Source organism: Chelon labrosus, assembly GCF_963514085.1.
Source record: "Chelon labrosus genome assembly, chromosome: 22".
Taxonomy (NCBI): domain Eukaryota; kingdom Metazoa; phylum Chordata; class Actinopteri; order Mugiliformes; family Mugilidae; genus Chelon; species Chelon labrosus.
In genome coordinates, this window is record NC_140355.1 from 17073990 (window position 1) to 17362347 (window position 288358).

The 288358-nt window shown below is 43.8% G+C and overlaps 9 protein-coding genes across 18 annotated transcripts; 5 read left to right on the top strand and 4 right to left on the bottom strand.

Annotated features, from left to right (window-relative positions):
* The first annotated feature begins 24904 nt into the window (after positions 1-24904).
* On the top strand, positions 24905-88931 carry col27a1a (collagen, type XXVII, alpha 1a). Its single transcript, XM_084572323.1, has 61 exons — positions 24905-25527; positions 29476-29546; positions 34023-35752; positions 38831-38884; positions 44364-44417; positions 46327-46380; positions 46529-46582; positions 53242-53286; positions 55907-55960; positions 56326-56370; positions 57515-57568; positions 58344-58388; positions 62595-62648; positions 64838-64882; positions 66602-66655; positions 66874-66918; positions 68445-68498; positions 68879-68932; positions 69668-69721; positions 69825-69878; positions 70147-70200; positions 70351-70395; positions 71944-71997; positions 72087-72131; positions 72238-72291; positions 72401-72454; positions 73876-73929; positions 74606-74659; positions 77690-77743; positions 77971-78015; positions 78658-78702; positions 78826-78879; positions 80309-80362; positions 80479-80532; positions 80628-80681; positions 80771-80824; positions 80927-81034; positions 81124-81177; positions 81288-81395; positions 81493-81546; positions 81652-81705; positions 81832-81888; positions 81997-82050; positions 82124-82177; positions 82253-82306; positions 82526-82579; positions 82864-82971; positions 83127-83234; positions 83370-83477; positions 83573-83626; positions 84599-84661; positions 84742-84795; positions 84872-84907; positions 85059-85076; positions 85176-85211; positions 85299-85325; positions 85433-85483; positions 85581-85749; positions 85836-85945; positions 86082-86300; positions 86396-88931. Exons 1-61 carry the CDS (start codon positions 25475-25477, stop codon positions 86540-86542), a joined length of 5514 nt encoding a protein of 1837 aa, XP_084428449.1. The 5' UTR covers positions 24905-25474; the 3' UTR covers positions 86543-88931.
* A 1618-nt stretch (positions 88932-90549) lies between these two features.
* On the top strand, positions 90550-120781 carry LOC311507957 (myomegalin-like). Of its 7 annotated transcripts, none has more exons than XM_084572515.1 (51): positions 90550-90768; positions 93965-94020; positions 96095-96153; positions 96842-96952; positions 97362-97438; positions 97541-97664; positions 97808-97986; positions 98092-98233; positions 98357-98410; positions 101136-101252; positions 101332-101451; positions 101580-101672; positions 101842-102060; positions 102216-102386; positions 102489-102599; positions 102678-102815; positions 102910-103089; positions 103208-103402; positions 103652-103843; positions 104011-104140; positions 104236-104375; positions 104470-104586; positions 104724-104867; positions 104975-105087; positions 105198-105337; positions 106901-107038; positions 107151-107260; positions 107416-107559; positions 108112-108213; positions 108315-108502; positions 108607-108949; positions 109063-110593; positions 110751-110852; positions 111316-111464; positions 111930-112327; positions 112425-112657; positions 112911-112962; positions 114276-114448; positions 115080-115412; positions 115627-115752; positions 115827-115943; positions 116034-116223; positions 116753-116871; positions 117620-117832; positions 117919-118002; positions 118090-118352; positions 118437-118586; positions 118676-118814; positions 119076-119122; positions 119235-119289; positions 120316-120781. In XM_084572515.1, exons 1-51 carry the CDS (start codon positions 90716-90718, stop codon positions 120411-120413), a joined length of 8772 nt encoding a protein of 2923 aa, XP_084428641.1. In that variant the 5' UTR covers positions 90550-90715; the 3' UTR covers positions 120414-120781. The 7 variants fall into 7 exon arrangements, with proteins under 7 accessions (XP_084428641.1, XP_084428643.1, XP_084428642.1 ...); XM_084572517.1 differs by having other exon boundaries at positions 115830-115943; XM_084572516.1 differs by having other exon boundaries at positions 108115-108213.
* LOC311507858 (uncharacterized protein) lies at positions 99882-101009 on the top strand (the record flags this gene model as incomplete). The annotated part of the gene is made up of 1 exon (XM_084572398.1): positions 99882-101009. Exon 1 carries the CDS (start codon positions 99951-99953, stop codon positions 101007-101009), a length of 1059 nt encoding a protein of 352 aa, XP_084428524.1. The 5' UTR covers positions 99882-99950.
* A 66-nt stretch (positions 120782-120847) lies between the features above and the next one.
* Positions 120848-134002, bottom strand: nup188 (nucleoporin 188). The gene is made up of 43 exons (XM_084572372.1): positions 133944-134002; positions 133064-133118; positions 132806-132879; positions 132633-132717; positions 132434-132514; positions 132251-132295; positions 132062-132154; positions 131817-131936; positions 131510-131721; positions 131124-131238; positions 130714-130914; positions 130110-130190; positions 129908-130000; positions 129675-129794; positions 129462-129588; positions 129202-129360; positions 128727-128853; positions 128549-128636; positions 128387-128463; positions 128183-128297; positions 127971-128091; positions 127813-127879; positions 127595-127720; positions 127218-127458; positions 126924-127130; positions 126675-126844; positions 126518-126587; positions 126368-126435; positions 126084-126279; positions 125716-125793; positions 125525-125610; positions 125279-125424; positions 125021-125199; positions 124690-124890; positions 124506-124598; positions 124241-124393; positions 123367-123504; positions 123200-123274; positions 122905-123120; positions 122647-122778; positions 122491-122564; positions 122113-122242; positions 120848-121617 (listed from the first exon to the last, which is right to left on the bottom strand). Exons 1-43 carry the CDS (start codon positions 133982-133984, stop codon positions 121438-121440), a joined length of 5256 nt encoding a protein of 1751 aa, XP_084428498.1. The 5' UTR covers positions 133985-134002; the 3' UTR covers positions 120848-121437.
* A 183-nt stretch (positions 134003-134185) lies between these two features.
* dolk (dolichol kinase) lies at positions 134186-136872 on the top strand. The gene is made up of 2 exons (XM_084572375.1): positions 134186-134582; positions 135156-136872. Exon 2 carries the CDS (start codon positions 135296-135298, stop codon positions 136865-136867), a length of 1572 nt encoding a protein of 523 aa, XP_084428501.1. The 5' UTR covers positions 134186-134582; positions 135156-135295; the 3' UTR covers positions 136868-136872.
* An 8-nt stretch (positions 136873-136880) lies between these two features.
* On the bottom strand, positions 136881-143400 carry phyhd1 (phytanoyl-CoA dioxygenase domain containing 1). Its single transcript, XM_084572376.1, has 11 exons — positions 143194-143400; positions 141950-142108; positions 141556-141631; positions 141427-141474; positions 141293-141348; positions 141140-141202; positions 141029-141050; positions 140521-140649; positions 140305-140421; positions 139984-140110; positions 136881-138621 (listed from the first exon to the last, which is right to left on the bottom strand). The coding sequence occupies exons 1-11, from the start codon at positions 143224-143226 to the stop codon at positions 138573-138575; spliced, it is 879 nt and encodes a 292-aa protein (XP_084428502.1). The 5' UTR covers positions 143227-143400; the 3' UTR covers positions 136881-138572.
* A 412-nt stretch (positions 143401-143812) lies between these two features.
* Positions 143813-157972, bottom strand: lrrc8aa (leucine rich repeat containing 8 VRAC subunit Aa). 2 transcript variants are annotated; one of them, XM_084572374.1, is made up of 4 exons: positions 157833-157972; positions 151260-153384; positions 148937-149229; positions 143813-148364 (listed from the first exon to the last, which is right to left on the bottom strand). In XM_084572374.1, the coding sequence occupies exons 2-3, from the start codon at positions 153372-153374 to the stop codon at positions 148954-148956; spliced, it is 2391 nt and encodes a 796-aa protein (XP_084428500.1). In that variant the 5' UTR covers positions 153375-153384; positions 157833-157972; the 3' UTR covers positions 143813-148364; positions 148937-148953. The 2 variants fall into 2 exon arrangements, with proteins under 2 accessions (XP_084428500.1, XP_084428499.1); XM_084572373.1 differs by having other exon boundaries at positions 143813-149229.
* Positions 157973-161581: 3609 nt separating this feature from the next.
* On the top strand, positions 161582-164785 carry uck1 (uridine-cytidine kinase 1). The gene is made up of 7 exons (XM_084571759.1): positions 161582-161810; positions 162251-162410; positions 163342-163438; positions 163539-163681; positions 163777-163871; positions 163989-164037; positions 164129-164785. The coding sequence occupies exons 1-7, from the start codon at positions 161712-161714 to the stop codon at positions 164320-164322; spliced, it is 837 nt and encodes a 278-aa protein (XP_084427885.1). The 5' UTR covers positions 161582-161711; the 3' UTR covers positions 164323-164785.
* A 224-nt stretch (positions 164786-165009) lies between these two features.
* rapgef1b (Rap guanine nucleotide exchange factor (GEF) 1b) lies at positions 165010-206570 on the bottom strand. 3 transcript variants are annotated; one of them, XM_084571756.1, is made up of 25 exons: positions 206297-206570; positions 183930-184075; positions 183261-183439; positions 181798-181954; positions 181624-181712; positions 181389-181547; positions 180857-180904; positions 180180-180294; positions 179861-180041; positions 179173-179694; positions 178151-178353; positions 173562-173654; positions 172495-172580; positions 171529-171634; positions 170756-170831; positions 170316-170404; positions 168968-169056; positions 168493-168678; positions 167488-167572; positions 167295-167389; positions 167119-167197; positions 166938-167039; positions 166758-166855; positions 166545-166673; positions 165010-166318 (listed from the first exon to the last, which is right to left on the bottom strand). In XM_084571756.1, the coding sequence occupies exons 1-25, from the start codon at positions 206322-206324 to the stop codon at positions 166168-166170; spliced, it is 3291 nt and encodes a 1096-aa protein (XP_084427882.1). In that variant the 5' UTR covers positions 206325-206570; the 3' UTR covers positions 165010-166167. The 3 variants fall into 3 exon arrangements, with proteins under 3 accessions (XP_084427882.1, XP_084427883.1, XP_084427884.1); XM_084571757.1 differs by lacking the exon at positions 180857-180904; XM_084571758.1 differs by lacking the exon at positions 173562-173654.
* Positions 206571-288358: the final 81788 nt, after the last annotated feature.

Sequence of the window (288358 nt, forward strand, 5' to 3'; positions counted from 1 at the left end):
ATAGCATTCATTATATCATGACAGGTTTTCAAAGCTGTAATCCGCTGTGAAGTAATTAAAGTAGGAAGTAGCATAAAATAAAAATGTTCAAGCAAAGTGCAAGTGACAGATGAATGTAATTCAGCTCTGTTACCAACCAGAGGCCAGTGCTGCGAGGTATTACATAACAAGAATGCCTCCAGAACTAGACAAAAACCCAGCTGTTTCCATCATGTTGTGTTTGGACCAAAGGCTGGTCTTGTTGAGCCATTTGTCATTCAAACCCTCCTTTTCTCCTTTCTTGTAACCCTCAATGCTACAGTTTGCTTTGGCTTTTCCATTTGCCCCTCTCGTGTTTGTTGTGGTTACCTTCTTTCCCGCCACCTCCTATGAAGTCACTCGCACCTTTACTTTTACGTCAATGCACCTTGTTTCTCGGGGAAACATGTATGGTAACATGAGGTCAGGATTTGGAGATAATAGGATTCAGCGGCCAAAACTGAAGTAAAACTTGGATCGGTGCGCTATTGTTACAGCTTGTAAATCTGAGAAATCCATTTCTGTACATTTAAATTGGTACGTGCATCGGTTTACAACGAGGTCGTTAGTCGTGTCTGTCTCAGTGCATCGTGTCAACACTTCAAACGTGTGTCCAAACATGTGTGTTTTCATGCTACTGTGGAATGTAAGAAGTTGGCAAAAGTTGGCAGTTGAGGGTGCAGTTATACAAAGTCATCAACATAAACTACTGGCTCAAAAAATCCTGAGGTTTGGTAGGATTTTCCAAGAGAAAGTGGAAACAGGGTCAGCAGAGCGGGGAAAGCCATCAGACCCCCGAAACCACATGTAGACTTGAGTGCGCGCTCGCCCACGTACAGTACGTACACACACACACACAGTCATAACACAGCCTGCAGAGATTGTTAATGTGAGGTGGAGGGGTCGGTAAACTGCATGTGGGTGGTGTGCTCTAATGAATGCCTCTCCTCAGAGGGATGCATCTCTGCAGAGAGGGACTCATCAAACCAGAGAAGACTGTTTTATTTAGAGTGTTTACTCGGACGAAAAAAGGAGCCTGGCGCTCCACTGCCGTGGTCGCTGATTTGAGGGGATGCTAATATCGCAGCTGATGAAAGAAACAATTGTCAGTTATTTGTTTTATGTGCACATGCAGTTCATGAGAACATGGTGTGTGTGGCCCTTATAGATTCACGTGAGTTTTATGTTCAGAGCTGAGGCTCGGTATTCATGTGGCCCTCCAGCCCACGTTCATTTACGTAGAAGCAGCAACCTCAAGGATAAACCCTCTTTTTTTTGACGACATCTGTGGTCTATGCTCCTTTCCCTTTTTGTAAACTCCATAATCTTTCCTTTGAGGTTTTGGTGACTTGGCCAAGCCAGGAGTTTGTGCCTCTCGTAGTGCAGCTGCGTTTGACTTCTAGTGTTTTAATTATGCATTCTATAGTTTTTTTCCTTACTATTTTTTCCTCCAGACTGTTCCATCTGGATGACATTAAAGGCATGAAACATGAAAGATTTTCCATACATTTCTCTATGTAACAACTCTAAGGGTTAGCATGAGTGCAACTGAGGACTTTGCATGGTATTAAACGTCTTTATAAAAAAGAATTAGTGTGAAAATAACATCAATTAGTTCATCCTACCACCTTACAGAGGGATTGCCCAGAACTTCTGGGTCTGTAGGAGATGTGACGTTCATGCACCTGTGTCAAAGTCACAGTGAAATACAGGTGAGGAGAGGGAAAAACAACTTCCAGAAACATAGGCAGGTATGTTGATAGCACAGGCCTCATCATACAGATACAAAAAGGATTGGGCACAACTGAAGGTGATTATGCAATGGCTATGATAAGCAAGGGTGCAAAACATACTTATATCACACATATGTGGGCAAGATTTGCCTGACTGGACAAATACAGCCACACTTTCGTAAATGTATGTGTTCCTTCATTTGGTTCATGCTATTTCTGCAATAATTTACCTTCAATCTGCAAATCAAACCTAATTTTAGTGCCATTTTATTGGATTCTCGGATGCATTGGCTTCATTTTTTTATTCATATTCTTCTAAGCTTTTAACCTATAGATTCGTACAAACTGTAGTGAGTGCACTGACTGTTTCCAGGTTCTTGCTCAAGGCACTTCAGCTGTGGATGCAGAGCACATGAAGGGGATTCAAAGCTCATTCTCTAACCTCCTTCTCCGGCCTCTGGAGGGCTGGAGCCTATCCCTGCTGTCTTTGGGCGAGGGGCGAGGCGCTCCCCCCGGACAGGTCGCCAGTCAATCGTAGGGCTAACACAGGGACACAGACAACCATTTATGCTAACATGCTCACCTACGACCAATTTAGACTCACCATTTAACCTAATGAGCATGTCTTTGGACTGTGGGAGGAAATCGGAGAATCCAGAGAAAACCCACGCAGGCACAGGGGAGAACATGCAAACCTCTGTGGGTTCGGATCCAGAACCATCTTGCTGTGAGGTATCAGTGCTAACCACTAAACCACTGTGCTGCCCATCCTCTAACCAATGATATTGTTAATTTATTAACTGACAGAGGATGCATTAAAAGAGTAAGAGGACTCTGACTGCACAAGTTTTAGTTTGAGAAACGTGGACTTTATCTACAGCAAACTTTTGCACTTACTGTCTATTTAGCTAACTGTCACTGACTGGCACTCCTTTTAACTGACTGGCACTCCTTTTAACCCACCCTGTGCACTTCGCTGCAGTAAGAACCTCATCCACATGTTACGTGACCTCCTACAGATTGTGGTTTTCTGCGAGCGAGTCCTTTTAACCCAGTCAGGGGATAACCAATTAGAGATCCTCTTCTGAGTCCGTTCGATGGCTGCACCAAATCGTGCTGCACTCCCTCTCACAGATGCAGAGACATTTCATTTTTTGCGTGTCATAATGCCACAAAGAGGAGAAGTCTGGATCAGATTTTAAAGCAATTCAACCAATAGTTTTTGTGATATTTCAGTCTGACAGACAAGCATCCCCATCCACAGACCCACAGTGCTAACATGTCTAAAATACATCATGCGACATGAAATACGCTTGCAGCTGTAGAAAGAAAACATGTCCTCCGTGTTAGCTGCAACCCTGTCATCTGCTCCTGTTTCTCTTATGCTGCTGGGAGACTAGCGTGTGATTGGCTCCTTTTTCCACAGTCATGCCAAAAGTTGGACATTTGTGGTCTGTCGATTCAGAAAGAATAAATCTTCTGGTAATTGCTACTGCTGCTGCTAGCTGTAATGAGCTGGGCTTGTCAGAGTACAGAGGCACTGACTGATTTATCAAAGGGGTCCTCAGTCACTGCTGTCAGGATCCGTGCTGGGTGGAGACTCGGCCCGTAATGGAGCATATCAGATCACATGTTATTAGAGGCTCGTACCGTATTCGTTGATGGGCTCTGGCTTGGCAGTGCATCATCTTCCCCTCTACTTTGTCTCAAATGTTCGGTGCCGTACGATGAAGACATCTGCTAACACTCTCCTCTGTTCTCCTTCGACTACTCACCCCATTACCGCAATTTCTGGGTTTTGTATTTCTGTCGCACAAATTCAAGAAAGTTTGTTTTGCCAAACATAAAAGACTGCGCAAAAATAATAATCTAATGTTACATATAATTACACAGATGCTTTTGGGTGCAGAAGATGCTTATATATAACTTAAATATTTAAAGCACAGAGTGTATTCACAGTTAAGGTTAACCCCAACTTAACCTTGAATGCGTCACAGCCAAACAAATATAAAACAGGCAAACCTCACCTGTAAATAATTATATTATATTATATGATATTATATTATATTATATTATATTTTTAGCTTTAGTTTTATTTTAATTTATTTTATTTATTTTTATTTTATTTTTATTTATTTTGTGTAATAGCTGCTGTTGTGAGATATAAATTGTATAAATATTTTAGCCTTTATGAGCGCTATGAAAGCCTTGATAATCGTTTAATACACTTTAACATGGTTTTAAACAGATGTGAGTTAATTAGTGCACTTGTTAAAACTTATGGATAGCTCATCTGAGAACTTAATAGTTTCCTACAAAGTTAATGTGTATTTAAAAGCACAGTATAATATGGTTGTTTTAGTATTTAATGATACATGATTGCACATAAACTTACCATGTGTTATATATATATATTACTGACCCAACTGATCATTCAAGACAGGTTTAAAACTGTTTTGTACTAATTACAGTATCAGTCTGCTGCTAATAAATACTAAATATAGAGGTGTTTACATCAGTCCTTCAAATATAAAAGTATAGTCTCCATTGGTTCTTGATTGAGGTATTATAATATGTCACTGTAGCGTGTTCAGATGTTAAGTGAAGTGTCCCAGAGGTCCCGAGCTGGACAGGAAAGGGTGAAAGAGAGAGGGAGCAAACACGTGTATAAGTGTTTTACAGGCGGGCTTGACTTGTAATAATAGTCATTATAAAAGCTGGGTTTCCCAATAAAACCAACACATCTCATTACAGCTTCCTCCTCTGCGGCTCGCAGGAACTAGCGGCTTATCAGCGTCCCCAATCCGTGACAGCGCCGAGGATGGCTGTCCTGCTGGTCCACGTGTGGAATCTGAGTATCAGAACCTAACACTTGTGGTCACGGTTGAGGTTCAGAGATCCAATAGTGCATCAGATGCATGCTATTTTTTGTGTGATATATTTATATATATACATAGGAACTATATCCATCCTACAACTTTATCCTTGATTGCTTTCAGGTCTCAGCAGTCAGTAAGTTATAAATCACTGACAGTGTGGCTGCCACTTCACTTAAGAAAATGCCACAAGTGAACGGTTTACATCTTACCTCAGCTAGTTTTGCTTGCCAGTCAGCACAATGTTGTTTCCCTCAGCATCGCATCTGCATTTGGTCGTAGATGTTAAAGGGAGAAGAGGGGAAATAGAAAGTAATGAGGCTGAAAAAAGCTTTTGCATTTTGTGAAATACACTTCTGTCACGGAAGAGTCACGACCAGTTCAGGATTTTCAGTCAGTCTATCTCAAGATACATATCTGATATGCAAGAAAATGCTCTTTCCAGTCTCAGCTATTTATATTTAATTTACTGACATGTTCGACTCACATCAGACTCTCGACCAGAATGTGATTTTCCAAAAATTACAATTACAAACAAGGGGGAACTACTATTTTTTTTACAAACTGGACCTTACTTCTGGCATAAAATATGATCGTTTACTCACCCATATAACGTTTGTGTAATTTGTAGTCAATCAGGAGATATTTAGATTTGCGTATATCCATATAGTGGGAGTGACTGGGGCACCGAAACGCAGCCTCTAAATAACTCATTAATTGCCGCGAAACTTGTTCATTTCACCAATATTTTGCTATGATACTCTAGTGCTATTCCCCGTTGAGTCCAGAGTTACCTGTTATCATCATCCTGGGTCTGTAGCTCATGTCTTCTGACCTGGATGATGTCATCTCTGAGCGCTGGGGGCACCCGTGACGGTCGGCTTGTTAGGTCAATCTACAGACCACGGATGATGATAACCAAACCAAACCTGCTTTATTGTCACGATCAGTGACTTTTTATGGTCCAGGCTCATTCTTAAAAAGAAGTTTCAGGGTCAGCCAATCGTATCAATCAACCTTCAGTTTTAATAAATGCCTGTGGACTGAAGATTTGCCTTAAGTGTGTGTAACACGGTCTTTAGCCGCTTTCTAGCTACAGCAGTCGCCTGGAAGAAAGTGTATCTCATGCTGAAGTCAGCAAAGCAATCTTCTCTATTTCTACTGGAACCAGATCAGTGGTCCCATTGTCCTCCTTCAGAATGTGATCTTAATCTGACCTGAATGGGGTTTTGTTTCAGAGAGGACTTTCAACCAGTCGTACGTGAGACACTCAGCAGTAAGCTGCTTTTCCGCCGTGAGGGCTGCAGTCAGAGGTTTCATAGCGCTGAGACTTGTCGCGTCTGCTGGTCAGCGGGTTTTACTGGTGTCTTTTATCTGTGCATTACATCACAGGGGATCTCATAATACTTGTTTTACTGTTCTCCCTGCTTGAAGCTCATAAGTTTATCTTGTTTGTAATTTTCTTTTACTGAGATTCTTTTTTGTGTGAAGGGATTGCCACTGGATGGTAACAGCTTATGAAAAACAAACACGTCTGTGGTAAAATGGGCAGTCTATTGTCTCATTGAAAAAGAGAAGCAACTATTCTGTAATGATAGCTCTGACTTGGTGAGCTCTTCCATGCGTGCTCTATTCTAGTACCAAATTATTCCGTGCGTTGGATCAGGTGCCAGTGAACTGGTTTTGGGGATTATTGTATCTTTCTAACCATCTCATTTCGCCTTTGTGTTTTTGTTTAAATTCATTTCTGTCTTCGTCACAGTCCTTTGCATGCATGTCTGCATCTTCACGCCCAGATATACGGCGACAGTACCGGTTAGCAGCAGCCACCACTGTGACATTGGCACTCTGAACATTTCCTGTGGCTCCACAGAAATTGTTTTGGCTTTGAAGCCTGGTCCACTCTTGGCATCTGGTATGAAAAGAATGTTGGGTGTGCATCTCTATTGTCTCATCAAAGGGTCTTCACTCATCTCATCTGGCCCTCGCCCATAAAAGCCTGACCACGTTTTAGTGTCAGCCTCCAGAGCTGAAAGATGGTCTCTGTGGCTAATTCAAGTTCATGGCAACTGTAGAGGGGGCTGCATTTATACGTGACTCATTAGTTAACTAAATGAGAGCACGGCTGCTTTCACTGACAGGTGGGTACCTTGTAGGTCACTAGCTATGTGACTGGACATCTGCTATGTCCTGTTCCAACTCTTTATTAATTTTTTAATTAAAAGGGAGCTTGGTGAAATCAGGCTATTCCGAGGTGACCAGAACCACCATAATGAGCATCTTAAACCACTCAAACAGCTCCTTAAAAGTGAATCCAAAGCAAGTAGAGCGCCCCCTGGTGACTGGCTGCAGTATAGGTCATTAGCTTCACCTCCTCCATGTTATAGGCAGTTTAGTTTCTGCGTCAATTTGATGCCGTAGCTACGGCGACAGCCTATATCCTACACACGCCCTAACGCCACAGCTTGACTTGCACCTCCCAGAAATGTAACTACGCGTCGCTGCAACGCAGACTGCAAGAGCTGCGATTGGTCCACTTGATAGAAGCGTGTTTCCACTTTAGTATTTCCAACTGCTTCTCCATCTCCGCAATCTTCGACTTGATTGTCTGGATCATTAGAGATGGACCACGTCGAGGAAAGGTTAACTGGGGAGGTTCGGAGATACAAACATTTGCATGACTTGTCTTTGGCGAAAAAAAAACAGCGGCAACTACCATATTTTACAGAGCGAGCCAGACTGACTCACACAAGTGTAAATAGACTTTAGGCGGGTCATCAATAACGCTGCTCTGTTTGGCTCCACTCTTTGACCGTAATGCGCAGACTCTGGACCAAAATCGCAAGATGGTGCCACCCATATCCCTGGGAAAAGTCTGGGCAATCCAAGGAAGTGGGGATGCATTGTCCATATTTATGTACAGTCTATGTAACAAATTGGTCCCTACATCTGTCTGGTTTCTTCTTACATGTTTGTTTCATAGTGGAAAACACAAGAACCAAAGTTTTTGAACCGTCCCAGTGGCTAAAAGTCAAGAAATCTGATGTGTCTGAGGCAAATCCACCAGCTTTATAGAACCACAATGATACCAAAGGAATACTTCTTTATTATTTGGGCCAGAGGTTTCTCTCCGTCGCCACATCTGACGGGTGTGTCAGGCAACATCTAAACTTGCATTATTAAATTTGTATTATTTAGAAATAAGATCCATTACAGCAGTGGTGTGTTATATCTGCGAGCATGAGCATGATTTTCAAAGAGCATGAGTCACTCCGGTGTCCTGGGGGTTACTGCAGAGTCCATCTCTCAATAATCATCTCCAACCACAAGCTGGCCAAGGACGTCAAGCTCACAATGATACAGAACTTACATTTGTCATGTTAAACCATTTCCCAGTAGAGCAGTCAGGAAACACAAATTCTAAGCAACTGAAACTGAGATACAGCTCCTCAGTTAGAGAACCGCAAATGTTGATTTATGGGGCTTTGGAATGTTCCTCATTTGGTAGTCACGTTATTTTTTAGGTGTTACCTGGATTTCCATTTTACCGCATAATGATTGGCAGGTAGGGAGATAGGGAGGTGTAAAATGTAAAGCTTTCGAAATACATATTGAATATCAGGTCAGCTCAGTTTGGGTGTTTGTGCGTTTGTGTGCAGTGTTGTGTCTTCCATGGCAGGGGTGCCACTTCAGATGTTTGCAGTTTATGTTGTACATCCAGTGTTGACGCTCCAGATGCAACCGCACACATTCCTTCTAACCCTTTGGCAGCCTGAATGTAGTCTTTTAATGGCAGAAAAAAAAAAACGCACCACCCTTTTGAAGTATGAAGTTCCATATTTTAGAAATATGTCGGAAACTGTATGTCCTTTCATTCCGTGCAACTTGTGTTAACTCCGTGGCAATCCATCGACGGCTGTGATCCTCTCTAAGTAACATCCAGCTCCCCTTGGTTGTGATCTTACAGGAGAACCGTAAAAACTATTAACTGCAACATTTAACAGAGCACACACAATTAGTTCTTTTCAGCATTTCATGCCCCATTTGATAGCAATGGTGGTGATGCATTGTGGTTATGTGGCACGCACGCCAACCATTAACAAGGTGCCCTAGAAGTAAGTTTATAATCTGGAAATTAATGGCAGCACTAACACGTGCCCACAGTAATGACTGTTGAGTTTCTCCTAGCACAAGACTGTTGTGAGATTGTCAAAGACTCTGGATTAACCCGACACATCTGATTGACTCCGTGTGGATATTTTGTGCAGCCAAATTGCCATAAACAATATTGTGTCATCCAATTATCTAAATCCGCCCCACGCAGGTGTGGCGAACGTATTGTTGCCACATTTAAGATGAGAGTAAACACAAGGTTTTTTTTAGCTCACGCTGAGTGTAAAGGATGAAACAGCAGTGGTGACACACCGACCTGCTGTGTACTTAGAGGTTTACCAGAGACACCAATCAGGCACTACATTAAAACCACTGCAGGAGAAGTAAATAACATTGACAATACAATGTTCTGCTGGGAAATGTTTAGACCTGGCATTCGTGTGGATGTTACTTAAACATGTACCACCCACCCACCTAGACCAGACCAGGCATCACTCCAGACCAGCAATGACACTCCTTGATGGCAGCAGCCATCCCAAGCAGGATGCAGCCTGACACAGACACACACACAAAAACGTTTTAGGAACAACTAAAAAGGTGCTGACCTGGCCTCCAAATTCACTAGATCCCAAACTGATCAAGTATCTGCCGGATGATCCACAGAGGCCCCTCCCCTCAACCCACAGGACCCCACTAAAAACATTCTGTTACCAGACACCACATCACACCCTCAGAAGATCCCATGTCCATTCTCTGATGAGTCACAACTGTTTTTTGAGGCACAAGGGAGACCTACACAATATTAGGAAGGCGGTCATAATGTTATGCCTGATCGGTGTAAATTGGAATGTTTTAATCCATCGCCCATAATCAAATCCAGCGCTTTTTGTTCTGGATTGGCTGCTCTTAAAATGAAATGCGAGGTACTGAATGGGATGATTGTTAGAAGCCAGTTTAATTTTCATAAATAATAAAGCAGTCGTCTTTACATCTTGTGATGTGCTGAGCTGATAAATGGCTGCCCATCTGTTGATGATCACTGTGGAATGTCTATTTATTAAGGAGAAATCTGTGTTGTCGTCCCGTGGTTGCTGCTAATTTACCCACTGAATGGGTCACATTAGCTATCCCTGCAACTGCTGCCGGCCCCAGAACCTGGATTTGTCTCATCTTACAGGGAGGAAGTGGACAAAACGACTGGTATTTGACACTTGAACCAAAAGAGAGTAAATTTATTGGCTCAAAAATGTGTCTCTAGTGTCAGTTATTAATTATAATATAACACAGTTTCAGCACAGGAGGTGAATTTGACATCAAAGTGTACACAGACAAGCACATATAGAAACATTCACTGTCCTGAATTACTGTGCAATGACTAATGGTGATGCAGCCGTTTGCTACATATGTGAACAGACAAACTCACATGTTCCCGTGGAGTACCATCTGCAGAACAGAGCAAGCACTTGATCCAGCGAGGCGGCCATGTTTTTTCATCATGTAGAAACTGTGAGGACTTCACGGAGACTATCACTAATCATGTGAAGGAAGGAGCCGCGCACACAGAAGGCGCTTTCGGTGTTTTGCGCATCGGAACGTAAACAGATGCGAGAGTCAACAGGCCAGGCTTAGGGTAGAGGAAGGAGTTAAAAGGATCACCTTTCATCTCTAGTTAAATGAAGCCTTTTGATGGATGTTTTCGGTGAAACGAGTCACAGTGATGCCTCAGTGAGGGCCCTTCATAAAGCAGGGCCCTGGCTCTACACAGACCTGCTGTTCTAGCGGGAGGCAAACATGGCGAATTCTCAAAAGTCCATCTGTCTCTTCCTGACCTGTTTGGATTTCTGCAGGAAGTTCAGCCAGCGAATATAGGTGTGACTGTACTATGATATAAATGAGTTTTGTAGAAAGGGCCCTTTCAAAATAGACCCTGAAAAAAAAAATGGGGGGAAAAAACAGGGCCCCACTGGGATATCACTTGAGCTTGCATCCTGCCTGCCTCTAAAAGAAGGAAGGAGAGAAATCAAAAGTTATAAACTGCACACTTATCTTCTATTTCAGAAATGGCACCGGACAAATGTCCTTGTACCTTTTTCTTTTTTTAACATTTTACTGCTGAAATAACATTTCTTCCCATAACCGGAAGCGAAAACCAGAAATGTGAAAGAGAAGTGCTCATAAACTCGGAACACAAGATATAGGAAATAGACGTAGACAAATAGAAATGCCCAGAAGCATTTTTACAGACTCCAGCTTTAGACAAGCCTGTCATTAAGGTTTGGTTTACTGGGACAAGTGTGGCGGTTTAAGCCGGGAGGCTTCATATGAGACAAGGCTGCATAAGACTGAATCCTTGTTGGGAAATGACAGTGGCTTCAGCCATGGCACTAAAAATACACAGCTGGGGGTGGCTAAGGATCGGTTTTGGGAACGTATATATAAAGTTAATTATTGTATATGCTCAAAGAAAAATATAGTAGGCTGCAGCTAGCTACTAATTTTCTCTCTGTCTCTTGACTATTAGACTTTCAGTAACAAACCCTCTCCATGTAAAAGGGGATTATGGGATTGTATTTGTTATGTCAGTTGTTGTTGAGGAGCTATCACTACGTTTTTCTCTTTGTTTAAAGGATGCACCATTCCCCTGGTCATGATTTTCTGTCTTGATTATAATACTTAAATACGTATGTTCTGCACAAAGTTCCAAATCCTGATTTTCTCATATTCAACCCTTCAGTGAACTGAGTAATTTGGCTTCATGCACTGTGCACATGCAGCCACCAGAGGTAGCGTTGTTCCTCCATGGACCCATCACTCTCAAGCCCTATATCCAAGAAATGCAGATTTGCAAAGTTTATTTACAAAAACAAATCTTTTCCGCAATATTTTCCTCACCTGTGTAAGTGAGAGAAGTGCATTCAGAGAAGATCCTGCACGAGGCGAGTTTCTAAATTTGAAACCGCGGCAGTGGTGATGCTGCTGGTTTGTTGGTCAACAAAGGACGCATCTTATTCCTCCTCCACTTCCACCTCTGCCTAACAGTTAGTGCAGCCAGTGGCCACAGTCACCAAACTCGCTCTCAGAGCCTTCATTTACCTGCATCCAGGAAAAATGGAAAAATAGAAAGAAACCTGTGAAAGGGTGTGTGTTGTGCTAAAAATGAGGAGGCAGAAAAGAAGAAGGAGTGGGACAGCGCACACAAAATTTGCATAAATGAAAGAAGGGAGCTGTATAAAATTAAAGAAGTGACATTTGATTGGAAAGGAAGTGAGTGTGAGATTAGAGGGACAATGCAGGGAGATTGCTACATGAGACGGTCATATAAAAAGCACAAGAGAGGCAGCACTGTGCCCTTCTCCTTCTTTTCTAGACCCTGGAGCAACCCATGAATCCAGCTTTTGTGATGTAACAGATTATTGACCCTTGGAGGGGCCCCAGACCAAAAGAGAGTGTTTACTCGAACACGCAAGGAGCTCGAAGCGTTTCACAGCCTCCTGCGCTCAGAGAGCACCGGCATTTGTTGACTGCCGCTGGAAATGGCACTGGAATGGCTTGTCTCCCTACTTGGCTCCTTCCCTCCCACAGAAATAACAGAGGCACATAGAGACTGTATTCAATGTAAGTATAAGTCACTCACGTGTCCCTGAGCCGCAGATTAACATGGCTCCGTGTACGGTGGGAGTCCAGTTTGGCACAAAGCAACATGGTAGCTCTGAGAGATTGTTTGTTTGAAAGAGAATCACACTGTCTGTCATTAGCACGGACACTGCCTTCTCCTGAACATACTTTTGAACTATAGATAGTCTAGAGATCTTGAAATAACCCGTAGCTCAGAGGAGTTTGTCTGAGATCAGGAGATTAAACACCCTTGCTGCAAAAATGTGAAAATCCGTGCCAAGAGGAACAAACGGCAAACATTTTTCATCAGTTATTATTTATCTTTATTTTTCAACTTTCTGTTGATTCATTGCTATTTAGAGAGAAGCCAGTGAGGAAGCTGCTACGTCAGAATGTTGAATAGAAAACAGATGCATGCAGTTATTTTTTATAGATAAAGATTAAAATGATTTAAAATTTACTTTCAATTTGTATCCAAGTAAGGCATGAGCTCAACTTAAATGCCGTGGTATTTATATTGGGCTAGGTACCTAAATCCTAAAAGTGCATTATATAACACTGAACACAGGATATTTAAGTGCTCTAAACTTTAGAAGTGCTCTAAACTTTAGAGCACTTAAATATCCTGGAATAATTATATCCTTTAGAGTCTAAAGGATATAATTATTCCTGGACGGTGTGGAGAAATGACAAGACACACTTTTGGCACATGCACATTGACGATGTTAAATCACACTAGCTACTGGTTCACTTACCAGTAGTGGTGGAAGGGATGGGATGAAAAGGGTTGAGGGGATGGGATGAAAAGGGTCAGAGGGGATGGGATGAAAAGGGGTAGAGGGGATGGGATGTAGAGGGTGGAGGAGATGGCATGAAAAGGGATGAAAAAGGGTTGAGGGGATGGGATGAAACGGGGTTGAGGGGATTGGATGAAGAGGGGTTAAAGGGAAGACATGAATGGGGCAGAATGTGTAGATGGATAATTGTAGAGGAACCCAGGGATTGAGACTCAGAGTGAAAAGTTTTGAAAATGGGTTGAGGGGTTGGGATGAAACAGGGTCGAGGGGATGGGATGAAAAGGGGTTAAAGGGAAGACATGAACGGGGCAGAATGTGTAGATGGATAATTGTAGAGGAACTCAGGGATTGAGACTCAGGATGGGGGCACATCTCAGGAAGCTTTGTCCCCTGGTTCATGTATTGAAAAGTGGAAGAGGAAGACAAGAAAATAGAGGGATGGGGAGGGTGGGTGTTGAGAACTGAGACGGACAGAGAGAGAAAGAGGGTTAGGACACACTTTTATAGGTAAGCCTGGAAAAAGGAAATGATATGGAGCGTGATGTAGTTCCTGAATTTACGTTAAAATAACTTAATTTTGAATTAGTTAATCGCTAAAGCCAGCATGCTCACAACATCACTGCTAACATCTTAATGTTTTAGCTTGTTTAAACATGTTTATCATCTTTGCATGTTAGCTAAGTACAGCGCTGGAAGAAAAGCAGAGCACCAAAGGAGCATAAATGTCAAAAGAATACACCATCTGGCACTTCACGGAGTATGTGAGAGACTTGACTTTCTAGACTTGCTAGGAGAACAGCCAAAGGATTACCAGAGGCAGTAGGAGGCATCATCTTAATACCTCGAATGTCAGCACCAAATTTAATGGCAATCCTCTCAGTGGTTCTCCTGACCTTTTTCTGAAAGCCAAAACTGTCAATTGGATTTTTCTTTTTTTTTTTTTATTGCTATCGACTGTAGTTAGTCTTATCTGTTCAGCTAAATGTTAAAAGAAATCCATCATTTTCACATCTAAACATGTGACATATTTGAAGGACTTGTCTGGCTGACTGCTGCCGTATGGCCAGATGGCTTAAAGTACTTCTGAAAATAAAACAGAAAAGTGTGTCATACTCAACTCTCAGGAACGATTAGGTTTATGAGATTTCTGGGAAATGAGGCCACATCCTAGAAAAAAGGTTGCGAGACCCAGCCTTAACATTTAAAAGACCAACAGTGACACAATAATAAAAAAAAAAGCCAATAAATATTGTAAATAGGAAGATCAGAGGCGCGCTGCAGTGCATTCCATTGCCCGCGCTTAAAGGCATATCATCACTATACCATTAAAACGAACCATTATGAGGGCTAGCATAAATCTTCTCATGTGGATGAGAGAGTGGAAACCAGCAGAGGGTCACAATAAAGACAAAGTTAGGCAAGATGGTGGTAATGTGCAATAAAGGCACTTACAGTTACAGTGATGCTATGGAACAAGTTTCTGTGTCCAACGAGGGCAGTTATTCATACTGTGTTGTAATTATTTCCTAAATCTTTTAATGATGTACTACCCGCCTCCAAGCTTGCATCTGTTTTAATGCGACATTTAAAAAAAATGATCATTTCCAGATTCTAACACTTATTGAGTCGTAAAATCATTTAACAATCTTTTACAAGACGAAAAATGCGTTTAATTTCATGACTGCAATCATTTACAAGTAGCCTTTGTGTGTTTTTAGCTTTACAGTTTTCAGCTGGAACAAAACTCACTAGAACTTTGACATTCTGGTCACGGTGAAATATTCGGGATAGGTGTAATTGGAAAGTCAAAGAACGGTCCAAAAACAGGCGCTGCAAATTAACGCAATTGTGGGTGCCTTTTGCTTTTTCATTTGCTTCAAATTGTGTCATCCACCAGTTCAGAAGTCCTTTTCATGGATGTCTTTGCGGGCACACCATGCAGGCTGCTGCTCCACACCCAGCAATTCTCCCTCCGTTCTCACAGAGTCTGTACATCTTAAGGGTCGGATTCTTCTGTGTCATTATCATTTATATGCTCACGCTGCAACAGGCCTCCATGCATTCCCTCGACGGCATACCGTTTCCATTGTACATTAAAAACGCAAAATACAAGAGATCAGTTTATGGCAGAATAATGACGGTTCTCTGTCTGTCGTGCTACAAATAGCACGGCAGCCACATCGCTGTTGTTAAATTTGACTTATCCAAATATTATCTTGCCGGTGGTGCAGGAGGAAAGGTTTGCACAGTCATCTGCAAAACATGAAAGCTTGCACAAAATTGTGTGGCGGTCCGTCTGGCATCTTGGCCGTATCGGCGCAAACTGTGACCTGACAAGTTTGCAAGACAGGTCTTTCATATTCCAGGGGCCTTTATTTTCTGCAGCAAATTTCACAGGAATCCACACCCAGGCAGTCGGCATGATTCACTTTTGAGCGTTTGTGTAAAGTTTTGTTGCAATCCATCCAACAGCTGACATGTTCAGTATCAGTCTAGACCAAAGCCAAGCGGTGCACCAACAACTGACCAGCCAGCGCTCTGACATCACCATCCCTCGGGCCACACCGCCTGCGTGGCTGAAAAAGATGATGCAAACCAGGGACTGCATATTCCAAAATGCAGGGCCACGGAGATTCAACAATCAAACCAGACAGCGGCTGAGGGCAAGGCTCTGCTCTGCAGATTAGAAACCGTACAAATCAAGGGGTGAGAGCAGCAAAAGGGTGTTTATTTATCCGGAAGGAAATAAGCATACGGTCTGATGGAAGCATTTTATTCTCTTATCCTGCAGGCATCCCACATAGTGTGTCAGCAGGAGCATGGAAGATGTCTGTTCTTCATACCTAAATACACTGCAGGTACACACAGGAAACCTAAGTATTATCATTACTTGTATTTATTTTGGCTAGGGAGGAAACTGTAACATGTGCTGGGCATAACAATCTGTTATAATAATAGGCAGTCTGGCACCAGGAGGACAGGGAGAAGGGTCCTGGGGTGGGTCTGGTCAGAGAGGAGCGTTCTCAGATGACCTCTAATATGTCTTTATGTTTTATATACTGTATGTTCTCTGTGCCTCATGCCGTGACTCATGAAACACAGAGGAACCACTTCACAGGACACAAATATACAAAATGAGCAAGTAAATGTAGACAAATAATCTTCTTCTTCTGCATCTGTGGCCTTTATCCCTTTCTTTGATTTGACCGAATCTCTGCTTTTCAGATTTTGATGGGGCACATTATTTTTTAAAGCACATGTTGCACAGTTACAATTTAGGATCGTTAAGTTTAACGACATCTTTATGGGACAGGGTGGCTTCCTTCATTTTATGTATTTTTTTTTTTTTCAAACTACATAGAAGGAGGATCTTTGCGTCAAGATGATGGAAGACGAACCGGTGGGGATGAAAAAACAGCAGAGGGGAAGGTTTCTCTCACCAGAATGCCCCTTTCTGAAAGCACAGATTCAAACGTCGGTGTGGTCTTTATCCCCACCATTATGGGATGTGTGGCTTGGCCGCGCTCCGTGCAGAGGTCTGTCTTTAAAAACTTACAGTGTCCAAAGAAATCCCATCTATCACTCAAACTCTGTAATAATATTTAATAATAGTTTTGAGATTTATGAAAGGTCTTTTGAACCCAGTTTTAAGGAAATAGTGTAGAAATAAGGTTTGAAACATCTCAATTAACCATAAGGGACACCTTTTTGATGGTGAGATTAAAAACACAAAAAAAACAATAGTGTGCAGTCATCAATTAATGAATGAGTGAAGAAAGTGTCTATCTCTTTGAATAATACATGCCTTTTTTAGTTTCCCTTCTTAAAATAAAGCACTTCTATCTGTTTAAAATAAGATAACTGGACATCAGCCTTTACCCTTCGACTGCGGGATTGAACGTAGCCCAAGAAGCGCAGAATGACAAGCATTTTTCAGCCTCTATTTCTGCTCTTTTACATCATATAAGCCTTCCTATTGCTTGCCAGAGGAAATGAAATGTTTATTGTATAGCCCTGAGGGCTTGTGCGAGAGAGAGTTCTGGTGGACTTAAAGAAAGGATAAGCTTTTTCCTCTCTCCCCTCCAAACTTGGCTTCCTCCCGTGGCATATGAGAGGCAGGAGGTAGAGGCAGGGTCACAGAAAACTGTAAAGGAGAACTTGTGGAAGGAAAGAGGGGGCAGAGCGGTTAAGACTGGCAGCACAATCAGGGCTCCTCCAATCTCCTGTTTGGGCCATCGGCCTACGTGCTCCGCGGGACGTGACAAAGCTGAACACAAGTCCATCTATGAGACCTTTCACATATGGCACCCAGGGTGACTGCACGTAAAAAAAAAAATGGAGGTTTTCATTTGGATGGATTCATCCTAAATCTGTTCGATCTCTCTGATACTCCCGAGAAAGACCCAGCTGATAGATTTAGAAATAAATGCATTTAATAGGAGAGAATAGAAGGTTTACCTAAGGGCCTGTTTTGCTACAGGAAACCCAATTTATTTTTTTCGAAGATTTTTTTGTAAATCTTGAAATGTGCCCGAGATACCATTTACGGAAACCCCAGTGCTACGGGCTAAGAACGGTACAATAAGCCACATTTTGCTGTGTAAGGACGCCGGGCTCCAAGTTAATAAGAAGGAGCATTCAGTTTGGCCGCGCTAATGGTGATGCCTCGTGTCACGGTCTGGAACAGGAAGTTATCTCGCTGGTGTGGACCGGGCACAATGTCATATGGCCCCATCGCTAGCGTCTATAGGAAAATATTCCAATTTCCTGCAGTCAGTGCAGCCACACTGAGTCGGATAATATCCCACTATCAGAACCATCTGAGAGTGATTCTCAGGCACAGCCGCTAGGCCTGGAACAGTTTTGCTTTTACAGGACAGTTAACAGTTGACATTCACATACACACACAAAGTTGTAGTTGTAGTCGTAAAATGATCTATAGTGTGCACACAAGCACCATTAACCGAGGCCCCAGTCCATGGGCTCAGTCCTGGCAAACACTGAGGTACGTTTTGTGGACAGTGATATTTAGATATTTAAACAGTTCAATATTAGTCATTATCTTTCTTGAGGAGCACATATAAAGGCAAAATTATCTGACCGTGTGATTATAATTCATCTGAATGACCGTGTTTAAAGAAAAACTAAAAAAAATCCCACTTTCAAACAGTCTGTGTATGCTGCACACCAATTAGGCATAACATTATGACCACCTTCCTAATACTGTGTCTCCCTTGTGCCTCCAAAACGGTTGTGACTCATCAGAGAATGGACACGGGTCTTCTGAGGGTGTCCTGTGGTGTCTGGTAACAGAATGTTGTTAGTGTGGGGGCCTTTGGGTCCTATGAGTTGAGAGGAGGGGCCTCTGTGGATCATCCGGCAGATACTTGATCAGTTTGGGTTCTAGTAAATTTGGAGGCCAGGTCAACACCTTGTGCTGTTCTTTTTAGTTGTTCCTAAAGTGTTTTTGTGTGTGTGCCTGTGTCAGGCTGCATCCTGCTGGGGATGGCTGCTGCCATCAAGGAGTGTCATTGCTGTCGGGTTGGGGGTACCTGGTCTGGTCTAGGTGGGTGCTACATGTCTAAGTAACATCCACACGAATGCCAGGTCCAAACGTTTCCAAGCAGAATATTGTATTGTCAATGTTGTTTACTTCTCCTGCAGTGGTTTTAATGTAGTGCCTGATTGGTATCTCTGGTAAACCTCTAAGTACACAGCAGGTCAGTGTCACAACTGTAGTTTCATCCTTTACACTCAGCGTGAACTAAAAACAACCTTGTGTTTACTCTCATCTTAAATGTGGCAACAATACGTTCGCCACACCTGCGCGGGGAGGATTTAGATAACTGGATGACGCAATATTGTTTATGGCAATTTGGCTGCACAAAATATCCACAAGGTGTCAATCAGATGTGTGCGGTTAATCCAGAGTCTTCAACAATCTCAAAACAATCTTGTGCTGGGAGAAACTCAACAGTCATTACTGTGCGCACGTGTTAGTGCTGCCATTAATTTCCAGATTATAAACTTACTTTGAGGGCACCTTGTTAATGGTTGGTGTGCGTGCCACATAACCATAATGCATCACCACCGCTGCTATCAAATGGGGCATGAAATGCTGAAAACAACTAGCTGTGTGTGCTCTGTTAAATGTCGCAGCTAATAGTTGATATACTTGATCAGTTTGGGATCTAGTGAATTTGGAGGCCAGGTCAACACCTTGTGCTGTTCTTCATGTTTTTTTTAGTTGTTCCTCAAGCGTTTTTGTGTGTGTGCCTGTGTCAGGCTGCATCCTGCTGGGGATGGCTGCTGCCATCAAGCAGTGTCATTGCTATGGGGTGGGGGTGCCTGGTCTGGTCTAGGTGGGTGGTACATGTCTAAGTAACATCCACAAGAATGAATGCCAGGTCATTTACTTCTCCCGTCAGTGGTTTTAATGTTGTGGCTTAGCAGTGTATATTATGTATTGTTCTGTTTATTTGCATGTATACACAAAAATTAGATTATTTGAGATGGATTCAGACCATGGCCGGATGATGTGGGAAGCGGGAGCGAATTTGTCCATTGTAGAAAAGGAAGGAAACCGTTAAGATCTGAGGGAGGTGGGTTTCAGACATTGTTTGACCACCCAACGCACACTTCTTCTGAATTCCTCTGGATTCTACTGGCACCTAATTAGCTTATAAAGACTGGAAACAGCTGGTCGGGCCCTAGCAAAAGGTTAAAATAAATGTGCTTATAAGCATCGAAGGCACCTCTAAACTTCACTAATTTACACCTCACATCTTGCCTGGTTAATCCCAGCAAAAACCAAAATGACATGCGGTGCTTTAACAGGGTAACTTAACTAACCGTACTGTCGTCTGGCTGTCGTCTTTTCGTCTTTTAGAACTGCGTAACACGCATATTTAGTACACTGACGCACGAGTGATTTCAGTCGTCCGATGGGAAAGAAAAACAGGGAAATAAAGCCCCAAAAATGTTGACCTTTAAAAACTAAAGCAGCACCTAAAGAAGCTACATCAGAGACACACACAGCCTCTCCTTCGTGTGTGTGGGTCGCTCATGTTTTGGGGACATAAATCCGTTCGCACATTTTGAGGACTGTACTCTCTTTTGGGAATAATAGTCCGGGTAAATCATCGCATTTTAGGCTGAAGGTTTGGTTTAGGGTGAAGTGAATGTATGTCCTCTCAAGTGATGAAATGTGACTGTGTGCGTAGAGGGGAGTGGGAGTGAGGGTGAAGAGAGGGGAGTTAGTGGAGCAGTAGCTAGAAAAACCCAAGTGAAAGACCATCTGTTCAGAGGGATCTAGGGGGACGGGGGGGCTGAGGGAGTGACACTTCCTGACCACTTCTGAATTATGTCAGAATGAGGGCGACAGAGGAGCTGCCGGTTAAATCCTTAAAAAATACCCCCTTATCATTCAGCATCATTCTACTCTATTTGTATTTTATGATTTGCATTATTTGTTTCTTCTCTTTTTAAATAACCACAAAGTAGAGGAAAAAAATGCATTGTATGTCTTGCAGGATTTAAGTTTTCCTTTCTTTCCACTGGACTTGTGTCGGCGAGAAGACAGCGGCAGGCCGACGGGGGGGTAGGGGGAGCAATTTCTGGGATGCAGAAACACTGGGCCTGGTGTAGGACCTGGATCCATGGGGGGAGTGGATACAGCATCATAATGACCAAGCCAAATATTTGTCTAGTCCATATTCTGAGAGCATAATGAAGTCCTTTTACAGAAGGCATCACTGGAATCTGGACACTGATTTTATGCCAGGGAGAGCAGGTTTCACTCGGCCCTGCTGTTTCTACTTAGGCTCCCCTGGTCTCTGGTGGCCCAGTCCAAACTCAATACAGAGCCCTGTGTCCAGAATAAGAATGAATTATGGCTCTGTTCGACAGATGATAAGCAAAGAATCGGAAATTGAAGCTAGATTTGATCAGGAGATGAGTTGCGCACTTAGGTGGGATTTCATTATACAAGGAACTGAATGAGAGCTTGCCCGGAATTTGAAATAAGGGCTTCTCCTACTGTACATGCTTGTCAGGGTCTTCTGTTTATGGCGGGAGGAGCTTGAAAGGTGGAATTTCACAGCGCTCGGTGCGGCCGGTTTCGCTCACATACATATCCAAGACCCCGCATACCTGCGCACACACTTACAGTATGTACAGTACACCTTCTGTGCTTACACTCACGCAGGTGCCGACTAACTTCTTAGTGTGTTGCACCTTTTTGATAGTGTCACGTCGGTTCTATGTCAACACTGCCTGGAATAAGAAAACAGTAATGCGGCAGAAATGAAAAGAAGCAAACCTATCACGCCAAGAACTGTGCTCCACTTACTGCAAGATATTTCAGGAAAACCTTCGATATTTTCATAAAGTCTTCCCTAAAAGGTTAGCAGAACCCAGATTTATCCTTCACCGCGAGGATAACACTCACTCCTCAGACATCAAGGCGCACAAATGACTTTTTTATGACAATACTCTGTTAAATGATGACAGCGAAAAGAATGTGAAAGGATTCGCTTGTAGCTTTGAAAAACCCTCCCCCTTTGGCTTCGCCTCATTGTTTACCTGTCTGGCCCGCAACTTTACAGTTCTGCACGACTCTCACAGGCCCTAAAAGCAAACTACCTACTCTGCACAAAACCGCAGACAGACAATGAGGCATGCTGCTGAACACAGCGGAACATGTAGCGGGCTAAAGAGCCAGGGATTTTCCTCAGGAGCCAGGGATTTGTCAGGTGGTCACTGCCACGGCAAAGTAATGACGCAGGTAAGTGTAAAGAGGCGTCAGGTCCAGCTAAAACGTGATCGTATAGACAAATTGTGCTCCTGACTTGTTTCTGCAGGACCCAAGTGGCTAAAAAGATCTCTCATTTAACCATGAATCACTCCTTGATACTCCCAAACAAATTTAGACTACCCAGTCTGGAGCTAAAAGAAAAGATATGCAACCCTCCCCTTCACCCAGACAATGAGAAAAAGTGTGACTATACATTGGATGTGGATCAGTTTAGTGTCTTAAAACAATGCCCTCACCCTAGACGCGAGTCACAGTGCAGACGTTGCAATCACTGCAGAAATCAGCCAATAAACAGTGCACAGTGAGGAAACTCAGCTCCATATTTCACACTTCAACAAGTGCAGGATCTGTGCAGTGTTGACAGTCCAGGTTCTCAGAGACTGCCCCCAAAAGAGCCTGCCTCCCCCAGCAGGTTATTCTGGTGTTATTATGAGAACTCAACATGCTCATTATGGTTGTGGCACTGTTTTCAGGGTGGCTGTCTACTCTCATGTGCCAGCACTGGAAATGCTTGTGGTGAAGGGGGAGAGAAAGAGAGAAAGAGAGAAAGGGAGAAAGAGAGAGAGAGATTGAGGGGAGCGAAATAGACGAGGAGAGAGGTGGAGAAGATTTACCGGACAAAAGTGGAGAAGATGGATGAGTTAGTGTGAGCAGATGGCGTCGGATTAGAGAGGAAAGACAAATCTAAATAGAGAGGCACCAAAATGGGACCGACGGTGACAGACCGTAGCAGCAGTGTTTGACCACTTTCCGCCTCCCAGTGCATCGCCGAGCCATCCCTGCACAGGAAGGAGACAGGACCAGGAACACAAACAAGTGGACGGAGCCACCTGTAAAGGAAAAACACAAACCGCACGGACACCACCACACTGGCACAAGGGCACGCACGCACACGGGCGTTCACACCCTCTCACACACGCACGCACGCACGCCTCTCGTATGAACAGTCTTCTTGTGCGCAGCGGAGCTTAGAGAAACAGCACTGTCTCATTCAACGCCACCGCCTCCGCCTTCCGTAACCTCTGCCACTGCCGGCCATGAAAATACACCTACACAGAGGTGACTGTCTCTACGACCTGTTTACTTGTTGGGTGACATGATGTTATTTTATGTCCGGTGCGCTCTGAAAAAGGTCTCTATTAGAGCCAATTATTTAGCATCCATCTTAAGGTGATTCAAATGACACGGTTTTATTAAAATCCTTCATGCTCAGCCTGAAGAGTTTTGTCGCCTGGAAGCGATTTTGCTGCTTCGGATAAATATAAACCATGAGAAACATGTGAACACCCTTCCAAGCACAGCGCCCAATTTTCATAGTTTTTACTCTGCGAAAACACCGTATTGGCTGTTTATATGTATGTACAGTACATAGCTCACTGTAAACACTGATATCCAAACAGGCCGCGTCGCTGTTACTCTTACCGTGCATCAAAGAACAGTCTTGTGTCCTCACTAGGCCCAGGCTGCAATTTGGGCTCAAGGCGTGGCCCGGCACCCTTTGGGCTGTGTCCGCCCTGCGTACCAGTAATGACCCCTTCCCTATGGGGAGCGTTTGATCTGGGCTGCCTGTGTGCTTCGGCAGGACCTATTTCTGGAGCGTGGGGGGGATAAAGGGAGCTTTCAGACTTGGTGCCAATGACCATAATTAAGCAGCTTTAAGGGGTGGCAGTGAGCGCGCTAGCAAGCACAGGGTTTGTAATTTGGAAGAAGGGGGCAGAGACGCTGTGGCTCATTGGAAGTGCATGGGAGGGTCGGGTGGCACCCAGCGCTGAAACACAAGGCCCAGAGTGTGTGAAGGGGACTGTAAAGAGGACGTTAATGACTTGCGTCCATTAGCACCCACCCCTCGGGCCGGCCGACCAACGGCTCGAGGCCGAAATGAGGGGAGATCACCAAAGCTGACACACGCAGCCGGCTCCACCCTGTAACAGGCTGTCATTCAACGCGACCTTTCAGCGCTAAAGGCCTCTGGCCAGTCAGCTCAAAGACTGAGAACTAATGGGCCCAAGTCTCTACCAACCTGGCTCTGTCGCCTCCTCAGCTGACGTTGCTGTGTACAGTATTTATATGTGTTATATGAACAGGCAGCTTGCTGTAACGTATTGGCACGCATTCATACACTCAAATTTAGAATTTATGTTTGTGTTTCAGCGATAAGATCCCATTAGCTCAGCGATTATGCAAAATATTCGACTCAATTTGATGTAATTGCAACCAAAACAAAATGATTAGACCTTATTTCGAAGATTATCTGAGGTAACTGCATCCTGTGTTTTTCATAAACGCACAAAATTGCGAATAACACAAGCACACACAGTGTCATCTATCCATGCAAATAGCTTCTTTTTTTTTTTTTTGCATTTGACCTGATTTGGAGATCCACCCCTTCTAAAGAAACTGTATTTCTGATAACTTCTTTCAATTCTCACCATTTTGGACTTAACGCAAAACACCATATCTCATGTACATTTCCATGAAACGTGTCAAACAGATGTCAGGTGGTAATTACTGGCTCTCGTGGCTGTGTAGGGGTCGGCCTCACCCTGCATCAGGCCGTGACCCCTATTAAGGTAATGGGAGCTGATCCAGGTGCATCTCCTTCTGTCCGTCTCCATTAACAGTTCTCTGACACCGCGGGTCAAAGCTGATGGCTCACACTTGGGCCGAATCAAGGTATCTGTGTAAACTGTTTAATGCACATCATGTGTGGCTTAATCATTTTTCCAGAAAATACCTAAGCTTAAGTCTAAATAATTACACTGAGGGCGTTTTGCTATGACTTGACTCATGAGACATACTTGCCAAGTTTACGGGGAATTCACAAAGCTCTCATGTGCCGGTAAATTCCCACCATGTCACAAAATCCAAAAGAAGTGACATGGAACAAATGCAACAAATGATTCCATGTGTTAAAGCTCTTACATGAAGGAGAACTTCTGGAGAAGCTGTTCATTTTTTGCCACTCTCCGCCTGTGAAGTGCTGCCCATCGTGTCACCGTGGTTCATTCATATGGTTAACCGGTTCATGGTTCTTGGGGTGAGATTCAAGTGGCCACCCCCCGGAGAAGGCGTGTAGTTCCTCGATGCGACCGCTGGGCGTGTAACTTGACACCTGGCTGTGCGGTGCGTTTGCCATCGCTTTACCCACAGAAAGCCTATTTAAAAAGGAAAGGGATGAGTCCAACGCTCCTGACTCCGTAACCCCTTTCAAACGAACCCAGCTTTCTCTCCGGCTGCGCGTCCCTCAATCTGGATCGGCATAAATGAATGAAACACAAGGGAATATCGACAGGCAATCGCACAGGAAAACTCTCTGTCAAACCAGCCTGCCAGAAGGAATTTATGTCGGGCTTGACAGGCAATTCAACATGAGTTTTTTCCTCTGGAACTTCACCTCAAGCTTGTCAAATGCGTAAAACGGCGACCGGTGTCTTCTGCCCCCCTTGCAAAGGAGTCACGCTGTGATTAACGGATCAGGTTTTTGACTGCCAGGACAAATGAATACAAATGAATTTAGGCACCCGAAGGAGAGATTGCAGAACCTCTCATCTAGACACAAAGTAAGTAACGTTTATTTTGGAGTTTTTGCGTGTGCTCTGATGAGGGACTGTTGGAAAGAGGTCCCTGGCTGTGAATGAGTTGCAATTAAAAGGACCCGAATGCCTCCCATGTGCGTACCTGAGATGTGCCGGCTGGCTGTGGTCCAGCTCACAGTGCATGAATGATGTCCACATGGGGACTCCTGAGGCTCTGAATGGGGTCTGTTTGGACCGTGCGCGTCATTTGTCATTTAGTGTGGCATTTGCAGTTTTCTTTGCCAAAAATGAAGCTGGTCCAAGCATTTGCCCCCCTCGTGAACGCAATCACCTGGTTCATTTTGACGGACGTTGTGTAGACTACATTTATTATTCCCACAAATCTGTGCGCTTTTGTGCGAGACACTTTATACTCCTCATCTGCTGAAAGCTTTCGCCCGCAGAAACGTTTTCATGTTGTGTTTACCAAACTGACTCATCTGACACAACAAGCAAATCAGGCAATCATTCAGACCTATAAAGTTTCACGAGGGGTTCATCATCATCCACTTGGGCCATTTGTTAAGGTTTTGTTAGGATGCTTTACGTGTTTTTCCGTTTACGCAGCCACGTTTACGCAGAGTAGTTAAACGGAGCGTTTCTTTAAGGCAGGTAAGAGCTTTAATGAAAAGATTATTCAAAACAACACAATGGATTCCTTGCGTTTAAAGTCAGCTTTTTATATATATAAAAAAAACTGATGTGACTTTTACTACCCGTGCTATAAAATGCAGATGTTTTACTGCAAGTGTTTGCTGCATGGATTCACAGACAGCGAAAACACATGACAAACTGTAATATGTGGATGAAGTCTGTGTTGCTCCTGCATAGATTTTTGTTTCGTTTTTAGGGGAGATGGATTCACGTTTAAAAGTCATTCATTCATTCGTCTTTGCACCCGTTCTTTCATTAAAATAGACACGCGTAATCGTATAATTTGCCTTTAATGCGCAGCATCTGCTTTAGTTAACTGACCAATGGGGAGACAACCGTGATACAGTCATCTAGGGAGTTGGAAAGTTCAGGGAGCTGACCCACCGTCCTCCTCATTTTTCATTAAAACAAGGTTGGCCAAATGGTCCAAATGGTGTCAGGTCAGCTGGCCTACTTGGATGCTGCGCAGCCTGGTGCTAAACACCCACAATTTTATCCACGGCTCAACACTGTCTGCTACAACTAGATTATTCATTTGGGATGTGCACTGGCATGAACGCGGTCTACCTGTGAGGCGTCAGTTGCAGGGTGCGTCATTTGGCCACATGGGGTCGCCCTTCTTGATTTTTTTTTCATGGATGTAAAGGTGCATTTGGGAATTTTTACTCTATGCAACAGCTAGTTGTAAAGTGTAATAAATGACCAGAATGACTGAGTTAATAATCTTAACTTTATCCCGACTGACTACAGTTGCTTCAGTAGCCTCTAAATACGTGCAATTTTCATGCAATTTTCATCTGCTCATAGCCATAATAATGATTGGAACAAGACTGATGCAGATCATAAAGTAAACAAGCGAGAGGCTGACTGCAGAAAAAGAAAAACAGTTTAGTGTTCCACTGGTCTTACACCCCCCCCCCCCCCCCCCCCCCCCCTTCATCCATAGGAATTTTCCAACGTATGTGTGTGCTCAGGGGGCAGGATCACCTTTAGGAAATCCTTTCAGGGAACCGTCGAGGAGCCCACATTTATGAATAGGGACGGAAACTACACTGGCCTTTCTGTGTTTCTTTCTCTGTCTCCCTCTCTCTCTCTCTTCTCAACCTTTGACTGGTTTTGCCGGCCTGCAGACAAGTTGCTGTTTGAGTGTGTGTGTGTGCGCGCGGGGAGGGGTCAGTTTCCTCGGGGTCGAGAGGTTAGAATCAGAGTTCTGACATGGGTGATGTGGTCAAGGCTTAGGAAGAGAGGTAAAGACGAGAATTTCTGAGGAAATCTATTTGTTCTCATCCGTGGATTAGTGCAGATTGCTGCAGGCTTGGCATATGCTAATCACAGTTTAGATCAGATGGAGCGGAGAAACATAGTATCAGCGGTACAGAGCAGTGTTGTTCCCCTTTCTGTCTTTTGAGATGTGAATTCATTGGCTCACAGCACAATCTCGAAGTTAAGCTATGTCTGGCGTAACAGATGACCTAAGAGGATGGATTGTTCATGCAGTCTGTATTTTGTCCACTCAGCTAAGTCGAGAATTCCCTCGGGGGCTCATGTCATAGCACACTGCTGCAGTATGAAAACCACAGCCGACAGTGTCGGCGTACAGATGTCAGCTCTCCTGATGTAAACGTGCACGGCGCAAAAATCCCCCTCGGTGTGACCACCTTCAACTGCTCCACGGAAGAAAGAAAAATCCCAACCTGTCACAAAAAAAGCGCCCTAATGAATCTCTAAACAAGCTACTGAGAACCTTTAGTGTGAAAAGCCAAAGAAAACCATGCGGTTTCCCGGGAAACTTGCTCCAGTTTCCATAGATGAGAGCAGCCAGAGGAACGGAACGAGAGCCCCTTTTGCTCAGTAAATATCTCAGAATTCATGACTCATTTTCAGAAAGCGGATCTCTCCCCAGCTGATAAGACACTGAATCAACTTGGAGTCTGCGAGATACACACTGGCGCACGGCACACACATCCTGAGTAACCACAGCCAGCTGTGTGTGGGGATGACTGTGATGAAGCTTTATTAGCAGCTAGGAGCGGGAAGAGCAGGAGACATAGACACCGTAAACATACGTGTGAGCGCGCCATTGCACACATTTAGATATCCGCACACGCACCTTGATTATAATCATTTCTGCCAGTCAGGGAAGCAGCCTGCTTAACTTTGAGGCTGTTTGTAGAGTTATTTCTAAACAGAGACACAGAGACACTGACGTCTTTGTCTGGGATGGCGCAGGTAAATATGTTTATGCAACAGATTCTGCCTTTCCCACATTTATGTATTTTGAGCCCTGTTTGCCTGCTTCTCTGTAGCCCTCCAGCCACACAGCTGTTATACACATTTCCTCCTCCTCAAATGTGTGTGTGTGTGACCATGTGTGTCTGGATGACCTCCAGCGGTAAACAGTGGCTCCCCTTGCCCGTCACCAGATCTCGGTCCCCCGCTGAGCTTTCAATCCACTTGCCAGTCAGTCTCCGTTTTAAGCCGCCTTGCCGCACACCTGGATGCGGCGGGGGCGTCGAGGGAGATCAGTTTTGTTTTTGTTTTGTGTATTTGTGTGTGTGTGCGTGTTGGTTTTGGAGAGGAGAGTTAATGGAGTCTGCGATAGTATTTCTGTCTCACCAACCACAATCCGGAGCGGTGTGTTTGTGTTTCAGATAGAGAGTTGTAAGTGCTTTTGCAGAATCCAGAATCCCATTTGTTATTCAGATGGTAGCTCAATTACAAAGCGAGGAATTTAATTTCGGCTCGGCGTGTGTTTCCGTGTGATGTTAAGGTCGTTGGCTAATCTCAGACACATTTATGGTTTCGTGGTCTATCAACAACATACCGCAGGTTTCCTACTGACAACTGTTTTGCCATTTGGTAAAGTAAACTTTAAAACATTCCTCTTAGGGTTATATAATTCTAATCATTGGTATCGTTTTGTCTTTCGTTAAGAAGTTAAAGCGCATTATACGTGCATGGCCTTGTTGTGAAAAATCCATTGTTTAACGGTTTGACATGACTTGATGATTAAAACCTTTAGTTAATTACTATATTTATACACTGAGAACAATGGTTGTCCACATAAAAAAAAAAAAGCATTAAAATTTATGAATGGATTCTTACCAAAGAGAAACACTGAACACCATCCAATTGGATTTATAACAACCTGGCAACCAAGGTCTATTATTATAATGATGATTACTGCAAATGATCCATAAAATACCGGTAATGATTTGAGTTATTGTTCTAATGATTTATTAATAAGCCCTCTAACGTCCTTCTCTTCTCTTCCCCCAGGAGAGCCCTATTGCTCTGTACAGTTCTATATTGTACTTGTTACCTGGGACTTACGCAAGTACACCCTGAAGGTAAGTAACGGCTCCTCCCTCTCTACCTCTCATCGCCACACTTTTTTGTCTTGAAAATTTACAAGCGGAGGAAGGAAAAAAAACAACAACTGTAAAACTTATTGGAGCACTGGGGAGATATTGGATTTATCCTTTGCCTGTTTTTGGTCGTGGCCCAAGCGCGTCAATGTGTTTGCTGTGAGAATTGGGGGAATCGGTTGCCGTGACAACGGGCGTTGAGTCAGTAAAGTAAAGTCAGTAAAGGATCATGCAAAACGCTCCCCGTGTTGCATTTCAGTGGTTTACAACATCCAGGTGACAGGATGTTGTAAGAATCACTGATCAAATGTGGGTTAACATCTCCAACTGCTGCTGAGGTCGACCATTAGCAGGACCAGGGTTGCAATTTCAGCTTTAAGACAACATTTCAAAAGACTAACTGAAAACATGACAAATGTGATTACCCTCTCTTATAGTAATGAACCTCTTGTGCAGAGAACTGTAACACAAATAAGCACTTTCAACTTTTCTCTCGGCACCAAACCAGCAGACAGACCCAGTAAACCACTAGCTGGTGAACATAGTCAAGGTTTAGCAGCTAAAGTTACTCCCGTTAGAATCAGCACAGACCTAAAACAGACCTAAAACAGAGGTAGATGTTTAAACTGGCAACAGTTTTCTAATTCACTTTCTCGGAAACGTGACGCATTCACAAATGGCGCCCAAGTAGCCAAACAAGTCGGCCATTGTAGGTTTAATTGAGCATACGGGGTGCAGGTTAGGTGAACGTAAAACAGTTTGGTTATTCTTGTAAAAACGGCGAGAGCGCTCCAACGACCACTCAGATCTGGAGCTTTTTCCACCCCGTTGCGCTACGTTTCATTCGATGTGGTTGATCATTTGCGCTACCTTTTGTGCCATTTGGCGGTTTCCCCTAATGAAAAGTTATAGATACAGTCCAGTGAATCGGCCCCCTCGCTTCTCCAGTTATTATGATTGAGACTGACAGGGCGGAGAGTTCAACCGGCCCGGCGAAGCAGTGACCGAAAACTGATCGCGGACAAAACCAAATATAATTTCGGTTCATTATGTTGAGGTATAAAAACTTCAGATTATTATTTGGTCACAAAGTCATAGCTCTGCTTTAAGCCTACAGCACATTTGGTGGAGATAATTCTTGATAAGCGTAAGTTTTCTTGAATCTTGGTTGGTCTAGTTGGGTGTGATTATAAGAATATATCACCCTACTTCAGACTTAAAAGAAAAAAAAAATCATGTCAAGGTCCATTTGAACTGGTTGTAGGCTCTAAACGTGTGTGGACTCTTAATGTCTGCTTCATCTGGACTCTCCGATAAACTCTGCAGTCCACTCCGACAGGGTGAGTAATAAGAGGAGGAAAGTTTGGCTTTGTCACTTTATTTATTTTTATAAGAGCGCTTATCTTAGTGTCTTCACACATGAAGTGTAGTCAGCATTTTTAGTCAAAGACGGAATAACTCTTGGAGATGCATTGCTCCGAGAGATTCTCTCACAGCCCCTCGAACCGTCCGGAGTATGGAGTGAGATTCCTCTGATCCCTCAACCATGGTGTCTCCCCTTGAGAGCCGAGGCTGTTGCCCACCACTACAAAGACCTAGTCAAGTTTCTGAGTGAGTAGTTCTGCTCCTCCACTGCTGCACAGAGAGTAGAGAGGAGAAGCAAGGCAGGGCAAGGCGAGGCCGGTGCAAAGCAGTGGTCACACGCACATTAGAAGTAGCAAAGGCCATAGAGTACACTTGGCAGACGAGTAGCTCAATGGTTAAGTGGTTGCCCAAGTCTCATATTTGAAACATGAACCCATTTAGTACGTTGCAAACTGTGTTATGACATAACTTTATTTGGACATTTCTGTTGTAGTGATGTGGAAGTAAATCTAAACAGCTGTATGGTTACAATGCACGCCACATAATCACGCTTCTCTTTCTCATGCATGGAGAGCATGAAGCATGGACCACCCTAAACTTAAACTGTGTTTTGCCCCTTATCTAAACTGTGATCACGAGACCGAGCCCTGGTTGTCTGCTTTATCCATTTGCAAGCATGTAATTAATTTTCACGAGCGTCGACTCCAGACCCGATGCTGTGGGAAATACTGTACGTGCAACGTATTGCCGTGCAGATGATTAGGAAATTTTATAAATGGCTCACTGTAGACTAGCACAGGCCGGCCAAAGGGAGATCATCTGAGTGTGAATCGGTGACTTCATCCTCTACCAGGGATACGATTACAGACTGAAGAGCCTTGGACTTTCTCTCTGTCCTACTTGAGTGACTTGGCACAGAGTGTAGCTATGAACTGCAGCCATCTGTGAGACACAAGTCTGTTCAGAAACATACAGTGTGCTGTATGTCTAAAACCACATGGTTAGTGTATCCCCCAGTAATAGTACACGTTTTTTAAATGAAGAGATTGGAGACAGGGCTCATGGACAGATACAGCTAATGTGGTCCTGTTGTCCTTTACCGCTGTAGAGACCACACAGAAAGGAGAATTCACTGGTATACGGGTACACACTATACCCCAAGTAGATCATGGTTCTGTTTTATTAAGCCCTAATGTTTTGAAGCTAGGGAAAGTCCAACAGCCTTAAAGGGAATAAGGAAAGACCATAAAAACAGGTTGTGTAGATTAGACACATTTGCACATTTTCACTGTTTTATATGGTATGGTAAAGGGTTGTATGAAACCAGATCCAAAACCTGTTAAAAATGTGTTTTAACATTAGTAGCACTCATTATTTCTGCAACAGCGGGTGTCGTTTTCTGTGAGAGCTCTTTCTAAAAAATGAATATCAAGTCATAATTCCTTAATAACTAACGGCGGTGCTAGGAATCATACTCCCTTTCTAATTTTTTTTTATTTAACTTTCCGTGCAATTATATGTTTCCAAAGTCTGAGCTCCAACGGTTTAATGAAGCGAGCCTTTTATTGTACATAGACAAGCATTTCATTGAGGTCCTTACTCTCCCATGTCAGCAACTTTTAGAGCATCCCATCTGTCTTTCCCCTCGTCTTCCCCACTTTCTGTCATCTCATCAACATTGCTTCCCTATTTTCCTATCTTTACACAAGCAGGGCTTCTATACACACGTCCCCATTAGACGAGGACCAGTGACCGCAGGTCAGAGTGAGCCCAGAAACAATAAAGATGGTGAGGGGCCTTTCGTCTGAGATCACAGGTCACAGAGGGAGAATGAGAGCTGGGGACTACTGAGACCGAAACGTTGAATAGCGAGTCAAAGTTGGCCGAGAGGCTGGGAAGTGTATTCCGCCTCCAGAGAGGGAGATGTTGTAGTCACTTATGGTTACTATGGCCATGTTTTGATTGTTTGAACTGACTCTATTGATGAGAAGGACGCAGAAGAGAAAGGGAAGCTGTTGTCTGATGATGCCGATGCTGTTTGGTTCATTAATTCCCTATAGCCTTAAAACAAAGAGGCCATGCCTTGATATGGAGTGGAGCAATCGTTTCTGGCACGTATACTTAAACATACATAACAGTAAGCAGACAAATATGCTAACTCATGTGGAAGTAATATAATTTCACCACTAAATGTACATTTAGAAGCTCAACTCAGTATCTGTGTTTCTCTTTCTCTGTAGGAGAGTGTGTTTACCCGGTTGCAACTAAGACAGGATTAGGCCCTTTATCCTGATTGTGTGTTCCTGGTACTGGCTTGCCTTTATTCTCTACACAATGATGTAAACTTGAGCTTTTTGTGCCGTAGTCTTACAAACTTCATTATAAATTTTGAACAAAGATTAAAGATGTGGAATCTTTTGTATTTGCAGCACTTGGCTTGAGCATTCTCAGAGTTTAATGTATCACAAAATTGGAGAGTGATTCCTGCAAACCACGGACACTGTAAACACAAGCTGCTGCAGCAATCTCTGTGCGGCGTCTGCCCACGCAAGCAGCAGGAAGCAACCAAACAAGGGCACTCCATGCTCCCCCATAATCATACTAGTTTCATGGCTGGACATAAGTTTGTTTTGGATTAATGTGGCACTAAACATCCAACAGAAGCAATTTGGTGACCTCAAACCCCAATGAGTTTATTATTGTTTGTATTTCTTTCATTCCCCCCCCCCTCCCCCATCTCTTCATCTTGTTGTGTTCCTTTCCACATGGGGGCGATGAGTGTCATGTAGAACAAACGAACAGTACATCTCTTTGGTTTTGCATTCATATCGTCTTTAGACATGAATGTTCTTTAACGTTTAAATTTTTTTTCCCCTGGAGATTATGTGACGCCTTGTTCCTGATGTCTGAGTTGTTTTTAGCACATAGAGAACCAAACTGTATAATGGTTTAGACACAATGTTAGTGAAAAGCAGCAAAACAGATCATGTCAGAAGTCTTAGCAGGTACTGAGAGAAGACACAATAACTGACATGGTGTTCATAAACAAGCCTGTCATTATTTGTATATCTAACTGCTGTCCCTTCTTTCCAGATGTGGACATCCTCCAGAAGTTGGGGCTTAAGGGAGAGAAGCCATCACGCTCGGTGCCAGCAGGGGTCATTCCATTCAGATCGGGGATCATCCTCAACCAGCGGGCGCACATCGAGGCTCCACTGCGCTCACTCCTTCCAGCGGCCATCTGGCCCCACCTGGCACTGGTCCTGAGTGTACGCTCACACCGTGTCAACAGAGCTTTCCTCTTCACCCTGCTCTCAGGCCGAAAGAAGCTCCTTCTTGGTCTGCAGCTTGTACCGGGAAGTCTGGTCCTACACACGGGGCCAAACACCTCGGTGGCGCTTCCCTATGAGCCCCATGATGGTCAGTGGCACCAGCTGGCGTTGGGAATTAATGGACAGCGAGTGACTCTATATGCCTCCTGCGGAGAGCAGAGTGTTCATGCAGACTTTGGGTGGGACAGTGAGGAGGGACTGGCTCCAGAGCTCCATGGCTCCTTCCTGCTGGGGCGCACAAGCCAGCAGCAAGCTTCAGCACATTTTGAAGGAGCCATTTGCCAGTTTGACCTGGTCCCTTCTGCACAGGCAGCTCACAACTACTGCAGGTACATTAAGAAACAGTGCAGGGAAGCTGACACATACAGGCCTAACCTTCCTCCTTTGCTGCCTATCCTACCACGAGAAACAAACATCACAGCTACTGCTGCTACACCTAAACGCGGTGGCCCAGTAACCGCCAGAAAGTCCACAGGATTCAGCCTCGCCAGGAGTGTTGCTGCTGCTGCCTCGGCTGTCAGATATGTAGCCCCCACCCAAACAATAAAGCCGAACCATGTAACTATTCATACGCCCCTCCTGGGTACTGTGATACCAGTTACAGCCCAGCTTAGTTTGGCGTCCCCACCTCCCAAGACCAGGACGGAAACTGTCACAGCACCACTCAGGACAGCAGTAACCCCGACGAAACCACCAACCCCAAGACCCTCCACTTCCAAAACCTCTAATCAGAAACCTTCCAAACCTATTTCCTCCAAACCTACTTCTTCCAAACCTACTTCCTCCAAACCTACTTCTTCTAAACCTACTCCCTCCAAACCTACCTCTTCTAAACCTACTCCCCCCAAACCTTCACCCTCCAAACCTACTCCCTCCAAATCCGCTCCCTCCAAATCTAGCCCCTTCAAACCTACTCCCTCTAAACCTACACCCTCCAAACCTGTACCCGCCAAACCTACTCCCTCCATCAAATCCACTCCCCCCAAGCCCACTGCTCAAAACAAACCAAAAAAGACAATTGCAAAAACAGACAACAAGAAGAAAGCTACTATTCCAGCCACTACCAGCACCAAACCCTCCAAGACAAAGCCTGATTCTGCCCTAGGTGCAATCCCAAAGAAACCCCAACCCACCACAACCAAGAAAACATCTCCCAAGCCTAAAGTTATGCCTTCCAAAGCCACTCCATTCAAACCCAAATCAAATTCTGTCAAAGTAGTCCCTTCTAAACCAACAGCGTCAAAAGTTAGCCCCTCAAAATCGACTACTTCCAAAACTGCGAAAACCTCCAAGCCAGTCTCCAAGCCGATCATCAAGCCGACAAAGCCAGCCAAAACTGCCAAGGCCCCTGTCACACCACGACCTACCAAGCCTTCATACAACCCAGTAACACCACCTGCCACTGATGGCTTCCAGAGCTGGGAGGTGCCACCTACGCAGTTCTCTCTGCTGGCTGGACCTGTAGGACAGAAAGGAGAACCTGGCCTACAGGTGAGAAACTCTGTTCAGTCTAAGTTTCTGCAAATCAAGATGAACAACAGACTACTAGGCTACTGTATGTCTCGTCCATTAGTGCTAGCAGTTGTGGGTGTTGAGTTTACATTACTAAAGTGGTAAAAGTGACCGAAGACTCGTCGCAGTCTGCACTGGTCTTTGTCACCACTGACACACCAGGTTTGATTCAAGTGCTCTGGGGCTAGAAATAAGAGACTACAGAGAAATGTAGGTTAAAATGGCAGCATCTTCTTTCCCACACACGTTAGAAGTCCTGCTTCCCCCCCCCCCCCCCCCCCCCCTTCTTTCTTCCTTCCTCTGTGCACAGAACCCTGCAGGCTGGGTGTGACGTGTCAGGTCTGACGCCTTGTCGTCTCTGCACCAGATTCCTCTGTCAGAGAGAGGTCATATGGCGCCCTTTCAAAGCAAGGTCAAGGGTCAGAGCAGTCGGTAAACATTCGGCTTCCCAAAGCCGCGCAAAGGCTAGGTCTTTAGTATGTCACTAGAAGCAGGAAGTGGAGGCAGCCACGTCCACTTTCTCCTTTTCTTTCAGCGTTCAGTTCACACCCAGCATCAGAGTGCATCCCAGCAGCATAAACTGAATATTTGTGATCAAATTCAACTTCTTACTTCATATCAGTTAGTTGTTCAGTGTGGGCCAAGTAATCTCGGTGTCTCTTGGGTGTGGTTGCGATTGAGTCATCTTAGTTCGAAGTGTGATCTGGGCCTGTGTGATATAGACATGTGCTTTGCTTATTCATTGTAGTAGTCTGTAATTTGCTGCAGTGTGTCTAGGATTGGCTTATTCACCTCTGTACACATGTCCACACCAGACCTTACTATAATTACAGTGAACCAGATTACTGCCATTTAGAAAGCACTACCTGTAATCTTGAAATGATGCTATGGTAATCTTACCATAGCAAGTAGCTTGTGAAGGAGATCATTAAGGGAAGTTAGAAGGTAATTTACCTAAAAACTGCCTGTCAAATTTACATGTGCTGGTGTATTTGGCACATGGTAGGTTACGGCAGTCAAAGAGTTGAGCTTTAAATATAAATCTGTGCCTAAACCTCCAACCATTCAAAACTTAAACGGTTCAGGACAAAAAAGAAAATACTTCTGGCGGAGCTGTGGGTCAGAGGCGCTCTAAATCTTTCTATCTATACTGGGTTTTATGGTAAATGTGCATGAAAATGTGTGTGTTTTGTCAGGGCCCCAACTTAAATCGACTGGCAGGACGCAGTATGTTAGACTGGATGGATTGTTTTATTTGTAGAAGTGCATGCTTGTATGTCTCTCCATTTCTGGGTAGCATCCCAGATGAAGTCAGTCCTGCTTCTTTTTCAGCATAGCTTGGATTTTATAAACACAAGTCCCATGTGAATTGTCCGTCTCACACTTTTTTCCCACAGCTCAGGTCAAGAGCCAGACTCAGAACTTCAATAATTCAAGTTTAGCGTTGTCATTCATCACCTTTGCTGCCTAAACCATATGGAGTATTCGACTAAAAACACAATAGTAGTATGATATGGACTTGTTTCCATCAGGCAGAAACTGGACTCCAGGAGAAACATCCAGTCCAGGCAAAGATTAAACATAGTTCTTCTTCTGAAGCACCTTTGGCCTCCTCACTGCTGCAGCTTTTAAAAAGGACTACCTTTTGAGATTTGAGATCTGTTCCATTGCACCCCTGAAAACGTTTCAGATGCTCGTTCAAGTTTCCTCTACGTAAAATGCTGCTGCAACTAAGAGCCTTTAATTTTTCAGTAGTTTCGAATACATTTTGGAGAAAGCCAAACAAGTTACTTCAAAACAGATGTTTTCACACAGTTTAACTTCATGCATAACAGTACATTAGTCCAACTTCCTCATATGCACAGCCAGCAAGTCTAAACACCATAACTGAAAACAGCTTTTACCTTGATGCTGTTTCAGAAATGTAGTGATTTGGAAAAGCTTCACTGATGTGGAAACTTTATGACGCTTCTGCTGCTATCCACCTGGCTTGAGAACCTTAGCTAAAAAAACTCTTAAAAAATAAATAGATATGTTAAAGATGAGCAGGTGCAAAGAGGAAAAGACAGCAGGAGTAAACAAACAAACAAACAAGTGTAAGGAAGGAGGGTGGAAGCAAGGGGGGGGCGGAAGTGTCAAGACAGGCAGCCGTGTGTGTTGATGTTGACAGGTCTTTAGGCCACCATAGAGTACGCCGCCTGCATCAGTAGGGGTGGTCTCAACCATGGAGGTCATCCCTGAAGACATGGGGGGCCAATTATAATCGCAGTGCTATAAACCAGATCGCAGACAGCCGTGCTGTGTAGGCAGATAATAGAGCTTGTGATCGCAGCAACCTTTAGAGCGGCTTTTATGTTCGGGAGATGGTGGCTGTAGTTTTGAGCTTGACTCTTAAAGTTCATAGCCTTGTGAAAATTGATACTACAGAAACGGTCCAACTCTTACACATCAATAACTTTTACTTTATGGTAGATGCTGCTGCTGTTTTACTGCACTCTCATATCTGTGCCATCCCGGGCATCTAATTTAACATTGCAGTAAAGATAATGTGATGCATTTTACAGTAAAGAAAGCGTCATGTAGATGCTTTAACACCGATTCACATCCAAACCCAAAACTCTTAACGGTCGGTCTTGTTGTTTAAAACAGCCGCAGGCGCTCTGTTTTTCCTTACTTCACCTTTTCCTCCTTTTTGATTAAAAGAAAACGACTGAGCGCGAGCCTGATAAAGACACACAGGGGCATTGAGTGGCGCAGGAAATGACCTGTTATTTCTAGAGTTTCTACGGTTTCCTGCCGCACAGGCTCAGAACGTCTTGACGGATAAGGCTGAACTCTCATCACCTTGAGATGGAATTGCTTCAGAAGGAAAAGGTGCAACATTTGACTCTGCGGAGACAGTGCAGGCTGTGTGACGCGGGACCAGCTCGCTGTGGAAACACATAAAGAGTCTTAATAGTGACCTGATGGTTTGACGGAACGTGATAGAGGACGATTGCATAAGGTTATTTGTGTGGTGTATCAGCATGCAACACTGACTGAGTGATCTCTTTCCAGGGGCTCCCGGGACCTCCAGGGAAGCCAGGCCTGCCAGGAAAGAGGGGTCCTCGGGTAAGTCTCATATGAATCCCTACCAGTCACATCGAACACACCTCCATTTACAACCTTTAAAAACCTTTCTGTGTGGTGTTTGACCCCAATTTCTTTTTAAAGAAACGTGTCAATAAGCACATCTTTATTTAGGTTAGATGGTGTGTTTGTGCCTGTTTGTGTTTTTGCTGGCTTATGTCATTGATTGAAAGCTCAAACAGTCATAATAACCTGCTCGGCGGAGAAGTGACTCAGAAAAGACAGACTACAACAGACGTGACTGCCTAGAAGGCAAAAAGCCTGGTCTGTTTTCTGCAGTTACAATAATAACTTGCCAAGCCAGGCTCCCACATCACTTTAAATCCCTCCCATCGACCAGCTGACACACACAAACTCTCTCATATACTCACACACAAAGTTTTCCTATGCAGGCGGATTGACCATATTCAGCACAGGGCTGCGAGTGCTGACCTCCCACCCCTAAGCATAAACAGGAAAGCTCCTATAAAGACGGCCTTTCAAAAGGCTGCCTGTGCCACAGGATGCCTAATAAAAGCACTGTAAACAGACAGAGAACACATGGCTCCACTGGACTTTCTTCTCTTGGCTGAGCTGTTGCAGCAGGCTGCACCAACACTTCATAGGAATCCCATTCTGCACTAATGAAATGCCTCTCTTTCCAAGGCAGTTAAACAGATATAGTCTCACTCAAGGGTCTTCTTTCAGGAACCTCCTCAGTCTAATATATGGATTCAGACTGACATGTGTTTCAACCACAATAGCAGTGTATGGTCAGTGTAAACGGGCTACTGCTTAGGTCCAAACTGAAATATCTATATATATTTTGGATGGATTGCAAAGTGAATTTGGCGCTGTGAGCCAATCTGTTATACTTGTGATCCAGTGCAAACATTAGATTTGATATATTAGTTTCTAGTGAAATGTCTCAAAAAAGCATTGGATGTATTGGCTTGAATCTGGGTACAGACACTCAGTAATATGTCTTGCAATTGCTTCTTTATTCCTGTGGTGCTCGTCAAGGTCAAAATGTTCATTTTCTCTTTAGATTAAGTTCATAAACCTGCAAAATGAGTGACATTCCCATTATTTTTTGCACGCTACCATGCTAATCAAAGAGAACGTTATATAATGCTCACCTGCATGTAAAAACTACTAGCATTGCTGCTCTGGATCCATTCTTGTTCTACTCTCAGATCAGGAAGTCTTGACAATAGATTGATTTAAATGCATCAAAAATGAATGATTGGTGTCTTATGCACGACACAGTGTTTTTTGAAAAGATGTGCTTGTGCCTTTGTGTTTACTACACTACTCTTTATCTACAGTCCCCCAACACTACAGGAGGTCTTTGTGTGGCTTTTAATTAAAGCGATTTAAGCCCATCAGCACCTCCCATCCTGTCTCCTTTAGCTTTGGTTGGCGTCTGAACCGGTTTGCACATCTCAGCTCTAACTTGTCCTCGGGTGATGCATCATTCATCAGCACTATGCATCTGCCAGCGTCATACTGATTTACATCCTGGTGGCTTAGACATGGCCTTTGTCAGCTGTTCCAAACCAGCTGTTGAACTGCCTGTGGCATTGTCAGTGGAAGTGGTCGGTTTGCAGAGCGCAAACAACGAAAACAAGCCTTTTCAATAAAGAAACGCTTGTAAAGGCCGTCGGTTTTGATGCCGCCTTAACAGAGGTCACATGCAAACACGCCGCCAGCGTCTGACTCCCACCTCGCAGTCGTTTTATTCAACGCGCACGCTGGTACACATCCGCGCTCGCACGGGAGTGTATACACACGACAGCACTTATCCCGCACTGTGCAGCGCAGACATATGTGGCTGTGTTTACGACCTGCCTATATAAAGAGGGAGACAGATTACGAAGCTTTCCTGTAAACAAACGCGTTTATCAAGTTTAAATGCAGCTGCCAGTTGTATGTGCAAACACGGAGATGCCTATACACGCATTTACACACACACACACACAAACACGCACTCCCATGCAAACAGGGGCTTTTGCAAACTCTTGGCCAGATTAGAGAGTGGTTTCAATTTGGGAAGAAATTCACTTGTTGATCGCTGAAAGTAATTAACTCCAAATATGAATTTATGCTCCAGGCCGCCTATGTTGCACACTCACAGGTGGCGAATCATGATTTAATCTAAGTGTCTTCCTCTTTCTAAAAAAAAAAAAAAAAAAAGAAGAGCAGTTTTTGCTGAAGGGGCTTTGCTGAAGAAAGAGCCAGTCGCAGCAGTTTCCTTTTTCTTTTTTTTTTTTTGGCTTGACCTTCCGTAGCATTGGATTACTGGAAGTCTGTATGATGACACACAGAGCACCATTGAGCCCCAAGAAGCACCACCCATGAACCTTGACCTCTGATCCCGCACATGTGAGTGTGAGATGCCGTCTCCATGGCAACGGATGTCGGTACAGACTTTTTTGCTGAGCGTTCATGAGTTTTTTTTCTCGAGTCGACGGTCGGCGGTAGGAGGGTGGTGAGAGAGAGAGAGAGAGAGGAAACGTGGATGCGCCGTGAGTGCGCATATCTATCCGAGGGCCGAGGAGCCTGCCGGGTCAAAAGGGTCTTTGTCTGAGTGAAAAAATCCTCTGTCACCCGTCTTTCCTCATGCTCCCCTTCCAAACTTCTCCTCTGTCACGATACAAATTTCTCCCGCTTTGCTCCACCTGTAGGAATTCGGATCCAGAAGGGCACCTGGAAAGCTACAAATTTTCAAATGAGTAAAAGTGCCTCTCTGCTGGTCTGGTTCTTGTGTTTGTCTGTTTTGGTTACAACAGGTGACGGACACAGTTTTTACGGGTCTTTATAATCCCCAGAGCGAGCTGCGTGTATGTGTCTGGAACATTATTTTTTAATAAGCTCCAGGACTATAAAAATCACAGACCGTGCTCAAATTCTTTTTTTTTTTTTTTGCAGTCCCCTTTGGACACTTTAATACACTTTTCAGGACTACACTTTAAATGTTTTGGCGTAACATTAGCTCTAGATTTCCATCCTAATTGTCAGACTTGTCATTGCCATTACGAGCTATTACTGTTATTGTTGTAAATGGCTAAATAACACTTTGGATTACTTACTATTTCCTTTTTCATGCACTCTGGACACTGTATTTAGCTCCAAATCCATGGCTACGTCCAATCCTTGGCTTGTGAATCGGTTTATTCGCCCCCGTGTTATTACGAAGCTTTACTGTAATTTATGCGGCTGAAGAAAATCCCCCCCCCCCCCCCCCCCCCTTTTTTTTTTATTCGAAGGCAAGACACACACTTGAGACTTAACAAAATCTATTTTCCCGCTTTCTCTTTAATTACGACGTCCGGCAGCTTCACATGCTTTCTTAATCTAACGCCGGTCCACCCCACGTTGCCCCGTCGGGTCTCATTTGGCACTGCATCACACAGAGACTCTCTTTTATCTTTAATACGGCAACTGCATATACATTTAAAGTGTCTTTTACAAGCTGGTGTTTAAAGTCGGGGTATGTTTACAGCTTGGCCCATTAAAATGGCTTTTTCTAAAATATTCTGTGTGGGAATGTAACATTGGGAGTGATGTAATGCGTCCAAGATTTAAGGTCCACCGTCGCATTATATATATCTTGGCTTTAAGATGAGCATGTGGTGGAAATTTAGCAGATCCGAGCGTAGATATTTATATACCACACAGCAGCTAACGTGTAACCATAACAGGAAACATTAGAAGCTATGATCTGTTTGGATTTTCTACTATTTTGCCTCGACTTAAAAATTGGTTTAAAGTGCACAGAGCGAGCAGCGTTATGACCACAGGAACCACAGCAACGCCCTGCATCGCTCTTCGGAGGTTGGCGGTTTTTTATTTGATAGTCCTCCGCTTCGCCACACCCTGGTCTTCTCTAATTAGACACCTGTTGTGCAACAGAGGGGCACGACATGGAGGCAGGAGCGCAAGGCGGTGGTGCCAGCCCGTGCCTGCTAGCGCGCTGCCCAACTTGCGGTAAACCGCGGGGTTAATTTCGAAGCATGTAATTCCGACATGTCTCGTTTGTTTAAGTTTATTCTGGGGCACAGCAGTGTCCCTGAGTGCTGTCGCGACAGCTCTCGAGGAAATTCCAGCTGCATACGAACCGAAAATGAAAGGGGGGGGGGAGTGTGGGAGCACGAGAGGCGAGATCTTTAAAACTTGAGAATCCTTGGAATGAAAGTGTCCCCCAGTTAAAACAAATCGTGTTTACTGAGTATTTTGGATCTCCTCATCAAAAGTGTTTTCCCCATTAGTCAGTGCACGGAAGTGAGTATTCTGTGACTCAAACAAAATGCTTAGTAACGTCCTGTTCATTCATGAGAAGCTCAGTCAAGTGAATCAGACATGACTTTCATCAAAGAGGGGATTTATGCTGCCTTGTCTGTATCCAACCTCTGTGTCTGTTTTTGAACTTTAGCTGAATGGCTTTTTTTGTGAAGCCGTATAACCCAACCCACACCCTGTGAGTCCTTCTTTTTATCTCTCTCTCACTCTCTCTCTCTCTCTCTCTCTCTGTTGGATAATATAGAGCTGTCTGTCTGGATGTCAGTAGATGTTGAGCTTTGATGCTGCAGACCAGATTGCTTACCATAATGGCTTCCTGATTTGTTTTGACTCACCTCAATGAAACTCGGTGACCCTGCTCTTAAAGCAGTCGTGGCTCTTTTTTTTTCTCCACCCTCTCTGACTCGCTCAACCCTTGACCCCGGGACTGGGGTAGGTTCGGGGCCCAAGGGTGCCACATCGCGTGGAGGGCAGGGGCGAGGGCAGCAATTCAGGGGAAAAAAGTCACTCGGAAGAGGAGAAGGCTGACAGTCAGACAGATGAATGGCAGAGACCTAGCGGCTCCGCAGGCTTCTGTCTGTAGTGTGTTGCTCAAACCGAAGAAAAATCGGTGTTATTCGTTCTCCGGCTTCTAAAAGTTGCTCTGCTGAAGCGTCCCATGGGGGGGGCTTCTGGACAGATTGAGGCGGTTCGTGTTACCAATATTCTGCCACTGTAGATGTTTCCTCAACAACTGCCAATGCGAACAGAAACGCACACCAGGGGAGGAATTCAAAATGTTGTGATATGGGATGATCTGGATTGCTCGTTAAGATGCCGAGGCAAATGTTTGTTTGTGTGTTTTGTCGAGGGGATGCGGGGGTGGTTGAGTGTGAGGCAGCGGGGGGGCGGAGGGGGCAGGAAAACCACATCCATATGGTGAAGCAACTCCAGAGAGCCCCATTTTCCATAAGCACTACCCCCAACACCAACCCCAAATACCTCACCATCCCACACACACACACACACACATAGGAAAATAGGTTAAAATAGCATGAAGTCTGAGGTTCTCCAGACGGTCTTTGCCCCCCTTCTTCTCTGGTCTCCTTCACGGTAGCAAAGCCACGGCTCTATCACGATATGAAGATTGATATCTCAGCCACCTTTTGATTATGTTTCCTTCTTTCTGGCTTCTCCACAGGGCGCCCCTGGTCCCCATGGAAACCCCGGCCCACCTGGTCCACCCGGGCTCAAGGTACACACTCTTGGTCTAACTCGTGATCACAAGGGAGCCTTTCTTTTTCTGCCAAGAGCCCAGCAGCCATGTTGATTTTTCCACATGAAACGGGTTACATGACTGTGTACCTGCCTCTCGCCGCTGTTTATGATCTCCTCTTGCCTCTGGTGTGAATGAATCCTACGAGGACGTGTTACATTTTCAGTTTTTCTTTGTCAGCTGGAATCCGTAAAGAGAATCAAGGGTAATGGAGTTTTATGGCTCGAGAATCGGGGCCGTCTAAGTTCACAGCGGGGGTGTCATACCTGCAGCTTGAGACACAACAAACGCTGCGGTGCTTAACACTGAGAAGTCAATGCATTCATTTTAACACGTGCTGCAGAGGGCAATATTTTATTTATCTTGCATTGACAAAATATTCTCTTACACACGTGCCCTAAGCTTCCCATGCAACTCGAGCGGAGAGAAATGCTACGTTGACGCCGGGGAGGTTGAAGTGATTTATCAGAGCTCCAGGGAAAGACATTATGAGTCAGAAAGTGAGGACTCAACAAATAAATCTGTCCTATTTTAACGTCTGAACAGGAGATGACCCTGCCCAAGACGAATTCTCTGCGTCCCCCCGTGCGATTGTCTGGACTGATCTATGCCTTGGCAAACACCCTTGACCCCTGACACTGTGTACTCAGAGGACAGAGTGAGGAGCAATAGGTGTATTTAAAGTGCATTATAAAAATGCCTTGCTCAAATGACAACTGTGGTCACACTCCCCCGTCCACCCCCATCGGCACAGCAGCCGTTACCCCCTTCCTTCTCTGTTTCCGTTGCACTTTTCCAACCCCCTTCCCGTTACAGTTGCTGCTTTTATTTGTCACGTACCTGGGAAACACACTTATTCACTTCATCGTTTAGAGTTAAATGACAAGCGCTAAACTACTCTAATGTCCATACAGTAAATATTCAGCACCGCCAGCAGCTGGTTAGCTTAGCTTAGCATAAACACTGGGTACAGGGTGGATTTTATTGCATTTGGCAATAGATCAGCTCTCCCTTCGCCGGTATTTAAGCTGTGCGCTGGCTGTAGCACGATACTTAACGTGCAGGCATGAGAATGGTGTTGATTCTCTCAGATTTCGACGACATCCGTCACCGATAATTGTCCGAATGGGACCAATTTCTTTTTTAAAACAAATGACAAGACAATATCACACCAGTAGAGGTCATCTGTGGCCCCTACTCACACCTGCCAGACAATAAACCACATTTAGGTGAAGGCTGTTGGCATGCTAAAGTGTTTTTTTCTATTGCTAAAGCGGGAACTGCTTGGAGATGGGTCCTCGGTTGAAGGAATACTCCCACAAGCCCTTCTAAATATCATTAGTGAAAATGTTAATATACACAAACGGCAAGGAACGAAAATAATCAGTGAGGATTTGAAATCCTGCCTCGGCTGCCTTGTTAGAAGTTAGAAGACTGGTACAGGGCAGGCCTCTTCTCCCTGGCAAGCGCGTTGAAAGAAAGATTATGAAGTGTTTGATGTTTCGGGGAGTGCAGCACACATCTTTCCTCTTTCATCGTTAATAAATGAAACAAAGTTGTAAATGGCAGAGGTCCCGAGGGGAAAGGGAGGCAGTCAGCGTGCAGCGTAATTTCCGATCGCTCGCTTTGATGTGCCCGAGCCCCGTTATTGTTACCTGCTGACAATGAAGCTTGCAGTGTGTGACTGAAGGGCCACTTCTTGGAAAAACTTTATTAGTCACATGACAACTGGGTTTCTTTTTGTCACTTTTGGACGTGTCATTTATAGAGGAAAATATTTTCTTTATTAGAAACCAGTTAACCAAATGCTATGGATTAAATTAGTACACGAGTGGGGACATTTTCACCGATACAATGACGTCCTTTGTGTTTTGTTTTTTTCTCTCAGGGGAGAAAAGGAGACCCTGGCATGTCACCTGGGCCGGCACCTAAAGGAGAGAAGGTATTATATCCCTCCTCTATTTACACGCTGCATTAGTTTGTAACGACATCCTGTTTGGCGAGCTCCTAACACGTTTATGATTGCCGTTTGCACAAGCCAACATTCTTCCATACTTTGCTTTTTGATTCATTCTGGCTTTGTTATCCAGGGAGACCCAGGGATTATTGGGCCGGTGGGACTGACAGGCCAAGCAGGTAGAAAGGTAAGACAGAGCTTCCTTTGAACCCTTTCATCAAGTTACGGCGCTGCTCTTGAAAGCCCGTTGATGTTGCTGCATCTGCAGATTTTGAATAGCTTCCCCCCTGAAATGTTTGGGGGGGGAAGGCTACGCATGAGTCACTGTCACCACTTCATAGCCCTCGTGCGTTTGTATCACTCCTCGTCTGCTCCTTCCTAATTCTCTCCATCTCTTTCTCCTTTTGTGCTGCGCTTGCCGTTTCTTCCACATGTTCACTGGATCCTGCACAGAGAGGGACTTAGTGTTGGCAGGAAGGATGTCATGAAAGATGAAGGGGAGGGGGGGTTTGTAAGCAGTGAGAAAAAAAAGAGGATGGCGACTGTGCACTCAGGCGTTGAAACACAAAATTACCAGTGTCTTAGATGTAACTTAAGTCACAAATTGAGTGATTCATGAGTGTGAGGAAGAGAAATGTGGAACAGAGCTTATGGAGGACAGGAGCGTAGCAAGCTCGGGCTGAGCATAAATCCAAGGGAAAGTCTGAGTTGCGAGTGTGGCTGTATGAACGCATTCCTGTGTGTGTCAGTAAACATAAAACAGGCACAAAAATATAGCCGGGATGCCCGACAGATCGCCGAAATGCTACATGCTCCCGCTGCAATTAAGCTTGTGCGCTCACTAGTGGAGAGCTGTAAGTGATAGATGAATAGTTTTAATAGTTTAATACTCATGCTAAGTGATGGATGAACGGATGAAAGAGCTAAAAGTCACTGGCAAATCATCTTAAACGGTTGGAAAATGGCTTCTGACAACTTCTGGTAGGAAAAATGCAAGCTACCAAACCAACGTACAGTAAGCATTCGATCAATTTTATCGAAACAAAAGTGATTTATGTAGCAGTTCGATGCGTTCTGGTGCCTCTTGATGGTTGTTTGCTTGTCAGGTCTGCCCCTACAATAATCACTTCCACCTTCTCCCAAACAAACAGTCGTAAACACACGTCAGACGATGGCGGGGAGGAAAAGAAAAGATCCTATTAACATCTCCCAATCGCATTATGTATGGAATGCAGTCGGAGGACGCACGCGCGTCAAGCGAAGGCAAGGGAAGTAGCTGAGTAATTGAATATAGCAGGTAGACTGTATACATTTCAGCAGAGGTGCAAAGCCCTTCTGCATGTATTTGCTTTGGTCCCGGAGCTCTGTAGCAGCTACCTCAAGCTCAACATATGGCTTTTGTTAGGAGTCCGTGTGTGTGTGTGTGTGTGTGTGTGCTGCTGGTGGAAAAAAGCGTAAAGCCGGTGGAAAACATTTCAAACTAGACGGCAGTGATTTAAAGGCCCATCAGAAGATTGGCCAGTCAGCCACAGGTAACAGCTGATTCACTTCAGATTGGGCAAACTCATTGTTTAGCGTGAAGGTAAGAACACCTCGAAGGCGAGGGCTGAACTGTTCCTACTCCTTACCCGTGCGCGGCGCTTTCTACCTGTCTGCGCCGAGATGAGCTGCAGAGGCTCGTCAATTTGCCTTAATAAAGCCCAAAGGCGCATCATAACCCCCTACTTATCAAAATGACATCATCGCCTGTTGTCTGGGGGAGCGGTCGCCATAGCAACTTCATCAAAACACACACACACTGACATCATCAGAGCAGGCCGCAGGTATTGGTCACTGAACCACAGACATGTTGATTGTAAAGGAAACTTGTTAAATTAACCGCAGAGAGTCGGCTTCCTACGTACACAAACGCGAAGAAGCTCATTAACCCCCTTTTTCTCACTGCCCAGAGAAGAACGACGACTCGCTGTTGTTGTAAGCTGCTCAGTTACACGCTTGCTGTTAATAAATTTCCGTGCTACACTGCAGCGCTATGACAGATGCGTGAGTCAGAGGCTGAAATACACCGTAGTAGCGGTGCCGCCGTCAAACAGGCGCTTGTTCTGTTTCGCTTTTCGCCGTGCTCAGGTGGAAAGTCCCAGGCGTGTCGAGCCCCGATGCACGTTGCTCCGCCGAGACATTGAGGCCTGCTGCAGAGTCAATGCCATTTCGAGCCCTGCTAGGCCACCCTGAAACACCCATGTGCTGTTTCTTCCGCTTCATCCTCCTCTAGCTGCTAAACTTTCTGCGTCTCATTTGCTTGGACTTCTGTGGTTTAGGAAAACGGGACAACACCAGCTTTTCCTCTGTTTTCCTAAATATTTTTCCCCTCTTACCTTCTCCGTCTCTCTCACGCATACCAACTAATACTCACCGACTAATATACAGACCCTAAATCAACCTTACTTTGACGCTTCGGCCGGGAATTCTGGAATTTGACTGCCGGGTTTCCATGGAAAACCTTAATGGAGAAAGCAGTGGTGCTTTGAAAGTGCGATAGCAGAGTGTGATTTTACACCGTCCGACAAGCCAAGCATGTTCCACTCGGTACAACATTTGTTCTACCGAGCAGACTGCGAATGGCTTTTCAGTATGGCAGCCGGGGTCGAGGAGAGGGGACACGCGGAGAGCCAAACCTCAGCTCCAAGGCCGCATTACAAGCCACACGTCTCACCTTACTACATCCATCCTAACGCTAACCGGTCTGTCTCTTCTCACTTTTCAGTCTGTCTTTTCTACATCAGTCCTGAAAGCCAAGACACACTGCCTAGTAGCAGTGTGACTTCTGTTCACAGGGTTTTAAATAATACTGTTACAGTCAAATGGGCAGATCTGGATACAGTTTGCATCTAATTCAATTATGTTTGTGCATGGGTGGATGTTTTCTGCACATTTTTATAATCAAATGAATAGTTTTGGGTAAAATACTTTCTTGCCAAAAGTCAGGTGAATAGGTCATCTTGTTATATACACCACAAGTAGCAAGAAATGTGTTCTTGTTCTCAAGGTGGGCAAGAACAAGAACAGTTCACCCTGGGTGGGTCATTTCAACAAAAGGAGAAACTCAAGTGCCAAACCCCGGGGAAGTCCTCATAGGGCCATTCTACTGCAGCATATGTCACACACGCTAAGCATTGTGGGATATGTGGTAGATGGAGGATGAGAAGCACTTTTGTTATTATTTTCGGATATTTTTGGACGTCGACTGGTCGTTTTGACGACCGTGCCTCTCGGATCACGCCGTTCATTCAGTGTGCACCCACTCGAACACAGTATCCCCATCTCTACCCAGGAGAGATTAGCAGTCACACTGTTGCACGGATGCAGTCAGTGTAGCTTAGCATGAAGAAGTCAGCGCCTAGCTAGCTGTTGTTTTCAAGAAGCAAAAGGGGAAAAACTATGCTATCATGAGTTTTATGGGTCAGAAGTAGAGAAAAGGTAAACAACTTTCTTTCATTTAGTGCTACGCTAAACTAGGCTAAGCTAAACTATTCACCTCCTGTCTAAAGATCCATTCCTCAGATTGGAAGTCTTTTGAATTACCTAGCAATACATCAAAAAATCTTTATTTTTCCTCTCTACAGCTGTCAAACTATTCACTTCAAACATCATAGTGTTTTATTTTCTTGTGCCATGAAGTGTAGCTTTGGGTTTTGACTTGACTCGTACGTATTACGTTCATTATGGATTCAAACAGCTTCAGAACTAGATGTTGACGTATCGCCTGCTATCGTTTTGAACTAATGATTATTTTGGATTTTCCGTTCTGCTTCTGGCTGTCGGAGCTTAAGAGATGCAGGTGCTGTGGATGTCATCACCGCTGACCTAAAGCTATGAATGTATAAAGCTGGACATCATGCAGAAGTAACCTGTCTGAACATTATGTCATTAGGTCAGACATGTCCACAGTTTTAAAGACTACAAGTCTTTATTGAGTCAATATGGAGTTAGTTAGAAAGTCAATTTGAAGCTAGACAACTGGAAACCAATCCATAAACACTCACACAGACCCGGTGGTGTGTGGGGAAATGACTGTCTTGAGACACATTAGGTTGGGTCTTTGTTTATAAGAAGTCTATATGTACATGTGTTTTTCACATATGCCGTGTGCCACATATGTGAGGGTTTCAGGGTGCACAATGGTGAGGTACTTTGGCACAGATAAGTTTCCACGCGAAGCACTGAGCATGCAACAAAAACAGGTGTGTGTGCGTAAAGGTGCTATAAATCAATCCTCCAACTGGAGATTCCAAATGTAGCCCAAACCATACTTTGGCTCGACCATATCCCTTTACTTTGTACTCGTAGAAAGTCGAAGGATATACTGTAATTTCCCTGCAAAGGCTGGACGGGGTGTTTAATCATACTGGTTTTCTGCATTTACGAAGGACAATTTATCGCATGACATTAATCTGTCTGAAGCTCCAGACCCATTCCAAACAAAACTTTCTCCATTTAGCTCCTGCTCACTGTTCAAACTAACAAATCCACAGGCCCATCATCATAATTATGGGAGAATTCAAATCAACCATCATTTTCTTAGCTTTGTTTCACAAGTGGTGCAACAAATCATTGCTTTGTCTTCCATAGTTTAATCGCGATTCTGCATGCAAGCAAACACGCTCCTGAATCTGCGGTTCAGACGGGGGATGAGATGAGGAACCTTTTTTCCACTGGGTAGATTTCAACCAAATTGTCCACTTAGGTTCACACAGTTGTTTGTTTCGTCTGCCCCTGCCAGACATCTGCGTGGAGGGTTTATGTTCTGCCGTACATGCAACATATGCACGGAACCAGGCGATTACTCCACGCAATCATCTGGCTCCTTGCTATTCCGGGGGAGCTATAGGTGGAAAGATGAAAGCAAAGATTAATGAGGTGAGCGGAAGATTACTGCAACCAGGGCGCTGTCCAGCGGAGGCAGACGGTGGAAGACGCATTTTTTTGCGGCGTACAGTTGTTAAAAGACACAAAGGCTGTGCTTACTTGAACACCCACAAAGTTAAGTGTGCGCAGACTAGCTGGTAAGAGGAATGACATGTCACAGTGTGTCTTTTATTTGGCCTCCGCCTAAAATGCGCTCAGCTTTTCCCTGGGGGCGCTCCTCGGCTTAGTGGGGTAGAGGGGGCGTGGCGCTTATAGGGTGCTACCGGGGAGCTGTTTGTAAATGAGAAGCATTCTGGTGGGTTTTATCTGATTGAACGCACATGTTCGTTAAACAAGTGGCGGTGTAAACACGGGCAGGCCGGTGGGAATGGCTGCTCTCATTAGCAAGCTCGTAATGAGTGAGATAAGGATCTGAGATGGTCTAGCTGAGGTTCAGAGGCTATGGCTAATACCCAGGACCCACTGTGTGTGTGTGTGGGTGTGTGTGTGGCTATGGGACCTCACAGCACAGCTTGGGAACATAAGCCACTACACATGTTTGTACTATAAGTAAGCCATGTAATAAGAAGGAGCGTAACGAGGTGCATGCATCACTGTGTGTGTGTTGCTCTGCCCTTTTTGTGCATTTGTGTGTTCGTGTGCACACGTGAACATATGTCTGCATGCCTGAAGAAGGCATTAAGTCGCTACTCCTTCTAGAGACATGTTTATGGCCAAGGGTTAGGGTTAGGTGGACGGAAAACTTAAATCTTAAATCAATCCAATGGTTGAAGTCCATATAAACGCGTTTAGGTTTACATGCTTTTAAATGACCATCAAATAAATTCAAATCCAACACCAAATTAGCTGGTCTCAGAATGGGCATACATCACACACACACATTCCATCTTGCCCGTCAGCACCTGTCGACCTCTCAGTTTGTTTTTATGTGCATTGCTCGTGTATTTTCACCCGAGCTCCGAGCATCTCCTCCTAGTGGTCTTTTATCTGACGTGCACCAGATGTAGCCGGGTGTCGTGAGCGCCGCGCTGAAGTGTTATGCGGAGAGAACGGTAGAATGTTTAATTGTCAGGTCTGCGATTCTTCATTGCACAGTTGACACAGTTGCTGGAGCTATTAAAGCGCAGAATGTGGTATTTAATGCTGAGGATGGAAGTTTAAAGTGCCGGTATGAAACTGTTGGCCGGCGAGAGCATTCATGTAACACAATGGGAGCATGGGATGCTGCGTCCTCCTCCCTCCGCTGCACTCAGTTGACAGAGGTAAAGGATGGCTTACAGGAACTCTGGGAGTCCTGGCTTGGTCCTCTGGAGCCGTGGCTTAGGAAAACGGGACACCAGGAGCCTTTCCTTTTTCTTTGCCTGTCTGTTTTGATTTAGTTTTTTCCCCTGTTTCTTTTTCATTTTTCCCTTGTTCTCTCACTCAATCAAACTGTCATGTGAGAAGGCATGTTTTTTCCACCTTTGATTTAGTTTTTTCTCCTCTCTCTGTCGGGGGTCTCTGTTGCTGGAGTCAGCAAAACTGTAGAAAAGCTCTATGTCAGGCTGCCCTCAGCATTGTAGCGTCTGCCCTGCCTGCAGTGGGAGGGACCTGCTATCTGACTCAAACAGGAAGGCATTTATATCCTCAACATGCCATGATCCTGGCACAGCCTCCCCAGCTCCATAACTCTGTGAACTCTGCCAGTGGAAACTCTGATCCCCTGTCAGAGGGGCAGATTGATTCCTTGCAAATGGCAGAGAATTTGTCTGTTGGTGCTGTTAGTATTAATGTCCATGTTGGAATTTGCTCAGAACTCCACTTGTCTTTCTCACACACCAAGTGTCTGTTAGGATTCTCCTCATTTCTTTCAGACTCCTTTATCTTTCGTTTCTCCTGTCCTCAACTTTATGCTCACGTATCTCATTGTTGTCTCTGCAGGGACAGAAAGGCTACCCCGGTCCACCTGGACTCCCTGGAGAGCCCGTAAGTATCTTTCTCCACCTCAAAGATATTCTGTAAACTGTCCTCTCTCATGTTTATACTACTCTTCATATTCCATTAACACCACACTCACAAAAAGTGCTCATTTCTATATCATGCCAAGATGCGGTGTTATTCTCATTTTTAACACCGTCTCTAAATTTAATTGTTAAATCCACACAATCAGCTCTTTGTTTATTGCTTTTGGATACTTCCCTCTATCTGATGCACATCCCTTCACCTGTACCTGTTGTTTAAAAGGTTCTCGGTTCTCGGTTCTCGGTTCTCGTGCTCTCCTGGGTCGTTCAACCTCTCAGTCCGTCCGTATGTGTGCTCGCACCAAGCATGCCTGCAGGGCAGCCAGATTAGATTAGCCTGTTATGAAGCACTGGTGAGGACAGACATCTGGCCATAGCACTGTGCTACAGCGATGCTCTCCAGGATATCAGAAAGTGATGCCAAAGAGAGAGAAAATAGAGAGAAGAGAGCTGGATCAGGCCAACTAGGCCAACAGTGACACATTCATGGCTACTACGCCGCAGCTTTGGAGAAAGATTCACTTTGTTTTTCGACGATCGGCCCCCTTTGCGGCATTTTCTTTAGCAAGCATTTTATTTCCGTTTAATTTTCTCCATCCTCTATCCGCCCGTCCTTCTTCTAAACTGAAGAAATTTTGCTCAATGGAGTCTTTTATTCGCTGCTAAGTGGGAGGAGCTGTTTAGTTCAGCCCAAGACTATTTTTAAGTGTGGAGCATCCAGCCTTGTGTCCAGAGCTATTTTCAGTCAGGCTTGGCCATACTACTGTTTGTATTGAGGAAAGACCTTAGTCATGACCAGAAGAGTGGAACATTCCCCTCACTGTCACACAGTTCTTAGTGAGTCCCATCTTCAGGTTGACGTCATCACAAGCCTAGGGAGTTCCCGTACTACTCATCCTGGGGAGAACAAGTAGTCCTTCTCTCCCATTGATATGTCCTCTCTCTCGCCCTGTCCTTCTTTAAACGCCCCCCTCTTTCCCACAGAGCTTCTGCTGATGATGATGATCACAGCTCTGGACGTGAGTTTGAATCACCATAGCAATAGTGACTGAGTAATAAGCACAACTGTTTGGCGTTGTGGACTCCATTGGAAGCGAAGGCCAGCTGGTGTGCTTAAAGTGCGGATGATTCTTTGTTACTGTAATACACCATGGGCCGTGTTCACAATCCCCCCCATCCCTCCCCCTCACTGCTGGCCAGTTAAAGGTCCAAACCCCACTTCGCCAAATTCTTGTCTGGTTTTAACTAGCAACATGATGCACTATATTTATCCAAGAGAGGGAACGGCAAGTAGTCTCGTGGCTGCACGTCTAGAGTGTGTCAAAGGAAGTTTTGCATAAATAGTCATGCTCCTAGAAACAACCTGCTTCTGTGTACGTGTGTGTAGGCGTGTGTTATTCTTTCTGGCAGGCTCATACACCGATCAGCCACAACATTAAAACCACTGACAGTAAAAAAACGTTGACTATCTTTTGACAATACAATGTTCTGCTGGGGAACTTTTGAACCTGGCATTCATTGGTGTGGATGTTACTTAGACATGTAGCACCCACCTAGACCAGACCAGGCACCCCCTCACCCCATAGCAATGACACTCCTTAATGGCAGCAGCCACCCCCAGCAGGATGCAGCCCCACACACAAAAACGCTTTAGGAATAACACGACACAAGGTGTTGACCTGGCCTCCAAATTCTCCTAATTCACTAGATCCCAAATTGATAAAGTATTGTTGAATGATCCACAGAGGACCCTCCCCCCAACCCAAAGGCCCTCCACTAAGAACATTCTGTTACCAGACACCACAGGACACCCTCAGAAGGCCCATGTCCATTCTCTGATGAGTCACAACTGTTTTGGAGGCACAAGGGAGACCTACACAATGTTAGGAAGGTGGTCATAATGTTTTGCCTGATCAGTGTATATGTACGTACAGACCAAATTCCTACTTGGCATCCATCACTGAGTACATTTACTCTTTAACTGATATTGTAATCACTACATAAGTGAACCTAATCAACAATTTCAATATTAGGATCTGAATATTTCCATGTACTTACTTTATTCATTGAAGCCACTTTATATCTCAATACTGATATATAGTTATGGTATATAAAAATAAGGGAATGGAGTGTCAAATCAAAGTACTTGATTAGATTTTAATTGCATCCATCACACAGTAAGTACTTGTAAAACTACAAGTATAGACATACTCAGCGTGAACCAGCATGATCTCATCTCCCAGCAACCAGCATTAACACTTGTAATTCTACACTAAAATCAGGGATATAGCCGTGGAGCAAAATCTGTTAAATGTACATTGCCTCATTGTATACGGGATGTCTCCTTATCACGGTGGCCTAATGCTGGGAAAAAGAAAGCTAAACAAACTCCTTAGCGTTTGTAGACAAACACACTGGTGTTCATCCGCTCTGCTCTGCCCGCCTCTCCTTTCACTGCTGCCCAGAATGACCTGCCTGTGTGCTACCGTAATTTTGATCACCCAACCCCACCTCTCTCCCTCACCCTCTCCCTTCTCCCTCTCTCTCTGTCTCCCTCTCTCCCTCTCTCTCTTTCTTCCCTGCAGGGAGAGCAAGGTCCAGTCGGAAGCCCAGGTGCCAAAGGTTATCCTGGCAGGCAGGTGCAGTAAATCCTCTGCTGTGACTGGTACAGTTGTAGTCAGGGCCGTAGTAAGGGCAGGAGGCCAAGTAGAGTCAGGTTATGTTGAACAGATGAACTGGGGAAGCATATTTGGGTGTTGGATACTAAATTGAGATGTTGGAATATTTTATAAAAAAGTGTCACTGAAGCATTATTACCCATCCCTTCTGTGGGGATCGCTGGTGTTTTTGCACTATATTGCTTTATAAAGACCTGTGTTTCTATTATTATTTAAATATTACAATGGAAGTTGTAGACTTTGTCTTGACATGGGTAAATTAATTCAGGTATACGCTTGGAAACCTGTTGAGCTAATTCAATAAAGTTCCTCTATTTGATTTTCAGGGTTTACCAGGACCAATAGGACCACCGGGGCCCAAAGGCGTTCGGGTAAGTAAACTCGACATCATCCCTTCGAAATGTTCCTACTTAAGTTTGAGTTTATTCTCTAAATGACACCGGTGCTTCGGTGACCGCGTAGTGACACTTTTTACCTCGCAATATTTATAGACGAGAGGCTGTAAATCTCCCTCAGGGACTTGTTCAATTAGGGGTCACTCGCAAATATTAGTGTGTTGTGCTGTAAACCTTGTGTTGCATGAGAGCATGTATGTACACGCTGATGCCACGACATCCAGATGCATGCGTGTATGAAAAGCATGCGTGTACTCGGGTGCACCGGCATCCACCCCTGCACACACGAACACATTCATGCACACCCGGCCCGGCGTGTGTACCGCTGTTAATGATGTGCTAAACTTAGGAGCCTTTACTCGTAAGGTAAACATTATGTAACTGTATACAGACCCTCGTTGAAAGGCTGGCTGTTGATAAGCCTCCGCATACAAACACACACCCTTTAGATACACAATCAGAGAAACACACGCTCGTGGACACAATCAGATTTTTATGTTGCGTTCCAATAAAGGTTCTTTATCAGCTCCCCTTGGCTGCTCCAGAGCCTCCCCTGCCCCCACTGGCTGGAATTTCCTGTTTAAGCTCCGTATGAGGCCCTGCTGTCTTAAGGAGACATTCTAGTCCCCTCTCTCACTCTCACTGAGCCACCTTTCTATATGTCCTGCCCTCTCTTTTGCAGCATATTCCACATTGTGTATACATAAACCTGCTCAACTCACGCTCCCCGCTAACCAGCATCTCATCTCTTCCTCCAGTGTTCAACTGTGGTGTTTGTGCTTGTTTTCCTCCTCTGTGTGTCTCCACTGTACTGACAGCCCACTGTGATGTCCTGGCTATCTTCAGAGATCCCTGGCGTGAGGGTATGTGCCCTTGGACTACATCGTGGAAGCCAGCACCATGCAGTCCATGGGCATATACACTTGCCTCATGGCTTGGTTCTTCGTGGAAGCCCATCCTATCCACCGCCGGCCCCTGTCACTCAGCCCTAGAGCCAATGGGAGTTGCTGTCCTTCCTGCTGCTTTCATTGCATCCAAATACTCACGTCCATATCTCTCCTCTCTCCTCTCTCCTCTCTCCTCTCTCTACTATCATCCTCTCACCTCTCCTCTTCTGCAGGGTTTCATTGGAATCCCGGGCCTTTTTGGCCTGCCTGGGCCTGATGGCGAAAGAGTGAGTTCTATTTCCATGTATATCCCTCTCAAGCACAGTCCGTACTTGCAAAAAAAAAAAAAAAAAAAAATGCAGTGTGACCGAGCGAATCCAGCAAAAGACCCTATGAGGATGTCAACAGTGGCTCTCCTTGGCATTTCATTCAGCTGTCTTGTTGTTGTTAGAATTTAAGAGACAGTCCCCAGCTGTTTGAGATGCTGCCGCGTGGGAGTGTTATTGACTCACATGATAAAAGCCCCCTCTTAGAGCCTTTGAACCGCCTGAACTCATCAAGGCCTCTTCCTTCTGTACAGCTTCTAAAACGTGGAGCGATTAGCCTACATGCTCCAGGCGGTTACGTCAGTGCAGGGCAGGCTGTAATCAGGACCTCTCCATCGCCATCCGGCAGGATCGCTCATACCTTAGACGCACTCACAAGTGACAGTGTCTGCCTTTTTTTTACTCTGAGAAGAAATTTTGTGTTATGCATGTATGTATGTACAGTATGGAGGCCTAAATCCTTCGTAATAGGCTTGAAAAATGTTTGCAGGGCGAAGGCAGCTGCTCCTCACATCTGTTGAAGCATGAGATGAGAGAGGCTTATACAGCGATGGCTTTAAATTGTGTGTTTTGGGCTCGACTCGGTTGTGCCCAAGAGTGTTATGTTTTGGTTTCGATATGGTGTCCACACAATGTCTGACCCTCTTTTTTTTTTTTCTGTGTTTTTCTGTCTTCCTTTACCCCTTCTGCTCCGTATGCTATTCCACCTCTGCTCTTTCTTGTTTGAAATTTGCAGGGCATTCCCGGTGAACCAGGGAAGAGGGGCAAGATGGGTAGGCCGGTAAAGTTTTGTCTCAACATACTTTACAGATAATCTTTCCAAAGTGTGATGAATTGTGCTGCAAGTGTTGACCTTGAATGTATAGATTCTTAACCCTCGGGCATCATTAGGGACATTTTTGTCCATTTGGGCAAATTTTTCCTCTTCGCTTGGCCATCATTATGGCTGTGTTAGTGCATGTGGCACAATTTTATCTCTACACAAAGTTTGAAATTCTACTAAAACATTATTACCCTTTAGAGTCGTAAAGGACAAAAATGTCCAAGTCCAAAAAGCTCCTGTAAAAACTTAACTGATTAATATTTTGGTTGTCTGATCATTTCATTCCTTTGAATGAACCATGGAGCAAGATGAAGATGTTCTTCTCTGTGGAAAAGGGTCAGAATGAAAACATGTGGCCTGTAACTCCCAGAGAGAGATGCAGGAAAGTGAAACATCCTCAGAAGGAGAGTTTGATGTGGACTTTGTGGTGGAGTCAGATCATTCTGCTTCCTCTTCTTCCTCTCCTGACTTTTCCTCCGTGGAGTGGAGAAGACACAATGGATCTTGCAACAGAATGGACTTCAAAAAGTGGGAGGTTACCCGCTATGTTCCTGTTGCGAGAGGTTACGACACTATTGTCATTATGACAAACCCCACTGGAAGACGTGTAGTGCTAGTGATATCAATGCTTTCACATCGATATCACTCCGAAGCATACATTGGACACCTGACTTTGGGGGCCTAAGGAGAATCCACCTGCATCCGCTGGGATGACCACAGTGGAAAGGTCAAGAGAGGAAGAAGATGAAGAAGAGGAAGCAGAATGACATTTTATGCATAGGCCCTATAATGGGGAAATGGCTGATTTTAGTGTTGAACACTAAAAATGACAAATTTGACCATTTTTCTCATAAATCAAACCCTAATATTGCAGAATGAATGATTTTATTGTGCCATGGTTGAGAGATTAAAAAATCTGGTTATAATGGGAGTCAATGGGGCATTTTTGTCCGCTAAGTTCACAAGAGGGTAGTAAATTTTAAATCTGATGCTACACAAATATTAATAATGCAATCAAGTCAGTATTTTAGATAATCTTGGTCATATCCAAGAGTGATTTGAAAAAAAATGCCCCAGCTTCCCAACATTAGTGTTATGGAAAATAACAAAATTTTTGTATTTTTTTTCGTAAAAAAAACAACAGTGACTTTAAATAATCAAACTGGCATTTAAAGGGTTAAAATCCTCAAAATGAAGGAATTTTTGGTAGTTTTGTAAAGTGCTGAAGTGATTTAAGAGATTTATGCAAAAAAAAAGCAGAAAGAAGTTTTTATAGCAGTTTTTTTGGACGTAGACATTTTTGCCCTTAATGACTCAAGTGGTAGTAAATTAAACTGATGCCTGAGGGTTAAAGCTGCATGCTGACCAGAGAGTAAATTTTGTTTTTTCATTTTGTTAAGGTTTTACAATTAATTCCTTTATTTGGGTCATATTTAGAGCCCTTGGTGCAGAGACTGCAACACTTGCACATGTGAAAATTTATAAGGGCTGCATTTACGTCACTGTTTGAGACAGCTCAGTGTTTCCATTGCCGCTGGAAGGGTTAACTGCAGTCTGAGTGCAGCGGAGTCCCACCAGCCTCATGTCGGGGTCTTGGATGCAACAAGAAAAAGGCTTTTGTTGGAGTAAAGGGCTTTTGGTCCCCCCCAGCATGGATCCGAGCCATTTGGAGGAAGCCGTATATTCTGTTGTGTGTATTCAGATAGTGTTCAAAGTCAGTTTGACGGAGTGTTATAGAAAGAGAGTGCAACCCTTAAACACGCTGCTGAGATCATTCTGCAGCTGTTGCTTATTGGCTTTTGAGTAAATAAGGCATTTATAGGCCAAAAATGTCTGAACACACGCAAGCAGGCCGCTGTCCTCTTAGGCTTTTTAGAAGTGAACGTACTTGTAATTAGTCAAATGTGAAGGAAGTAGTTCCGGGTGCAGATTTGCAAAGTTTTGTTAGATTTTTGTGTTGCGTGTGAATTTTCCTCTCTCAAATAGGGCTGCATAACAAGACTCATGAGCTGCTTTTCTAAAACACCTTTCTTCCTTGGACGTTTTGGCACGGATCATATAACAACATTATCACAAAAAGAGAGCAGCAACGGTGTAGTTTTACTTTTAGTGGCTTCAAAATCTGCAGCATGAACAACTGTGGACGTAACTGGAAAACACATATATCACCGCGCTCTGATTTCGGTGCTCCTGCATGGAAAATAGAAAGCTAGGAAACTTAACAAGATGATCCCGGAGAGATTATGCTTCTGCTCCCTGATGGAGGAGAAAGAACAGAAGAACCACCTGAACCCAAGCCAGACGTTTTTAATGGCCATAACACGGCGCTTGTACTCTGTCGAGGAAGCACACGCGGCGACGCGCAGTCCACCATCTATACCAAAGACTCCTGAGAGAATAGATATATCTAAAACAGTGGAGAGCTTAAAAAAAAAAAGTTTCCAAAGCCTGCTGCCAACAGGTCTCCGTTTCAGCTGTTTGCATATATCTGTTTGTCTCTATCAGACTCATCAGTTGCAGTTCTTTCACGTCTGTCAGTGAGTGCTGCTGCCGTTTGATCCCTCTGGGAGCGACGAGCCGGGCTGTCTGACATCATGTAAAAGTAGAGATACACTAAAAGCTCATGTGACTCCCCTCAAAGGCTTTTTAAGTACTTGGCAAGGGCCCGTTTCCCACATTCGTCCTTAGCTTGTGCCGCAGCGGTGACAGCTGTATGATTCATCTTTTGGGTCGCTGTCATGCTTCGTGGATTTCGGCTGCACTCGTGCTTCCCCCACTGCGCACAATTTAGAACCATAAAGCAGGTTCATTCATAACACTGACCCCACTTTTTTGCCTTTTTTTTTTTTTTTTTTTTTGCGGCGGGGAGGTCCTGAAAGTGCTCTGCAGACCACAAAAAGGACTTTATAGTCTGACTGTGAGAAATGAAAAAGGAAAAATGTCTGAGGCTAATTTTCAAACAAACAAAGAGCTGCCTTGAGTCAGCAGATTGTATTTCAAAGTAAATATACATGCAGTATATCAGGATCATCTCCGCTCTTACAGAAATAACTGACATTTTCTGAAGGTAGCAGTAATCAGCGTTTTGAAACAATGCGCTGAGGCCAGAGTGGCCGAACCTATCCATTATGAGTGCTTCAAAAACGGTCTCGCTTTTTAAAGTGCATTGGCTCCTGTGATTTCTGCAAGTGCGGTTTCTCTCTTTCTGCGCCACCAACTGTTAGCGTAGCTCAGATTAGCTTCCAATTTACTTCTAAATGGACAGAGTAATTGCTTGGCTCGTGGTCTCTCTCTCTCTCTCTTGCTCTCTTGCTGCCTTTACAAAGTGTACTCAGTCAAAGTAGGCAGTGCACACCCTGCAGCTGATGGATTTAATGCCCTTAATGGAGCCATTATGTTCTTACTTTGTACATATTTCAAATGACTTTATGTTTAACGCTATATTTGACCCGGGGAAATTATTATAATTGCCGTGCTATTGCAGTAGTAGTGCTCTTGTGCAGTCAGCAGTAAGTCGGCGGTTGTCGGCGGTGTTTGTGAAAATGTGTTCTGTAAATATGACTCCACGGTTAAAGGCAGTGATTTACTCTTCTACGTTTGCACTGGTTACACTGAATGTCTGTAAACACATCCTCCAGTGATTCTTTTTTTTTTGCTTTGCTGCGCTGTTTGCACCATCAGTATAATTACCGCTGTGTTTAACTATAAATGCTATACATTAAAGCCGCCGTAACCAAAAATATTTTTATGGGTTGCATGATATTGCAGGCCGCCTTTCAGCTTATTGTTTTGCTTTTCTCTTATCGTTCCCTCTCATTGCTCAGCGTTTGGCTGCAGTGAGCAGGCCGCACGCCGCTTAATCGGCACCAAATGACAGACGGCTAAAGTTAGCGAATACCTGGAGATCATTTCAGAGTGTTTAGCAGCTAGAAACACAGATGCGTTGTTCATAACTCGCTCCGTAAAATTCTTGATGTGTTAATAAGCGACTGTTTGCTAGTAATTCAAACGTTTGCCCTTGCGACTTTCTGTTGCTCCGGATTTAATGAAGCAGACAGTACAAGCAACAGGACGCTTGCATTTATGGGACAGAACTCTTAAATTTAATAGGTGTCTGAGTTTGTGTGCAGCCAAACATAAAAGCTTCTCTCTCTCTGTTCCCAGGGGTTTCCAGGGGACTTCGGGGAGAGAGGGCCACCTGGACCAGATGGAGAGCCAGTATGTCAAACACTCACCACTCGCAACACCTGAGTTCATAACCGAATCTCGTGCTCGCACACACACAAACTGGAAGCGGTGGTTTCCCCCTCGTGCACACACACGCACACATACCCCCCCCGGGGTTTTAGTACTGTGACATTTTGGCTAGCACTGGTGGTTAAATCATGTGGAGGTTCCAGCAGTTTGTCTCTGTTTTTCTGTTTTTGTTTGAAGTCGCTCTGGGCCGGCTTTACTACTGTATTTAATTTCATCCCATGCCTTCCTCTGCTGCAGTTAATTTTACTTGGCACTCACTTTTCCCGAAACCTGCAGTGTTACAGTAAGAGTGAAACCAGTGGCAAAATGCAACCTTTTCCATTCACCGCTGCAGAAAAAAATCGACCACCAACACGCACATGAAGTATTAATAGGAGGTGATATCCAAGAATAACAAATGAGTGATTGCTCCCGACTCAGTAATGATGGGTCAGCAGACTGTCTGTGGCGTGTTTCTGTCCATATGGAAGGCATCACATGATCTGATTTGAGCTTTTACACCGTTTTACTGCTTTATGGTGTCATTCTATTTGCAAAGGTAGCACTTCATCAGTCGGAGTGGAAAACGCTAATATAAAAACATAAACACATCCGCAAGCTGCTCTTAAACACACTCTGAAATGCATAATAAACATAAAGCGTGTTCATGCTTAAAGTAACACTTCACTAACACGTCCTGAAAGCGAGCTGCCGAGAAATTCCCTCTTAATCCTTTTTTTTTTTTTTACCTGAGGGTGAGGCTCACCTTGAGTATGGATGATCCACTGGACTCATCAGATACTAGTCTATAGTTACAATAAGCTGATGGAATGCAATGCAATATATTTTGCATGTTCCTGGCCCTTAGTTTGTTGTTTCTCATGTAAAAAGAGAACATTTGGTGTGTTTTACTCATGCAAAACAAAATGGCACAAAAGGGAAAAGCTTCTGAGAGTGAGAATGGTATTTTTGCATTTAATTGATAGTCGGAACAGAAAGAGACAGGAAATGTGGGAGAGAGCAGATGAATGCAGTGCAGCAAAGGTCGAACTGGGAACGGCTGACCTCTCAGCTGCCAAGTTGCCTCAGTCGATATACACCAATCAGCCACAACATTAAAACCACAGGACAGGAGAAGTGAATAACATTGACCGTGATCTTGTGACAATTAAGTGTTCTGCTGGGAAACTTTTGGACCTGGCATTCACATGGAAGTTACTACACGTAGCACCCACCTAGACCAGACCAGGCACCCCCATCCCATAGCAATGACACTCCTTGATGGCAGCAGCCATCCCCAGCAGGATGCAGCCTGACACAGGAACACAAACAAAAACGCTTTAGGAACAACAAAAAAATAAAAAAAAACATGAAGAACCTGGCCTCCAAATTCACTAGATCCCAAACTGATCAAGTATCTGTGGGATGATCCACAGAGGCCCCTCCCCTAAAAGCCCCCCCACTAACAACATTCTGCTGCCAGACACCACAGGACACCCTCAGAAGACCCATGTCCATTCTGTAATGAGTCACAACTGTTTTGTAGGCACAAGGGAGACCTACACGATATTAGGAAGGTGGTCATAATGTTATGCCTGATCGGTGTATAACGTTTGCACATCATCATGCTAACCATTGATGAGGATCTTGAGGGTTTTACTAAATAATTTCTGTCCTTAAATTCAAAGAGCAACGTGAACGCGTCAAACTACTGAACATGTGACGAGGAAACATTACGAGCCACTAGGGTAGATTGTCTTGAAACAGTGAATTTTTGAGCCAACTCATCTGGTAAATGTTGAGAAATTTCACCTACAACCTGCTGGTGGCGCTGAAGAACAAATCAGGAGATCCTATTATCAGGACGCATCCTCTAGGGTCCACGAATGTCTGTACAAAAACTCTCTCACTGTCTTGAGAGATGGTAGAGAGGGAACCTGCATATTTGAAAAAGCCACAGTGGGACGATGTGCTCTCGTTCCCCTCCACCTTTACCTCAGACGCACACACACACGCACACAGCTCCCTCTCATAAGCTGCGATGAACACTGAGCCACTCTTTTGAGCATGTTTGTTTAAAAAAGAGCCAATAACCCCACGAAACCTGCTCCCTCTCTCCCTTCATCTCACTTGCTCCCTCTCTCTCTCTCTCTCCTCCTTTCGCCGACCAGGGTGACCTGGGAGCCCCCGGTCCAAGCGGAGTTCTCGGACTTATTGTGAGTATGGCATTTTGTGTGTTTGTGCGTCTAGTCTGCGTGCCCCTCGTTACTCTAAATGTCTTCTTTTCCCAGACACTTTCTCCGTAAGTGCATAGCTGTAGGAGACAGTGTTTAACTGAAACCGAGTATGCCTGCTTAATTGAGTAAACACCCTCAATTAGCTCCCATCATCATTTACGCTGCCAGTCACTTTGGTGGGAAACTAACCACAGTTTTTGTGAACATCTTCAAAACAAAGAAAGTGGTTGGTTTTTGAACTCGAAGATCTAGGACAAGGTTTTTTTTTCACGAAATGCCCTTACTATTTTCTCACATGCCAAACATGAGCCTTATCCACAGTCTGATCAGCCAATCAAACAAACCGTAACAATGCATCCCGTTCTCTTCTTTGAATCTCCCGTCCTATTAAGTATTTTGGGACAGGAACTGCCCCCCCTCCTCCGCCCACCCATCACCTTGCCCTCCATGCCTGCTCGACCCGACAGCCACATAATTGCGTCTGATTATAACGTCTCCTCGGTTTCTCTTGTCGTGTCCCGTCTTCGCCCCAGTCGCTGCCACTCCTCCCGGTCTATTCCAGGCCACCGCCAGCGGCAGCAGGCCTGTAATTGGAGGACTCTCTGATTACAGCTCTGCTCTCAGCTCCGTGTCCTCCCGTGTCTTCTTGCACCCGTCTGATCCGGCTTAACGTACGGTGCGCGGCAGCAGCACTGAACTGCACTTTAAAGTGTATAAATATGCAAACCCCCATTCTCTGGGGACTACGGGCCCTTGGCTTTGGGTGAAGCGTCTAGACTCGCTTACAAATGCACCATTCAGAAGTACCACTGTCTTATTTAACAGCTGTCTCTGTCTTTCTTGATGTCTTTCTTTCCCTCCTTGCTTCCAGCATTTGAAATATCAGTGTAAAATATTTTCCATGTACGCACACCATCCTCTTCTTATCCTGCTTTGATGTGATGGAGAGAGGAAAGGTAGTTGTACTTCCCAGGATCCGAACCTTGCTGCCCCCTGTGGCAGGCACTGATGAAAATTAAAAAACAAATCCAGAAACCTGAATTCAATTAAAGACATTATACTCTCAAGTATATTGTGTTTCTTCGTACGTATCTTGCAGTTTGGGCAGGAAATCTGTTGTTGAAAGGAACATTTAAGTGTGATTGGGTCATTTAGAGTTCTGCTCGCCTCCAATCGGATACTGTATGACTTCATTCGTCAGGCATTAGATTGCAAATCAGCTTCCCAGCGTAGGAAGGCGAAACCTTTCTCTACGCTCGAACCAATCGACGCCAAATTAAGTGACTTGTAGCGAGTGACATTTTTGCGGCACGCACTTAATGACGTCCCCTGTCGCACATGCGGATACGACACTATTCAGCACGTAGATATTCGAGACGCTGAGCCAAAGCCGCCCTTTGATTCGGGGCTTTCAGATGAGGCGCAACCTCAGCTTCTGACTGCCAGATCTACTCCTCCCCCTCGAAATCGGCCGTATATTATCGCCCATTGTTTTGCGTCGTGTGACAGCCACATGAATAATCTGGAAGCGACACAATGAATTCATTCATACATTTAATGAAAGTGAGATGGTGCACTAATTGTATGTGTGTTCCTTCGATAGATGTCAAGAGCCTGAGCCGCATGTGTTTATCCGTGCTTTATATGTGTGTGACTGCTGAATGTGAATCTGGTTTATCTTGTCTCTTCTGGCATCAGGGTGACATGGGGCCAGTGGGAGAGATGGGCCTTCCAGGACCTAATGGACTGAAGGTAATCTGAAACACACATGGAAACGGTTGACTTCACTGTCTTACACTGTCTTGTTTAGACTGCCTTGTAATTATTTTATGTGTGATATAAATCTAGAGGATGGAAAATATGCTTGTTTGGACAGGTTGCAATTGCTAATAGTGTTTATGGCGCGTGTTGCCATGAGGGCGCTTCTCGAGGCCGAGCCGTCTGACCTGTGTCTCGTTGCTCTTTTCCAGGGGGTGCCCGGCAATCCAGGAGAACCAGGACTGAAAGGTGATAAGGTGATCTGAATATTCCTGTTATTGGCCTGTGTTTGAGAGCATGTGTTGGATATGTGCGCCTTTGCATCCTGTTGTAGACGCCTCTGTCAAAGCTTTAGACCCAGAGCATGCTTTCATTAGTTCCCACCTTCAGCTTTAATCATACAAACTTGTGACCATTGGTTTCTACCGCTGTTTTTCCTTTCTATGTCATTTTGAAACCAATTTCAGGAACCAATGCATACTATATCACACCTTTTCATTTATTTCTGTCTAAGAACTGTTAAGACATGGTTAAACACATAAAGGTTGTTTTTAAAGTGCGACTGACGGACGATCCAAACAGGTGCAATAATTTGGAAAATGTCTGATGACTTAAATTAGTTAAATGCTTTTGCATACATCGATCTGGCATAACATTATGACCACTGACAGGAGAAGTAAACAACATCGACCATCTTTTCACAGTTCAATGTTCTGCTGGGAGACTTTTGGACTTGACATTCGTGTAGATGCTACTACATGTAGCACCCACCTAGACCAGACCGGGCACCCCCCTCCCCATAGCAATGACGTTCCTTCAGCCTGACACAAACACACACACAAAAACAGTTTAAAAACAACTCAAAAGAACAGCACAAGGTGTTGACCTGGCCTCCAAATTCACTAGATCCCGAACTGATCGAGTATCTGTGGGATGATCCACAGAGGCCCCTACCCTCAATCCATAGGACCCAAAGGCCCCCCACTAACAACACCACAGGACACCCTCAGAAGGCCCATGTCCATTCTCTGAAGAGCCACAACTGTTTTGGAGGCACAAGGGAGACGTGCACAATATTAGGAAGGTGGTCATAATGTTATGCCTGATCGGTGTGGGAAATCTTCACCCTGGAAGTCTCTCCACTTAGCCCCCCCGTAGATCTGTTCAATTTCACAACAAACAAGCTGGAAACAGCTTGAGGTTTTTTCTCAACCAGAAGCTTTAACGGCACAAGCTGATCTTTTAAGACCAGCAGTAAAGTCTGGGAGTCTGCTTTTGCTGTAGTTGACTGTCATTTCTCCAGATAAAACCAGAACCATAATCAAGAATAACAAAGATAAAATAGAAACAAAAGCACAAATTATCAGAATGACAGAACATATATGTGTCTTTTTTTAATTGCCCCCCTTTAATTGCTTGAGATTCTTTATGACTGTTGTGTACAAAAGATTATTTTTTGTATTTATAAGAAAGCCCCTCACGCCACAGATGAAATAATTAATAATGGCTTAGTCTGTAAAACATGTGGGGCAACTGAATGGAGCAGTTGCTATCCACGCCTTTCATAAGACAGCATGACACCACATTAAGAACTTGGCTGATGCTGTGAATTACTTTCATTGTGTGCGAATGATGTACAGACTGCTAATTACTACTGTCTGTCGCAAGAGCTGAATGTGATTGACAAAATACAAAGTTACAATGCCCCCTAATGTTCTGTTTTTCTTTCTTTCTGTCCACGCCTCATCCATCTTCCCTGCGTGTCTCCTCGTCCCTCCGTCAGGGTGAAATTGGAATTCCTGGAGAGCAAGGGGAGATCGGGTACAAAGGAGACAAGGTAGCTCACCTCTGCAACACATCTGTATTCTCATGCACATTCTCCTCAACCCCATCATCCCCTGCCCTGAATGCTTCCTCCGATGCACACAGATCCCGAGTTACACAACCTTTGTTGGAGGACTGTGTCTTTGCAAAATGACTTAGCCAGATGTTTGCTGTCCAGCTCATGGAAATTCTCATGTTAACCAAGCACATTTGTCTTCGTGTGTAAGCAAAATCGAACCTATCATGGAACGGGCGGGCCCCAGGAGAGGGCAGGAGACTGAGACGAGTCATGCATGTCTAATGTCTGATTCCCTAGAAAAGAAATCAACAATCTGCTTTTTGCTTCTGTGTCCTGAATCCTGCCTGACCGTCTGTCTTTATGTGTTTTGTTAGGGCATCCAGGGGGCTCCAGGGCTACCAGGTATCCGTGGGAAACCAGGACCGCCGGTTAGTTCTGGTCTGAATTTATTTACCAGGAACACTTTAAAATGCTAAAATGCGTATATTTTCATCCAAGAAAGCTTAGCTTAACATATTGGAAGAGCCGACAGTTTCATTAGAAAACAAAATCCAAAATATCTGCATGCTAATATAATGCTACCGCAAGTTAGCTTAGCTTAGCATTAAGACGTGGTTAGCATGGCTGTGTCCAAAGGTAACAAAATCTTCCTACCAGCATGCTATATGAGGCTTTTTAAGCTATTTTCATCTCAAAAGTAAGAACAACATTTTCTTACACAAGAAGGTTTTGTGCAGGACTATTTCTTGGCCAGATCCAGTAATTTCCTAAAGTTTTGTCAACACTTTGAGTTCGCCACTCAACCATCAGAGTCCAGGAAGTCTTTGCTCCCAGCCAAGAAATGTCTTACCAGAGCTTAAATGTTCCAGGGCCTGAATTTAAATGTAAAGTATTTGTGTATTTGTTTACTTCTTTGTAAAGTGAATAAAACAAGTGCAATAGAACGTGCTAGAAGGTGGACAGACCCTAGCAGTTTTGCATTGTTTTCAATCTTTGCACTAATCTACGCTAACCGGCTTCTGGCTGCAGCCTTACTCTCTGTTTATGCAGTTATGTAAGGAGTATTGGCCTCTACTGTAATTCTCTGAAAGAAACTAGAATATACTTCATAAAAAATCCAACTATTTCACATTGCTCATGTTTTCCTTGTTGTTTTTTTACAGGGCAACCCAGGTGACAGAGGCCCTGACGGTGCCCCCGGACCACCAGGCCCTGAGGTTTGTATTTGCACCTTCTCTGCTGGGTTAGTAAGTATTGCACAGAGGCCTTTTTTAAAAAATATAACCCATTATTTAACTTTTTTTTTTTTTTTCATGACAGGGTTTTCCTGGTGACATGGGACCACCAGGAGAGAACGGCCTTGAAGGACCAAAGGTGAGTGAAACTGGCATCTGTAGGAAAGCCGGATGCAAATGCCTGCACGCCAACAGGCTCACAATTGCAATGCTTGCATGCTGATATTTATGTATTTATGTTTGCCGTGGTCTTATCTTAGTTTGAACATGTCACGATTTAGTCATAAACCAAAGTATATGACCGATTAATAATTGTCCTGATGATGGTATTTTGGGAAATGACCAAAATCATTATCCTCTGGACGACCTGCAACCGGACTGTGACAAACAACTTTTTTCACATCCAGGGAAAACTAGGGGCCAGAGGTTTACCAGGGCCAAGAGGGGTGCCTGGCTTAGAGGTAAGACCATCACACGCCGCCCACATTTGAAAGACCCCAAAGGACCAGGAAGGCATTAAAAGCTTTACGACACAAGACTTTTGCTTTTCCTTGGGACACTTTATGTCTCCAAGCGTAAATCACACTAAGGTCAATATCATTTGCTTCCAGGGGGACGAGGGCCCGATTGGACCGCCAGGCCCAACAGGACTCGAGGTGAGTTGTTAGATAAACACCTGAGGTTGCTTGGCTAGCAGAGAGAGAACACAGCAGGAAGCACTGTTACTGCAAGTTTAGGGTCTCTTTACTCATGCTCTTTCACCGGTACAGCATGTATGTGTAAAAACAACACGCTCGACACGTGAGTTTGGTCGTAGAGGAAAAGTTTGGACCGCCATACAAAAGCGTCCGTCATGTGCCGTGTTGTTTCAGCGCTTAGTTTTAATCGTGCATCCCAGAAATTTATTCTACCACAGTGAGAGTTCACTTGAAACGTAGCTTTGGGTGATAAAGTCCGTCGTCACGTTGGACTTTTCTTGGTTTGCATCGGAGAGAATTTATAGATATGTATGCGTTTTATAGAGATTGTCCCTGGATGGTTAGTCTATCCACTCACGAAAAAAGGAACTGCATGCAATCCCCAGTCTTGGCCACCAGGGGGTGATAACTGCCATCACCATGTTTATAGACGGCAGGATTTATAGCTGCCATAAAGTGCTGGATGATGGTAATGGCCCGCTGCAGAAATAGAAGATTTGTTGCCTTTATTCCTCAAAAAATGCTTCACTGGATGTAAAACGCAGCATGGATCATTTTAATTATAAACATGCTTTCAAGTTTTCTCATGTGACTAGAAAACAAAACCATTATCCCAGATTCTGGATTTATTTTATACTTCCTTCCTGTCTTTCCTTTTTCATTTTTAAGTTCCTCCACACTCGCCCACCTCCCACCCGCTCGCCCGTCTTGTTCTCTGACCCCCCCTTTATCCTGTATTCAATGGGAAGTGGTGAATGACTCCTTTGGGAGCTGTGATTGATCTCTGGCCAGGTGCCACGAGTCCTCCCGCTCCTCCACCTCGTGCGCTAGCTTGTGTCTTAGCTCAGCTTCTGTGAGCAGAGCGACAGCCTCGCCTTTTCCTTCCTCGTCACCTCCAAAACCTCACTGAGGTATCTCCAGTGTGTCTTGTTTTCGTTAATATCGTCGGACATGAATCTAAATCAGGTGATAAGAAGTCACAAATTGCAGAAAGCTCCCATTAATTCTCATTTTACTACGAGAATCTGGTTTTACTTTGCGCAATTAAAATAAAGTGTCAGCTTGCACTGTCTTGCGAGAGTTTCCAGGATCTGGAGTGAGGCTCTGGAATTGTTGAGTCACTCGGTTCTTTAGGAGTTTGGCTTAAACGTTCCTGACCTGGAGGTATCGCTGAAAAAAAAAAGCACTTACGCCCCCCCATCCAAAACCCCCTCTTAACCCCGGGAATTACTGTCTGTGTCAGAGGAACATTACAACCCTTGAACGGTTTCACAGCCTGCCAAAATGTACTGTCAGCATTACCTGCACATGCCACTGCTTTTGTCTGGAGCATTCAGCATACAGTCAGCCGCAGGCTACTTCCCAAGCCGTCATCTCAGAGCAAATGGATCATATATATTAAGAATATTTGTAAGAATTTGCGATTCATTTTAATGAGGCATTAAGTGGCAAGTTAATGTCTGTTATTCCCTATTCATCATTCTGTGGTGCATATTTATTTTTCAGGGCAGAATGGGCAGAACAGGATTTCCCGGGAAGGCTGGGCCAGAGGGACTTAAGGTAATTTAAAAGACAGACCTATCTTTTTCTTGTCCCTCCAAAAAAAAAAAGAATATTTTTTAACTAAAAATACATATTTGTCTCCACAGGGAGAGTCCGGAATCACAGGGAAAGTTGGACTCATGGGAGAAAGAGTAAGAAACCCCCGTCTTTGCCGCTTCACGAGTTGCATAATAGCACTTTTTCCACAATCCATTTCTATCCATTCCATCCGTCCAACACTGAGTTTCTGTGTTTCAGGGATTGGTGGGTTTCATCGGACCTGTGGGAGAGGCGGGGCTGGCAGGAGAGAAGGTAAAAAAACAAAACGAAAAACAAAAACTACCATGTTCCATTCGTAAATTTATTTTAGACGTGCTACTAAGGTGACTATAAAGACTGAATGTTGTGCTTTTTTCTTTAGGGGGATCGAGGGGAGATGGGCCTCCCAGGACCACCTGGAGAAAAGGGATCCACGGTAAGATGTGATGAAGGACGTTTCGCGTTCGATAGAGATCTGCGTTTCAAAATACCAAAAAATGCTTGAGGAGATGCTGGTTTGTCTTTAAGGAGATCTTAGAAACGGTCGTCTTAAACTAAACCGTGTCTTTTATTCCCATGGGAATATGGTGATGAGTGGGGTTAGGTCAATACCACAGTAATAAGCTGAAGGGAAATGGAGGCACATCATCCAGATCCAGTGGGCGACTTAGGAGCAGTGGTTTGGCACTTGGCGAGATGCGTTAAGCGGAATAAATATTGGTTTTAAACAAAGGAGGAATAATACCAGTGGATCCTATTTAAGATTTACTTCCTGAAGTTTTTTTTTTAGCGGACACAGGAAGCTCTGACTTCTCTTTAACACCAATGGGATTTGGTCAGTTCAATAAAGAAACGAAAAGAGGATATTCCCTTTCCAGACATCCTTCCCTGGTTCTCCTTTAGTCTGAGTGATCCCCGAGCAGAACAAGCAGCCCCTTTGTAATGTATTTTTATCTTAAACAGACTGTCTAATGTATGTGACCGGCTTGAGTGGATGAGAATTTAGTCGTCATCCTCGCTCAAACAGAGAGGTTTCCTGCTGGAAAACTGACAGCCAGGATTTGGATTTCTCTGAGGACTTCACCACACACACGCACAGACACACACACACACACGCTTATAAGGAAGTGCTCGGTTGGCCCGCTCCCCTACGCTGCAAAACAGAAACAGACCCTCTGGAAAAGACTGCATCATGCAAAGTGAAGGGAGCTGACCAGCAGACACCGATAGCTGTTAACGGAGGGAGCTCATACTGCAGGCATTTATGTTTTATTCCAGTGGACGCATGAGATCAGAGCTGCCTACTGTGCTAGAAGGTCTCGTATTGGAATAGATTTTATTGCACTCAGCTGTTCTGAGTAGCTCCACCTGAAATAGCCCCCCCATTATATAGTTATGCTTTTACAAATGGCCCGGCCAAAAAGTATAAAAAGAAAAAAAGAGGGAAGGCAGCCAAAGGTAGTATGTTTTCTTATATAAAATCATCTCCTCAGGCTCTTGGTTATTCTATTCCACTGTTGTCTCTCATTGTTTCATTAAATGTGGTTTCTACTGCACAGCAGATGTTTGTCTTTATGTTTAAATCACATTTGAAAACTGAAATAAACTCTACTCCAGCGATGCCGTTTAATGTAAGAGCATCATTGTTTTGTGTGGTGAATCGCCAAATTGTTCCTTAATGTCTTGATTAGACCTTTTAGACCAACTTTACGCATCCACAAGGGAAATTGCTTGGTCAAAGTAGCACAATTGCACATGAAGAAAAAAAAAAAACACTCTTGAAGACTACTAGTAAAAGAAAAATATGTGTAAGGCCTTTTTTTAATCTGCGTTTGTTCGTCTGTGTGCACACGATAGGGTCACCCAGGGACGCCAGGTGAGACTGGACCTACCGGACCACCGGGAAGAACAGTAAGCCACCACTCTTGTGCACATTTTGCACATTCACCTTTCTTTTTTTACGTGCACGCTCAATTGTTCTAAATGGCCGCTGACCGCAGACTCCTTTTCAGGTTTTGCATGTGAGGTAGAATATTAAGTGCGGAGGAAAAAAAAACCCATCCAACAATAACAGCTAACGCGCTCGCAGACAAAGAGTTCTTTGAGCCACTGTCTCTCTTCATGAAAGGCACCTTGTTAGGAGTCGTAGATGATAGTGCGTAGTGTTAATAACCCACCGTGTGCAGCGGCGTTTTCTCTGAGCGTTATGAGACCTGGCAACCTCCCGCTGAACCTGCATTACCCTCCTGTCAGTCAAAAGCTTAACACCTATAACCAATTAGAAGCTGCCCCTCTCTGTCAAACGGAGAGCGGGCCGAGCACCGGTTGAATGTGGGGGCCACTGAGCCACCAAAACAAACATAAATACGGGGCTTTCGGGTGCAGCGGGACAGGATTCCTGAGCAGACCCTTTAATTGGTGTGAGTGACAGATCTGACAACAAACCCTATAGTGTGTTCCCGAGGTCAGGCTGCCCCCTGGGGTCAGCAGCCAGGGGGCTCTGTGCTCTGTCAGTGTAAACCTTTGTTTAATCTCCCTTTTCCTCTCTCTTTTCTCATTCATCCCCCTTTTTTCCTTTGTTCGTCAGGGCCCTCCTGGAGCGGCTGGGCCAGCCGGTACCAGAGGAACCAAAGGCTTGCGGGTAAGCTTGTTTTTTTTTTTTTTTTTTTGCGACATGCTGTAGGTGTTGACTGGTTTTCTGCAGTCCCTGTGTCATCGTTCCCAGGCTTAAGAACAGATCATAAACTTGGCACAAAAAAAAAAGTGTGCATGCACATTGCTTTCTGCTTCTCGTATGCCCTGCTGTGTGTTTATAGGAGCTCTGTTGCTGCTGCTGTTGTTGAGCTTACACTCGGAAAATCTAAGTGGGTAAACACAATGAAGTGGTACGAAGCTGCCTCCAGACTTATGTCATGCGTGTATAATGGCCGTGGGTGCTCGCATGGCACATACAGACAGTCGAGGAAAGAGTCTGCTTCATTCTTTTCAGAAGTCAGCGCTCATTAAATATCTGGAAGAGCTTAAGTGATTTAAGCTTATCCCGCAAAAAAATAGAACAATGATGTCTGGCTGTTGGAAGGAGCCGTCGTCCGTCCTGCTACATGAGATCTGATGCGGTTTTGGAAAATGTGACCTGGCTTTTCTGGAAGAAGATAAAACGGTGAACGGGATTTATGGAGGGATTAACAGAGGCTTTTTGACTGCACTTGAGCACTCGTACATCATCCACAAACACCTCGAAAGCAGCTTTAGCACCATTATCACTTTTTATTTTTCCTAAACTCTTGACTAAGTACCGTTAGTGGAACTTTTATGATAGATTTTACCGTGTTTAAGTTTTTTATTAAACCTCCAGTTAATTATAGAAATAAGAACTGTGATGGTGCAGTAATTCAATTAAAAGCAATATCATTAGTCAGGAATGATCAGTCACAGCTACAGCAAACACTGTTTATCATGGCCGCATTCCATTTAGGTATCCCACTGATGTTTGTGCGGTGACAGGAGCAGTCGGTGTTCATAGTTACACCTGTACTTTTACTGCTAAAACCTGTTAAACTAAACATATTGCGCCAGTAACAACGCCAATTTGTCTTAATAAAAGTGAAATCGCACACAATGCCAGAATATTATAGGATTAAAACCTGAAAAGCATGAAACAAAAGCTAGAATTGTGCCAAATTCTGATATTTAATGTTAAAATCTGGCGACTGGGACAACGTCCAGCTAACAAGTCCTTCAATTCACTGGGAGTATTTAGGTAATTTCAAACGAAGAGGCAGTAATTCTGAGGAAGATGACGGCAGCGGCTCTGATAATGTTCCTGGTCGGATTTGCTTGACGCCTTCCAACGCACCTCCGCTTCTGCTCTTCCACTCTTGTGGTGCGCAGATCCCGTTGACAGTCATTTTCGAGAGGTTTTTAGTGGCTAACTTTTATGGCTAACGGTCGCCCGAGCCAGCTGAAAATCGGGATGAAATAGCACCGAGCTTCTTTATCTGAAGCGTCCATGGGAGGCCTGGGCACGCTCTGATGTCTCAAGCTGTGTTTTCAAGTAATACTAATGTCGGCGGCTTCCACTGCCAGTAAATCTGCCTGCTGCCTTATGACTTATGCTGCGTAGTCCAAGATTAGAAACCTGAGTGTAGCGAGCCAGGAGACGTAGAGGGTGTTCTCTTACAGACAGCTGCTGTCCAACATGTGTGCAACCGCAGACACACTGAAATGCATTTTTTTGCCTCAGTGTAGTAAATAAACACATTCATTTGAGAGGTTATTACTTGTCTTCGGTGTAAAATGAGACTCTATAACTCCTTATGTCTTTTAGATGTTAGCTTCTTGGCTTGAAACACGGATCCTTTGTCAGAAATGTAACATCTGGCTTTACTCAGATATGACACCGAACTGCTGTAACATGGAAATATCGTGGAAACTAGAGATAAAACTGCCTGAAACTGGAAGTTGGCATCGGGACGCAGTGCCACCGCTGTCTCTGAGTCTGTGTTTTATTTGCATATGTGAAAAAACATTTGAAACGCGTGGGTGTCAGCCAGGACGACTCACCAGTCTTTGTGTTGTGTCTTGACGTCTAAACAACAAATCCTCCCGTTAATGTTTTCCATATTGGAGAGCATATTCGCCTCATCATCCCTTCCTCGCTCTCTCTGCTGTCTGAGCTGGTTTAAATTGACGCTGATAGTGTTTTGGATTTGTGCTGCTGGTGTTCCTTTTCTGCATTTAGTTTGAAAAACGGGTCAGACATTTGTGTTGCAGGCTACCGTAGCTTCATATTTATTAATTCATTTTAATGCTTGGGTGTTTTTCCACGGGCTCGAAAGGGATAAAATACAGTATGTTCCTTACAGATCGGCTAATCAGGCTATGTAAACTCAACCGGTGAGTAGCAGGTACCCCAGACAGGAATGTTAATGAGCAGTGCTCATCCAGCTCTACGTATAATAGGCTTATTGCACTTGAGCTAACGCCGCTCTCCGTGGGCCAAGCTCCCACCGTGCCCAGTCATCAATCACTTGCGCAACAAGGGCCCCCTTTGTCGGGGTGTTGCATTTGATTTCGCCTAATCCCGAGAAAATTACAGTTAACCACTTGTTATTTATAGCCACTGCTGGCTGATCCATACAGCATCTTCTCAGTGACGGGCCAGCATCCTCCAGAGCGGGGATGAGGGACTAGCCAGGGTGCAGGTGCAGAGCAGATGGAACGTATTGGGCCGCTGCCTGGCTCCCATTTATTATCACTGCTCACTGGACTAGTGGGCCTTTAAGCACTTTAGATTGATTATGTTTGACAGTTGCTCCCATGTAATCTAAACAGTCAGACTGCTCTGACAGTGTGTGTGTGTTTAACAGTGAACTGTACACATGTGTGTGCCCCGACTCGATGCCCCGAATGAAGAATTGAAATAATGCGAGTTGAAGATGGTGCCATGTGTGACGCATATTGAGAGATTTTTGAGTTTTACACACACGGCTACCCTTTGCTTTCTCATTTAACCCAGTATAATAGCTTGTAACCTGCGCACGGCCTCCTACATGTTGCCAGTACCGACGGGGTCAATCCACGCTGAGATGTTTGTTTACACCACGTTGTAGCTGTCTGGCAGTGTTACAGTGACCTCTGTTGGTGAAGTGACAGCCGTCTTGTGTTTCAGGGAGCGAGAGGGCCCGACGGTCCAACAGGAGACTTGGGGTTAGAGGGCAAGAAGGTAAGGATGCTGGCATTCACTAAGTCAAATTGTGCATGCTCACAAGACTTAATAGCAAACCCTATTTCATTCAGCATATAATAAACCTTAAGAGGGGGAAATGGAGTTTTTGCACAAAAAAAATGGTAAGCTGCACATCCCTTCGTTCCACTGAGGAGGCAGGAAATTTACAATAACAGTAACATGTCTGGACTCCGGCTATCGCTCATCCTTCCTTCTCTCTGCAGGGTCCTGATGGTCCTCCAGGAAAAATTGGCTTCCCTGGACCACAGGTAAAGCTCTGGGGTACCTCTTCTACTTCCCGGCTCCTTCCTCTCGTATATTTTTTGGTGCTTATGTTCCTCTGGAGGGGCGAGATGTGATGATTTACAGGGCCAATATGATACCAGCAGTGCGGAGGCCCGCAGTCAGAAACAACATTTTACAAACTGTGTCCCAGATGCACACGACAGTGTTAAGTGATTTTGCACAGCTCATCGATTTGATGAGAGTTATTCTGCTTACAATTAAACCCCTGAAACGCCACTGCTAAAAATATTTGAGTATCTGTTGCTCTGATGCCCTTTTATGGAAAGGCATGTAAACCCAACATAATAGGAATATTGACTTTGGGGCAAATAGAAAGAGATGAATGAGCAGGACGACATAAAATGACATAAAAGGAAAGAAAAAGACAATGAAAATGTCTTCTAAAGGAATGTCCCTTCTTTTTCCTTTTACATTTTGTCTTTAAATGCAGAACATGTGTGAAACGGGACTTAAAAGCCCTTGTAAATTCCCCCCTTTTGTCTTAATGTGCTTTCTTTTTTTAGTCAAGCAAATGAACTCTCATTTTTTTTCAACATCACACATGAATTTTGACTCAGTTAATCTTGTCTCACACCTTTTTTTCTTTTTACTATCTCCCCCCCAAGGGAAAGATTGGCGAGACGGGGGAAACTGGGCCTAAAGGTTTTCCTGTAAGTTCATTATTATCCATATTGTGCATTAGCTTTGGTTGCTTATCATGCAAAACCTGACACTACATAACTTTGTGTGAATGTAAGATTGTATTCTGAACCCGGTGACCTTTCCGTCTCCAGGGTATCCAAGGGCCTTCGGGACCTCCAGGGGACAAGGGAATAGCAGGCGAGCCGGTACGGACTTCCTGCCTTCTGTCTTTGCCTTCATATGCTTCTCCTCATCTTCTGCTCACTATGCCTATCTTGATAATTTCCTTATCCTCTGTCTCCTTTTACAATATCCTCACTCCATCACATCAAACTTTTCTTTTCCCCTTTTCGGAAAGTTTTATTGAGTTCGTCGTGACACCAAACAGCGGCTCTCTGCCCAGCCCTGTCATCTCCAGAGTGCATCAGCCAGGAGATTGTTTATGAGGCGTATTTTAGAATTTATTAAAAATATTCACTCCTGTATTAAATGTTTCCTCCGGCGCGGCCAGGAGGTTGTCTCATCGCTCGCTCATCTGCTCCGTAGCGGCAGGAGAGCGAACTGCAGGCGCGCTAGGAGATTGATTTTTAACGCCGCTTTTATAGAAGCGCAAAACTGCTGAACTTGCATGGGAATTGATGTGATTAACGCCTTAATGGATGCGATGTTTACTGTGAAAGATTTGCCGTCCTTCTTGTGGTTTATTTTACGAGCAGTGGGAGAACTAGATGGGAAACAGCGGCACAGAAAAATGCGGTGGATTGCATGTGTGCTGGATTTAGCTCAGCAGTATTCGATACAGGCCCCCAGTCCCTCTTTGTTTTCATTGATATGAAGGAATCAGACAGTTTCCTGCTTCCTATTAAATAAAACCTGGATGTCTTACCCAGTCTCTGATGCATGCACTCATCACTCAGCATTTTAATGGACAATTTACAGTTGCACTTTGGCAATCATGCATGTGCACAATTTTAAGCAGGTAATTTAATTATAAGGTAAATGCTATATAGTCTACCATCCTTATCATTCTCCGTACACTGATCTGCCACAATATTAAAACCACTGACAGGAGAAGTGAATGACATTGACCATTTTGTGACAATTCAGTGTTCTGCTGGGAAACTTTGGACCTGGCATTCATTCATGTGGATGTTACTTAGACATGTACCACCCACCTAGACCAGATCAGACTTCCCCACCCCATAGCAATGACACTCCTTGATGGCAGCAGCCATCCCCATAGCAGGATGCAGCCTGAGACAAACGCTTTAGGAACAACTCAACAAACACGAAGAACAGCACAAGGTGTTGACCTGGCCTCCAAATTCACTAGATCCCGAACTGATCAAGTATATGTGGGATGATCCACAGAGGCCCCTCCCCTTAACCCATAGTACCCAAAGACCCCCATTAACAACATTCTGTTGCCAGACACCACAGGACACCCTCAGAAGGTCCCATATCCATTCTCTGATGAGTCACAACTGTTTTGGAGGCACAAGGGAGACCTACACAACATTAGGGGCTCAGTCGCAATCCACATTAGCCAGAGATTCCCTTCTTCTTTTCCCACATTAAACTAGAACTGATTTTGTTGGTTTTTAGTCTGATTAGTGCCTGTGTTGACTTATCTAGGGATCACCTGGCCCACCTGGGACGGTGGGACTGTTGGGAGAAATTGGTCACCAGGTGAGAGACTTTGCAGACACACTCTCCAACACGTGTTGTATAAGCAGATTTTCCTCATGCGTTCATTTTTGTACAAAGCCATTAACCATTTTCCTCGTCTTCTGTGTAATTTTAAGGGTCCTCCTGGTAAAGTGGGTGAACCAGGCCTGCCAGGAGAGTCAGGGGAGAAGGTGAGGCGATGATGCTGTTGCAGAGTTACCTGGATGTATGTTTTTACGTTCCAGGATATCATGTTAAAGTTCAATATGTCTTGTTTGCGCGTCAGGGAGCCATTGGACCTGCCGGGAATATCGGAGAGCAAGGACTAATAGGACAGCGGGTATGTTTACGAGAATTGTCCTTTTCCTAGCATGTGGAACTTGTTGTTCATTTCATGGTCTTATGTATGCATTTATGCATATCACGCAGGGAGAGCCGGGCCTCGAGGGAGAAGCTGGTCCGGCTGGTCCCGATGGCACCAAGGTGAAACGATTTTCTAAAATGTCCTTGATAAGTATGGCAAAAACACAAAAACACAGATATAGTCAAAGTATGTAGCATTAACTAGCTGGAATTTATTCTCAGGGCGAAAAAGGTGACATGGGTCAGGAGGGCGACACAGGCGAAAAAGGTGAAATCGGACTAAAGGGAAAAGAGGGACCACCTGGAAATCCTGGACTCACTGGCGTCAGAGTAAGTCACTTTTCTCTTTCTGTTCAGATTCATGCACACTCATTTTTAAAACTGTCTTTTTTACAAACTCTCTGCTTTTCTCAATGTAGGGCCCAGAAGGGAAGCCTGGCAAAATTGGGGAAAGAGGCAAACTGGGACCAAAGGTATTATCATTAACCAGTTTAATCCTAAAATAGCTGACAATATTCATACAAAATCAGATGGAAGTGCTCTGGTCAGCTGTTCAGTAACCTAATTTTTCCTGTGTGTTTAGGGTGCTAAAGGTCACATAGGTCACCTTGGGGAGACTGGGTCAGTGGGGAAGACTGGACCACCGGGTTTTGTGGGGCAAAAGGGCTCCAGAGGAACCATTGGACACGTGGTAAAGTGGAACAGTAATGATAAAAATATTTACAGTAACAGACACTTGATTATCTAATTGCTAATGTGACTAAAGACACAGCGTTTATTCTCTTTAGGGAGCTCCTGGTCGAATGGGTCAGCAGGGGGAACCTGGTCTAGCGGGTTATGAGGTAAGATTGTGTCTGGGGGGTCGGTGGGAACCATTAAATATTAAACAAGCCCATTAAGGTTATTTGGTGGAGTCATTTTACATAACATGATTTCTGTCTTTGCAGGGTCACCAGGGACCACAAGGCCCAATGGGGTCTTCAGGACCAAAAGGTGAAAAGGTACACCTCGTAACATGGATCTTTTATTCTTCCCCTGCATGTTGAGTTATATCCCAGAACCAGCCAGACTCGTAACATTTCCAAAGCCTAGGAGAAACATCTAACTGTTTTGATTTGTGTGTGCAGGGCGAGCAGGGGGATGATGGGAAGGTAGAAGGTCCTCCTGGTCCTCCAGGTGACATAGTAAGTCACACCTGACTTACTCTAGCTTCTCCTTTTACTGTTTGTCTTCTGTGAAGTTGCAGAGATCGGATGATTTGCAGCGTGCTCATATATTTCTTGTCTCACCAGGGGCCTCCGGGAGACAGAGGAGAGAGAGGCGAATCAGGAGACCCAGGCTACAAAGTAAGTACCATTGCTCCGGGTGATTTTAAAAAAGTGTTTATTTGGGTGTTAATATTCTGTTATCGTGTTTAAGGGTCAAATTGGTGTGGATGGAGAACGAGGCAGACCTGGAGCTCCCGGACAACCCGTGAGTGTTAAAACAAGTACGCAGTTCTGTCGCTACATCTACAAATGCTTTTATTCATATAACTGTCTGTTTCAGGGACATCCTGGACCTCGAGGGCAGCAGGGACCCAAAGGAGCCAAAGGAGATCAAGTAAGGATGTTTGTCTCTGAATGTTTGAAGAATTATATTTTAAAATGCAGTAATCTGACATCTGATCTGACAGACTTCCATCAGTTATCATGGATTTGCAAAAGCATCAGCAGTTCTTGCCTAAGTTAACATTAATGGTCGTTGCACATGATAAGAAATGTAGTGAACAATAGTAATCAATAATCTTGCACATTTTAAACTCTTTTTCTCTTTCTTAAGGGTCAGAAAGGCAAAAAGGGCCAGTCGGGACAAAAAGGAAACAGAGGAACAGAGGTAAGTAATTGATTTTCCATACGTCCACAGCTGCTTCAGTGAACTACAGTCTTTCATTACAAAAGGCAGATGTTTTGCGAAATCTCAGCCTTCAAAAATATGCATTTATGACAAATCTTCTTGGAAATGAAGCGTAAACAAATTATAGATGGATCGATTCAGAAACCAAGTGAAAACCAATTGTGCTCTCAAGTGAAAACAGACTCGGAAGAATTCATCAGAGGAAATCCAGTAATGCATCAATGCTGAGTCTAGATGTCTGATAAGCTCTCTGTTCTCCTCAGGGTGGGGGTGGTCCTCCTGGTCCCAGAGGCGTGGTGGGCCGAGAGGGGCTGGAGGGTGCGCCAGGGGTTGATGGAGTCCCAGGAAAAGATGGCAGTAAAGGCATGCCGGTGAGACAATCGAAGAACTTGTGTTCATCACTTGCTCATTAATCGTATTTATCATATGCAAACAAGAGTTTATTGAGCTGCTACCACTGCCTAGAGGTTTCAGTACTCATCATACCATTCATCACCTTCCTCATCTTACTTAAATGTGCATCTAGGGAGAGCATGGTGATGACGGGGAGGCTGGTCTTCCTGGCAAAGCTGGGTCACGCGGTAAAACTGGCGTTCCAGGACTCCCAGGAGATCAGGGGGGTATTGGACCGAAGGTAAGATGGAAACAAAGCATTGTGCATCTTTGTCAGACAGTAAATATACGACATATTTCTTGTGTGTGACAGTCTCGGTGATGTTCCCGCTCACGTCTGTACTCGGATATGTTTGTCATTCATTCACGCATCCAGGGTGAGCGGGGTCTTCGGGGCCAGAGCGGACCTCCAGGAAAAAGAGGCTTCAGGGGTGGAATGGGACTGCCAGGGGCGCAGGGAGACCAAGGGCCGAAAGGACAACCTGTACGTATCTGCAGCACGTACATATTTAAATAATATGACTTGGAGATGACTCCAAATTTATATATTTTTTAATTTTTGTCTCCGTTCCTGTGCAGGGTGATACAGGGGAACAAGGTTTTCCAGGAATTCTGGGAGTTTTTGGACCGAGGGTATGCACATCACTAAACGGCTACATAATCTTGTGCACACAAAACGTTAAACTGCTCGATTTTATATTGTAGAAATCTTCTAATGCACGTACTCATGGAGAAACAGCTGCACACACAGACACACATACAAATATATGAAATAAAACTAAGAAAGGACAACTAAGAAGTTAAATAATCCACTGAAATCAACTTGGTATATGTAAATTGGTCGGATTAAACTCATTTTGGAGGAAGATAATGTTTCAGTTCTGAAAGGTTTTTAGTAATTTAACCAGAAAGTTGCAGTTGTAGTTGTTCAGGTCTAGTTTGGTCATTGTAACACCTTGCCCTTTGACAGTAATTACAAGTTTTCTTGCACAAGTACGTCTGTTTTATTATGACACAACTACACATGACATTTTACACACACACATACATCAAAGGGACTAACATTAGCGGATGCGCGGCTAGTCAGAGGGGAAGCTTTGCCAGTTGCTTTCCAGGACAGCTTTAGCACATTGTCCCTAAGCCTTCCTAAATTACAGGCTGTTCCCTCTCCCATCACAAGATCCCATGTCCAAACAACACTTTGAAGGATGCCAGCAAAGTCTCTCCTCTCTTCCTGCTCATGATCTCTTCCCTATAATCCCTCCTGGAACCGTCGGCAAACCCTTCAGTTTAAAGAATGATTTTTATAGTATTAAATACTAACAGTGTGTCCGTCCTGCGTGAGCATGAAGAAAAAAATCCAATGTGTACAAAAAAAACCTCTCCATCTCTTGATTGTGTGGACATGAAGATCTACTGCATTTTATTGAGATCACAACACAGAACCCGAAGCCAAAATTTGCAAGCACAGCTGGATACGCTGTCTTCAGTGGATGTCAGATGTTCTGTGATGAGGCATAGTTAGAGATGAAGACATTTTACAAAACTGACAACCAGTTGGACGGGTGGATAGAATTTTATTTGATGACGCTATTGACTTTTCAGGGTCCTCCAGGAGACTTTGGGCCCAAGGGCATACGGGGACCGAAGGGGCCACAGGGTACAATGGTAAGAAAACTCAAATGATCTTGATTACGCTGATGACACACTCTGGACCACCTGTTTCATTCCCTGTTTCTCTTCATCAGGGCAGAGGAGGAGTCATCGGGCCTGAAGGAACTATTGGTCCCAGCGGAAACGCAGTACGTATAACACTTTAATTAACACTTCTCTGTGCTCCCTTTCTTCTGCATATTAACTGTGTATGTCTCTTCACAGGGTCCTCGAGGGGAGAAGGGCAATCGTGGAGAGACTGTGAGTCCTCTTGACCTCCTACCATGTTTATACTTCCCTTTTTCTTTTTTTTTTTTTTTTTTGCATTTTATCTGATGTGTGTAAAGTGGAATTTGTAATAATAATATCCAAGCTGAAAATATGTCTTTTCTCTCTTTCTCTATCTGAACAGGGATTTCAAGGTCCAAGGGTATGTTTGCACAGCATTGTCTTTTTCTGTTTATACAAGTGCCTCGGAGTTTACTGTTTGAGAACCTAAAAGCTCATGTATGTTTTTCTTCTTTATTAGGGATCTCCTGGACCTCGTGGACCCCCTGGGCTTCCAGTGAGTTTTCCAGCTTCTTATGTTTGATCAAATGTTCCGGTTCGTGAAAGTTCATGTCTGAACATTTTTATTTATTTTTTTTTTTAGGGTCCACCGAGCATCCCTGCATTATTTGTAAGACATGTTATATTTGCTATTTGCTTGCTCAAAATATTCTGTAGCGCATTATCCAGAAAGAAACAATGGACTGATTGAATAAGTTGTTTTTTTTCTTCCTGCAGAAAGACGATGGTGTTTTGTTTTTGGATTCACCCACCTCACTCAGGACTGAGGTTGGTGGATTGTGAGGTTGAAACTTCTCTAGACTGTTAAATCTTTTCGTGTTCAAACTGGAGACACTCGTGTGTTTTTTTTGTTCTGTCCTACCAGAATAAGCCAGTGATGGACCTGCCTATGCTGGACCAGGGCGCAGAGATCTTTAAGACCCTCCACTACCTCAGTAACCTGATCCAGAGCCTGAAGAACCCACTGGGCACTCGGGACAACCCCGCCCGCATCTGCAGGGACCTGCGCAGCTGTGAACAGAAGTTAAATGATGGTGAGGAGCGTTGCGATAGATACGGAGAGGGCGAGCCGTCTAGTGTCTGGACAGACGAATGATCCCAAATCTGTTTGCATTTTCAGGCACTTATTGGATTGACCCCAACCTGGGTTGCTCATCAGATACAATAGAAGTCTCCTGCAACTTTACCGGAGGTGGACAGACTTGCCTGAAACCAATAACAGTATCCAAGGTATTTAAGACATAATAACAACCCAAATGACATCTGTAACCTCTACGCGGTTATAAATTGCAGACAGCAGGACATTTTACACGGTTGAGCACAAAGCAAACTTTTTGACCGCCTCATTTTTTACATGTTTGAGCAGCCAACAATCAGCGTCGGTCGTGTCCAAATGAACTTCCTGCACCTGCTGAGCTCAGAGGCCGTGCAGCACATCATCATCCACTGCCTGAATGTCTCGGTTTGGAGGACAGCTGAGGATCAGCTGGTTGCCCAGGGGTCTGTGAGATTCAAGGCCTGGACCGGGGAGGTGTTTGAGGTGGGAGGAGAGCTCGAGCCAGAAGTCTTGGAGGATTCCTGCTGGGTAAGAAAAGGACCTTTATAACGCTACTGAATTTCAGGCATTCATAACAAAAATGTATATCATTATACTAACTGTAATATGTTTTGCACTTTTAGATTAAAGATGGGCGCTGGCATCAGACCCATTTTGTGTTCCACTCTTTGGACCCCACCCTGCTCCCTGTGGTTGACATCTACAGCCTCCCAAAAACTAGTCCTGGCTCGCATTATCACCTAGAAGTAGGTCCTGTGTGCTTCCTGTGAGGGCTGCAGTGTAAGTCCTCTGAGCATGGAGGGGTGGACAGCCACCCCTGCTAGACACATCCATGCCGGCGTGGAGATCGGAGCCTTCTCCTCCAAATCCTGGCCAAACACTGTCCAAGCAAGAAAAAAAATAAAAGCCCCAAAACAGATCACGCTTCATTCCGCCAAACTCCCGTTGGACTGCAGACACAGAGGGAGGAAGCACGGGGAGCTGTGGGGGCAACGAAGAGCCGAGGAGGAGGAGCAGGGGAGTTCTTGCACTAATGGCTTCTCAATATGGCAAAGGCTTCTTCAAGGTCTTCAAGAAGGATCTCCACATGTACGCCTGCATGGAGGGAAAAGAAAAAGGCTCTACGCCAACTAATCTCTCCAGAACATTGCTAAGTGAAGGGAGAACAAGGCCAAGTTAATCAGTGGACGTTACAGTAACTTATTTTGTATACAGTCTGTATACTGTGTGTACTTTTTTTTTTTTTTTTTTTGGAAATACCAGGAATTAAATTCTGTCAGAGAAGAGGAATTAACGTAAATGGGATCACTTAAATGTACATAGATATATATATATGCTTATTATTAACTTTTATACATGTATATCTTATGTAAAGAAATAATCTTTAAGTGCAATAGAAAAATGAGAAGATAATTTGATATTTAAAAAAAAAAAAAAAAAACTTATACGGAAGGATTTTTCAGGGGTGCCATTTTATTTGCCTTTGGTGCTCATCTCACAGTCTTGCATAGGTGAATTCATCCAGAGGAAGATTCATTTGCTTAAGTTGAGCAGAAAAACTATTTACTTGTGCTCTAAGCGGGAGACTTCGGTTTCCTCCCTGACGTGGGGGGGAGACCAGGGGCAACCAGTCAGCTCTCAGTAAGTTCCATCTGAAGCCACGAACAATCGCATGAAAGCAGTCCACGTGGAGGAAGTCAGTGTATTAATTACATTACTGAACCGGATGCCACTGATTATTTAGGGGAGAATTAGATGAAGATTAAGGGTCAGATAGAGGAAGACCATGGAGCTCTAGTTCTCAGTAGTGTTTTATTAGATCCTCTGTAACTGTGGAGTGTGAAAATTAGTTCTTTGTTTCCTTACTTATTAAAAAAAAAAACTGAAAAAAAGATAGAAGATAGGTTTTATTATTTAGCCAGTGCCACAATGGATTGGGAATCACTCTCACGGTAGACAGGCTGCAGGCTGCAGGTAAAGGAGAACTGAGCCACAAGGGAGAAAAGAGATTGGGTACAGAAATCCAAATAAAGCCTCCGCCTTTTGTCCCGTCCTCCCTTGAACGCACGGTGCTAAGAAATTTATCGAAGGTGCTAACCATAGTGCTGTTATTACACCACTTTGCTTAAATATTCAGATTATTTTTTTTTTATAGTGCATGCTTGCTTGGAAAAGGCCCACATGAAATACATTGTCATAGCTTCATAATGCACTATAATGGTAATATCGCATCCAACATAGTTCATTGTAAGTCAAATAAGAATATTGTTTTTGTTCAGTGCTGCAAAAAATAAAATAAGGTAAAATATTTTAGAAACTATTAAAACTAAGATTTATGCTGTTCTGTCCAGTATAAATCACAGGGTTGAATCCTTTTTCCAAAGAATAAAATTTTCTTTTTATTCTGTACAAAGTCTCCCCCTCCTCCACCCCAACAGCTGTATGTAATATTTTTTTAGAAAACACAACTAGTGGAGATAGTTTTAACTGAATAAAACATTTCTTTGTTGTAGCTGAACACAAGTGTGTATAATTGTGTAAACCTTGCTGTATACAGTGGATCCCCTCTTGCTAATTTAATGTTATTTAATGTTGTTAACGTGGTTGCTGACTGAGCAAATTTCTGTTGGTTGAAGCAATACTACTCTTTCTGACAATTTATATATCAGTTGTCCCAACTGGTCTTGGAGTTTATAGATTTTTCTTTTTCTTTTTTTTTTTTAAATGTGTAAATTTGGGGCTCCAGAGAACAAATTTATTGCAATGTTAATTCTTTTATTTTTTTAATTTTTCTAATGTGTTTTTTTTTCCTCTATGATAATCAACCATGTACTGTACCACAACTGTGCTATACTATAACTTGTGTTTTAAAGAATTTATGCAAATATGTGAACTTATTTCTTTTTTTTTTCTTTTTTTTTGTAAATCTGTTCCAAGACATTAAAACAAGCTAAGAATACCTCACAGTTTTACACAGGGCTTGCAGCAAAGATTTTCTATTGCATTTATAATTACACCCTGTTTGGGAAATATCAGCCAAATACAGTAAGTCGTCATTTTCTGTACAAGACCATCATTTCTTGTGCCTTCATCCTTGATCTGTCTGCTCTTTAGTCATTGTTCGGTGTCCATTTGTTCAATAAATACTTTTAATTTGTGCGTGGATTTTTACTTTTTGCCCCTCAAATACACACGCGCCACAAAATATGCAACATACGTACAATAACTGGTAAAATGTAAGTATTTAAAAGCAGATTAAGAAAGATACTCTTAGCATTTGTTTCTCGGATAGTGATGAAAAGGATCAGCTAATGGTTAGATAGTGAAACTCTGCATGCATGCTTTCATATGGGTACCAGATGTCAGTAATGACCATTGGTTGCACAACACGGCTATAATTAAACAGACACATAGTGTTCACATTGCTGTATGACTTCAAACAGGTGTATTATTTTCCACAAAGTGACACAGGGCTATAAACACCATCACCAGCTGACGTACGCCGTTCAGACTAGAACATAGTTTTCCGAGATCTCACCCTTCAAAAGCAATGGATGAGCCGAGGTTTAGCTCATGATTGGTGAATGATGTGTTGAGCCCACGGCCAGATTAAAGTGTTAGGGGACCCATGGGCAAAACATCACTGTGGGAACCTCTGTTGACCCCTGAACTACAACTAAATGTATGTTGTTATCTCCAAATTGACATATGGGTCCAATGCTCCTATGCTGGAATACTTAAATAACACAATGACATGACATAATAATGCAGGGGCCTGCTTTAGTTGAATTTGTTCTACATTTGTGCATATTCCCAAACAAGTATGCAATTAAACACATTAAGAAAATCAAATGAAATGCACCAAAATGAGGTTTGGTGCATATGATCGTGGTGTGCCTTCCTAGGAAACTAGTACTGTGTGAGAAATACAAATACTATGTTGGCTTTAAAATAATAAATGTTCCTCTACCCAGGATGAAATAAGGAATTACACCACATGGTGTCACTGTTGTCCTTATCTGGATTATTTCATGCCAGCTGTTTACACTAAGAAAGTTGTATATGTTTCAAGACCTTTCATGAACTCGGCTAAATGGGTGATAAAACGCCCAGACTGTTAGTCATTACTGCAATCTGTCTTTACTAAATGTTATAATTAGTGCACCCACTGCAGCAAATGATACTGCCCCGTCGTGCAACACACCCGTTTGCCTACTCACCACACAAAACACATGCAAATTAAACTGAAGGATAGCTATTCTTGACATCTTGATGAACATGTGAAAGACACGGTCACACACGCCATACGTCACCATGGATACGTGATAAACACCTTTTTTTGTTGACCGTGAAAATATCGAGAGAATATGGATTCATTCACACAATAAATAAACATTTATAAGTTTTTGTTGGTAACATGTTGTCACAAAACAGTAACACACCTCTAAGGCAGCAGGGTGCCAGGGGAAAAACGTCTTCAAACTGACAGCGTACCTATTTTTGAGACGTTACGAACCTCCCCAAAGTGTTTGCTTTGGCCAATCACTTTGTCTCAGTGTCCACCCAGTTTCATGCTGCCTTTCGAACTGCTCGGAAATTCTTAATTTAGAGCTTGTAAACACTATTCATGCATCTGAATATTATGGAAAAACAAATACCTTAAAATAACTAAAGCATATATCCCGTGTTGTTTAATTTTTCATTTTACGTTTATCTTTTAAAAGCCTCTACTGCAAGGTGTATTTCGTGTTTTCAGAATATTTCCTACGGCCCTCAAACGCAGCGCCAGTTTCCAACGTGCACAATGGTGACGTTTACCATATCATGATGGCGGTAGCCTGGACTATTTTGAATTCCGTCCCGCTTTTCGAAGTTTACACAACGTCTAGTCCGTGAAATGTCGTATTATTCCGGCGAGAACGCACAATAAGTGAGACGCTATTATGGATTCCGTCGTGGGGGACGACCTGACGCTCCCCGTTGACATCAACGGAAGGTAAAACTGTCAGCGATAGCTAGCGGGCTAACGCTAGCTTGTAACTGCACTGCTGTATGTTTTAGCTAATCCGAAAGTAGCATTTCATACAGTTACCGCTGCATGGGCCCTGACTGTAACAGATGCACTCGAGTTATCTTACATTAGTTGTGTAACTGAACTAAGAAAATTTAGGTCCACAACAAAAAAAAAAAATGGAAATATTCAGTGTAGCATCTTGCATAGCTTTTAGGTCTTACAAGAAATCACTCTTTGTTTTTCTGGTTGTTATAAGATGGAGTCATCTGATATTTTGAAGTTCAAATGTAAATGTGAAATTATACTAGCATGTTGCCATGTCTTTTAGTAATATCGGTTTCGATATTAGTTTGTAATACTAAAAGTAGCGCAGTAGAATAATGCAGCTAGTAATGCGCTATGTGAGTGGCTATATAAACAGTAACCCTGTGAAAACAATATTTGGATGACTATGAAAGATGTTATTTCAAACGCTAGATATGTTGTCTTTTTATTTTACTTGGCATGTAATCACATTCCTTAAAAATGTGTATCTAAACGTAGCATGGTCACTTAGCTCAAACAAAAAATCAATACAAACCAAAATATGACTCATCCTTTACTGATGCACGAAAAGTGCAGTGTGTGTGTAAACACTGGTGCAGAGCGCCTGCCATTTATCGACTCCCTCTAGCTGTTGCAATTATAAATCATATCTTGCTCACTGGATGTTGCTGTGATATTGCAGCGGTTGGTAGGTCGGTTGTTGACTGTCATTCAGAGAGTGAAAGAAAGCGGAAATTATGTGAGGCGGTGTGTTCAGAGAGGAGCTGCGACGTCTCCCTTTGCTCTCTGTGCAAAATGTGGAGGTAATGTCTTATATTTGTTTTTATTTATTTATTTATTTATTATTTTTTTCATCCTGTGTGCTCACCCTGCCATGACAGAAGAGTGTGATTGTGGTAAGGTGAACCGTGTATTGTACTAGCTTTGCTTCACAGTGCTGTTGCTGGATAGTGTTTGCTGAATATAGCTAGCGCTTTTTTTTCCCCCCCTGCTCCACTGAATAGCTTGTTGTAGCATCTCTGCGTTCAAGTTTGTAGTGTTCCCCGCTTAGTGTCCTTTTAAATGACCTAGCCCGGCTGTGTTCAGTGGAAAAGCGGTCATCCAGGTGGCAAGCGTGCCTCAGTAATCCAAGATGTTAGCCGATATGTGTGGTTTGAATTACTTATTCGGTAATTCTGAAACCCGATTCACTTCATTCCTCACGAGTTATGACTTGCATACTGTTAGTCGCTTTAGTTGTTCTTTGTTTTGTGTATCCATTTCTATCATGATTTTGTGAGTTTGCTGTCTTCATTTTTTTTGTCAGTAGCAGCTGAACAAAGTGAGAAAAAAGAGGAAGTGAGTGTTTACAGGCTCTAACATTGTTTCCACTGGGTGTTGGAGAGGTTACTACAACTGCAGCACAGATGAAACTCTGCCGAAAACAGAGACACGAACCAGTTGGAATGCCTTTTATTCTTTATGAGAGCATTTAATTTCGCACGGTTTCCATGAAAGTTGTTTCACATGTTGACATTCTCTGCTTTTGCTCTTATCACGCCTCTTGCCGTAGAGTGCTTCCTCTCCATTAACACAGGAAGAGGTTGCTTGGCATGTGAAACCTCAGTGATGCAATTATTGTAAACATTCAGCGTTTTCGGGGAGAATTTTGTGTTCCTGCAGCTTGTATTTGTCTGTGTACTGCTTTTTTTTTTTACAATGTATCAGCAAGTAATGTTGAACCGCTTTGAAGGTACTATTGTTGATCAGGGCCAAAAACCGAACTTACATCCTCCTTTATTTGTTGTTGTAAAGGTCAGATCAGTATCGTCTATTCTTAACTGAAGATACTGATACTGTGTTGTGCTGCTTCATGTTGGTATGTTTTGTAGTTTTTGAGGGTCAATGCAAAACAAAGATGGTGACAAGCAGTGTCTTGATGGCTGCAGTCTTGACACCCTAGAAGCTCCAAATACAGTGTATTTATTTTAACGATTAACAATATTCAAGAGCCTCAGAGTTACAGAAAACCTGGAAAAAGACCGGAAGTAAACAAAATGGTTTAGGGCTCTCATTTCTTCTAATCTATAATAAAAATATAGCCAGATTTGTTTAAAGAAGTCTAAAGCTGTCCTTACAGCAAGAAGGAAACAAAATGTTATTTGTCATCAGTATCAGTTTATCATTTTATGGTATTAACATTTTAGTTTTGTCCTTAGAAAAAGCGCAATATGCTAAGTTCTATATATTTTTTTTAAGAAATGAGAACATGAAACATGCCAATATGTAGATGTGAATTGTATTCATATTTCATAAAGGGACTGTTGGTCTTTGCTGAGGAATATATCAGAGAAGCAGAGCTGTGTTTTGAATGACTGGGAGGAAGTTATTCAGTGCTGAACTTTTTATTTTTAGATGCAAAGGTCATGGTCGAGAAACATGAGCTTGTTTTTATTTACGCAAGTTGTTTCTCTCTCTCAGATTTGTCAGTGGAAGAGATGCTTTAGCAAACAGCGTTACTACTGTACAGTATATGTGCACGTCATAGTTACTGGTGTACCCGCTTGCGCTGTGGCAATTAATCCCTGGTCCCTTAAATGGCATCGCAATCCAGATGTGTGCGCTGCTGATGTTTGGTGCATTGTGCTGTGTCTGTGAGTGACGCCGCCGTCCCATCAGAGCCACAGTACTCTGCTTGTCTCCCAGTGAAAGCCTTCTCCGTCCGCTAGTTTCACTGTTTGTCTATCCCCCTGTCCGTCTGAACATGAGAGCTGGGCTGCCACTGGCACATGGTCTCACACATACATACACATAGAAAGGAAGCTCCGCCAGAGTGGATGTAAATGAAGCAGAGTGTCATTCTTAAGCTATTTATGGAGCGTCCTAAGGGCTCAGTGGAACTGGCCAGCGTGAGTAATACAAGAACGCCATGCATTTGTGTTTTTCGATGTTATATAATATTCAGTGAATATGGGCACCGTGATCTGGGATGGGAGAGCAGAGCTTGATTTGGTTCCTATGATTTTTATTATTTTTTCACTTTTAATATATATGTTTTGGTTGAATGTAGTAATTTATACAAAGGAAATACAAATTCAAGTACACTTTGTGATAGCAACAAGACTGCGTCACTAACAAACCATTCTGTCCCCAGCTGCAGACTGCCAGACTCCATAGATGCTGGAGAATACTCCACAGACGGCATGACAGGTACAGTAAGAATTTCTTTTGTTCTCCCCGTCTTCTCTTTCCTACTCAGGTGCGTCTCCCGTGTGTATTAATTAATGCCGCTGTTGAATCGTAGCTGTGACCTCCTGCAATTTTGTCCCCCAGAGCTGCGAGCAGTGACTAGTTGGATGTTTATAATAAGCTTATCCCGTTTCTAATTGATTGTCATGCTCTTGTTGTGTGCCAACAATGTACACGGAGCCGCACTAACACATGCAACCCTCTAAACAGCTTACTCATAAATATAGGACAGCATGTGCGGCGTTTTGTCAAGTCAGATACGTAAAGAAAGTCATGCAGGCGTGTTAACATTGCTGCATTACAGTTGGATGGTTAAAATAATGAACGCCATGCTATGCAAAGCTTTGGGCACACCTGTGCAAATTCCTTATTTTATTATTTTATATAAATTCAGTTCAACCTCCGCTGCCGACAGACCAAGTATGAATGATTCTTCAAATGTAAATGCAGTAGTTTTTGCATTTGCAAGATTATGGACACAGGTGTCACCCCTTTGCCAGGTTTCATAGCTTTCACATCCTTTTGTTAGCCAGCTAAAAGGCTTTCCGTTCATGATTTATGAATTTAATAACCACACTTCTTTGCACTTTCATTTCTAAGGGTATTTTATTTCCAAAAGCTTCATAGTGGAGTTTAGAAGGCAGCCTCTTTTCTGTATCATTTTCTTGACTGATTGCATTTGCGTCCAGAGTTTGTTGATATTATTTTAAGTCCTTTCTGTGTGATGTATGCTGACTCATTGGAAAACAGTCCAAAAGAATAATATTTCCACCCCCCCCTAGCTGTCCTTTCCATCAAATGCAAAACTACTCTGGCTTATATTTCATTTTGTGATGAGGTTGCAGGTAAAGATTACTTTCGGTGACTCTCGCCTATTTCATCAAAATCTTCCTGCAGATGTTTTGCAGTCTTATAGCGGGTTTGCTATCCCTTCTGCCCAGAAGACGTGCACATATATCAGACAAACATTGGTTCCAGATCTTGTTTTGATTGTCGCATTTCCCCTTAACTGGCATTTCTTAATGACATTTCAGACAGTGCAAATTGCATGCTGGAAGCACTTTGATATCTTTTTATATCCTTCCTCTGCTGCACGGGCATTAATTGGCGTCGTTTTCAGATTTCCAGCCGGTTATTTAGAGGAGTTAATGCAGGTTGAGTGTTTGAGTCAGAGAATTTATCATCATCAGGTCATGGAGCTGACCCCTGCTTTCCTAATGACGATACTTGCGAGTCGCATTAAATTAAACTCGAATGAATGAAAGTTCTGGGTATTTTACAAGGAGAAGGTGTTAAAAGTGTGTTTGCTGCTGGGGTTTTATAAACTTCAGCGTAACCTATAGATTGGTAGCTACACTTTACATTATTATTGAAACATGACATTATTTAGTTTTGTAAAAAAAAAAAAAAAAAAAAAAGTTTAATTCCTTAAAGTATTTGTATACAAGCGACTAATATTTAAACAATGATTGGGAGTGCAGAATCTAGGACAATAAGACCCAAGCAGAAACAGCCATACTTATTATTTTATTATAGAATATAGGAAAAAAAGTTAAGGTTTAATTTCCACCCAAAGCTTCAGGCACTACAAAGAAAGGGAATTATCTGAGTAATGACTCAGGGGTGATGAGTACCATCTGTAGAGCTCTAGATCTGTGCTTGCATTGAAAACATCACCGGCCACTCAAGGCAACAGGAGTAGAAGAAACATCTCCCAAATTTATAAATGAACAAGTGATACTGTGAGAGTGACGGTGTCCTTTCCCGTCAAGCAGCAGCAAACTATGAATCAGGAGTTTAGTGTTGTGAAATGTCTTGTTGACTAGTGTTACATGATCGCCCATGGGCTGCCTTCAACTGGTCTAAACAGGGCAGCTCTCCAGAAGCTGTTTCACCTCTGATTGCCTTTGCAGTGCAAAAACATGATTCATTTCTCTTTATCTCTCTAAAATAAACAGAGAGGGGATGATATATTTCTATGCTACAGATTCTTTACTCAAATTAGTAAAGTCAACTTTTGTTATGTTTTTTACAGCTCCGTCGTTTCCTGAGATGTCCCCTATCAAAGCGCTCACCATGAAGGACTATGAAAATGTGAGTGATGTGGTTATACACTGAAATGTGTCTGTATGGGTGATGTGGTCAGCTTTACGCCGCCACAACAATTTAACGGGTATTAACCCGATCCTGTGTCTGCCGAAAAAAAAAAACAAGCCACACTGACCATTTATGGAGATTTTGTTATGAAGTGTGTGTGTGTGTGTGTGTGTGGAGGAGGACTGAGGTGGGCTGAGGTCTATATTTCAGCATTTGAATGGAATGCATGCTTAGTTTTGGGGTTGCGCTGCCTGGCTGTCTGCATGATTAGAGGTTTACAGAGGGGTCCAGACTTCTACCTCCTCCCTCCGCAGTCTACCCAACCCCCATGACCAGATGTATGCTGTTCCAAGCCTGGAGCACAATGATGCACAGTCTACTGCACACACACACACACACACACACACACACGCACGCATAAGCACGAGCGCCTTTCTTCATTTGTAAAAATAACCATACACATGGCCCCTTTCTGCCATGTAAACATGTCATCCTGCTTTTCTCTGCAGATAAAGTGTGTAAACTTCTGTTCTTTGACCCTAATGATATGTCCTAACCTTTTGAGTTGTGATTTGGAATTTAATAAAGAAGTACAGAGTGGGCCAGACAAACTAAAATATATGAATGCACGATTGTTTTTTAATCATTTCACGTATTAAAATGTTTCTGTTACATTCGTCCCCAGCAAATCACAGCTCTGAAGAAAGAGAACTTCAACCTGAAGCTGCGCATTTACTTCATGGAGGAGCGCATGCAGCAGAAATGCGACGACTCCACCGAAGACATATTTAAAACGGTGTTGTATTTAATTTAGTTATTAAAATGTGCATTGTAATCTATGTCTCAAATTTCTGTGACCTGCTCTGTGCCAGGTTTCATGTAACTGAGTGATTTCCACTGGTGCTAAATGAGATCACAACTTAAGCAACAGCTGGTTTTTATTCTGCCAAAATCTGCGTTTATGATCGTAGAACAGCAAAATTGCCTCTTCATTGTTGCTGCTTTTTGGGTGAGATGTAAGCACATTGGAATCTTCTGAAGACCGCTAGTGTCTCTTTTGTTCAGATTGAATTTGAGTCCTTTAGTAATATATTTACACACTTCAAGATAAACCTTTAGACTTGTTTAAGTGGTCACAAGATTTTTGTACTTTTTTTTGTGATGCTCCAGGTGTTCAATTAATGCTAAAATGTTGTATCTTATAGAACATTGAGCTGAAGGTGGAGTTGGAGTCTATGAAGAGAGATATGGCTGAGAAACAAGAGCTACTCGTGTCTGCATCGTATGTATCATTCTCTAGTTTTCTGTCACTAAGGCCACATATTTGACTGAATTTTCTTATAGCTCAGACACCAACCTAATCTTTTCTGTGAATATTTTTCAGCAAAGCGTTGGAGAGCCTGGCTGGTCGAGAGTCGGGAGAACCCCAGCGAGTGAGAGAGCAGGCTCAGAGGGAGATGAATGCACTCAGAGATGCATTTAATAAGAGGATAGCTGACTTAGAGCAGGTGAGTCAAACATTATTTCACCGTATTGAATGCAAGAGTTTATATTATAGTATTACATATCCACTGATGATAGGGGTTGGACCACATACGTGATCATTTCTTTGATTTCTTTGTTATATTTTATTCTTTTTTCCTCATGTCAGTGTCTGCGAACGGCAGAGGAAGAGGTTGAGAAGATGGCAGGCATTGCAGAACAGGAGAAGCTTAAGAATATAAACATGGAGAAGCAGATTCAAGCCCTGGATACAGCAGACACCTTCAGCCCTGTTTCCGTCCCTAGTCCCGTCCAAGATCTGCAGCTGGCCCTGCAGGAGAAAGACAAGTAGGGACAAGGGAGATAAACTCAGACGCATTCATATTTTTACTCTGTATAAAGACACAAGTGTTTTTAATATATATATATATATTTTTTTTTTATCCACACCAGTATCATCGAGCAACTCAAGATCACTGTACAGAACCAGGAGGCTGCAATTCAGCAGAGAAGAGACCACCAGACAGATGCTCCATCAGCTGATTGTGTTAAACAACTATCTGATCTCGTAGCCAAGAAAGATCAGGAACTTGAGGTGTGAATTAAAAATTAAATTATAAACATGTGGAATATAAGAGAGGGTATTGTTACTTTAAATTTTCAGCACTTTCAGTATGAAAGTACATATGAATGACCTCTGTCTGTCTGTCTCTCCCAGGCACTGAAGGACGAGCTACATAGACAGAAGGACAAAACACAGCCGGACCCTCAGGTTGGTGTTGTTTGGATATTTCGTCTGATGTAACATTGAATCACTACTGCAGGAGACTTTCTATATCACCCATCCTAATTTTTAGTAAGAGATTTGCCTTGCACCAGGGGTTTATTATTCAGTGGAACTAATTTAGTAATAACAGTGCATTCATGTGTTGGATCCTTCAGACTCAGACTACAAATGCACACAGGCAGTATTCTCTGCTGTGCCACACAAAACAGGTTCTGTTGACTTCAGAGGATTGTCTGTGTTGTGCTGGTGACCCTTAGGAAATATTCTTTGGTCTGTTTTTATCTGGATGCCTCCTAGTACAGTTTTATTTTTATTCAGTTAGAAAGTAGTGTACTCTCGCTTTGTTGTGGTAAAGCTGGGGCTTCAATCTGTTGGCTGTGGTTTATTTTACTTATATCATCATTACTATCTGAGAATAGGCATTCAATAGGTTTCAGTCAAACTTCTGAAAACTGCTCAGATAACTCCTTGGACATTAGATTAATATTTGTTACGTGTGCAACAATCTCTCAATTTTCCATATCATTTTAAAGGTTAATAGATTTTCTTTTGATTTGTTTTATGCCCGTCTTAAGTATCACTACACTTAAGTAGTGTGAATGTTAATTAAAATGTAATGTAGCTTGTAGTATGTCGTTTATTAGAAATGGCCACTGTATAGAGAAAATGCAGTTCAGTTTGCAAGATATCCTCGAGGCACTACTGGTAAAAGTACTGCGTTGACGTTAGAAAGATTAGAAAGCTCTTTGCTGGGCAGTGTCCATGGTTTCTCGTCAAGTCTTGACGTCTGGACTCAGATCAAGGTGTTAAGACAGGATTACCTTACTGTCTGGAGACAGTTCCTGTAAGGGTTATTTATGGCTTTCCCTTCTTGATTAAAGGAAACATTTGTATAACTTTTTAGTGTTTACGCTAACCAAATAACTGTATGTACTGGAGGGTTTTGAAAGACTGGTGGAAATGTGTCTGCCAGGGATACTGTAAGGCAATGACAGAACATTAAGTTTCTCCTCCAGAATTGAGGTGTAATGGAATATGGGATGAGAGTTGCTGGAAAACACCTCCTGTCATCACAAAGTAGATATTTAGATGTATTTCCATACAGGATGGAGTCTAATGAAGCTATTGGCTGCTGCTATCACCAACAGTCCCCCAAAGAGACACCTGCATGGGGACAAACCTGATTCTTTTTTTCAGGGCATTTTGGAGGAGGTTTTTGAGAGATGTTATGACATTGGCAATAACACAGATCACTTCAGCAGTCCTAGAGGATTTGATTTGATTGAATCTGCGGGGGAGAGTGGAATAGAGGCAGGAGCAGGGATTATTAAGGCTTAGGGCTTATAGTGCTTTGCACTCAGTCATTCTCTTCTGTGCTTTGCATGCTGGTGCACTGAGAGAAAATGATAGATGGCTATTCTGTGGCTGGCAAAATGATGGCCATTAAGTCATTCTGGACAGTTGCTGCGTCATTGAGACGTTTTTCGGACTCGATTTAAGTGGTTGAGTGTGGATCTTGGGAGCCATGAGGGATCTGTGTCGTATATGCGGTGTTCGTCTGGTGGGAAGCCAGTGTCGCTGGATCTTCAGCTCATCGGGAAAGAGGAAACTACAAGTCATCCTCTCCCACGTGCTTGGCCGGGATGTGACTCGTGACGGTCGTGGAGAGTTCCTCTGTGGGAAGTGTGTGTTCCAGTTAGAGAAGGTGGTGCAGTGTGATGTTAACATCAGCCAGCTGCAGGATGAACACAGCACTCAGATCCAGAAGCTGCAGACGGAAAAAGACCACCTGATTCAGTGTATCGTGCACATCTACAAGAAAAACAATCCAAGTAGCAGCGACAAGGAGAACAGCAGCTCCAAGACTCCACACAGGTCCTCTGGGGTGGGCAGTCCTGAAGATGAGGCCGTGTGTCAGCTGTCCCATGAAGGACTGCAATTCAGGGAAAGTGGAAGCAGTCAAGTGGGGAATCGCATGAGAAGGTGTGTTAGTCTGGATAGACTTGTCAGTAAGGGGGCATTCCCTGGACGCTCAAGCCTTAGGAGCAGCCGACAAGGATCAGGAGCAGGGTTGGATAACTTGGTGAAGAATTTTGGGCTCCGAGGCACACGTCAGCATTCGCAGAGTATGTATCTTGACCTGGTCCAGCGTAAGGGCACACTGCCTAAATCTGGATTTAGAGATCGCTCCACATCCCTGCAGTCCCTGAATCGAGACTTCTACTCGGACACCCCTCCAGACCCTCCATCCAAACGAAAACTGAGGGAGCCAAAGGTGTTTGTTGCAAGATATGGTGCTAATGAAGACCCAGGAGGAAAGGCTCAGGCCAGAGCCCTGCTCCACAGCTCTTCCAATCAGCCTTCCATAATCTCTGATCTGATCCAGCTCCTGCGCTGCATTTCCAGACATCAAGTGTCGGTCCCTGCCGGGAGTCACATCCCTGTGCTGAAGAGGTTAAATGCTCGGTCTGTCATCCGAGCCAAGTGCAGACTTAGAGAGGCAGAATGGAAGTCTCTGCATGACCTCACAGAGGAATTTGAGGATGATTACACCCCTGTTAGAGTGAAGGTAGTTCTTTTTTAGTAATCCCAGCTCAGCAAATCGGGGTAGCTCTGGTAATGAGCTTTGACAGTCAGCAGCTTTGTTGCTAACCATATTTGCTAGCATTTATTAATCGTCCATTTCTGTTGTTTTTGTGTTTTCTTGAAGAGTGGCATCAATCAATTGGAGTCCGTCAATAAACGGCTGACTGAGGAGCTCCACCAGGCTAAAAGCACCTATGAAAACCTTACAAAGACATTGGAGGATTCCCAAAATCAGAACAAGGTATTTTGGTTTATGATACATTTTCAAATCAGATTGATGGGTCACTTTTACGGCATCACCATCAACTTTATATAAACAGATCCTGTCGGGGAAGCTGGAGGAGAAGGAGGATGAACTAAACTCTGAGAAGAAAAATTCTTTGAAGCGAGATAAAACAATCCAGGGGCTCACTCAGGTCCTCAGAGAAAAGGAAAAAGAGGTACGATTAACACATTTATCAACACGCTTCATTTATTAAGGGAATTGTAGGAATTGATGAGATTACACAGTCACTGTTCTGTGTTATGCAAACGTCTAACACCAATCTGTCTGTCTTTATTTGTGCAGATTGCAGAGCTGTGTCATGAGATCGAGGACAGGGATGACGCTTTGACCAAGGCTAGAGAGGCAGCACATAAAGCCCAGCTGCAGAAATACCAGGTAAGTCATTGCACATTTTATTAAGAACTAGACTTAGTGAGCCAACCATATACTACACCTATTGTCTCCAAGCTCCATGTGTGCTTATACACTCATAGATTATATTTCTAAGAAGTCATTGTCACTGCAAAATGTTAAATGCTTAAGAGTTCTTGCATATTTCCAATAGGGAGTAGAGGAGCACCAAAACTTATTAATGGGAAAGCAAACAGAATTGGCCCAACTCCAAGGAGAACACCATGCCAAGGTGCTTGAAGCCCAAAAACTACAACGTGCACTGGACAGAAAGGAGCAGGAGCTGGGTGACTTGCAGCAGGCAAAAGACCAGCTTGAAGTGGAACTAGAGGACCTCCAACAACAGAAGAAGAAAGGAGATAAAGCCCTGAATGTGAGTTAGCAGGAGGTTGTCTCGTGAATGTTTCCCGTTAAACTGTATTATTGTCTCCAGAACAAAACATCAGGCATTCTAAATTCTACTTTCCGTTATCTGTCTCTGTACAAATATCAGCTTTTGTTTAATAGTGCTATTATTTCCCCCTCCAGGATCTAAACAATCAGCTCAAAAAGCTGAGTGATGAAGCAGCGGAGAAGGAGTGTGCTCTGAAACAGGAGTACCAGGAGCTGCTGGAACAAACTAAAAGAAAATTGCAGACCCATGAGGTCACCATCCAGCGGCTAACATCTACCTTGGCCGATAAAGAGCAGCAGCTACAGGTGACACATTAAGACGGATAGACTGTAGACCAAAGGATTAAATATTTAGTTTGTTTATATTCTGTCGGGTATCGTTTTAATATTGGTTTCTCTGTTCATCAGGAGTACATAAACATGGTCAGAGACTTTGAGCGAAGCAAAAGCCCAGGAAGTAACGACGGTATGCTTTCCAAACTGCGGCAAAGACTGAAAGAAAAAGAGAAGGCTCTGGAGGTGCGTATTCATTCTGTGTGATGACCTGACCCTGGTGACTAATTAGATTGTGACGTTCTTCTGTTTGCTTTCACACAGCAAGCACTGGATGACAAATTTGCTGCCATTGAGGAGAAAGATAATGAGATCCACCAACTGCAGCTGTCGCTCAGGGAAAAGGAACGAGACCTAGACAGACTCAACAACCTGCTCTCTCATAACGAGGAAACCATCAATGTAAGCGACTATGAACATGTTTGATGAGTAAAATAGCTGAAGTTTTTGGGGGGTTTTATTCTGAGGGATCTGCTTTCTGTTTTTCTCCTTCCAGAATTTTGACAGTACGATCAAGGAGAAGGATGTCGAGCTTCAGCATCTTGCAAACACTCTGAAGAACCTACAAAGAGCCAAGCAAGATGTGGAAGACAACCTAAATAGATCTCTGAGGGAGAAGGACTCCATCATTAGCCAGCTACAACTGTCCCTGGAGGGCAAGACGAAGGACATGGAGGTTAGTTGACAACACTCACTTCACGCACGCTCTGCTCCGTTTGGTTTTTCAGCATTCTCATCCAGGGCGTTGACTGAGAATGTCAGTTTTTCTAACTCGTGTCAACTTTTGTTTGCAGGAAATGGCCGACTCGATGCTGAGCCAGTCACAGAGTCATGCACGTGACCTCGCTGAGCAGATGGGCCAGAGGTTGAAGGTCACAGAAGCTATGCTGGCCGAGGCTGTGAAGGCCAGAGAGAAACTGGTTGCTGACAATGAGAGTGCTGTGGAAGGGCTGTTGGCAACAATTACAAGCAAGGACCAACTTCTCAAGGTCAGTGTTTAATTATGGAAATATTTTATCAAGAGATTTCACTGATACCTTGTACCTGTAATTTTGCAAAGAAAATTGTAATGAGCTGTAACAATAAAGCCATATGCAAATAAGATAATGAATTCAGTACAGTATGGGTAAAAAACTTTTTATAGTGCACTCTGTAGTTAAAAAAAGAAGCATTTATTTATACAAAATGAAGGCAAAGCTCACTAACTCATTACTTTGATCTCTTGCTTCAACTCCCAGGAGTCTGCTGAGCACTACAACCGCATGCTGTCTCAGCGTACTCAAGAGATTCAGGAACTGAGGAAGCAGCTGTCTGACAGGCAGCAGCAGCTTGCCACTGCTGAGAAGCAAAGCTCCACAACAGCCCAAGAGGGTTATTTAGAAACTGCAGAACTCAGAGCCTTGCTTGCCGAAAAAGACAGCCTCATCAACGTAAGATCCTCTGGGATACAACACAGTCATTCAGCTGTAAAATGTGCTTGTCTTAGAAGACTAACAAGAAAGGGAAATAAAAGCTCCCATAGAAAATAACACGCTTTTTCCCCAAAAAATTAAGGATATCATTTAAAAGTGTGCTGACTTGTTACTTTGACTTGCAGAAGCTTCTGCAGCGTGGACAGGAGAGAGATCAGTTTCTGGCGGAGATGAGACAGAAGGCGGAGCCGGACCGTGTCTTGGAGCTCAGACAAACTATCCAGATAATGCAAGAGAAATTGGATGAGAGGGAAGGTGAGGCATTTAAAGCGTTAAATCCTCAGACCAGATATTTAAAGTTGCAGTGCATGTCAGACTTAACATTGGATTCTATTTTGTCTGCTCTGAAGCTGAGCTGTCCAGACGGAACAGTGACGATAATCAGGAGAACAATCCACTCTCCAAGAAGACGGTTGTCGTCCTGAAAAAGGAGTTGGCGCAGAAGACGGAAGCGCTAAACAAAGCACTGAAGAGGGAAAATGAACTGAAGGTCAGTGAGGAAGAAGCATTTTCTTAAAGTCATAATCGGATACTGAGACTGTTAGTCATTGCTCTAATCCTATGCACTGTTTTTTAATTTCCAGATTTCATTGGCTGACCTCCAGTCGTTGCTGTCTGAGCTGGAGGGTCGCAATGAAGGTCAGGCTGCTAATATCGACTCCCTTACTTCCACTCTGAAGACCAAGGAGGAGATTATCAATGTAAGAGTCACATTCATGTCATTCATTGAACCACTCAGTAGCTTTGGTTAAGTAGCTTTTCTTGGGAACACATTTGAACATAATGGGCTCTTCTTCAGAAGTCTTAATTGTCTTGTTTTGGTCATGGCGCTCATCAGGTTCTCCACCAACGCCTTGGTCAGAGAGGTGACAGTCGTGCTGATCATACCCAGGATCATGTCATTGGCTCTGGCATGGAGAGATCACTGCCCGTGCTTCCTCAGAGGGAGAGAACGATGATAGGTGGAGACAGCCAGCAAGAAGTAAAGCTTTACCTACCTGTTTATTTTTTTACATTAATGAAATGTCAAAAAAACACCACACTATTTTCAGTGCTCTATCTTTAACACAGTTTCTGTTCTGCTATCAGGCTTTGCCCAACCTTGTAGCCTTGCAGCAGGAGCATGACGCTCTGAACAAAGCCCTGAGAGCTGAGCAACAGCTCTACTCCAGCCTGGTCAGGACTGTGAAGGAGCAAGACAGGTAGGGTGGTGCAACAAACAGTTGTTACAAGTGAATTGATGACATTTCCACTGGATTCATGTTGTGCAAATAAACCTTAACTCTGTGGACGTGCATGTTTTGATTCTCAGTGCCCAGCGTCTCCACGCTCTGCAGCTGGAGCTGACGGCAGTGCAGCTTCTCAGGCAGCAGCTAGAAGATGGCATCAAGACTAATGAGGAGCTCAGGGATGACTTGGAGAGAGAGTTACACAGAGCCAAACTCAGAGAAGGTGCAGTGCAATCACACTGGGTTGTAGGTGATGGTGACAAAATCGAAGAAAAATAACTAAAGAGAAGTGAAATAGAAAGGCTTTCAGACCTAGAAACGATAACGTGGAATTTATACTTCATAGCTTCCAGGGAGCACTCACACAAACACTCCTGTCTTCTTTGTCCTGTGTGTTTACCTCAAACAGCAACTCTTGCTGACAAGCTCACGTCCCCTCTTTGTCTTTTCATTCTGCATGCGCACCTGGTCCCTTCACTTTTCATCTATGTGCACATTCTGTCCTCTGCTCTTGACATCATCACCTCCTCATCTGCATGTCTTTGTCTATACCAGAGTTGCTGCTCATTTCACTGTCACTCGGTAAATGTAATGATCCCACACCTGTCTTTCCCTCATTAAAAAAATAAATAAAGGCTGCTGTGGGCCTGTCTTCTCTCTGTCTCTCACTTTTAACATGCTTTTCTTGTTTTGACTGTCCCTATAAAACATTCGGTTGCTTTTTTGTTGCATTACCTCTTTAACAACCCCCTTGTAATTAATCCAACTCACCCAACCATCTGTCACATGAATTACATTAGAAGCATTAATGTGTCGTTATGTAACATCTTCAATAAAGGGATTAAAGGTTTTTCTATACTGTTTTCTGGTGGGATTAGAGAATGATGCCAAGAGTGCCCCACTAAAGTCTCCTGAAATAGATCCTAATCCAAAAAGCTCAAGTTTGTTATCCTAAGGCATCTCAGTTGATGTAATTTAGCACCGTTAGTCATTCAGATATAGTGTGACATCTATGCACAGCCTTGAGAGAGATTAAAAGTGTCACTATGCGCTGAGGTAGTGGTCTAAGCCAAATAACTTGAGTGTCTGGCCACATGCACGCATGAGTGCGCATGTCAAGCGCATGCTCGTCCCACGTTCATTCCTGTCTGCAGAGTGGCAGGTGTATAAATAGGTCAGCTGTAAGTAACAGGGCCGTGGCTCATGTTCTCACCGACTGTAAGATGCAGGGGGATAATTAGCACTGATTATACAACCAAAGCATGAAATGGGAATATTTTAGCATTAGAATTATATAATGTGTACACACGCTACATGCTGAAGGTCGTCCTATTTTTGTGTCTGTAGATTCCTCACTTCTCTTATAACTCTTAGTCAATACCTTACTCATCTGAATCAATATAATTCTGTATTAAATGCAAAGATGCATCAAATGATTAGTCCAAAAACTATGGTTAATTTAGCGTACCTTGTTTATTTATGCATGTATGGAAAGTTTAGTTTTTTTTATTATTATTTTATTAAAATTAGGTGTAATTCTTTCACTGTTTCAAAGATCAAACAATATTTTACACTGACGCATACAAAATTATGACACTTGGTTTTACAATCAGGCTTTTATTTATTTATTTTTTGTCCCGAGGTTTGTGTTGTTTGCATAAAATCTCAGCTTCACGAGGTCATAAATTAAAGTTAATGATCCAACATGCAAATTGCTGTGGAATGATGTGATACTAGACACACTGTGACAGTAAAATCAACAAACACCTTCTGTGTGTCCGTTCAGGTATGGACCTCATTGATCCCAGAGAACTGGAGAGCATGAGGCATCAGCTTGAAGATGCCCAGCGCTGGAATGCGTCTCTGCAGGCTCGCTTGGGAGAAATTCAGAACCGCGGAGGAGGGGTTGGTGGAGCCACTGATGGTAAGACTAAAAAAAATATATATATATATATACACCTGATAAAGATATTCTACTGCATCTACAAACACTTTTAAGAGTTTTGTTTCATGTGACTCTTGGTGTTTGTTATCAGGCGACACTTTGAGTTTCATTGGAGATCAGACTTCCTACCTGAGCATCTGTGTGACAGAGGGCCAGGATGACAGCTTGTCTGAACTCTCTGCTCAGGAGCTCAGACAGAAGGTGAATTACTTTTCAAACTAGTGTATCTGCTTGGAGGTTTCTCTCTGTCTTATTGTTCTGTTTTGTCATGTAGAAACTACTTATTAAGACACCAAAATAGATAAAGCTGGAGGATTAATCATGATAAATATAAAGTTATTCCTTCTGTCTATCAGGTGCTGGAGCTGCAAGACTGTGTCAGCAGACTGCAGACTTTAAACAACGAACTGCAGAGCCAACTGTCACTAATAGAGACGTCGGCGCGTGATCCTTGTGACAAGGAAGACAAAGACCTAGCCAGCAGCGGCCCGTGGAAACAGGTTAGAGGTCACAAAGGACAGCTCTAAATGAACAATGTTGTACTTGAAGTCGTGCTTTCGATTTTTTGTGTGTAAGCCTTAGAGTTAAGGATTTTTTTGGTATTTATTATTAGTAATATTTTTTCTACAGTATGTTCATATATATATATATTTAGAAAATACTTAATGAATCATGGCCCATTGTCTAACGTCCACCTTTATTAGCTCCTTTCTAACCTTTGAACCTACATCTTAACCTCTGCTCTGTCTAGCTCGTTAATAATGTCTCTGTGGTACTACATGTCTTATTTCTCTTAACAATTGTGGTTCTTGTCTGTAGTAGAAACTACCCTCTTCCTCTATCCTACAACTTTCCTAATCAGTCCCTGTTTTTTTTTTGTTTTTTTTTTATCTCTGTGTCCCATGAAACGGTCTCTCTCTTCGCCATGCTACATTAGACACATCATACCATTTTGCTGTTGCTGTGCAGTGCTTTATGGATTCTGTTCCCTCTTTAAGTTTTCTTTTACCGAGCCATGTGTGTCATACTCGCCTCCCATTCCATTACTCTAGCAGCTTGAGACGACACAGGAGATGCAGTCGCCGGCTCATAGCATTAGGGCACATCTCCCTGGTCAAGATAAAGGGAGCCAAACAAACATCACAGCTGGACAGGTATGAAATACATGATCACTGACAGTGTATTTAAAGAAATTATACAAATAGTGTGGTTTGTTTCATGCAACTTTTCAAATTTTTTAAACTATGTCTTTTAGATTGCGTCTGGAAAGCTGTTGGATGATGAGAGTGTGTACAGTGGCTTTGACCAGAGCAGAGAGCATGCTCAGTCTGGTGACAACATCTCGGACACTGGAGAGCAAGATTCAGGGGAGAGGAACAGAGATGTAATTGCACTTCAAACCCTGCTGACTGATTGTGGATCCACATCAGTCTTGCACCTTAGGTAGGTCTTTTCTTCAGCACTGATCAGAGCACACACTTTATTTTCACTTTTACATAACACTCAGTTGCCTAAATTGTAAACTAATGAAACCTTCCTTGTTACAGAGAGGAACTACACGGACTTAGATCAGAAAATGCGGAGCTGCGGGGTCTCCTGAAAGAACAAAAATCCACTGAGTGTAAAGAGAAAGAGAGTGCGGATGCCTCAGGGAACAGCAGTGAAGGACAGTCTGAACTGAGAAAGAGTTTGGAAACACTGCATGCCGATGCAAAAACTGATTCTAAGGTCCTCAAACCGTCAAAAGAAAGGCGGGAGAAGAAATCCCATGAGGAGTCCGATCTCGAGACCCCTGTTAACACTGTCAGCACTGCAGATGAAACGGAGAGGCCAGTAACTAAATGCCAATCACACAGCAATAGTCCAAAGCAGCATGTCACAAGACAAAGGGTAAGTTTTGCACTGCAGCAGAAATAATAAAAAAAACATGCCTTATTTCTCTCTGAATGAAGTGTAAAGGTCAGTGTTTTTCATATCTGTTGTTGTGTTTGTTTTAAACTTAGGCTGGGGTCAAATCTCGCCTCCCTGTGCCTGTGAAGCTGAGAGTGGAGTCTAGCAGCAGCATGCAGTCTGTGAGCTCTGACCAGCTGAACACTGATGAAGTTGAGCATCTTAATCTGGATGTCGTCTTTGGGTCTGAACAGAAGTTGCGTACAGATTCCGACTCTCCCACGTCACACCAGCGCATCACTTCTCCGTCCTCCACCCTCAGACATGCTCATCGCAACCACAGTCCAGGAGGGTCCGACATAGGCTCGGAAGACAGAGGGTCACTGGATCACACCCTGGCCGACTCTGCTCTTTTCAGTCAGCTGGAGCTTCTCCACCAGGAGTGCCAAGACAAAGAGGCCCTGATCAACAAGCTGAGCGAGCAGCTTGCTGACTGGGAAGAGCTCCATGCTCAGATCCAAGAAAAGGACAGGCTTAATCACCAGTACGCAGAGGCCTTACAAGCTGCAGAATCCACCATCGCTTACTTGACTGCCTGTAGTCTCGACAGCCAGGGTGGATTTAGCTCTCACACAGGTCCTGGTTTTCCGGACTCAGATGTTTCCCTCCACGGTAGATGCATGGAGCTTCAGAAAGCCCTACAGGAGAAGGAGGAGTTCATCCACCAGCTGGTTGAGCTCCTGAACATGGCAGAAAAAGCCATCATCTCCTTTGAGAGACAAGAAAAAAATCCAGAAAACAGTGATCTTTGTTCAAAGATAGAGGACGCTTTACACAAGGTAAAGACATCTTCAAACACAGAGAGCCCAAGAGAAGAATTTGAAGGTACTGATGGCTCTCTGCAGGAGCTGCAGCGACACGCTGACTCTTTACAGGAGGCACTTTGGGCACAGAACAAGCTAAATGCAGAGCTGCAGGAAAAGCTGAGGGCTGCAGAAGCTGCTGCACAACACAGCAACGGCAGTGACGCTGTGTCAGGGCAGGGGGACGCATCAGAAGAGTCACTTAAAAGAGGACACCACGGCACAGTTGGAGGTTCTGATCATAATAGTCCAAATCAAGAGATGATTAAAGTTCTGATGAACTGCTTTAGTGCAGCAGAGTCTGCCGTTGCGTCTTTAGCAGCACACTGTACAAATAGCGGTTCATTAACTTCTGGTAGATCATCACAGATCAGCCCTGACCTGCAGATGAATTTAGACAAACTTCAGACGGCCCTGCAAGAGAGGGAGCAACTGGGAGAAGCTGCCCAGTCCAGCAGCAGCCAGAGTCAGTCCTCTGTTACAACTGGAACAAAGGGACAAGATCTCCACCAGCATCTTAGTTTCCTCTACAAGGTCTTCTGTGAGTACTCTCAGAGGATATCTGAACTCCAGGCTTCCTCGCAAGCGGAGAGGAGCCACAGAGGGGAGAGCAAAGCCCAAAAAACAGTGCAGGATGACAAAGGGTTACCCCCGAGTGTCCAGGCCCAACTGGAGACTCTACATAAGGCACTGAGGGAGAAGAAGAAAGCCTGCAAAAACCTGGAGGAGAAACTAGCTACTGCTCTGTCAAATTCATCCTCTCCTGAAACTGCACGGAAAGGTAACATAACCATTTAGATGCTTTATTTCTTTGTGGTTTTTTGTGTTCACGAATACTCTTTTTTTATCTACACCCCATGAACACAACACCGAAGACACAAAACAAGGTTTATCACGTGATTTCTCGCTAACCTAACATATATTGCTCCCAATGCCAGCTCCCGAGCAGGATGACAAAGGTGTGCAGGTGGATTTGCAGGACCTGGGTTACGAAACCAGTGGCAAGAGTGAGAACGATAGGGAAGAGAGCAGTAGCACAGGTAGACAGCCTTTTAGGCAGACTCTGCATGTCTGTCTGCTGAGTGGACACTAATCACAAAATGTGGATAGATTCTCTCAGTGTATGTCTGCATGAGGAGTGAATAAACTGTAACACGCTGTCTCTGACACCGAGATGTGTTTGCAGTTTGGGTCTCATAACTACACAGTCTCTTTTCTGGTTTTAACCTGGGATTCTTTCTGCACTGTTCCCAAATTTGAATGGACCTCTAATGTGTCTAATGTGTCGAATACACATTGACAAATTCTTGCATGTTTCCAATCTGAAGTTTGGGAAGGTCTTTCGAGCACTCATTAACCTTTCACTTTTCTTGACTACTTGTATTCCACTTGGTTTACTTCCTCAGATGGCACTATCCCTATTTATTTATTTATTTCACATATCACTACTTGTTATAGACTCCCTTCTCTAGTTTAATGTTTCTGTGTCCCTTGTGTTGTCAGATCTAGAGGTGGGTGTGAACCCTAGTCGCAGTGCCTCCAGCCTGCCCTCCCTGTTGAAACACGAACAGGCCGCCTTCTCCTCTACTGAAAACTTGGACTCAACCTCCAGTACCCCGTACCCTAGTTCCCCAGCTCTCAGCTCAGCCAAGGTATTCATCTTATCCCCCCTTCTCTTAACAGTAATCGTCCAGTCGTACCTACTACTGCAACCAGGTGGAGCTAGTCTGTTGTGCTGTGTGTATGGGACTGAAGTAAAGATGTTCTCAGAATTTAATGTATTTGAGGGGGGTTATGCCATTTTTTCTAGCCTTTCACATTACCAAAAAGTTGGAACATAAACTGCAATCCTGATCACATCTGTCACAGTCTACAGTGAGTGTTAGTGCCAAAGCCAAGAAACACACTTATAACATTTATGCAAAAAGCACACCCTCTTTTCCTCACTGCCCGATGCAACTATCTGGTATCTGAGAACATACAACCACCCCACTAAATGTTCCCTGTTACAGATTTATGTTGGGTTAACAGCATCTTGGTTTAAGCAGCAGCAGTTTATTTCCATTTATGACCTGTTTCCTCCTGTGCAAAATTGTTAACCTTCTGTCTGCTTTTAGGTCAGCCTTAAAAGTTTGCAGGTCTATGAGGAGTACGGTGTTTCTGAAGACCCTCTTCAGCTTCAGGCGCAAGTCAGAGAGCTGAAGATCCAGCTGGAAAACCAAACCAAACTCATCCTCCAAATGCAAAGTCTTCTGCGTAGGAACTCCCTCTCCGGCGACCTTGTTGCCAACACGTCTGACCCAGTCAGGGATCAAGAAGGCGCCCAGAAAGACGACCGTAGTCAAGATCGGATCTACAGAAGTGGGCAGCTGACGGAGAAAAAGGAGGGGGAGAACCAGTCAATGAAGGATAAAACCAGCCGTCTCAGTATAGAACTGGACAGGGAGAGGACTCTGCACAGAAGCACAAGTGAACAACTGCCGCAGAACCGCAGTCGCTCCACATCACCTGCCAGGTCAACAGTCTATTACATTTTAAGTCTGTAAAAGTTGAACGGTCATTTTTAAAATCAAATCTTGACTGAAGCTGTCAACGTTTTGTCTTCCTCACAGACTTGACTCGCTGGTGCAGTCGCAGGCCAGGGAGCTGTCACAGCTGAGGCAGCAGATCAAGGAAAGCCGCAAGCTGGGATCCCTGCACCGCCGGCAGCTGGAGGAGCTGAACCAGGCCTTCAAAGAGCTGCTGCAGGCCAGCGAAGTCGACCACTACATGGGGGAGGTGGTCAGAGAGCAGCTGGACAAGAGCTTGAGCATCGTGGAGAGGCTGGAGGGACGGCTGGACAAAGGTAGCTCCCGTCTGCGTCGTTAAATCAGCTGGTTTACGATACAGTCTTGTGACAAAACACACAAAACCCTGCAAAAGTGAATATAGTTTGTGTCTTATGAAAGTACTTAGCAGTTGTGCAGAAACGACTTGATGCCGTAACCAGGATAAAGCAACATCCTCCGGCAAAGAGAGAGACGTACACAAAAGTGCACTCGGTCGTAACTGATTTGTACGGACAGGTCCATGACAGAATGTCCTCCTCTGTCTTGCAGGAGATTCTCATCTGGATAATGAGGACATGGCAGCTCTCGAATTGTCTCGCAGGTACGTCCAGTACTATCCGATAATTCTGGAGGACATTAGACTATGATACCACTCTCTTGTCTTTACATTCAATGCAAAGTATAAAGCCAGCAGGCACAGAGTTTACCGGGTAGCCTTTCCTCTGTCTAAAGAGTACAGAATAAATTGCCATCTTTCCCAAAATGTTGATTTATTCTTTAATTACGTAGGTATTGCATGTGAGATGAGCCCCTATAATGTCACCGGTCAATAATGAAACCACGAAGAATTTTTTTTGTCAGTGTTGAACGGGACATTAGCACTTTTAACTAGATTTATTTTACTAGATAATTCTTCTTTTTTTAGGTCACATGCACTCTGTTTGAGAGTTGGGGTCATTAGCTGAGCTTGATGTTTGTCTCATGACCCCTTTCTGACCGACCCCCATCCACTCAGCCACTTGCCTCATGACCCCGGGGTGTGTGTGTGTGTGTGTGAATTAATTGTTGTTTTTGAATAGTGTCCTGCTGTTGACCTAATTTTCTCGGTGTCAACCAAAACATTAAGGTCACGCTGCGCCTAACTGGGTCAGAGCGTCTCACAGAAATTAGAGGGAAGCACGACACATGCCAATGCTCTTTGCCTAAAACACCACGATACACATCATCAACACTTTAAACATTTTTATTCCTCATGATTAGAAGGAAATAATTTACAAGAGGATCACAGGAGCAGCTTACTTTTGACCTTCAGCATCTGTGGATGTATAAATTGCAGCTAAATCAAAAGAGTTGACGTTACTACCACATGATATGTGAATAGCAGATCAGTGGCATGATTTTAATTCATTACTACCGATGTGGGCAGCCTTGGGGAGCTTCAGCAGGCGTCAGAGTCACTGTTCTTCTACGAGGAGAGCGTCAGAGACCCTCCTGACAGCCTGTGTAGCATCCAGCAGGAGATAGATACCCTGCGCGCGGAGCTAGAGGGCGAGAGAGAGCTGCTGCAGCAGCACGTCCGCCTCCTTGTCCAGCAAAACCTCACCCTGGCTGAATACACCAGGGAGCAGCTGGACCAGTGAGTGGGTTTGATCCAGATTAAACAGCATGACGTTTGCTGTGTGAACTCCTCCCTTACAAGTTTTCCAGCTGTGTGCTTCTGCTGAAAGTTCTCTGGTTATGAACACATTTATCTTAACTTCTATACTGGTCATTTATCTACTCTTTTTTTTTTTTTTTTTTTTGAGTGCTGTTCTTTTGCTCAAACATCCATCGAGAAGATGTGATGATTGACTTCCACTTGTTCTTAAACACCGAGCTCTCACAGCTGGTATTAACATGATCACTTCCTCCAAGGTTGGCCAAAGAAATGCAGGAGAAGAACCGACTGATCCAGAGCCTGCAGAGCCAGATCAGAGGCCAGAGTCCCAGCAGTCACCACACTTCCCACTCCGATGTGTATCACTCAGACAGGACCTCTTCCTCCTGTCGCAGCAGCCCGACCTCGCAAGGTGGCACCCGAGGCCACAGTAAGCGTTTCCAGCTCTTAAACATAACCTTGATGATGGAATTTATTTGTGAATGGGTGTGAAAGCTAAGTCTAATTATAGTCTAAAGTATCCCTGACGATGGCGCCAGGGTTGCTAACGTGTGCTCTCGACTAGGATTAACTCAGTTTGCTCCATTAAAAATGCATATTTTCTCCACTTCTTGTCCCGTGGATGTCATTGAGATTACTCGAGTCCTTGTTCGCGGGCACAGCCGGTCTAGTCACGGCCTGTAATAGCACTTATTTTCCACTCAGATCCATTGTGTTGCAGTGAAGCGTCCCGCAGAACAAAGCGTGCGGTCCAAGGACAGAGCCGGTGTCCTGTTTCAATCCACCTCCACTTAAAGTTGCATTATTCAGTGGCACGTATCCGGTTCAATCTTCAAACTGTGTTCCCCTTAGGGAAAAGAGGCAATGGTGGATATGGATATGTGAGAGGAGGTCCTGCAGAGGGAGAAGTTAGTGTGGAGGCTGTATCAGAAAATTCTAGTTTACAAACTCCAGCTATAGAAGGAGCATGACCTAGTATTAATGTCAGGATTTAATAAGTGCTGATGGGAAAAAGATAATTCAAACAAATGAACTGATGAGGAATATCTGTTCACGTTTAGGCCAGCATCACGTCACCGATTGGACAGGAGGTACAGGTGTCCCTCCTGTAGGAGGAGCTCAGAGGGAAGGTGTGTCCGGTCCCGGCAGACTGCAGGGCCTGCAGAGGGAGAACGGGCGACTGCAGGAGCAGCTGAGGAGCAGCGAGGAGCTCAACGCCAGCCTGCGCAGTGAACTGGACCTGCATCGCTCCATTATGGCCCAGACCAGCTCCCACCACCAGGAGCAGGAGCAAGGAGGCGACCAGGAGGGTTCAGGGCCTCAGAGAGAGGCGCACAAACGAGACGGAGACTCGCAAAAGAAGAACGCTAGCGGACAGCCGCACATGAGTCCAGGTAATTATGAGGCATTGGACTTTAGACTTCCCGTGGGCTAGTATACTACACTAAACACAATAATAGAGCAGTAAACTAGTATTACAAAATGTTTCTCCTGTGGCAACAGTTGGATTTTGACAATAGAATAATCATACTACCTGTTACATTATAGAAAATGAAGGCTTCTTTTTAAGTGCATTCAAAGTCCAATATCTGTGTGTGTGTCTGATAGACCTGCTGGCAGAACACCTACAGGAGATCAGAGCCTTGCGACAACGCCTGGAAGAAAGTATCCGCACCAACGACCACCTCAGAGAACAGCTGGAGAGAAGACTAGCTGAGGTGGAGAAGGATCCAGGTACGCAATGTTAAATCTGATTACAGCACAATTATACCATTATTTGTTGACTGACGAGTTCATGTCAATTTCAGCAGCGACAAATATCTTCATCCACGGCAACGAGGAGCAGAGTCAGCTGGCTAACGAGGTGCGCTTCCTCTGGGGACAAAACCAAATCCTGAAGGAGCACCTCAACGTGGGATCTAGAGGTAAAGCCCGCCTGATTTAATAAACGTAAACGCACCTTTACGGTTTAATAAATTAAGAGTGACTTACAAATGTGTTGGATTTTTCTTTAGACAAGCAGAAGGAGAACGAAAAGCTACGGGAGACTCTGGCCAGGCGCACGGCCAAGCTGGAGCAGAGCAGGAAGGAGTGCGAAGCTCTGAGGCAGGAAAACAGACACCTGCAGGAGAGACTGGAGCACAGCAGCCAGGAAAACTCCCAGCTCCTGGATTCACTGCACTACAGCCGAGAGGAGCTGCACAGGTACGGCACGCGCTCCATGCCATTACCGCTGTCCTTCATGCAACCTGAAACTACACACCCTACCAATTACCATCCTAAAGAGTCATTACTATTACCATTATTCCATACTATTAGTGGAGCTGTGAAACTTGAGAGTGTATCATTTGAAGGTCCGTTAACACACACACATGCCGTGATGACGGTATGTGACCTCCTGCCCTCTGGTCCTACCGACACAGCTGAGCAAGGCTGAAACTTTAAACCGGGAGTCTAGTTTACAGATCGCATCTCCTCTCCCTTTCGCTCACTCGTCACACATAAGCGTGTGTGACATTGTGGACTATATACATTAGGCTCGTTATATAAGGTTTATCAGTCATTGGTAAAGAAGCAGATCATCTCAGGCTCTCGTTAAATCAGATAAAAGTTGTTCCAGGAAAGAAATTAATAATTAGAAACAAGTTGCTAATTTTCATAATAAAAAAAGTAACTGTGTCTCTTTCGTTTAGTGTCGCTTGTTTCTAATCTTCCTTTATTTCATCTTTCCCAGGCTGCAGTCCGAGGTGAAGCTCCAGAGGCAGCATCTGTCCGACTCCCAGCATCTCCTCCAGTCGCTGCGGGTGGAGCTGCAGGTTTATGAAAAGATGAAGACAGACAACAAACACAACGGTACGGCACGTTTTTTTGGTTCAAGGTTGACGTCTTCTGAAATGTCATAATTCTTATTTTGTGTTAATTTTCTGGATTAGATGTGATTAAAGGTGAACGCTGAACAAACCAGTGTTTATTGTCGAGTCTCTAGAGATAATGTTATAGTAGATTTTTAATCTTGGTGGATATTCCCTAGATCAGAGGTCTTCAAGGTCCCCTGGGGGGTCCGCGAAGATTTTTTTTTCCATAAATTTAAATGTCTTTAAATACACAAACACATAAGTAGGGGGTCCCCGCTCCATTTCTTCATCAGTTTGGGGGTCCTTGGCCTGCAAAAGACCCCTGCCCTAGATTTTATTCTGTGTGTGTCCAAACATAATCAGAATATCCAAAAAAGGCAACTGGACTTGTAGAGTTTTTTGAGAAGACGTTTCACCAGTAGCTTCTTCAATGAGGGGTGAAAACGTCTTCTCAAAAAACTCTACAAGTCCAGTTGCCTTTTTTCTTCACAGACATAATGATCAGAACATTTCACAGTAGAAAAATCCACCTGTCTCTGGTGGACAGACATGTTATTTACTGTTCTCATCAGCCAACATATTCAATAAACTAATACAGGCTGACATATCCAACTTATTCAGACTTGAGAAATGCACATCTGTTATTGCAGCCATTTACACTTAAATCTATGCTCCTGCTCTCAACTCTTGTCTCTCGTTGGACGCTAATTAGAGGATATGTGTCTTTCTTTCATTCATTCATTCAGGATCTAGTGGGACGACCCAGGAGCCTGTCCCCGTCTCCTCCTCCGGCTCCGTGGACCTCGGGGAGCTGCTGTCGGAGATCAGACACCTGAGGCTGCAGCTGGAGAGGAGCATCCAGACCAACACGGCCCTGCGGCAGAGGCTGGAGGAGCAGCTGCTCAGAGGACCCAATCGCTCTGAAACCATCAACATCAACTACCTGCTGTCGTCTCCAGGTAAACACAAGGCACAGTGTCATGACCTGACACGCACAGAAAGACATACAAGAGGAATCACCTCTGGTTTTTATATTTGTTTCTAGATGAAGGCGGCAGGTCGCCGGGTCGTGAAGGCTGTGATACCGTCCGTCACTCTTATCAGACTGAACACACCAGCGTCCTCCATGGTAAAAACAAATCCTCATGAAGCCTGTGCATTGTAAAGAATCACTGAGAGCATTTTAAAACACCTGATCTTGCTTAAACGTTTTTAGAAACGAGACGTCGTGCTCAGTCCGAGGTGGACGGCGGGTCGGTCAGCAGCAGCTCTGGTGACAGCGTCTCTGGCGCTCCCTCTCGGCTGGTGCCGGGCCACCGGATGTGGGCCAACCGCAACGGTCGCCATATTTTGGGTTTGATCGAAGACTACAGCGCCCTCCGCAAGCAGATCTCAGATGGACGCAAGCTGTCGCGCAACATGGACGTGCAAATGCAGGACTGTCTGCACACGCTCAAACAGCAGGGCGTTGACAACAAGGTACTGATGGTATTATGATGTGTTAGTTTGAATTATATACTGTATAACAATCAGAGTTAATCTCACTGAAGTACGTCTTTGTAGGTTATGGAGCAGCAGCATCTGAAGAGTCTGTCCAGCAGCATTAACACCATGCAGCAAGTGTTAGAGGAGGCTGGCCGGCTGCTCAAGCTGGTGTGGAGAGTCTCTTTGCCAGCTGGTAACACAGCAGGGGACAGCTGCACCAACCAGCAGGTGAGACGCACACAGACGAAGAAGCGCTGTATTTAACGAATCCAATTAAGCATCGAAGAACCAAATCCTTTTGTTATCCTCCAAATCAGGATGAGCTGCTGAAAAACGAGATAGCCAGACTGAAGAGCCGGCTGTCACAGCAGGAGAGGATGCTGAGTGGAGCCGTCCAACGTCTGCGCAGCACCAACCAGCTCAAAGAGGGAATGGAGAGGGTCATCATCGATCAGCGTACGACCAGATTCTTTTACTTTTATTAAAGAGCTGAAATGGATCAGTGGATAATCAGATAATTAATCTATTTTAATAATTCAGTAATTGTTGACGTCACGTATTAAGAGGAAATGAGAGTCTCTGGTTCCAGCTATTGTGTGTTTTTCAGTTTATTTTATAGACTCAGTAATAACCATGAATAATAACTGATATAGTTTAATATTGGTCCTTTTGTAAAACAGTATGTAAATTAATATATCTATATTTTTTCCCGTTTAGTGTCTCTGACTCATGGAGTGCTGAAGAAAGCCAGGGGGAATTTAGAGGTGAGTCGACACAAACCCCCGTTTAATTAGATGCAGACTTGTCCAACGGTGGTAAATTCTCCTTCAGTGAATCACTCTCCTCCTTCTTCTTCTCTCTGTTAAATAATGGTAGACAAATTACTGTGCCCTCTTTGGCCTGAAAGGCCTGTCTGGAGGACCAGATGAAGGTCAGTGTGGCTGAGCTGCAGGCTTTCAGAGTGATGCATGATTTTCATGAGACCGTGCCGATCTGGTTTGATCGCTTGCATGAATCTGATGCCTTTAAAATCAATGTGTCATGAGTTGCAAAGGGTTTGGAGTTTTTTTTTTGAGTTCCCTGTCGTGTTATCAATCCTAATTTAGTATGAACTAGGATTATTTTATGAACTGTAGAGGGCTTTTTTCTGTCTGGCATTCGCGCAGCCAATATGAAAACTGAACTGAAGTATTATCCGTCAGTTAGTTTAGTTTGGTGTACATACAGCATTTAACATAGGCTTGATACACCTTCAACCATGTTTTATTCCATTTCTACATGAAAAACTGTTGCTTGCATGGCTAACCTTTACCATTGTTTACACTTTTGTTTTTTAATGGCGGCTGCCTGTGCTGCATTCATGTGTTCAAACCGATCACGGTACACTGACTGTCACTAAAGGCTGCCCCTTGTGCTGAAGTAGGAAGTCATTCTCAGTCGCTGCAGTGTAGATACACAAAAAAAAGGGGGAACTTTCTCCAACAGTTATTGGAAAGTTAAAGTTCCTGCATTGAAGATTTTTTTTTTTAATATAAATGATGATGCATGAAGAGCCTTTTCTACTTTAAAGGAACAGTTTGACATTTTGGGAAATATACTTATTGACTTTCTTGCTGAGATATACGAAGCTGCAGGCTGTACATGTTAGCTTAGCATACACTGAAACAGGTAAAACACAGTGCACTATAAATGATGATATGGATGTGGTGGATTTTTAAACTCCCGGTTTCAATCTTAACACGAAGCTAATGTCTTTGATATCTGGCCGTATCAACCGTCACTCCTCTCAGCAAGACGTTTAGTAAGTATATCGATCAAGATGTCGGATGCATGCGTCTGGAGGCAAGTTTGTAAAAGTTTTAGCTGTGTCAGCTGGTTTTCCCGCTGCATGTCCGAGGCCAAAGACTCTACAGCGTACTGAAAACAGTCAGGAACCAACTTGCCTTTTCTTTTTCAGGAGGTCCCAGTCAATGGCCTGTAGAGGACACTACGGGCAGACACTCTGACTCCTCAGAAGATCGACACAGTGACGGCTTCTTGCACTGCAGCTACTAAATCTGCAACTGTCTACTTTTTATCGGGCGCCTTTCTATCCTGCTGTAAAAATCGTCACCTTATTCCACTTTTTTTTTTTTTTAAACCTTAATTGCACATGCCCTGCCTTTCATTAGATTTATTTTAGGTACTGAAGTTGTAAAAGTATTTTTTTCCTTTTAAAAGAGAATGCCTTTGTAAATAGTGATCCCTGCGATTTAAATATTTTCCTCTATTCTTTTTATATTTTACATTTAAAAACAAGGAAATTGTATTTTATTACGGACGTAATGTTTTTACCTGTCAGTTAAGATGTATGTGATGGTTTACGGCTACAGCGTGTCTAAGGAATCATGTTAAAAATGCAGTAAAGAACAAAGTTTAACGGTGAAACGAGTCTGCAGTGGTTTTGATTTCATTTTAAAAAGAAACACTAACTAGAAAGTGTGGTACAAAAGTCCCTTTATTGGCATATACATTTATTTTTTTCTTACGTACAAATCTTGGCAGCCACTTCAAAAACGTGTACACGGAAAGCACAAATATGAAAATAGCAAAGTTCAAGATTTATATTTTAGAAAACAGCTTTACTCTTCTTCTTCTACTACACGTACTCATACATAAAAAGGTTATATTTTAAGAGGTCAAATTTCTTTTAAGTTGCACTTGAAACATGTCAGGTTGTTGCGTTGTCAAAGTGACCTATAAAACTAGGTCTGTGAAAGGTGGACCACAGCCACAGTGTCCGTGTGACTGATGTTTAGTAGCACCAAGATCTCTACAGGCCCTGGTCATTGGGCAGTTCCTCATTGGCCTTTTAAAGATAACTTTTTGGTTATTTAACACCAACAAAAACGTTATTAAATGATGAATTATTATAGTAAACACTTGTTTTAGGTCACGTTTGTTCAGCTTAACCCTTTTAGTGCCCTACTTATTCAGAAATGTTGGTTTTGGAGAACAACAGTATATTTTTTTTTTGTAGGGGGGAAAAAAACAAAAAACTACCCATGTTTGAGATGTGTCCTGTGCTTTGAATCCACATCTATCTCTGCACGAGTCTTACAAAGGCCTGAACGAGCTGGATAAACGGCTCCTGACCTTCATGGCTCGCCTTGGAGCCCGGTGTGGGAGGTTTGGACTGAACAGAGGGGAGGATGCCGCTGGCCGGAGACGACGGGGAGCCTCTCCTGAAGTGACGGGACAGACTGGAGAGGAGAGTGCTCTGTAGGAGGGGAGGAGAAAAAAAATAAAACTTTAATGACATGATATTCAGGAAGTCTATTATAAAGGATAACACAAGGTGGTACAACCCGCCTCTCGCCCAATGACAGCTGGGATAGGTGAACATGTAAGGCTTTAAAATGTAGTCCTAAAACGCTTTTGTATTTCCTAAAACAGGATGAACACTGAGAATAGATGGTGTTTCATTAGCAAATGGAGAAATCTACAGAGTCTTTGAGCTGGTCAGTAGAACCACAGGACACTTTATGTGGGTGTAAATCAAATAAACCAGTCACCATGTTCATTTTAATGACTGAACATATCAATCACTGTTGCTCGTATTTACCCGTTAACTAGTTTTTCTGTTTTGTTTTTAAGTTATATGGATCACACCATTGCAGGTTTTGGTCTTTTGCCGACAGTAAAAGCAGGTTACGATGATAAATGGTTCTTTAAAACGAGGCCAGGATTAATTAAGAGAGATGGGACGCCTCACCAGTTCGGAGCTGAGCTCTTGTTTGAGCCTCTGCTTGTCTCGAGGGAGGATGGAGGGATCTTTGAGACACCGGACAGCCTGAGAGATCAGCACGTAGAAACAGTTCTCCATGGTGAACATCAGCAATGACCTGGAGAAAAGACAAAACAAGTTCATGTATTTTATTGAGATGTTCTTAGTAAACCTAAAAAATAAACCCACACACTAAGAGGTGGGAACTGTTGACTGTCAAACGGGTCAAAACTAGCTAAATTAGATTTTTTTTTCATTTAACTTTCAGTGAGAAACAAAATAGTATTTCCTCAAAGGCTGTTTTCATTTCTGTCAGTCTAACAAAGATAGTAGAACGAGAAATAACAGTTCAAGCAAGTTACTCACTTGAGTGCTTGGATTTCCTCTGAGGAAGCTAGAGAAACTATGCTCATGGAAGCTGGCTCCTTCTTCTTCTCCATCTAGAAGCAAATAAAAAAGAAACGATGAGGTATCTAATAGAGGCTGACTGTAGCTGAAACTGTTCAAGTTTACTTGATGTACCTCGCTCAACATGCTCAGGGCCACGTTGATGGTGGCCAGCAGCGTCCCGAACGAAGGAGCCACATCAGGGTCAAACGCTGGAGTTGTGAAGCTGAGCACAAACAGGGTCCTGTACTCAGCCAAGTCCATGCACTGACACACAGGAAGACACACAAGCAGAATTTAATCCATTTTTGCTCCTGTATTTGTAGCTTTGCACAATGAACGTGACTTCTTAGATTTATTTTATAGTCAGAAGACGTATGTGAGCAGTCTGACCTGGTCCAGGAGGATCTGGCAGCAGTCTGGAGTGAAGTGCTGCAGAGTCGCCAGCGTTTTGCTGAGGATCTTTAGGAGACTGCACTGCACGGCCAGCAGCGCCTTCTGCTCGGCCTCCTCTCTTTCACCGCCACCTGCTGCTGGTTTATTCAGGGCCTGAGGGGGCCGCTGGGTCCTGGGGAGAGGGCCGGGGGGCAACGCCTCACCGTTTTTAGCCTGAGAAGATTCAAAGAGAAATGAATGATGCTGTATCATAAAGAGAGAACAGAGTAGAAATAAAATCCTGGTTTCTGACCTGGAGGTAGTGATGGAGCATCTTTTTGCTGTGGAGCAGGTACGTGCACGTCTGGCAGAGATAACACAGGTTTACCTGCAAAGAGGAGACAAAGGAAAATGAAGTAACCGGATGTTGAACAACAAGAGGAGCTGTGTTTTCTTTGCCGTGTGTTTTTCTGGACTTGCCTGTACATCTCGGAGCAGTTTGGGAAGGTGAAACTGCCACTCTTTACAGAAGCTGGAGAGCTGCAGCAGGAAACCAACGGTGTGATCGGCCTCGTCCAGACAGGACAGACTCTGGACTGTTCGCACCGCGTTCAGACACTGAGCAGGAGAGAAAGGGAAGATGGTAAAACTACAGGCAGCATCTGGATACAACAGACCATGAATACTCTCCTGAAAGCAGGGCTCAGTTACAAACAGGACATTTATCTCCATTTTCTTACATTTTATAGATCAATCAACAAAACAAATGACTGTCAGAGTAATCGGCGGTTTAGGCTTCGGTGCCAATTTGACGCCATAGCTACAGCGACAGCCGAGACCCTAACGCTGTAGCTATGGCGTGCATCTCCCCAGAAATGTAACGCAGCCTGCAAGAGCTGTGATTGGTCTGCTTGGGAGTAGTCTGCTTCTGCTTTAATATTTCCAGCTGCTTCTCCATCTCAGAAATTTTCAAATTGATTGTTTTGGATCAATAAAGATGGAACACATCGAGGAAAGGTTAACTGAGGAGGTTCGGAGATACAAACATTCGTACGACTCGTCTTCGGCGAAAGTTTCAGTCACCGTTGTTGAAAGTGAAGCAGGAAGTAGAAACAAAAATGAACCCGACTGGCAAAAAGATATTAGCGACTTGGCCGACTAGCATTATTACAGAGCGAGCCAGATCGACTAGCGCACAAGTATAAATGGCTCACACCGTGTAGGCTGCGTGCGTAGGTTACGGCGTCTATGTCCTGCAGTACTTTAAATGAGGCTTAAGTGATAACAACAATCTTATCAGACTAGCGTTTTTTCTTCCAGTTTTAAGATCACCTTCACATTACTGCAGTCATACCTGTAGTATACGTTCTTGATGTACTCCCACAAAGTCCAGGGCTTCGTTGACGAAGTTGTAGCGCAGAGTCTTGAGCAGACTCTCCATTAAAGACATGCAGAGGCGGTACACCCCCGGCCAGCAGGCAGAGTCCTGGGACTTACGGGCGAAACTCTGCTCAGGGACACGGATATACTCAGTTATTATGTCATATTAATGCTCTATCTGTAACTTTAATCAATGCTGTTAGAAGCCAGAAATAAACATGAGGATTAATTTCTTTAACCTGTGAAGATCCATTCGAAGAGACTTCATAAACACTGAGAAGAGGCAGGCAGATAGTTTGGATGACTCCGGCTCCAGCAACAGCTGCTGCCCCCTGGAGGAAAATATGAAGAAACCCTCAATATTTAATAGCTTACATTCATGTAAAAGGATCAATGACATAAGAGAAGCGTGTTTGTGTTTACCTGAGGAGTGCGGGCCAGAGTGAGCAGCAGGTGAAGAGCAGCCTCGGTGAAGTAGAGGTTGTGTTTGGAGCGCAGGCTGAGCTCCACGGCGCTGAGCACCGAGGGCAGGACCGGAACCTTCCTCATCACAGACACCCAGTGCTCGCCGTCCTCATCAGTACGACACAGCTCCTTCGCCAAGTGGAGGGCTAGCACACACACCTGATAAAAAAATAAAATAAATAAACTTTAACATGTGCTTTCAGTCTGTGTACGAAGCTGGCTTTTGGAAATATATACAAGAAGAGCAATGGAACCATCAAAGTCCTCAGGCTATCTCTGCTTCACTTACTCCGTCTCTCTGGTCCTTCTGTGGGCCACGAGGAGAGTCCGTCTCCATGCTGTCCTCGTCCTCCACCACGTCTCCCATCTGGCTCATGTGACGAGTGCTGTCAATGAGCGCGAGGGCCTCGTCTTTCACCGTCTCACACACGGACATCAGCAACTGGGGCAGCTGGGAAATATCCCCACCTAGTTGACGAAGAAATAATAAAACTGAATTACTTGAACATTTGATTCAGACAGACAATAAGACGTGCAGGCTTCTTACCGTTGAGTCCCTGAATCTGCAGCACAGAAATGAGAGCAGAGAAGATTTTGGCTTTGGTCCTCTCCATCATCTGCTGGTCAGCTTGCAGGACGCTCTCCAGGATCAGGGACAGCGGGGAAAGGATGTCCGGAGCTGCTGCTACCACACTGGAAACAAACAAACAAAAAAACAACAAAAAAGGTTTATTTAAGTTGTAATATGTCAAGAGTTCCCTATTGGTTTTCCTTCTGTAAAAAGAGCGCACACCTCCTCCACTGTTTGAGCAGGATGAGCAGCAGAGTGGCCATCATGGAGCCAAGACGGAGACACGGCACAGATGTGGGTGTAGTCAACTGAAAGAGGCAGAAGTAGTTATAAGAAAAAAAATTATAATAAGCAAAAAGGGGAGATAAAAAGCCACAGATTACAGGAACCTGTTTTACATCACACTGACTTACAGCAGCTTTGGTCCCATCCAGGACGTCCATGAAAAGCTTCAGCTTGGTCGCGTCCTCTGTTATCTGCATCACATCAGACTGAAAACATAAAACAGGCATCACTGCATCAGATTACTTTGTGCTTCAGACACTATCACAGGTCAATTAAAGCAAAGATTTTAAGTTTACAGTTCCTTTATTCTACAAAAACAAAAAGACAGGCCAAGAGATCATTCCAACCAGTTACCAAACCGTAACTCACACACCTAACTTCAGAGGTGCTGGCTGATGGATTTTGTTATTTCTGGATCAAATCATTCAATTATTATTCTTTTTAAGGCTGCCTGACATCAACAAAACATTCTAACCAAGAGTTTATTTTGACGTACATGGCTCGTAGAAAGAATCAGGAGCATCCGCCAAGCAGAGATCAACATCTGGGTTTCTGGGAAGTAGCAGATGCCTTCCTCCTCCATCTCCGTCACATGACACACCAGAGACTTGACGTACTGGGACCAGTACTCGTAGCGCCGCGCGTTGGAGAACTTCTGAAGCCCGTCCTTCAAAGACTTCTCCAAGGAGCCGCTGCAAACGTTTGAGTTCTCATTTGTAAATCTAATTTATTTATACAAATATAGGAAAACTCCCATCGTGGCATGGATGCTAAAATTACCTGACGACGTAGTAGATCTCGAGGCCGATGATTTTCATGACAAAAGCGCAGGTCTCCAGAACGCAGGGCTGAGGACGAATGACGACGTGTGAGTTACAACATCTCCTGACCTCCAGTTTGTGTGATCAGTAAATCAGCAAAGCAAAATACCTCAGTGGTGTCTGAAGGTGGGGCGAGGGTTCCAAAGAGAGGTGTTGTCAAATTCTCCCAAAATCTTTCTCTGTATAAAAAAAATGAAAATTGAAAATAGTCATCAGGCTCCGTTAAGATTAAAGACATCCGCTTTTGTCTGTGAGAGTCTGCTTACTTTGTGCGCAAGACAGAGATGGCACTGTCCCTGCGATCCTGCCAGAGAGCAAGGAGGAAGGCCAGGGCTGCTCGGTGGAGCAGAGGGGGACACCAGTACTTCCCCTGCTGTTTGGAGTCGATCAGGTCCAACACCACATGAAGGCAGCTCCACTCACCAAGCAGAAACTCCTACAAGTTAGAAACAATCTCGATATAAATGCAGCCCCGCTGGAAGTAAACGTTAATCTACTTCTTACAGTTCACACACCTTTGACCCCTCGTTTCCATCTTTGACTTCCAGGTTGAGGAAGAGCTCAATGAGACCGGGCTGCGTTTCCACGGCAACCGTGAGGAACTCGAGGATCATGACCTTGATCCTCATGTCTTCCGTCTTGCTCTGCAGCCGAGTAAGGAACGCATCCCGGATGGCTGCTGCATCACTGCCCAGGCAGGCGTAGACTGACATAGGAGCCACCTGGAGACAACATCACGTCTTTAGAGCCGTGCCAAAAACCCACTGAGCACAGATTCATACGCTGCGGGTAAATACAGGAAGCCTTACCGTGGCGAGCCTTTTAAGCAGCTGGATTGCGAGGCGAGGCAGCGCCGGGTCGTGCTTGTGGTAAATGTATTTGGCCAGGACAACTATGAGGTTGTTGCCGTGGCCGCCGTGCTGCGTCAACGCCTGCTCCAGAGGGGACACGGAGTCAGACGGTGGCTTCAGGCGGATGACGTTGTTTGTGACGGAGAAGGCCAGTTTGACCGTCTGGATCAGGATCTGACCGGGACCCTCGGAGCCACAGCTGGACAGCACGTGAAAGAAAAGACAAATTAAATAGACCTCGTGAATTTACACTTTTATATTTGCGTCAAATCAAAAAAGATGGAACATTTAGAGCTAATTATAAGAAGAAGAAAAAAAAACATTAGACTGTCCACCTGCTGGGCTGTGCTGCCAGGACTACATCTATGGTGTCCACTCCAACTCCCATGATATTGACGACTGCCTGCCCAGCTTCTGTGTTTGCCAGGCTGTAGATACACAGAGACTGGAGGGTGGGGGTGCTGAATCAAGAAGGAAAGACAGAAATAAACAACAAGGGGTTACAACTAAGAGGTCACAAATTTACGACACTTGAATCCTGACTTATCCTTACCTGCCCTGGTCCTCTCCCTCTGGGCTCAGATTGAGAATGGCGTGGATGAGCTCCAAAATAAGACAACCTTCAGTAACACAGAGAATTCAAGTTTTAGTCTTAGATTTTATTTGTTTTCCACTTCAGAAATAAAAAATAAATAAAAAAAGTGCTCTTACCTATCCTCTCTCTGACTCCATATGTGTTGTACCGCCACTTATGATACGTGGGCAGCATCTCCTTTAACACCAGCAGCACGCAGGGGATCAGACCTTTGTTCTGAGTGCTGCCAAGCTGACCCTGAAATGATAATAAATATATTTATATCAACACATTATAGCAGTAGGAGACTTTATTGGAAGATTTTTGTTTCCCTAAAAACTGCCGTTACCTTGACCAGGGTCGTAATGAGACGGAGGAAGGCGATGGTCACAGCATACTCCCCTCTGGGCTGCTCAATCTGCACCAGGAGGTTGCCATAGTTACCAGCCTTCATCCCCTCAGCACTAAGAGAAAAGACAAAGTTGTGTTGAGAACTTTATATTTATTAAATAACCTGTAAATATTAAAGTTTTTATGGCTTTTTTTAATTTACCTCACACACTGAGCCATGCTGGTCAAAGGGTTGGAGGCAAAGGGGAGGAAGCCAGTGTGGTGAAGACTGGACCACACCTAAAAGGTAAAAAAATAAATAAAGAAAATGTGTGAGGAAGATTCAAGAAAGAGTGTTTAAACTGAAAGTACACAGCACACTCACCTTCCCCGGCATCCTCGCAGCCAGTACGGACAAGCAATTCACACAGGAGGCAATCACATCCACTGGAGGGTTGATGACGGACGTTAACCTGACAAGACAAATCCACGCTTGTTTTCAAATCAAGACTGTCCCATACGGAATATCAGTTTGCCAAGTGTATCCGTGAAACCCGGCTCACCTCTGTAGCAACATGTAGATGCGTGACGTGAGAGGCAGCAGACAATCGGACACAGTCCAGTCTGTGCTTATGATCTTGTGGACCAGATCCAGGATGGGCTTCACGCGTGCACAGTGAGCTATGACATCTAAAGAAAGAGAAGACACATGAACGGAGGCGTGTCAGTGATAAGTAATAAGAATTAATACTTTATGACTACAGGGCTGGATGTTAAGATACTAGAACATTTGGGGACTGAATTAAATTATTAAAGAGTAAGCCGTAAACACTTAAAAGCACACTAAATACACGAATAATCCCCCACAAATACACAGTAATGTTTACTAAAAGCTCTCAGACAAATTTTAAGCCCTGACTGCATTTATTTGTGAAAGCACTTGGATTGGAGGATTGCTGATTTCTGTCCTTTCACAGCAACGGTGAAAAATGCTAAATTAAAAAAAGGGCTGTGAGAATATACAAATGTCTCGCGTACCTGCAGTTGAAACAACGTGGAGCAGCATCTCCACCTCACAGGTGAAGAGAGTCCAGGAGCTGTAGGAGTAGTCCCAGCGCACCACGTAGCCCTGCTCACCCCCGATCATCACCTGACCCAGAACACCCTGCGGCATCCACAGGTTAGTCTGCCCTGAGCCTAATGATAAAAGATCAAAAAGTTAGAAAGCAGGTAACATCATAGCTAAAGCATTTCTGGGGCTTATATCTTAAATCTTATATATCTAATCTAAACCTAACCGAGAGGGTAGAGCAGTTTTGGGGTTTGCCTCCTCCACAGCGTCTCGTCGTCCCTGGAGACAATGTCGTTGGGCTTCTGTTTGTAAACTTGTGTGTAGAATGACATCTTATCCAAAAAGTTGTACACCTGCCACACAGAAGTATATTGTTAAAGCTGTTACATAAGAAAGAGTTGGGTGTGTGTGTGTACGTCTGTGCATATGTGAAATGTACCTTTTTAACTGTTGACTTGTTTGACAGCAGTGCAGTTAGAAGCTGTAATAGAGGTCCAATCTTATGAGGGAACATCCCAACTGCACTGTCCAGGATCATTCCCAGTCCCATGTTTGGTTTCTGGATTTTTGAAAATAAAAAACCAAGAAATTAAATCAACAGTTACAATAAAAAAAATTTCTTTTATTTGATTCTAACTGCAAGAAAACCTTCTCTTCTGCATTTTTCCTCACCATTTCCCAGAAGACTTCAGCGAGATTGGGAGCAGAGAGGACCTCACAGGCAGCGTCAACCAGGTGGGAGCACTGCGTTGCCACACCATCACTCTGTAACATACATTAGAAGAAGAAGGCAAGTAAGCAACAGAGGTTAAAAATACAAATGTAAAGATATAGATATGTTAAAAAAAAAAAAATAATAAATCCAGGAGTGTACCTGTAGGCTTTCTTCTTCAAAAGAGGTGATCACAAATGAGAGGAGTCCGTATATACACATTTTTGCTGTGCTTGCTGTACACTGTAGCGACACAGAGTTTAAAATCAACACAATATAATAACACAAATCTTTATCATGTGATAAAAACAGAAAACCAACATCTTATTTTATGTACAAAATGCGATACAGCTCAGATACTGACTATAAAACTGGTGCAGTGAAATACATTTCTCTGGCAGAAGGTTTTCATTTGAACCATCTCATTAGAGTCTGACTTAGCAAGTGATAACATTTAAAGACCTGGCAGGAAAAAGATAGAAGCCTGGTTTAACAGCCTCCACGGCTCTCTGGCCTTTGATTATAGCCTGGGTTATGACCTTGTGAAATGGCATGTTACTTCCTTAAGCTGCTGTTCAGAGGCACTCAGCAGCAGGGTATAATTTAAGCATTTTTAAGTAATGGAGGCAGGGTTGTGCAAAACAAAAATGGTTTTAACAGCTGCAGCGGGACAGCAGAAATTAAAACAGACTTTTTGTCTTTTATGTCTGATTAAGTTACATTTCTTCATTTCATCCAACCCACGTGTGCCTCTACGTTGTCTTACATTATTCCCTGAGACTCCAAGGCCTTTGAGCATTGTTGAAAGGTACTTGAACACCCCCAGCTGTAGGGCGGTGTTGCCTATTCTTCTGATCACGGGGCTGGACTCGTCTGGTCTCAGTGTGTGTCTCAGCAGGACCCAGGCCAACAGCACCGGTCCATGGTGAGGGATGTCGCCAAAGGTTAGCAGCAGCTGATCCATCTCCTAGAAGAGACAGAGGAAATGTACAGGCTCAAATGTCTGAAACATTTAAAACGAGAGCCACCCTCTCTCCACATTATATAATTTGTAAGACTAAACGCTGGACTAGAAAATTGTGGAGTAGCTCCAGACATATTTTAGCATTATTTAATTTGACCGGAGTCTCAGATTGAATAGATAACATGCATGGAAATTAATACTGCAAGCCAAACCTTAATGACATTAGGAGCTCCAGAGAATTGGTGCTGTTCTGTAGAGTCCTCCAGAGCACACTTGTGCAGAAAGTCTATATCCATTCCTTCAACCAGGATAAGAGAGCTCAAGTACCTGCCGACGGAGAAATATAAAAGACGTTAAAAGCTAGACTGAATGCCTATTGGAGATTTACTGTCAACAAGAGATTGCATAGCAGAAATGTCAAATATCTGTTTGAGATACTTGGATAAGAACAAAAAAATATTCTTTATGGTCACAGGAATAACTCCTTGATGGCTCCGTGGACACATACAGTTAGCTCATCTATTTTCCAGGATGCTACACAGAAGCAGGAGTTTCATTAGAATTTATTTAAAGCAAAAAGTCCCCAAGGTGCACCTACCCGATCCGGTCGACCAGCGAATCCATGCTCTTGTCCACTAGGTGTCTGTTGGTCTGCCGCAAACCAAAGCCTTGTTCTTTGAACATCTTGGTAAAGCTCAGCAAGTCGGACGGACTCATCTCAAAGTAGGCATAATACAAAAAGATGATCTCCAGCAGCAGAGACTGTTCTCTCAGACACTGCAGGAACCACCGGGACACTTGCCTCTCCGTCTGAAAAAACATATACACACACACACAAACACATTACTTTACATCCTACATTGGGTAAATTTTAGCAGCAGCTATGATCAAACTTATGTTTTCACCATGAGGTTTCCATGAGTTTCCCATGTTGGTGCCTCTGCCTTGAAGAGATTCTCAAACTGCGACTGGAAGTTGCTCACCAGGTCCTTTTCCAGCTTATTGACACAGTTACTGTACTCAGCCTAGAAAAACAGGGTTACAATATATTACACAAGCAACAACAAATATAATATTATCGACGAGAAACACACATTAAAGCTGTGTTGGTCAATTATGTGAATGTAAAACAAATGCAGGTGCTTCTCACCCTGTAGGGATGCCGCTCATCCTGAAAGTATGTCAGCAGGAGTAGGACACATCTGAGCAGACACATGCGCTCCTCGTAGTAATAGTCAGCTATCTGTGAAAACCAATAAAGAGGCAGTCATGCTTACTGGATTAAACACGGGAGCGTAACGGTCATGCTGAATCTATTACAGGGAAGTAACTGGCTGACCTTCAGCAGCAGTGCCTGGCTTTGCCGCTCATCCTTGAGGACAACCTGCAAGGAAAACATCAAGCGGCTGAATATCTTCCATCAAATCTTTACACAATTAACAAAACAGTAAAATGAATTAACTGCATCCGGAAATAGCAATACACAACATTTATTTCAGAGACAGATTCCACTACATCTGACCTTTAATGAATCGCGGGTTCCTCTGTAGTCCTCCTGTAGATAGCACTGTAAAAGCTGCACACTTTGCTGCTCATTGAGGTTCTGTGACATTGGGAAAACATTGAATCACTACTGAATCAGTACAGAATACTTTATCAAATAAAGGCTGAAAATTCACACATGCTACATAAAAAAAAAAAAGCCCAATTCTCTCTCTTACCAACAGTTTACTGATCCTTAGACCAAAATCCTTCAACGGCTGTGCGACATCTTTGTTCTCCTTCACTTTCCCAGCAGAGGATGAGCTAAAACCAGGGATGTTCACAGTTACCCTTTTGGTAATGAATAACAGTGTAATCAATGAGGGAAAAAAATCACTATTTCTAACTATACCTGGGCGGCTTGTAGTACGTGAGTCCTTGATGCAGTCTGTCCCAGTGTTTGTCAAGCTCTGCCTCTATCTGAGCCTGTGGCCATGATACATCAAAACCAAAGAAAATCATTTTCTCAATTTCTACAGAGATTTCAATTCAGAATTATCAAAAAATAAATGAATAAATAAATAACTATGTGATTTTAGGCTGTTGTGGTACGACAGTCCTGCACGCAGGATACAAACAATACATGACAACAAGTGTTAAGAAGACATACCGGATCCCTCAGTGCTGATCTCCCCAGTAGTATGGTCCATAATTCTCGAGAGCTCCTAAAAACATTTAGTATTATTGTAAACAAGCTGTGTTTGTAGCACACAAACAAATACACAGGAGTACAGCTTATCACATAAGAAAGCGCAGTTTGTTCCAGTAAGTAAATTAGGGGAATGCAAAAAGGATGAAGCACAATGTGAGAAAATATAAATTAATCAGCTGTCAAAAATGTTCTATAAAGAGATCTGACAGTAAACCACAAGGAAGCTAGTTTCCCATCATGTGTTTATTGTGTTGCTGTATAAGATAATATAGTTTATGTATGTATTTTAACCGCCTTCCTTTAATATTACTCCTTCACATTAGTGCCATATTACCAGGCTGAAGGTTGAGTTATTTTTATTTTCCATTCAAACACTGTAAACTTATTCAGTTATTGTTCTGTCTACATCCTAGCAGGAACGTTAGCTTCCCCGTTAACCCGCTAACTGGCCAGTGACGAGCGTTAACGGTTACTGGAGCTAACTTGGAAGCATTTTATTGCGATATAAACGAAGAGTTTTATAACGGAACTGCCAGAGTTATTTTAACAGCTAACCACAGAAAAGATCCCCCAGCAGTGTCACGCTGTTGTTGACATGCGGCTGACACACCGCGCTACTGGAAATCCATTCAAATGTTTAGCTGTTAGCACTCGCTAAGCTACGCTAGCGTGGGGAAGGCAGCTCAAAAGACTAACTGTCAAAGATACGCGTGGCCATTTGTCAGACTAAATAAACAGGCGCGCTCTGTAAAAATGCTCCCTCGCTGGCAAACAGTTTTAAAAAAAAAAATATTTCAACAATGTAGACGTTAAGATAAAGTTTGCTGTATGTGCCTACCTGACGCTCATCTCCGATTCCGCCATCTTCGCTCCTGCCATGTGATTGGCAGTTGGGCTGAAGCGTCATTGCAGGCGTAAGCAAGCGTCTTCTTCTTCTTCTTCTTCTTCTTCTTCGTCGACGGCGCCGCGTTCGACTTGGTTCTTCTTCGCGAGAAAGCTGGCACCCGGAAATTTAATTTACTACCATCTTCCGGTGTGAAATAGCAACATAAACTAAAATAGTGTGTTAAATTATTCGCCACATTGCACGCAAAATGATCAAATTCCGTTTTTCCTATGTACCTATAATAAATTATATTTTTGTGCATAGTAATACGTGAGATTAAACTTATAAACAGACACAACGGTGGTTGTATTACAAATAATACAAGTGTAATTTTAGTTTTTTTAATAATATATTAAATAGAAATGTTATACTATCTCTAATAACAACTAATTTTATTCAATATAATAAATAAGCGAAAATTACACCTTTAAGATACAGTTCTACGAGAGTACCACGTGACCCGGCTGTCAAATATGGCCCCCTCCTACTGGGTGTGAGAGAAGCGACAGCTGACAAAGAAACGAAATCTGTCCTAATAGGACGGCAGCGATTCACAAGGCACCCTCGCCCAGACAACACTGCACTTATGTGGTACGTACGCTTGTCTTTTGTTAGCCCGTTATTGTATCTCCACACCGCCAGCTGTTCGTGCTCTGTGGCGTTATGCTAACTCCGCGGAGTCAGCTGATTTCTTGCTGTTAGCTTGATGCTGTCCGAGGTTGCAGCATCCTTGGCTCACAGAGACTCGTTCCTCCCTTTTTAGTCAGCGTTATCTGTTCACATTTATTGGCAGAGATGATAGGAGATGGTTTTTCATTTTCTTAGCGTTTGTTAGATGTGTTATGCGTTAACAACCTCCACGGTTATAGTCCCGGCCATTTGATAGTCAGCCACTGGAACAAAAGGTTACAGCTGATGTGGAAAGGTTAGCATGCGTTTCTCCTGGGGTCTCAAACATGTGCTCTGATAGCTGTGTGAATTTCACACTCACTGGGTGAATGTTCATCGTGGCCATAGTTCAGAGCAGGAAGCAGATAAAGCATGGCCAAGGTTCAGAGTCAGAGCAAGATGAAGTGATTCAAAGACTTGAATGCATGTCTGTAATTATTATATTTCTTTTTGAATGGTAATGTGACTTTTCTTCTTTTCTTTCTTTTTTTTTAGACATCTATAGCAAGTGAAAAGTACCTGCCAAAAGATGATATGTGCCAGAGAGAGGAACTGACAGGAGAAGGCCTTCACTGTTGCAGACCATCTGTTCACATCAATCGTCCTCTCTCCCTGTGAGCCCCCAAACCGCAGCCATGCAGATCAACCCAGCGCTCGTGGAGTCCACTGTAGTTTTGGCGGTGGTGCTGTGCGTCCACATGGCGGTCTGGAACCAGCACTCCTGGTGCAGCATAGCCCTCTTCATTCAGGCTTTCTACGTACAGCACAAATGGGACCGTCTGCTCAGGTCGGGGGGCGCCGTTTTCCAGTTTCGTCCCGCGGCAAACAGCGGCATCGTTCCAGCCTCCATGGTGATGCCTTTGTTGGGCCTGGCGCTGAGAGAAAAGTGCTCTGCCTCAGGGAATGTCTACTTTGAGCGCTTCTCTATGGTGATCACCATCACGGGCATGATGCTGGCTCTGTTTCTGTCCCTGATTGCACTTGGTGTCACGAGACCCGTGCCCACCAACACTTGCGTGATTGCAGGAATGGCCGGCAGTGCAATTCTCTACACGACTAAGCAGACGCTGACGGTGTCTGAGGTCATTGAGGTCTTAGAGGTACTCCTGATCTTCGTCTATCTTTGCCTGATTGTGCTTTACTTGCTGCCGCGCTCCTTCACACCTGGAGAGGCGCTCCTCATCGTCGGTGGAATCAGTTTCATTGTGAACCAGCTCATCAAGCGCTCCCTGAACCTGGCGGAGGTCAAAGGTGAACCCGTGAACTATTTCCTCCCGGTTGTAGTGGTTGGCTCGTTGCTGCTGGGTGTTTTCTTTGCCCTGCTCTTCTGCTTCATGGAGTCTGAGACTTGGGTGTCGTCACTTTTCTTTCATATGATGTCTGCCGTTCTGGGCCTGGGGATCCTGATGCCGTGGCTTTCCCTGTTCATCGGTCGGCACCCCATCATGTGGCTGTTGGACTTTATCACGTTAAATGACAGGAGACTCTGTCTGCTCGGGTACTGGGTGTTTCTGGCCGTCGTTGCCACTTGTGTTGTGTTGCATCAAAACTATCAGCGTCAGTCGGGCTCCAAGAAGCACCAGGCCTCGACTGTCGTCCGGAAGTATTTCCATCTGATTGTAGTGGCCACGTACGTGCCAGGGCTGATATATGACCGGCAGCTACTCCATGTGGCATCTGTCGGTTGCTTGGCGATTTTCTTGTTCCTGGAGTACGTGCGTTACTTTAGAATCAAGCCTTTTGGTCAGCTGCTCAGGCAGTTGCTCACCTTGTTCCTGGATGAGCGAGACTCTGGACCTCTCATCCTCACCCACGTATACCTGCTGCTAGGAATGTCTCTACCCATTTGGCTGTTTCCTGGACCCTGCGCCCCTAAGGGGATACTTCCTGGGGCAGGTGGCCTGGTGCCCTATGCAGGTGTGCTCGCTGTGGGTGTTGGAGACACTGTGGCATCAGTGTTTGGCAGCACCATGGGGGAGATCCGTTGGCCCGGCACTAAGAAAACCATGGAGGGGACTGCAACATCAGTGTTTGCCCAGATCATCGCTGTGGCCATTTTTCTCATCTTCGATGGGAGCATCAATCTGAACTCCACCTATTCATGGATTGTTGGCTCCATTACCCTGGTGGCCATGCTGGAAGCGTACACCTCACAAATAGACAACCTCCTACTCCCACTTTACCTCTTCATCCTGCTGTTGCTTTGAATGCACAGATGGCACAAACAGGCAGAACTCAGCCCCTTCTGGAGAAAATGTTAAAAAATAAATGTACTGATCAATAATAGGAGCCATTTTCACTAGCACAAGAAGAAAGTAGTTAAACACAGACAGTTTACTCAAACTGGTAATTATATTGACCTAATGTAAGACTAAAAATAAATCTGCTACTTATAGCAGTATGACATTAGAGTCTGTCATTATAGTATCAGCTGCTATAAAGTTGGGACATGTAAAATTCCTCAGAAATGTGAGTTGCTAAATATTCTTTCAGCTCGGTGACAGCAGTGGTGTTTGCTTTCCGTCCTGACCCTGAAGTACCCGGCCGCTGACACAGACAGCGAGTGCTAAATTATGCAACGGAAGATTGAGTTTAGCAAAGTGGAATAATGTCCTTTAAACACGTAGAGAAATCTTAATCGTCAAAGAGGATTTTCTTGGAAACGGATATATGCCTTTGTATTGCCTTTGAAGAACATTATTTAAAGTTATCAATATGTCTTTTTCTTAATCAACCTTCTCATTCTTATTTCTTCCCTGGTTGCAATACGAAGGACTTACTGCTGAAAGTATTTGCCTTAAGAAGTATATTTTCTATCACACATGACCTACTATTGTAGAGGCCGTAGATGAAAGCATGGCAGCCCCTGTCAACTCTTCTTTATAAGGGCTGATTGATTTGTACTTCAATATGGCAGAAACTCACTATGCTCCTGCATGACACTAATGTGAAATCCAGTACTGTAACACGTATGCAGGTATAATAGGGTATATTTTTGTTGGATAAATCTACATTGCTTAGTATTTCTGTGGTTTGACAGGGACCCCCCTTAAAGGTAAACTCAATATATACACATTTCCTTGTGATACTGAGCCTTCAAACCGTGCATATTTTTGGACTCTGTAGATATGCTTGGGGCGCTATATGAACACAGGCCCTTCCTTTTTTTGCTGACTTTTTCAGTGACCTTCAATCCAGAAATCTCATTCAATATGCTTTATGTTCTCATCATTCTGAGATGCTACAGTTTGTTACCCTGTTTTCCACATAAATTTATTTATTTACGTTCATCTTGGTGATTTTAGTTCATGTTGTGATGACCATTTATTAGCATGACCCTGCTAGTATGTTGTTTTTTTCATCATCCTTACATTTGAAAAAAAAAAAAAATAAATGTAATATTGCATGTTGAGTTCTTTGGACAAGAGAGATAAAACTGATCTGTGCGTCTCATTAGTTGTTCATTTGTTTACTACTGATTTGAGGACTGAGAACTGCTTTCTCCATTTGATTTCAAAACGAACATCAGAAATTTGGATATTGTGGTTTATAATGAAATGATACTTGATTTTCCTTTATGTCTTAAAATGAACAAACTAGAAAACAGAAATGCTTGCTGTTGTCTGAACAAATAGAAATATGATATTTATTTGGACACAAATTTGAAACAAGAATAAAGATGGTTGGTGACTATGTTGGGAGGGGAGACGTCGACGCTGAATAAATCTCTAAAAAATGTTTATTCAAATTCATTTTTCTCTCATTTTCTCTCATTTTTTTTGTTGGTCATAGTTTCTTTTAAAGCCATAAGAAATTGCAGCACATTTTCAAGGGTTAAAATTGTTCATACTCCGTTGGTCCTTCATTGGGAAAACAAGAATCTTGTTCAGCACCAAATGCCAAAGACATTCTTCATTTAGTGTAGAGAGGTGAGAAAGGGAGCTCTTCAGTGGGTTGCAACCTTTAAAGACCAAAGAGATGGAAATATGATGGATTAAAACATAACTTTTGAAATAAGTAAAATGCTAACCTGATTAATAATAAAACACACCGTCAATTGCTGCGGCTACATTTACTTACTTATCTTAGCTTCTGGTGGCTAATGTTTGTTAACATTATTTTGCCTAGTTTTAGCTAACACTAGCTTATGGTGGCTAATTTTAATATTAGCCAACATGTTGCCTAATTTTAGCTAACACTAGCATATGGTGGCTAATTTTAATATTAGCCAACATGTTGCCTAATTTTAACTAAAACTAGATTATGGTGGCTAATTTTAATATTAGCCAACATGTTGCCTAATTTTAGCTAAAACTGGCTTATGGTGGCTAATTTTAATATTGACTAACATTACTCACGACAGATACTGTTAGCTGACATTAGCTCAACTTACAAACGTATTGTTCTACTCAGTCAATTATGTAACAATAACACTTCTGTGCCGTTGGACTAATTTGCTATTAACCTGTATAAATAAATGTAATTTTAAATTGCATGACAGTAGCTTGCTAAAGCTACATTACCAACAAAAGCTAACACATGTAGACTTACAGTCACTGTTACTAAAAGCGGTATTTACAGACTGATGTCACATTACATATCTGCTGAACTATCATTTTCTTAAACTTAAATCATCATAAACCAACCTAGAGTAAATAAAATGGGATCTAAGCAGGAAACAAACATTCATTTCATAGATTCATTCACTAAAATGATTATTAGAAAAAATGTGAAGTAGAGCAGAAGTAGCATTACTTCACAGTAAAGTCTAAAGTTTTGAATGTTGGTAATCCATTATACTAACTGGCCAAAACTTCTAATCTATAAAAAACAGACTATTTAATTTATGTTCCACCTTCGCAATATATTATGTTGCCTTCATGGTAGCGCCTCTGTAGATATAATGTGCTGTTCTCATTTTTCTATTTAGTCCTATCTTAAAAAAATGTCTCAATTTCTAAAATACATCTTCACAAGAGAAGACGTGTGTCAGAGAACCTCTGAGCATCAGCTTGGACGGACTAAGAGGGAAGGTGAGAAAACAAATTGATGGTGTAACTGAGAAATACAGAGAGTATCTCATGAACACTAACAGAACCATACTACATGTCATAGCAGACAGTTACTCAGAACAATTAAATGGATGAGAGACCACTTTATTGCAGAAACACCTACGTTTTTCTTATTGGGGCAAATCAAAATGTCTTCAGTGAAAAATGCCTATTTTGGAGCATCGTCTGAAAACTGGATGTACTATCTATCAGAAACTAATAATTAATAAGAGGACACACCACAAAGCCATCCACCTCTAAAAATCTCTCACCAGTTGTCAGGGCTCCAGCGAGCGTCCTGGCCTTCCATGATGTGGAAGGTGTAGACGTGACGAGAGTCTTCTGAAGAGTTCTCAGCACTTCGATGCACCACCTCCCCGTGGATCAGGACAACGCCACCTGAACACAGAGGAATGAATGAAGGCTGTCAATGTGGAAGAACCAGAAAGGACCTGTCCTGTTTTTTGCGAAATTTAAACTAATAATTACTTTTTAAAGGAATAATTTCCTCACATTTCGGACATTTCTGAAAAATTTGGAAACATCACTTGATTGCTTTTTTGGACAGATTAACTTGGACAAATATGAATTACCTTTTTTAACCGGCGTGGCGACAAACTTCTCATCGTCGTACGTCTGCTCTCTACCGACGAAGTCTGTCAGGGGGAAAGTTCCCTTTGGGGTACGCACCATACGCCGAGAAATTCCGCCTGGAAAAAGGTCATGCAGACACATATATAACAGACAGATCTGACATTTCGAAGGATTTAAGGATGGAGCTATTAAAAAAATGCTGTTTTGGTACTTACTATTTTGTGACCCGGGAATGAACCACAGGCAGCCATTGTTAACAGTAGCATCTTCTAGGGCAATCCACACACCCATAACTCTGCCCAGGGGCTCCGTGTAGAGAAACGTGGCATCTTGGTGAGGTGTCACTAAGAAATACACAAGAATCTATTATAGAACCATAATAAATAAAAAAAAAAAAGATATCCATAGAAACTGGGTATGCAGCATGAACTCCTCACATCAATAATGATTCTTCATCTTCTTATACTCATTCATTGGATAACGGATGCAAAAATGTGGCATAACATTAACATGCACTTTGGGCAGTAAACTACAAAATCTGGAAACCACTTCCAATTTATATCTAAAATACAGATTTGGGGAAAAGGCAGTTAAATGCTTCTTAGAGTTACACTTTGATCCACAAGGGAAAATGCTTGGTCACTGTAGCTCAGTTGCACATAAAAAATAAGGTGTAAAAATATGGATGGAGGAGCATTAACATGAATAAGATGGAGTACTTACCTTCCCCACCAATTCCTGGTTGCTGAAAAAGATCAAGAATGGCCTTATTTTAATATATCTTCATTTAGCATCATATATTTCTGGAAGAGATTTCATTTATAGATGTTTTACCTTAAATATGTACATGCTTTGCAGGATCACAGGACTCACAAGACCCAGCTTCTTAGCAATCCCCTAGACAAAAAAAAAATAAAAAAATACAACACATTTAAGTGTTGGCTATTCTGCGACTCCTTCTCTGACATTATCCAACAGCTACCTCACCTGAATTTTGGGTGAATGTGTAACCTTTTTGTACAGCGGCTCATAGGCGTGTAGCGCTAAAAGGAGAAGAGTGGTGTCAGTTGTGGTCTTTTTCAGTTGTGTTTTTATCGTTTGGGAAATTCAAGAAATCCTACCATGTCCAACTTTATTTAGTGACCGCTGTTTTGGTACGATGAATTCTCCTGAAAGTCAACATTCATTTTAGTTGAAATTACTACCAGGGAACTATTCACGAGGCTAGAATTAAATCCTTCAGAGCTCACCTTTGTCGTCAAAGACTCCCTTCTCAAAGAAGAAGCGGATCTTGTCTCCGCTTGTGATGAAATAGTCAGCGTTTCCCTGCAGAGGTCAGAAGGTTAACTTCAGTCAGCTGATCCATGAGTGGCTCCACTGACACTAACTACATTGTTGACATAAGAGTTTGCTATTAGCCTGACAGGAGGTGCACTTGGGGTCGAGGTAAACACTGATTCAGAACAAAGGTAATGAATCCACAGACTACGTGATCCTGCTCATGACGGGGAAACGCACTGACCCACTGCAGTCTTACCTGCATCTTTAAGTCGACGGAAAGAATGTGAAAAGAAATATTGTTGAATGAACTGTTGTTAAAGATCATGTGCAGTGACTTTTTTAAAAAAATTTTATTTAAGCCACCTGTGTTTTCAGCTGCTCGTCGTGGTAGGTGGAGAAGGTGGTGCGGCAGTGCTCCGGAACGTCCATCCGGTCCACGATCTCTGCCATCCTCTGCTTCAGTTCATCGCACTCCTGAGAGGTCAGCAGCCCGTCCAGAACTACGTACCCGTCCTCCCTGTACTATCAAGGCAGTGGGGAGTCAGTTTCAAGAATTCAGAGAGCAGAAGAAGCACTTACTGAGGCGTTAACACATGTTGTCAGTCGTGCATTTTAAATTTTCTACACAAAAATTAAGCTCACGTGACAGGGGGGATCTCAAGCTTGAGTCAAATATAGGGTGAAATCTGCAACACTTTAGACTATAATTACTGTAATTCAAAAATGCAATTTAAGTAAAACAGAAACATATATATTGCTTTAGGTATTAAACATTTTTGCTTCATAAATGTCTTGACACTGAGTGCCTGATTAATCAGTTGACAAAATAGTACAGTAACTCACACAAAGATGTAATTCCTGTAGAACATTGTTCTTGGTTTTCTCAAATTTAAGTACAATGTGATAAACTGCAACAATTAATCAGCCCAGAAAACAATCATTATGATAATAATTAACCGTTTAATCCCTCATTTCTAACATATTAGATATATAACACGAGGATTCTTCGGTTCTTCTTTCCACTCTGAGGATTTACAGCTTTTCTGTGTTTTATATGCTGCTTTTGATTGAACTTTGATTAAACTGACTGCAGAAATTGTTCCCAACATATTTGTGCTCAGCTCAATAAAACAAAACCAGAGATGCAGCATTAATTAGAATGAATTAATGCCACAGTCATTTATTTATTTTTAATTTCATTACTTCATGACAACAACCTTACTTTCTAAGGGGTAAAGAAAAAAGACTTATGTCGCGGTTATGTCCCTGGTTATATGATTCATGTGCTCTTCAGTGTCTCAGTGCCAAATGGGTAATGGCACAGCAGAAAAGGGGGCGTATGGTCTCGTCAGCAGGCAACTTGTGGCTGCAGCATGTTATGTAATGAGGTTGAAATGTGGACAAATAACCTGCTCCTATATACACTACATAAAAACAATCGTAGTACGGTATGTGAAAATAAATATCGGGTCTACGCTTATTAGGATTATTACGCAAAAACTTTCATCTCTGTACAAAAATACACGTAATGCATTTAAGTTAAGCAATCAACATATTCGCAGCTGCAGCCAAGTGTAGCTTCGTTGACATTTTAAAGTAATCCTTACCTTCTGCACATCCCGATCTGTCATAAAATCCATGTTGTTCTGCGGAGAGAAGTCCACCACCTCACGGGACAGAGACGGTGTGTATCATCCGGGTAACCTGCAGCCTGCTGATTTCCGACCATGTGACTTGTCTGAATCAATTAAAGCGTAACCATACAGAGGACGTAATAGGATTTTGGACTCTTTCCTCGCAACAGGAAGAGAGGCATGTAAATAGACTCATGGTGCAGGTACAGTAGCGCGGAGTGTCCTCTAAGCGTCGCTGATGTATGTAAATAAATAAACGGGGACTACAGCACCACCTTGTGGTCACTTGGGATACTTGCACAGAGCAGAGCGCAAGTGCAGAAACATAAGAACATTTATTTTCCTTTTAAATAGGGTGTTCATATATTTTGGATGTAAAATATGCGTGATTCAGTGAAGGTGAGCCTGCTTCAGGGTTGGGATATTGTGAATCACCTTTGTTAATGCTGGTAGTTACACCTCTGTTTAGATGAGTCATATATCAGTTTTGCTTAGAAGTTCAAATGGCATTTCAAATCCAAGTGCTCCGGATTTCCCCCTGAAACAAGAGTCATTGACAACACGTGGACCATTAACAGACTACTCCCGCGGCCAGGATTTAACGTTAATTTTATTATCACATGTCGTAATGGTACAAAAGTAGCGTCTGAACTCTTAGGAAATCAAAGTTCACTTGTCCATTGTTACAGACGCCCCCGCTTAAAAAGCCAGTGCTCAGTCCACCTGGCGACGAGTTCATTAGTAAAGGCCTTGTCACGTGTGATACAGACGGTGCTGATTAGAAACGAGTCCCTCCGTCCAGCTTAACAGTTTATGCTCGACATGATTGTTGCTAGGGGTTACACAGGTGGCTGTCAGTATGGCTATAATGCACACAGCTTCGACAAACACATGCTTCAAAAACAGAATGGATATGACACCCGAAAAGTTTTGTTTTTTTCCATATGTCCCTGATCTACAGGCTTCAGAATACACAGAGGAATTCATTGTACACAGTAAATACAATCATGTATTTAAAAAAAAAAAAAAAAAAAAAACTTTTATACATCGGTATGGAGATTAAATGTCAATGCAATCATGGCAGTTTAAGAATAATTCAATTTCGGGGGGATTAAAATAAAACGTTTATGTGGCCGTTTGAAAATTGTACACTCTACATAAACATTACAGGGATTAACAGACGTTCTGTTGTACACAATGACCACTCCAGAGGGTGAGCCTACCTCCGTTTACAGATTGTCAAGTTGTTTTTTTGTTGAGTTGTGAAATTCGGTCTTGTTTTATAACCAGCAGCTCCATTTGTCTGCTGTAAAACCCTCCAAATAAGTCCACTGCTGAAGTAAAATAAAAGTCACGCTGCTCCTGATAAACACTATCTAAGGTGTACACGACATACAAACAGAAAAAGCTTCTCAGGTGAAAAAGAAAAAGAAGGCAAAGAGACTTGCTTTTAAATTTGCTGAGTCATGTTACACTGGGAGTTTTATGATGTGATGCTGAGTGAATAAAGCAGTTCCAGTCTAACCAGGGAGCACGAGTTAGTCACTAAAACTTCCTCTATTTGGCTTTTCCCCCCAATGTCCGGCTGATCTCATCCCAGACCTTCGACCGATTCACTAATGCTGACTCGCAGGAAAAGGGAGGGAAGTGACGCTGGAGGACAGCTGTGTAGCTGAGTCACAGCTCCTGGCCAAAATATTTGTGCACGTCCTCCACGGCTACGGACGTTTAACGACAAACGTCAGATATATATTTATAAATCCGTATATATATATATTAATTTTGGCAAAAACCATCTACTCTAATAAGGTGGCATTTAATTCTCAGTCACACCCTGAGAAAGATCTCTATGGCACCTTCTCTCTTCAAGGGTTAGACATTGGCCAGAGCTCCTCTTTATGAAATAAGAACTAAGAAATACATGACTACCCAACCTCTAATGACATGACCAGCATGTTAAGGCCAAAACACACTCAATTAAACAATAACTGGCATGAGCATCCTGATTTGACACTCTGCTTTGCACTGCAAGACTTGGAGCAGCACTGGCGACTGCACTGCACCACTAAAAATGAGCCGTGTCACGCTATCAAATTTACTCTGGAGTGAAAGTCGCCCTGCAGCTCTTCCCTTTATCTATCTATGCTCGACTAAAGCACAACAGCATCTACATTTGTGTGTGGTTTAAAGGTGGAGCAAGCCATTATTGCTAGGAAACCAAACAAGTGTACAGTGCTCTTGTTTATTCTTATAACAGTACCTTTATCCACTGAGTATCCAAAAGACAACCTGAAAGAAGGGCAACTCGATTTGCTGAGTTTTCTTGAAGACATTTCATCCAAGTAGTTTGTTTAGTTCTAAGAAACTGGCGGGGAGTTGGGGTTTAAAGGGGACACTGGTTGCCCATTTCCACAAGTTTCTTTCATGACTTGATGGAATCTTTTACATGCTTTGGTTGCTATTGGTTAGGCCCCTATTCATCATGTCAAAAACAGACTTTTTCACAGCGAGCCATTTTGGTGCGATACCCCTCCCTCCTGAGAATGAGCTCCTGTAAACCCCGCCCCTTTAGTAGTGTTGCCTTGGCAAGCATTCAGATTATCGGTAGAGTATGGCAACGCTACAGAGCAGCTTGAATGCCACGGCCGCTTCGTTGTCGATGCGTATCAGACGCTTCCTCGAAACAAAATGGCTTCACTAACGTCATCGCATCCTGTGTACAGGGGAAGGAGGGGGTGGTCTGAAGCCGTGTAGGGATAGGGCTCAGGGGCGGAGCCTATGTTCATAACAAATGATCTATGTCACAAATTTGTCAAATTTGAAACGGCTTGCTGAATTACATATTTTCACTCTAAGGCCACCATAACAATCTGACTAATGGATTTTTCTCAGCTTTTCTCAGCTGGCAGACAGACTACACATCCTAACAAATGGCGAAGAAGCTCCAGAAGTGAGAACTGCATCTGATGTCCCCTTTAAATAGGAACATCTTCCATGATCAAAATCTATTATTCATACTTTAAAGTTTGGTTCTTTGGCCGGTGTGCTGCTCCTCCCCTACCTCTTTTTGTCTCTCTCTCTCTCTACACGGACAGCCTCAGACAGATGATTCCGCCCCATGTGAACTCTTCCTGTTAAAAGGAAGTTTCTCCTTGATAACTTAGTGTCGCCCTAGCACTTCCTCTGGGAGTTTCAAGTGAGTGTTTCCTGAGACAATCTGAATTAAACTGAATCACTTTTTTGGCTGGAAAGTCTTGTTAATCCTTCCTACTTGAGTGAAACTTTCCTGTTTTCATACACCGGATATTTTTTTTTTTTTTTTTTTTTTACAGCTAGCAGACAATGAGAAGTTAAATCTGACCTCAAGTGTATTGATTAGAACGGCTTACTCCACCTTTTATGTGCTACGACCTAAATTATTTGTATTTATTATTTGCTATCCAACAAGCCAACTATGACCCAAAGGCAAAACATATGTTACTTGGCACCACATAAATTGGACTCGATTTGCCAACAAACTGTTATGTTTACACATTTTATACATGCTGGAATTAGTGCCTTTCCTCTGCTTTCGATCAACTTTAAAACTGGACGCTCGTCAGCACATTCAAGACTGAGGCTTCTTCTTTCTTTCTTTCTTTTTTTTTGCTCTTTAAAACTGCAGGAGCACTTTACTAGTGACCCCTAGAAGGGCATTTGGATTTATCCAAGGCCTCAGTGAAACAAAATTCACCATCAACAAAAGGTGCATCTGTATCATTACGGTGAAACTTCCTTTAAACCTCTTAAAATGCTAGAATAAAAAAGAAACACATGTTGCGCGGCCAGTACGCGCAAAACAACATCTCAGCTATACATTTTACAGCACAAGAAAAAAAATTTAAATAAAACACACACAAGCCATGTCTATGATGTTTGTGATCATTAACAAGGTATACGGCTTGTAAAAGCTAAGGCCATATTAGCAACAAGAGATCCCTTGCTGGAGTAAACATAGCAGATTTACTCCAAATGATGCTATTAAATCCAAGGTCTTAACAAGAAAAGTGTTTCAAGCAGACAAAGCATGTTGCTCCAATCTGAACCGTGGACGGTAGAAACCACATATTCTGCGTTCTCTCTTGAGAAATAAATGTTTTTCTTATGTGCAAGTTGTTTGAAACCAGTTTCCTTCTCTCTGTAACTTCCTGTTTGTCCCAATCTGCCTCTCGAAAAGATACGTACATAGCTGACAAATGTCCACTTCCTCCTTGGAGTAAACCAAGCATGATAAATAAATATACTGCGAGGGCTAGCATACAAACAGCTGGGCACTTGAATCAATACTTCTTTCAGACCAACAGTACCGGTTTCATATCTGCATTTCATTGGTAATAACCACCTAAGGTCTTACAATATAATTTAAAATCAGATTTAGAGTTAACAGTACCTTGATTGTGGTTCATTTCATTAGTGTTTGTCTTCTTCTCACTGTGACTGTGATTTTTCTGAATGTCTGTGTCTCAGTAGCTTTAATACAGGGACAGCTATGTGAGCAGAGACACGCTGTGTGAATACAATCTAGCAGGTGAAGCAAAATATATTAAAACTGAACAAAGGTCACTTAAGATATCTGACAACAGGTATACGTTGCCGAAGAAGCTTAAATAAATCATTAAACAAAACAATCTCACTGAATCATGATCACGTGAATGTTGAAAATCACAATTCAGCCCGTCTCAAAGTCCAAAACATGATTTCAATGTGCGATAGTATTTTAAAATTTGACCCTTTAAAGTCAGTCTCACACAGCTCAATTAGAAACATCTGTAATGTGTGTGATGATAGTAAAATAAAGCCCGTGTGACACACCTAAATAACGAAGGTGAAGGAAAAGAAAAAGCTCCCTGCGCAGTTAAGAAACAGCCTGCCACACAGGCCGGTGTTATAAATTAACGTCTGCGGGGCGTTTAGACATTGCACTATAGAGTTTGTTCCCATTTGTTTCCACCGAATATCTGACAGCTTCTTTTTTTTCTTTGAAGTTGTTCCCATCAGTCTGCTCTGTTAAGGCCTAAGCTGTGAGATCGCCCGTGGCACGGTTTGTTCGTCTCCATCGTCTTTTAGTGTACGTAAAAACATGCCTCCCAGCAGGTAAAGAGAGCCTGAAGAAAAAAATAAAATAAAACGTTCATGCCTCAACAAATTGGCGATCACTTGCACTATAATTTACTTAATAGCATCTGCCTGTATCGTGAGCCACGCCGCGCCACAGCTATAAATGGAATTGTAAAAATTTCAAAGGTAGAAGTCTCAAGGCCAGAAGAAGGTCAGACAAATGAGTTGCAAATTTTAGCAACTTGTGCAAGTATCCTGTGGTCAGCAAAGTAGTGCTCAATGGCAAGGCTGAATCGTGCAAAGTTATTTCATATGTTTTTTTGGCTCTCTAATAAACATGTTCGCTTTAGAAATATCCTATTGTGGCATGCATATTCACCTGCCTGCATCCTTAGACTTCCTAGGATGAAACTCAGAAAAGCCACATTACTAAAGTCTCATCGTCAAGCTCGATTATGAGATTTGTTCTTGACACACAGGAGACTAATCATTTCCAAAAGGCCATCCTTGGAGGTCTTGGAATTTGACAACCCTGTCTTGGAAGCCCTGCTCACTGTACAACCAACAAATGTTCTGTGCCTGCATCATGAAGCGCCGCTGCATCTCTGTCAAGGTTCACCTCCGCAGTGGTTCTGCTCAAGCTTGTTCCTTATCGGCCCTCCAGAGCTGTTCTTTGACTTCCGATGGCAGCGTGTTGAACAGGTCCTCCTCCACCACCAGACCGCTCCTCTTCAACAGCCGGCACTCGCCGAGCTCCACCGGGAGACACTCCAGACGGTTGCCTCTCAGCTCGAGCTGCGTCAAGCCGGTGAGTTCTCCGAAGCGTGATGGCAGCGTCTGCAGGCAGTTGTTTCCCAGATTCAGAGTACGCAGCTTCCTACACTGGAACAGCTCCGGAGGCAAGGTTTCAATCTGAAGTAGAGAGAGAAGAGGGATAGGTGTAAGTTACAACTATCCATAGGTTGAGGGAAGATGAGAAGAGATGAGTGGATAATGCCTCTGATCTGGATCACATTCATCTGAGATTCTTCCCAATTAAAAATAAAACAAAACAGATCAAATGTCCATGGAAATTGCATCCATTTAAAAAACTCTTACACAATGTTCACAAACTCTCATTTTTACAACTCGTCTCAATTGATAACGTGCCGACAGTGTTAAAAGGGATTGAGCAAGGGAGGCCTTAAAAACATAAGAGACCCCAGAAGGGTCCCATTTAATGGAGCTATTTGTGTCTGCACAAAGACCTGCTGGAAGCTATTTTCAGCGTGCAACCACACAAGCAAACACAGTAAACATCAGTAATAGTAGCCTTTACTAAAAACACATGAGGTTGTATGCATGCCTTTGTGCGTTTTTCGGGAGAAAACTCTGAATGTTTTCCGCAACAAACTACTCACCCCTGAATGAAATTCCTACATCGCACATCAAACAAAAAAATTAGTTCCTTCATCAAAAGATACACGCACTAACGGGCATAAGATTAAAACCACGGACAGAATGAGTAAATCACATTGACCATCTTGTGACGATTCAATGTTCTGCTGGGAAACTTCTGGACCTGGCATTTGTATGGATGTTACTTAGACATGTACCACCCACCTAGACCAGACCAGACACCCCCAGCCCCCATGGCAATGACACTCCTTGATGCCAGCTGCCATCCCCAGCAGGATGCAGCCTGACACAGACACAAAAACTGTTTGGGAACAACTAAAAAAACATTTAGCACAAGGTGTTGACCTGACCTCCAAATTCACAAGATCCCAGACTGATCAAGTATCTGTGGGATGATCCACAGAGGCCCCTCCCCTCAACCCATAGGACCCAAAGGCCCCCCACTAACAACATTCTGTTGCCAGACACCACAGGACTAGCCTGGTCGTTACCATCCTACGTTTCCGCCCGAAATTTGATTTCGGTCTGGCACGGAGTCTGGCCAAATTGCACTTCCGCGGTTCGCGTGTAACCGCGCCAATCAGCGAACAGTTGAGTGATGACGCGGAACTCGCCTGCCGAGTAGCTTGTAGTCCAGCGAAGCTTGTAGTTCAACAGAATAGCAACAATGGCGACGGAGGAAGAGACGCTAGAAGCCATCCGCGAAGTTGTCTCAACTCTCGAGAGCATCACGGAATTAAAACCAGAACAAGAGGCTTGTCTTGTCAATTTTATAAATGGCAAGGACGTCGTAGCTCTCCTTCCAACTGGCTTTGGGAAAAGTTTGATTTATTTAACTGGAAGCGGAAGTGGTAAGCGTAAGAGCCTGAACTCCTGCGCACAATATACGTCATTACCAAACGTTGCTGATTGGTTAAGGGAACTCCAATGATTTTAAACCTCAAAATAAGCATCCGCCCATTACGGAGACAGATTCCTATTACATTGGGCAAGACTAACGTGCAGACCGAAATCAAATTTCGGGCGGAAACGTAGGATGGTAACGACAGGACACCCTCAGAAGGCCTATGTCAATTCTCTGATGAGTCACAACTGTTTTGGAGGCACAAGGGAGACCTACAAAATATTAGGAAGGTGGTCATAATGTTATGCCTGATTGGTGTATGTACCATGTGTAACAACAATTTGTATGATTTGGCTGCATTTTTGACATAAAATTTGATAATATTCTCTTTTATTTCAGTCAAAGGAATTTTCCCAGATTAACAATTCAAGATATTATCAGTATTTTCAACTGATCTGTAGCCTGAACGCAACTACAAAAGTCAGTCATGCAGTTATCTTCAAAGCCGTAATACTCTGTCTATGACCATCTCAGCTTTTATAAGCATTGACCTTTGTTATCACCTTTTGTGGAGTTTGATAATATCTTATTCACACATGATGGAAAGATAAAAGGGTGGCGCCGGAAACACAGCAAGAGCCCAACTTTAACGTAAATGAAAACATGCACTTGAAGATCTATGGTAACGTTCGCTTCTCACCCTGTTTGCTGTCACAGCAAAGTACTGCAGGTTCTGGAGGAAGCCCACGTCAGCGTGGATGCTGGTCAGGTTGTTGTGGCTCAGGTCTAAGAAGCGCAGCTTGCGGCAGAAGAAAAGCTGGCTGGGGATTTTCTCTATCTTGTTCCTGTTCAGATACAGCCGCTCCAGGTTTGTGAGTGTTCCGATCTGAATGGGGATGTAGGCGATCTGGTTGTACCACAGCTTCAGGCACACGAGGCGGTGCAGGTGCTGGAAGCTGATGATCTCCTCTATCGTCTTCAGATTGTTGTCCTTCAGGTCGATCTCCTGCAGGTTGTGCAAACTGAAGATGGAGTGTGGAATACGTTCGAGGTCGCAGCGAACGAGCTCGAGCTCTGTCAGGTTGACCATTTTCTTCAGGCTGTTGAGCACCATCAACTTGGTGCCCTCGTTATTGATGGAGAGCTTCTGGAGGTGAACTCCTACATCCGTCACCACCTGTGGAAGCTTGGTCAGGTTGCTCTTCAGACGTAGCACTTTGAGACTTTTGAGCTCTCTGAGCCCGTCGATGACGATGTAACGATTGTTCTCGGCGCTCAAATTCCCAGTTAGGTGCAACTCACTGAGGTTCTTCAGGCTGTAGATCCACAACGGGATCTCCTTGATATCAGTGAACTTGATATGGAGAGACTTGAGGTTCTCCCTCAGGAAAGCCAGAGCAGGAGCCTCAATTTTCGCAGGCGTATGATAGAGCCACATCTCCCTCAGGTTGGATAGCTGGGCGATGATTGGGGGGATAGTTACATCCGGGATAAGCTCCAGCTTGAGCACTTCCAGCTCCACCAGATCAAAAACTGTGTCTGGGATCCCGCTGAGCATGAAGAGGTGCAGCTCCAGCTTCTCCTGGGAGTTCTTGGTGATGCGCTGCCTCAGCTTCTCCAGTGTCCACTCGTTATTCAGGTTCAGCTGCCTCAGCTTGTTCTCGCTCACCTCTGACAGGAATACAGCGAAGCGCTTGGAGTACAGGGGGTCATACTGATCTATCATGTGTAGCATGAAGGCAAAGTCGTTCTTTACATCAGGGATGTCGCTATAGCTGCTTTCTTCACGTATTGACTCAAAGGAGTATCGCTTGAGGGATCGACTGAGCATCCAACAAAGCGTGTACATGCAGATAAGACCGTAAACCACCACTAAGCTGATGTAGAAACAGGCCAAAATCTTAAAAAGAGTTGCCAAAGGGTGAGCACAATGGAACATGCTGTACCCTGTTAGTTTCTGAATGTTGACTGTGCACACTACACTGAACCTGATGTATCCTACATAGTAGGCCGTGTAGCTAATTATTAATATAAACTTGATCACTTTGATGATAGTCTGACGTATGTAAAGCCGGTACACTATGTCCCCCTCCTCTACATGGATCCTGAACTTCTTCACCTTCTCAAAAAGGGCCTTAGCCTGTTCCCCTTCCTTTTTATCTAAAACCCCGGTTTCAGAGCGGTCCACAATTCCTTGCTCAATCCTGGACTTTGTTCGCTGGAGCATGGGCACGCTAGCCTCGACATCTTCGCTAACACTGGAGGCCTTCTTGTCCATCGAACCGTTCATTTTCCCCAAAGGCTTGGGGTCGCTCTCCTCCACCACGGTCTCAGACAAAGCCCTTGTTGTCCACGGGGAGTCAAAGCACTTGAGGAGGATGGAGACAAAGTGTTCCAGTTTGGAGCTTGTGCGGGGGAACTTGAACCAGAAGTTGCTGCAGGCCAGGAAGATGAGTGTGTGGAGTAGCACCAGATAGGGGAAATATTTGGCAAACCAGTGGAGTTTGTTCTCGTAGCAGACGGCGTCTACATAATTATACTGATGCCGGTCGAGGTCATACTGAATGCCTTTGGGTTCCGGTGCGTATGGGACGGTCAGATTGGGGACGGGCATGGTCTCGCATGACCTGTTGACGACCCACTTGCAAGGCAGGCAGATCATCTTGTCCTGCGTGACCTGCAGCGTCCCACCGAACACCGCAATCATCAGCATGACGATTGAGATGTAGTCGGTGAAAACGTCCCACCATGGCTTCAGGATGCGGTATGCTGGCTGGGTGTCAGCGAAGTACCGGAGCTCTGTGATGGGAATCATGATGGTTTATCTAAAGAGACAGAGAAAACAGGATATTAGTTAGTGGCATGTCACATTTAAACATAACATGGTGTACTCTGTATTCGTCTTTTGAAGAAGTGAAATTAACCACAAAACTTGTGATACCACTTGTGATTGTTCTGCCTATTTTTTTTTTCTTTACTCTTCGTTTTGGGTCTAAAAATAGAGAAAAATTGCCATCACAGCTTCCACCAAAGAGACATCTTAGGTGGCATCACTGCGCTTGGCAAGTTGGAACCGACAAATGTTTGGATTTTTTCATCTGGGATGTGAATACTACATATACAAAGAAGGCCTACAAAGAAGTCTAAACACCACACTTAGTAGAGCAGAGCTCAAAGGTTTATTGTGTATAGTTACGTCGGAAATTATGACTACAAATACCATAAATCTGAGTTTGTTAAATTGTCAGAACAGATTTTCCGTGATGCCAACAGGCTGCATTATGCATGAATACTTCTGAATACTACATACTTCTTTCTAAGCTTTGGTTCATGCCAGTGAGTATATGTTAACACAAGCAGGTAGGCACTGACCTGCTAATCCAGTTATCATCATCACACATGAAGCCCGACAACCACGTACAGGCCAAGTGTGAAGGTTACCAGATTGTTAAAGAAGCATGGTGCTATGTTCACTTTGTGCACTACAGTTATCCTGGACATCCTGCAGGTGCCAACAGCACATTGCACTTCAGATATTTGCAGAGCAAGCCAAAAGCGAAAAAAAAGGCCCCTCAGGCCTTGACAGAGCATGTACACATCTCCACCTGTTCTGATTTGCGGACATTTCTCAGAACAAGCGTGTCTTAACAGCGTCTTCTCCAGGATAATATTTACACGTTTTGTTCCCAGAAGCTAAGTAAAAATCACACGTAAACACCACGAAACAAGACATGATAAGCTTCATGATAAGCTTTATCAAAATGGAGAGAAAATAAATGATTACAACAAGCACACAATTGAAATTAAACCAAGAAAACAACTTTAACTTTGAGTCCTTAAGAAAAACGGGAAGTGAGACCAAAATGTAAGATAAGGCTGCTGAGCAGTTCAGCCAAAACCAAAGAGTTCTGCGGTATCGTCGCAGAGTAAATGTGTCAGTAGCGCAAGAAATACAGCAGTCTAAGCAGTTTATTTTATGCAAGCAGTTTCAAAGGTTATTGTTAACACGAAACTAAGATGTTACTCGGAAAAGTATCTTTATCTTATCGTTTGTTTTCTGTTTTAACACGGTCATATCTCCTTGTTTGCCCGCTCCGTCTCATACCTAGCGGAAAGGGATGAAAGAGGATAGCTGGTCAAGCATGTCACAAAAAAAGCATTGTTTCATCCAGTTCAAACCAGAACGCCAGTGCAGTCGCTGTGGGCCTCCTCAGTGAAGGCCTCTGCTTTACTTAAACTCAGAAACTACTGCACACACACACACACAGACCCCTACAGCTGCCAAAACACCCTTAATTGTGATAATTCACATGGTATTCAACAACAACAGAGAATCTCTGACACAATTTTCATTCCACTCCCTCCTTGGGCAAACAGATTAATTACACATCCAAAACCACACAGTACATTAAATATGTTTGGGCCAAAAGCTTAAGAAGTTAAAACTCTGGTTTTACGACACTGAAATATCCGCTCATAGTTCCCTGCTTGCCTGACGGGAGACTGAAAGCAACAGGGGTGTTCCTTGGTTCAGATAATGGCCCGTCTCATGACTGCGCTGATAAGGTGAAATGAGGCCCGACTATTAAGCTCCAAGTAGCACAAAATAATGGTTTTGAGCTTCATGCTGGCATCCAGAATAATAAACGTAATAATAGCCACTGACATCTTAAGATGAAAAGAACATCCGAGATTTGTTTCACATTATCCTGGCACGGGAAAACAAACCCCAGACTGGAATAAGATTATCTTGTCTAAGACGTACACTCCCTATCTTACCTAACCTTCCCTCCACAATTTCCACCAACGATTTATCCTCTGATGAACTGAAGCGCCGAAATATTGTCTCCTAATCCTATCAACAGAACTGGATTTAAAAAAGAAAAGGTCATGACTGACTATACGGCGACTCTGCTCTTGGCTTCCTGTTTGCAGCCTTACCCCGGAGCATTTCTCCTGAACTTGTTTTCTCAAACAGAGCTGCCTTTGTGCAGGCCCATCTTTGTCGACCAGACTCCCGACACATGGGCCCGACAGAGGTGCAGGTGAACCGGGCCGCTTCAAGAGCGAGCATATTAGTGAGCCAGCTATAGTTTATCCTCAAGGACACTGGTGTTTCTCAACTGAGGCTAAACAGAAACGAGTCCAATACGCCCCTCTGACTTTTCTCTGACTGAATTTATATTGTGCTGAACCCTGAGCATGATAAGTGACGTACAAAATAGACAGATGCACGGACGGAAATATAGATGAAAGCCAGCATTGAAAGCACTTCTATCAGGCTCGATCCTTTATTACATCCCATTAGACTGATACATACCCCTTTGTGTTTCGTACCTCTGTCAATACCCTCTCTGCAACAACTTCACAAATTTCCATCCGAGAGTTAGAAGACACCCAAAGGACCTTCAAAGTCCTGGCAGCACAAGGCCTCACAGATTTAATGACTTACACTCCATCCTGATCATGATACAGCAAGGCATGGCACGTTTGAGGACGCTTTCGCGAGCTCTCGGTCGCTGAAACCATTACGTACAGATCTCAAGAGTTGTGTTACAAGTTATATAGCTGTGGTTGTACCGACTTCGATGTAAGACTGGATTACAACTGTCTGTCTGTGAGCTTTTATTGGAGATTAATCAAGAATGTTTCATTACTTTAGTAATTCTGCCTCATCCAATGGGAGGACTGATTATCTTTTGGTTCTGGACTGTTTCGGATGGATAAAATAAGAGATCTGAAGACATCACTTTGAGTTTTAGGAATTCACGATCAGTATTTTTTCACCTAGAAGAATGAGATTCAGCAGATTCATTAAATTAAATTTGACTGTTAGTTGTAGTCCTTCAGACAAGAAGTGCGTGAGAATAGCCTAACTTGCCAGTTCATTAGGGACACTTGCACTTCATCTTCATGCGTCATGAAGGTTCATCACCACAAACTACATTCTCCAAAACTACCACCTTTCTGACGCTGTTTCAGCATGAACAGAACATGACAACAGTCACGAAGGGGGATTAGATTGAGAATGCATTTGTTTTCACTGGTGTACCTAATGTTTTGGCAAGGGAGTGTAATTCAACAAGCTGAAATATTGCTCATCAAGTGTTTGGCAATGACTGCAGCATGATCCTCTTTCTAAGAACCAGACATACAAAAATTAGAAAACATTCCTGTCTGGAGCAAGAAAGAGAAACTATCCCAAGAACGAGAATCTTTAGTTATTTATTTAATTTTTAAGAAGTAAAGCCATTCTTTAAGGCTTTTTAAGACACTGATCTCTACGGTCCACGTAAACTTTTCCACTCAACGGCGTTTTTTTGAGAGGCGTGGATATTTATATTTGTTCTGTATGTTTAAAGATTTGAGCATCATGTTTTTGGATGAGGAGGGGGGAGTCACAGGGTCAGATCCGTCCAGAACATGAGATCCTTCCTGTCTAATCACATCTTCCGATCTCAGACCATCTACACCAGTCCTCCCTGGCTTGAGATATAAAAATGGAAAAAAAAAAAAAAAAACATGGAGTGGGCCAGGCTGCCTTTTAACCAGGTCTAACTGGTTCTGAGTCACTAAATGGTAATTTCCCTTTCTATTAGAGCAATGGTCACGTTACACTCGCTTCACAACACATATCTGAGACAAGGGCTTTTCAAAACCACTGCATTACTGGATATGTTGTTATTATAATTCCTATTTTATATAATTTGATTATAGAGTTAAGTGACATCCTAAATAAGCTCCTGTACCAGGGCAATTACAGCTGTATGCACTAAAAAACCCAAGATTCACATTAGAAATACTGCTAAAACTACTAAAATAGAGTCTTATTGTTTTCCCAGTACCTACAGAAATTGATCAAATATCATAATTTATATAAAAAAATAAAATAAAATATGTGTTTAATATGTTGTTTACAGTCTGGGTGATATTAGGCATATCGTCCCTACCCAAATACCAGAGCACCTTGCTGGCCTTCAATTGTGGCTAAAACGTTGTTGATCATTTCGGGATCGTATCATTAGCTAAAATTAATCCGGGATTAAGGGTTTGACTGTAATGCAGTCGGATAGAATTACACGTAATCCAACCCATGGAGCGACCTTTCCGTTGGGTGGTCTTCTCCGCTACAAGAGTCACCAGGGCGCCGACGGGAAACGATGTCTCACAGCCGCTGGCAGGTTAGCTCGCTGCGGCAGTGACACACTATCCGCTAGCTTCTTTCTCCTCACACACCGACACACACAGGCTGAAAAACTCGATAAAGACCCACCTGTTTTACTGAAGCTGGTGTCTCTCGCCTCCTCCGCACACGGGTGACACATTTCTCAAACGGTTCTCAGCTGCTGAGGATGGGTCGGACGTCAGGCCGGAGCCTCGTACGACAACCGGGGGAGGAGAAACCCTCTCGAAGGCTAGAGCCGAGTGGAGCCTTCAACTCGCGCGAACACAACGGCTATGCTTCTATGCACGAGATAGACGGAAGTACTAAATACATCCGCTGTCAAAATAAAAGCACAGTAGTAATATGATAAAGTGTGACATAGAAATATGTAATATACAGTCTATATTATTAATTATTATTATTATTATTATTATTATTATTATAAGGTTTTTCTATTTCAGTGCTACAGTTAAGTGTTCTAATGGGTATTATCACTCAGGGAATTACCACCATCTACTTCCATAAACCTTTATACACTAAATTATACATTTGTTGACAATTTAAGATGCTTACAAATAGTGTAAAACCTTTTTTTTATTAACTGGCTAAATTCAATTCAATTCAATTTTATTTATATAGCGTCAATAACAATACAAATCGTCTCAAGACGCTTTACAAAAACCCGGCCTGAAACCCCCAGAGCAAGCCTGAAGGCGACGGTGGCAAGGAAAAACTCCCTTTTAACAGGAAGAAACCTTGAGCGGAACCCAGCTCATATGGAGGGACTCCATCTGCCTAAGGCCAGCTGGGTACTGACAGAAGAAAGAGAGAAGAGAACAGCAAGATAAACATACATCTGTCATAGATACACATATCTGACTAAAGCGTACATGTACATATATTAAATCAACTCAATATCTGGGTGACCAGTCTTTGCTTTTATTCCCTTAATTACATTTTTCCACTTTCATTTTCTTTTAAGTAGCTTTAGGGTTGTAAAAAATAATCCTAGTCATCAGTGACATAGTATAAGCTTCTTCCCAAACTTCATCAAATCTTTACCCTGAGAGAAGCTGAGCAAGGTTTGGAATAATAGCATAAACTGCATAAATTCCTCACTGGTTAGCAGGTAAGTTGTTGCCAGTATCCTGGAGGAGGTTTTCGCAGCTCTTATAAAGATATGCACTGCTGTATTAATCCCAATTCGAATAAATAATGTTGAAATTGACCCCGCATCTCACCCAGTGACAGCTGGGATAGGCTCCAGCCCCTCCATGACCCTTCACAGGACAAGCGGTTACAGAATATACTCGCCATGAGCGAGTATTCTGCTAAATATCCCCAACTTTATTTCAGTCATCACTATGGATCTGAAGTGTTGTAAGAAGCTTTCAATTAAACCTTCAGACAGAGCTGTTCCTCGTGAATAATACATGTCAGCCTAAAGTGAAGTCTTATGAATAAGGAATGAATGCTTCCTGTAAAAATTAATTGGACAGAATATCAGATGGGCACGGCGTAATGTGTGACCCACCGCTTATAAGCCCTTATTTTGTTTGTGTGTGCCTAAATCATAAAGTAAAAGCAGAACACAAACATTGCATGTGAGCACCTCATAGGCGTGTCAGAGCTTCCGATAGTGGTTTCAGACTGACGGCAAACTTCCCTTAAACAAACTCACACTTACAGACCAGGATTAAGCAACATGCTTCAGTCACCACCAGCACAATGTAATTTTTTACTGACTGCCATTCATTTCAGCTCCAGACCAGAGAGACCAAAAGTAGCATGGGTCTCAGCTAGATGGGGCATGTGACAACCTTTGTTATACATGCATAATGTGTTTCTTCTTCTCTTATTCCCTCTGAAATATTAATTTTTCATCACCTCACTGAAAAACAATGAGGAGATGAAAACTATGTGTGCACTACTCAGTACTACTAGGAGGTATTTTGAGACTGGATTCTGATTGTCATCATGAAAACTTCATGCCTCTACACTCGTTTACTAAACCAAACATTACATTTGACTTGCCTTTAAATTTCTCATCCGCTGACATTAATAGAAATAATTTAAATTGGAAATATTAGTAAATCAAACCTATTTCAAATTCATGTAATGGTTTTTGATTTCATTTGTCTGTTTAGAAAGACAATACTTCTATTTTCTGGCAAATACTTTTTACTGCGACCACTTTTATTTTGTCGTGGGGACAATTAATGTAGTTTATTTTGAAAGTGCACGCGCCTGTGATGTCATCAAGGCGCGACAATATCCTCGTTGATGAAATCGCATGTAACTTCTACGTCTTACACCCCGTCCTTTAACAAGTAAAACGTCAACAATCATGTTACTTTTACAAAAGTGTTTTACTTTTACTCATTCTCCAAGGACGGTGCACGCGGTCAGTCGGTTGCTTCGGTGTTATCACAGTCGTGGACCCGTGTCCAGGCTACGTGCTGTGTTTCACTTCCCGACCAACAAAACCAGGACAGGGCTAACTGGTTCTATACAGGGCCGGTTAAGTTTTCATCGCTTGTTACCTGCTGACAGGTATGAAGCTTGTTTTAGCGGTTACAGAGGATTCCGGACTTCACCAAGTATCAGAAGTGAGGCTGTTGGGCAGATCCAGTCAACACATTATCATCTAGTTTACACATGCAAGGTAGCAGAACTAGTACTGGTCAATGTTTTTTTTTTTTTTCTGTTACTTCTCCAGTCTTAAGTGTCTTATTTATAATCTTATATTTGAATTGTGCTGTCAGGTTTGCTCCACCAGGTCCACGAAGAAGATTTCCAAGCTGGCTTACCACAAAGGTGTAGTAATAGTGACATGTCCTGGATGTAAGAATCACCATATCATTGCTGATAACCTCAGCTGGTTCTCTGATCTAGAAGGGAAGAGGTAGGTGCTGCTGTGGACTGTGAATATAAATCAAATAAATCAATTAATACATAACAGTATCCAGGGTTAAAACTTGTAAACATTCATACAGCGGCAGGGTCGACTGATGCTTGAAAACAGCACAATAAATATGTCGACTATATTCTTATATATTTCTTTATGTCTATTTCTGTTTTTCTTAGGAAGCGTATCAGTACTCTCTGCTGGGCAAATGGGCACTGTTTGCTAAATTTACCTTAAAATAATAATAGATAATAATAATTTATCAGCTTAAGCGATTTATCAGTATAACGCTGCACATTTTGCCAATATTGTCTGAGTGGGGTGATAACACTATTAAGTGTAACACACAGAGTAATCGAACATGTACTTTTCTGGATAAGATGGATTTCAAATTTTGGCTTGGACATACACAGCTTAAAAAAAATAATAATCAACTGTATCTACGGTGTCTTTCTGACGTGTCGTTCCGCTTTATGTTCCAGAAACATTGAGGAAATCCTCGCTGCCAAAGGAGAGACTGTGAGGAGAGTTGAAGGAAGTGCTGCTTTGGAGATTGTGCTGGATGAATCCAGCAAAGACAAGTCAGAGTGTGAAGACACAAAGAAGAAGTCAGAGAATGACCCAGAAAAATAATAAAGCTGTGTTTAGACACAGTATGTACATTGTAAGATTGTAAATATTTAATGTAATAATAAATACAAATCTTTGTAAGTGTTTTGGTCTTTGTCATTGTGAGCATAAAGTAATAGCAAAAGTAAAAACCCATTTTAAAGATAAAATCCCGAATATACTAATTCCAAACCACAATCCATTTTTTTTTTTTTTACCATTACCGACATATAATATATTTAGACATATTAAAAAACGTAATGTAACTTAGTGACAATATATATAGTATGTAATTTAGCTTTTATAATATAGTTTTCTAATGTTTTCCTGTGTGAATCCGGAAATAAAACACGTTGGGTCGAGAGCGCATCAGATCTCGCGAGAACTTCGCCGCGGTGCGTTATTACCACAGATAGCGTTGGTAACACTCAAGCCAAGTTATCCACACTTCTGCAGTCTTTCCTTGCCGAATGACTGCGATGGATGGCGTGGGAGCCTTGGACGAGGCGGAGAGGCCAGGACACAACCCTTTCCTCATCGGAGTCAGCGGAGGAACGGCCAGCGGCAAGGTTAGCAAATTAGCATCCCGGCTAGCTTAGCGTAGCGTGCTAATAGCGGCAACATTACCACGCACCTAGCTGTCAAAACAGCCGTTGACACGCCCCCTTGATTAGATTATAGTGTTATTAAGCCGCTAATACTTTTATTATTAAATATCCATGGTGTTAATAGCACCGAGTATGTGATAATTTAGCACCACAGAGCTACAGCTAACTAGCCGCTGTTATTATTAACTTGTCAGTTTCCCCCCCAACGCCAGAGTCCGCTGATAAACACTGACCCGAGAAGAGAAGGTCACAGATGTTACACTTCGTTACACTTTTGTTTCCGTCTTCAACTCCACACGCTGACACAAACTCAATTTCAGTTACTCAGATGCCAGTTTACACCAGTAACGCATCGTAGTCACGGACAATAACTTGACTGACAGTTGTTTTTTCTGCCCCAGTCAACAGTTTGCGCCAAGATCATGGAGCTCCTGGGACAGAACAAGGTGGACCACCGCCAGAGGAAGGTGGCCATCATAAGCCAGGACAGCTTCTACAGGGTCCTGACCCCGGATCAGAAGGCCAAGGCACTTAAAGGCCAGTACAACTTCGATCACCCGGGTAAGACCGTGCTACAGTGAAGGAAAAGTTTATTATGACTCCACACACCTCCCCGTATCCGTTCAAAGGTCAGTATAATACCAATAGGGGTGAAAGTATAACACCCCTGTAAGTTTCCTACATGTCTCTCAAGTCTGTATAGTAGTGGACGACTTACACCCTCACTACACGGAATAAAACACTGCTGGTGATGATGTGGCTTTACATTTCACTCTGTTCTGCTGTGGTATGTAAAACTAGTTCAACCCGAAGCCAAAACACCCAGACAAAAACAAACAAACAAAGAGTTTACACAGCTGAGTGCACTGGGGAATGTACAGACTTGGGACACCAAACGGGTTAATCTGAACAACATCCACTGATTAACAGGCAAGTATCTGTTTAACAGACCCTTGTTATGTTAGTTTCAGGTGTGTATGACGCACACACGTGCCCAGTAAAACCCTAGACTCCCCACTAGTCACCTGGATGAGTGGTGAAATATCCAGTTTCCTTTTTTTTTTTTTTTTTTTAAGCCTTTGGTTAAATTAAACGTATAAGAACATTAATATATTCCCCATCTATTTTGTCTATTAGTTTGTCAAATCTTTATTTAGCTGCTGTTATAATATTGGACATATAACACACACACTACACTGAATGGAAAAACTCCAATACACATCTTACTCCCTGCTCTCTAAAAGCCCAAATACCAATTGTCGGTAAACGAGTTATGTGATAAAAGTGGGGATTTTAATAGGAAACCGTTGACGGAGTACATCAACCAACATCGACTCGGCTGTGATTTAAACTTATAGACTGATAAAGATAGTTTCTATAGGGGTTTTATGTTTATCTGGTCTTGTTTGGGCTGATAACATTGGACCTGTTGGATGTAATTAAGATGCATGCACTATATTACTTCTTTACAATCTGCTCTCTAATCTCGCAGAGGCATTCGACAACGACTTAATGTACCAAACCCTGAAGGACATCGTGGAGGGGAGGGTGGTTGAAGTGCCAACGTACGACTTCGTCACCCATTCCAGGTATGAAGGACATTTTACACTGATTAAACCCTGATGAAAAATCCTCCTGCCCCCTCCACCAGCATCTTAGTCTGACACCTTTGTGCGTCTTATTATAAAGGTTGGATGAGCGGATCACCGTGTACCCCGCAGATGTGGTCCTCTTTGAGGGGATCCTCGTGTTCTACCCTCAGAAAGTGCGGGACATGTTTCACATGAAGCTGTTTGTGGACACGGATTCGGACGTCAGGCTGTCTCGCAGAGGTACAGATGCCGGTCTACCTCTCTTACATCATTCCAGCTGTTGGCGCGGTGTATTAACGGGCTGACCTGATTTTTTATTTTATTTTTTTCTGTAGTTCTGCGAGACATGACTAGAGGGAGAGACCTGGAGCAGATTCTCAGTCAGTATACGACGTTCGTGAAGCCTGCGTTTGAGGAGTTTTGCTTACCTGTAAGTGTAAAGGTGGCTCCTGATTATGTGCTGATGTTTTTTACAGTGTCTTATTCCGTCAACAAAGCTCCTTAAGAGCAGACATGATTAAAGAAAACCTCTTTTTGTTCTCTTTAGACTAAAAAGTATGCAGATGTCATCATTCCAAGAGGAGTTGACAATATGGGTGAGTACCTTTTCTTAAAAGCAATCTTTTCCGCCGACTTCTCCAGCATCTCCAGGGATGCTTGAAAATGTCCTTATCCGTCTCTCGCCAGTGGCCATTAACCTCATCGTTCAGCACATCCAAGATATTCTGAACGGCGACATATGCAAATGGCAGCGCGGGTCCATGAACGGCCAAGGACGGGCTCTGAAACGAGCCATCGCCGAGCAGAGCGACATGCAGCACGGAGCCACTAACGCCCCTGGAAAGAGGGTCCTGATGGAGCCCAGCAGTCGGCCTCACTGAGACGCCGCGCGCGTGCGTGCGTGCATGTGTCCAGAATGTGATTTGGAATTGCTGCTACCGACTGGCGCAGAGTGGTTCAGCAACTGTGTTACCAGTCTCGCCCTCTGCAGCTTTTTATACTATAGTCCACTGTACCGCGTTGCAAGCACTGAGCTGCAACGTCTTTTTAGTTTCACTGTAATTATTGGTACGTAACCGATGTGCTAATGGTTTCTTTCTCACGAGTAAGGTCTTCCAGGATACTCAGATTTTGTCAACCGTGGTCTCGTGACCTTGTTACTGAAACGGAAGCCCTGATAGGACGTTATAGGAAGTGTTATTTAAATGTTTAAATTAATGCTTTTGCACTTTTACCCTACGGTTAAATTGACTCGTGCTTCTTTTGTTGCTTTAAGATTAATATATTTAAATTATATTAACAGAAACCTCTTGTACTTGTTGCTCTCCCTGTTCTTGTTTTTAATAACTTAAAAAAAAGAAATATTTAAACTAGGACCAGATGTGCTTCAGTGGTATTTACACCTAGTTTGATATTCAGCTCTTCCATCATTATTTAACGGTGTATGCCTTAAAAAATTTTTAAGTTAATTTTCCACTCACCATTTCTGTACAACAATAAATGGAAAACGTTTACCGACGCCTCTAAAAAGTCTCGTTTGAATGAAAGCTTCTGCCGGACACAGTGAGTATAGAAACAGAGCTGTTGGTTTTATTGGGAGTTTGAGAGCACAGTGTGATGTGTTGGTTTTGACCATTATCCCAAAAAAAAAAAACAAAAAAACAAAACAAAAAGGAATCAAATGATTTCACTACAGCACATTCTGGAAAGACAAACACGCAAGTCACAGGAGACTTCAGTCGCACACAGACACTCGCTCACACGCACTGACACGACGGGGACATGATTGTGATTACCTGATGGTTCTCTACACTTGAACACGGCACTCGATGATTCCGTATGACGTACACAGATCACAGCATCTTTAGTAATTTTATCTTTTGTGTTTTTGCTTTGCTTTTTTTTTTTTTTAGTGCACATACGTATGGCACTTTCGGAGAAGCTAAGCTCTTCTCATAAGCATAAACATCCTTTTTAAGAACAAAAGGAGCACTGTATATAATACATTTCATAACCATACATGATTCTTACACAAAATGTTTCAAAACAAAACTTTGTAGGTTTCCAGTCTATAATGGCCATCCTCTCTTCAAGTTCCAATCCGCTCACGTCCCCCTACACACACACACACACACACGCAGCAGATTCTCGGGTTTCGCAGCCTGCGTGTCGACGTCACAGTTCGGCAGGTCGCTCTCGAGATTCTGCTGCTCGAGGGGGGGGGGGGCTCGTGAGTCGGGGTGCGCGGTGGCGGGAGAGGGCTGCAGGGGATGACCAACAAATGGCACATACATAAGGAAGAGGAAGGTGCGACTTGGAGAGTAATGGACCATTCAGCTCAATCACACGCAACAGCTCCACTCTAAAACAGAGAGCCCAGGGAGCAGACTTTGGTCGTTTCCGTAGTGTCTCCCTCTCCGCTCTGTGTGATTCCTCACCCCTCCTTGGCACCAGGCTTCCTCTCATTTCACCATAGTCACTGAATCTCTCCCTGCCTAAACGTCAGAGCCATGCTATTCCCAATTATAATCTCCCAGAGCGGCAGAGCTCTTTGTAAACCTCGGCTTGACTCTTTAGTTGTTTAGTTTGTTCCGGATTCCCCACAATGAGTCTCCCATTAGCTTCAGCGGATAGCTTCCCTTCGTCTCTTCTTCTCTCAGTCTGTAGTAAAGTGGAGTTAGTGTCATGAAGCACAGTTGGAGGTCAGTGTCACAGGTCCGCAGGCCCTAGGTCTTCTCCTCGCGGTCCGTCTTGCGCCTGGCAATGTTCCTGGGCTTTATCTTCAGCGACAGCTCCCACAGCGCCTCCTCCGCCAGGTGGTCGCTGAAGTCGTTGAAGAAGGAGACGATGTCCTCGTTGCGCTTCAGCTCGTAATGCCTGAGATCGGGGGAGGTTTGATAAAAGCAGTAATTCACTTGTGAGAAAGCAAACGGCCCAAGTGGGGATGGCAGCAGTGTTTTATGAGATTTAAATATAATGAAAAACAAAGTAGGCACACACTACGGTCCCTGCCAGCGGCAAATAAATGACGACATTTATGGCCGTGATTGATGCTTCAAAAGCTTTCTATTAATATATCATAAATTCATCCCGGTGGACTTACACTTGCTGGAAGCGCCGCATGCTGTCCAGAATGTTGAACTGCTGCCAGCGTTTGGAGAAGTTGACCTTCCCGTCGATGAGGTCGGGGTTCCCCAGGTGGACAAAGGTCAGGTCTTGGAGGATCAGACCCCTGTGAGGAGGAGGAAGGTAGCAGTGTCAAGCTGTAGCTGAGCACCAGTTCTGTTATAGAGTGGAAACATGCACGTTTACTCACAAGTACGGGATGCATGGGGGCTCCACTTCAGCCAGAGCGGCTCTGTACGCTCTGAAGGAAGAGGAGCTGTCGATCAGCGTGCAGTATTCTTCCAGTCCCTGAGAAGAAGAATCGGAGAAAGTTTTTAAAGGATTCAACATCTTTAGACGTCTTCTCATCCCTGCCTCTCAACCCGCTCACCTCTGAGGTCTGTTTCTGCCACTCCAATCTCCTGATGGGGGCCGAGTCCAGGGCGGACAGTATTGCCAAGTAGGAGTTGAAATTATTCAACTTTCTTAAGTGCTGTAATAAAAAGAGCATAAATGTTAAAGGCTATTATAAAAGTACACGAGATAGCATTTTTAAGAGTACGGTAACCAACCTTCATTATCTTAATGAACTTGAGAAGCAGCTTCTCTCTGTCTTGGGCTTTCTCCTGCTGAATTATCAAAGAGCGAACCCTGGAGGAGAAAGAGCAATAAACAGCGGCGTCAACATTTATAAAGACAACACGGTGATGATGGGGGAAGGACGTCCCGAGTGCGGCTTTCGTCTCACCAATAGCTCATGTTGTTAAAGTGCTCTGTGAACTGAGTCAGGTTGGGACTCTTCTCCTCGTTCTGCTCCTTGGCCCAAAGCAGAACCTCAGGAATCTGATGGGAAAACGGGAAGGTTGAAAGTTGGTTTTGAGTCTGTGACACTCAAGAGTCGACAGATACCGGGAGGGATAACACAAAAGAAGCTGCCGCACCTCAATTTTATAGAAAAGCTCAGCGTCAAGAAGAGTGAGCTGATCGGCAATCTCATGACTGCGGAAGTCGTGAAGGGTTCCAGGCCTGTGAAAACACAAGATAGTGTTAGGTGAGGACTTCAAAACTGGGATGAATTCTTGTCTAGCTTTGTATTTTTCAGCTATATTGCTTGGGATTCAAATAAAAGTCAGAGCAGATTGTGAAATAAAAGTTGTGAGACTCATTTATTACGTACAACTCTGACTATTTTAGTCAAAAACTGTTCAGATGAGTCAGGTTTATACTTAAATATGAAGCTTTTAACTCTTTAATAGTTCAGGGTGGAAGATTCTATCTGAAAAAGTTCTCTCAGTTGCTTCTCTTTAGTCAAACCATCCCGGCCAGATGTCCTCTGACTTTCCACCGCTCCATCTCACCTGTCCACCGTCACACCTGTTCTCATTTCCCCTCCAGTCCCGTCGGTATATGCTCCACATTCACTTGTCACCTTTTAGGGTCGCTCAAAGCTGCTACCTGCCGTCCCTTTCCGGCCACCTGCTCTTGTGTTTTTGTCCTTCTGCTATCTATTTTATACTTATTACTTTCCATTATCGAGCTCATAATTACACAGAGGACATGATGCATTTATTTTGGATGGAAATCAAGAGAGCACTCGCTGTGTAATGTACTGCCCTGAATATGTGCCCGAAAAAAAAAAAACTGTGTAGTCACAAATTAAAAAAAAATAAATTGACTGCACACCAGGAAACTGTCAGACGCCACCCTGATAAAGGCAAAATAGCTGATAACGTTTCAGTGGTATCCAACATTAAAAGTACACCATAGTGCTTTATTTCTCCAAACATCTAAGGCCAGTCAGATTGATTACATCAGTTTAAATTCTCTAGTCTGTCAGGTAATAAATGAAACCCGTACCATTATCCTCAAGGGTTACAGATACATGATAATGGCTTAAAAGAAGCCTTCTACAACCAACCAACCCCTCCCTCCCTCCCAGCGGTTACCTTGCAGAGACTCCTCGTGCAGCGAGGGGCTTGAGGGAGTTAGTGTAGCGCAGCAGCTTCTTTTGCTCCACCTTGTCCAGGATGTTCTTGCGGAGCACGCGGGCGAGGCTGAGCTCGCCGTTACACACCAGCGTGAACACCAGATCCATGAGCTGTTTCAAGATGTCCTCCGTCAGCTCCACCAGGCTGGATAGACACGAGGAGGAATAAATAAATAAAATAAATAAATAAATAAATGAGAGGATGGATGAATTACATCTCCAGTTGCTGATGATTGAATTAAAGTAATGATATAGCTGCATTCTGTGTAGAGAGGGACATGCTTTCTGGTTATAACTGTAATAATAACAATAATAAAACATTTTACAACACCACAGATTCCAATTAAATGTTGGATGAGCAGCCCTCACATATTGTAACACAGTGCGATCGTCCACACACTGACTTATGGTAAAATGCATTAAGTCCTACTCACCACAGCTCATCCACCACACGAACCAGCACAAAGAAAGTGTTCTTGCTGACTCGCTTCTTGAAGGTGTCTGGACTATGGCAGAACGTGGTATATGTGCTGCGTGGTCAAGGGCGATCAAAACGATAAATGATCTAAAAGATCTTCAGTGCAAGTACGGTGAAGTTTTGGGTCTTTTAAAGACACTCCGCATCGATCCACTGAGGACATTCAGTAGTTCACTGCGGTTTCCTCCCTCTCTGCCTCATTGCCTCGTATAAACAGCTCCCATCATTACACAGCCACCATTAGTGTTATGCTCATTATTTCATGCAGTAAAAACAACAGGGCTGTGGCTAAGCTTTATTTCATGATCGGCCCATCTGTTGGTTATATTCTCAATGAGGTGATGAACTGGTTAAATGATCAGAATTGGGTGAGCGTCTGTGGCGCTAGTTTTTCTGGCGTCCTCAACTCCACTGGCACAAGTCGGAGTGAGAACGAGACGGTGACGAATATCACTCCGACTGGAGTTTACGAGACAATAAGCTGTAGTCTTTGCGGTGTGTTCAAGTGCAACTTTTTGGCCCAGACTCAGGCGATACAGTCAGTGGCTCAGTTTGGAGACTAAAACAGCTGATCATTAAAATGTCCTTTCTACGCCACAACTCAGGGACATAATGAAGAAGAAACTGTGTTAATAAACAGCATTTTCATTCAGGTAATGGCTGGATTCAAGGTCAGTGTTCATAACACTCCACACCGATCAGGCATAACATTATGACTAATATTGTGTAGGCCTCCCTTGTGCCTCCAAAACAGTTGTGACTCATCAGAGAATGGACATGGGCCTTCTGAGGGTGTCCTGTGGTGTCTGGCAACAGAATATTGTTAGTGGGGGGCCTTTGGGTCCTATGGTTTGTGGGGAGGGGCCTCTGTGGATCATCCCACAGTTACTTGATCAGTTTCAAGCTATGGGGTGGGGGTGCCTGGTCTGGTCTAGGTGGGTGCTACATGTCTAAGTAACATCCACATGAATGAATGACGGATCCAAAAGTTTCCCAGCAGAACACTGGATTGTCACAAGATGGTCAATGTTTTTTACTTCTCCTGTCAGTGGTCATAATGTTATGCCTGATCTGTGTATATTAAGAGGCCAGTAAAAGATATTCTCAGTAGTAATTCAGACGTCTGTAGAGGATTAAAGTCTCCATCTTTTAACTCTTTCAAGTGAAATACCTGAATAAGAGCAAACAGGATAAACAAGTCTTTCTTCTGTAAATAAAGATTAAAGTGAAATAAAAAAAAAACAGCCTTCCATCAACATAAAAGCGATTAAGCTCAAAGTGACAAGTTGAGTGATTTGCAAAGGATATCTGTAGTGTAGCTTCTTAATGAGGTCCTCAGGGGTTATGAACGTCCTATATGTAGTCAGAAAGGCTTCACAGTACAAAACAAGATCTGTCGAGCAAAAGCAGAGGAAAAAAAACAAGGAGCATATTTGAGTTGAACTGCAGCCAGCGTTCAGAGTTAATTAAAGCTGACAACACGTCATCAAATGTGATGGCTGCGTAGTCGGACAGACACACTGCAAATAACTGTACCGCGGAGAGACCGAGGCTGCTTAAAATGCTACTCAGAGAAAAGTAATAACACGTCAGTCAAAGTGCAGAATCATACTTAACAAATAAAAATAAATCTGTCTCAGAATATAAATACATGCAGATCTGTCAAGCTAGCAAAACAAATCTGTGCCAGTGACCTAGAAGCACAGTAACATACTGTAGCAACAAATATGAGCCTTAACTGTACCTTTGCGGTCTGTTTCTGTAGCGTGGACTAATAGAATATCTCCTGATCCAGCACGTACGTCAGGACCATCGTCATTCTGAGAAAATTAAGAGTGAGAAATGGAGAGAATGAAACACGGACGCAGACATTGAGAGGTGGATGAGATTGAAAGGGAGGAGGAGAAAAGAGTGGTTACAGCTGATGTAGGATGATGCAGTCTAGCCCAAACTGTAGCATGCACATTTCCTCCTTCTCCACCCCCCCCCTCCCCTCCGACCCTCCCTGTCCTGCACCATCTCCTCTGATGACGAAGAAAAAGTCAGACTTGTGCATGATAGAAAACCCACCACTGAAATATTTCTCCTACAGCACCCCTACACGTCATCACAGGCTATAAATCTCCCCTCCTTGCATTTTTTTGATCCACCCCTGTCTGCCTTTTGTAAATCATTGCTGTCACATTGGCCCTAACCTTGCAGAGCGGTGAGCAGCATTCTCACACATCTGTATATCAGACTGCACCACTCAGGACAAAGGAGGAGGAGGCACTGGAGTCGGAGGAGGAGGGCGTTTTATCTCAGCGCTGCAGTACCAGAGGTGCAACTCCAGAGGGCAGCAGTGGTTATCAGTGGCGCATCTCGGGATCTGATTTCACATCTGAGTGACTCACGGCGACCTTTACCCCGAGCTGGACTAAGGAGGATAATATGTGCTCTGTATGCTGGTGCTGCTGCACCGTTCTGTGGAGGCAGACTTCTAAAAACAGTACACGGCATCAGCAGTTGTCGCCTTACTTCTTGTTTTAGTGTTATCCTGCTCATAATCTCTTTGTGGTCAATGAGGGAAAGCTCGTCCACGTCTTCCTCGTCACTCCCGGCCGATTCTGTTGACTTCTGCCTTCTAGGACGCACACACACACACACAAATAACCATCGTCAACACAGAAACGATCACATCTGTCTGTGGCAACAAAATGACTAGAGACAGCCTAATCCATTAAGAAGATACTACAGCTAAAACAGTCATTTTCAAGCAAAAATGGCAAATACGGACTGGTTTGAGCTCCTTAAATATAAACATTTCCTGTTTTTCTTTTAATGAAAGTGTGTCAAACTAGTCTGGGAACACTTGAGAAAACTCTGTAAAAGTAAAATCCGTAAAGGATATCTGACAGCCCAGTTACTGCATCATTAAAAGTTACAAAAACTGTACACCATACACTCACTAGACAGTTCATCTGGTGAAAACTAGTGAAACAAATGCATCTTAATGTAACAGTCCTGCACTGAAACTTTCTCATGAAGGGCCACTGATTTGACTGTGGTTTGTGGTACTACTGAACTGTATTGTGTCGTACTGATACGTGCTTCTTTTATTTTGACAACCTTATTTTCGGCAGTGGGCTCGGCTAAATAAGAAAAACACTCGTGTGTTTAATTCAGTCAACAGCACCACAAACTACATCCTCCAAAATGCCCACAAGGTTGAATTACCACTACCAGGTTGTACAGTGCAACAAAAACATTTTTTACAGCTCTGCAAGATGCTCAGTATAAACAATAAAAACAGTACTAAAATAAATAAAAACAACAAGTAGTAAAAAGAAATATATAATCTAAATCCAAGTCAGAATGGACTGGAACTGAATGGAAGGTAATATAAATATCAATAACAATATAAATACGTATATGTACAGTATTGTGCAAATTGTCATCCAGTATAGATACAGGTTATTTACTTATACATGTTATAACCTTTACCTTTCCTTGTCCAGAGCCTCTTTGCTATTGGTAGTAGGCATCTGAGGGGTGGGGTCTTGAAGCACATCATCGGCAGCAATTGTTTCCTGATCAATGGAGGAAAAAAAAAACAACAACAATGAACCTCTGCTCCGTAGGTCACATGGAACATCACTGGGGAACGGTTCCATGCTGTGACAGGAGGCTGGCTTTTTTTTTTTTTTTTTGATGAGATCGTATGAAACACCCGGGTCTCATGCAACGTGTTTGGCGGAGGGGAGGATGGATGCTTTGATGTACAGACATTTATCGCTGAGTTTCCCTGTTAGTGTTGGGTGTAAAAGGCTTTATGGGTAAAATGCAGCTTTTCTTCCGAGGAAAAAGCCGAAACAGATGAGATCCAAAACAGAACGACACCAGACAGGTAGAACTCACTCCCACTGAGACTGCACCAAATGTAGAACTACAAATACAACCATGCATCCCAACACAGTCTCCTTTGCGCTCGCTCTGTCTCTCACACACACATATTAGCACAATCCTCTCCCCAACATGCCTAAAATAAACCACAAATACACAAGCTGGCCCCAGGGAATACAACCACACATAAGCTGTCACACATGCACAGGTGCGCATAAATTGTTACGGGGAATGTTATTGGAAAATTGAAAACCGGCGAACCGTTGAGAATCCCTTCTTTTTTTTTTTTTTTGGAGAAGCGACGTGTCAGGTGTTAGTCGGAACAAGGTTAAATGCTCGTTACAGTAAAAGCGCAGCCACAGAGACAGCAGTCACCAGCCAGGCAGCCAAAACAACACAGAGATGGACGGGTTTTCCACAGACACCAACCGGACCACGCGAGTCCCTTCGCAGGCAAACCTGTGAACCTGAAGTCATGCTCAGTCAGGTTTGGCTGCGTCCAGATTCCATTTCGGAGCCATCCGTACAGGAGATGAATCAATAAGAGCCGCTCAGAGCAGCAGATGCGAGACTGACATCTGCCAGTCAAAGAAGACCCCCTCGATTCAAACCCCTGACGTGATGGGAAATGGAACAGACCTTTTCACCTGTGGCGGTCAGCTACTTACTCTGAGGGAGAGAGGCAGCTCCCCATTGGCTTGGCTGGACGAGTACAAGTTGACATACTCCCCCTCCCCGCCCTCGTCATTCGCGCTCTCGCTCTATGGGAAAAGAGGAGGGACACAAACCGAGGCGTAAGGCAGCCGAGAGGGGCACAGAGTGTTTGCTGAGGGTGTAGCAGGTGTGAAGTGTGAATATGTGGCTAAGGGGAAAAGATAGCAGCTTAGCCGAGGTCCGGTTTTCTACAGAGAGCTGTGTGTTTTTCCAGCTCTGCATCCTCATGACCACCAGGGGGCACTGGAGCGCACTGTATATGAAGGTAATAGTATTTACTAGCAAGAAGAACATGCAGTGCAACATGCTCCACTGGGATTCTTTTAAGACCAGTAATCAGACAGCAGACAGTTTGTGGGCAGTGATAATGACAACAAGATGCCACTGAGTGAATGAGTCACCATATTATCATATGAGCAACAATACTGAACACCAAACAGCTGAAATCTAACACCAATCTGCGAAGGAAGGGGTCCCGCATCACATTTTATCATCGTTTTTTTTTTTTTTTTTTTTTAAGACAGCTGGTTCGTGCAAGTATATCCCGCTCGTGCTTCCAGTAGCTATCCTCGGTAAGCTCACCGCTGAGGTGTGGAGAGAGTCAGTGAGAGAAGACTCAGAAGGAAGACAGACAGCCACAGAGCCCACTGAGCCAGCCAGGGAACCGTTGGGCCCGCCCCCGCTGCCATCCAGAACGGTGGCATTGGTCAAGGCAACCTGGTCCAAGCTCTGTGATTCGTGGAAAGAACGGAAGCAGGAAAAGAAGAAGAGAGAAAAAATAATAATAATAATAATAATAATAAAGAACAGGGCTAAAGTGATCAGAGAGGAGAAGGCAGAGCAGATAAAGAAAAGAAGTTGAACAATAGGAAGCAGAGTAGGAGGAGGGGGGGAAAAGTGTTCACCTCATTCTCCAACACCTTTATTAACCCTCGATGCGAGTGATGTGCCTGAACATGAATTGAATGAACTGCACACACACCCCAAAAGAAAAAAAAAACGCAACCATTGACAACATCACAGCTAACATACGATAATAAGACAGAAGTGTTTAACAAAGATATTGATAGGCCAGCATCAACTCTCAGTGTGTGTGTGTGTGTTTAAACAAGAGACGTCTTAACAGTGTTTGTTTGGCGTGTGTGTGTGTGTGTGTGTGTGTGGCCAGCTGAAGAGATGCCTGGCAGAAAGGGAGGTAGCGGTAACCTGTTTTAACACGTTGCACATACCAGCCCTGTTTCAACATACCAGCATAGAGCGGCGCGGTGCGTACACAGAGCCCTGATAAAACACTGCAAACACACACACACATGCGCACACAAATGAACACACATTTTCATGCACAAACAGGATCAAAAATTAAACCTTTTAATTCGCTTTCTTCGCAGCGCAAGTCTCGACAATTCCAGCAAAATTTAAATCCTGTCTATTACTGTCTATTGTTCTTTTCTTTCGACATATGCACAGCAGCTTTCCTGCCATGGATTTCCCAACCCATGACACCCCCCCCCCCCCCCAACCCAAAAAAACCATAATGCCCCGAGGAGTTGAGGAATGCAAACATTCCACAGGAACGGACAAATACGAGGTGTGGAAGTGTATGTGTAGAGGGGAAGGAGGCTGAAGGATGAGAGGCGAGAGGGTTAGAGTATACGTAAGAGAGACAGAACGGACAAGGATGGAGGATGAAGAAGACGAGGAGGAGAGAAGAGCGTAAGGGCGGAAGGAAGAGTAGAGGGAATGTGTTTTCCATCAGGTCCATCTGGTGCCGCATTCCACCGCAGATGTATCCTGAGGGAGATCCACACCATGTCTTAGCGTGCCTCACACACCACGGGGTCATCATGGGTCAGCCCTCCCAAAATACTAACCGGAACACTGTAGCGCATAGCTAGGCCTGCGATAAGGACCGGGCCCTAACTAACTGCAATACAGCGCTGATTAATCCAAAACTAATCCATTAATAACAGCGAATGTTTGATTCTGAACAACAAAGGGTTATTTTGTTATTTATAATCCCCAATCAAAGGCCTGACGGTCTCTCGTGATAAGCTGTGTACACAAACTTTGCAAGCCACAAACTGCACACACTCATGGCCACGCAAAGCACGCACGAACCACACAGTATCTAACGCCTCGGCGGAGGAAAACACACGACAACAAAATCACAAAACAAATGCACACATGGATAGGTGGATTACGAACAAAATAAAGGACCACACAGCAACGGAGCCACCCACGCTTCTGAGGGATAGTCCTGCCTCAGAGGCTGAACAGACTCTATCACACATGGAGCACACACACACAGGTCAAGACACCCCTGGACCAGTCCAGGACCACACAGCACCCACGCCAGAGTGGAGAATGGGAGGGATGGGGGTTTTCAAAGGGGGTGGGGGCGACTCACCGTGGGTGTGGTCAAAGACGCCTGGCCAATCAGGTAGGAGTTAGAGACGGACATGCTGAGGCCCAGCCCAGAGCCCGCCTCCTCCATGGCCGCTACAGACGGCTGGAGGTGGCAGGAGAGAGAAGAAGAGGAGGAGGAAGAAGGGGAGGAAGAGTGGGAGGCCTGAGAGGGAGAAAAAAAAATAAAGACAAAGAAAGAAAAGATAAAAAGGAAAGGGTGAAGGAAAGGCAAAGGGTGTTAAGGGAGGAAAAAGGAAAAAAAAAGGGGGACAGTTGATTATACTAGTAAGCAAGACTGAATTAGAGCAGATTTAATCAAAGCTGCAGCAGAGGAGTTAAGTGGTGAAAGCTGAGGAGGATTCTTTTAGTTCCGTTGAGAGGCATCAACTCACTGGCTGCAGATATAAATACAACAAAGAAAGGAATGAGCAGACGACTGCTTTTGAAGTGCCACTGAAAATGAACGCTCAAGTCGGAGAATTTCCTTGAAAACCCCAATTATAAGAGGGTCAGACGGTGGGATGCGCGCAGGTTACGCACGTTTGCATCTACTGTGACAGCCCAATAAACCTTTTTAACGTCCTTAGCTTCAAGGGCTTTACAGAAACCAGGCCAACTACAACATGTTCTAAACAGAGCCAATATGAGCCGCTCTGGGTTTTTCCTTATCCACACAGCAGCTGAAATGACTTTTTTTATTTTTTTATTTTTTATTTTTTTGCAAAGCTGCGTAAAGTCGCCAAAGCATATAAGCCTGGAACATGGGTTTATGGAGGAGGCAAACAGGCTTATTCCACTGGGCCCCGAGCTCATCAAGTCCAAAACATGAGGCCAGATTAGGCCTCGCGACTGGAGCCGAGATGAGCGCAGTCCGACTGTACGCTCAGACAAATAGGACGATAAAAATAAAAACTGGGCGCACGGCTCAGGATGCACAGTTGTGGTGGCAGAATAAGGGACAATGGCCGAAGAGCGGGAAGGCCAGCGCAGACTGACACACACGGCCGCAGAGTCTATTTTCTTTCCTGGACAATGAAAGCGCATTATACCCTTGGTGAAGAGCGTCATCTGTTTACTGTCTACAAACGTGTCGTGTTCAGTGTTACTACTAAGCTTTAGGCCAAGCACAATTTGTCACCTCCACGTAGGTTTGGCAGGCTTTCGCAAGGGGAAACAGGCAAGTCTGTTTCTTTGTGATAAAACCGTGTCTCGTATGTCTCGCTGTTGCTCATAAAGGTTACGTTAAAGTAACTCAAGTATTTCCACAAAACATATTAATGTTTGTATAAATATTTAGGTATAACTTAACACTGAAAAAGTCAGTTTATTAGGACTGTGTGAGTGTGGTGTCAACATGTGTTTTTGACAAGAAGAAGAACTGGATGTGTATTTTTTTTGTGTACCTGAGCCTGTATCACTTTACAGTTTTCAGGGAGCAGAAAGACTCCATTACTCAGAGCGAGAAGCTGCTGGTGAAAGAACGTTCTCTGGTGCTTTAAAATGTTTCACTTCCAACTCAGCACGTCCTCCCCTGCTACGCCCCGTCCCACTGTGTCTCTTCTGAGCTCTACCCACTGACTCACTGTCAGTCGGTTGTCTCAATTAACCCAGACGCCGACCCAGATTAAGATAAGTGGACCGCATGTGATGCGGGGCCGATAAAGGCCTGTCTTATCTCCCGCTAACGACCAAACACCTCCCTGTACGCGCAGAAGTCTGCTTTAGTTCGAAAAAAAAAAGAAGAAGAACGACGTAGAGAAGAGATAGAAGAGGAATAGGTGAGACAGATAACAAGATAGGGAGAGGCTTGAGAGAAAACTGATGAGGATTACCACTGGAATGTACTTCAGGTCCAGAATGCAGCAGGCATTCCTTCCAGCCAGTGTAAAGCATGAAGATGCTCTACTGCACAACGCTTTTTGATTCTGGGTATAATTAAATTAACAGCTTCCATCAATGGAGGCTTCGCTGCCAAAAAGTTTTGGTCGACACTGAACAATTCCAAGAATTTAAATTACAGCTTCGCTCACGCAGTCCAAATTAGCGAACCCAGCTATTTGTCTTCTCCAGCACTGGTAGTTTAAAGGGACGTGACGACATGTCGATGTCTTTTAAAGGAGAAGGAGGAGTTTCTTACCAGTTGTCTTTGTTTCGGTGGCAACGCTGGAGGCAGCAGCGGCTCGTGGACCGAGTCCGTGCTGCTGAAGGAGTCGTTGAAGCCGTAGACCTCCTGGAAACGCTTGTTGCGCTGCTCGTAGATGCTTTCACTCTGAGGCATCTGGTAGAAGACGGAGGGCTGCGGCTCGGAGTAGTCTTCAACAAACTGCATGTACCGAAGGACTGGAGAGGGGAGATGGATTCAATCAGAAAACATTTAACGGAGAATAGGGAGTCAAGAACAGACTTACTTAAGCTGTAAAGTTCTCTAAAGCTTAAAATATATCCTGTTCAAAACAAAAAGACCTCCACAAAGTCAGGATAGCACTTCAAAGAGATGAATGTTATTGGAGCAGCAAGGGCAGCGTCAGCCTGACTGCTTGACCATAGATTTTCCAAAATGTAATCACTGCCATCTTTTTTATTAAACCCTGTCTGCGTGGTTAACACCCATGCTATTCAAAAACCACAAAAGCAGAGACTGTGCAGTGATACAAAAGCACTTGGTGTATAAAACATGTGGAATATTTCTTTAGATCCCAGGCCTCATTTTTTAAGCATGTCGTCATTAAATTACACATGAGTGTAGTCATAATAGTATGAAAAATGTTTCAACAAGCAGGAAGGGATGACTGTACGGGATGACATAATACAGTAGTCTGAGTGGAAGTGATGTAGCAGGTGGGTGAGGAAATGACCAAATGTTGCCCTCTGTGCCCTTGGAGCCAGACCCATTGTAGCACATCCTGGTATTCACTTCCGCCCTCTATTCGCATAGAATATTTCCTTGACATAAACTATGCTGACATGAGCAGGGGATGAAGCGCAGCCAACATCCTACTGTCCTTTCCTAAATCAACCTCATCCCTTCCTCTCATTAGACTCTTTGTCCTGTCCTTTGCTTCCTCCTGCCTCCGTGCCCTCATTTCATTCATCTCATTTAAAGGTCTCCCTTCATTCTTGTCTTCGTTACCCCCTCATTATTCCCTTCCTCCCACTTACTGTGTCTGCTTTTCTTTTCTGGCAGAGGCGGCGGGCTGGCAGGGACGTCTGCATTCTCGCTGGCAATGTACTGGGATACGAACACGCCCCCGTTCGTCTGGGGCATGGGCGAGATGGGCGTGAAAAGGGGGAACGGCGGCGTGGGGTGAAGCTCCTCTTCCGACAGGTTGTCATACTGGGAGGGGTAGCGCTCATACAGCACCCTGGACCCTCCGTCGGGGAACGGCGACGTCTGGGTGCTGCGTCGCTTCTTCAGCGGCAGGGCAGGGGGAGCGCTGATGCGGGAGGACTGTAAGGGATTAGGGTGATTGGGCTGGGGGGTCCAGTATTCTGGCTGCTGGGGTGGGGGAGCGCTAAAGCGGGGATGTGAGGGATGCTGTCCAGGTACAGGAGAGGAGGACTCGCTGTGAGATTCAGGTAGGGGGCTCAGGCACCCTCCAACCGGTATCGGGGGCAGGTTTTCCCCGGCTGACAAGTCCTGATGGAGGAAGTCATAATCTGGGTCGTAATTCTCCGTGTTGTCTGAAAAGATAAAGAAACGTTTCATTATCGTACACAAATATTTCATATTTTTTTGCATCTCTAATTAAATTTACTTGCAAATAAGGCACGCTGTCTGAAATTGTTTAAATACGTGCATCCAACGCTGAATTCAGGTTTGATAAATTGCCTGTCTTTGTATTCTTACCAAGCGTCTCACAGCTTGTGTTACGAGAACACTGACCGCTGTCCTGCTCCATGGAGGAAAGCTGTTCATCAGACTTGCTGAGCTTCCCCATGCTGCTGCAGGGAGAAAGACGTGGAGAGTCGCCACCATAGGACTGGCTCCCTCCGGAGAAACGCCTCTGAAGGAAGTCGGGCTCGTACTCCTGCAGCGGCACAGACACAGAAGGATCTAAATTGCGCTATTTTCTAAATGGTTAGTTTATTTCCGACACATTCTGCCGATAAGGTCTGCAACTAAAAGTGACGGTGCACTATAATGGATCGTTAAGTTAATGTCTCACCGCTCTGTGGTCACTACATGGCAGGCTGGAGCCTCGGCTCATCGGGGCGACCACTGCGACCGGAGTGGGCGAAGGGGCTGACTGGCGTTTCTTAGGGGGAAGAGCTGGTGGAGGACTGTTGAAGATACACAGAAGCGGCAGAATAAATAAACAGGAAGGGTGTTTTTGTCTCAGAGGCAAAGTCAATGAGGACAATCGGGCAAGCACGCAAAACACTTTCTGACATGTATGCACACAAAAAAAATCCATGTACAGATACAATAACACACGCATTATCATCCCTCCTGTGGGGTAGTGAGATGAAAGTGGGGGTGTTGCATGTTAGCCTCTCTCAGCTATGACATGACGTCACCCTGCTTGTCAAACCTGAACTCGCAGTGAGTTAATATCACATCAAAATGGGGCAACGAGCGAACAGAAGCGACCGTGATATGGAGGCCAGCAACACTTCATAGGTCAGTCACACACTCGCATGCACTGGACGGCCTTCTGATTGGATGATGAGGTAGGTCTTCGGGGAGTATCCGGGATCACACAGACTTTAGGACAATGCAACCATGCAAAAAAAAATGCTTTCATCCAATCCAGAAGCTTTATGGGGGCAGGTGGGGTGGGGTGGGGGGGGATCTGGGGTGGGATGTTATTATGGATACGGATGATCCTATGTTCTGACATACTTCTCCTTCTGAGAGGGTCTCCTTTGGCCAGCATCACTCAACTGAGCTCTGTTTCCAGAATCCAAAGGCAAACCAAGGATTAAAAAAAAAAGAAATGAGACACAGCAGAAAGAGCAAGGAAGGAAGAGTCAGAGAAACAAATAAACCAAAGTGATCCAGGTTTGCGAGCGGCAAGAACCATAAAACCCAAACTGTTTTTATAGCAGTGAAAATGAAAGAAATATATGGAAATACCCCTTCCACACCCATATCCTAAAATCCTTCTTTATTCCTCATTTGTCATATGTGAAACTTTTTCAGAGAATGCTCTAACGTGCATCAGCTGTGATAAATGCAGAATGGGTACTTCTGCTTTTGAGCCTCATTGCAAAGGGTCACAAAAACTTTCGGTGACCACATAACCACCACGCCACTAAATGCTTTATGCACATTGTGGAAGCATCAGTGAGAACACAGTATTTCAGCCTGGCCTGTAATTAACTGTCTTAAAGCATTCAGTACATATAGAGAACAGAGAGTATGTCGACCCAACCTGAGTTCTGCCATTTTGGCTTCAGGAAGTGGGGGTTTGGGTGGTGCTACATCCTCATCTGGTATTTCAGGGACAGCTTCTGCGGGAGGAGCTGCAGGAGCCGTCTTAATGGAGACTTCCGGCTCCCGATCTATCAAGGGCATCTCGGATGACACGGTGCTACGGACAGAAAATGGGTCTGAGTGAATGAACTACTTCGGACGTTTGTATTCCTGCGAGCATGCTTTATTCTCACCTCTCTGTTGTTGTAGCAGGTAGTGCCGGTTTGTTAGGGGTGGTGGGTGACGGATGCTCCTGTTTCTCTATGGTCAGCTTCACCAGTTCCTGCTCGCAGACAGAAAACACAGTCGATTCAGCCTCCTCTATAAATACACCGCAAGAGGACACGACGAGTCAGCAAAGGCCGTACCTTTACTCCATCCAGCACTGCCTTGATGACATTGGTGACGGACGTCACATTTTCCTTGTCCTCCAAATCGATGCCATCCAGCATTACCTGGTCTGCCCAGCGTATAAGGTTGGCCAGACTCTGATACACACGGCTATGGCAAGAAGACAGCGCCGAACTGTTGGAAAAGGTGAAAGATTGAGATTGGACACGGGTGAGCGTAACGCAAAGTCATGTGGAAAATAGATGAGGAATTCAGGAAGTAAAATATGATGTATCTTATAGACACCAAAGGGAGATGTTGTAGAGGGCAGAAAGAGGGAATTATTCAAGAAAACACAACAGCAGGGTGAGAAAATAAAACACTGGACAAGCAGATGTTAGAGAGGACATAAGAAACAAGAGAACATAACGTATTTCCATGTATCTACCACCTATCAGACGATATTTTTGGGGGGCATTTGTCAGGAAACAACCGCAGTAATGTCCGACTACAGGCTGGAGGGTTGGAATAAGCTGGGTAGTGCTGACAGGAGAATGTATAACCACACAGAGAAGCAGGGTGTTATTTCTCCCTGTAGCAAATGGTGCATTCAGACCTAACACCAAGGTGTGGCAAAGGCCTGTACCAACACGCTGCAGCTGATTCACACTGTTGGAATATCCTTCCACTATCGCTACACGGCTTAGCGCTAAAGTGAGCGGGAGAGGACTGACGCTATAGGGGTTAGCGTAAGGATATGAGAGATGGATCTGCATCTGCCTGTGGCACTGATGTTCAGCTGGCTGCACGCAGCCGAAGGTTAAAGAAAAAAAAAAACTAGACTTCTTCTCTTGTGATCTATGGGGATTTGACTCCAAGAGACTGAGGTCAAATCCCCACAGACGGCTGCTTCTCTGTGCTGCAGCAACAATCCGTCAATGCTTCTTAACGCTGTGCTGCGAGGTACAAAATCTGTCACCTCTGACCTCAATACCTTCATCCGTACTGATGGATGGGGAAAGGCACAAAGACGCAGACAGAGAAGTTCCAACATGTCCTGACAGTCCAAACAAAACTACAGCTAGGGTTACTTTCGCAGGTTTACTTAAAGCTTAAGAGGAAGTGAAACTAACTGATAAAATCAGTTGATAAATCTGTAAATGAAATTAATTTCTGTTCCTTAAAGGTATCATTCCGGCTTCCAAACCTTAAGGCATCAAGTGCAGGAAGCCTTGAGGTGAGAGATGTCACCACACATTATCAATAACCACAAGCTTCAGCAAGGGGTAGTTAATATCGCTCTTGTCCTAACACGCAACCAGTTACGTTATGAATGACCTCAAGAGGCAAGAATGAAACAAAGAACTGAGTTTACTCTCAAAATGACTCATTTTGGAAAACACACATCCGAACAATGTCGTCAAAAACATCCGGAGGCCCGGGAATGAAACCTTCCAAATGCTGACCGGCAGTTACTACCTGGTGTTGTATCAAAACTCACCTGTGCTGTGTCCGTGCCTCCACCTGAACCAGGGGCAGGATCGCTTCAAGCACCTTGCTGGCCGAGCCCGGAAGCATCTCAAGCACCTTCTTCTCCACGACCATTTTGTCCACGATTGTCTTGAAGTAGCGAAGGGCGCTGACCACCTCCTTCTCATGCTCTTCCAGCCTGCTGACCTTCTAAAAAACACAATAACACAGGATAGTACCTTAGAAGTTTATTACAGAAATTAAAAGAATTTCTAGGACAATAAGAATTTGAAAGCTCTCTGGAACTATTCCCATGGTTTGCTCACAGTTCAAAGCCACACCTATCAAGGGATGTGGTGCTACTGCAAAGAGCTCTTTCAGCCCCTCTAGTCTTTCACAGCAGGGCTACCAGGGAATATACTCATTACACCAAAAGTCTTAAGAGGGGGCAGAGGACTACATTTGGGAGGCAGCCCGGTTCCATTCATGTCTGTGTAGGTTTAGGCACCTGCTGGGAGACTGGGAGGCTGTGGGAACCAGCAGGGAAACCCGTGCACACACACACAGACACAATGGAATACGGCAGCACAAAACATTGGACAGGAAAACAATAGCCCCGCAAATAGACAAACATACACAAGGAATAGGTGGGAAAGATATGGATTTCCCACCACACACACGTTCTTCCCGGCACACACACCTTGTTAGCAGGTTTCTCAGCACTCTTGGCCGCTGGCTCGGGCTGCAGTTGCTTGCCCTTCTTGGATGGCGTCCTCTTGATCTTGGGAGAGTGGAACTTGTCCTTCAGTATCATGGTGAATGTGGACAGATGGGACCGTTGCGAGTCTGTGGACAGAGGGGAAAATAGAGGAAGTTGAGTGGTCGGTCACGGAGGAGAGATTCTCGGGGGGAATAAAAATTAGATATAAACAGATGGCACTGACTCACTGAAACGCTGATACCGCTTTCACACAATGCCGCTCGTCTATAAATAAGTTCAAGCGAAGACAGGAAGACACAAGAGATTATATGAAGTATTTGCAACGTCCGACTTTCATCTGTTCTTTTGTTTTCAGCATGGATCTGCTGCACGGCCTCTCCCAGCAGCCCATTATGTGCACAGATGTGTGCATTTGAGACAAGGACAGAGCAGACAAGCGGGGTTGTAATAAAATACTCTAGTTAGTGCCAAAATGAATTTCTCTTCATGCTATATTATTGAAACTGCTTCATAACAGCTGAGTAATTTAAATGAATCCACTGCAAAGGAGTGCTGGCTGTATCTAGGGAGAGAAGAGTTCACCGCTCTGTTAATCCCAGGATAATTGACCGCTCGCTCACGGTGTCCCTTTTGCCCCTTTGTCCCTCTATCTCCCCACCAAACTGAATCAACAGATAAATACCAATAACAGCAGCGGGAGCCAGCAGGAGGTGCGGGTTTTTTATCAGCGACAAAATTACACCTCTATCTGCCCTAATCTTCCCCGAGCTCGATGACAGCGGGATCGCGGCATTCCGCGGCCATCAGCGTAAAAAGCACCGAGCGCTGAATAGCAATCAGCAGCAGGAAAAACACCACAAACCCGACTTCCAGCCGGGCAGCGCTTTCATCTGCGCCATCGATCAACATGCCGCGCGCATAACCACCCTACTGTTCTTTCCCCTCCACCCCTAATCCTCATCATCCCTTACCCCGAGCAAAAGCCAAAGTTCGCTGAGGCAGCCAAGGACGAGTGTGTGTCTCATTAAAAAATGTTGATGGGAACGCTTCCAGTGGCGTTTCCTCTCAGTTGCATGAGACGAGGAATGCGTGACCCGTCGGGCCGTTGTTTTACACTGCATTTTTCTTTAATCTTATCTCGGCGCTGTGCAAAAATAAACCAACACTGGCTGTTCTGTAAGCGTTAGTGAGTGACTCGTGTTGCACGGCTGATTCAATAAACAGCGAGTTTACTGGAAATTTATCTCATGACTGTTCGTCACCTTTAATCTACACTTGACCCATTTCTCGACATCTGAAGGGGTCAAATCGATCACATATCAGGCAAGAGTTATGCTCCTGTTTTGATGTTTGCTTTGGAAAACGTCGCAATATTTTAATATGATGTGTTTCACAATGCCACTGGAGGAGAGAAATATAAAGGAGCATTTAGTCAGCAGGGCAGGGCTGAGGGAGAGAGAAGGAAGCTCGAGTTTATCAGAGACAGACTCGCGATTCGACACAGTGAAGACCCAGCAGAATGGGACAACCTCCTCGTCTCAACAGCTGTCTGGATCAATACTCCGTGGCACAGCCACGAGGAAGACTGTTTTTCTCCAGTGCACCATTTAAATAGCACAGCTAACAGTGTGAGGGAGTGTTTTTGTACCCCGAGGCTATACATACCTGTGTTACTCAATTTTGCCGCAAGCCAGCAGCGCTATCCTGGAAAGATTTCACTTCATGGCAATGTGCAGAGCAGTCCAGATGCTTTTGATTGCGCAGCAGCCTCCCCATAAATTTTGCCTCAGTTAATCTCAGATATCTGTTTGACCTCATTGCCCCCCCCCCCCCCCCCCTTTTCTTGGCACAAGCGCAGGGACGGAGGCTGACATCATAACATGCCGGACCCTCTTTCTGAATCCAAGCTTCAACGGGCCCAGAAGGAGTATGTGCAAGTTTACAGCTGCATCTCAGCGTCCCAGCCCAGAGCCGAGAAGCAGTGACACGAGCACACTGAGTCACCGCTGTGATCGATACAGCTCCTCAGACGCCATCGCCAGTCCCTGCGGCTCAGCTGTTTATCATGTATCCTCCGCTCCCTATTCACCTCCTCTCTCTCTCTCTCTCTCTCCTTCTGCAGTTCTGAGAACAGAAACGCCTCCCCGCCTCCCCGCCACCCTTCCAGAAAGCCACGCTGGGACTTACAGCGAACTAGAGGTCTGGCTCAGCATGAAAATGACATCATCAACAGGAAGAAATGAACAGTGTGAAAGAAGGAAAGTCAGCAAGAGGGGGAGAGGGAGCGGGGGAGAGAAGAGGGAGCGCGGAAGAGGAAGAGAGAGAGAGAAAGAGACAGAGAGGGGGAGAGAGAGAGAAAGAGACAGAGAGGGGGAGAGAGAGACAGAGACAGAGACAGAGAGAGTACAGTGAGGTGCTCTGTTATAGTCATGCCTCTCAGTGTCCACCCACCACTCCTCCACCAGAGAGTGGCCAGCCATCCCTCCAGCTCGCCCCAGCTTCCTGCCTGAGTTATGAGCCGGTGATGTCATTGGCTGTAATGTCTCTTGCACTGAATCTCAATAGTCATAAAATAATTACAGAAACCTCACACTGAATGATGTCATTTTTCTTTTATCGATTCTTACAAGTGGCTTCTGTACTAACTAACTAACTAAACTACAGCCAATACAATAGTAGTAGTAGTAGCCTAGCACAAAGCGATGTGTGGTTAGACTTCCAAAAAGGGTCACGTTTATCTTGTATGTTATAAACTACTGTAGTCCCATGCACAAGAACTGAAAACACGCAACTCTCCTCCTCACGTTACACTGCAAACTCAGTGTAATGACTTTATAATTCTGCAATTAAAGTATTTGTGCATGCCATACTTGGTAGGATTTTTTAAAAAAATCCCTTATATCCCACTGTAAACAGTGAAAGATTTAGCTGGTAAACATCTTTTAGAGGCATTTAAATTGCTTCGCTGAGACTTTGCTGCCTTCAAAGGCCTCGGGGACATTTAAAACAAACACTCAAGTCTGAACGACTCTTGAACAAAGCCTGGGAGAGTTCTCACACAACTCCGCGGTATAGTGGAGTCCCCAAGAGCCTTCCAGCTGCTGAATTGTCAAAGGGAAACAGAAACACATACATAGAAGGTACAAATTTATGGTTGCTTCCGGCAAAAAAAAAAAAAAAACACACACTGTTAAGGGTTTAGTGTACGCAATACACCTTAAGTTGATTTAGTGTGTGTTTCACTTTTCATTTAGACAGCTGTATCAAACACAGTTAATTCCGCTGCCCTAAGGCGACGCAAGGATCCCAGTCATCCAGGTAAACCTAGTAACCTTCCTGGAAATACAACCAGTCTGGGGTTCCCCCACCCACAGCACAGACCCACCGGCTCAAATGCAATCCCTCCAGGCTGATGAGAATCAAGATTTCTCAACCTGCGTTACTTTTTAAACACGGACAAGGATTTTCTTCAATAGCTCATTTAAGTGGGCCAATTAAAAGACGATAAAAAAAAAAAAATCTAACAAAAACAAAAGGACAAATCTGAAAGTCTTCAAAACACTGCTCTGTGTCAACTTAATTTTATTACACTGTGTTCAATTAGATTTAAATAACTACTATTGAATGAACAAACAGGTTCCCAGTTGCTATGACCACGACTGATGACTTGTGACAGAGGTGTTTGTCCAGATCTGCCTGAAGAACAGATTGACGTGGGTTTTGTTCGGTACAGGTGTGATCTATACGGGACAGCTGGTCGGGACCCCGCCGGCCCTCCACCTCCACTCAGAATAGGTTGAAAACAGGGCGGAAGGAGGTCTCGCTTAAGGTTACACACACAGCTGTCACCTCCTGCTGAACTCCTTGAGTAGGGGCTTCTCAGTGAAAGTGTGCTCAAACCCCGCGTTTACGGACTTGTATGGCCGGCTGCAAGACTGCAACAAGAGTCACAGAGGTCACAGTGCCAGCTGTTCAGAAGAGAAGATGGGCTGAGGAAAACTGATCTGAGAGTGTGCTTTCAAGAGATAAAGTTAAAGGTCTGTCTGAAAGCAGGACAGGCCGGTTGATACGTCTTCAAACAATGTGCAAAGAATATCTGGACAACAGGAATGAAATCTCTACAGACAGCTTCAGAAAAGAAATCTGGATTTATCATAATTAAATAAAAAGACGAAACAAATGAGACATGAGACCTTTTCACATATATGCCACAGCACTGAATCTTTTTAGATATTATCATTTGAATCAGTCGGATCAGACTTTAAACTGACCTTAACCCCGAGTACAAAGTCCGGATAATTACTTGCTCTGTTCATAAATGGACTAAATCAGACATTATAAAGTATTTAAAGTGAGCGAGTAGGCGTGCTGATGTGCATCATGTCCTGTCTGCTGCATGCTCTAACAAGTCCAACGTCTGGACCCGATTCTCCCGCCGTTGTTCGACATCTATGTGTGAAAATGTGTTGAGAAGTCCACAGCCACACGCTAGCAGGTCTGTGAGCCTGTGCTTTGCCCTAAATGCTAGCATCACCTTGCAAACATGCTTTTGAGAGTATAATGTTTATTAGACATAACTTGAAACCTGTCAGTGGGTGGTATAGATAAGGCAGGCCAGCGAATATGTTGTCCTCAAAGAGTTGACGTGTCAGGAGCAGGAAAAACAGGCGAGGGGGAAGATCTGAGAGACTGACAAGGGTCAGATGTTTTTGGCTACACGACAGGGTCAAAGCAACTCCAAGACTGGAGCTCCTGTGGGGCATTCCCTGTCTGCCATAGAACCGGACCTCAGAGCTATGGAAGAAGGTGACCTGGTATGTTTAATCACGTTTGCTTTTACATCATGTGGATGGCCAGGTGCGTGTGCATTACTCATCTGGAGAACATATGGCAGTAGGATGCAAACAACAACCCCTTGAAGCTAGCTAGGGCGTGTGTTTGGTCTGCAACAATGTTCAAGTAGCGCTGCTCATCAAAGCAACATCCACATGAATGCACGCTGTAGAGAGATCATCTATGTTATTCGTGCCATGCGTTTGTGGCTGATCAGTGTACATGTCAACAATGGCGTCTTCGTAGAGCATGCTGCTTAAAGGAACCGTATGTAAGAAATGTATTTCAATTAATCATAAAATGGCCCTGATATGTCACTAGACATGAAGAAATCATGTTCATTTCAAATACTTATATCACTGACAACAGTGGTCCGGCCAGGATATTGTCATTTAAAAGTGAGAGTTGCAGCCCTCAACTGATGTTGATGTTGTCATGTTGTGTTTTGGCCTGAGGCGCCACCCTCAAGCTATCTACTAATCACGAAGTCAGTAGAGTTTCGTCTTCCGGGTTGCCAGCTCTGCTCTAGTTACCGCAGCTGCAGCTACGAACGTGTCGGATAAAACATGTATAACGTTACTAAACCTAAAAGACCTCGTTATGAATCCGAAATACGTCGTGACAAAGTCCGGAATGGCATGGAATTGACCCTCGACTTTTGGATGCTATATTCTACCATGTTTGTTGGTATAGGCTAAAAGCCCCGTGCTTCCGTACATACAGACAGTGGATTTTCCATGGTCGCCCGTGCTAAATGCGTTCATAAAAAGCTTTATATCGCACCACTAGCAGGGATGAAAACAATCTATGTTCCGACTGAAATGTGGTATTACAGTACATCTTTACAAAATATTTGGCTAATCGACATTTTCATCGTCACTTGCCATTGGAAGCTCCTTGTAGTAGCCTACGTTCCTGTTGGATCCTGCAGCTTAGCTGGCAACCTCGAGTCAGGGGAGAGGCTGAGGGGATACACCGTTCTACAGTATTTTGAAAGTGATTGCAGTTACTGTTCCTTTAACTAAAAAAAAAATTAAAATAAATAAATACAGTAGATGGAGTTGCAGATCCACTATAAAGCTTTCCCTTTCTCACACATAGTTCTATGTTTGAAGCAGATTAACTCAACTTTTTCACGTCTATAATTTGTATTAGCGCACTTTTCGAACAAGACACTTACATCCTTGGCACGTTTAACTTGTTAAAATGCGGGAAACCCGGCTGTGCGATGCATTGTTCACAAGCGGCCCTACGTGCAACAAGGCCTTATCTATCTATAAAAATGACAACATCGAGAGTGAATTACTGTGTGCTCCACTGCGGAGCGGAAGACGCCGAGGAGCTGCGCCAAGTATCATATCTCCACAGGGAGGACCTGCTGTGGCGATACAGTGGGGAACGCAGGCCCGAGGCACGAGAGAAGAACAGCAGGGAGAAAAATGGAGAGGAAGGACAAAAATTCAACAGGAAATAGTTAAGAGCTTAGTGAATTATTTATTCTCTCCATTGTAGTGGTTTCTTCCTGCTGGCTGTGCTCAGTTTTCAATAGGACTCCTCTTTATCTCCGCGGTTATCAATATGCAGCACTATAGGATACACAAGGCTGCGTGTGTGTGTTTATATATTTGTGCATAAGGCCGAGCTACAGTGCATGGACGGCAGGGGATGGAGGAAGCCATGGTGTGGAATGTGGCCCACATTAACAGCTGATTTGAGAAGCAACGGAGGAAGAAATCCAACGGTGGGTTTTACAGTTTTCCAGCTGTGCCGTTTGCGCGTGCTGTTCCGCACCGAGCCGCAGGAAGGAAGCGAGCATCAAGTCCACTTACCAAGCAAGTAAATGAGACACAGGGAAACGTTAAGTGTTCAGTCCACTTATCATCGATTGTATTTCACTTAGCAGATGAATAAATGAGACACAAAAGACGGTTTCCAAATGGGCAACATGATTATCAGTGTAAACCGACACATCCAAACACTGGATTTCTTCAACCACTCAATTTTCAACGACTTCTGAAGTCTAAAGAAATAATATTGAGGATTACCACCAATAATTACTAACTCAAAGACTGAGATACAAGTTAATTTACATTTAAATGAACACTTCACTGAAATGTTACACTTGCAGTTTTCTCTCTCAACCCAGATATATCACGCAAACTCTCCGCTACCCGACCAACCTTTCATGCTATGAACAATGCAGACCAACATGCCCTTCAATATGTCAATGACTAGTAAAGCAGCTCCATCTACCATGGGTCACTGGTCAGGAGCAAATATCAGCGTGGTGATTGAGGTGATCTGCATGCTGGGTTGCATAGGAACAGAAGGCCCGGTCAACCATGGCTAACAGAGCACGGCCACACAACACAGGAGATCTATAATTCAGATCCATATTACACAACAACAGCAAACCAGACCCATAGCTTGGGTTGTGTTTTACGTCATGTGCGGTCAGAAGATGAGAAAGTGAATAAAGATAGCAGGGCGGTAAACAACAACAACAAAAAAAACAACATTTCTTTTATGAGTGTTTGTCTTATCCACTCTGAGATCAGGACACAACAGACTGATGATTGAGACTATACCTATAAAGGGAAACTCCAGCTCTGTGAAAGAGACATCATTACCCTTGTGAGTCATGAGATCGCAGACTGAGATAAAACGAAAATCGAAAGTACTCTCACCCACTTTCTCACTTTTATGCTGCTTTTGGAGTTGCGGCTTTGGCTTCTGCATCTTAGGAAAAGAATGGCATTCAACATGCAGATGTAATCTGATTCCCACTTTAATCAACACTGCTCACATAAAAGCACCATCCTGCTAATCTGCATTACAAAAAAAAATGAAAATAAAATCATCAGCACTGATGAAACTGTGCAGCCACAATAAGTAGGCAGCGTGTAGAGGCACATAAAGACAAATCCAGCATAATCTCTTGGTGACACACCTTGCATTCTTGAGTCTGTTTATTTGCCGGGCGTGATGTTAATATAACTTATTTTTCTGCTTCTGTTCAAACACACACACTGAAACAAAAAAACACTTTGAAAAAATATACAACAACTTGACAATGCGTGATGTGTTGCCGTCAGTCGCGGACGACCGTAGCTCGGAGCTATGTTTTACGAGAGTATTTTTACACACCCAAACTCACAAGAGTTATACTTTTATTGCTCCGTGACAGAAAAAAACACAGTTGGAGGGCAGAACAGTGAAAAGGAAACAAAACATAATGTGTTACAGCCATAACAGAGTTTAAAATAAACTACCGTCCACGCCTGAACTCAAGGCTGCTGAGGTTAGAACAGTCGATGCACAGTTCCATAATTACACAGCCTCGAGATGAGACGCTGAGGATAATGTGCCGATATTGAGGGTAGTGGGTCAGTGTGGAGCGCTGAGAAAACGCTGTTATGTTGCTGGTCATTGAGTTCAACAGCACAGTGCTTTTTGTTTAAAAGGCGGTCTATTATGGTCTGTAAAAGCCTTATACAATACAAGGATGGCTCGGTACTATCATCAAATGAAGGATAGGAAGGAATGTCATTGGGCCGCTTGGTGCTTTTAGTGTTTTTATGATACTAATAAAATTATTTAATATAGTTTATTGATGTAAGGCTCTTGAGATATACTAATTCAAATACTACACCAGTTCTCAGTGACATGAGGCATAGTTTACGTGTTTAGGAGACTGTAAAAAAAACAAAACAATGGATTTTTACTTGATTAACCGCAATCTACTTGTGTCTTCAATTATCAAACATACATCAGTTATTCAATAAATACTTATCTGCCACTAAATGCACCAAAAAGTTCAAATAGGCATTAATTCATCTATAAAATGTGACATAAATAACTATATTTATACATAACTGGTGTATTTAATGGCATGTATATTTATATTTGAGTTATTTACATACGAGCAGTTCTCTGCACTTCCACAGAAGAGATGCCAACATTATCTGATGTGGTTCTGACCAACGCTTATTAAGAAGTTTGTCTTTTGACTAGTTGATTTCCCTATCACAGAATGAATCAATAGCTGCGGTTAAGCAACTTTACCTAGAATGTAACTTGCGATAAGATGCGTTTTAAATCCATATCTTGCATGAGTGACACAGGCCTTGTGTAGGCCAGTAGCCCTGAAGGTGGTGTTTTTAGAAGAGGGTGGGACCATTAGGCCTGTGTATTGTGTGGTGGCATAAACATTTACAAGTCGCTAGCCTCAATGCCTCCTCTGTTTAACTGTGAAACCCAACAAAACTCCATCTTCCAAAGCTCTCTCTGTCCAGAGTTAACACCATCTTTTCTCCCATCTGTGTTTCCCTACTCCCCTCTGTGCCACCCCTAACCCTGCTGCCGTTGAGACTGCCGGTTCATTCTTACTGGCACTGTTGCTGTTGGTAAACCCACAGGTTTCCTCTTTTCTAGTTAGTGTGTGGTGAGAGTAAAGACCACATGCGTAAAGACACATTTGCACATCACTATGCAGATATGAGAGAAATTGTTTATCCTTTTATTACTTCTGGTGGCTCAGATGACTTTGATGCTACTAAGTCGACAACTTTTTATATTATACACCAATCAGCCACAACATTAAAACCACTGACAGGAGAATAACATTGACCATCTTGTGACAGTTGGTGTTCTTTTGGACCTGGCATTTGTGTGGATGTTACTTAGACATGAAGCACCCACCAAGACCAGACCAGGCACCCTCACCCCATAGCAATGACACTCCTTGATGGTAGCAGCCATCCCCAGCAGGATGCAGCCTGACACAGACAAACACACAAAAACGGTTTAGGAACCACTCAAAAAACATGAAGAACAGCACAAGGTGTTAACCTGGCCTCCAAATTCACTAGATCCCAAACTGATCAAGTATCTGTGGGATGCACTGGAACAAGTTTGATCCACAGAGGCCCCCCACGAACGACATCCTGTTGCCAGACACCACAGGACACCCTCAAAAGGCCCATGTCCATTCTCTGATGAGTCACAACTGTTTTGGAGGCACAAGAGAGACCTACACAATATTAGGACATAATGTTATGCCTGATTGGTGCATGGTACTAATAATCCCCGAACAGTAGTAGCAGTTGGATGGCTTCAATATGGGCTGATGTCTCATGGTGGGCACTGGAAGGGCTAATGGAAGCAGCAAATGGGAGCACTTGGCACAACAGTTCACTAGGGTTGTATTGAAATCTATGGGGTGAGCCCTGAGGGCTAGTTGACTCAATTGTCCTTCGCACAAACACAGAATGCAAAAGCATTCACACACACACACAACCACATACACCGACGGAAACAAATGACCGGACAAAGAGTCTTTCTAAATTATTCAACCACAGGCAAAAAGTTGCAGGGGGAACAGCCTCAGGTCCCGGTTTTCAACAGCATGGACAACAAATAGAACACAGACTAGCGCACATGAGCTGAAAGCCTTTAATGCCCCGATTGTAACGTGAAGAACAAGAAAGCCACGCGGTGACAAAGGGGTTTGCGTAAACAACCAAAGGTAGGAAAGGTTCCCAACAGTACCAGGCAATAAAATCAAGAAAGATGATCATATAATGTTGACGTTCCCTCGTCCAATATGGAGTTGCTCATATCATCAGGGAAATTACAATACAGATAATCAAATGTTCTTTTGATATGAATTATTTTGAGGACAAATTAATACTTTTTTAGTTTTCAAACAAAAATACTATTTTCTAGTTAACGACTTGAAGCTTTTTTTGTGTTATATAATAGTAATCTGCATATCTTTGTTTTACTTTCGGGGTTAATTCCTCCATGATGTGATTATTTTTCTTCTTCTTTCCAAACACTTTGAGGAACAAATGATTGAGAAAATAACTTTAATCTTGATAATTAAAATAATCACAAGTTATATCCCCCTAATTCATTTTTTTGTTCTCTAATGGGAAAACAAAGCACGTCAGCTTCCATCCACCGATGTGAAACGAGGAGTCTGGCTACAAAGAGTGCCACACATTTGCAAAGTTTCATTGGAGGGCAGGGCAAAGCCCATGTGATGGAAAATGTTGAAAGCGGGAAATCGCACAACGTACAAAGTACACGCCATCCTGGGTACCCCTCCTGTTCCTTCCCCACTGACGCCGAAGCCACTGGTACGATTTCCTGTCCCTTGTCTCCCTCGTTGGGAGCCGCTCCCTCTTCACAGTCCAGACTCAGGACGTCTGCGTCTGCAGCTCAACCTACATAAGAACTTACTTCACTTTAACAGCCTCGGCCTAATAGAACAGTGCAGACACACACAAGACAAAAGACGCTCACTGCACCACACAACCACCGAATATAAACACGCTCGTAGCAGACTGATCCTTCAAGTGACCTTCTGGCTATAGCAGTTTACTGCATTTTTTAGCATTCCGTTTAAAGCTGGCTTTCAAAAAAAAAACGAATCTTTCAGCAACGAGAGAGCAGACGGGCTGGCAGGCAGCAGGTTCACCTTGGGTGAAACCAATAGACTAAAGAAGCACAAAGCGCTATAAATACCCAGCTTGTCAGTATCTCTAACATCAAGCAGCACCCAGAACACAAGACACTGCGACAGCTAAAAAACCCTGTGATCTGCTGAGATGCATTCAGACTTCTCGGTTAACGGCAGCTGTTTGGCAAGAGAGGAGCGTGAGGCAAACAGGCACTATAAAGCACTTGAGATAGGAGACTGATCCTACACACAGACAAACAGCCACAAGAGAACCAATCACTCCACTGCTGAGTGCAAGACAGAGACAGATACAGAGGCACAGAAACATAGGCAACAGTAAATGGCCTCAAGCAGCGAGGAGTGGTACCACTCTCTCCGCGTTAGAGAGCTGTACAAAGCTGATCTTGTCTGTACAGCGAGCTACTTGTCATCCTCTTGACACTCTGTGCACAAACGCGGCGCTTGGACAAGACTGACGGACAGACGCCACACAACACGTCTCATCTTGCAGTTTAAATGCAAACAGAGGTCTTTGCATTCGGGCATTTTCGCTGCTGCTTTAAAAATAAACAAATAAATAAATAAATAAAACGGGTCGGATGACAAATGCGTCAGACACAATGAAAAGATTCGCCCTCGCACAGCCTCTTATAATTAGGCAGTCTCTGTTAAAACTGTGTCAGATGAATAATCATTGCACACTAAAATAACTACAACTTTATTATAACTATTCTGTTTTTTGAAAGATGATGCAGATGTACACACACACACACAAAAAAGTGTCCTTTGTTTTCCTTTCTTTTTTTTTTTCCCGTTCTGGGATTTAAAGTATGTCGTAAAACTCTTTCATCAGAAGTATTACTGTGTTAAAGTGTCTATATTTAGAGTTACCGTGCAAAACAATGATCTATCGCAGCTAAACTTAGCGGAATGCGTCTTTAAAAACAAACACCCAAACAGCTGTGAGATTGTAATTTTCAAAGTTTGCGGTATGTATGACGATTTGCCACATGAAACGGCGTGTCGGGGCAGGACGTAAAGCTGAAAAGAACTTGACTCGAGGGTTTAAAACGAAAGGCAAGACGTGGACCACAACAGCTTTATTGTCCGGGACTACAGAAGTCTCTAATATAAAAACTCTAAAAAGGACAGATTTATGTTTGGTGCCAAAAAAAAGTTGGATAACATGCAGTTTTTAGTATGGCCATGTGTTGTATTTAAGATTATGCAATAGTCTGACTGTGACACATGAAAGAGACAAGTTCTACGTGACCGCGTATCATTTACCGGCTATCTTTCTCTGAATGCGCACAGTCTGCTGCAGAACAAAAGAGATGAATCCTTCAACGGTGTATCTTTCATTACTTTTTTTATCACAATGTCTATGTTAAAAGACTGTTATACTCAAAGAAGTCCCAATAATAATAATAATAATATGGTGGGCCCTTTAAAGCACATCTGCTACTATAAAGAGATCTATTTATTGTCGTACTCCACAGATAGAATGAGTGGAAAGAAGACTATAAAGAAAAGCAGTTCGGATCATGAGGTTAGTGCGATGCGCTAACCTCGTCTTTTGCTCCACGTCCAGCTGCGAGCGAGCAACTACTCAAACAACATTAACCTGTTAGAGTTCACGGGATCCACAATGAAAGGTTTGTATTTCTGCTCAAAACGATGCAAATCTTTAACATAAAGAACGTGGGTATGTTCTTGCTCGGACAGATTTTAGAGTTTTCTTCCAGGATAAAGGCTGTATATATATGTAAAAAAAAAAAAGTCAGTATGTGTACCGTATGACGTCTCCTCAGAGCAAAGTTCACTGATTATGGAGCCATTTTAATTCAGCCTGGCAAAGTATTTTACAGTTTCCTTAGGAGCTCATAAACCCACAGTGGCGCATGTTTTACTGCCATTTTAAAGGCATATTCACTCTTTCAGGTTGTATGAGGAGAAACATCCAAGAGGAAGTGGGTCAGTGAAGGTTGACACAATCTCACAGAAAGCCCACACGCTGCCCACAGGGCCACGGGCTCAGCCAGCCAGCCACGGTCATAACAAACAGCTCTCTGCGTGTAACTGTGACATTTACAACCGTTTAGGTTTGATAAAAAACAAAATACATACATATATATCTTACCGAGGATTCACAATCATTTGAGTACCCAAACAAACACACACACACATCTGCCTTGACAACAAGGGTGACTTATTTGCAAGCAATGTCAACTTCTCTCTCCATTCCTGATTTAGACTGGCGTCGGAAACTGGCAGCAACTGCGGGACATCCCCTTCATTGTGTGCCAGCTCCCTGACCCAGCCATGCCACCCTGGGGTCTCAGGGATTTGACACCACTCAACACGAGAACACACACAGGCCCAGCGTGACACAAAGCGCTTTTTATTTTTTACTGGTTCTCCACATTTTCTGCTGCTGACATTTTCTGCTACTGCCCGCTTTGACTAATACCGTACCTGTGACGCACGCAACGCAGTCAGCAAGCACTTTAATAACATGTCATATGCCGTTCTTTATTCAAATCTGCTTAGTGTGAAGGAGTAATGTATAATGACAAGATTGTCTGTGGAAGTTGAAAGAGAAAATCGGAACAAGTTGGGATGCGAGCGCAATGAAAACTGGCTGCAAAACAAGAACTGAAAAAAGCCATAGGGACACGTTTGAGTTTCAGTCGTGGTTCTCAGTCCTACTACTTTTACTACTAGTATCTAATCACAGCTTTTTTTTTTTTTAACCACAGTATATTACCAAGTGGGTTCAATGCAATTATCTCGCAGCAGCACGACAAGATCAAAGGACCAAGTTACATCATTCTTCCTTTAGATTAACCGAAACAGAACGACCCCGTGCTTTCAGACGTAAACGTTTAAAATATTTAAAGAAGCGACGCGGAGAAAAAGGATAATTAAATATCACGGCGATTGCAAAGCGCGGGGGGGAAAAACAAGGAAACGCTCCCGGTTTCGGAACAACATCTCAGAGTGCTTTCACACCTAGATTGTTGTTCCGAAACCGGGAGCGTTTCCCCATTTCCCCCCGCCCCCCGCCCCCACCGCTTTGCAATCGCTCGCAAATCAATGTGTTTGCAGCGAGTACAAGCTACCCACGGGCCGATATGATCTACTATTTATAAGCTTGTCGCTGCATAACCTAGCAGCTTACCTGCGTGTCTGAAAGAGAAACGGCCCGGTGAATAGGTTGCCGTATGCCTTGAGAGTGCACCTTTTCATCAAATAGATTCTTAATCAATCTGAGCACGTTGCTCATACACAGAAAATCGGCACATGAACCACTGGAAAGGACTAAATGCCTGTGCCCGTGCTCTTTCTTCTATCCAATTTTCCTGCAAAATGTCTAATCACAGAACTGTTTGCAAACATGTAGTGTTGAGGGCGTGTCAGGACTTTGTCTCAATTGCTTTGTCCAGATTGCCCGATGAACATGAAGGTTAAATACAACACTGTACCAATATTCTATCCATTACTCACTGAATCAAAACCAAACAGTTGTAAAAGCGCCTTTAGATTTCTTGCAATTTGACAAACGTTAGAGAGATCGGTATCACTTGTGATTGGAAAGTGTGCAATTCCTGACAAGTCGCACGCAGAATTTGAGAGGAATCAGTAAAGCCTCTGCAGGCAAACCAACTAATTAGTTCACAGTGTCGATATCATCCCTGCGGGACGCCCTGCTCTTCTGAAGCTCAACAAAATTTCATCATCCATAACATCATTCAGTACATCTGCGCGATAGGCCATTACTCACTCTACCCATCCCTGCTGAGGACCATCGCGGCTACAGAGGCGAGGCAGGTCGGCGAGAGACAGACGAGAAACACACACCCATACAAACACGGACTTTCACCGCCTGCCGGGCTGAAACGCACAGATTTATTAGACCCAAGCGCACCACAGACTGCGTGTTTTCAAAACAAAGTATTACGGCACTCGGCGCTGTGTAATTACACAATGATGGACTCAACTACCTTAATTATGGAGCCCCGGCGAGCTACCGGCTCACCAGGGTGGATCCGCTCACACGGCTTAACGGGAGGAGAAGCGCAAGCACACAACAAACGTTAATAAATCAAGCGGCGTTAACCCCAACGTGCGGCTCAGCAAACCGCGCAAATCACGGCGAAGCTTGGATTTAAGATGCTAAGATTATATTCCCACAGCGTAACTGATACCATTTCTTTGTGTTGTGCAACACTGGCAGATCGTTACCTAATGAGCCGGGATTAGAACAGGCTACGGCTTCAATATTTTAGGCAAAGAGGCAGCCTGTGATGGAAGGTTTGCGGCCCTGCACAGCAGCCTCCTTCGGGCTGGGTCCACCCAAGTCTTCGGCGGAGCAAATGAGCACCTACTGTAAAGCCACACGACACAAAAAGCACAGCGAGGAATGTCCCCCCCCTGTATTTTCATCTGCCGGCGAGCCTATTTTACATGAAAGCTCCAAAACTGGCAAGTGGCCTTAAACAAAATAGTGCATGTCCCCCGCAAAGATGCAATAAAACTAAATAAATGCAGAAGGTGCAACTGTGAGTATCCATTCTGGGCTCTTTATGTTGGATATGTGCCTCTTCCACTAACTTGTTGAGGCTGCTGCTGTTTTGCTTCACTCTGTGCATGGGAGACAAAAATCTACACGCAGTTTATTAAGACTCAACAGCTAAGGACTGATGTCAGCGTCAATGTCGCTGTCCAAACACGCATGCACTAGGTGAAATGTTGTGTCTGTATTCAGGTGTCTTTACCTGTGTCCTCATCCAGATCCCCCTGGAGAGAGGAGTCCGTATCCTCTGAGGAGGCCTGGCTCCTCCAGCTAATATTGCCCATCCAAGAGGCCCGAGTCAACCCAGCAAATAGTCCAGGGGGGATACCGACGGTTACGCTTTCTGTCTACCGAGATCTGTTAGTCAGGCTGGCATTTTTTTGCAGCTATCGCTCAAATGGCCCAGCTGAGCGTTAGTCATAAACTAACTGGTCCTTGTGACTATTCTCGCTTGACTCAGCCACGTTAGACATGACACTTTATAGAGGAAAGATCCACAAATAGGAGTGACAGAAGTCAAGTGGAATTCAAATGCAGTTTTTTTTCAAGATTAATGGTTTATTAAGTAAATGTTCTTGTAAAAAAAACGGCAAGAATCACGTAATCCCGGACAGGGCAGTCTAATAAGTTGTCATCAGTGGTCTTGGAGAGGGTCCAGACCACAGTTATGTGGAGTTGGGAATGTACTCAACAGTCTTAAGAAGATGAGCAGGCCACCTGTGGGAATAAATGACCTGCTCTCTGGCATGTAGACCAAGACACAGCAGCAAACTGACGTGAAGCATCATCTTGGAAGGCGTCGGTGAAGGAAAAGCCTCGAGAGCACAAATGGAAGTGGAGAGATGATCATGACCCCGCAAATGGAAGCCGTATTGAATTACATATATGATGATGTCTGTAAACAGTCTTCGCTGCCGTGTTTAGCTCCTTGAAAGACGCCGTCGAAGATGCCGAAGGCGGAACGTATTCACGTTACAAAAACCTGATTTCCTTCCCAGACGCCAGCCTTCCACTTCTCATCGATCGGCCGAGTCATTATCCATCATGTAATCCATCCATTTCTCTACCTGATTCCCTCTGCGTGCTGAGATTCGGTTCCTCTTATTGCTCCACCTTTCCTCCAACCTCTCTCCCCCTTAACTCCCTCCTTCTTTTTGCTTTCCCATACACAGAACACACAAAAAAAAAAAAAATAATTACAACACAGCTAAACCTATATGGGACCAGCAAGCCTCTCATTCTGCGGTAGAGGGAGGGTGAAATGCTTGCTGCCATCAAACCTCAAAATTGCAGCATGTCAAATCAAGACCCGTAGCTTGCCCTGTGCAACAGTGGGATCAGTCACCAGTAATGTGGCGAGACCTAATTGTCCGGGGAACCCTTTTGTAATCAGGACTACTTTAGCTCTTGCGCAGAGAGTTCTGGTGACTAAGGCATGCAGGGCTCGCTATTTCTGTACATCAGACAAGGAGATATTTCAGTCTGAAGAAATGCAGCAGCAACCACTTACTTAGCAAACACAAAGCCTTCAAAATGACTTACACTTCAGTGTTAACTCTTGGAATGCCTGAGAGTAAACTCTTTGCATTACAGCTGAACCCCTTCAAAGGCAAACACAGAGACGCACACTCCCACACTATTCAAGGGGGCAGGGAAAGCTAAAATAAGGAACTGATGGATCAGTTCCGCCGTAGCTGGCTACAACCATTGACTGTCCAGTAGGAGAAGAGTCCACAGGCTAATTATAAAACGCTGTGCTACTCACACACATACTTCGTTACCAACCACTCACATGCCAAATCCTGATGTGTCACAATTCCGGTCTCCATGAGTCAAAATACAAACAAATTTTGCAACTGCGATCACAGAAATTGTAATAACACACACATAAAGTCTCAGTTAAATACAGATTGAGGTGAACTCTTTCGTAAGCTGAAATATGTGCGGTAAAAAGGTACAAAACAACACTAAAAGATTTATTTCTTTGATGTAAATGCATCCTGCTCAGTGGGAAAACAAGTGCACAACATCCATTCATAATTACGTGTGGGAAAATTAAATTCTTTACATATGAATCACAGATCTCATCTCCTGCACCTCTTAATAAATTGACAAATTGCAAACATGCAGATTTTTGGAACAGGGATTGTTAACGGTCCGTGTAACGCTTATCAGTTAAATTTATTTCCAAACACAAACGGACATTTGGAAAAAGAGAAAAATGGATTCAAATATCCGATTTTTCATTTTTTTCCACCTTGACAAATTAAAAAAATTGGATTTTTAAACTGTTTTTCCAATTTTCTGTTTTCATTCAGAGCATCAGAAATTTAGAAAATTACAAAATTGTGTAAAAAAAATTGCGTCTGGGCTCCAATTATTCAATACTGCAACGATATTCTCTCCCTCGTTCCACGTAGTTCTACGACGTCGCGCCGGTTGTGAGAATTGGTTGGCTACTGGCTAGTTATCGTGGGTGTGTCTGGGTGTGTTTAGGCGGGCATTCAAGAAGACTCGGGGGAAGTCATGTCGACGCTGGATAACTACGAGAATATAATCCGAAGTCTTGTTGAGAATGTAGGTTATACTTGCGGGCAAGTGCAAAACTTCTTACAGACGAACTTTGGACTGAACAGGGGGGGCAAGCATCTCGTCATTGTACAAGTTTTGCATGGATCGTAACATACACAGGCTTGATTATGCAAGACTAGGAAGGGAAGGGACAAATCAACTTGTTTTGCACTTGCCCGCCTAAAACACACCCAGACACCCCCCACGATAACTAGCCAGTAGCCAACCAATTCTCACAACCGGCGCAACGTCATAGAACTACGTGGAACGAGGGAGAGAATATCATTGCAGTGTTGAATAATTGGAGCCCAGACGCAATTTTTTACACAATTTTGTAATTTTCTAAATTTCTGATCCTCTGAATGAAAACAGAAAGTTGGAAAAACAGTTTAAAAATCCAATTTTTTTAATTTGTCAAGGTGGAAAAAAAATGAAAAATTGGATATTTGAATCCATTTTTCTGTTTTTCCCAAATGTCCGTTTGTGTTTAGAAAATTGAACTGATAAGAAGCGTTACACGGACCGTTAATAATAATGCCATGTTGATGTTGATTTGCAGAAAAAAGAAGTTGAATAATTTAAAATTGAAAAATTAAACCTGCATACTGTCACGCATCTCTTTGTTTTTCTTGCACTGTTACTAAGATATTGATTCTTATGAAAACCAGTTAGCTTACAGTTATGTTTGATGTGCGGCTCCATTTTTATTTTTATTGAATCAAAACTTGTTTTGTATCGAGAACCAAATCTCAGTTGAACTGCGAGACTACAATTTATTCAAACCTCTTATGCACAAGCACAAACACAGGGTTTCCATAAAAAAAAAAAATGTCATTATCGGGGCAACAGAAACAATACTTTTTTTCAGGGAGCACAGAAAAGAACGCCAGAACTTTAAATCTTCTTCTTATTTGCAGAATGGCACAAAGTTACATTTCTGCAAAATGTACACACAGTGCGGGTATTTGCAGGAACAAGGAGCAATACAATTTTAGGATTATTTGCGTGAGTGAGGACCCCATGCAATAGATGAATAAATGTGCTTTAGTAAATACAAAAGTTTCCCTTCAAACTTAAATGTATTTGCGTTACGTAAATGAATTGCCTTTAATTACCTTTCGCAAAAATCTGACCTTCTCAAGGATAATAAATCCCGTTTCATGATAGCAGAATTAAATGTATCGCTGCCAGCCTCAGTGCAACATTAGGTTCATTCTAAGGCATCTAATTAGGTCATTAAATGCATTACTCTGTTCAGTAAGCACACCCAAAAAAAGAAACGGTGCTGGAATACAAAGCTGCTGAGCAGAGAAGCGAAGCGGACAAAAAAAAGTAAAATTTACTCATAATTTTGCAGAAAACAATGAATACGCCAAGAGGTGTTAACATGTGCCGACATAGCATTTAACACACATTATTTAAACGCGTGAGGCAATTGTGCTTAAAACATCCTGAGGTTTCAGATCATTTTTTTATTTTACAATGCAACCACCCCGACACCGTCTCAGTACACAAAGTGCAAAGCGACAAATAAAAGCCCACTCCCAAAATCTCAGCCCTCTACAACCAGTTGATTTTCTCTCCAGGAAAGCATCGAGTTTTGCTGTCGGCTGCTGTTCGTTTTTTTTTTTTTGGGCAACACACCACCAGACACTGAATCTGTTTATGGATTACAGTTTGGGCTGCCTGAGTGATGAAGTCATGCGGGTGTGTGCGCGCACAGAATGGGGCTCAAAGTTGAAACAGCCGCAACAACCACCCTCTTGATTTCCTAGTAGGTGACATCCTAACTTAAGCTCCGCACAACGGGGCGCAGAGGAAACTCTCTACAGAAAACACTGTTGTTGGTGTTTACCTCCCCAAGGGAAGACAAGTCGGTGACAGTGGGACACTGTAGCCATGGTGATTTGGGAGTATGCTGATGCAGCTAGTGAAGCTGGTACAAACACAAGCCATAAGTCTCCTGCTGCAGCTCGGTGTCCACGAGTGCATTGATAGACCTACTCAGACTGCGTGCTATGGTAACCATTTTCATGGTGCATCATATTTAACCCACGATTACACACACATGTGCACGGATCCCTTCTAACATCTGGAAACTTTATTTCTCCCAACCCTTCTCCTCGTTAATTTGCTCCCAGAGGCACCACTGTATCCATCTTCATCTGTCAAAACTTGTTCCCCCCTTTTGTAAGAGTCCCCACCGCCTAAATCCACACAGACAACAGGCTCCATTTAACACCACCTATTTGTCCTCGTCCTTTCACACTTTCTCACAAGGTTGGAAAAGGCTCACTACGCCGGAGCTATGTCTGCTGCAGACAGTTTTTCCACCCCTATTTCCATTACACTGGCAGCCAGCACACAGTGTGTGTCCCCTCAGGGGTAATATTTGGGATCGATGGGTGCATGACAACAGACCCGACAAGACAACTGACCCGGTAAACACCATTAGGATGCCAGAGGGAAGCAAGGGAACGGATGCAAGAGAGAAGAAGAAGTGATGGACTGGGCTCATGTTCCCAAAAATAAAATAATAAAAAAAAAACGCTGCACCTATTTTAACTTATCAGCGAAGCAGAATCTATCAAAAAAAAAAAACTGCACAGCCTCTGAGTTTTCATTAAGTTGTGACCATATGTAGTCATCTGTCTGAGACACGAAAGGAATCGGAAACTTTTACGCCTGTGAAGAATGACTGAGCTAGTGGTGGATGACACTCCCTCCCCGCCTGTTACTGGGGGCTGTGTATGTGTGTGTGAGTGTGTGTCCGTTTACTGCACCGGACAGGACAGTATGTGGAGCGAAGCAAGGAGACAGCTGGTGGAATGGGATGCAAGTGTAGCTGGCGGGTATAAAGTTTCCTTCCAAATGCATACCCAAAGACCACCACCACCACCAGCAGCCACCGTTTCCTCTCACGCTTAACTTTACCCCGCAGTAGTGCCTTTATTTGTCTGTAAGCTGCACACACACACACACAATGAGCGGAGCTGGTAGTAGACACAACAACAACGACAAAAAAAAAAAAAAAAATATATGCCACGTGCACAACGGTGAAATCAACACAACACAAACACACACCGTATTCTTGGGCGTGAACGCATCACAACTCCAGAGCACTAGGTAACAACGCAGCTAGCGTTAGCCGTTGGGAAGCTAACCTTTAGCCCGTGGCTAGCCACCCCAACAAACCCACCTTAAATGTGTTAGCTAACGTCCAACTATGAAGCAGAAACGCCTTTAAAAGAAAACACACACTCTCTTTTAATTTATTTACTCGTCTTACAATTTTCTTTCCTCTTTTTTTTTGTGAAAAGATGAGATTTGTTCCTTAACGGCAGCAGTGATGCTTTTGAAAAATCACAGTAAACTGAGCCAACGGTTAAATGCCGGTGAGGCATCTGGAGAAATGATAGCACGTTTTAAACGGCATTTTCCAGACTAGCTAGCCCACCCCACCGTACACATCTTGTTAATAAATTGTTTGAGCGGCAGCAAAACGTTAATCATTTAGCTAACTGCCCTCAAATAACCAGCTATCTCCAGACAGCGTGAGGTTCAAAACGGCGACAGAGAAAAGAAAGGGGGAAAAAATAAAAAAAGGGGAGCCGTTTGCCTGGGCGAATAACGTACACAGCTAACAGACGCTAGCTGGTACCGTGTCGCTTTATTTTCAACTGGATACCCGAGAAAAGAACAATCCATGAGGCCCAATTAAACCACCATTTACACTGGACATATTCATCCAGCGTTATCCGGAGCCCCCGTTTGGCGTTCTCTCTCTCCCTCCCCGGACTCCCACATTTTATCCACCCGCTTCCCGTGCTCAGGAATACCGTTATACAGTATCCCGAGGTGGAGCAGTGTGTCCTACAGTCTAGCCGGGCAGGGACTTACCTGGCTTGCTCTCTATTTTTCTCGACATTTTCGTAGCCAGCAGCTGTGATCCCACTCGCAGTTCAACAAAACCGTAGCTACACACGAGCCTCGCCGCGCGTCTCCTCCGATTATTCCCTCATTTTCGATATGCTGTTGTGTCCATGAGATGATTCCGCCGGGGTTAATGTCATATATTTATAGGCCACACACATTGGTACGGTCAAAAACTGTCTCCGTCCTTCTCCGGGTAATTTTCACTGGATATACACACACACACACACTCCACCGCCACCACCACCACACTCACGTTAATGCCTTGAACCTAGACTCGGGCAGAGAGCGCCCCCTCGACCGGTGTAACAGCGGCCCCTAGCGGGAGGAATTAGTCACGCCAATCTGTCAACAAGGGGATGGGCGTGTTTCAATTTCAATTCAAAGACCAGCGACGAGCCACACTGTTGGTCTGTTTTCAGGGTTGTGTGTGTGTGTGTGTGTGCAAGTGCGGGTGCGGGGGCAGTGGAAGATTCACTCGGATGTTGCAATTGTTGCACATGGAGTCATGAATAAAATACTCCCTCGTTTTATATGCATACATCGGCCGCTCCATGGAAATTCACAGTCACCGAGTGAAGTTGAGTAGTTTGTGCAGAAAATAGCTCGTGACAACTACTAATAGTTTCCTGTGACAAGTTAAATAAAGTATCTTGGCGCACGCATCCTGTTCTCAGCAGGCTAATGAGCAATTCTCCAACCTGCCTGTGATTCCTCTTACATTTTCAAACTGTCACGTAACATCATAAGATTCCACATGCATGCTTTAGTCAAATATGTGTATCTATGACAGATGTATGTTTATCTTGCTGTTCTCTCTTTCTTCTGTCTGTACCCGGCTGGTCTTAGGCAGATGAGCTGCTCAAGGTTTCTTCCTGTTAAAAGGGAGTTTTTCCTTGCCACTGTCGCCTTCAGGCTTGCTCTGGGGGTTTCAGGCCGGGTTTTTGTAAAGCGTCTTGAGACGATTTGTATTGTTATTGACGCTATATAAATAAAGTTTAATTGAATTAATGAAATGACCTGATCCTGCAGACTTCTAACAGCCCGTTCAGCACTTAATAAACTTAACAGCACCAACTGGCAAGAGACAATAAATCATTAATATGCATGAAATTCCCCGTGAAACTGTTTTAACTTCACTTTAAAAAGAAGCTTAGCACAAAAACTTGTTTTGTGTGATATATGGAGGCTTAACCATCTCAGTTGTTTACATTCATGTAGTTAAATAGAGTGGTGAAAAGTTTACCCAATGAGATTTGCTTTTGTTTATGTGGTCGCTGTTGATCCGTCTTGTTTTTGAATTAAACTGTAGTTGTCTCTGTTGAACTGGAGGTCTTTGTCTAAACAGACGTACCCGATCACATTTAGTCAAAAATCACTCTGACAGTCTGATGAGTGCTGGGGAAGGACATGAGATCAAGACTAAGCCTGAGTATCTTTCCTCAGAAAATGTTCTGGCACACTCAGCAGCTTCTTCCCGGCAACGTGCAATGTAACACTGCATCTTTTCTGGAAGGGTGTCGTTTCAGCTCGCACAGTTTTCCGTGAGCCAGGTCCACGTCGTTCACTTATCCACTTGTTGGCCACTATATTACTGCGCACCTGTATTCGGTCATTAGGTCCTAGAAGTGTTTTTAGACATTTCCTTTACATCTAACCACATCGTTTTAATGTACTTCCTTAATCTTCACTATCTCGAAACCAAACGGGTGAATCACTGAGATTTATGTGAGAGCATGAACAATAGCCAGAGTCTTTAATTCAAGCCATTTGCTCAGTGAAGTGTTTCCATTTTTGTGATTGTAGTAGAGCCGGCCCCCTCTGCTTTACAAGACGGTGGGAGATCTTAATATATGTGTGTGTTTTGCATTATCACTGGCAATACAAGCTGACATCAGCTCCAAATATGCTTGTATTTTCCAACCCCAGTTCATCTCAAACACACTAACTGAATAATCTTACTTGCTGAAATGAAGGCAGCCGTAATTATAGACATTCTATTCCTGGAAATACGTGATAGGTAGAATATCTTCTACTTTTAGTATGACTGAAAGCAGATCAGACCATTTACAGAAGGAATGGAAGCACAGAGCCCCCTGTTGGGCACACTGAAACCTTGATTTGATGCATACAGTGCAGCTTTATTTTCCCATTTCCCCCTATATACCATTCCCCCTCCTCTACTTGCTTGAATGAGAGGAAACTTAAAGGGCTGGAGAAGAAGAAAGGCGGGAGGATGACTTCCGATTTAACCCTGATTTCACTAAACTGCTGACTACGGCTATTGCCTACTCTGTGCTGCACATTACCCTGGCCATTAAGGAGCAACCATCTATGTATCTGGCATATCAAGAAGAAGCAAGCATGCCATGTCATCTTTTTTATGAATAATTGATCCGACTGACGGAGTGATCTACATTCTCTGAGTGATCTGGGTCAGCTTGTACGCTTGCGATGCACTCATGAAAGTATTAAAATACGGAGACGGGGAGTTCATTACACACCGTCGGACGCTTCCTCCAGGCTTCGTGCAGCTTGCCTCATCATCAACTGTATTTAATCAGTCATCAAACCGAGGCCCAGAGTGTGTCGAGGATTCGTATTTACACTGACTGTCATTATGCCCGCTCCCTTGTGCTCTTGCTTGCACAGCAGAAACCACACCCATGTAGCAAGTGCAAAGTGCTTTCTGTGTGTACACGCTTGTAAGGAGTGTGTGGGCGTGTGTGCTGGAGAGGAAGGAGTGGAATACCTTCCCCGAGGCTACGATAAAGTCACAGACGGAAGACAATGAACTGCCAAGCGATCGCAGACTTGTCGGGGCAGGACGGGCCTCACGGTGCATTCACTGGCTGCTCTGTTTTGGAGTGTCTTGGTATTTTCTCGTCAGGCTACATTCAGTCTGTCAGTGGCGCCGTTTGAATCGACCATTTTTCCAGTGTGTCTTTTAAACTTTTGGCTTCACAAAGTAATGCTAACCTCTCAGCTGATACACATGAAAGGGGGAACAGCAGCTCTGCTGATGATGTGGAATCAAAAATACACACAGTTATTATTACTGTTGGATTACCAAAATAAGTTTGGCACATGATCACCATGCAACTTTTTACCAGTCACATACAGAAGCTGTCACGGCCATGCACTGTGGCACTTTGCTGCTATCTGTTGGCTACAAAGGACGGTGCAAAACACACACAGTCATTCTCCCTTGCGCCACAGAGTGGTGCTCATGAACTGCTGATCATCTTTTGTATCCGCAAGCTTGGCCTTGTGCACCCTACAGTGGTTTATTTGTGGCAATGTCCTGAAGTCCAGGAAATATAACTCTGAGGAGAGATTCAAAGTGTAACAGAAACGGTTTTTCTTGGTGAGAATAACTGTTATTGTTAAACCAATAGCAGACATTTCCATTAGATGGTGACATGGTCTTTAAGAAAAGTCAATATAAACATGTTAACTATGTTCCTGTGGTTATAAATGTACTTTAAAACAGCCTTATGCTGCTGCTTAAGCAATAAGAGATTATCGAAACAGCAAGCAGGCATCAATCAATCGCCACTTTTAAATATTCAGGATCGAAATGTAAAAGTCAATGAGGGACGGCTCACACTGGAAAAGTTTCACACTGGGCTTAGGGTGCTGTGGGCTGCAAATGGTTCGCGGCAGACGGGGCAGAGAAAGGAGACGCGAGACAGTTTTGTTAGCTCAGACTTGTCAGGGCGAGCTGGGAGAAGAACGGCGTTTGATCTCTGCGGTGGTGGGCGTGTGATGCAGAGCTCAAACACAGTTTAAGGCTCTGTTAACCTTGGCCAGCGGTCAGACCCCTCCGTCTGTCTCACATCTGAGAGCCGGAGAAAGAGGGAGGGGATCAGCGAGGCTTAAACCACTGAATACGTTTAACTGCGAAGGAGGGGGAGAGTTGCCTTCACAACAATCGGGGGGCCCCGATATCTTCGGCCCCTTTTGTTAACATACAGTAGAGTGATTTTTCAAGCGAGCTTTTTCGCGGCGGAATTAAGATGGACGGCTAGAGGTAGCGGGGTGGGGTGGGGGGCGGCGGCTTGGACATGAGGAGGTGGAGACTGAAGATGGAGAGGCGGTGGATGAAGAGGACAAGATGTCTAGGTCATAACCTGCTCAATACTGCATGAGAATAGAGCACTCTGTCACTGCCACAAACAAACACGTTGAGACGTATGTCGACAAGGTTGGGAAAATCAACGGGGGGTGTCGCTGACAGGAAACATGGAAAAACAAACAGGATACACCCACAGTAAAATGAAACGTGCATATTAGGACTAATCTGCTCCAACTGTGTTTAAAGCATATATACAGGAGGCTTATATATATGAAAGGGCACACATTGTTGCTGTGCTCGGCGGATGTATACACACTCTAATACATGAGAATTATTTATGTGCTGAGACAGGCATTGTTGCGCTGCTCTTTAGAGCACTACAGGGCGGCGGCCCTGGCTTTTTGGAAAGCGTAGGTGCTTTCCTTTCAAGATCACTTCTCCGTCCTATCACCATGACAGTGAAGGTCTGGCTCCCTAAACTCTTCCCCCGGCTCCTCTGTTTTGATGGTGCATTTTTAAATGGCGGGGTCAGCCCATCTTCGAGGCAGGACCCCTCTCTCCCTCCGCGCCAGTCCTTTCAGCGCTCCTGATTGACATTTAACTCAGACGCTGGGGTAAAGAGGGCCAAAGAGTATGAAATGAGACTGGCTGCAGGGGTGCATACGGAGGCTTGACCGGCCCCCTGCCTCACACCTCCACCTCCATTAGCCGCCGGAGCCCCCAGGGGCCGCGGGCGCCCTCATCTCGAGCACCCCAGCTCCTGGGTATAAAAGCACAAAGAGCATGGGAGTGTGTAGACCAACCGTGTGATGTAGTGACACAGAGAACGATTACAGTTCTTTAGATTATCTTCTTAACAGTAAGCCTCGCCACCTCCCACTTTCCACCTTAGAGGGGCTAAATGTCAGTGTTCATCCTTTCCTTTATTTCGCTCAGCACGTCAGAAGCATTTAAAGGGTGTTTGAGGATGCTGCTTCAACAGCTCTAAGCATTTTTGTACAGCACATCTCGACATGCTTGTGTTCATCCTACTCTCTACATACCTCATGTTTAGTTTAGTTTTTTTTTTTTTTTTGTTGGTAACATTTAAAGTTTGTCAAGCGCACACGCTGACTCAGAAAAATCTGCTCTCTTTGTGCGACTGCCTCTTCACACAGGTCATGACACCGTTTCAGTGTGTAATGCTGATCACTTGCACTGGCAGGTGTTGTCGGTGGATACTGCAGTTGACCAGGATGCGTCACTGTCTATTCACACCGCTCCAGCCCAGCTTTGACAGGAGCCTTTATTATGAACTAGGTGCGGAGTGAGACAGTCTGGTCCGTGGGTGTCACACTTTCTGTCCGTGCCAGCTCCCGGGTGAGGGGGGGGGGTTACTGTAATTCTGGCCTGAGATGTCCTGCAGCATGGCTCAGCTGCATAGCTATCCAACTTACAATCCACACAAGGGCCATTTAACAGGATCAGTGATTAAGACTGTGAGTAATTGAATTAGGATTGTGTAGCCTGAGGGCTAAAGCTGCTGAACAGAATCTTGGATGAAACAAAACGACAAAGTTTGTGGGTTGATTCTTTAACCTACGACTCATGATTAGGTAATGTATTAATAATTTAAACAGTCACGCACCATAAACAGAAAACTTAAAAAGAATATATATTTATAAAGTCAGTGTCAGATTTGTGGGTCTTCAATAGGATGCTAAGAGGGGATTTTTAAGTTTAACTGTGGATTGTGCAGTATGTATATGTATTCTGATCAGCCACAACATTAAAACCACTTAAATGAAGTTATATAACTTAGGTTCAGGAACAAGTCCACACCTCAGACATCCAATTACCCGCACCTGCCTATGTACGTAGGTGCGTCTGACCTCTCCGCGCCTGTTTGGCTCAGTTCTCAAACCCCTCCACCCTCAACCCTCTCTGTTCTTTCTTCTCCTTTACAATCTCATTGCAGAAACCAGGGGGACACGGAGCCGAAGGGGACACGTTCCTTCCGAACATCACAGGACCACCATCGGACTCTACATCTTCCTTCATCCCATCTCCTACCTTTCCCTCCCCTTAACCTGGTCAAATCTTTGAATATACTGAGGTGTGGTCTTGTTAGTGAAAGGAGAACTAAATAACACTGACCGTCTTGTGACAATACGATGTTCTGCTGGGAAACTTTTGGACCTGGCATTCATGTGGATGTTACTTAGACATGTACCACCCACCTAGACCAGACCAGATACCACCCCCACCCCATAGCAATGACACTCCTTGATGGCAGCAACCATCCCCAGCAGGATGCAGCCTGACACGGACACACACACAAAAACGGTTTAAGAACAACTAAAAAGAAGAACAGCACAAGGTGTTGACCTGGCCTCCAAATTCACTAGATCCCAAACTGATCAACTATCTGTGGGATGATCCACAGAGCTCAGTTCTGCATGGTGACGAGGCAGCTGTGTGAACATTCAATGAGAATTAAAGCTATGCAAAAAATAGTTTGCTGTCTGTTAAGTCTTCAAAGTTGGTGTTCCAAAAAACAGTGTTTGTTTGATGTTGTCGCTACAGGTCTTGTATTATTGTTAGTACAAAACAGTAAATTCAGTAGATCGTGTGGAAACTGTTCAAATCGGGCGTAATAGCTGCCTCCATCTCAAAAATACATTGTGACAGGCTATTATTAATGTAGATCTGTCCTACTTATGAACACACAAGCGAACACATGCATCTATTGCTCGTAGCAAACCGCTCCGCGTTGATCTCAACATTTCACTCAATTACTTAAGACTTAAAGATTTTGCCTCTCAGGGGAAAAATTCCGCGTTTCTTTGCATATTTCATTTGATAATTGGGGAGAGGTGGATCTTATACCAGCGCACACTCTGCAGAAGGCAGGGAAAGCCCTGGACATGTTGCCAGTCTATCACAGAGCTAACACAGATTGACAGATAAACACACGCGCACTCCCATTCGCTCCTGTGGGAAATTTAGAACCTCTAATCCACCTGATTGTATGTCTGTGGGCTGTGGGAAGAAGCCAGGGTATCTAGATGAAATCCACATGAGCAGAGGGAGAACGAATACAGAATGCACCGGAGGCTGAAGATCAAACCTGGGACCTTGTAGCGGCGAGGTCAAAGTGTCACGCTCTGCCATTGATTTCAAGAGGTTAGATCGCACTTTCTCACTCCAGCTGAACTTTGTCAATGTTAGTATTAGTATATAATTAATAAGCCTAAGGACATGCATGTCAGTCGTTATTGACATGGTGACTATATGTATTTTAAACTGGAGAAATAGGGATTAAAGCCGGCATTTTACACTAATTTACATTAATTTACCTTAGCCTGCCTTGCACACTATGCCTTTAGTTAATTTACCTCTTTCCTAGCTGCATCAGGCTGCAGTTTTCAGAGAAAAATCTCATATAAACCCGTCGTACATTGCCCATCCAAGGCTAGCTAATGAACATAGAGGCACATTTAGCAGCTAAAGAGCGGGATCCTTCCCTAAAGAGTTGATTAGAGCCAGACCAGCGCTTAAACGGGTGTGAACATTGAACATATCGGCTCTGGTGTTTCCATCGTCTTCTGCAACCAAGCAAAGATGTCAATATTGCCTTAAAAAGTGCTTAGACTTCACACAGCGTTGTATTTTTCCGCTCAAACGTCACGAAAAAGATAAACCCATCACACACAGTGACGCGTACGCCGCGCTGACACACTCTATAGTAATCCCATGCAGTATGGATGTGTTGCAGAGCAAAAAAGCAGGACATGGATATGGGCACAGAAAGAGAGAGAACACCCTCCTCGTTATCTCTCAATCCACAGTCAGTCAGCAAACACTAAACACGGAGGCAAAGAGGGGGGAAAAAAGGCGACTGTAACAGACAAGAAGAAGAAAAGCAGCAGTTCTGGCGGAGCTGTGTTGACAACTTTCCAAGAGCTGATTTAGCAAAGGAAGCTACATCTGTTGAGCTCCAACGACAGCCATTGGGTTGTTCTGGCTTTCTTTAGCTTTGATGTGCTGCAATCACCTTTTTTTTTTTTTTATGTAGACAGAGTAACCTAGTTTGCTCCGCTCACTGCAAAGATAGCGACCTGGAACCCCGGAGCCCCTCAGGTCCTCCGTTCAGACACTGTGATGGATATTAGCGTCTTTCTAATTGGCAAAAAGAAACAAATCCTACAGTGAAACCTCGCACTCTCCTGCAGCCTAGCACACAAGCGCCCGTCTCTCTCTCTCTCTCTTCTTTCTCCCACTCAGTCTCAGTCTCTCTGAAGTATACAGTGAATCAGTAGTGCTGCTTTTAAAAGAAGCCAGGTACAACGCGAAGGCGGAAGAGACGGGCCTTCAAAGGCAGGAATGTTTGGACAGCTTGTGGGAGCAACAAAAAAAAAAAAAAACGCTTGCCCCTGCACTGCTCTAGTGTGTTCATGACACGAACGCGGGGACATGTATGAGTGGAAAGGCTCTGTGTGCGTGTGGAGTGCAGGTGTGTCATGTATAATGTATAATAGGGAGGTCACCGGAGTGTGATGCTGTCTATCACACGCCTTCCCTTAAGTCTCATCCGTCACAGACTAGCTCCCCTAAGACTCCCGCTTTGAACATATTCTCACACATCTACTCTTGTCCTGTGTGATATGAACACCATAAGCCCGAAAGCATTAAAGATTTTTAAACACCGCACGCTTTGAGTGCATCGAGGAAAAGTGGGCTGATGTCATGGTCAAACTACTACCACTGCTGTGTTAAAAGCAGATAAACAGATGGCCTGCTCATCCCGCTCATCACCTCCTCTGGCCTTTTCCGGAGCCGTTCATTCATGCGAGTGAATGAATGTGTGTTTAAGCCCGCGTGTGTTTGCAGGCGTGTTTGTCTGCAGGTGAAAAACAAGGAAATAGACAGAGGCGGGAAGTGTATTGTTCATTTCTAGCCTCGGTCATCCTCAGCTGATCATGTTACCTACTTGTCATCTCTAGTCAAAGGTTGATGTGAGCTACGTTCACAAAGCCGACGGAAGTGGAAAGCAAATGGTTATCAACCGAGCAGCTCAGCAGGGAGCTTTGGTAGGTCACTAAAATAAACTTCTTATTTGAGGGAGAAGCTGGTGAAATGAAAAAACAAGTGTCTGTGGATCCCAAGTGGCAACTTCCAGGAGTCAATCCCCACCTCCAGGCCAACTTTACAGCAGTAATAACAAGTTTACAACCTGTTTTGCTCTCTAAAACTAATTTCCCCTTTTGTGAGGGTGAATGTCGAAATAACCTCCCCTATTTAAGTGGTTTTAGGCTTAAAGGTACTGCCTGTTCGGTGTCACCCGGCCACTTCTGCACCACACTCATCCCAACTATTGGCCCATCTTTGAATTAACCTGGAGTCGAGTGGAGTCAGGCACTGCCAAGATAGAGCCAGCGGACTCAGCTTTAATCCTGTGGGTGATGTCAAAAAGAATTTGTCCATTTGGGTTAAGATCAGTATTTCCATTGTGAAAATGTGAACTTTATTAAACTACAAACACAGTTAACTATGGGAATCGATAATTCTTTGTTTGAGATACTATAAACTTGACTTACGAGGCTGCACCTGCATCATTTGCAATAATATATTTAGTATTTTACAATATTTTAGTGCAGAAGTTTCCTTTGGGATGAATTCCATCTTAAGCCAGAAACATTTCTGGTGTGCGTGCACTTCTCATGTGCAACATTGTGCTTTATATATTCGAGGACTGACTGTCAGAGTGCATTTATATGGTCAAATAAAATGTTTTGTCTGTCACATACTTAACCTTTCGCTTTTAAGGTACATGTTTTGGCACAGTACAGATAGAGACAGAAAAACCAAAGGTCACCAGATGGAATCAAACTGGGTACAATACTAACACAGCACACGGAGCGCATCTCAACTACTATACCTGCTTTGATTGCACTGCCTTCTGTGTGTCCAACTTTTCCTCTATTCTTTTTTTTAAAAAAAGTTTATTGTGACATTAAAACTTTTAATCACAGTCTAATAGAAAGGCCATTAAATTAAAAAAAATCATTGACCATGGAGAAATTTAAATAACGAGGGTAATTCACAGACTACAGTAGAAATATGCAACAGTTTATATGTGACGCAATAATTCTGCCTTTCGTCCAATGAGAGCAGGGACAGACCCCCAACCCCCCGACCCCCGCCCCCCGTAACCCCCCAGAGGAAGGAAGGAAGAAGCTGTAAGAAAATGATTGAATGAATGAAGTAGCTTAGTAAGACCAGCAGTTGTGTTTCATTATTAATAATAATAATAATAATAATAATAATAATGAATTATGAGTAAAGCAAAGGAGGAAGTGAGGCAGGGAGTTCACACAGGGAGGAGGTTGGGGTTGATGGATGCACAGAAGATGGATGTTATCCAGTTCAAGTCTATTTTTCTTTCTTTATGTGCATAAACCAATCCACAAAGAGGTGAACAATATCAGGACAGGTGCCAATTAAAGAAACATGGCTTGTATTCAACAGAGACTGATCATATACCATGATTCAGGTTGGAGAACTTGTAGTCCATTTCAGAATTTGCTTTATCTGCAACTATGAGAGATTTCTGTGCACGAAGCATTTTTAGTTTCCTTTTTAAACGTGTAACACTTTTCCAATTAGCACAGCTACTAATATAGACAAGGTTAAAGCTGTTTGTGAATGGGCTTGTCGTGTGCGGGCCAGGTTTTTGTTGGATGCAGGCGTCCAGTTTGGAGAATTCTTAGCGCGCGGCCGCTGACGGATGTCACCAAAATGGCACGAGCACAGAGGAAAGTTGTGGCGCGATTTGGATGCAGATCACCTCCAGTGAGAGCCAAAATAGCCGTGTGAGCGATAAATAGATGGAAATAGCCCACAGTGTCCAGTTCGCAGGGCCGGCTGCCCCACTCTTTGATCTCTGGTCCTAATGAGTTTTCAGAACAGCGCCAGAGATGAGAAGACAGGCTCTTTCAAAATAAGGACCCTTGATTCTGGTGGAGACCTGGGGTACGAGCCGCTATGAGCAGGCCTAAGATGTTGATCAGCTGACATTAGTATTCCCTTAAGAATTCCCAGCTGCATTAGTAAAACCTGCTCACCCAACTCTCCAGAGCAAGGTCACTTTCATTACGAGCTAAGTTACAGCCAACAAACAGGCTTATAGGGATTGAAACCGTGCATTTGTTTATGAGGCAAAATGCTTTTTTCTACTGTAAACAGATAGCTTAATAATGTCAATAATTCCCTTTGTAGAGATGGCAGTTTCCCCGCCCACCCATGGGTAGATCTAGCGGTTGGATTTGTTGGGAAGGATTAAGCTCTAAACCACCGGTGGGCTGAGACATTGCCAGGGGGAAAAATATTTGTTAAACTGCAAAGTGCTTGTGTACAGCATATTCAGTTAAAAGCAAAATCCCTCAGTGAGTATATGCAGCTGGATATGCAATCAAAAAGAATATTTAATGTCTTCGCCCCCCCCTCTCTAGTTCATATTCAGCATGCGGTGCACTCAGGAATGCTTGTGCTCTCCTTTTGTGGTGACAGGCGTATATTAGCTCTCCACATATTAGCACCGTATCGCTCGGATACGACGGATACCTGCACATCATTATGACCCACATACCAGATGTAGCCGTGACGAACTGGAGGGCAGCGATCGGATTTCTAACAATGCCAAAGGATTATCATTTGGCCCATCACAGGCAGGTTATTTATGGACAACTAAATGAATTAAAGTTGACTGAAGTTTCCAGCTGAAGGAGAGGCAGACGGCTTTTTATTGATGATGAAAAACTTTCGGGATCCAGTCATCTTTCTACGTGGGACTCATTGGAAGTGCTTAATGATACCCAAGCGCTCTCAAAGGCTACAGACGCAGCAGGACATCAAAGAGAGGTTGACAGACAGACAGACAGACAGATTCTGAGTTGCATGTTAAAAGCCCGTTCCTTTTTAAATTGAAAATAAAACTGAAACACAAGGACGCACGCACACACACACACACACATCACGGCCTCATGAAAAGATCCCATCACTCTCCTCGTTCTCTCTATGGCGAAATACAGTCTCCACCTGAAGACATACACGTTCGCCACATCCATCTTTCTTCAAACCTTTCTTATTTAATTTTTTTCACGCTCTTCAAAAGGCTCGTGCTCAAGCATAGCCAGGCATGTTTTTGCATCATTAGAGCTAGTGGGTGTATTTGGAGACAGACTAATGACAGCTCGGCTTTCCGGCTCAAACGAGAGCCATTGCTCATTTACCCGGATAGATACACGGATAGATGGGGGAGGTTTGTAATGATGTAGCCTTATCAAATATTCTCCAGCACAAGCCGAATGACACGCCGTCAGACTTGAGCCGTTTAAATTACAGTCAGAGATTTAGTATGTGACAACTGTTAGGCGTGTTAATGTGCATTTTTCAGAGCAGTAAATCAAATGGACATCACTGTGTACACGCCGCCGTCGCAGAGGATGAATGGTAAATGATCAAGAGGAGCAATGAAATAAAATGAGGACTGTTGCAGGCTGTGATGTGATGAATTTACCGGCATTTGTGAGTCACAATGGATGGCATCAGAGAGACGGCGTCCTCCGAGGCCTTGAGATTCTAGTGCGATCCTTTGCGATCTGTCTTCCTCTCGATTTATCTCAATCTGCCTCTGCTCTCAAATCCAAATTATGACACAGTTCGCGCACCAGCTCGCTAACACACTCCATGAGAGCATTTTCTCTCCTTACCCACTTTTAAAGCATGGCTTATACCTCTAAGGGACACAGACGCCGTAACCTACGCATGCAGCCTATGCCGGTGTGAGCCATTTATACGTCTTTTTTTGCCAGTTGGGTTCATTTTTGTTTCTACTTCCTGCTTCACTTTCAACAACGGCGTCTGATACTTTCGCCGATATTTCGCCGAAGACGAGTCATACAAATGTCTGTATCTCCGAACCTCCTCAGTTAACCTTTCCTATAGATGTGTTCCATCTTTATTTATCCAAAACAATCATTTTGAAAATTGCGTAAAAGGAGAAGGAGCCGGAAATACTAAAGCGGAAACACGCTACTACCAAGCGGACCAATCACAGCGTCACTGTGGCGCGTAGTTACATTCCTGGGGAGGTGCAAGTCAGGCTACAGTGTTAGGGTCTGCATATTGAAGTGTCAAATTGACGTATAAGTATAAATCGCACATTACTCTTACACTCTTTTTGCCCTAGGATGACTTCCTACTTCCATGGCTAGTCAAGGGAGCCAAATAATGCGTCCAACCGGTAGGAAGTAGAAGCTGCAAACCAAGTGTGTGCACTGACCCGGGCCTGTTATAGAATATTAACAATCAAATGCAGTGGCCCCCCGTTTTCCTGCAGCTCGTGGTGGAATAACAACATGTTGACACCACTTCATAAAGTCCCTCCGAACCTCGCGTCTGCAGCAGCCCAGCGCGATACAGATTAGACCGTAATATGGATTGATCCCTGCTCCCTGCTCCCTGCTCCCTCCCACCACACATACCCCCACGTCTGTGTGTGTGTGTGTGTGTGTACTGTAGGCGTGCACACGTCTACACAGCGTGCTGCAGAATTTGTGCACAACTTGGGGGCGCAACCCAGCTGCCCCCGACATTCACACTCATTTTGTTTCTGTACCCTCCTTCTTTTAAGCCCCGCCCATCCCTTATTTATTTATTTTTTTATTCGGGGTCTTTCGGTGAGATTAATTCTTCTCTTCCCATCTTTGGGCTGTCAACTCGGGGTATGGAGTCATTTTTTAAAGGCTGCTGTTCCAGAGGACGGGAAACTGATTGAGTTGTGGCCTTTTTCTGAGTGGGTAAAGAACAGGATTAATGCGGAACTCTTGAAACCAGCATGTTGGGGGAAAAAAAGAAAAACTGCGGCTGAGAAAATGTCCTATGGGAGAGGGTTTATAAACAAAATAACTATATTATTATTTCTTTATGACAGACACATATTCATGGGAGTACAGGTGCCTGAAAAGAACTCTGCAGCCTTTTGAAATGGGAACAATGTGATTTTGCTGCTTAATACTGCAAAACAATAAGCAGTAATATAAATAAATAGTTTAATTAGGTTTTTTTTGGCCTTTCCAAAACCTCGAACAAAAGAGTGAAGTAGCATTGATTGTAAAGATGGACAAACCCTTCATGACGTTACCCATAGGTTTCCTGAAGAGATGTACTGAAGCCGAGTGCGGTGGCTCTGGTCGTCTCCATCTTGGCAGTGGTCGACTCCGCCCACCTCCTGGATCATCTAATAGTCAAAGAGATGGAGCTGAGGAAGACACAGAGAGGAACAGCTAACAAGTTGTGGCTACAGTTAGTGTATCCATAAATGTTATGCTTTTATATTATTTCAATGGGTGAATTATATACACCGATCAGCCACAACATTAAAACCACTGACAGGAGAAGATCATCTTGTGACAATTCACTGTTCTGCTGGGAAACCTTTGCACCTGGCATTCATTCGTGTGGATGTTACTTAGACATGTAGCACCCACCTAGACCAGACCAGGCACCCCCACCCCATAGCAATGACACTCCTTGGTGGCAGCAGGATACAGCCTGACACAAAAAACATGAAGAACAGCACAAGGTGTTGACCTGTCCTCCAAATTCACTAGATCCCAAACTGATCAAGCATCTGTGGGATGATCCACAGAGGCCCCTCCCCTCAACCTATAGGACTCAAAGGCCCCCACTAACATCATTCTGTTGCCAGACACCACAGGACACCCTCAGAAGGCCCATGTCTATTCTCTGATGAGTCACAACTGTTTTGGAGTCACAAGGGAGACCTACACAATATTAGGAAGGTGGCATTAATATTGTGGCTGATCGGTGTATGAATTAATCCGCGTAGTTCTCATGGTTGGGCTGGAAACTGCTGTCAGGCTGTAAAAATGTTTATGTCTGCTGCTATTTGACTTGCTGATGGAGCTAGCTGCAAGGGGCTGATTGAGGAATTGCATTTTTCTTCCATTTTTTTCTGCCCTAGAGGTACAGTAACACTCGGTTAATTGTTATCTAGTTATGTCAAAGAAAAATCTGCCAGCAGCAGCTGTCATTTCAGCTTTAAAACTAGATTTCACCCAGCAGATGTGAGAAATGTTTTATGTCGGATGTGTCACACAAATCAAAAATTATTATGCCAAATTAAGTGCTGCATAAAGTGTAGTTTGCCTAGACGTATATTATAATGGATATGATATGTATATAAGCAAGAATGAACACCTACAGGTTGAACTATTTCTTGCATCGTGCTTTAAATTGATGTCCGCTAAAGGTGATCCATCTCTGGGTCCCTGCAAGACACAATAAGATGACAGGGAATAAGAATCCCGTGGTGTTCGTCACATTCCTGCTAACATTCACTCTTTGCTTGTAAGTGAATGTGCCTCCTCTGTAATGCATAAACCAGATCATATTTAACTTCTGAGCTTTTAATGGTAACGAATCATGACATCATCATCTTTTATGCCGTGCATCATTAAGTTATTTTCCAGAGGAGTGAAGCTGCTGCTGATTTAGAAACCCTAACAACACGCTGCCTGCTCCACTGTCTGAGGGAAAAAGTAAATCTGCATTCACAGAGGAGTTCCCGAGAAGCAATGTTCTCAACAAAGGGAGTGAATCAGAGGTTGGACCTGCACTTTCTCATGAACTCCTCCCAACACTCTCCCTCCGCTCCCTCTATCCTTCCCGTGGCCACTCAGAGCTGAATAGCTGATTAAGCACACATTGATTAGAGCGGGCTCATTAGCATCCTGTTTGCGTTGACCCCCCCACACATTTCCAAGCAGTGCACACACACATATACATACACACACACACACACAGAGTCAGACTCCTACCTCTTTCACCGAGCCCCCTTACTGCTCTGACTCAAATGGATTAACAAGCACAATATTTCTGCCAGGGACAGGAAATCACTGAACACTTGTCAGGAAGCATGCGATCGATGGAATTCACATCACTGACCCACCTCTCACCGCATGCGCCCCCTAAACCCCACCCCACCACCCATGTCCCCGACCTTTCCACACTCCCCGCATCACCTCGTTCCCGGTTGTGAGCCAGCGCCAGCGTCCCATCACGGATTTTATATTTGCATTTCTTTACATATCCAATCAGGCAGATGTCGAACTCCATAACCTCCCCGCACAGACGCAGATACGCACGTCGACACCTACACACACACACACACACACACTTGCACTCGAAAATATACGTCAAAAAAAAAAATGATCTCACTCTTTCTCTGAGGTTAAATTCTGGTTGTTAGCGTATCTTTGTTCCTCTTTTCTTCTCATCTTCTCGTTCCCCGCTGAGTTTAAGGCATCGTTGCCAGTGCTAGCTAAAGCACCATAGGGCGTCTCCAAGGTTAACTTAATGCATTACAGAATTAAGCAGTGTGTCTTTGTGTGTGTGTGTGGTTAAGATGATGTATAGCATATTTGGATAATTTTTACTTGCACTAAAATCCAAATCTAAAAAAAAAACAGTTGTTGGTGAAAAGCAACTTATTCCCAAAGGCACGCAGACAGTTCATTGAGTGATGTCAGACTAAAATATCTCCGCTGGAAGGGACTCGGCATATACTAAAATATGTGTGTTCGGGTAGCCATCCAATTATGACACATTTTTTGTTCAAATAAAGGACAGAGAAAATAAACGTGTTGCTGGTTTCTCCACTGGCCATCTGTTGCTGGTAGATTCACACAGAGAGTGAAAGAGGAGGAGAGGGCTGCTTTAGTTGAATGCGGTTTTTACCTGCTCTGCAAAACTCGATTGGATCCCGTTTGAATAAATACCTTTCATTAGGGCATTAGGGTTTTCGGCTGAATTTATAAAAATAAAAGCATCTATCAACTAATCTTTCGCTGAGAAGCATTTTGCAGGAAAAAAAAAAAAAAAGAGGAGAGGACTTTAAAGGCTCATCTTGGGACACACAAATAAAAGAACAGGCTAAACTGCAATAAAGCAACAAATGCTTCTGCTATGAAAAGGTGGTGTGTTTTTCTTGCCGCTGTGCACGCTCCCTGTCCTTCCGCGGAGGTTTCTTTTCCTGGCTGCTGTGAGCTTTCTGGAGTGTGACAAATAACCCAGCAGGCCTGGAGCCCACAGATCAGTAAGCATTCCAACAATGCCATATTACTGCATTAATATTTAAGGTCTAATGTTTCCCTAACTGGCATTCAGACAGCTGGCTAAGGGGCTCCCTCTAAAAGCATGTCAGGCCCGGCGCTCGGCAGAATCTCATATATGTTGGTATTTTATTAAATGTTTGGGGAAAAACAAAAGGACAAAAATGCTTAATTGAGTTTTTTAATGATTTTAAGAGTATTCCCTTTCTAATTCTTGTGGTATATGCAGACAGATTCCATGAGGTGAGAAAATAGAAACTAAGGAACTATGCAACTGAGGAAATAGCATCTTCTCTCTCGCTCATGAAAGCTCCTATTAGCAAACTCTGGGTGCGGTTATCTAAAGACTTTACGGCTCGTCTCTACCCGCTCTAATGTCACACTCGCGTGTTTTACGTGCATTTTCAAAAGGCATGAACGGAACCAGATTCGCTGAATAAATCATGGTGGACATGACGCAAGTGACTTTACAGTCCTTATAGCTTCTGCTTCACTGAAGAGACAGAAATAGCAGCAGAAAGTAAAACAGAGACTGTGATCTGTTCATTTTTGTTGGTTTCACGGTTGTAATGACTCAGCACTCCCAGCTGTTTATCCAGAGGTGTTATAAGGGAGAGCCAAACCACTTTATTGAATAGATATCTATGGGAAAAAATATCCATTATGCTATTGAAGATGGTGGTTGTACAACACATGTCCAGCCCATTAAATCAATTTTATGTCTAATTTTACTTAGGATTTTATACATGATGATTTTACGTCCTAGCTGCTCACCCATTCATTTAAAAAAAACGGGGATGAAATGGTTGCAGGGTGACTTGGCTGATCACAAAGAGTGAATGGCTATGTTTAGGCGGACAATATTTCTTCAACCCGATCGAAATGATTCTGATCAGATTCCAACTTAACTGTTTACGAAGCTGCTAAACGAAGTGACACTGAAGAAAGAACTTTTTTGACATGTTCAAAGTGGTTCTGTCCAATCTGTCCAAGAACTCATTCAGTGGAAAAATGTGACCAAGATGAGCCGACATCCACTTGTTGTTTTGCCACTGCCATGTTTCTGTCGCTCCCAGAATTAACCTTGACACATCATATACCGATTAGGTATAACATTATGACCACCTTCCTAATATTGTGTAGGTCTCCCTTGTGCCTCCAAAACAGTTGTGACTCATCAGAGAATGGACATGGACCTTCTGAGGGTGTCCTGTGGTGTCTGGCAACAGTTAGTGGGGGCCTTTGGGTCTTATGGGTTCAGGGAAGGGGCCTCTGTGGATCATCCCACAGATACTTGATCAGTTTGGGATCTAGTGAATTTGGAGGCCAGGTCAACACCTTGTGCTGTTCTTCATGTTTTTTTTAGTTGTTCCTAGACTGTTTCTGCGTGTGCGCCTGTGCCATAAAGGAGTGTCATTGCTATGGTGTTGGGGTGTCTGGTTTGGTCTAGGTGGGTGCAACATGTCTAAGTAACATCCACACGAATGAATACCAGGTCCAAAAGTTTCCCAGCAGAACGTTGAATTGTCACAAGATGGTCAATGTTATTCACTTCTCCTGTCAGTGGTCATAATGTTATGCCTGTTCAGTGTATATACCCAGTGACTGTAGGGCAAACAATTGCAGAAAGAATTCCAACAAGAGAGATATGACTGGCACACACATTAACATGGTTATTAGGAAAAAAACATCTTACCATGTCACCCTGTTCCAACTGAGGTGGTTACAAGAAGCCTTTTTATCTGATTGGGGTCTTATTGTAAATACTGTATTAGTAGATACTAGTATCCATGTAGATGTAAAAAAAAAAAAAAAGAGTGATTTGCCTAATCTCAATGAACCAAATCGTGCTTGTGCATAATGGTAGTATTATCTGCAATTCCTGCTAAACTCTGGGTGAAAACCTGGCTATAGATAAAATTGCCCATCGTATTCCTTCCTCCTATTTCTAGGATCATGTCTGTTGTTTTCTGTCTCATCCCATTCCTTCTTAATTGAGGTAAAAGTTCCATTAAATGTAATTTCCAGAAGTAAATATGATGGGTGCAGTTAAGCAAATCACACCTAAGCTAACGTTTAATGTTTATACATGACAGCGTATTGGCAGAGGAAAATAGCCCAGTGGTTACAGCAATATCAACTCACTGCAGAATTACAGCTGCATCTTCTGTGTGGTTTTCCACCAGCTGCTCTACTTTCCTTCCCCAGTTCAAAAGACTCCAAGTTGTCTCTTCTGTAAGTACAAACATGACCGCGTGCTTTTGCAGAACCGATAATAGTGCGACAACCTGTTCCAGGGAGTTTCCCTGCTGTCTTCACACCGCAATCTGGAAAAGGAAGAACCAGAGGAAGACAATTAACACATGACTCACAGCTTACAACATCACTGCACATTCTTAATTTCAGAGCGCAGATTAAAAAAAAAAAAAGAGAGAGAGATACAAAAAAAAAAAAACTGTGTAACATCTGATGATCTCAAGCGTTCCAGGATGTAAGAGATAAAACATCTTGTACTCTGCCTACATCCGACCTTGACTCACCACCAGGCTTTTGACCGTGACTTTCCATTCCAGTCATTATCGCTCAGAGCGCTGCACATGTGTTAGCATGTTTATTACCAGACTGATTATGAAAACATTTATGATTTGAGAAAAAATTCTCCGGAGACATGCATCAGTCACAGAGACACATCATCCCCCGGCATGCGTTACAGACCTTATGGCTACGTGTTTTTCTGCTGTTTACAACCACGCCAATTTATTTTTTTTCTTTTTTCCTACTTCTGTCATCCAGTCTGTGGATGTACTTGCTTTCCTGTACCCTAAAATGACAGGTGACAGCAGAGCAATTAACTCCCTAATGCCGTGATTACTTCCCAGCAAAGGTTACGAGCATCAACAGGTATGTGTTGGAGAAAACTGGTCTTATGTAGGATCACACAGACAGAGGGAGAAGAACTTGAGCTCTTCAATAACACAAGCAGTCGGTGTGACATAAAATGGTAGTGGAAGCTGATGGGATCTGGTCAAACCTGGAGGCTAATTCTGTAAGATGGGGAGGAGGAATGTTGGGGGTAGAGCTGCTGATGCACTGTAACTGAACCCAAAGCTGCACATTAGCAGGGGGCAGTGTCTGACGTATGTGTGCGTTGCGTGCGTGCGTGTTTGCCTGTGTATATTTTTGTGTGCGTGCGCGTGTGTACGGGAACGTTTGCCATAGCTGCGATGGAAGGAACAGATGGGCGGGGGAAGTGGACTCCTGTGCCTGAGGAATACTGTGGCGCTGAGGATCAGAGTGCCGCCTACGTTCCACCCTGGGCCCCAGTTACCCACTACAGCACATGGAGCCCGTCCAGCACCAGCCCATCATGGACCAGCCCCCCACGCCATCTGTCTCCTAGGACAGACAACCCTCCCCTCCTCCTCCCTCCCTCCCTCCTTCCACCTCCTTCTCAGCGTTGTGTCCTCGCCAGCCCCGCTCCACTGCCACGCCACCCCCATCCTGAAACCAAAAAAAAAAAAAACAGTTACAGGGACGTTACGTGTTGCTTTTTGGAGCTCTGGGAAGACAGAAGGAATTTGGAGAGATGACTCAAAGACGAGATGAAGGAGCCAAGTGCATTTAATGGCATGCATCAATAAGACGGAGATTTATTTAGGATCCTTCACAATTTTTCTTTAAATAATTTGGTCTTACCGCATCTTTGGACGAGATTGTGGCGGCGGAGGAGGGGGCGACAGAATTTAAACACTTTTCATGTGCAAGTTATGACCAAACTTAATTACATAACATGGATGACTTCATTGCAGATTTCTTTTTTTTTTTTTGTCCAGCACATCTCACCGCTATGCCGCATCTTGCCGAACCTCGGCGCCATCTGTTAATATGCGATGAACCCGATAAACGCATTCAGTGCCATGGGTGTCAAAAGCCAAACTGATGTCAGTGTTATGATAAATCTGCTGGCTGTCGGCGCGTTCAAAAACCCAACAACACAGATCGCATGGAGGCAAAGTCAAGCCAGTGCCACTTCATGGAAGATTGGAACTTTTAAGTTTAGTTGTTTGGTTGTGAATATAGCGTTGAGGTAATTTGTAGAGCTTTGACACAAGAAAAAAGGCAGAAAAGCATGAGTACTCTGGCTCCAAAGTCGCAAGATGGTGTCAGTTTGGCTAATGCAAGGAAGTGGCGACACATTGTCCATATTTATACAGTCTATGAAGCAAACTAATTTGACTTGCCTTTAGTAAACCCAAAGATATATATTTTTAGAATTTTTGGACTAATATCGAGATTGAAATGATCATTACAGGCCACAGCATGAAGGAGCTTCTCGTGCAGATGTATTGACACGTGCAGATAAAACCTTTGGCCTGCCTTAATCACCTGTCAGCTCCGTCAGTGGCTCCAACGCCCTCTAACTGAGGGGGAGTGTCTGATGTCCCACATCGCCCCGCTTCTCTTGTGTCTGCGGAGATAATGAGACAATACCGTACCGGAGCTATGACACCACGCTGGGTGGGGAGGTTGGTCGGGGTGCGGTAAGGACCGATAATGAGAGACAAACTCTTCCAGGCATGGGGGTAGTGGCAGTGGGCGGACGGTGTTTGGAGGCGACCGCAGCGGGAGGTTTGACATGAGCCGGGAGGAAGGTGGAGGAAGAGGAGGCCGGAGAGGGAGAAGGGAGAAGGGAACAAAAAGCCGGCAATGGAACGCGGTGGACAAGCGTGAGGAAAAAAATAAATAAATAAATAAAAACACAGCTCACAACAGATTAATGAAGACAGTGAGCAGCTGGACAACTGGTACAGTGTGTAAATACGAGTGTTTTGACACATGACAGGGCGGAAGAAACCTCAAGCCCTGAACCTAGCCAACAACGGTGTAGTCTCATCGGCTAATCTATTTGCAGGGAGTGTACCCAGCTCATTAAGAGGGAGGAAAAACATTGACATAAACACTCTTCAGGCCCTTCACCCTCCTCCTATAATGACATGACTATTATGATGGTAAGGGGGTGTTAATTTAGCCCAAGACAAACAAAGCTTCTCTAACTACCCCCTCTGTGTTATATTAATATAGCTGTGAACACTCTCCCTTAGGAGTCACTGAGTGAGCCTTCGCTTCCCCCCCTGCCTGTACCAAATCTCCCACACACTTCCTTCATTTGTGCCGCTGCAAGTTTCACTAATTTCTTCAGCTTTTGTCCTAATTTTTTCTTTCTTTCTCCTTCTCAGATTTTTCTTCCACTCAAGGAAGATATTTTTTTCTTAATCTAATCAAATACGCATCGTGATCTTTATTATTTTTTTAATACTCTTGTCACGTTATGTCGGGAGATGTACTGTATGTGCACTGGAATAAACGCACACACACCCGCGCAGTGCAGCGGAGTTACATTAATTCCTCCATCCCCAAGAGAGCAGTGTATTGATTGGGTCTTGGTGCGGTTTGTCACAGGTGATCACCGTGATTGGGACACTGCTGAAGCGTGTTATCCGGCTCTGCCCTGGAGGGGAGCGCCATATGGACTTAAGCAGCACAAACTGACTGGCACTAATGGAGAGTACCACTCTGATTACATGAGTCACTTGTCTGCACTGTCAAGCGCGGCGAGAAAATGACTGACGCGGGGAGAAGAAGCATATCAAATGAACGCATTCGGGCTCGTGGACAGTGAAGTGGTTGTGCCAGCTCGAGGCACGTGGAGGTGAAATCGCTGCCGCGCGACCTTGGCTTGAAGTCGTGGGGGAAAGTCTGGATTCCAAGCCTTTCATCTGCACAATAGTGTACTGTTGCTTTTTCTCGGCGCTCACCTACATCCCGCGACCCTGCTCCTGCCTTTCTGACGTTCTTACACCGTAGTCCCAAGATCTGCAGGTGTGAACCCTGCTGGACTAACACCCACGGCGCTCCCTGTCTCTCTGCCTCTCTTCCTCCCGAGCGCAGTGACAAAATAAATCCATTCTGTGTCCATTCTCACCTCTGCCAGCTCTTGTCTTTGTTCACCTGTCACCTCTGGTTCACTCCCTCAGCAGGGCGACATTGGTTTATGCACTACTTCAAATCCTTTGTACTCCCTTTGGTTTTCAAAGCATGTAATGCATTTTGGAATAATTTCCTTCCTTCAGTGCAGGCGCTACTTGCTTTCACTAGCCTGTGAAAAAAGGCAACCTGCAGATATGTGACTGAACTGTGCTATGCTAATGTAGCTATGTGGCGGCACAGTGGTATGGTGGTTAGCACTGATGCCTCGACTGGGGCCTTTCTGGGTGGAGTTTGCATGTTCTCCCTGTGTGTGCGGGGGTCATCTCCGGGTACTCCAGCTTCCCCCTACCGTCCAAAGACATGCTCGTCAGGTTAATTCGTGATTCTAAGTTGGCCGTAGATGTGAATATGAATGGTTGTCTGTCTCTCTGTGTTAGTCCTGCAATAGACTGGGACCCCTGCGACTCTCCGGACGACAAACAGTTACAGAAAATGAATGATGCAGTTATGTGCCGGATGTTTGGATACCAAATTCAAGGGTCCTATAATCTCCCATAAATGCTTCTTTGGGCAGGTATTGGCTAGAAGGAAAAACATTTATAATAGTTAAACAAACAAAACTATGAAATATTTTCTAACCAAAAGCTTTTTGTGGCCAAGGACTCCCTACGTATTTAACTGCAATGTGATAGATTGTACTGTCATAAAAATGAATGATTGGACTCACGTAACTCAGCATGGGGAATTAGCTACTGTATTCTCCTTTCATTGACTTTGTTGTTGTTTGTACTGTTTGGTTGAATTGGGTTGAATGAATAAATAAAACAGTTTCGCCCAAAGACAGCTGGGATAGGCGCCAGCCCAGCTGCAACCCTCCAGAGGTGAAGCGGTTACAGAAAATGAATGAATGAATAAAAGTAAATGACAGTGAAATAGGAACGAGAATAGTAGCAAAAAGTAAAATACGACTCAAAAACAGAATTTCTAAAGAAGCAATGGATAAAACATTGAAGCATTACATTTCTACAAACCTGACTGAACCGCATTGTCAAAATCTGTTCAAATGAGCATATTTATAAAATAGAACAAGGTTGTTTTTGCACATGCAATCCTTTAAGAAGAAGAAGAAGAGTCTTTCCTCTGGATTAACACTTAAAAATAACCCAAGCTGCTCATCAGTTGCTAGAATCGGATGAGACTGCTGATTCTTTGCCCAGTGGTCACAATTAACGCTGAATCCTCAATATTGCCAGGCAGCCTCCAGAGATCTATTAGAATTACCATAAGCAAATTGGTCAACAACTAGACATATCCCACATGTGGGGGTAGCAGAGTGTGACCCTACCCGGCATCCCTGCTGACTGACACTGTTCCCACCCGACCTTCGGCGCAGTCAGCTGATCGAACGAACTCACCACCTCCGTGCCGGAGTAAGCATTGTATAGGAGCGAGGGAGGCGGGAGGATGAGGGGGGAAACACTGCCGCCTGCATTACATCAAACATTCATAACCTGACCTCGCACAAGAGCGGAAACTCTTAAAAACCCTTGAAACTGTGCTACGAGGTACACATTAACGTAAGGAGGGTGGAACGGGGGGTAACAGCTTTAAAATATTAACCTCTTTATAACAGTTTGATGGCTTAATCGCCAATCAATAGCATTGTGCAGCGGCAGTGGCTGGATGGGAGCAGGATGGTGGTGATGAAAAATGCATGAGGCCGGGGCTGAGGCGGGGGGCCAGAAAATTAAACCCTGCCTGCCACATTTGCTGAGTTGCAGCGGTGGAGCCGGGATAAGTTTGAGCAAAGAGGATTGTGTGTCTTTATGTGTGTGTGTGTGTGTGTGTGTGTGTGTGCGCGTGTGCAAGGGTGTGGTTTCCCTGCGGTGTGTTTTGCACCTGAACGCAACAAATAAAAACACTCGCGCACACACAAGTATTGTTTTCCCCCAGCAAAGTTTAAAAAGAAAGCCTTTTCCGACTTGGATCCTGTTTCATTTCACTCATCCGTCTCATAAAAGCAGAAAAATGCTCAACAGAAATTTATTCAGCTATGACTGGTCAAAGGCCACAAGGATAAACAACCGGGACCGAGAGACGCTGGGACTCTTCTGCACCTTCTGCGGAGCTGAATCCTGGTCACTGCGCTCCCGCTGGCAAACAAATGTTAGCCATGGCCCTAAAATTCAATCTATTTTTAGCATACCGTTAATTCCTATCTTGTTGGGACCAGAAGGCCTCAGCTTCCCCTGGGTCATGAAAGATTAAAGCCCCCCCTTCTGCACAGATTAAAACCGGCAAAATCGTATTTACACTCAAAAACAGGTTGCACCTCGTGCGTGATGTCTTGATTTTAATTTACGGCACACAGAGGAACGCCAGTTAAAACCAAATGGCTAAGTTCATAACTTTAATATCTTATTACACTCTTAAGTGACATAGTGTTCCATGCACCAAGGGTCAAAGTCATTAAGTGACTCCCACATCTTTTATAGTATGCCGCATGCTTGTGTTATGAGAGCATACCTCTAATGAAAGTCATTATCTTTTATTGATATATTGTGATTCCCTTTGCAATAGTGACTCCACTGACTCCATCTGGAGCCTGCCCCGAGTAGTCATCGGACATTACTTCTACTTTGCAGAAAGCCAGTCCAGCTTTGTAAACCATGAATGTTTCACTATAAACTATCTTGTTCCTCCAAGGTGTAGTACAGAGGAAGGTCCTGTGAGGCCGAGCTCCTACACCCACATGCTTCTCGCCTCTCCGTTGGGCGCGGTGCCCCGCCACGAGGCTGTGATCTCACCTGTCAAAGTGAATTTAGCGGCAGGTGAGCTCAGCCGGTTGGGTACCTGCAGACTGCAGCCTTGTTTTATGCTCCAGTTGGCTGTCTCCTGCTGCACATGATGCCGGAGGAAAATGGACCACGACCTCCCCCCCTGTAAGCTCCAAGTCAATGCAGGAGAAGACCTCCACTGGGGAAGTGTCAGGAGCAGAGGAAGGCTGAGGAAAGAGAAGAGAAAACGAGAGAGCGAAGAAGGGGTGAAATGTACAGTAGCATTTCAGCCCGGGTTTCCTAGAAGTGTTTGGCACAACAGCGGGTGGGAAGTTGTAATCTGACAGTGATGTAATTGTCCCTGCTGGTAAAGTGTGTGACACAGAGCATGTGAAATCTCTCAAAATTAATTCACTATCAACACTTTCAGAATAGGAGGGAGGCAGAAGGGAGGAGTTCGGTTGAGCTGCCGAAGCTTTTGTGGCCTTGAACGGTCCATCAGCCAAGCCGCTCCCTCTCTCACCCTGCCTGAAGTAAAACGGGCCCTGCCCTCGACACAAAAAATAGCTCTGTCATTGATCAGAGCGCATCCTGGCAAACGGGCGAAAACTAAAATAGCGTCGCCATTGATCTGGAACGGGAGACTAATCAATCTTTATTAGTTCTGAGCAAAGGGCTTGAAACGGCAACAGAAGGAAAGCACTGACGAGGCGACCGGAAAGTGTTGTTCCTCCGGCGATCAAACGCTGCCACCGCTCGCAGCTCAAACAGAGGGCCTGAGTAACCTCTGAGCCTGTGAGAGCGGAGTCAGACAAGCAGACAGAAACACGCAGGGAAGTGTTTGAGTCAGCAGGAACTGGCTGTGTTGAACAGCAGCACCTGGCTTAAAGGATAACGCTTTCCCTGATCCGCTGTATCTACACGGCCAAACCAGCTGAATACACCATCTCATAACCACGGAGGGGGTTACCTACAACAAGAGAGCAGACAGCATAATATCTCTGAGAGAGGTTGGCACAAAAAAAAAAAAAAAAACATCAATACTTTCCATGATATAAACTGCAGTCACCAAGGGACTAGGGACCCATCTGCATCTGATTACAAGCTGTAAATCTGGCTAACCTTTTTTTACTGTCTGCACATATAGCTCGGCATGTTTATTGATCTTTGCGGACAACGTGATACCATCGTACAAACACCCATAAAAATGCCAGCACTGCTTTTAGCTGCTAACGTGAGAAGTTTCCTACGAGCACTCAAGGGGAACTTGTCTCTCCCCTGCATGTTTGCGCCTAAAAAAAACCCAAGGCTACCAGGAGCAGGTAATTACGGGGTGAAAAAAGCCCGATATATTTGTCAAATGACTGCCGAGATGTAAAGCACGGAGAAAAATTTCAAAAATCATGTCGCCCTCATTATATATACAGGGAAACAATTATCTAAAAAAGCTGAAAACAGAAAACAAAGCAGTCTGGGAGAATGCCTGACACCCTTAGGGCGACGAGAAGAGCTGCGAAGTGACAAAGAGGCGGAGAGAGACATGGAGAGGGAGGAGGGAGCCGCTTTTAGCCTGCTCCATATCTAATGTATGGCAAGTTTTAGTGGCAGAAATAAGGGAATGAGAGGTAGAGAAGGGAAGGAGAGACAGAGGGAGAGAAACCAAGAGGGGGAGTTTAAGGGGTAAACAGAAATGTCTTTGATCCTGGCAGACAGATGTTGAAGAGAAGCTGTCTTTTCTGTGTAAAGGCCCACCTGAGCTGGCAGGTAGCCATGCCCAGATGGCTCTTTGTTCCTAACCCACCGCTAATGAGCAGATAGAGAGACGGAAAAGGAGGGGAGGGACTCTGGCAGGGGCAACGAGGAGGGGCGAGAGATTTGGTAGTTGCATGATGGGGTGTTTTTCAGCTGGCACCGGTACAGGAGTGTTGATGTACTGATTACATCTCAGTTACGAGCCTCCAGTGTTCTGTCTGGACAGCACGAACCGCACACCTGTGACTTGGAGATGATGTCACCTACAGCCAATCGCTCAGATGTACAGCAGCACACTGCAGTTTTTGCATATTCATTACAGAATCCCATGCATCAATAGATCAGTAGTGATGCATGCTTTCATATGCATACCAACCACGGTGGCGCACGATACATCAATCACCCTGCAGAATAATCAAGTAGCATTGGTCGTCCCCTGGGTCTGTGGATGCCGCTGATGTGGTGCAAGACGATGACACCGCAGGTGTTTTCTGCTTACCTCAACTTTGATGTGTATCTGTGCGATGGTGTGCGTCTGTGTGCGCGATGAATATATAAAAAAAAATGTAAAGAAATTGAGGTGCACGTGTGCAGTGAAACACAAATGTGAATTGATTTATGTAGATAGTTAAAATCATTACATGAATTCAGATATACACCGATCAGCCACAACATTAAAACCACACAGAGGAGAAGTAAATAACATTGAGCATCTTGTAAGAATACAACGTTCTGCTGGGAAATGTTTGGACCTGGTATTTGTGTGGATGTTACTTAGACATGTAGCACCCACCTAGACCAGACCAGGTGCCCCCACCCCATAGCAATGGTCTTCATGGCAGCAGCCATCCCCAGCAGGATGCAGCCTGACACAGGCACACACAAAAAAACAGTTCAAACACTAGATTCCAAACTAATCAAGTATCTGTCGGACGCATTGGAACAAGCCTGATCTACAGAGGCCCCTCCTTTGAAACCCATAGGACCCAAAGGCGCCCACTAACAACATTATGTTGCCAGACACCACAGGACACCCTCAGAAGGCCCATGTCTACTCTCTGATGAGTCACAACTGTTTTGGAGGCATTTAAATATATAATATATCAGTGCCTGCTTTAATTTATGTGTGAGATGGTTGCTGTATATGACAGAAATATCTCTCGACCTGACCTACATGACAATAAAAAATGAGCTTCACTAACTAACAACTGCAGTCAGGGATAATATATTAACACTGGAAGCTTTGGGTCTGTGCATAGGATTTGTAACCACAGGATTTGTAACCACAGATTCTAATGCAAAACCCCACCTTAAGATCAACCACCTGCTGCAGTTGTGGGCTACGCTCAGATACATACATAATACACACAGACTGACACAGAACGATTTTCTTGACCTATTATGAAATCTCACGATCAAATTTATTGACAAACACAGCTTGTTTCCAAACTTTTCAACAGACATCTTGACAAAGTGGCAGCATGATCATGTTACACCAACACTGACATTTACAGTTGGTAAAGCAGTGAGGGAAAAAAAAGGGGGGAAAGGACTATTTACCACATTAATTACGCATCAATTCTCAATGAAGATCGGAAAACTATAAATAAAATCTTTTCCCAACTCAGTCCTTAATATTTCTATGATATGTGCTTAAAAAGCTAACATTTTTCTGTAGTTTATTCCAAGCCAAGCAGATGGCGCTGCCCACATAAAAGCCCTTTCACCAAGCTCTGCATGTACCCTTGGTAAAGATATGAGCAGAGAGCACTGAGAGCCCAGGCTGTAGCTTGACACTGGTGGTGTAAGTAAATATGAGGACAGATGAAATGATGCCGCTTAAAGATGACCTTTTAAAAGCAGAGCCATGTCCGTAGGCTTGAAATGATAGAAAATATGACTCAGATCTTCAGAAAAACAGAGATCATACATGATCAATCTGGCTTGCGGACGTTTGCCATGCAGCGCTGATGTTAGCTTACACCGTTCATCTCAACGAACGTATATAAAGATGGACAAATCCCCTATAATATTGCCCCAACAGCGTGTCTCAAGAGAGGTTTTGAAGCTCAGTGTGGTGGCTCCGGACGCCATCTTGGCAGTGCCTGGCTCCGCCCAACTCCTGGCAACACCAAAAATGGCCAGATAGGTGGAGCCAGTGCAAGGCTGTCAGGGTGATGATGGCACCCACGCCCTATGTACAGTCAAAAAACTGTTTTCATACCAGGCTAAATGTTGTTTATTCATTTGTTTGTTTACCAAGCTGTAATTAATGTGGAGGTCAAACTGCCTCACTTTTGGAGCCAGCCTCAAGTGGACATATGAGGAACTGCAGGTTTGGCACTAAAGCTTAGTTTATAGTCGCGCTATTCTTCTAAACGTAGCTACGATATCGCTCCAATTGCTGTGGCGTAACACGACGTGCACCTCACCCAAAAATGTAACTACACAACGCTACAATGGAGGCCGCAACAGCAGCGACTGGTCTCAAATACAGTTCCTTGTTCGCGTATCGCACTGACCCGACAAGGGCAGCAAGTTCACCCTCGAAAGTCAACGCTCATCCACGTCTATTAACTTCAACTCCAGCGTGAGTTGCTCAACTCAGTCCACTCGCTATTCAGTGACGTACAAAGTGGGCGTAATTACAGAACACCCCGCGACCCTTAACAGGAATAAGCGGGTACAGAAGATGAATGAATGAATGAATTACAGAACAATGCCGACACACCGGTGGACAAGGATAAATGCTTTCACCAATGTAGCCTCATATGACGTAGAGCGGTTATAGGAATATAAAACAATCTTTATCCTTTGGCATCATTTGTCTGAGCTTTTCACTCACAAAACTAAACAATTTTGCCATTAAATGTGTTCCCTTCACACTTTTAACCACGCTGCGTTATGCTCCTTTGCTCCATTCCTCCTTATTTTTCTCAAAAATGTTGGACAGTAGTCAAGTCGTCTTTTTTTTTTTTTTTTTTTTTTTTTTTTTGCACCTCATCAGCAAAGCTTACCGTAGATCAGCTTCAGGAAAGTTCCTAAAAGCGTGCCAATATGTAAAAACTGCAGCTGTGATGCATCCAGTTAGAAGCACGCTTTTAATAACCCTTTGAGAGTTTTCTCTCCTGCTCCTCACCTGTAAAGTCAGATCTCCCTGCTGTTCACTATTTCCTTTTTTTATTTATTTATTTTTTTAATCAGAACTTTCAAATGAACATTAGGTGGTGATAACTTGTACAAATCACATGTATCAGTTTTAAAACTAACCATTAAAAAATACTGTAAAATGACAAAAAGTGCATTGATATCATGTATGCAAGCAGTGAGTGAAAATTGTTGAGTCACGCTATATTGAACTGCTCCACAACTAGCCTGACTTACCGGCTGCTTAATTTTATTTTATTTTTTTAAGGTGCATTGAGTTGTTGACAGTGTACTGAGGTGAGCACAGAGTGAGACAAGAGTCAGACAGAGAGACTCCTAATCAATAGCCCCTTAATGGTCATCTTTATTGCTGGACAATTGTCCGGCCAGCAAGGCGCTCCCTGCTCCCCGCCTCGTGCACTCTGGGCGCGGCGGTAGCCAGCCTGCCTCTCTGAAGGACGTCCGAGGAGTTTCAAAGGCGATAACAAATCAAACTGTTCCCTGAATCTAATATCAAACAGGCCCGGTGTCAGCATTTATTAGAGAAATCAGATTCGCCCCCCCCCCCACTCCTCCTCCTCCAGCCGCTTCCCCCCCTTCACTCTCCCACTTGCAGTATTCCAACACACAGCGGCCCTTTGAAGTCGAAAGAATGCAGGATCGCAAATTACCCAGGAGACGTAGCTGATAGTCTTTGAAGCCCTCCTTTGATAGTGTTGTTTTCAGTGCTCCCGCAGCATCTCTCTATCTCCATCTCTTGCTTTTTCCTTCTTTCCACACACAATGTAGCTTACAAACATGAATCTGATCAGACCAATGGTGAGATTACACATGTTATAACTCTTACTAATAAGCAGAGATGCACAGGGACCTTTTTTTTTTTTTTTTTTTTTAAGAAGACCTGATGGGGAATTCCAATCCTGAAAACCTTACAATTAATCCTATTGCACAACAAAATTAGCGTACCACACCATTTAATGAGAGAAGCTTTGTGCCACCTGCCAACATGAGGATCTGAACCCTGCTGTAACTAAAGCAAAAAAAAAAAAAACTCCCTGAAAAATGACAGATGGAAAGTCCTTAGGCATGATGTAATTTTCCCTCAGCTATAGTCTTTTTCACAACTTCCCTCCGCGCAGATGTAGCTGTCAGAGAACATTTCTGTTTACTCTGGTCTCTTCTCGGTACATCTTAGGGGAATAAATGTAAAGGCACTGAGAAGTTATTTCTCTGTATCAGACAGCATGGTAGATAATGCACGGACGTATCTGCTTAGGAGAACTGACAAACAAACTCCCACCTCCTAAATGGCTGCTATTCGGTTTAGAGCTGACGGACGGAAAGAAAGAGACATTTATATTTTCATCAAACATCAGGAGGGAAACGTTACGTACAAGCTGAAATACTGAAGTGAAAAGCGTGCGGAGCGTATAACCGAAAAGTCAAATGTTACAGAAGCGAGAGCAGTCGTGTGACGAGTCGCTTGTGCCAAAAGTCAAAGATCTGCTGACCAAATATCAGCCTAAGAAAGTGCTTTGAATTATGTTAACGATATACACTGCAGCGTTCAGCAAAACCTTATTATGCATTCAAGCTTAAGAAATACATATTTTGGGAGGTCATGTGTACTCACTCATGGACAAACCCTCATTTATGCATAACCCTAAGCCTGGATATGATTTAAATGGGTGAGTTATATAAATAAAAAAAAAAACTCACCTCCCACAGAGTTGTCATGAATGGGGGAATCTGTGTTAGAGATCAAAACTGTTTTTTATATCAAGCAGTAAATCATAGACTGTATACACTGATCAGGCATAACATTATGACCACCTTCCTAATATTGTGTAGGTCTGCCTTGCGCCTACAAAAACAGTTGTGACTCATCAGAGAATGAACATGGGTCTTCTGAGGGTGTCCTGTGGTTGTCTGGCAACAAAATGTTGTTAGTGGGGGGCCTTTGGGTCCTGTGGGTTGAGGGGAGGGGCCTCTGTGGATCAGGCATCAGTTTGGGATCTAGTGAATTTGGAGGCCAGGTTGTTCCTAAACCGTTTTTGTGTGTGTGCCTGTGTCAGGCTGCATCCTGCTGGGGATGGCTGCTGCCATCAAGGAGTGTTATTGCTATGGGGTGGGGGTGCCTGGTCTGGTCTAGGTGGGTGCTACATTTCTAAGTAACATCCACATGAATGAATGCCAGGTCCAAAAGTTTCCCAGCAGAACACTGAGTTGTCACAAGATGGTCAGTGTTATTCACTTCTCCAGTCAGTGGTCATAATGTTGTGGCTGATCGAGGTATAAATCTGTTTTGACGTTTTGAAGCTCAATGTGGGTGGCACCGGCCGCCGCCATCTTGGCCAGGGCTCGACTCCGCTTAACTCCCAACTAAACTTAAACTGCTGTTGTACCAGGCTGCAAACATGTTTATTTCAAGCAACAAGCACATTTTACTCTCTTTTAAAAATAGATCTGATTATAATGAATTTATTTATTCATGAAAGTTAAAAAATTGCTTCGCTCTATTTGGTCAGCGTTACAGGAAATCTTAAGACAAAGCAAATAGGCATCAAACGAAGGTACGAACACTCAAACGATTTCACAAAGCCGGTCATCATATTTATCGAGCGAATGAAACCGCCCACACGTTGCCGTTTTTTTATGCGCAAAACAGGCCATTACTTCCACTCATTCGATCGGCCAGTTCCCTCCCAGGAGAAACAGTCGGATTAAACCTGCCCGTCTATCAGCGCCGTGTTGTAATCCAGTCGATACTTCCAAGGACACTCTGACCAGCTACGTTCTAATCTCTGGCTTTTCAGTGGGCACTGCGCTCGCTGCACCGTCATGAGTCACTGACACACAACATCCACTCATTATGTAAATGTTGGACTGAGGACACTTTTAAGTTGCCCCGAAGAACTTTTTCTTTTTTTTTTTTTGGAGGGAGGTTGGGTGAAATTTCTTTTAAGTTTCCTTCCTTTTCATGTCGCAAGATCTAAAAATGTAGTAATAGTTCAGAGCACGTATAAAACTGATTCCGTAGTCCTCCTGTTCTTTACTTTTAATCACCGGGGATCGCGGCGCAGATCATTTCCTAAGAGATGATGCAACTATTTTGAATTCAAGTGTAATGACAGTCCATTGTAGTTTCAAAACTCTTTCATAAATCTTAAATGGCCCCTGCTTCATTAAAGACGTGCAGCTCGAGTGCTTCTTAGTGCACGTTTGCGTTTGAAAGGTCTGACAAACTCTCGCTTTGATTTTGAATGACGTTGAGGAACACGGCTGTCTTTCCCGTGAGCTTGACATAAACTTGAAGGGCAATATGTCACCGCGGAGGAGATGACGGCAGCACGCGGGCGCGCACAGATACGCACCCACACAAAGTGGTTTGAAAGCACATATGCAGACCCTCCGTGATGTGGAGTGCTAGCAGCATCGCTCTGGTGGTTTGGGAGCTTCACGTCCACTTAGATAATTAACAGTGATCAAGGGTCGTACCGCCTGTCATAGTTGCCTCATGTTACTGCCTGTTCAAAAGGACTCAAACTCACTGGCCTGAGCTGAAAGGAAAGCTACACACAGGCTCATATTCACATCCAATAAGCCCCGGTGTAAATGTGAGTATAGGTTTTAGAGGTGGGGGCTGGAAGCTGACTTATTTAATATGAACAAGGGCAGATCAAGCGCCTTCCACCCACACCCGGCGAAGGCTTTGAAAGGGACCCAAAATATAAAACAAACCCAAACCGTGATTTTCAGCTCTGCGTTACTCAGAGCACGCTGGAGGTAGAAGTTGCGATTTTATTTCTCGGTCAGTCTGTCCATTCTGGTTGATTTCGTCGAAAACGTCCAAAATTATGATACGGTGCGCCTGCTTGGACAGTCATGCTGTTCATGTATAACACACTCGCCCACACATGTATACATAAATAGATCGACATGATCAAATACACTCATGCAAATTATCCTATCCGCATTGAAAAAAAAACAAACTTCAAACCAAAGACACTTCTTCTGCTGATTATTGTGGAAAGTAAGTTTCTGCCACAGAGGACGTGCAACCCGCCAACACCACGGTGGCTTTTAGCACCTCGACAGTAACTCTCAGAGGAGAAGGAAAGGAACTGGAGAAGGACAAGAGTAGAAAGAATATATCATCAAGAGGACACTGTAGGATACTATAAGATATGCTGCTGGATAATGCAACAGTTTTTAATAATCTTAATTTTGTCGCTGGATAAATACTAGATGGTGGACATCAGTTGCTATGGAAAAGATTCTAGTCAAATTCCAGTTTGGTTTTTTGCTAAACTGTACTTACAATCAGGCAGCTCAGCGGCGCAGTGGTTAGCACTGATGCCTCACAGCAAGAAGGTTTCGGGTTTTGTGGAGTTGCATGTTCTCCCTGTGTCTGCGTCCAAAGACATGCTCGTTAGGTTCACTGGTGATTATAAATTGGCTGTAGGTGTGCATGTGAGTGTGAATGGTTGTCTGTCTCTCTGTGTTAGTCCTGCGATGGACTGGCAACCTGTCCAGGGCGTACCCCGCCTCTCTCGCCCGATGACAGCTGGGATAGGCTCCAGCGACCCTTAACAGGACAATCAGTCACAGAAGATGAATGTACTTACAATCCTCTGTAGATTTATGAACGCATGTAAGGGCATCAGTTGTTAGTCATGTATCGCTGTTTATGGCAAAATAAATGAGACTTCTTAAACAACAACAGATCATAAGATTCCAAAAAACTATAAAACAGTTGTCGTGAATGAGGAAATTAGCAACTGAGACCAAAACCCAGCTGCGCCAAGTCTGTTCCTGCAGTACATTTCACCGTTTTAGGGCATCTGTGACTTGCATTTGGCTCTAGCCTCAAGTGGCCGTTCGAGAAACTGAATTTTTTTGCACTTACATACCGGTTTCCCCTTTTTGCATCCTGCAGGTCAAGTGTCAGTTCAGTCAGGGCTTTCCATTTAACTATCTGCCTTCCTTCTGCACGGCTAAAAAAAAAAGCAACAAAAAAAAAAAAAAAAAAACGTTTTGTGCTTGAAACGGCTGAGTCCCATCTTAGTTACGTATCTTCGTATGCGTATGTTTCATAGAAAGTGTTCGTTCTTTTTTGTACGGCGAGGCTTTAAAGCCGCGTGTGTGTGTGTGAGTGTGTGATGAGACACTCCACTGTGTGAGCAGACTATTTTCCTCCTCTCTAGAGGATTGTTCCATTGAGGTCACACATGTGCCTGGTGGCATGTTGAGTGCCACTTGCCCTTTGCACAGCAAGAGGAGAGTCATTGAGACTGTGATGTTGTTTTTTCTCCTAAAGGAATCGGTGTAAAAAAAAAAAAAAATGTACGGCAATGTTATATATATATAGCACTTGTAGCACTTATATTGTTATTTTTGGGCTTAAGAAAAGGATGATTTTCCTCCTAAAAAGTGATTAAATAATAAAAAATAATCAGCTATAGAATGACTATAGAAAATAGTCATACTAATACTTATTCACACAGTCCCATTAATTCAGTTGCTCACTCCTTTAGTCAGCCATACACTCTCCTAAAGGAAACCAACGTATTCTCCCCCTGCCTGGACTGCTCTCTCTCCCCTTCACAGAGTTTAAAACAATGCCACGAGCGCTGCTGGGTGTCTCTAAAGCATTCGGCGGTGCAGTAATGCATATTGTAAGCCCGGAGAACAAACAGCACACACTGGGGTGCAGCGTCTTTTCATCTCCACATTATCGCCGTGACACTGCTAATGAGAGCCGTTGTGTGTGCGCCTGTAACGCCATCAGCTTCATCCTGTTGAGCCTTAGTGATCAGGCAAGCCAGTGCTCTGTTACTGTGGGAGTTGTTAAAAAAAAATTATAATAAAAATGTGTTTGTTTTTTTTTTTGAGTGTGTAATTAGGATTGAGGATAAGGGACGGAGGGGTTAAACTGCACACTTTGGAGAGCCGCGACATCTGGGGAGAGCAAATGAGCGAAGGCTTTTCTCTCTGCACAGCGATGCGCAGACAACAGAAAGCTGGATTCTTTTTCTTTGCCCCTTTCTTTCGCATTTCATCACCCTTTTAGAGCCGCCGACCGGGGAGGGAGGAGCGGACCCCTCTGCTGGGACGAAAAGGATTCTCATCTTAAGGATGAGGGGGTGGAATTAATATACATTAGAAATGGGGGGAATAGAGGAGGAAAACAAAGAACGCTAATTGTTCCATGACCTTGTTTGCCTTTATTTGACTTGTGTGGAGAAGGCGTTTAACTGTAGACTCTAAGGCCCACTTCTTTGTTACTCTTTCAGTGAGTGTCTGACACAATCTTCACAACACATTGCCATGCTTTGCAGTGCAAATCAAACAAGCAAATCTTCTGAAAGCCAGCATTTTGAGTGGCTGAGATCGACTCCGACTTCAGGCTCCATCGAGCAGAGACAAGCTATTTCACTACATAACCAGATTAACAATAGACCCTAACTGTTCTATATGGTGCCTCGATGAATACAATTACGGTTGATTTGATGTGTTGCTGTCCGTCGCATTTGTTCTCAAGATTCAGACGTCTCATGCTCCTAAATTGTAGTCTGAGCCGTGAAAGACTGTGTTTTGCCTCCGTGGTTTGCACGTCTAGTTCGAGCCGCAGAGCGTTTCCAACACATGTTTTCTTCCACTAATGTTGCCGTTTCTCTGTAGCTCTCCAACATCACTGAAAAGCGAGGCTCCCTTTGGTGTATTTTTGTACTTAAGAATAAATATTCAGTCAGAAGATATTACAGCAAATAACCGAGCTGTTAGCGGGACGGCGAGGCATTATGCAGAGATCGTTGGCGTGCACGCCTTACGACTGCGGCTGTTTGGAGCATACAGGGCACAGGTGAAGCTTATTTTGTTGTAGAAACATGAGTGAATAGGGTTTAAAGTGAGAAGGAGGGGAGGTAACATTAAGTTATCTACTTTTCAAGCCCGGAAAACAGACAATATCGTGCAAGGTTGAATCCAAAACCTTATCCATATTCGATAAGGCTCCACTTAGAAATACATTTAAGAAAAAAAACAAACTCATTAAGTTTCTTTTTTTAAGACACAAACCTGATTATCATATGCACTAGAACTCAGATTATAGTAATGCATTCTGCATCTAAAAGGAATTTTAAAACAATTCTGATGCTTATATATAATGCTGATATAATTATATGTTGCTTTTTTTAGAGAAATACTTCCAGCTGCATAACAAGGTATGCTTACTGTTCAAAGTCCGTCTGCACCTGCTTCTGCCATCCCATGACTGAAAGTGTCACACACCTCAACACCAGTGGCTTGATACTGTACTGTATGTTACCAGGTTCAGCTGTTATAAATCGGTAGATGTGTCATACAACCGCCATCTGCACCGTGACGAAACTTCCCCATATATTTCGACTCAGGATTCTTTAAGTGGCCTCCATTTCCTTTATAGCACCTGAGAAATAATGAGCGATCATCTCAGGTCACTGTAATTTTTTTAAATGAAAACTCTTCTGTCTCCACTCTGCCTGGTGGAAACCTACCTAATCAAAAGGTGACGCTGAATTGCATTATGAGGAATCCAGGATTCTGCACTAATGGAGGATGTATCCAGAAATGACCGCCTGCTTGCACTATATTTAACCGCAACCAGTTTATTTAAGCACTTGGAAGCTAAATGTGGAAACCCATGGCATATATAGTCACCAGAATTCAGTTCAGTCCAATTTTATTTACATTAAATACGGTGTATAGCAATCCATAGTGTCTCAAGATGCTTTACAACAACAAGACAATGGCAAGAAAGAAAAACTCCCTTTTAACAAGAATATCTGCTTGTGGTCAAACGGGCAGAGAGACCGAAAAAAGAGGGAGATGGGACAGAAGAGAAGGAGTCCCCATAAAGTGAATGCACATTACTTTCTGCTAAACAGGCCACAGTGGAATACAAACACTGATCAGGGGTAACATTATGACTACCTTCTGAATATTGTCTAGGTCTCCCTTGTGCCTCCAAAACAGTTGTGACTCATCAGAGAATGGACATGGGCCTTCTGAGGGTGTCCTGTGGTGTCTGGCAACAGGATGTTGTTAGTGGGGGGCCTTTGAGGGGAGGGACCTCTGTGGATCATCCCACAGATACCTGATCAGTTTGGGATCTAGTGAATTTGGAGGCCAGGTCAACACCTTGTGCTGTTCTTCATGTTTTTTTTTTTAGTTGTTCCTAAACCGTTTTTGTGTGTGTGTCTGTGTCAGGCTGCATCCTGCTGGGGATGCTATGGGGTGGGGGTGCCTGGTCTGGTCTAGGTAGGTGCTACATGTCTAAGTAACATCCACTAGAATGCCAGGTCCAAAAGCTTCCCACCAGAGCATTGTATTATCACAAGATGTTATTTACTTATCCTGTCAGAGGTCATAATGTTATGCCTGATCAGTGTATGTACATACGCAAAAACATGGCATTATACATGTCAATGATGATCTTTACAGGTCACATACTTTTTGAACCATTCTTTTAAAAATCTGGATCAAACCTGGACACACCCGGAAATGGACTAATGGATTGTCAAAGCAAAGTCCTATGTGCCACAAATGAATCATCACCTGGGTTTGCTGTGTCATAAAAGTAAAGCAGGCGACGTCTCACTATCCCTGAACAAACCAAAGGAAATATAAACCGCCTGTTAACACCACTTTAGAGAACATTTTCACTATTCTCCCAAAATCTGATCCACCCCAACCTACTTCCTAGAGCTATTTTTGGTTTACCAGACAAAATATTCTTGTAAAAGCTGTGCTACGCGGCAAAGAATATTCTCATCATCTGAAATACTTTGCTTCAGGTAACTCTTAACACAGACTGCATCAAACTGTAGATATAATTTGAAGAGGTAAGTCACTTAGTATTGGTGGGTTACTCCTCATGAAGAGGCACTCATGATATGCATGCACCAAAGGGAAATACCGTTCCAAGTTAACACATGACACAGCCTATTAAAACTCTGCGCAACTCAGTTTGTCAAGTTGAAGGGAGATATCCGTACCGCACACAACAACATCCTCCCTCCTCTCATCCTCTCACAAGACTGCTGGACTGTGCAACCTGAGCGGAGCGGGGGAAATGCTAACCAGAGACGATATGAAGCCCGCTGAAGAAGATGCAGAAACAGTCATTCATATTTCATAAGCCCTATGCATACCCCCCCCCATCCCCACTCCCTCCTACCTTTAACGTTTGCTTATTAAATTCGCAGCTGTCAAAGCATACCTCAAAGCCTTAGCGCACGCACACGCACCCACACAAACGCATGCAATTATTCTCAAAACCCTGGGTGTGCAGTAACACGTTCACACGAGGTGCGAGAAAGACACACACACACACGGTTTCTACTCCCTCCCTGAGACAGGTAGCCTGACTTTAAACTCATTACTTTGGACAAGGCTCTTAATGGAGGCAAGAGGCGGCCACGCCACGGCACAGAAATGAATGGGGCGCCAGAGAGGGGGAGAGGGAGACAGGTGAGAGTTAACTTTTATTCTTAATTCACACCACGCCCTCACAACGCTTGACCGTAGACGTGATTCTCCAGAGGAAATGGAGAAATAAACCATTTAACCACAGCAAGCCAGCAGAGGTGGAGCCGGAACACTGCAGACAAACATGCAGCCAAACTCACGTGGCATTATCTCCAGTTTGCCCGGTTTCCCACTCCACATCCACGCAAATCAAACTTTGGCCGACTGGCCCGGCCGGTGCTTCTTTAGCGCGGCAGACATTTGCCACCAGGGAGTCATTGAGCAACACCGACGCCTGGGGTGTCATAATGACAATATTGCACCAGCAAAGCGCTAAATGACAGTGAGCTCACAGACACAGCGGTGGAAGTGGCGGAGATGCTCTGATCGATGAGCAATCAATACGACCCTGCCAGGTAATCACAAACCGCGGTGATTAACGGAAAGCAATCAATTGCCATTAACCCCTGCATGTACCAGTTAAGCAGACAATCAGCGCCAATGTGTGTGATGAACGGCTAGAAATTATTGGAGGCTCTTTAACGTCCTTCTGTCTCGGTAAATGTCACCAAACAGAAAGCTTAGACGTGTGAGTCACCGTAACAGCCAACATATTTTGGCACTTAACAAGGCTTTATTGCATTAAGTAAAACTCAAAGCAGAAAGGAAAAAGTAAGGTTTGATACTGCGTCTAAAAATCTCTCATAGTCGAGCAGGTTTTTGCAGAATTCACAAGCTTGATAAAAGACGTAATTGGGCAGTTCATCTGGAAACGTGAGGCAAGTATAAAAGGGATCATGAAGAATCAGATACAGATTTTTTGTGTTGAGAAACTAAAGCTTCCAATGTTTTTGCCTTCATGGCCTCACACTCCCATACAGGCAGGCAGACACCCACACAGGGACACAACACAGTCGCTGGATCGTACTCGCAGCCGTGGGTGTGACACCCCGTATGTTTTTTAATTTATTTTTTTAAATGCAATCCAACAGAATCAAAGCGCTGAAGATGAAATATCCTTCTTCGAGGAGAAATTCCCCATCTTGATCACAAAACGAGAGTCGTCTGTGTCTCTCCGCCGAACCGTTTTCTGAGACATCATCACCAGCTTTCGTCTGCTTCACTTTTTGAAAACTAGAATTTACGCTGACGCCGTGCAAAGTGACGGACAGGCCCGTTCAGACGCATGCAATTTGTTAAAAAATAAAAAAATAAAAAAGACATTTATTGCAACTAATGAGGAATTAAAAGATGGTGGTTCCTGGGTGTATTGATGATTTTGTACCAGAAGAGGGAGCTGCTAGTGGAGGGAAGCTGTGGCCGAGCTGCACCCAAACTGTGCAAAATAGGTCAGAGACGTCTTCCTTCCTCTCACACCTGGCTTGCTTCCTCTTCACTTACTTTAATCCGGTGGAAACAATAAAGCCCCTCTCTCTTTTTTTTTTTTTTTTTGCTCTTCATCCGCCACAACAACATCACACTGACTTCACAGAGCGCTGTGGACATGCCCTCCCCCCCTTTCGCTCATTTTTTCCCCCCTTCCTCCACCTTCTTCCCCTCTTTAGTCGGCCCCTCCCGGCCTTTATTGCACGGCTCAGCACAACTCCCAAACTTCAGCCATCACAGAACTCTGACAAATATTCTACACAACGAAGCACTCTAACTCGCTGCTTACTTTGCTACTGTGGTAACCTTGAGCTTGTGAAGGATGCATAAGTCAGGATGGATGCATGTGTCTCTCTCTCTCTCTCTCTCTCTCTCTCTCTCTCTCTCTCTCTCTCACTCTTTGTGACTGTGGGTTTCATCAAATGCAGATCAATATCACTGCAAGGTCACTTTAAAATTCAATTAATAAGAAAGTGAACATCCCGTGAGCTGTCGCCACCCCCGGGGGGCCAAACTCAACACGACCAAATCCCACACGGGCACACGGACGAGGAAACAGAAGAGAAGGGATATGGATAAATTCATATCTGTATTATTAACCACAAAGCCTTGTTTGGTGATGGGTTTTGTCTTGAATGAATGTCTCACCAACTCCATGTTTTATTAACAATCGTGCGGCAAGCCAGCACAAGCATATTGTGTCTTGCGCCACCATCTGTGTGTATTTTCCTTTGCATGTGTTTGCGCGTGACCAAATGTGTGTGTTTATGCGCGGCTACCGCCCCGCCGTTCACGCTGCGTTTGGCTCACTGGGGTCAGGTGAGCGCACGCGTTCGGACCGAGTTTCACGTCGGGATAATTGGGTTGTGAAGTTTCGCCGTCGAATGAGCAGTCATGTGCCACTTCTTGCATCCACACAAGGGCTGCGTTAAAATATGCATGTTGAGCCACCACTCAGTCTTAATATTTAAACCAGCCTTGAGGTTAGGCCCGCTCTAACGCGGCCCGACAGACCGTGTGTACAAAACACTGGCTGCCTCCCATATAAACTCGCTTTGCGCGCGCACGCATGCAGCAGCAGTGCTGAAGCAGCAACAGACAAACAGATACACGCAAAAATAAACACAAGCTGGTTTAGACGGAGCCATAGATTTATCCGTAAAACGCGCGTCCCATATGGAAGGAATACTTTTATTAGCTAAGTCCGGGGGGTCTGGGGAGACGGACCGCGGGGACGAGACTGGCACTTGTTTGCAGCGAGGCGTGGATGTGGAACGACGGAGAGGGAGAATGTGACCCACAGAGACCCAGGTGATCCGAGCGTTAATTACCGTCTGCTAATTACGAGAGAGACGCATCATTAAGCAGAGTGTGCCACCGGAGGGCTTGAGGACTCCCTGTCTCTCCTCCACTCTTCTTCCCGTCTCCTTCTTTCTTCCTGACCCCGATCTTCTGTCCCAATTAGCACTGCCCTGCTCCCCTCCCCACCCTCCCCGCCCTCCCCTCCTCCATCCCCTGTGTGCTTCCATCAACACTGCTGCAGCCGCTGTCTAAACACAGGCAGCTTGGGCGGGACGCGCCATATAGGCTGTGGGCACCGCACCACCTCAAACACACACACACAGACACGGCCATTAGAGGAGACAGCGCTAAAGAGGCCGCGTAGACACCTCTGTCTTCTTGCACAGTGACTAATGTGGCGTCACAAGCTGTCATCCATGCCTCGCTGAGTCTTCCTTTCCACTTTCCCTCCCTCATTGTCTTGAATTCTTCCTCACATTTCTATCTGTAATATGATCTGTCTGTTTTTCCAGACTCCTTCCTTCTGCTATTCAACCAAGTTTTTTTTTTTTTGTTACACAGCACTTGAGTGATAGCAAAGTATGTACGCTTGTGCTTCAAAGAACTCCGAAGAGCAGGCACTTTCAAAGAAACAGCCTCAGACTGTTTGAGGATGAGATGCAGTAAATGACAGGTTCGGCTGTTACGCAATTCTCCCTCAGCCCCCCAGTCTCTCTCTCTCTCTCCTGTCCTTTGCCTCTCATCTTGCTTGAGATATGCGTTCCCTTCCAGAGCCCCCCTGGGGTTTGAGGTAGGACAGGATCAGCTGCTGCAGGGTCAGTTCTAAACCTTCTGCCAGCCAGACCATCTGGAACCCCATGACCACTCGGTCTGGGCCGTAGCTCCACCACCAGGAAGGCGGCGAGGAAACGCAGGTAGAGAGCAAAAGATGCAGGGCCGGGAGGGAGGGGGGGATAATGAAGATGAGGCAGGGAGGAGAGCGGGAGAGAAAGGTGGTAATAGGTAAGAAATGATGGAGATGAAAAGGGAAATAAGGGAGGAACGACTTTCTGTAACAAGGCTGAGAGTAGACTTTGTTGTGACATGAGCGAGATGATCTCTGACTAAGCACTGATGAGAGGCTTCACGGCAGATTATTCAGCGTGAATGTTTGTGAGTGTAACTCTATGTAGCTCACCATTTAAGCCTCCATTATTTAGTGCTAATCATCATATATCCAAGTACAGCTGAGGAGATAGGTCTGCTGTAACCTGAAGTGTTAAAGTGTATCAATGAAACATTTAACGATAATCGTGATATTACTCAGAACACGGAAACGCAGACGTCTCTTGGATAATTTAGAAATACTGTAGAGTTATTTAAAGCCAGTTTAATATTTTACATTTGTCCCAGACAAGTCAGTTTGAAGAATGCCACATTTACACCGATCAGCCACAACATTAAAACCACTGATAGGAGAAGTGAATAACATTGACCATCTGGTGACAATTCAATGTTCTGCTGGGAAATTTTTTGGAACTTGCATTCATGTGGATGTTACTTAGACATGTAGCACCCAACTAGACCAGACCAGGCACCCCCACCCCATAGCAATGACACTCCTTGATGGCAGCAGCCACCCCCAGCAGGATGCAGCCTGACACAGGCACACACAGAAAAACAGTTTAGGAACAACTAAAAAACCTGGTGTTGACCTGGCCTCCAAATTCACTAGATCCCAAACTGATCAAGTATCTGTGGGATGATCGACAGAGGCCCCTCCCCTCAACCCATTGGACCCAAAGGCCACCGCTACCAAGGCACAAGGGAGACTTACATATAACGTACAGAAAAAGAAATGCAGATTTTTGTGTATTTGTTTGCCCAGATATCGTAGAACACTTTGCCTTCTTCACTCCTCTGCATGAAGACCTGCTTCTGCCACCATAAGTTGCTGCTAGCTGATAGCTCATGCTATCATTATTACCTTCTTGCCCTTCATCATACACTATATCAATCCCTCCTTTGCCACCTTGTTTATCAGCGCCGTCACAATTAAAGGCAGGGCTCTCTGAGACACATGGTTAGTAATCTATGAATGGATGAGGCGAAGGCAGACTGTTAATCAAAGAACAGTATCATTGCCAGGTGAAATAGCTGCGTTGTAATCACGCCTTCCACAAATGCGCGCGAATGCTGCGACTGCGTGCACACCTCAAAGAAGAGCTGGAAGTGGAAGCACGCTTATGGTTAGATGGGGCTATTTAAGAAGGCTTAAATTATTTGAGTTTCTGTTTTTAACTGCCATGTAAGTGTACACACACACACACGTATGCTGTCTGCATGTTCAGGTTGAACCTAATAGAAACACAGGAGCTAATGAACGCAGACAATGACCAGTGCTGGTCAAGGGGCCCCTTCTGGCCAAATGTCTTTTTTGTAGTTTTTTTGTCCTGAAAGTCGAAAAAATAAAACAATTTATTTGGTTTAAGGGAATTTGTCCTTTATTAGGTTAACATACTAATACTTTATCTTCAAACACACTTCACACTCGCACCCCTCAAAAAAACAAAACTTAAAAAACTTGTGGGCTTTTTGAAGAAACATCTTTCCCTCCACTGACATTTTGCAATGGAAGCGGTAAAGCCTTCAGATGCAATGACTAATCAATTGTCTGTAAACACCGTACATCTGAAGCACATAACTTTGTTTTGTGTGTCAGTAACTTGCCCTCTGTGTCAGTGTGTCCTCATCTGTCAGAATAATATGAAGTCTCTAAAATATTCAAATAAGGCGACCCTCATCAGCAAAAGCAAGACAACACAAAAACCGTAAACTGAATCAAAAGTCTGATTAATTGCTTTCTGATTCCTTGACTCACAGGAATTTAGATCAAATTGCTTCATAGGGATGTGAAAGCTGTTGCTCAGAGTGACTAATTACCGTTGGACTGGGCCCTATGGAGAGTTTTTCGTGTTTTTAATATCACAGCCTCCACTGTTGTTGTTCATTCTCACAACTGTCTTCTGTTTTTCAGATGTAGCAGGCAGCTGCTTTTCAGCCCAACAGAAGAAGAGAGAACAGCTAATGGAAGAGAGTGATAGACATAGTGGAGCCTTTACCAGCAGTCGTTGAGCAAGAGGCGGGGTACAACCTGAACAGGTCGCCAGTCTATCGCGGGGCGTGTCACGTAACATTGCAAATGTAAAATAAACAGATAAATGAATGGAAGACTTATTTGAGCCATGAGAGAATGTACTGTCCCCATGTAACGTTATCATCTTGGCATCTTGGCCACAGCCACGAAAAACATTTACCTTGGACTGACATGTTCAAACAGCCGGGATCATGTCCACTCTCCTCGCCAAACACTAAGAAGAGAATGGACGTGATCATCGCGTGCCTTACTGGAGCTCTTATGTGCATTTTCAGACGTTCAAAACATCTTCCAGCAGCTAAACATATCTCCTCAAAAAGAGAGATGGTTCCCAGAGATTTTGCAATATTTTGAGTGTGTTGGCAAAAAAAAAAAAAGAAAAAAAGTGACATTGAAATGCTAAAATGACTTAATGATGCACAAATATAACTGCAAAAAATATACAGCGTAAAGGAATTACAGAAGGATTACTCATGGACTTGCGTGGTGTCCGTTTATCACATGGAAGAGGGAAAGACTAAAACTGGGCGAAGAACGGCGACAGAAATAGAAGTGACAGTTGTCCCTCGCGCAGCTCAGTGACTTCTGTCAAAAAACGAACCAGGGATCTGTTGATCATTTCCTACACATTCGCTCGCCGATACGTGAATCTGTTAGAGACGTGGTGAGGTTTCTGTAATTCATAAAATTTGGATAAATATTAAGTCCCACAATTTCGTGCTAAAAACAGAAGCAAAAATATGTTCAGGCTTGTGTGTAAGTGTAAAAGACACAGCCGTGTGAACGTCTCTGAGTGACATCTGTGCACCTTCACTTTGGTAAAGCTCTCTGGTACATGTTTCTTTTTTTTTTTTTTTTCCATTTTGGCCACTCTAAGCTAGCAGTTTCCACGGCCAAGATGTTTGAAACATTTTCCAGTGTAGATCAATCCAAAAACCCGACCACACAATTTTTATCTGGACGAGAAAACGGAGCTTTTGGAAAACAATGACTCACTCGTTAGTTGTTCACCATCAGTACAATTATGCTGTTTGGAGATAGATGGAGATCTTTAAGAAAAAATTAGCTGAAACCAAATTTTTTAGCTACAACTGCTTTTGTGTAAAATTGTGCAAATGCGGTTATTTTTTTTGAACTTCAAAATGAGTAGTTAGACAATTTAGAAACATTTGCAAAGAGTCATTTTGGAAGAGTGATTCATGTCTGTGCAGTAAATGAAAAACTGCCAGGTTAGCTTAGCTTTGCTAAAAAAAAAAAAAGAAAGAAAGGAGAAACGTACAAGTGCACCCCGCGCGGCGCTCAGAGATGACATCATCCAGGTCAGAGGTTAGTAGGTCAATCTACAGACCCCGGATGATGATAACAGGTAACTCTGGACTCAACGGGGAATAGCACTAGCGTATCATAACAAAATATTGGTGAAATGAACGAGTTTCGCGGCAGATAATGCGTTATTTAGAGGCTGCGTTTCGGTGCCCCATTCACTCCCACTATATGGATATAAGCGGATCTAAATATCGTCCAAATGACTCCAAATGAGACCAAAGTTACATGGGTGAGTAAACGATCGTATTTTATGCCAGAAATAAGGTCCAGGTTGTAAAAAACTGTAATGTGGGGGTTCATGTTTGAGGTGACGCAATCGAGACGAGTGAGAACGTCTGATACAGTTGATTCACATATGATGCTAAGGCAAAATTTCTCAGACGTTTATGTCCGGAAAACACCACCCACAAGTTTGGTACCACCATGCTGATTACTGGTTTGGCGCATCAGATGAATCCACATGGAGTGGCAGTGGCGTTGACAGTATATTCAGTAGCAGCAGTAAGAGCTTGCTTCGTCCACACACTAGCAATAAGCCTAGACTGCCCACTAGCCACCAGCTGTCAGCTATAAGGCAAATTGCTTCATATGTGGATGGAGATTAAGGTGATTCTAGATGCTTGTAGCCAACTTTTGGAGGATGCTGGCCAGCCAAGGAAACGCTAGTACACCTCAGTTGCAAAAATGACATAAAAGTTAGTTAGTACACTCATTTACTTGGTCAAAATATAACTCTTGGTAGCTTATCGTGTTTCTCCAACTCCCTGATCCCTCAAAGAGCTCCACTCGTCAACAGCACGACTTCGTGGGACATGGTTTACAAAAGTCAAACTCCACACAAAATATTTGCCAGGATTATCTTCACCCTGCTATTCTGTTATCCTGACTGGACCCGAACCCTAACCCTTAAACAATCAACACTCTAGTTATTACAGTCAACGTTGAGGGAACTAGACTGAAACGGGAGTGAAAAGAAAAATATCTCATGCACAGAAACCGTTTACTATGCTGCATGTACTGCGCAATGAACTTATATATTTATCTCATTGATTCATATGGAGGACCCCGAAACTTTCAGCAACTTTCAGAACAGGACAGAAAAACCTCGCAGTTGTTTGTCTATCAGAAACTCAGAAGTGGAGAGCGGCATTCAGTCGCAGGGGAGGCTGAACTGTATTTTTTTATTTATTTTTTTTACTGTCTATATTTTTTATTTTTTAATGCATAACCAACATGTCACGATGTCATTTGCAATTCAGTGTTACATCTCTGATTTAATCCAAGAGTCGCAGGGAGCATCATGCAGATTTATCCTTACATAAAATAATTTTTCACATGACGTATAGGACTCTGTTGATAGATGCTAATGCTAATGGTAGTTGTGTAATACGCATGCTGATGCATAAATTAGACTACAGTACTGGTTGGTCAGGCTGAATCTGGGCTACACAGGCGAGGAGGTGGTTTGCTCATACTGCAGAGGCTCCGTCAGTACAGGTCAGCCAAGGATGGCTCGATAGCAGGCTTAATATTGCAACAGAGAACATGAATAAAACAAATCTGATACCAACGGTACCACTCCCTCCATCCATTACTTACAGCAGCAGGATATCAAAGCAGTCTTTTTGGCCTGGGAAACCAGACACCCTTATGGTTGAGGCGCTCGTTAGTCCCTGGAAGTTAGGATGCATGTCGTGTAAACACAATGACTTAATGGAGATCTAACTTAAACAGAGCTGTCAGTCAGTGGCAGTCCTTGACCCTGGTTGGCTGATGTGGGCTCTCTTGAGGCTAGGCTACGGTGGTTGTCCCGGGCTGGTTGGACAGTTGGCTGTCAGAGTTATGCTCATCAACTATGCAGCACCGCTACAACCAAAGAACAGCTGGAACATCAGGAGAGTGACAATGACAGATTAATGCGGGCCCGCGTACATTTATAAGTAGCCACAGTTACAATCAGACAAGCGTCAAAATAGTCAAAAGAGAACCAGCGTGGACAGGGAGGCTGAAGTCCTCCCTTGCAAAGCTTCATCTGTGATTCTTTTACAGTTACCATATACTCTATCCGTGTGTCGTGTGTGTGTGGGTAGATGGGTGGGAGTGAACGCACAGAACTGATGATATTTAAATGTTGACAGCATGCCTAGCACTTGTGTCCTTCGTCACTCTGTCTCCATTTCATCTCACTCCTCCAAACACACTGCATGAAATCAATGTGCATCAGGCCTACTCACGCTTAATGACACACCAGCATTATAATTTGTCTGAATCTCGGCGAACGCTCCCATTTGTGTAATTACGGTGTCCATCGGCGCTCTATGATCATATTTTAGTGAGTCGTAAAGAAGTCGCTTAAAAACCGATCTCCTGAGTGGATACCGACAGTCTCAGCTCCGCAACAACCAAACGCACCGACCAGAAAGCGATCATTAAACCATTATGTCACAATCCCCCACAATCCCCCCTACTTGTCCTTTCACCTGAGTCACTTTCTTGCCATACACAACTCCCCCTGTCACTGACGCCCTTGTTGGTGTGCGTACGCATGTGTGTGAGTGAGGTGTCAGCATTTTATCAGGGATCGTTCAGCCGATGGCCTGTCACCCCGCCTTAAGGACGCAGCGAGGAGAGGTGAGGCTCACCTATGCCATTGCTGACATTTTAATTTGTCACTGCTGGCCATCCTGTTTCCGTCAATAGAACATCAATGCATCAGAACAAACGCCATGGGACACAGGAGGATTTCTGGGTTCGATACTATTGATACGCACCTCTGATTAAGCCTTTGCAGCAGCTACAGAGGTAGCTGGCCCCGGTCTATACTGTAGGTGTGTCGGAGAGGAGAGGAAAAGAGGAGAGGAAGGGGGGAGGAGATGAGTGAGATGGCAACAGATCACGCCAGAGGAGATACTAGAAAGGTCAAATCTTCAAACATATAAATCTCCATTAAAGTATAGGTATGCGAGGTCATTAAGAGGCCAGAAAGAGAATTACAACAGTTTCCAAAAGCAATGCTTCACTTTAGTGGAACATTTTTACATCTCGGTATGCAATACTCATATAAATTCATGAACGGTTAACCAGTGCTGCATTTTCTCATTGCAGTGACTCGGCCGACGCACCCAACACGTGCCTGCCTGCAAAACAGGAGCAAGCTTCGATCACTGAGAACATCGATAATTTGAATGCACTTCCACAGAGAAACGCTTTTACAGCCGTGCTAGTCACTCTGTGAAGCTCAGAAGGGCCTTTAGCTAAACGCTAACAACAGCGTGCTAACAGCGATGCTAAAATTTGTTGTTTAGCCCCAAATGCAACGTGAGAGGGAATAGCACTAGTGTCTCATAACAAAATATTGGTGAAATGAACGAGTTTCATGGCAGATAATGCGTTATTTAGAGGCTGCGTTTCGGTGCCCCAGTCACTCCCACTATATGGATATACACGGATCTAAATATTGTCTGAACGACTCCAAATGACACCAAATAAGGTCCAGGTTGTAAAAAACGGTAATTCAACAACAAAAGCATCAAAAGAGGCTCAGAAGGGCCTTTAGCTAACTGCTAACAACAGCGTGCTAACAACAGCGTGCTAACAGCGTTGCTAAATTTTGTTGTTTAGCCCCAAATGCAACGTGAGAGGGAATAGCACTAGCGTATCATAACAAAATATTGGTGAAATGAACGAGTTTCGGGGCAGATAATGCGTTATTTAGAGGCTGCGTTTCGGTGCCCCAGTCACTCCCACTATATGGATATACGTGGATCTAAATATCGTCTGAACAACTCCAAATGACACCAAATAAGGTCCAGGTTGTAAAAAACGGTAATTCAACAACAAAGGCATCAAAAGAGGCTCAGAAGGGCCTTTAGCTAACTGCTAACGACAGCGTGCTAACAACAGCGTGCTAACAGCGATGCTAAAATTTGTTGTTTAGCCCCAAATGCAACATGAGATTGATGTCAATTCCACTGATTTGTAAAAGGGGACCATGAATAATTGTTCAAAACCAACATCTGCAGAGCCTTATTGCTAGCATGGCTAAAGATGGAATGATTTTGTATCCCAGTTTATCATTGCATTTTGCATTGTTGGTGGTGCAAAGCAACGAATAGCATTTTTCATCATTTTATAAACAGATTAATAATTAATACAGAAAACAACAGCTTGCTCCAGCCCTACAATCACTTGAAGGGTGTTTTCTAGTAAATTTCCCTTCTCAAATGCACTTTGCTCAGATACACCAGCGTACAAGTATTTATACACCTTTTCCCTGGCTGGGACGGTCATTAAGCCCTCATAGTGGCGTCCGTCAGCGCGGCCGAGACACCTCTCCCAGACGTCAATACGGGTTTGGCACACCTTGGCCCACGGTGCCCTCTGAGACCCCACCACTGTCCCGCACGTGTCAGCAGAAACAGAAGCCACTGTGTCAGGCTGCTGCCGCTCCCTCCATCCCCGCCTCCCTCTAAAGACCTCCATCCATCCCTCGCTCTGTCCAGTCCCAGGGGCGGCAGGTCAGTCCTAATTGTATGCTAATCAGGGCACTGCGCACGTCTTTCTAACTGCTGACAATCGATGGGTGACATCAAGGTATTGTAGCCAATGCAAAAGAGAGCCTTCGGAGTAAACAAGCGGGACAGGATGTGGCTGCAGAAGAAATGCCTATCATTCCGGCCTGTGCTGCTGTCAGTCTGTGCTCTGTATTCACATTCACGGAGAGAGATTTCACGTTGTTTCCATGCATGCGCAAAAGGCAAGCAGAGGAAATGTTTTCTTACTGAATCAATGAATAAACCTGACATGTTATCAAGCCACTACATAGACAGAAACACCAGACAGTTGTGCCACTTTTGAGAGTAGACTCTTACTCATCCTCGGCACAATGACTGTCGCATGATACGACAGATGTAAGCGAATGATGCTGAAGTTCTCCATCCCATTCCAGTCGCCTCTGTTCTCTCACTTTCTCCCTCTCTCCGTCCAGACACATTATAATGACGTGCCGGATAAATCTGTTCCGACTTCCAGTTAAACCAAAACTGGCAGATCCAAATGAATGAAACATGGATAAGCAGAGATGACACAGAATCTGATGAATAAATCCCCCAATATGGGATGTGCGTTTGTAATAAGCCACTCTGTATGGGCGTACGTGTTTTGTGTGTGCATGTAAGTGTCTGTGCATGTGTTATTGCTTCCGTGATAACGTGCGAATGCTTTTTTTTCCCCCATGTGTCATGATGAGCCCATGCACAAATTCACCAACTGTAGTGTAACTTTTAATATGAAATCCAATGACTGAGGAGTGTTTCACTGATTCCAGTGTACATATTGTGATGTGATGTAACTGTGGAAGAAGACTAATTGGAAAAAGCTGACGGAAGCAGATAAACTGTGCTGGCATAACATTATGACCACCTTCCTAATGTTTTGTAGGTCTCCCTTGTGCCTCCAAAACAGTTGGGACTCATCAGAGAATGGACATGGGCCTTCTGAGGGTGTCCTGTGGTGTCTGGCAACAGAATGTTGTTAGTGGGGGTCCTTTGGGTCCTATGGGTTGAGGGGAGGGGCCTCTGCGGATCATCCCACAGATACTTGATCAATTTGGGATCTAGTGAATTTGGAGGCCAGGTCAACACCTTGTGCTGTTCTTCTTGTTTTTCTGAGTTGTTCGTAAACCGTTTTTGTGTGTGTGTGTGCCTGTGTCAGTCTGCATCCTGCTGGGGATGGCTGCTGCCATCAAGGAGTGTCATTGCTATGGGGTGGGGGTGCCTGGTCTGGTCTAGGTTGGTGCTACATGTTTAAGTAACATCCACATGAATGCAAGGTCCAAAAATTTCCCAGCAGAACATTGTATTGTCACAAGATGGTCAATGTTATTTACTTCTCCCGTCAGTGGTTTTAATGTTGTGGCTGATCGGTGCATCACCAGACGTTTAGCAACTCGCATTTTCTCAAATACCAATAAGTGATGCAAAAAAATGTGGAACTCCAGAACAATATATGCCAATATAACCAAGACAGCATCCAGTTTAGTGTATGTTCATGTTCAATTAACAATCTTATACCAATATATGATTAGGTTTAGGTACAAATACAACTTGGTTAGGATGAAGAAAAGGTCATAGGGTGTATTACAATTCATTTGTCACGTCTAAAGTACCTCCATATCATCATATATAAAAACCTGGTTAAGATTCAGGCAAGCTTATGATTGTGGCTAAAAGAAACTTCTAACCTCATCCCTCAGTAAAGTAGTAAACATTGCTCCTACGGACATTAAAGGGCTACTTAAAAACTGTCCACAGTTTCAGTGCTACTCAGAAGTCGGTCACATTTCCTTAGATAAAGAAGCTGCAATTTCCATTCTGTTGTAACGTACGTGATCAGCACTTCCAATCATGGCTCCATCGCTACTACTAGCCATCACATTCGAATATACCTTGCCTTCTTCTAGCTGGCTCTGCAGACATAGCTTTTCATATTTTAGCATTTGTCTTGTTGAGTAAAAGATTATAACTGACATTAATAACCGCCAAAACTACTGCAATTAAACAGAAAATAAACCTGAACCCAAAATTACCCTTTAACCTTCTCTGTGTATCATACTCTTTCAAAAAATAAACTTCTTGTCCTTTTATCGTCCTCTCTTTCCCTTCTCACGCCCCCTCACCCATTCAAATCTGACGTTACCCCACCATCTTTTCCATTCCTCACACATCTCTCATCCCATGCGATTATCACACAAATCCAACCCCTCCTCCTCCTCCTCCTATTCCCATCCGTTTCTCTCTCTCTCTCTTGTCATTTACCCACCCTCATCCACCCCAACAGGTCCCGCGGTTCTCCCCTTCCCTTTCACCTCCCTTGCACAGCTTCATCCCGTCCCAGAGGCCTCCCTATATCGGGGTCAGTGTAATCCTGCCGTACGTAATCTCCAGCTTAATCCTTTCAATCTCCCACGATTAAACACAAAAAGATGTCCGAACAAGAGCTGGAGAAATTATGGCACATTGCGCAACAGGCCTTGGCAGTTGCTTTAGGGCGGAGAGTGGATGGGTGAGAATGAGGGGAAAGAGGAGAGAAAGGTAACCAAAGAGAACTCGGTTTTGTTTAGGGGGTTAGTATAAGATCTGTACACTGGTAAAGCTTGTCCAGCCGGGGTGTAAACATCTTATCTACGTTTGTCTCCCCAGAATTGGAGGCTGTGCGAGCTTGAGTTGGGGCAACAGGGGGTCATCTAAGGTAATGGGACGGAGTGGGAAGCAGCGTGTCTATAATCCAGTGGAGGAGAACAGGGTGTTGTGAGGTTAACAATACAGAGATCTTCACCATCACTCACACGTCTTTCATCTCTAGATCCCTTGGACCCCTCCCCTCCCTGCTAAGGAGGCAACACAAAAAAAAAAAATCTAATCATCACGGCACTCTGTTTAACATCTTTATTTTTCTTTGAGGAAAAAGACCTCTCTGTTGTAAAAAAAAAAAAAAAAACAACCTCAGGTGCACAGACAGAATAAAAAATCTTGTCCAAACTCAAATATCGCCCTTGAAGAATAAAAGGGGTGAACTTTTTTTTTTTTTTTTGGTTTGTTTTAAGTTATGATGAAAAAGCTCCCCAGTGCGAGGGCCTTCTGCTATCCCACAGCTACAAGAGAGGTCATAAACCTGCACGAATGCACACTACACTATCACACAAAGAGAACTTGTCTTCTGCGATCGTGTGCGGATGAGGCGTGAGGCCAGACGACACGCGTCCCGGAGCCGGATGGATCCGGACCCTGAAGTAGAGCCGGAGTCACGTGACATCCTCCCGTTAGGAATACCTGGATCCCCTGCTGACTGGGCACAGCGGATCCAACCCGACAATGCCACTCCGCATCGATCCCGCAAGGACAAAGCAGCTGCTTTGTGAGAGAGATGAAAAAAAATGTCCCTGATGATTGGCCCACTGGTGGCTTCCCACCACACTTCTGGGGAGGGAGATGACCTTGTTTCTCTCAGGATTCCAGCAGCGTCTTTAATCTTTCTGCAATTTCAGCCTCCGACTCTTTACAGTGGCGCTCAAAGGCAATTTCTTTGTTGTGCTTATTGTGTGGGGAAAAAGGCCAAGGGGGAGTGGTATTGTATAATTTTCTTAATGTGAACTAATCCCATGACAAAATACAATACCAACAACACATGTATCCTACACTCACGTGAGCCACATCTTCTCCTCGTGATATGTTTCTTTATGATGTGTAGTTTACTTTGAGTCAATCCCACTTGTTTTATATGCAAGTTTTATATGCATTAATTACACAGTAGACAGACAAGTTTTCAGATCAAAACAAAATGCACTTATATTTGCTTTAAACTATAGTGTCCAGATGTTTTAATTTTTTCTAGTAGTCACAGGTCTGCAGGTGAGAAGCGAGATAGCTAAACAGATGATATCACCTCCTATAACTCCTGGCAGTCGAGGAGTCTTTTAATTTCCGCCTCTTTCTTGCCTTGTTGAAAAAATGTGCATGCTGTTTCCGATATATTCTCATATTCAGGATTTAATGAATATCTACAACAGTACAGCAGTTAAATTATACTGTGAATCCTCTGTAATTTTAACAAGCTATACAAATATTAATTTATTAGGGAGGAAACATCTGCTCCTACTAATGTTTACTTGTGAAATAACTTTCTTTGTTTCTCTGTTTCTCTATTAGTTTCTCCGGTGGCTTGGTTCACCTGCAAAGGTCCCAGCTTTTTGGATACACAAATAGAGTTATAAATGTGCACTAATAGAAACATCTGAGTGACCGTATAGATTTGGTTTTCCCACTTCTGGGACGCAACCTTAGGGTTCTGCTTTCAACTCGATGCTCATTTTAGACAAGTAAATCAACAGCGCCACGTGTCTCATGTCCTTGACACTCTGTTGTCAGCTAGACATTAGTGTCCCTGGTGGTAAATTCTTTCTCGATGTTACACCGCCCAAAAATAACGACAAGAGTGTAGTATATTCTTAAATCTGACTTTGCTAGCTAGCGCTTATAAAGTCAAACTAGTTAACGTTGCATCTAGAGTTGCTTGCTCCGGATTTTGACCAATTTTCTTAAAATAATTAGACCACAACGCAAGCACAACGTTGTTTGAAATATGCAAAAATATTTCTGACTCGTAAAGAGACCATGGTGGAGTAAATTAGACCCCGGTGGGCCGCCATAGTATTTAAATTCAAGGGGAAACCCTGCGATAAGTACCCAACAGTTACTACTCATCACCACCCAGAAATGAACAGGTATTCATAAGTTACAAGACATCGTCACACAGCAGCAGTTACAGGCAGATCAATTCAAAACATGTGGCTCTCTGTGGGTCACACTGTCGAGGGCTGCTGTGGCTACAGGTACCAGGCTTTTGCCGAAGGGAGTCATTCATTACCTCAGGTTCCTGTGCCTGCACCTAGGAGACAGTTCAGTGTAGTGTATCGTAACGCGTGTAGTGGCCTATTTGATTGAGCTCTGATAAATAGGGTGTGGGGTTAGACCCCTTATCTTGGCAGCATTATTGGGTATACACATGAGTTTGGCCTGGTTTGTGACAGAGAGCAAGTTGAAGAAACGGGTGCAGCGGTGGAGAAGGATGAGTTAGAGAAGGAGATGGAGCCAACAAAGAGTTGTTCAAGTTGACGGGTGGCTGACGGTCTTTGGCTCTGTTCAGACCTATCAAGACGCGTCCTGAGTGATCGGATCACGAGTGGCCCGCTTTGAGTACGTGTGTTCACACCTAGAATTAAAACGCATCTCTACATGGTGGTCACTCAACCTGAATGAATGAGGCAAAACTCAGAATATGCATGAGGAAGTCAGACCGCTTCCAGAGATCTAGACCACCTCAACGCGTCTGGGAGGTGTACACACCAAAACTTAAAGCTGGTCAGTTCTGATCAGATCATTTAAGATGTGTGTTAAAACCAGGCCTTCATTCTTCAGCTTCATTCATACCATACTCGGTCCAGTTGTACAACAACTCACCTTTCTGTAACAGATAACTACATCTTATTCATGTCAGTGCTCCCTCATCCATATTATTGCACCTTATCATTTATCCTATTGTATATAGTGTATATTTACCTATATTTCTATTTTGTATATTTTTTGCTTATACTATTTTATTTTATTATCATCATTATCTTATACCTATTTTTCTTTTTACTAGTGGTTTTGAAGAGTGTTTTTTCCCCTTGTGGATTGCTTTGATTTCTTCGTTGAACGTCCCTAATATGCTGATCAGGCACATTTATAGAGTAAACCGTCTTCACAGGGACTTTTTCTTCATAATAAAGTAGTTCCAGTGACGGCATAAAGGTTTCTCTACATCGTCCAGGTAAAAAGTAATTTACTAAATGTGTTTTTTTTCTACAAGAACAACCAGTCCTTTAACGCACATGGAAACTCGAACTGCAGTTGTTAGACAAAATGTAATAATCATATTTCTGTCACCACACTGAAACAAATATCCAACATCCCACACTCACTTCCTTCACAAACAAACACAGCACAACAGGACGGTCGTGGATCACCCTGGACATTTGTCACAGGGCTCTTTAATAGGGAAACTTGAGCACTGGGGGGCAGATGACAACCCGTAAGACTTCCGCTTCTCTTATTTCACACGCTTATGAGAATCCAATACCAGTGGAGCAGCGCTGGCCCTCTTCCGTTCCTCTGCTTAGCACTCCCATCCACTGGGAGAAGTGAGCAGATATACAGAGAGAGAAGGCGAGGCAGGGAGAGAATAGAAGAAAGTGTGCGTGTAACATCAAGACAAAGATAAAGAGATGGAAAAAAAGGGGTTGGTGGGTGCAGCAGAAAAGAAGAAGCACGGGGAGCCCGGGGGTGTGAGGAGGAAGGGGGGGGGGGGGGGGGGGGGCGCGCATGCAGGACGAGGGAGGGAGACTTACAGTGTTTCAGAAGGGATGATTTAAAGTGAGAAAGATAGAAGTGTTTGAGATGAGAGGATGAGTTTAAAAGAGTGAAAGGGAGAGCGGAGGAAAGTCGGAGGAGAAATAAAAAACAGCTGGCTTAGAGGAATGCGGAGAAGACGGGAGAAAAACCCCCTCATGTGAAGACGAACCTGCATAATTCATGTTCTGCTCCTTTTAGAAACAGCAGCTTCATCAGGACAGGGCTGCTTGACTGTAGCAATGCAGTGTGTGTGTGTGTGTGTGTGAGAGAGAGAAAGAACGTGATGCACTGAATTCTGCTTGTAGTGGCATGTTTGTTAGTTGTGCGCTTTTCTCTGTTTGGCGTACTTTGTGCTCGCGGACACCGTGTGTACGCACACAGATGTTTTCACGTGCACGTGTGTTTTAACTGGAAGCGGATCCGTGCGCCTTCACCTTGCTCTGCTCTTCACCCTCACTCTCCCTGACTGCACTCTACAAGGCCATTAGAGCTCCCAGAGGCCCACGGAGGCTGCTCGTCTCTGTGTCTGCTTTCATGTGTCAGTGAGTGGGCTCGAATGTGTGTGTGTCCACCCCACAAAGGGCGCGCGGTGAAGCTGAAATGCAGCGTGTGTATTCAAGCCGCTGCGAACGGACATGTGTGGGCGTGCAGGCCGCGCGTGTTTCATTACCTGAACGTGGACAAAGACATTCTTCTGCTATTGTGTGTAGCGTTAACGCACAGATGCGTGAACGCGCGTGCGAAGGCATACGGCGTCAGCCCGCGTGCTCCGTGCATACAGTGTGTGCAGCTGCAAACAAGTCTCGGTAGGGTTGCGAAAGGGCTCAGCAGGCAGCGCTGGTCTGATCAAAAGATCCCCGGGTCTCTGAAATACACAACTCACGCTTTACCACTGTTGACTGCCAGATTAGCATGCTGAGAACAAACATCACCAAACAAATAGACGGATAATAAAAAAAAAAAAAAAAAAAAAAAAACGTCTTAAGAAGAGTCAGGGCTCCCACCCACTCTCCTCACAACCAATATGTTAAAATGTGACATGTTGTTAGAGCTCGGCACAAAGACTCAAAAGGGAGAGAAACAGAGGGAGACACAAAGAGACATCTTTTCTGCTCAAAAAAAGCCCTGTAGTAGTCACAGTAGTTATCTCTGATATACAACAAATATCAAAGTTGTTCTCTAAACCGGTTACAGTAGCGTAACCTGCGCTAATCTGCACCAGAGCCCACAGTACAAACACAGGGAAGCGTGTTTGTTCTGTGAATGAATCACACTTAACCACACATCAGTGAATATCCCGTGGCCTGTTCATAACACCAATCCCCACGCGTACGGGTAGTTTGTGGGGTGTCTCCTCTTTTATTCTAAAATACTAAATCCTGTACACACACCAAAAAAAAAACGCATTCTGAAACTTCTGGTCCTTGATATAGTGGAAAAGTAACTGTGTGTTAATGTGTAAAAGTTACTATATGCTAATAAACAGTTCAGTAGATTCTTTGCAGCTTTCTAATTTAGTCTTTGGCTCGAGAACAATTCTAATGTAAGAGATGAAAGTCTGAGAAGTCAGCGGTCTACCGGAGTATCTTCCATCATTTTATTATTGCTATCATTTTAATTGCAAAATCCCCTTTTTTGCATTTCACTGGACAGTGTTTCTTTGGTGAGTGCCTTTGGAGATATAAGTGTTACGAGGCACAGGTGAGACTTCTAAAGGAGGACTGCACACAAGGACAAACCAACCACTTGATCACAAAGGGAAGGAAATAACAGAACTAACAGACACACAAGGAAGTGGTAGATTATAAAATAGCTCATTCCACACATACAAATATAAATACGAGCAACTAAATCCTTACAGCAAGAAGATAATTGTAAAAAAAAATGAATGAAAACAAATGAACTACTTTGAAAGAATCCCACTTGGTGACTGCTCAAGCTTTGCATATAGCTTTGGTTTAACTTCAGAAGGATATTCATCCATCTCTCAAAATGGAATCAAAAGCCACTACTGAAAGGACAAATGGTTGAAGCAACCAACAGATCAGTTACGTCAATGTACTTGAACCTGTCCTGGAGGTTAAATATCACATTCAGATCATTCATTTATTTTTTACAACCGCTCATCCCGGGCAGGCCGTCAGTCTATGGCAGAGCCAGCACAAAGGTCCCGTCCAGACCTTGCATTAAGATCCGATCTGGGCTATCCGATTTCAAGTGGCCAGATTTAGGTACGAGTGTGAGGTACGATCTCGGTTTTGCGCTGGGTATGCACAGCAGAATATTTTAACAGCGGCTGTCTCTAATGGGGGCGGCACAGTGGTGTGGTGGTTAGCACTGATGCCTCACAGCAAGAAGGTTCTGGGTTTGATTCCATCTGGGGCCTTTCTGTGTTGAGTTTGCATGTTCTCCCCGTGTCTGCGTGGGTTCTCTCCGGGTACTCCGGCTTCCTCCCACCGTCCAAAGACATGATCGTTAGGTTAATTGGTGATTCTAAATTGGCCGTAGGTGAGTGTGAATGGTTGTCTGTCTCTCTGTGTTAGCCTTGCAATAAACTCGAGACTTTTCCAGGGTGTACCCCGCCTCTCACCCAATGACAGCTGGTAGGCTCGAGAAAATTAATGAATGAATGTCTCTAATGGGTCTGTACTGTTGCTCCAGAACTGAGAAAAGCGCCGTTTTATGTGTGTGCGCCATGACTCGGGTGATCGCCACCCTGACGTTAGTTAGACCAGCACAAAACTCAAATTATAACTCCAGTGATCGAGGCAAACCCTCGATCACTGGAGTTATGAGCATGAGCACCCCTGCTGAATACATGCGGCCTTTAATGCAACCCAGACCACCTCCAAATGTTGTCAGAGATCAGATCTCTCACGCCCAGATCGGATCTTAATGCAAGGTCTGAACAGGCCCAAAGAGACAAACAACTATTCACACTCACATGCACACCTACGGCCAGTTTAGAATCACCACTCAACCTAACAAGCACAACTTTTGACTTTGGGAGGAAGCTGGAGTACATTCAGATCAACAGTCTGAAAATATCCCACCACCCAAACCAACTCCAATCAAATATTAGTGTGATTAAATTTTCTTTTAAAACGCTGCCTGGCAGCACCGCCGTGTGCTAAAGCTTACTCCAGGGTTTTAAATATGTATTTTGAAGGTTGTTTGGGTTTTAATGTTATTCACCAGAGTGACTTGATGAGAGAAGTGTATTCTGGATCGCTTCCTGTTACTCTGGATTATAGCTCTTCCAAATGCTTTCATTAGCATGGACCTTTGAGTTTTGATCTGAACACGGATTATAGGATATTTACCACTGTTGCCCTCTAACCTGTGTAACAACCCCACCTGCTTTCAAGCAGGAAGGAGTGCAGCGAAGGTCATGGGAGAACACAAGGAGGCCCTCCTGTGAGCGAGTATGCAACGCCCATAAAAATTCAACTTAAGTCCGCCACTAAACAAGCAGCTTTTTGATTCCTGCTAATTATGAAATGGTTAAACATTCTGTGCGTGTTTCTCTCCTGCGCCCGAGCCGAGCTGCTGTACAGCCGCAGTCTTCCACCGGCCCTAAGATGAGGCTCGTCAATTAGAGCACAGGCCAAAGCGCGGCATGTTAATTCGCTGTAAAATATTCCTCCTCCAGCGCTAATTAGGTGCTAGCTGTGGTCGAGGAGCGCCGTTCACCAAGCGAGAGCGGTCTGTGCTGCAGAGCAGTCCCCCGGTATCGTTTGGCTGACCAAAGCAGCCGCGATAACAGGGAATTATTTTAATTAACCGGTGCCGCCTTCTGCAGCTAATGAGCCTGGTTAAAACGAACCCAACATCTTGCTGCAGCATGCATGTTCCTGAGTCCAGAACCGTGGATCTTATATTTATAAAACAAGATGTCCGGATGCATTGAATACATTAGAAGAGTGCATGCATCGATAAGCACGTGCTTTGAATGCAGCGTAAACAACAGTCCAACATTTAGTCAAACTTAGTGCGACAGTTTAAATGACAGCAGCCAGACATGCAGGGAGTGACCGTGCACTGAACAGTCGTCTTTCGCTGCTGGAATCCTTTCGTCATCATACAGAAAACAGAATGATGAATTTCCCGTGTGAATGTGGGAGAAGGACACCTTTTTTCTTCTCTCTCCTTCCGACTGAGTCACAGTGAGAAAAGAGGAGGCTTTGAAACACTGCCCAGTCTCCTGCACAGAGCAGCAGAGGAAGGGGGGAAAGAAAAAAAAACAGGTTGGCCCTTGCCGTGTTTATTACTCTTCAGTTGTGCAACAGCGACATTTGCCCCAATCTTGAAGCGTATTCATCTCTACCTCCGGACCACCTGCAATCCAAGAGCTGCTGGCTATCACTTCGTCACCTACAAAAACACCTCAGTCACATGCGGGCGACACTCGCATTACAACAGGCACAGATGTTAACGTAGCTTCCTTGCACAGACTTGGGAGTATCGCACAATGACAGGGTGTTACGTGTGAATTGTGTGAGGTGGCAGCACACGCGCGACGCTGTGTCGCTTTGTGATTCCATATGTTCCGGGGATGAGGCCTTGGCGTTCTGGGGGCTGACACGGGCTAAGATAAGGCGGCGCCATGCAAATGAGGTAATCGCCATCAGGACACGGGCGAACTACACGGTTGGCTAACAGCTCCGAGACAACCTGCTCCACCCTCGTGTCCACTCGAGCACCCCGCAGATGTCTAACCTCAAATGAGCGGCCCTGGCCCGGAGTGAAACGCTGCTGCCGCTCGTGCAGAGGCCCCTCATTACCTTTACGCAGGAGCTGAACTTTAAATTAGTCAGCGTGGCATATTCATTAGCCCGCTTGAATTTACCTCCTCTCACCCGCTAATGCGCAATACTACACTTCATCTGCACATCACACATCTTACCACCACACTTAGCCTCTCATCTAAAACCAAGCAATGCCGCCGGCGGCTGCAGTCAAGGTCATTTGATGAGAGCTGGAGGTGTATGTGATGTGAATTCGCTCACCGGATTGATTCCTCCCGTACGTCCTAATGATCAAACCCTGGCGGATTTAGAGGATAGTCAGGCCCCTTAATGAGAGTGTGGAGGATACTGGTGTACAGGGAAATGAGATACTGTAGGTACACACTGTTACAGTAGAGAGGGCCAAATGAGAGGCTCTTTCATGGTTTGAACTGCAGATCATGTTCGCAGTGAGAGAGGAATAACCCAACTCATCTTATTAATATAAATTTGACAAGCTCGGAGAGGAAAGTCTACAGCATCTTGCAGCTTTCTGTTTTTAAGACGCCGTATGTGGTGCCGAAGCGTTTTTTCGGTTTTAAAGGTTGTCGGAAATAATTTCTTGATATTTAAAAATGACGTGATCTTTGATACGATGGGGGAAAAAAAGGTTGGGAAAACACGGAGGAAATATTACTTCTACTGCACTTCAATATCCATCTATATTAAATAAATAGGGGGAAAAATTCAGGTTCAGCAGGTTCAGCGCATTCAGAAAAGAGCACGTTTTCTCCATTTTGGTTTTGTTTCTCAGGGTTTGTGATTATTTTCTTCGATATTTTTTGTGTCCCCGAAATGAACTGAGGTGAATACAATTTAATTTGCTATGCTCAAAGCATTAAAAAAATAAATAAAATCCTGGTAAATCTGGATAACGAACATGTCTGAACTACTTTACTTTCTGCCAAAACAGTCCCTCACTGAATCAAGTAAGTATTTGATTAGAGACAACTAAACCTAAGTAATTTTGATCCATTGTCAAACGTTATCAAGTTATAAATAATAAAGATAGAGGATTTTCAAAAGAAAAAATATTTCCTAACTTTTTTGAGTCCCAGCTTGGGGAGTCTGTAAGATATTGTTTTATATTTGCGTTTTTGCCCTTGCTTTTACTTCAAGTTAATGTTCCAAAGTTGTGGTAAAAGGAGGCAATGGTAGTTGGGGGAGGAGAAGAGAGCAATAAGACTTGAATCTGAAAAGAAAGCGAAGGAGAAAAGGAAGCACGAAGAGAAAGAGAAAGGACAGGAAGTCCAGAGTGATGGAGTAACCAAAAAAAAGCAAAAAACGAAACAAACACACAAAAAAGAAACACCATCTCTAAGCAAAAGAAATGCGGGCACTGAGAAGGAGGTCTGTGGTATTTCCTTGCTCGGACCCCCATAAATCAGACTCCTCTGGACACGTGGACCCGAGGGTTTTGTAGCCAGAAACTCATTTTGGATTTAAGCACGTCTTTGCTCGGTATGATTGAGCAAGTGGACGCGTGTGTGTGACAGTACAACACGGTACTAATGAGATCCCAAACCAGCACCAAGCGATGCTGGAATTAGCGCCTTTCACACTCTCTCCTCCTCCACCCCCTCCACCCAGCAGCCCCCTAATTCTCCCAACCCTTCAAATGGCTTTATTAAAACCCGGACACGAGGCAGAGTTGAAAAATGAGCTGAACTCCATCTCGGCTTTAGATGGACACGGCCCGGCTTGCGTGCTCTGGAGGAGCGGAGGGAAGTGACCTATGAAACACAGCCTTGTCTTTAAATACAATGTCGCACACATGTAGAGTTACAGTGTGGGCTGCGCTCGTGCAATCCCACGCACACGCATGCACATGCCAAGCTCCGGACCAATTACGGGAACAGTGTTTCATGTAGGAGACGGGAGCGGACGGGTGTGCTGTTTCGTAACAAAGTCTTCGCTCGAGACAAAGCCTGAGCAACGGCGAACGCTCCGATTCACCAGATTACAACTGAGTAAACATTTATGGCACATAATAATGAAGGAGTTATGAAAATGCTACATTTTAAATAAGGTAAATCAACACAATCTCCTGGTGTCTGCAGCCAACTCACACAGTGGGCCTACCAGATGACAGCGCTTAGAGCAGTAAAGCAAACACTGTGTTGCTTCTAATCAAAGGGCTCCTGCTGCCTCCGACTGGTTTTAATGAGGAATTAGCAGTAAAAGATAAACAAATTCTGATTTTATGATTCTCTCGCGTCTTTCACTGCTCCACCACTCCCTCACCCATCAAAGACCCCAGCAGATCTGAGTGAGGGGAGCTTTCTGCGCTCAGTGCCGGAGCTAAGAAATCTTACTGGCTCGTTGCAGCTCATGCTTTGCTGTGTTCCCATTGATTTATTTTTTGTTCGAGGTTACAATACTTTCAGCTTTTGACTGACCAACTTATTAGCTGTGGCTCACAGAACAGCGGGGAGTATCTGTTCCTTGTCATTAAGGTGCTTTGCTGGGTCATTAGCAGTTCAGCCGGACTGGGGAACGATGCATAAAGACACACAAACACGGTGAATAAGCGTGGGTGGGTCACCACCGACTCCTGCCCATGGCCTCGCTCCACAGATGATTAAAGCCAGTGGTGACGGATGGAGAAACGCATGTGTGTGTGTGTGTGTGTCCACAAACGCGGAAACAAACATACGAGCGAGCACACACACAAAAGATGAAGATGAAATCTGCACAGTGATGCTGCAACACACGCAGGCGAATAAACAGCTTTTGATCAGCTTTCAGAAGAAAGCTGGTCCACGACTAGCGCCTCGCAAACAGCGACGGTGGCAGCGCGTGATGTGCTGCTCAGTAACGCAGGAAGATCACGGGCACCGCGCCACAAACTGTTCAACACAAATCTAAACCAGAGATTAACATATTAAATCAAAATCTGAAGCTAATCTGGAGCCAGATTTTTTTTTTCTTCCTGTCTCTCTCTCATTAGTCGGGAACATTAGCTTTCCTGCTGCCCTTCGAGCCAAAGAAAGGAAAAGAGAGCCTGCGGCAAAGTGACCTTCTGGGGATGGAGGGAGGCCAGGGGAATTCTCTGACACCACTGATCTTCGCTGGATACGGTCTCAGCTCAGACAAAACTCTGATCTGATGCAGCCGTCAGTGATTGACAGGGGGGGGCGGAATGAATTTTAAGCACAAATCCAACGCAAGAGGGATCATTTGACTACAGACTGACACGTCTGGTGATGGCTGCCGGCAAATTAACCCTTGAAGTAATGTCATGAAGAAAGATCTGAGGTGAGGAGAGATCTTACGTTTGATTAAAGAGTAGGGGGCGCACACAGGAGAGGCTTGATCATAAAAAAAAAAAAAAAAAAAAAAACTGAGCTTCTAGTTGCACGTAGAATTAACCTGATAAATGAACTGTGAAGAGAATGATGAAATGTACTGACCCCGAGACTCGAGTCCTTGTAGAGAAGCAGCCGGAGAAGCATAATAATTAAAGTTTGCTGTTTGTGTTTTTCTTCATTCTCACCACTGCAGCTATATCAAATTATGTGGCCATAGCTCTCGGCGACACTTGAGAGACCTCCGGTGCCCCAGTATCACAGCCAGACCCTGTCACTGTCAGCGCTTCTGCACAGAGCACCGCTCAGTATGTCATATAACCTGCAGCTCACAAATTTTGTTTTCTGCAAGATAGATAGATAGATAGATAGATAGATAGATACATAGATACATAGATACATAGATAGATAGATAATTATGTTTCAAATACAGTTGTACCTTTATGCTGCAGCCTTTAATTGTCTGCAGGTACAACCATGTTAAGTCCATCTATGTTAATAGAAGCCCAGGCACCAGATGCTACCTGCAGCCTCACTGACCTTGCAAGACAATAAGGCCACAAATCAAGTTCACTGAAAGGAATTAGAACATCATTTACTGTACCGTGTGACTCTAAGACCTGGTGTTGAACTAATCGCGATGGTATTCTGTTTTTTACTACAATCTCCACCCATGTGACAAGTATGAAAAAATGATATCACTATAATAAAAAAACACATATTTAGTAATTACCATGGAGACTTTTGTGCGGCTTTATTGCCCCTCAAGCAAGAGTCAAACAAACTGTTGCTACGGTACTCTTGTCACCAGCCAGTATGAGGAAACACAGCTGCAAAATGAAAGATTGAACAGAACCGTTCCGTGCGTAACATCATAACAGACGACAGAAGCTGCCAAAGACACTGCAGCTGTTGTTATACGCATTATACGCTTTTCAGAAATTGTAATTTTATTCTGTTGAATTATCATTTTATAATAACTCTGTTGCACAAACGTATGTCGATATCATTGATGTGTGCTTTCCAAAGTGCTACTAATGGAAAAAAAGTACAACTATCTATATTTTTTTTTTTAGCCATGCTCAAGCAAGTGATAAATAATAATCAAGTCACCATTTGGTTACTTAGCAGTGACTGGCTTGGTTCCCATGAGCTCTGGCTAGGGAGGTCAAGTGTCTTACTGAGAGCAAAACCTTGGTCAGGCCAGTCATCGCCTGGATTTTGTTGTTGTAGTGTTATGATGGTAAGGGTGGCCTTTGAGGGAGGTCAAGGTTTAACATCGCTAAGTGGACGCAATTATTTCACAGCAAGTGCAGCGGTCACGAACCATAGATAAGCTGTGTTGACTGAAAAAACTGAGATCGACTAGTTCCCAACAGACTCATTTTTTTTTTTTGTCTCAGCAGGCACTGCACCAGTTTTTGCAGTATGGACACAGAAGATGATTCAGTTACCCTTTCAGCTTAGATGTCCGTATGTATAACGGGAATAAACAAATATGATAAGAAATGGCCTGAAAATATAATTATTACCAAAAAAAATAAAGACAAGCTGCTGCAGAGTACTAACATTGGAACTGAATACATGCCCCCCCACCACCCTCTTCTCTCTGCGCTCTCATTCATTCTTAAGCGCATTTTATGCCTCTGCTGGACATGGTGACCTGTGCACGCAGCCTGTGTCGGTATATACTTGTGCGCTCGTCAGTCTGGCTCTGACAACGCCACCCAAACGGTAGTCTGAGCTGTGACTTTTTTGCCAGTCGGGTTAATTTTTGTTTCTACTTTCAACAATAGCGACTGAGACTTTCGCTGAAGTTTTGATTTTACATGGTCTGCGTCGCCGTAGTGCATTTCTGGGGTGGTGCACGTCAGACTACGGCATGAGGATCTGCGTAGGGTCTGGGCTAATGCCGTCGCTAAACTGACACAGAAGTATAAACTGTGCATTGCTCTTACATCTTTCTTTTTTACTGGAAATGAGGCATCCCTATTGGATTGCTTTGTTTTATTCAAACGCTCATTACTTGTCTTTGAGACAAGCCAAAGGTTCAGCCACTGGGATCTGAAGTCAGCTAGTTGGGTCCAAGAACCAGTGTACAACAGAGCCGGAACAGAGCTCACCATAGATCTAAGTAATTGCACATTTAGGTTGGCACAACTGTTCCGTTCCAGCTTAACTTGACCAGCTGTCGTGCACGTTAAGGGATCATGTTTGGAAAGATGTTGGTCTAGTTTGGCAGATATTACAACCAAATATAAAACACTCAAGCACAGACCGAAACGTGTATATTTGTATATACAGTATTTGTCTGGGTGAAAAGGTGTGTGTAGAGAGGGTGGGGTGGGGGGTGGGGTGGGGGGGCAGAGGTGAACTTGATGTCTTTATTCTGTCGCCCGGCTGGGGGGAGGGAATAAAGCAGGTGCTTACACGGCTCAGCACTTCCCTACGACTGTGCCAGCACCGGGAGCAACCACACATCCAGTGTTAATCACCATGTTCCCTGCCATTTCTCTCACAAGCATGCCCGTGTACGCACACACACACACACAAACACAAACAAACACATATACGCACACGCAATGAAAAATACAGACACACTTGGGGCACCCCGATTGCCTGCAGGGAAATAGGGGGCTAATCCGACAGTGATCTAGTGACTCTGGAGAGAAACCCCTTGCACAGACGAATGTCGCTGGCTTAGTGAAGAGAAATGTGTGCGTGTCTGTGTGTGTGTGCGTGTATTTCTTATACTGAAACTGGGGAGAAAATTTGTAATGGAAACCTTTGATTGAGGAGTTATTCTCACTGAGAACAAAAACGGCAAACTATTTTAATGTAGTGTGTTATGGAAAGGTGCAGCCAGCAGATGCAGCCTGACACAGACACACGTACAAATACGCTTTAGGAACAACACCAGATCACTAGATCCCAAACTGATCAAGTATCTGTGGGATGACCCACAGATCCCTACCCTCAACCCATGGGACCCCCACTAACAACATTCTGTTGCCAGACACCCTCAGAAGACCCATGTCTATTCTCTGATGAGTCACGACTGTTTTGAAGGCACAAGGGAGACCTACACAATATTAGGTCATAATGTGTTGCCTGATCGGTCTATTTCAATGAAACACTGCTTGTGGCCCTCGAGGAGAACAAAAGTCCTATTGTTTGAGTTTTTACCTTTGTTTTAAATATAGAATGACCTGGATGACTGGAAATCTTCACAGACGTCCTGCAGGGAGCATGAATGTCTGCACAAAATGTTAAGGCAATCCACTTATTAGTCAAAGAATCTTTCAGTCAAAGACCAAAGTGGTTGATGGATCAATAAGCCAACTGACCAACATGACCATGTTGAGTGACAGACTGCACACGAGGCTAAAACGAAAAGCAGAATAGCACATAATGACACATGTTTCAGCACTCATTCATTAAAGCAGCTGTCATTTGTGAAAACACTGACACGTCAGTTTATTTTGCAGGTTTATGTTAAGTTGCGAGAAAACTACAGCATCGTAAAACACGGGGTTGAAAGAGAGTCGTGAAAAGTGAGAGCAGCAAAACAAAACGTGACAGCAATAGACAAAGGATTACAGAGAAAAATCAGACACACAAAAATAAGAAGGTTGGCAAGAGAAAGAAAAAGATGGCACGAAGGATGAGGCAGATATACGGAGAGAGTTGAAGCAAGCAAACAGTTTGGACTCTCCTGGGAAGGATCTGTTCATCCCACACATATCGAGGGATGAAGGAGAACAAATGTTCCTGGGCCCACATGTCACATAACAAAGATCGGACCGTGCCACCGCTCCATCAGATTCCTCTGAGCTTCTATTGTTAGAGCACAATTCCCATAAGGTGGCATGAGAATGAGCATGAATAAGCAGCTCAACCTTTAGAAAACGTGTCTCCTCTTTCTCAGAGGTTGTAGCGGGACGCTGGGACACGCAGAGGGAGAGATTTGACTGCGTTCCAAAGATAGAGTCAAGGAATACAGACAGAATGCATTTTTACCTTTGACAGAATAGGTGCACAGGTGAAACTAAGAACTCCACCCGTGGCTCAGGTCTTCTAAGCCACAAACACAAGCGTTTTACATCCACCTGCTTTTAAGGACATTTTAAGTAAAGTAGACGAGTAAAGTCAGCAGAAAATAATCAGAAATTGCTAAACTAATGGCGATGTCTCCAGTAATTAAGTTATTAATTACAACTTATCCTCCTGTCGCATGCCGAAATACCTGCTTCCCTTCATGACATTTTTAAAATCATTATAAAACTTGCTGGGGACGAGCAGTCCATTACAGAGAACACACCAAATCCTTTAATGTTTATCAGTGACACCTCTACGTGGCAACGCTCGGTGGGGTTTTCTAGTAATGATGGGCCCTGGTGCAAGATTTTTTGAACAGGTCCTTCTGATCTCAAGGTCCACACACAATCGGGGAAACGCACACATAGATGTTTTACAGACAACTTGTACAGGTCAGTTTTCTCAGTATCTTATCAAAAGGGGACATAAAACACAAAAACAAACACACAAACTATTACCGTCATATGCATTTTCCTGATTGAAGCCGTTAGTCAGAAGCTCCCTCCCCCCGCTTTGTGTGAACATGAGGTTTCCCTGTGGTGTTGCATGGTGTGTGAAGCTGCAGGATTTTAGAACTGGAGCGCTGATTAAGGTTCAAGCCAAGCAAGGTTGTTTTGTTTTTTTTATATACTGGTGTAAAATCAATTATAAAGCACTGTGCGTAAGGTTCGGAGGCTGTCTGTGTTCTCACTTAGCATGGCTGATTAGCCACCTGCTCATTTATGCTGAGAGTTGTACGTGGTCACTGAAGTACACTTAATTAAAATGGTAAAGATGTAAATTGTCTTACCAGAAGAAACAGAAGAGGAGAGTCACAGATATAACAATAAAGCAAAGGATTGTGTGGATGTGTACAGTTTACACACCCACACAGTCCTTTAAAAACTTTCCCCGCAGGTGCATTCAAATGCTCTCCAGAGGGTTCAGTGTTAGCTAACATGCTTATTGTTTTCTCTTGCTTTGATTTTCTGACTACAACCTTCCGCAGCAAGCAGAGATTTCAACATTCAATAGCAACATTAGTAAAGGCTGCATTTCATTTCGATGTTAAGCTTCAGCACCCAGTTACTTATACCAATCAGCCATAACATTATGACCTAATATTGTGTAGGTCTCCCTTGTGCCTCCAAAACACTTGTGACTCATCAGAGAATGAACATGGACCTTCTGAGGGTGTCCTTAGGTGTCTGGAAACAGGATGTTGTTAGTGGGGGGCCTTTAGGTCCTGTGGGTTGAGGGGAAGGGCCTCTGTGGATTATCCCACAGATACTTGATCAGTTTGGGATCTAGTGAATTTAGAGGCCAGGTCAACACCTTATGCTGTTCTTCGTGTTTTTTTTTTTTTTTTAGTTGTTCCTAAAGCGTTTTTGTGTCTGTGTCTGTGTGAGGCTGCATCCTGCTGGGGATGGCTGCTGCCATCAAGGAGTGTCAGTGCTATGGGGTGGGTGTGCCTGGTCTGGTCTAGGTGGGTGGTACATGTGTAAGAAACATCCACACGAATGAATTCCAGGTCCAAAGGTTTCCCAGCAGAACACTGAATTGACACCAGATGGTCAATGTTATTCACTTCTCCTATTAGTGATCATAATGTTGTGGCTGGTCAGTGACCCACTGATAGTTAAATGAAGTGCTGTGACTAATGCTGATATTTTACTGTGAATTGACAATGACTGAGGCAACTGTTCACACTTGGTATTAACATGCTTGTATGTGTGTTCACACCCAGCATCACAATGCGTCTCAAGTGAACACTTGCGATTGAGCTAAGGTCCACATTCAGTAAGCAAACAACCCATAGCTCATTCTGGGCGCCAAACAATAGTCGGGAACCAATCTTGATCAGGAAGTTGTCCAGGCTTGATAACCTTAACAGGCATGGTTGAAATAATGTGAACTTAAAATTAATCATTGTTCAGGGGAAAAATAGGGAAGGCCATCTGGTGGACAGGTGTGGAAATCCAGCCATAGAAAAATGAACCCTGCATCATCACAAAAAAAACTACTGATCACAATTATTCTGAATCAATCCAAAAACAAATTCAATTATTAGAATGCAGCATCATTTAATCCGAAAGTTATTTAAATATCCTACGAAAACTACAAAAAAGCTGGGAGTAGTGATCAAAACAGGAAGAGATTAAGGTTTTCTCCGAAAATCTTTTAACTTTGAGAGCAGACAGAATTTTAATACACACACAGAAATACGGCACGCTGGATAATAGCTAACCTCACCTTGCACAGAATTACAGATTCAGATATGCTCCCAACCTTCAAAAGCACATTTCCTCCCGATAAAAAGCCTGTGAACTTGAGCGCAGAGCAACAGAAGTGACACAACAATCAAATGCTTATCAAATATCAACTGCAGTCTCCCTTGAGAGGGTCTCAGAACTGCATGCAAGTCCGGAAAGGAAGAGCGCCGGTGCGTTAGACTGAAAGGAAAGATGATGGAGGGGAAGACAGATGTGCTAGCTGATTCTGTGGGTTTAGCTTAAATTACTTTTCTTTTTTCTTTTTTAAATGGGCTAACTTAGTAAATCTATAATAACTGCAACACAATGAAAACAATAAATTACTGCACATTTAGAGTTAGTTTCAATAACAACAGCTGCGACAAGCAATAGGCAACCTATGTGATGTATCCAAAGTGAAACAAACTGACTCCAGCTTCACAGTGCACACACTGGTGCTGAATACTTTATTGTTGTTAAAGGTTGTTTCACTTTTGTTATGGTAGAGAAATTGAGTTTTGCCTCCGGATCAGTGCCTGCAGGATTGATTTTATGAGGCCAAACACTCAGGTATCTGACTGTGCTTTCAGTTCTAGTTTCGTAAACTTACTTTCAAAAGCTGCAAGGCGGAACCAGGACTGAGTGTGTGTGTGTGTGTCACTGACTTCTGACGGTTTCCTCTTAAAATCACAATTTGTCAGTTGTTCACAATGATGTGATAGGATTGCTGTCCTGCTGCTACCTAGCAGATCTTGGCTGGATCACACAGGTTACGTCACACTAATGGGGTCACAAAACAAGATCAGATGATCCAGTGGCTTACATCTCACTGAATTTCAGACCATTTCCCATAAGCCTCGGAGCAGCATATGTAACAGTTCTTTGGGACACATAAAACATGAGACCTAGGAGTGATGTGGTGACAAAAGACCATTAATTCTGTTGCCAGACACCACAGGGACACCCTCAGAAGGTCCATGTCCTTTCTCTGATGAGTCACGACTGTTTTGGATGCACAAGGGAGACCTACACAATGTTAGGTCATAATGTTATGCCTGATCGGTGTATGTGGACAAGGTTTCAACAGAAGAAAGTACAGCTGAAAAGAGCTGAAAAGTTGCTTCAGTGAAAAGTGCTTGGAAATATTTAGTCTATACATAAATATAGTATAAAGAAGTTTAGATTATATACCTGTACTTCCACATAGGTAACATTCGGATGCTTTGGTTTGTTCACAAAGGTTTGATTTTCTTTTCTGTACCTACGTCTTTTTTATAAACATAATAATTACAAGACAGATTAATAGGCATCAGTTTCAAAGTAAAGCCCAGGGACATCTGTAAAGCACAATTTTATCTTTTTATATCCATTCGCAGCGACAGCAGCTTACCTGAAATCAATGAGTTCCCGTCTGCCACTACACGCTTTCTCAGCCGTTGGAGCTATACCTGACAGGCAGACTCTAATTTCCTTTTCCACGTGCAGACATCCCCTGTGCTTCGTCTTTATTGCAGCCGGTGTAGAGGCTGAAAACGAACACAGTCACTGTAAGTTCCTGACCTCATTATTAAGTTCAGGATACTCCTGTGAAAGACTGGGCCAAGACTCTGCATGAGAATTTCACCTTCAGTGTGCGGTCAGAGGATGAGTCCAACAGCTGCTCTCCTGCCTTACTAGTAAGCTGAAGCTGCTGCAGCTGGGGCGAATGTGATGGGGCACACAGTGCATCGGCTCAACATTTTTGGGCTGACACCTTTATCCTTGCAGTACCTCCGTAGCTGGCCAACAGCTAACTGAACTGCATAACGGTTTTGATTACAGCATTTGTAGCAACACTGACTACGTTTACACGGACAAGATTTCATAACCTTGATAGAAATCATTCTGATCAGAGACTCCGAATTCACTGTTTACATGGAAGCTACATAAAATCTGATTATATATACAGTACGCCCCAAAACATTAGTCAGAATAGAAGGTTTTTGACTAGAAACAGAAAATTAATTCAACAGGAAAAGATGGACTTACAAAGACATACATTGCTATTCTTAGGATTATCAAAGGTTTATACTTCCCATCTCAATCTGATCGTAAATTCCTTCTGATTGGGCCAGGTCTGTTCTGATTGGACTGTTATTCCGATTATTAGCTGAATCCTAGCGTCCATGACAACGTAGCCACTGAGAAGTTCCAGTGCCTCAAAGCTAGCATGAAGTACCAAGTACTACAGTGATGTTTAAGTATATGAATACCTTTCTTTTATGTGTAACTAGAGGTTTATCAATTCAATTTTTATTATTAATTTGAGGACCCAACAGAAAAGATGGGCCAGAAAGGGGACCACTGCAATTTTCCGTGAGACATTTTAAAGACAAAATTCCATGATGGACCAAAGCTTTATCCTTGTTCTCTTCTCTCTGCTCCAATGAAGGAAGTCTTGAGTTTCCCTCAAACCAACTCCCAGCAGCCATTCAGAATTCAGCTGCTGCTTGGGACACAGAGGCCGGAGCCTTAAAGTGTATAAACAGAATATTTTTAGACATCAAATATATACACTGCAGTACAATAAGTACAGGGGGACTGGGATCTGATGGTTTCTAGAAAGAAAGTGAGAATAAGGCCGGACTCCGACCTCACAGTTCCGTGGTTTCACTCTCTCCTTTTAGTTGCGCAGGTCTCACAACAAACATATTGATCGTGTTTACATTAATGGCTACGTGGAGAGCTGCAGAGGATAGGCCGGCACTGCCTTTGCTGCAGTCCTGGGATCACTCAAACAGAGGAGGGCTAATCTCTGCCCAGACCTCCACCCACCGCCTGCTTTATTCCCATCTTGCGCGGATAGGAGGGGTACACCTACAAACACCCACCACCTCTACCCCATCACCCAGAGTCTGCATGCTGTGGGAAAATACTGCTACACAACAACCTCAGAAAGGTCATTGGGTACGTACACATAGCCACAACATTACGACCATTATAACACTGAGCATTCAGTGTTCTGCTGGGAAACTGTTGGACCTGGCATTCATGTGGATGTTACTTAGACATGTGGCACCCACCTAGACCAGACCAGGCACCCCCACCCCATAGCAATGACACTCCTTGACGGCAGCAGGCATCCCCAGCAGGATGCAGCCTGATACAGACACACACACAAAAATCCTTTAGGAACAACTCAAGAAAAACATGAAGAACAGCACAAGGTGTTGACCTGGCCTCCAAATTCACTAGATCCCAAACTGATCAAGTATCTGTGGGATGATCCACAGAGGCCCCTACCCTCAACCCCCCCACTAACAACATTCTGTTGCCAGACAACACAGGCCACCCTCAGAAGGCCCATGTCCATTCTCTGATGAGTCACAACTGTTTTGGATGCACAAGGGAGATCTACACAATATTAGGTCATAATGTTATGGCTGATCGGTGCATATTCTAAAGCACAGAGAAAGTGAATAGAGAAAAGTGCAGATCCACATGTATAAGAAACTTGGACAGCTGCTGCACTCCCCACACACACACGTGCTCATTCAAGCACGGGGAAACACGGCGCACACTCTGACAAGCCACGACCCCGGCAGATGGACTTAAAAGCATGAAGGAAATCATCCAGTTGTGGCGGAGCAGAAAAAATAATTGCAGGAGAATCAATGCTCTTTGTCCGGCTCTAATAAGGGAGATATCAGAGAGTGGGAGAAGATGTGCTTTTAAATCCTTCAAACCTCAGGCCTGTTCTGAAGGCATACGTTGAACCCCCCCCCACCCCCCGCGGCGCGCAGCTACTGTAGGGTGCCGGGTCTGATGATAATTAACGGAGGCTCCATCGCAGACCGTTAGTGGTGGCACTGTGGCCTGATGAGCTGCAGCTGATCTGTGTTCAAAGTCCCGTTTAAAAGGCTTTTGAAGCAGGAGGAAGAAGAAAAAAGGCAAAAGGGCAAAGAAACACAACACGGTCGGGGAAGGGGGTTGATGTGCGGTGACCAGGCGGTGCAAAACACAACATCCAACAAAAAGGTTTAATATAAAGTCAAACGTACTACGATGGTTTATTAGTTTTAAGCTTGAATGATGGAATAATGGGATTAATTACACATCCGACAGACATGGAGCGTTGACTTGGAGTCATCTCTGGCCCAGCTGACAAATTAAATCCAATATTCATTCTCCATTAAACTCAGTTGTTAGTCCACGTGGAATATCTGGTTCTTTAGTTCACTAATTGCACCACTGTGCTCACCAGTTAGTCTGTAACTTTATCCATCAGGTGCAAGAGTAGCTGCCACAAAAACCGTTTCAACATGATGAGCTGAAAAATGTGACAAAGCTCTTTCCGTCTGGTGACAAATTACCAATGCATAAGGTGCCATTTAGTTTGATTTAGATCATTTTGTCCAACTAAATAAAAAATAATCTCAACATAACATACATAGACTCAAGAAAGTTGTTCATGAAAGTTTCTGCTGGAATGAAAACATCACAAGAAAACAAGTCTGATGAGGTCTTGTTTACATCTTGTTTTGACTGAGGGATTATATTTACTTTTCTTCTACTTTTTTTCCCCTTTTCCCATTTTTCTGATAAATTTTAGAAGAAGTCAATTACGTTGTTTGGCGATTAATCTGTTGCCAAATTATCTTAAAAATATGGTTTAAGCCTAAAAAATGTACAAAAATAATGCTCTTTTAAAATAACTTTAACTTTATTTTATGTTAAGTTTTTTAAAATATCCAGAAATATTTAGAAAAACTATGCAAAAATAACCCTGACCTTTAGTTTTGCTTATAAATTAAATTTATTTTGTAATATTTTACACTCGCTGGTTCGTTTTCCAAACATGATCAAGTTATTTCATGAAATGTTGTTTTCGTGAATTCATGATGATAACGATGAGCGTGGAAAGTATTACGGGATATAATGGGAAAACACACACACACACACGTGCACACACACACAGAAATATAATATAATGTAATATCATATAAATAGATTCCTCCAAGCCTCATATCCATTTCCCCTGTATCTCTGAGGCTGACCCATGACCTGTTAGATGTAGAGCTTCCAAAGACACAAGCCTCATTACCCAGGCTACTCTCTGGCAGAGCGGGGTCTTATTTACCCCCGAGGAAGGACAGAAATAAACAAAGACCACCGCTGATTGAGTGACGGAAACAAAACACCGCAGCTCTGAAAGGTTACTGTGGCCGTCATCCTTTTCAGTGCCCACTGGCTTTCAATCATAAAAAAAAAAAACGGTCTCAATTGAGACGACATCTCAATTATAAAAGAGAAGTCAGCCCAAAGCTGCATTTACACGTCTTAATTATATTGTGTTAGACTGTTCAGTATGAGTTACTAACAGGCTGCCACTGACGGTGAACGTTCAGCAAAGTGAAACCGTGTACAGATGGTACTGTGTAATGTACTGGATCATTACAGCAATAATAAGTTGCACCGTCCCATGACCTCTAGTGATGATAAGAATAGCAGTGGCTGACTGTTAATTAGGACTTGGGATGAGGTTGGGGTGGATGATGTGTCAACAAAACACCTATGATGTGACTGCAAACAGTCAGCAGTGGTTTCTCAAGATTTGCAAAGTCACGAGGTCACTCAAGAACCCATCCTTCCAGGCAGGCATCTTTCAAAACCAGCTACGAGTGTGTTTAATGACTGAAAATAGTCTAAAAGTGACGAGAAACTGGTCATTCAGGAAACAAAACACAGTTTGCACTTTTAATACACAGATTTTCCTTACAAAGATGGCAGGAACTGTTTTAGCTAGCTAAAGTGAGGGCTTGCTATCCCAGCTGTCATCGGGCGAGAGGCGGGGTACACCCTGGACGGGTCTAAGGCCAATTTAGAATCACCAATTAACCTAACGAGCATGTCTTTGGACGGTAGGAGGGAGCCAGAGTACCCGGATAGAACCCACGCAGACACAGGGAGAACATGCAAACTCCACACAGAAAGGCCCAGTCAGCCCATGGATTCGAACCTTCTTGCTGTGAGGCTTCAGCGCCCCAAATCAATCAGAATCGAACTTTTTTCATGGTTCAACTTTACTAATAACATTGTGTTCATTCAATAGAAGAAGATAAACACGATGAATCAACAACTTCAACATCGCTGCCTACATCAGTTCTGGCTTTGTTCATCTTTTCACACACTTGTTTGAACAACCCGTCGTACGTCCATGAGTCTGACCGTCCTTACCCAACGTGGGGCTAAGATGCACAGTGAGAATGTATTTGTTCAAACCATAGATAACTGATTATATAACACAACCTCTCTCAATCCAAAAAATTGCTCGCACTGTTATTCTGATTATTAGTAGCCAATTAGAGTCTATGTAAATGCATCACATAATAGACAGATGGTTCAACCAATATCTCATATCTCACCGGCCGAACTCAATTCATTCAATTAAAAACTTTTGCATCCATCCCATCTCCTCTGGTGTACCACAAGGTTCTGTCCTCGGTCCAGTCCTCTTCATCATTTACCTCCTCCCCCTTGGTCACATATTCCATAAATACAATATTTACTTTCACTGCTATGCGGACGACACCCAGCTCTACCTCTCCTCCCTCCACAACCTCGCCCCTCCTTATCTGACAGAACTTCTCCACGTCAACACACCCAGCCAGACTCTTAGATCATCATCATCATCCATCAGCCTCACCATCCCTCCTGCCCGCATGACCACCATGGGGTCCAGAGCCTTCAGCCGTTCCGCCCAACATCCGCAACACTGACACTTTGGCAATTTTCAAATCCCATTTTAAAGCAAATCTTTTATCTTTTTATCGTATCTTTTAGTGTCATACAGTTGTAGTTTGTTAAATGCTTTTGATGTCTGTTATGTATTTTAAACCCTGTTTTACTTGTACGGTGACCTTGGGTGTTTTGAAAGGCGCCTATAAATAAAATGTATTACTATTATTAATCACCTGCTAAGTATGTCTTCTGAAAGCACCCTCCCTTTTTTCCCAAACACTTTCAAAGGACCTCCCACAGGGTTAGGTTTTCAAGCTCAACCACAATCACCCATGGTTTAATTACAGTAACAATGACGATAAAGCAATTTTAAACTAAAACTTTAAACCTGACTGCACCTTATTCACAGCAGTGTGAGATCAGACAGCTGAAACAGCAACACAGTTATGTCAGGCACTGTTCTGTCCATACATCTGTGAGATCTGAAAATGCGAGGGCAGTGACAAACAACGTATCTTGAACTTTTTGGGCTTTATCTCTCGATCTCCAGAGCGGCGGCTGTGTGATCTCCAGCTTCGGTGAAAAAAAACTCTCACAATCTGCATCCCACACACAACATATACAAAGAAGATAAAATATAAGCGATCACCGCTGTGCCTTTTTTTCATGATATCATGAGACCTCTACGAGCTGCTGTCACTGTACAGTGTCATTGTCTCACGTCAGCGAAATGGATAGGCACTATATGTAGATAGATGAATGAACAGCAATCCACAGGTGACAAGAAGGGTCAGCAAGGCGGAAGAACCTCTGTGTGGGATGAGGGCGAGGTTGTATGAGCAAATCAATGAGACGAAAAGCTATATTGATCCTGCTGGATTTATCCCCACCAATGTCAACGCGGAGCGTCAGTCTGAAGAAGAGACTGTGCCCTGTTTGCCCTGAGAGCACCGGGATAAATCTCATTCTCTCCTCTACGGCTCATTTAATGAAGGATATAATGGTGTGAGTAGGCTGAACGACTGTTAGCAGACCATTTTGGCGAATAGACTGTAAATCTTTTATCCTCCTCTAGACCTGACTTTAATTTGCTGCTAAGCCGGAGTTATAAATTTGAAATGGCACATAAGGGCCCATGCTAGAACACAGCAAACAACATGTTAGTTTAGATGAAATGCCGAGATTCAATATTCCCAGTGAAGTAGCATTAACGTAGAAGAGGAACCACCTTTAGAGCGAGACCACTTAATTACACGTTGATATGAAGCGATGAACACCGCCATTAAAAGGAAGGAGTCAATAAAAGTTCAAAGCGTTAAATCAGGATAACTCAACCTTATCTTGCCAGACATAAACATTAATGTATCAGTCTATGGTGATTACTGTGACCTTGTCAGTGCATCCAATGATTAGGTTATAACTTCTAAGATGAGAAGCCCTGCATTAAAAGGGTAATTCCACTGTTTTTAGATGCCAAAGTAAGTAGTATTCCTCCTATGAAAACAGGAATATAACATCTTCTTTGAAAAGACAAATAGAGAAAATAATCCAGATTAAATCATCAACATGAAGCCAGGTTGGGCATCAAAGAAGAAGAAGGTCTGAGTTGCAAACTGGTGCGTGGCGTTCGAAAGAAGACGGAGTTTAACCAGGCAGACTGGCTGCTTTCTGGGAAACGCACCAATTTTGCAAAGGTGATTTTAGAGAATGACTCATACAAGAGAATAAAAGTTTCAATATCTCAGCCTCTGCCTCTTTGATTACCTCTCTGAAGTGGGCCAACTCCGTGGAAATGCAATGCATAAACTAAATTAGGTATTTTCTGTATGAAATGAAGATGCTGATGTGGAGGCTTTAACGTTTGCTAAGAGACACAAGTTTTGTAAACGGTTTTATGGATCCTGAAGTTCCGGTAATTGTCTACCTGTGGCCTGTAAATATTGACTGAGCGACAGAGGGAGCAGAGAATGAGTGATTATACAAAACGGATATTGGATTTTGTGTACTTTGCAAAGTGGGTTCAAACAACTAAATTCAGATTTTTTTGTAAAACAAAAATCCAACCTTTGAAAACACCACTTTCTGTCAACTTCAGCATTATATTATCACACAGTACAGCAACAGACTCCTTTTAGAAAGCCACATATCAATACACAAACAGCCTGTAACAGCTGAATCCATGAGTGAACACTGTCCTCCCTTCATCCATGTATGTAAAACAGGCCTTAAACCCCAGAGACCTCGACAAGGGTCATGAGAGTGAGACAGAAATTCACCAGTGAGTGCACGGGTCAGCGAGCAGCGAACACACCCATTCAGCCGATGCATGAATGAGTAAGTGAGCGGTGTTGAGTGG

Coding starts and splice junctions, on each gene's coding strand:
- uck1 (XM_084571759.1), top strand. CDS start 161,712: ATGACTGCGATGGATGGCGTGGGAGCCTTGGACGAGGCGGAGAGGCCA. Junction 161,811..162,250: donor GAGGAACGGCCAGCGGCAAG/GTTAGCAAATTA, acceptor TTTCTGCCCCAG/TCAACAGTTTGCGCCAAGAT. Junction 162,411..163,341: donor GTACAACTTCGATCACCCGG/GTAAGACCGTGC, acceptor CTAATCTCGCAG/AGGCATTCGACAACGACTTA.
- col27a1a (XM_084572323.1), top strand. CDS start 25,475: ATGAATTTAGGCACCCGAAGGAGAGATTGCAGAACCTCTCATCTAGAC. Junction 68,933..69,667: donor GTGGGAAACCAGGACCGCCG/GTTAGTTCTGGT, acceptor GTTTTTTTACAG/GGCAACCCAGGTGACAGAGG. Junction 85,212..85,298: donor GTGGACCCCCTGGGCTTCCA/GTGAGTTTTCCA, acceptor TTTTTTTTTTAG/GGTCCACCGAGCATCCCTGC.
- nup188 (XM_084572372.1), bottom strand. CDS start 133,984: ATGGCAGGAGCGAAGATGGCGGAATCGGAGATGAGCGTCAG. Junction 129,795..129,907: donor CTGAAGTCTTCTGGGAAATG/GTGAGGAAAAAT, acceptor TCAAAAATCCAG/AAACCAAACATGGGACTGGG. Junction 124,891..125,020: donor AGAAGGACCAGAGAGACGGA/GTAAGTGAAGCA, acceptor TTTTTTTATCAG/GTGTGTGTGCTAGCCCTCCA.
- phyhd1 (XM_084572376.1), bottom strand. CDS start 143,226: ATGGATTTTATGACAGATCGGGATGTGCAGAAG. Junction 140,422..140,520: donor CATTCCCGGGTCACAAAATA/GTAAGTACCAAA, acceptor ACCTTTTTCCAG/GCGGAATTTCTCGGCGTATG. Junction 140,111..140,304: donor CGCCACGCCGGTTAAAAAAG/GTAATTCATATT, acceptor CTCTGTGTTCAG/GTGGCGTTGTCCTGATCCAC.
- dolk (XM_084572375.1), top strand. CDS start 135,296: ATGCAGATCAACCCAGCGCTCGTGGAGTCCACTGTAGTTTTGGCGGTG.
- lrrc8aa (XM_084572374.1), bottom strand. CDS start 153,374: ATGATTCCCATCACAGAGCTCCGGTACTTCGCTGACACCCAGCCAGCA. Junction 149,230..151,259: donor TTGCTGTGACAGCAAACAGG/GTGAGAAGCGAA, acceptor TCTCTACTTCAG/ATTGAAACCTTGCCTCCGGA.
- LOC311507957 (XM_084572515.1), top strand. CDS start 90,716: ATGGATTCCGTCGTGGGGGACGACCTGACGCTCCCCGTTGACATCAAC. Junction 90,769..93,964: donor CCCGTTGACATCAACGGAAG/GTAAAACTGTCA, acceptor TTCTGTCCCCAG/CTGCAGACTGCCAGACTCCA. Junction 117,833..117,918: donor CTACCTGCTGTCGTCTCCAG/GTAAACACAAGG, acceptor ATTTGTTTCTAG/ATGAAGGCGGCAGGTCGCCG.
- rapgef1b (XM_084571756.1), bottom strand. CDS start 206,324: ATGTCGAGAAAAATAGAGAGCAAGCCAG. Junction 173,655..178,150: donor CACCGAAACAAAGACAACTG/GTAAGAAACTCC, acceptor CTTTTCCCATAG/AGCGAGAGCGCGAATGACGA. Junction 166,674..166,757: donor CCCCCATGCATCCCGTACTT/GTGAGTAAACGT, acceptor TCCTCCTCACAG/GGGTCTGATCCTCCAAGACC.